Source organism: Dermacentor variabilis, unplaced genomic scaffold (assembly GCF_050947875.1).
Source record: "Dermacentor variabilis isolate Ectoservices unplaced genomic scaffold, ASM5094787v1 scaffold_13, whole genome shotgun sequence".
Taxonomy (NCBI): domain Eukaryota; kingdom Metazoa; phylum Arthropoda; class Arachnida; order Ixodida; family Ixodidae; genus Dermacentor; species Dermacentor variabilis.
Genome location: NW_027460291.1, coordinates 31160340 through 31427567, shown reverse-complemented (window position 1 = coordinate 31427567; position 267228 = coordinate 31160340). Strand labels below are relative to the sequence as shown.

The following is a 267228-nucleotide window of genomic DNA, read 5'->3' as shown; positions in this document are numbered from 1 at the left end:
GATGCCAGTAGCCTAGGCCTCGATGCCGTCCTAGTCCAGAGAAAGACGGACTTGAATGGGTGATATCCTATGCTAGCTGGTCGCTGTCAAAAGCGGAAGGCAATTATTCTACGACTGAAAAGGAATGCCTCGCCATCATTTTGGCTACAGCAAAATCTTACCTATATGGCAGGCCTATACCTTACCTTACCTTATCTATATGGCAGGCCATTCAAAGTCATGAACTTAATGAGAGCAGCATTCCGGGCAAGTTGGTAATCCATTGCTTAAATGATATTGCGCGACATAAAACTTAGTTGAAACTTAGTTGAAACTTAAACTTAGTTGAAACTTAAACTTAGTTGAAAGTTTGCGCTTGGTGTGTCGTCTTCTTTCACGTCCGTGTCGTTTTTATGTCGCGCAATATCATTTAAGCATTCAAAGTCGTCAGCGACCATCACGCGTTGTGTTGGCTAGCTAGCTTAAAGGACCCTTCAAGACGGCTGGCGCGGTGAAGCCTCTGACTGCAAGAATATGACGTCACGGTAATCTACAAGTCCGGACGAAAACACTCTAACGCCGACTGCCAATCACGCGCCCCTATCGATCTACCGCCGCAAGACCACGATGGCGGCGACGCCTTCCTTGGAATAATAAGAGCGGAAGACTTAACTAAACAGCAACGAGCAGACCTGGAGCTAAAAGGCCTCGTCAAGTATTTGGAAGGGAACACCGACGTTGTACCTAGTGCATTTAAGCGCGGTTTGTCTTCGTTCACGCTACAAAAGAACCTGCTCGTTGTCCGCACCAACTGCCTTCTTGTTGTTTCGTCAGCGCTGTGTGCAGAAGCACTGCACGCCCAACATGGCGATCCAACCACACGGCACCTCAGATTCTCCCGGACGCTGTCGAGGATACAGGAAAGGTATTACTGGCCGCGTCTGACCGTCGACGTCGCTCGTTACGTCAAGACATGCCGAGACTGTCAGCGACGCAAGACACCATCGACAAGGCCAGGAAGAATAGTACAGCTGATCGAACCTCCTTGCCGACCATATCAGCAGATCGGGATAGATTTGTTGGGACCGTTTCCGACGTCAACATCCGGAAATAAGTGGATCGTCGTGGCGACGGACTATCTCACCCGCTTTGCTGAAACTAAAGCTCTACCGAAAGGCAGCGCAGCCGAAGTGGCGAAATTTTTTGTCGAGAACATCCTGCTGCGACATGGTGCCCCAGAAGTCCTCATCACCGACAGAGGAACGGCTTTTACACCAGAGCTCACCCAAGCCATTCTGTAATACAGCCAGACAAGCCATAGGAGGACAACTGCCTAGCACCCGCCGACGAATGGTGTCATGGAGCGCCTCAACAAGACCCTCGCCGACATGCTAGCAATGTACGTCGACGTCGAGCACCAGACGTGGGACGCGGTCCTGCCGTACGTAACCTTTGCTTACAACACAGCGGCGCAAGAAACAACACAGATCACGCCGTTCAAGCTGGTTTACGGCAGGTACCCGACGACGACTCTCGACGCCATGCTACCGCACGTCACCGACGAAGAGAATCTTGACGTCACGACCTATCTCCAGCGCGCCGAAGAAGCCCGACAGCTCGGCCCCCTACGGATCAAGAACCAACAGCCAACCGACAGCCGACACTACAACCTCCGACGACGCTACGTCGAGTACCAGCCCAGCGACCGTGTTTGGGTTTGGACCCCGATACGCTGACAAAGACTCGGTGAGAAACTATTGCGACGCTTTTTCGGACCCTACAAGGTCATCCGACGTATTGGCGCACTGAACTATGAGGTCGTGCCAGACGGCATTTCGCATTCACAGCGGCGCCGCACACGATCTGAAGTGGTCCACGTGGTTCGTCATAAACCCTTTCGCGCACGCTGACGAACTTCCTTATTTTGATGTTTCTTTGCTACGGGTGTTTTTTGTTTATTACTTTCGTTTGTTTGCAGCATTGGGTCGATGCTTTTTAAGAGGGGTAGTGACACGTGTACTTGTTTATCTTTTCGGGGTGACCGCTTGTCACCGCCCAGCAATTGTTATCGCACAGCGCAGTACGCGCCTGCGTGTATAGGAAGTTTCTGGAATGTTATCGATTATTCCATCCGCTGTCTGTCATCGAACCTTCTGTAATCTGATTGCGTGTATGCGCGACGCGAATAGTGTAGCACTTTGTGGAAGGCACGCGGGTCCCAGCAATTACTCTGGAACATTCGACGACTGATGCATAAAAGCCGACGCGCTTGACCCGCTGGTCAGATTTTCGACGATCGCCTGCGGTGTTCGCCGCTATCGTTGTGCTTTAAGTGTAGCCTGTTTTTGTAGGCACAGGTTCGCCCAATAAAAGTAAGTTTTGCCTTTCACAGTATTGCTACTGCGTTCTTTAACGTCACTGCCACGTGAAAAATAGTCTCGAAGCACCTACTTTTCGTTGAACGGTAGCTTACACACAGCGTCAGTCAGTACCAGGGGCTTATCAGCACGATGAAGGATCCGATTCCAAACACATCGCATTTCGTCATCCTAGGGGGCATTAATCCACGTCGGCGCGTCCTCGAGGGCCACCACAGAAGAGACCGGCGCTACTATCACTGTGACGTAGTAAACGACATCACGCGACTCGCCTCTGCCCCCACCAGCCACGCCAGCGCTACCCGCTGCCTTTCATCCCGAAGGCAATAATTTCGTTCGTTTCAGCATGGTTACTGTTCGGTGCCACTGTGCCGAACGCATTCGACGGAGCCCGGTGCGAGTTTTCATGCGTACCCCAGAACCAAGCAGCAGCAGGATGCATGGTTGATAAAGATGAGAATGGGGAAGCAGCTCACCATCATTATCGCGTGTGTAGCGAGCACTTCCACGAAGATTTTGTGTACGGCGTTGGAGCCCAAATGTTCGGTTAGTACGACGTGGAACTTTCCGGGACTGTATGTATTAGAATTTACGACGTTTATTTGCGCCAGGCTGGAAATGAAGGTGCCTTGTCGCCGGAGCAGTGCCACCGCAGAACCTTCCTGTCCGGCCGTTGGACCGTCCAAAACACCGAGCTTCGCCGGAATCGGGAGCTGGAGATAAGCTCGCGGCTGATTTCCTTCGGGTTGCAGAACTTGTGGGAGGTTACGTGCAACTTGCAATGCGGAACCTAACGATTTGCTAGCCTTTGTGAAGCGCTCGGTGTGATTTTCATGCAAAGTTTTTATTGCGAGAGCAATTCTATATACACTCTAAGCTCATTTCAGCCGTCGCCGTGAAGTTCCGTATAAGGTCCAAGGGCGATAACAGCGTCGCCACGTAAAATTACGCAAAATTACCGCGGACTGGCCGCTCCAGACACTTTGCGTGTATTCGCGGGCTTCTTTCGCGCTCGAAAAAATACTTTTATGTAGCATGTATTGAGCAACAGAAAGCTGTATCAGCAGTTTTTCATGTTGCTGTACAATTTTCTCATTGAAACTTTTAATCTAATCATAATATTTTAGAAGTCGATCATTTCATTTAGACTAATTATCTAATTAGGAGGAATGTCCTTATGCTGTTCCTTTATGCTGCATATTCGAACGTGGTCAGTCTCACACGCTGCCTCTCCATCTGTTAGCAGTCGTGATGTGCAGAACTGCTGGTCAACGAATTGGTTGATACTAGAGACCGGCAGAGTAACTGAAAACGAAGTATGGTGAACGTAATTAATCAAATAAAATCTTTATTTCCACCATATACATTACAGATGGAGGACAGCGGAAGAAAAGCTGCCAGTAGGGGGCTTGACTAGTCCACAGCCCCACGCAATGAACAACGTTTGCGTATCAGCAATGAAAAACAGCCAATAAACAAATGTAAACACTTGATCAGTGCAGAACAAAAGTAAAACACAATGATTCGAAAAAAATGAAATAAATAAATAAATGCCAGGATAAGCAAATCATTTTTCTTCTTCTGCAAACATAGATCTAAGTTTAGCAGTGGAACAAATAAATAAATCAAAATGAGTAGACTGATAATGGTTTAACAGTGATGGCAAAGAATAACATACGCATTATCAAGCGGGGTGCAACAACGTTCCAATATTCTCCATGTCTGGTAGCATAATAGTGCCCATTTTTTTTGTAATTGTGCCAGTTTACCTAGGTTAGGTATGTTATATCTCACTTCATATTTAAATCTAGTCCTCAAACGACAGTAGTATAATTTATGAGCCGTGTTCACATGCGCTCCATGGAAAAAAAACCTGCAGTTGTTGCATTAAAATCAGCATTGTACACATGGCGTAGGTATCGTTTCTGCATAACGTAAATTTTTTGTAGGTTCGAGAATGTAGTTGTACCCCAGAAAAGTTGGCAGTAGTTAACATGTGAATGGAAAAGATAATTATAAATAAATATTTTAAGCTTTGCAGAAAAAATGTATCTGAGACGACCAATTATTCCAGTTATTCGAATAAGATTTCTTTCTAGTAAGTTCACATGGGATTCCCAGTACATGTGTGCAGTAAATGTCGCACCGAGGCATTTAAAATCGTCAACAATATGGTGTGGCCAAATGGCTAACTCAATTACTCAATGGCCCTCAGTTCCCAGCAGCTGCGGAGCACCTGACAAAGGCGGCGGTAAGACCTGTAACGCAGCAGGAGGTGCTAAGAATCTCTGGATCCGGACAGGCCGCCAATGGAACTGACCCTTGCAACGTTTAACACCCGAACTTTCTCGAGTGAGGCTAGCTTAGCAGGACTCTTTGAGGAATTATCAGACATTGTTTGGGATATCATCGGCCTTAGTGAGACTAGAAGAACTAGTGAGGCATATACATTGCTGAATAACGGACATGTCATCTGCTATAGAGGTCTCCTAGATAAGAAGCAATGCGGGGTAGGATTCCTAATCCATAAGGACATAGCGGGCAACATTGACGATTTCTACAGCATTAATGAGAGGGTAGCTGTAGTCGTAATCAAACTTAATAAGAGGTATAGATTAAAGTTAGTACAAGCCTAAGCTCCAACATCCGGTATCGATGATGAAGAAATAGATCAATTTTATGAAGATGTTGAATTAGCTATGCGAAAAGAGCAAACTCAATATACTGTAGTAATGGGCAACTTTAATGCAAAAGTGGGGAAAACGCAGGCTGGTGAACAAGCCATTGGCAACTACAGCGTCGATTCTAGGAACGCTAGAGGTGAGATGCAGGTGGAATTCGCAGAAAGGAATAAGCTTCGAATAAAGAACACCTTTTTCAAGAAGCGTAGCAACAGAAAGTGGACCTGGAAAAGCCATTATGGTGAAACAAGGAATGAAATTGACTTCATACTTTCTGCTGATCCCAGCATAGTACAGGATGTAGAAGTGATAGGTAGGATAAAATGCAGTGATCATAGGTTATGAGGGCTAGCATTCACCTCAATTTGAAGAGAGAAAGAGTTAAATTGGTCAAGAAGAAGCAGGTCAACCTAGAGGCAGTAAGGGCAAAAGCAGACAAATGCAGGCTGGTACTTGCAAACAAATATGCCGCCTTAGAACAGAGAGATGATGATGACATAGAGCTAATTAATGAAACCATAACTAGGTTGGCTTCGTAGGCAGCAATTGAAGTGGGAGGCAAGGCACCAAAGCAAACAGTAGGCAAGCTCTCCCAACTAACGAAGGACCTAAAAAAGGAACGACAAAAATGAAAGGGTTCAACTCAAGAGATAAGCTGGAATTCGCTGAACTTTCAAAAATGATCAACAAGGAGAAAATAAGGGATATACGAAACCATAAAATGAGAAAGACTGAAGAAGCCGTAAAAAAATGGACGCAGCCTGAAATCGGTGAGAAAAACTTGGCATAGGACAACCCAAGATGTATGCATTGAAATATACGCAGGGTAATATCATCAGCAATCTTGAAGATATAGTAGAAGCAGCGGAAGAATTCTATACTGACCTGTACAGTACCCAGAGGAGTCAGGATACCTCAATTAGAAACAGTTATGAACAGGATACAGGAACTCCTCCTATAACTGGCGACGAGGTCAGAAGGGCCCTGCAAGACATGAAACGAAGAAGATCGGCAGGGGAAGATGGAATAACAGTCGATTTAATCAAAGATGAAGGAGACATAACGGTTGAAAAACTGGCGGCTCTTTATACGAAGTGTCTATCGACTGCAAGGGTCCCAGAAAACTGGAAGAATGCAAACATACTAATCCACAAAAAGGGAGACGTTAAAGAATTGAAAAATTATAGGCCCATTAGCTTACTCCCAGTATTATATAAAATATTTACCAAAATAATCTCCAATGGAATAAGGGCAACACTGGACTTTAATCAACCAAGGGAACAGCCTGGCTTCAGGAAGGGATACTCTGCAGTGGATCACATCCATATCATAAAGCAGGTTATCGAGCAATCCGCAGAGTACAGTAAGCCTCTCTATTTGGCTTTCATAGATTACGAAAAGGCATTTGACTCAGTAGAGATACCAGCAGTGATAGAGGCATTACGTAAGCAAGGAGTACAGAGCGCTTTGGTAAATGCCTTGGAAAATATCTACAGAGGTTCTACAGCTACCTTAATTCTACACAAGAAAAGCAGGAGGAAGACACCTATAAAGAAAGGGGTCAGACAAGGAGATACAATCTCTCCAATGCTATTCACTGCGTGCTTAGACGTTGGAAGCGGTGCTGTGAATTATGCACGGCAATCAACGCAAATCGATATCTTACCTCTCGGCCGCGCACCGTGCGCGCAAAAGCAAGAGATAGGTGAGGGCAATCACGCTTGCCTCAGTAAACATAAATGTACACGACATGTGCGAGTGCTTCGAGTTGTAGATTAGTCGGTATATTTCATAACAGCTTCCATATACGCGAGTGGCCTCTTCACGTTCGTCGTCCATGGCGCTGCGTGCACGCGCTCGGACGAGAGTGGACGATGCCGTAGGTTGGCTCGCGAAATACCTTTGTTGGCCTGCACACTAGGTTCCTTTGCGTCTAAGACGCACACATTCAACGCTTGCAACACGAAAACAACGGTGGCTGAACGGGCTGACCCACTGGAGACGTCGAACACTTCGCGATCGGTATCACGTGGTAACGTTTTCTACGTCACGGAGAGATTCCGACAGACGGCGCCACGCTATGTCCTCGACGCCAATACGCAATTCTGTATTCGGGAGCAAATCAGTAGTTCTTCCGACGAGGCTTCGTGATGTCACCACATCGTTTAGAGAAAAACTGCACACTAACAACGGCGCTCACAAAACACAGAACAACATAAATACGTGGACAAGTGCAGACGAGACAGACGGGCAATGCGCGGCGGTGGCACAGACTCTAAGCTCAAAGGCTCCATAGCGCAGCCTCTCGGCCGCAAAGACTTTCCGGAGACTACCTTGTCTTTTCTGTAAATGTTGTAATCGTTGACAAGGAGGAGTGGTACATCAGTATAGGCCTAGATCAACAATGAAGTTTCAGGGCTAATAATATTTACTTGAACGCACGACGTTAATTAAGGGTCGTCTTGATTGCATAAGCAGCTTCTTGCATTGCAAAGAAGGGAGAAAATATGCTGTGAAGGCTCAGCATGGAAAAGGCTCTCAGGGTGCCCTTGACTGGATCACATGGCCTTTGAGGTAGCAGTCTTGTTTTCTAGGGGCTTTGGTGTAAACCTCAAGTGCAGGGTAGCTAACGAGACGCTCATCTGGTTGACCTCCCTGCCTTTCGTCTCTTTATTCTGTCTGCGTCTTTCGTCAGTTTTTCCACATACTGTGAGATTATTATGAACATCAAACGATAAAATTCCCTTCAATCCAGAAATTAGTACAATCCGGCCACCTAACTGACCTTTCTCAGACAGTCCCCGTAGTGCCCCGCGGCCACGCGGGGCACTAGGACGTCGAGCGACCAGGTTCGCCCGGCCGTTGACAGTGCGGGCGCAGTGGGAGTGTGGAATGAAATAAACAAGGCGCCGCTTCTTTTTTTTTTTTTTTTTACACACGCCTGCAAGCATGTGGATGTGTGGAAGAAGTGTGAAAGAAATAACGCAGTCAGTACGAATATCACAGAGCGGCTGCCCTCTTTCGGAGAGCGCAACTCCGCAATTAAGTCTATGACCTCCATCGTTTGAAGCTTCTTTACACAATACCGCGTTGTCTGACTGCGCCTATTTGAACCAAGAGGCGACCGCGGCTTACTGAAATAAAAACTGTTTATCGCTCTTCTGCTGCAACAGTCGTCTGATAAGAGAAGCACATATATACGGTGTGGCGTTTTAAAATCGGCCAGGGTGCTCACCGGTTAGCTCGCAGGTTGGACAGTACCTGTATTTTTATTCCTAGGTAAAAACAAGAAAACAAAAAGAGATCTTGCCTATGCTCCCGTCTCTTATGAGAAAACATTGAATTAGATTAGAATTTATGGCCCAGCTACTCCCAATAATTCGTTCATGCATCGTCATGTACCGAAACGAGGAAGTATAGCTTGCAATAGCCGTTTCCGTTGAGCGCGTTGGTTGGATGGGATGTATAGGTTGCTGGGCTTCGCAGTGAAAATATTTTTGAAAGTGATTCTAGTCAGCTGTACTGCATTAAAAGTAAGTAGGGAATTTTCCTTACTATTTTGTGCAGGTGCTGTTATTTAAACATTAAACGACCGATCGCAGCTTAGCGATATGTTTCGTCAGAACACTTGCGCGATTTCATGGAGCACATTAAAGAATTTTACATTTTCACTCTCAGACTTCAAAAGACATTATTGTGAAATGGAGCGCTTGACAATACCCCACAACGAACGCATAAACAAAATAATTGGTTAGTTAAATCATTAATTTTTAGTATCTTTTATATCGTCATTATATCGTTATTATGCCGCCATTCTCATGCCATCGTCATCATAGAGTCAACTTTATGCGTTCGTTTGTCAAGCCATCGTCGTCATACACTGGTAGTCATCCAATTGTTCTCGTGCATTCGCCGGCACGCTTTCTTCGTTATACCATTGGCATCATTTAAGAACCGTGATCCTATTGTCATACCGCCGTTGTCATACTCCCTTCGTCGCTCGATCGAGGTGAAGAAATTCAATTATGGGGTTTTACGGGCCAAAACTACGATCCGATTATGAGGCACGCCGTAGTGCGGGACTCCAGATTAATTTTGATCACCTGGGGTTATTTAACTTGCCCCTAAATCTAAGTCATCATCATCATCATCATCATCAGCCTGGTTACGCCCACTGCAGGGCAAAGGCCTCTCCCATACTTCAACTACCTCGGTCATGCAGTAATTGTGGCCATGTTGTCCCTGCAAGCTTCTTAATCTCATCCGCCCACCTAACTTTCTATCGCCCCCTGCTACGCTTCCCTTCCCTTGGAATCCAGTCCGTAACCCTTAATGACCATCGGTTTTCTTCCCTCCTCATTACATGTCCTGCCCATGCCCATTTATTTTTCTTGACTACCACCAAGATGTCATTAACTCGCGTTTGTTCCCTCACATAATCTGCTTTTTTCTTATCCCTTAACGTTACACCCATCATTCTTCTTTCCATAGCTCGTTGCGTCGTACTCAATTTATGTACAACCGAAAAATTGTACCAGCGCAAACACATGCAACCACAAAGTACCAAGGACGACACTCAAGACACTGCGCTTGTGTCTCGTCCTTGGTACTTTGTGGTTGCATGTGTTTGCGCTGTTACAATTTTTATGTCAAGTATGCACCAACTCGCCCAGAAGGAAGCTTTAATTAAGTAGAACCCTTTTCGTAAGCCTCCAGGTTTCTGCCCCGTACGTGAGTACTGGTAAGACACAGCTATTATACACTTTTCGCTTCAGGGATAATGGCAACCTGCTGTTCATGATCTGAGAATGCCTGCCAAACGCACCCCAGCCCATTCTTATTCTTCTGATTATTTCAATCTCATGATCCGGAACCGTGGTCACTACCTGTCCTAAGTAGATATATTCCCTTACCACTTTCAGTGCCTCACTACCTATCGCAAACTGCTGTTCTCTTCAGAGACTGTTAAACATTACTTTAGTTTTCTGCAGATTAATTTTTGGACCCACCCTTGTGCTTTGCCTGTCCAGGTCAGTGAGCATGCATTGCAATTGGTCCCCTGAGTTACTAAGCAAGGCAATATCATCAGCGAATCGCAAGTTACTAAGGTCATCATCATCATCATCAGCCTGGTTACGCTCACTGCAGGGCAAAGGCCTCTCCCATACTTCTCCAACAACCCCGGTCATGTAGTAATTGTGGCCATGCCATGCCTGCAAACTTCTTAATCTCATCCGCCCACCTAACTTTCTGCCGCCCCCTGCTACGCTTCCCTTCGTTTGGGATCCAGTCCGTAACCCTTAATGACCATCGGTTATCTTCCCTCCTCATTACATGTCCTGCCCATGCCCATTTCTTTTTCTTGATTTCAACGAAGATGTCATCAACTCGCGTTTGTTCCCTCACCCAATCTGCTCTTTTCTTATCCCTTAACGTTACACCTATCATTCTTCTTTCCATAGCTCGTTGCGTCGTCCTCAATTTGAGTAGAACCCTTTTCGTAAGCCTCCAGGTTTCTGCCCCGTAGGAGAGTACTGGTAAGACAGCTATTATATACTTTTCTCTTGAGGGATAATGGCAATCTGCTGTACATGATCTGAGAATGCCTGCCAAACGCACCCCAGCCCATTCTTATTCTTCTGATTATTTCCGTCTCATGATCCGGATCCGCCGTCACTACCTGCCCTAAGTAGATGTATTACCTTACGACTTCCAGCGCCTCGCTGCCTATTGTAAATTGCTGTTCTCTTCCGAGACTGTTAGGCATTACTTTAGTTTTCTGCAGATTAATTTTTAGACCCACTCTTCTGCTTTGCCTCTCCAGGTCAGTGAGCATGCATTGCAATTGGTCCCCTGAGTTACTAAGCAAGGCAATATCATCAGCGAATCGCAAGTTACTAAGGTATTCTCCATTAACTCTTATCCCCAATTCTTCCCAAACCAGGTCTCTGAATACCTTCTGTAAACACGCTGTGAATAGCATTGGAGAGATCGTATCTCCCTGCCTGACGCCTTTCTTTATTGGGATTTTGTTGCTTTCTTTATGGAGGACTACGGTGGCTGTGGAGCCGCTATAGATATCTAAGTATTTTTACATACGGCTCATCTACAACCTGATTCCGTAATGCCTCCATGCCTGCTGATGTTTCGATTGAATCAAACGCTTTCTCGTAATCAATAAAAGCTATATATAAGGATTGGTTATATTCCACATCACCTGATTGATAGTGTGAATATGGTCTATTGTTGAGTAGCCTTTACGGAATCCTCCCGGGTCCTTTGGTTGACAGAAGTCTAAGGTGTTTCTGATTCTATTTGCGATTACCTTAGTAAATACTTTTTAGGCAACGGACAGTAAGCTGATCGATCTATAATTTTTCAAGTCCTTGGCGACCCCTTTCTTATGGATTAGGATTATGTCAGCGTTCTTCCAAGATTCCGGTACGCTCGAAGTCATGAGGCATTGCGTATGCAGGGTGGCCAGTTTTTCTAGAATAATCTGCCCACCATCCTTCAACAAATCTCCTGTTACCTGATCCTCCCCAGCTGCCTTCCCCTTTGCATAGCTGCCAAGGCTTTCTCTACTTCTTCCGCCGTTACTTGTGGGATTTCAAATTCCTCTAGACTATCCTCTCTTCCATTATCGTCGTGGGTGCCACTGGTACTGTATAAATCTCTGTAGAAGTCCTAAGCCACTTGAACTATCTCATCCATATTAGTAATGATATTGCCGGCTTTGTCTCTTAGCGCATACATCTGATTCTTGACTATTCCTAGTTTCTTCTTCACTGCTTTTAGGCTTCCTGCGTTTTTGAGAGCATGGTCAATTCTATCCATATTATACTTCCTTTTGTCAGCTGTCTTACGCTTGTTTATTAACATGGAAAGTTCTGCCAGTTGAATTCTAGCTGTAGGGTTCGAGGTTTTCATATATTGGCATTTCTTGATCAGAATTTTCGTCTCCTGCGATAGCTTACTGGCATCCTGTCTAACGGAGTTACCACCGACTTCTATTGCACACTCCTTAATGATGCCCCTAAGATTGTCGTTCATATCTTCAAGACTAAGGTCGTCTTCCTGAGTTAAAGCCGAATACCTGTTCTATAACTTGATCCGGAATTCCCCTATTTTCCCTCTTACCGCTAACTCATTAATCGGCTTGTTATGTACCAGTTTCTTCCGTTCCCTCCTCAACTCTAGGCTAATTCGAGTTCTTACCATCCTATGGTCACTGCAGCGCACCTTGCCGAGCACGTCCACATCTGGTATGATGCCAGGGTTAGCGCAGAGTATAAGGTCCATTTAATTTCTAGTCTCGCCATTCGGGCTCCTCCACGTGCACTTTCGGCTATCCCACTTGCGGAAGAAGGTATTCCTTATCCGCATATTATTCTGTTCTGCAAATTCTACTAACTCTCCCTGCTATTCCTAGAGCCTATGCCATATTCCCTCACTGACTTGTCTCAGGAATGGAGGAAGCCTAAAAGCAGTGAAGAAGAAAGTAGGAATAGGCTAGAATCAGATGTATGGGTTAAGAGACAAAGCCGACAATATCATTACTAATATTGATGAGATAGTTCAAGTGGCTGAGGAGTTCTATAGAGATTTATACAGTACCAGTGGCACCCACGACGATAATGGAAGAAAGAATAGTATAGAGGAATTGGAAATCCCACTAGTAACGCCGGAAGAAGTAAAGAAAACCTTGGGAGCTATGCAAAGGGGGAAGGCAGCTGGGTAGGATAAGGTAACGGCAGAATTGTTGAAGGATGGTGGGCAGATTGTTCTATAAAAACTGGCCACCCTGTATACGCAATGCCTCATGACATCGAGAGTACCGGAATCTTGGAAGAACGCTAACATAATCCTAATCCATAAGAAAGGGGACGCCAAAGACTTGACAAATTACAGACCGATCATCTTACCGTCCGTTGCCTAAAAAGTATTTACTAAGGTAATCGCAAACCGAATCAGGAACACCTTAAACTCTTGTCAACCAAAGGACCAGGCTGGATTCCGTAAAGGCTACTGAACAATAGACCATATTCACACTATCAATCAGGTAATAGAGGAATGTGCGGAATCTAACGAACCCTTATATATAGCTTTCACTGATTACGAGAAAGCGTTTGATTCAGTCGAAACCTCAGCAGTCATGGAGGCATTACGGAACCAGTGTGTAGACGAGCAGTATGTAAAAATACTGAAAGATATCTATAGCGGCTCCACAGCCACCGTAGTCCTCCATAAACAAAGCAACAAAATGCCAATAAAGAAAGGCGTCAGGCAGGGAGATACGATATCTCCAATGGTTTTCAAAGCCTGTTTAGAGGAGGTATTCAGAGACCTGGATTGGGAAGAATTGGGGATAAGAGTTAATGGAGAATACCTTAGGAACTTGCGATTCGCTGATGATATTGCCTTGCTTAGTAACTCAGGGGACCAATTGCAATGCATGCTCACCGACCTGGATAGGCAAAGCAGAAGCGTGGGTCTAAAAATTAATCTGCAGACAACTAAAGTAATGTTTAACAGCCTCAGAAGAAAACAGCAGTTTACGATAGGTAGCGGGGTGCTGGAAGTGGTAAAGGAATACATCTACTTAGGACAGGTAGTGACCGCGGATCCGGATCATGAGACTGAAAACTCAGAAGAACAATAATGGGCAGGGGTGCGCTTGGCAGGCATTCTCAGATCATGAACAGCAGGTTGCCATTATCCCTCAAGAGAAAAGTGTATAACAGCTTCGTCCTACCAGTACTCACGTATGGGGCAGAAACCTGGAGGCTTACTAAGAGGGTTCTACTTAAATTGAGGACGTCGCAACGGGCTATGGAGCGAAGAATGATAGGCGTAACGTTAAGGGATAAGAAAGGAGCACACTGGGTGAGGGAACAAACGCGAGTTAATGACATCCTAGTTGGAATCAAGAAATGAAATGGGCATGAGCAGGACATGTAATGAGGAGGGAAGATAACCGATGTTCATTAAGGGTTACGAACTGGATTCCAAGGGAAGGGAAGCTTAGCAGGGGACGGCAGAAATTGAGGTGGGCGGATGAGATTAAGAAGTTTGCAGGCATGGCATGGCCACAATTAGTACATGACCGGGGTTGTTGGAGAAGTATGAGAGAGGCCTTTGCCCTGCAGTGGGCGTAACCAGGCTGATGATGATGATGACTTGTCTCCAGCCTGCTTCTTGCCTACCCTGGCATTGACGTCGCCCATCAGTATAGTGCATTTTCTTTTGAGTCTGCTAGCCATGACTTCAATACTATCATACTGTCTAATGGTTTCATAAACACAATTAACATAACCCACGAGAGTGGCACTTGAATGTGTGTCAGTCCTAGATCTTTTTATTACAAATTTGTCTGAGAATATTATTAGTTCAGGTGTTTTGTCACGTTGTATCAGTGACCATCTTCAAATGTTTTTATGTGCGGCGCTATTGACACATAGTAGAGCAAATCATTCAATAATTAGGTTTCAGTTAATTACACCTGTGGCGCTCAGTGCATTTCGTAACAGTCTATTGCAGGCTGATTGGAGCGATATAAAAAAATCTCTTGACGCAAAGAATGCTTACGATAAATTTATTGCAATTTTCAAGCGATTATATCATTTGAATTTTCCGCTGGAAGAGCGCAGAAAACACGAAAACCATGGATAACGCCTGAGATGCGTCATCAAATCAAAACAAGAGATAAACTTTACCAAACATTCCTACATTCCTACAAGGAATGTCTTGAATAAATGAATAAAGAAAGAAAGAAAGAAAGACATACTCATTTACCGGAGGAATGGCTGGCCTTCAAGTCTTATCGTAACAAACTTACAAAACGCTTGCGATCCGCGAGAACTCAGTATCAATCCACATATCTTGAAGTTCCTGGCAATCGTTCTGACGTACTGTGGTCTAGATTAAACACACTCCTTCATCGCGGCCACTTCCTGCCCCTGTTTCAAAACTATAAGTAGACGGTATAGATATGGATGGAGCAGATTTAGCTGACGCATTTAATAATTTTTTCACTGGTATGATAACGACCGGAACCCCGGCTGATGCGTGCGAATACGTAAGTGCTCACAACGCTCAATCATTGTACTTGCGTACTGTCACCGCCTACGAAGTCTTATCAACAATAAAAAGTATAAAAAATAGCGCCAGTTGTGATATCGACAGAATTCAAATCCGCCCTGTAAAAGACGTGTCTGATGTTATCGCGCCGATTTTAGCCGATATCTGTAACATTTTTTAACTATGTCTTTCCTTTAAATATGCAAATAGCAAAAATGACCGTGCTTTACAAAAAAAGGTGACCGAAATAACTTTGGCAATTATAGACCAGTGTCTATCTTGCCTGTGTTCTCGAAAGCCTTCGAAAAAATTCTGCACACTCGATTTTCAAGTTTCATAGACAAATATAATTTATTTAAACCTAATCAATTTGGTTTTCGGAAAAATAAATCAGTTGAACTGGCGCTCCTGGAGCAAAAAGAGTATATTCTTAAACAATTTGAAAATAAGGCGCTCGTTCTCGGCATATTTATTGATTTTTCAAAGGCCTTTGATTTAGTAAACCATAAAATATTGTTAAAGAAATTGCATTGCTATGGTATTCGTGGACAAGCCTTAACGCTTATTGACTCTTATTTATCGAACAGACAGCAGGTCGTTCAGATAAGCGACTCTATTGCCGGAGTGAAACTTTTGCTGTGTGGAGTGCCACAGGGCAGTATTCTAGGCCCACTATTACTTAATATCTATCTTAATGACATTGTAAATATTAATTGCGAGGCAAAATACATAATATATGCTGAGGATACCAGCATACTTTTTTTCAGGGCATTATATTCACGGGCTTATCAGAACTTGTAATCACACAATGAAAACGCTAGAGAGATGGTCAGCAGCAAATGCTATGCGTATTAACGAAAATAAAACCAAAGCTGTTGCATTCCGACCAAAAAATAAAATTATGCCACCTCATGAAGACATAGTACTGAGTACTCACACTATTGAAATAGTTGACCATATTAAATGTCTGGGCATATTTTTTTCCGCGAATATGAGTTGGGATTACCACGTACGATATGTCCTGCAAAAATGAGCTCAGGTGACAGGTGTAATTGGTCGGCTTCGATAGTTACTTCCAAAAGGAATCAAGCTTCTGCTCTATCACTCGCTCTTTAGCTCTCGTTTAAATTATTGCCAACTGGTATGGGGTACAACGACGGTCACTAATCTGAATCAAATATACTTGGTTCAGAAAAAATGTATTAGGCATATTTTCTATGCACCTTTTGCAGCATCTACTAATGTTTTATTCTGCAGTTCAGGAATAGTTAATATACACCAGACATACAATTATACGTTAAGCAGAAAATTCAAATTAGAAACTCGTAAGAACATAACAAATTTGGGCGTTCTGGCCAATTTAAGAATTAGGCATTTAAATTATCCCACGCGTCATGGAGAAAATTGGGAAGTAGAAAGAGCACGATTAAACTCCGGAAAAGAGCGCTTGTCTTACACTCTTCCGTCCCTTCTCAATCACTATGACCTCAACAATTTTGACTTGTTTGATTGTTCATATCAGGATATCCGCAAGTTATACACAGTGATGTATAGCTCTGAGATTTCTATTACTGAACGCTGGTTTTATCACAAACTTTGTCTCGTTTGTCAAATCCATAACCGTATCGAATTGTTTCATCTGGTTGTATGTAACTGTTTGTAACAAGTTGATTTCTATATTGTTTTTTCCTGTACATTCACTGTATTTATTCTAGACATTTGTAATTTGATAGCGTTTCAGATATTAATTTTTTTCTGAGGAACTGTGTTGTATGTATCTTTATGACGATTGTAAAAACTGCCTTAACTTCTGTATTACCTTAACATTTCAATTACTTAGTGTGTGCCCTATAGTACAACGCTGTCTGTTAAGTTTCAATTTTTCATTTATTTTATGGTAGTGCTGTTACCGCTCCGAAATTTTTCTATGGGGATGTGGCCTAGTCAAGCTGTTCTGAAAAGCAGCTTTTTGTCACAGTCCTTCTTTCTGCATTATTGACAGAATGAAAATAAAGATTGATTGATTTGACTTTACGCATCGCCGATTCCACGTCTTCATAGAAGCTTTCGACTTCCTGGTCATCATGACTGTACGTAGGGGCGTAGACCTGTACGACCTTCAATTTGTACCCCCTATGAGGTTTCGCGAGACCTTCCACCCTCTCGTTAATGCTATAGAATTCCTGTATGCTACCAGCTATATCCTTATTAATCAGTAATCCAGCTCCTAGTTCTCGTCTCCCCGCTAAGCCCCGGTATATCACAGGACGTACGCGCTTTTTAGCACTGTATATGCTTCTTTTATCTTCCTAACTTCACTGAGCCCTATTATATCGCATTTACTGCCCTCCAATTCCTCCAATAGCTCTGCTAGACTCGCCTCAATAGATAAAGTTTTAGCGATGTTCAGATTCCAATGGCGGCCTGTGCGGAACCAGGGATTCTTAGCACCCTCTGCTGCGCCGCAGGTCTGACCACCGCCGTGGTCAGTTGCTTCCCAGCTGTTGGTGACTGAGAGCCGGGGTTTGATTGTTGTATTCATATAGGAGGTTGTGGCCAAGTATTGCACCAGGGTGGCCAATCCTGCTCTGGTGAGGGAGTGCGTTACCGCTTCTCGTCACCGGGATCAGGCCGCACTCCAGGCCTGTATATGGAATTTTATCAACACGCGGTTTTTTTTTAATCCGGTGGAAAATTGCGCGGCACCGGGATTCGAACCACGGTCCTTTTACGCGCGAGGCGGATGCTCTACCTCTACACCACCGCTGCAAGTTCTAAAATCTAACTACACGGATGTTTTTTCATGTCGCCCCCATCGAAATGAGGTCGCCGCGGCTGGGATTTGATCCCGCGACCTCGTGCTTAGCAGGGCAACACCAAAGCCACTAAGCAACCACGGCGATGGTTCGATCGAGGTCAGTCGTTTTACGTCATTCAACGATCGTCGCTCCGTCATCATCGCGCAGTCCTCGTCCCGCCGTCATGGTCAGGGCCGAGCCTGGCGAGCGAGTGCTTTAGCTACGTGAGCCGACCCCGGAAACACTGTCCATCACATATAGCCAAAGATAGGGAAATCTCAGAATGACCACTAGAGATTCTAAATAAATGTGCCTTCGGTAATACCGTTCATCGCTACATTGCTTGAACGCTCCTCGCATTAACATCGAAAGTTATTGTTAGATGAATTCTGTCAAAGTTTGTTTACAATAAAGAAAAAACTTTATTCAAACCGAATTATTCATGCCCCATACGTGGTTTTCCTAAATGTGCCGCGCTCCGCTATCGATATTTCACACTTCCGAAACAAATGCTTTAAAATACGTGATTTTGCCAGCCAAAACCACGGCCTGATTGTGACGCACGCCATAGTGGGGAACTACGGATTAATTTTGACAAACTGGGATTCGCATTAAAGATCTAGTACACGAGCGTTTTTGGATTTCGCCCGTTTTAAAATGCGGCCACCACAGCCGGTATACAGCCCGCGACAGAGTAACAGAGGCAGAGTAACGCCATTGCCGCAGATTTACCGCGGCTGGTCGAAACAAAGGTGATGACAAACTTCGCTCAGCTTATTCCACGGAACTTGTAGGATTCATCATTGATTATTCAGTGCACATGTACGACTATACACTAACGACATTAACAGAGATTCACATACCTTATGCATAGCAAAGGAAAAGGAAAGCCAACATGGGCAAACGAAACAAAGCGACATGCTGGTATTAAGAACAAATAAGGTTGCCTTAGGAAAACGAGGCAGAGGAATATCCTGGATGTCTGCAAAGCCAGGAAGCGCAAGGACGACTGCAGAAATGATAGTGAGAAAACGCTAACAGGAAACAGTGGCCTTTTTAAATATTTCACATAAATGTCACGGAAGTCACTCTTGTCACTGGGGTTAGCATGTGTCTCTTGAGAACGACTTCAATAGAAGATGAACAGTGTACATTTTGCTTATTTATTTCGCATTGAAACGTAGTTTTACTGGCGAAATAGAGCAGGCTGATTCTGGTTTCGTATTTTTTATGCACCGTGCAGTCTTGCGTCTGTATTTTCTTCAACTTGTACGATTTTATACATCCTTTGGTTTGCACAGATTTTGCTCCCCAGGCACCACTATCTCGAAGCCATGTGCATTTAGCGCAACCTTCGAGATCCCAATGATTCACCGATGTGGCCTCAATGTCACATAGCCCCAGGAGATCATACAATGTCTTATGTCTCCGTTTATCCCCTGGCAACGCTCGACGATATCAGCACCCGCCAAACGGGCTATTGCGCAAATTTAATTCCTATCGAGTTGTTTATCACAGTGCTATGAGTCTAGGGTGATTAACTTTTATCTTCTAACAATAATGGAACTTCCCAGCTAACGACGATGATGCTGATGGATTGTGATCCCCTTTGGAACGGGGCGGTGAGAAATGCTCACCTATCCTGCTTGAGTTTATCAGGTATACTTTTACGTCACTTACATTCTAACATTTTGTATACATCTCCTTAAACTTTTTTTTATCTTCCTCAAAACTTCTCTATCTACCTTGTACCGCTACCTGTGCCTATAATAGATGCGGCCGTATCACTTCTTCCTGCTTTTTTCCCACCAATACTCTAAACGGCTTTTGCTTATCTGGACTGCTAGCTGGCCGGTTGATGCTTCCGTCCACTATATTCTCATTTAGTTTATTAGCACTATACTTTAAAAGCATCATTTCGAAAGCTCTAATGCCTAGGCCCAGTGTCATTGCTCGAGTTCAATTGTTGCCGTTACAGGTATTCCTGCCAACGCGGAACATTGCAAGTTCCTTGTCTCAACGTACCGCCACCGAAGCGGAGGATGGCATTACGGTCCACCGATGGACGCCATTCTTCAATAACTAAGACGCGGCGACGACAGCGCACTCTTGCGCACTGGCAGTCTGGGTCATCCCTTGAGCCACTATTGGAAATAAATACGACTTTGTCATCATACTTCGTGTAACCAAACGAATGTCGCATCTAACAAAACGGCTGAAACTCAACATGCGCCGGCTTTACTACGCCGCCGCATGGACGCTGCCACCTTTGAACACGTGATGCCATCGTCGCGTGTCTTCTCATGCCTGCTGGCCTAGGGGACACAAATGCAGAGAAAAGCAGCTTCATTTTTTTATGGTTCAATTATTATTCGACAGTGATGCAATGTTGCCGTCCGAAAGCACCAACAGAAAGTTAGTGCTGCTGATTATTCCTACAGTCCCTTATTTTTGTCTGATGTCGGCGAGTTTATAAGTATCCGCGTGGGCGCCTTCTGATAAAGTGATAGGCGATTGTGAGTACTTCTTTTTATTCTATTTTCTCGTAAGAGCAGATAGCTCATACCACCTGAAAGATGCTTAATCCGCCGTTACACTGGTTATGCGTACACAACATGTTGATGATATTGTTTTTAGCGCTATTAAAGAATGCCTCCCGTTTTCAGCTCCTCTGGCCACAGTCAGTTCTTGTGAGGATGCCAGATACAGATAATTTCTGGACATTAATAAGCAGCGCGAACAGCTAAAGCCAAATATAGATTGATGTTGGCCCACTTACTTATGCTGTGTTTATATTTGCATATTGGTTACCGAGTTTGTCATTCGGATGAAGGGAAAAGTTTGAAGTAACAAAGCTGTGGCGCCAAAAGTAATCTTCGACATATATGCCTAAACAAAATTGCAGCCAGTTAAGGACATTTCTATGTTTATATTATTTACACTATGTTATTCATACATTACTGCTAGCCTTAGACAAGGACCAGAGTGTAAGCAGGAGTAGGGATTCTTTTTAATTTAACACAACGTGGAGTATGACAGAAAAACGAAAATGCTAACATTAAATCAAATCACCGAAAATGAATATAACAAATAAATATAAAGCAAATTTACAAGCTATATGAAGCACAAAATGAAAATCAAAGTGCGAAAAAGCATCAGAACAGGGGAAAGGAAGAAATAATGTTAAATAGCACGCATAAGTTTGCGTTCCGATGACAAGTGGTGTTTAACTGCAAGATGTGCAAGCGCATTCCACAATATCGGCAGGGAGACTTTTCTGTTCTCAGATAGTTGGCGGAAAGAATGAATTATCAAACAATGCAGTCCGACAGGAACAAGTTTTTGGTTTATTCGAATGATTGGAGCGCGGGTGCCTTTTGTCAACCGACTGATTATAATTTCCCTTTTTCATTCCTAGTTTAGGATAAAAAAGTAGATGTAGATATTGCCGCCGATTGCTGTACCATCGCGATTCGAAGGAATTTGCTTTGTAGATCAAAACGCTTGCATATGCGTACAGTCTGTAGGAAGCATACATAAATTTTACTGGTTTCCTGTTAACGCTTCCTGTTTTTTTCTAATTGCAGAATTTGCATACATCACATTATGGTTAAATAAATGCGTGCAGACCTTCGCGGAAGAAGCTGTATAAGTGGCCGGTGGAACTTAGCTTTCATAATTAACCACTCGGGGTCTGGCAGGTCCGAATCCCAGTGCCTCTAAGCACATTCTTAGTCGCTGGACACAGCAGACGGCGAGCGTCCTCTGAACACTCGGGGTCAGAGCACTTGGGGCACTTCGTAGGGCAGTTAGGTGATGTTTTCGTTTTGTGAATGGGTCTCACACCACTGAAGCGCTTTCAATGATTTGCCGGATCATCGTCTGACACGCCAGTAATTTATTATATTCTGGTGACTGTTGCAACGCCCGTGTTCTAAGTTAAGGCATAGCTTACCTTTTAAAGTGCCGCTCACCATGCCCCATAGCAAATTTTGGTTATACGCTGGAAGTTGTTACGTGTCCTCTAGGGAGGAGCGTTCTGCCGCAAAAAATTTTTAAATCGGCTCAGTAATAGCCGAGATGGAAATATTTCAGTGGCGCGAACCCATGATTTCAGCAGGCGGGCTCCACTGCCAAGCAAGACGCCCTCTCTACTCGTCCCGTCTAGCCTTCGCAAGCGAAATTCCTCACACACCAAACCTCGAGGATCGCGTGACGCATACGTCACACACCCTGCATTCGTGTTTTTTTTTTTTTTTTCTCTCCTCGCTTTTACCTTTTTTTTTTCTGCGCTACGCATTTCCCTTGACCGCGCCGCGCGCGAGCTGTTGTCTCGTTCGCGCAGCGCACTATTCTCCGCGCTGTGCACAAGGAAACATGACTAGCGGTATAATTCAGTGCTGCACGAATAGTGAGGCAGAACAAGCGGATCGCAGAGTGTGATCACGCGCTGGAATAAGATAGTAAATGGCATAGTTTCGGTAACTGCGCACGTGACCGCACGACCGTGGGAACAAGCACACGAAGTGGAACTACATCTAATAATAATAATAATAATAATAATAATAATAATAATAATAATAATAATAATAATAATAATAATAATAATAATAATAATAATAAATCTTTATTTTAGGCTTTATAAGAGGGCAAAAGGCAGATGTGCTCTGCCTTTCGTAAGTTCATAATCATCAGGTTCGTTGCGTCGTTTAAATACAATAACCTCTGTTTTATTTACATTTAATTCGAGTTTTTTATATTCGACCATAGTGACAATGCTTGTAACCATGCATTAGCCTCGACATGTATATTATCGAGATTCATACCAGAAAAAGATACACTGGTATCATCAGCATAAATAATTATTGCAGGAGTTTTAGGGATGGCTACTATATCATTGATATAGATAATGAAGAATATTGGACATAGAATAGACCCTTGCTGTACACCATATATTAATTGTTTCATTTGTGACTGATGGCCATTGAAACATGTATACTGCACGCGACCGAAAAGATAACTACGAATCAGATTTAAGGCAACTCCTCGAAAGCCATAAAACGGTAGCTTATAAAATAAAATATGTTTAATAGAATCAAATGCCTTTTGAAATCTAAGAAAAGCCCGACGGTGAATCGTTTCTCATCCATATTAGAAAGTATTTTTCCTTTATACCATTATAGTGCCATTTCAGTTGACTTCCTCTCCCGAAACCGGTACTGTTCTTTCACAAGCATTTGTCTGGTGTAGAGAAACTTACATAGTCTTTGTTTTATCAAATATTCCAGTAGTTTAGAAAACAAAGGAAGGACAGCTATAGGCCTATAGTTATTTATGTTGTCATAGGGGCCACCTTGGTGCAAAACAACCACTCTTGCAATTTTCATACCGTCTGGAGAAACACCTTGGTCTCAAGCATCATTACAAATATGTTGTAGTGGCGAGCTGATTAGGTCGGCAACAGCAATAATTGGTTCGGCCTTAATTTTATCTGCTCCAGCTGCCGCAGATGGCGTAATTTTTCAAAATTATCATGCCATTCTGTGAGTGCTGAAGCGACTTCGCACACTGCCGGCGTTCGCGGCCAAAAAGTAGTGCGTTAGTTACAGTAAGCAAGAAAAATGTAAGTGCATGTGTTGCATAGCAAAATTAAATTTTTGCGATATAGTGGTAGCGTAGCAAGAAATTATTACGTTTGAGCATGACCCGCAGCAGCCGACATAACACCGAGAAATGCACAGTCATACATTTTATACACCGCACTACTTGCTCTGCGTCCGAGCAATCTGTCTCGGTTGCGAAAAGGAGCTACATCGCTGATCTGTCGAGTGAATCCCTAAACTCGGAGCCAGCAGGCATGCGTCTAAATCAGTGTCTCGGATAGAGCGTAATGTTAATGCAATATAGGAAGCAATGACGTGACCAAAACATATATACGCGATAACAATTCGATTCACATCGCTCAATAAGAAACTTTATTTTCAGTACGCATACTTATGTCCTACCGTTTTTCTTCGGGCGAGGATATCCGTTCACAGATACATAAAAACAGTTGCTTGCACTCCGGTCTTTCTCACTGGCAACACAGCACCGCAACGAACTTGGGTTACGCCATTCAGGCGCGACTAGCACGGATGTCGTCGCTCGAACAGTGGCTACTGTTGACATTGCTACGCGGTCCTTTCAAACACTACACTGGACGTTGTCAGCATGTACTCAAAAGGACATAGAAGTCGCATTTCACGTACTGAAGAACACAAGACAGGGTGACGCAGCACGAAAACACAGCCAGAACGTGAGCCGACATCACGAGCCAGTGAGCAGCTTCGAGGTATACCTAAGCCTTTTTCCGCACTTGAAAACGTGGTTCTTGCAATCATCGTTGTCAGCAAAGCGATCACAGCTAATGTACTTGATGCTAAGATACAGTGAGCTTCAGGCATACTTATAACACTTTCTCGAAGGAAATACGGGAAACAAATTGACGAAACGCTGTCACGGAACGACACTTCACAGACGTAAACAAACCGTCAGCCATGAGCACTGCCCGCTCCGCCGAACGCGCCCGGTCGCTGGCGAGGCGCACAGCCTCATGGGAAGCGCCACGTGACCAACCTGTATCGGCGGAGGGGAGTTTTTTAAAACTCCCTGTCGGAGTTTCACGGGAGAACAAGATTTTTAAGCGGAGTAAAATCGCGTCATGTCGCCTTAATACTCCCGCAGCTAGCCAGCGGAGTGAAACGAGGGGATGGCGCTGTTTTGCTCCCATACATCGGAGTAAATATTTGAGTGGGGAAGTTTTAGGGCACATCACCTCTTAAAAACTCCCAGGTGGGTTTATTTTCGTTTACAGTGTACAAACACCGAAGCTTTCAAAGCACGTACCTACAAGTAAAGACCGATACGCATAGAACCCATATCCTTAAAATGCCGCAAATTAATCATGACCAATGTTTTAAAAGCAATCAATACCGCACAGACTTAAGGTATGACACGCGTTCGCACGTGTTCAAAGGCGCGGCCACGCTCCCGCTGCCCTAACAACGCAATATTCCTGATACCAATGCACACACACTAAAACCACTAATATAAAATAGTTTTGCCACTTCCAAAATACTATTTAAAGGTTATGAAGCCTAAACGTCCCACATGGTTACACGTGTTGAAACACGTGGCACGAAAGGACGCTCTGACTATCCTGCAAAACCAAATATGCACGAAACACACGAGCGCACACGACAAAAAAAAAAAAGAAGAATCAAAAAGAAAATAAACGAAACTAGCAAATTACTATCCAAAGCTAAATAATCAACAAATCATGATAAAAACAACGTACAGCGCGAAGGACAAGGACTGCGAGAGACGACATACACTGCGCTGACTTCCAACAATATTTTATTCCGTTGTCACATTATGTGTATATTACAAGAGGGGGCATGCGCAGAAAATGAAAGACAGTCACAAGGGGTGTCCTAAGAGCAAGTCATTGTACTAAGAACATGGTCACTTGAAAAAAAAAACGAACATTACTACTTCCATCTGTTGAGATACATGACTTCACTAGGTGTCAGCGCGATAGAGGGTGCACTAACGCACACACTACCCAGTTTTCTGATGAAATCAGCATCGATAATTTCCGGCGTGAGCCGTGCCCCGCCAAAACTTCCATATATTCAAAGAGGGGCACGCAGCCGCAGTCCCGGCAATGGATGCCCAAGTGGCCTTCAACAGTGTTATTGACGTTGTTATAGTGCTCTCTTAAAGGATCGTTTACGCACCTGCCTGTCTGCCCAACATATTTACTGCCGCAAAACAGGGGAATCTGGTAAATCGCATTCGTTGCGCATATCACAAAACGTTTTTTGTGCCCGACAGAGTAACAACTGCGACGTGATTTAGGCGCATTTACACGTTTACAGAGCCTTGTTAGATTTTCCGGGGCTGAGCAAATGACCGATTCCTGCACGCTGCCCAACCTTCTTTAGCCTTTGCGAGACATCATGCACCCATACGGTAGCACTGCAAACCTGCGTCTTTCAATCTGGTCCCTTGACTTTGGCGCGCACTTGGGCCACGTTGCAGATCGCTTACAGGATACGGCGCCCGCATGGCCGCGCCGTAAGCAGCAGCCGCCGGAGAAGATGGCCCCCTCCCTCCCTCGCTTCACCCCCATGCCTCGAGCGCGACAGGAGAGGGCGCGCTCCTGGGCCGCCTTCCTCGCTCGCATACGAGAGGTTGAGGCGCGCAAGCTTTCACTGGCACGTGCAGCATACGGCACGCGGCGACGATTTTACCGCCTAGGACTTTATACGGGAACTCACCGCGACGGCAGAAATGCGCCTGGAATGTCAATATAATTGCCATCGCAATAAAACATCTTTTCGTCGCTACCGCGGAACCCTGGAAAAACACGTCCCGAACTCCACAAACATCACTGTAAAACGTCATTGCAAAACTAACAGCCCACTATAGAGTCCCTTGATAATTCGCAAAGTGCCGCCACTCTTTCAACTCTGCCGTCGCCGCGCGACCTCCTCGCCCCTTGCGCGTCCCCCCCCCCCCCCCCCGCCGGACCTTGTTTTGCCCACGTCTTTTTGCATGGCGATTGGTCTCCTTGCCGTTGCCCTTGGAAACGCGTGGATCTTAGCGTTTTCCTTGTGTTTTTCTTTTTCGTTGGCGCCATTTTTCTCCTTAGCTCGCGGCTGGCTCGGCGCAGCGAATGCTGCACGCTGTGTTTCTTGCAGTGTTGTGCTCGTGCTTTGCCGTGCTGTAGCGCATATAACTGCAGCAGGAAGCCTGAAGATGGTTATGCAGTTCTTGGGATACCACAAGGAAAGCATGACGGCTTGCTAAAGAAGCAATGGCTGCACAATATTGGCCAAAAGAACTTTGTTCCGACAAAGAACATTGTTGTTTGCGAGGTAAGGTGCCTTCCTTATTGCTCGCATCAAAGCATCCCCTAATGATTTTTTTTTTATTCTTCCGGCCTGCTGATCAGCGCTTTATTGCGACAATTTGTACGTTGCATAAAAATGGGGGTGTCCGTCGTATCTTGAATATTCTGCTGGGACTTGCAACCTCGCACGTCGTCAACTGTTATTAAGTCGAAAATACAGCACTAAGGTTCTGCGTTCCGCTGTGAACAATTATGTGCTAAGATACGCCCTCCCGATCGCATTCTTCGTAATTATTAGTACCCGTTGCCTGTTTTAATGAAAATCGAAATAGCGGCTTGTAGGGAGCTTTCTTTCCAGCTTATTTCGATGCGTGCATCAGTCACTTACATGCGATGAATGCAGGACTCGAAAAAATTAATGCCAAGTATACCCGTGGCATTGCGCGTGGTTAGCGCCAGCTAGTCCACATTGCGTTTTTACTGTGTAAGCGTTCTTTAGCATGTACCCCGGCCCGGTCAGGCGAAAAGTGTAATGCCTTGTGTCTGCACAAAAATGCGCAATTTGCACAGTTAACACATTTAATCGTTATGATAGTGTAAATGTAGATTTGCAGCTTCATAAATGATAATAAACAATTTAAAAACCCCTCAAAAATAAATAAAAAGAGATACACAGATACATAAGGTTCCTTAGGAAATACATGGGAAAACTCTGAATGGGGTGGGCCAACTGAAATTTGTTGGTGGATCAGTTTGAAATTTTGAGGTAGCCCAACTGAAATTTTTGGGTGGGCCAGCTTGAAATTTGGACTTGGCCGAACTTTAAATTTGGGGTGGGCCAACTGAAGTTGGCCCACCCCAAACCAAGCGTAATTTCTTTTTCACTTGTATTCACATATGCGTGTTAAATGTTTGTAATGACATAATTTTTGCTCATCCTATTTCTCCTAATCATTCCAATATTAATCGAGCACCATTTCTTTTCATCTTTAATAATGCATCGTAAAGTGTACGCAATTTTCACTTTACGTATTACCAGTGTATGTAATGGTGCGTACTATCTGCATTTCTTTTCGTAATCCAATTTTTTTGTTCCCCTATAGAAAATTCTCTTGAATTTATTAATTATTTTACTTATTATTTATATGTAATGTTTTCTGCATACGGTTCATTGCACGACTCACTGCCACCATGTAACACGGGGGCTAAGGGCACCTCAAGCTGCCTCACTGCAGCTTTTATCTTAGCCCCCGCCATTGTATTTTTAGCAATGGAAACAAATAAAGCAAGTTCGGGGGTGGGCCAACTTAAACTTGGTGGTTGGACAACTTAAATTGAGGGTAAGCCGAGTTGAAATCTGGGGGTGGGGCAACTAGAAATTTGTACGTGGTCCAGCTTGAAATTTGGACGTGGTCAAACTTAAATTTGGGGATGGGCTAATTGAAATACGGGGATATGCTTCGGTGTACTTGGGCAGCTCCAGCAGAGTTTCTGCATTTTTTTTTAGTTCTTGAATTTGCTTTGAATTGTGCTGCCACGCACGCATGAGTGGGTGACGATTATTATTTGGTTTTCTCACGGATACAGTCAATGTGCAGGCGGTGTCACATGATGGCGCACGCTTGCTCGCACTGAAATTGCGAAACCATCCTATTTACTTAACAGATACTGATGGGCTAGTTGGTGAGCCATGATACTTAATTCTGGCACGTACACGCACACATAAAAAGGACATACACAGCCGCTGGACCAACCAACGCCACCACATGGATAGGCAGCCCTTTCTTCCGAATTGAGAAGCCTAAAGCTGTGGCCTTGCGTGTAGCTGCTGCAATCACGGCGACGATACGGTATGGGTCCTGACGAGTACGGGCAGGTGCAGAGCCAGAGTAACTAGAAATGAATTTGCTTACTAGACGCTGATGGGCTCGTTGGTGTGCGATACTTAAGCAGCGCACTTAAATCTGACACGCACACGCTTGGTCCAGCGCCTGTGTATGTCCTTTTTATGTATGCGTGTACGCGTCAGATTTAAGTGCGCTGCTTCAATGTCGTCCTATTCGCTTCAGAGACCTCAGTGCAAAGCTACTTTCACATTGAGAGGACAAACACATGGACGGACAATGCACCCACGTCTAATTCGTTACAAGACACGCTGAATACCTGCGGTGCATATACGCGCAAAGGCAAAACAGGCACAGAGGGTTGTCACAAGCAATAATAGATCAGATACAAAAAGTAAAGCATATTATGTGGCAGAAAAAAAATGTGGAGTATAGAACTGGCCTCAAAGCTCCTTTTACATCAGTGGCCACTTTCACACGGCTTTAGGAAGAAACCAACCTCCTCATAAACGTTACCTTCAGCATTCTCGATGCTGTTATGCCGATTTTTCAAAATGTTCTACACCAGTGGGACGCGAAAGTGACCCGAAATCATGCGCCTACATCGAATACTGCGGCCCGTCCGCGGGAGCCAAGGAGAAAGAGCGTGCCGTGCGCAGCACCAGGAGGAAAGCGCCGCGGGGAGGAGAGTGTCGCTGCTTTCAAATTATCAAGCGGCTTTACAGCCCCCTAAAGTCGCCGAATAAAGCCAAAAGGTAGCGACATGCATTCATCTTGCCGCCGCCCATGCTGCGAGTAGGCAGGAGAGGACTGAGTCTACCAATTGGCGGAGCGCCGTCACGTGGTATTTTTCGCGCCATGTTCTCTACTTTTACTTCTTTTCCACGTCTCGGCACACTCACCATCATGACAGTTCGAAGCTTTCGCAATGGACTTCGGGTGTTTTAGTCAAGTTTCGTGGCTAACCGCGTCATTGAAAAACTGTTTTTGTTTTATGTTAGGCATTAATTTTGAGAGTGCTGGAGGTACAAACGTGTACGAGCGGAGCTTTTCCTTTGTTGACGGGGTACGGGGCTCAGGCATGGGCAAGCTTATGCACGGGTGCTATTCTCAGTTCTCGTTCAGACCTGTTTTCCTGATCGCGCTATCGTCAACAAGTGTATGAAGCTATGGAGTGCGTAGGCTGTGTTCTGTCATATATCGTGCTAGAAACGTAACGTGTTATTTTTGTAGAACTGAAAGTGCGTAGCTTTGTTAGTCCATGCTTTTGTTAGGGGCTGCAAATATATTTTGCGAGGACAAGCTGTTCACTACCTGTGCAAATGATTGACTATTGCGAGTAGGCTTTCTCCACTTCGCCGCCTCGGCAGGATAAACTGGTGCACGAGTTTGTTGGTTCATATTGACTTGGAACTGCGCAAAGGGGGTAAGTGCTCATTGATGGAAACCATTTTTATGCGTAACTTTCGTCCTTGCATACGCTTTGTTCACAAATACAGTACAGGTTCCTCTGCGATGTATGCGCTTGAGAGCCAACGGCACCAGTTTTTCATAAAACCGTAAGACCAATTTCACTGCTAAAGAGATGCCAGCGTGATGACGAAACGACGAGAATAGCCGAGATGTTCCGCGTTATTCAGACGAATATGTCACGCGCCTTGCGCTCGGTCATCATTGTACTATGATGATTAAATTATGAAGCTCCACGAGCTGGACAGCTGGCAGTCGATTGGGTATACGCAAGTACGCACTTCGAGCTGCGCAAACGCATCCGAGTTGTTGAATCGGCAGCTACAGTGATGCACACACGAAAGCGCATCGCCTTTAGGCGTGTACCGGCGAAAGCTTCATCGCAGCCCTTTCACGCCGGGCGTCTTTACAAAGCCAAAGATTCTGATCAATGCAAGAGAAATAACTCGCAAAGGGGGTTGATCTGTGCAAGCCGCGGCAGCGTTTATGCCTACGAATCCAATGCATGACCATGGACGACATAACAAGGCTCTGGTATGTTTACAAACATCGTGTAGTACATTACGCATGCGTTATCAAGTAATTCTGATTTTGTGCTAGTACTCGACACTAAAAGGCATTTGTCCGCCAAACTAGCCTCAAAAACCTTCCAACTGGAAGCAGGCAGCCAACCCGAAGCCACAAAACAAGCGCGCTGTTACGCGCCGAAAAAGCACGAAGAAGATCTGCTTCTGCCAGTTTCACAGCACTCCACCATCGCTCCTAGCACAGCACATAATAATCAAGCCTTAAATACGGTAAACATTTATGCACAAACCAATTTTTATAGTCTCACCTCGTGTAACTCTATGGGCGGCTTCCCAGCGAACGGCCAAACTGCGAGCTACCAGTCCGGGCGAGGAGGAATGCCGCTACCTCCTAGTTATTCAGGGACAGTCCCCCACGTGGCGCGCGCAACGCTATCGGCGATACTCGGCCGTTTCACAGCCTGCCGAGTTGTGCGGTCATTTGCGCTTCGCGAGAGAGCGACAACGCAGCCTCGAACGAGCGCTCTTCACCACTGGTACACTCCTAGACAAATGTACACCCTTTGGTGTGTGTGTATATTGGCCACACAACGATAACCTGTCTTGCTTGCGTTTTTTTTCTTGAAAGCACTGCGCTCGCTACTTTCCAGTCATGCTCAGTCATGCTAACGCGCATGCCGTTCGCGAGTTGGAAGTACCGGGCTCGCAGCATTAAAGGAAATGCGGACAAGACAGATGACGATTATCGTTGTGTGGCAAGATACGAGCAAAGGGTGCAATTTTGTTTAAGAGTGTAGGTCGCGTATGTTCTCTCCAGCAAACAAGCGCGTTGACGCCTAATATACTGCGCTCATTCCGTTTCCTGGGTACACATATCCGAGCTAAAATGAAGCAGACGATGGGAGAGAGAAGCGTTTTCGACGGAGTAATCATGCGCTTTGAGCTAGCTGCTTTACTTTTACCTCGGAGGAAAACGGTCTTGCGTTACGAAGAACGTTTGGTTCAGTGCCTTCATTTGTTTCCTATAGGCAAGACGTCAAGTGTGCATCACACTACGAAAGCAAAACTGGACCCATCAGCGCCACTTCAAACGTGTCGCGCCTACGTCACGCATCGAAGATAATGGCGGAATGTCCAGAATAGAGCCCCAAATCAACTGGGCTTTCCTCCGTGCAGGATAAGTGTGCGATGCATTCCACTTGGAAAACCACAGCGAGCCCTCGAAAATTTCACAATTGCATAATTCTTGAGCTCGGCCAAAGGCTCCCAACTGATTGTGTTCCAATGAATTCAGAGTTATATGACTGCAAGGCTTACATTTGCTTTCATAACTGCCCACAAAAGTTAGCCCTAAAGGCAACCAACACATGAGAGAAGCTCGCGTTCTTCTCTTGCATACTCTCTCTTCTAGCACACATAAGAGGAAGAACCAATTGCTGTGAAGTTCATAATTCATTTTTATTCAACATAAACCAGTCATTATTTTTTTTTACAACAGATACAATTTTCTTGTGTGTGTGTGTGTACAACTATTGCACAACAGATGGGTTATTACACGCCCACATAAGCGTGCCTCTGTCTTCCGCGCTGCCGAAAACAATGAGGCCGTCACTCCTGAGGGAATTCGATAAGACAGTTCGCCAGAGAGCGAGAGAGCTTTTGGAAATATCAAGAAGAGAGATTTTTGTTTAAACATGAATGTGCGTATTTCTCAAAACGCGCAGAGCAGAACATTTTCTCCCCCCCCCCCTGTCAGCAAGAAAGTCCCCAAATCCCCCCCCATGCCACACCCCTCCACTAGACACCCAGGCTAAGATGCGGCCACTGCAGCCTAGCTTGCAGACAGCCTGGGAACACAGCTAGTAATGCTGTAGCCCGTGCAAGGACATGCACACCGAGTGCCTCACTGCCACAGTAGCATTACGAGATGCACCAGACTTTGCCTACTTTTACATTACATAAAGTTTGAGCGAAAACTCTTGCGTGTGGCCTGTGAGGGACTCTGCCACCGTTTCATTAAACGAAATATTGAAAACACTTGCAACCATTCAATTAGGCCCGTGCAGGCAGGAGTGTGCATATGGCCTTGAGCAAGTCCAATGTAGCAAGGTTAAAGCAAAACCCCAGTCACCCACACAAAACACAGCGAATCCTGACTTGTGAGACTACCCCACTTGACTTGTGGTGCAACAACTTACCAAGGTAAACCAACGTAAACCAATACCAAGGTAAACAGCAAGTCACTGCAAGATAGTCAAAAAGGCAGAAGCCAGTGCACGGCCCCCATGCCTAAACAATTACACAGAACCTTCAAACATGGTGTTCGTTCCCCTGCATTGGAAACTAGCAGATGCGTAATGTTCTCAGGTTAGACAAGCAGAGGTGGAGCACAAGTGCCTAACTGGCATTGTGTGCTACTTTTCCAGTCCTTGTCCAGTTTTAGACTTTATGGAGCCACAAGACCATAAACCATTACAGAAAGACTAGATCAGGCACGGCAGCACAAGAAATGCTGCCTGCCACAAAACATCTTGGGCTTCCCACAACCATCGAAACAGACAAGCCTCGACAATATTCGCTGGGCAAGAGTTCAGCATGGAGTATGGCTACACATTTAGACCTTACATTAGTGCGCAGAAGCAGTTATTTCCACGAAAACCACTTCATTAAAAAAAAAAGAATCAGCTGCAACAGGGTCCCACCTTGAACTTTCATCTGGCTGAGCACCACCCAGACAGTACTTGGGCAGGTGCTGTCTGCGTGCTGTCACATGTATGATCTCCCCACACACCTTTCTTGGTTCTCAACCTTCAAGTTTACCTATTTGACAAGATACAACTCAATGCTGACATGCTCTGATTCGGAACAGTCCCAGACAGATCACCAGCTGGAACATGGATGAGTGGCGTTGCATGAGTTCCCTCCTCAACACACACGCTTGGCTGGTTTGGCAGCAGGTGGCCTCCCACAGCAGCATCAGTGGAGGGGAGAGACAGGGGAGGCTGAAGTAGATAAACGGCGCAACGTACCAGGGAAAAGTTCCACGCCATTTCATGTTGGCCCTCCGGTGTGTACGAAGGACAGCAAGAAGACAGACAGGTTAGCAACAGTGGACAAAATATAAGGAAGAGGACCAAACAATAAGCCGCATCATGAAACGGAAACAGGCGACTTCTCAGAGCAGGGAGAAGGAAGACAAAGGGAGAGGAAGAAAATTAAAAGAGAAGCATTTGCACGTGCAGTATGTATAATATGTATATGAATATTATATGTATTATATATATATATTAGTTCTTCTTTCACAAATTGCCACCAGCCATCGGGAATGGACGCGCATGAGAAATCAAAAACAGTTCTCCAGGTGATGGCTTTCTGTATATACATACATATACACATATTCATATATATACACATCAATATATATATATATATATTTATATATGTATATATACATATATATAGACACATATACAGGGCATGAAAGAAAAGGGGGAAAAAGGGCATGGCCAAGATGCAAGAACAAGGAAGAAAACAATTGAGTAGAGCAAGAGAGACATTGCACGGCAATTTCCCGATGTGAAAATTGCATCGCAGCCCAAGTGACCCCTGTGTCAGGCCTGTTTTTTTTTTCCCCTCTTATGTACACTCGTGTATGTATAGAGTTACCCTCGGGTCTCGCCAGGTGCGCACACCCATCCCCCCACAAGCCCATCAATGACTGCCGCGCTTTGCTGCACACGGTGCACGCACGGCTGGCCCATAGACATGCCCCAACCTGGCTTGCAAACCTACCATCCCTTCCTCAGTGGCAGCAGTCAATACAGCTGCTGACAGCAGTGGTGCATGGAAAGGGGGCACGCATGCGCAATACAGCGAGAGCTGCTCCCCTCCAACGATAGTGCCCCACAGGAACGAGCGAGCCCTTCCCCCCTTTCTTCATACAGCATCCCCCTCCCCTCACAATTGGCGGCGACATTCTGTATCGTCTTCCACTGAACACACACACGCACGATTTGCAAGAAGTTGAACACGAGGGCAGCCACAGCAAGGAGGAAGGGAATGGGAAGCAGCGGCAAAACAGGCCCGTTGCTGTACACAGAAAGAAAAAAAAAAGGAGGAACAAACCTATGTGTGTGTATATATGTAAAAAAATATGACACAAATGGGGCGGTGCAGTGCAGCAGCACAGTGTTTCGGCATCCCGTATGCGTGCGCGCGCTGCCCGTGTGACGCTGCTTGACCGGGCACAAAATACACTAGCTGAAAAGGTGACCAGAACAACAGCAACAACAAAGGGCAAACAGTGAAGAGCCCCCACGGCCAGACACACACACACATCAGTGCTTTGCGGAGCATCGTGAGGGCACTCTGAACCTGCGCTCCCAAAAAGGCAAAAGAAACAGCACAAAAGAAAAAAGTCCACAACTGCTCACTATCACTCACCAACTTATAATAACTTAGCAGGAAATGAAAATCGCACAACAGTGGGCACAGAAAAGCAGAGTGACGCAAAATTAAAAAAAAAAGACCATGGTGCACTGCACACTGAGAAAAGACGCAGGGGGTGTGCACACGTCAAAAGAGAAACAGAACGGCAGGAGTGGCAAGCTGCCCACCGGGAGAGAGAGAGAAAGCCGCGTGGCAAGCAGTCTCCTCGTCGCACATGCAGCACACACTCTGCGCCGTGGCATCGTCAGTGCACAACAAGGGATGATGAGATGGGAAGTGGGAAGAGCAGTCGAGAGCGAGGCACTTAACAAGGAAGGAGGAAACCGAGGATGACGAGAGAGGAACTGGGCAGGAGGAGGAGGGGGAGGAAAGGAGAGCAGTGGGAGGGGGGCGAGACCCCCTTCAGGAGCCAGCCGAGTTGCTGCCACCATGCTCCTCCTGCGGCGATGAGGGCCCCCCGTGCGGCAGCGGCGCATCCTTGCGGGGTGGCATACGCTCGTTGATCTTGTCCAGACCCTTGGCCTCCTCGAAGCTGGTGATCTTGTGGTGCGGTGAGAAGCCCGCCAGTGCTGTGGGAGGATCGACATTAGGCCAAAGCTCTTATTTGTGGAACAAATGCTCAAACACAGGAACTCCACCACTGTTTGCATGCCACAAGTTGACATCCTCACATTTTTACTGACTGCACTAAAATTCAATGCAGTCACATTTCATTGCCTTTTTCTTGCAAGCGTATTTATGCTCATACCTACCTTTGTGTTCCATGAATTTTCAAAAGAATGCAAAATTCAAATAAATGAATTTAACTGGATTGTGGGGTTTTACGTGACACAGCCACGATTTCATTATGAGGCACACCGTAGTTGGGGACTCTGGATTAATTTTGACCACCAGAGGATCTTTACCGTGCTCTCAATGCACAGGAAACGGGTGCTTTTGCATTTTGCCCCCACTGAAATGCAGTCGCTGCGGCTAGGATTTGATCCTGTGACCTTGTGCTTAGCAGTGCAATACCAAAGCTGCTAAGCCACCGCGGCGAGTAAAATCAAATGTGGCACATGTCCAATCGAGTAAACTTGGCCTGGACTTCCACCCCCCCACTAGACTCCTGTGATGCACAATCCACACCTCACATGGCACCACTGACCCACCTACAAGGGGTATAATTCAAACAACCAGAAAAGCCTATTTGTACAGGTGGGTCCACTGTTAGAGGGAAAACCCAAGTGCGTGGTTCATGCTCTGTGCAGCGCCAGTGACAGGAAGCGGCCAAAAGCAAGTGTATTCACAAAACGACGTAGGGGCAGCACACGCCGCACATCATCTACTACCAAACCACTCCTTTGCATTGCTCATGCGTGGCTGCCCTGCCATGCAATTGCAAATCTGTTTCCATCTGTTGTGTGATAAGATCCAAATGCGAAGCTTCCACCGAAAAAATGGGGCTTCATGTCGTTAATAATGTTCTGAAAGCTCCATCATTTCTATGCTCTTAGCATCCAGATTGCTGGCAGGTCGAGTGCAACTGTTCTCCTTTAAATTGCATTCATCGCAACCGCAGCTCAAGACGTGGGGGTTAGGCAGCAGTCAGTACACAGCATGTGCTGCCCGTGTCATTTCGCGCATGCGCTTGGTTTTTGTTACTTCTCATATATGGCACTGACCGGAGCATGAGCCACGCGCTTGTGTGTTCCCTCTAACAGTGGACCCACCTAAAATGCCTGTGACATAGTGCCTGTCGTAATAAATGCCACCAGTATTTCACTCACAAATGGCGTTTATTACATCCAGTCACCGAGTGGCAATTAAGACACGCTCAATTATTCGGACTGCTTCACAACACCACCATAGACCCCCCATAGACAATGTGTAACGACGGCAGAAATTTTAAACACCCCAACCTTACAGTGCACCATTTAATTTGGACTCCACCTGTATGACTGTGCTAATTTGATCCCAGAGTCTAGCACAAATAGCAATATTTTGTCTCTGATACGTCACCAGCATTGCCACGGTGAGAAGCAATGGCTGCACAATATTGGCCAAAAGAACTTTGTTCCGACAAAGAACATCGTTGCTTGCGAGGTAAGGTGCCTTTCTTATTGCTTGCATCAAAGCATCCCCTAATGCTTAATTTGTGTTTATTCTTCCGGCCTGCTGATCAGCAGTGACAATTGAGACAAATGTGACAATTTGTACGTTGCATGAAAATGGGGGTGTCCTTAGTATTTTGAATATTCTGCTGGGACTCATCAGCTCGCATGTCGTCAACTGTTATTCAGTAGAAAATGCAGCACTAAGGTTCTGCGTTCCGCTGTGAACAATTATGTGCTAAGATACGGCCTCCCGATTGCACTTTTCGTGTGTTAGGGTCCGTTACCTGTTTTACTGAAAATCGAAATACCTTATGTGCTCGCATAATGTTTGCACATTTCTGTAAAAAAAAAAAAATTGCCGTAAATTCAGGGGTGCTATCATTACAAGGGTTAAATTTCTTGCGAAAAGAAAATTTTTTTTTTTCATCCCGCATTTGCTGTGGAACACCAAAACAAAAATGGCGGCCGGCGAAGCAAGCCAAACATGCTGAATGCGATTTCTTTTCTTTTCACGAGTACATTACGCGCATTGAAACAGTTTCTTCCATATAAGTAATGAATAATATTGTTAATATTGGCAAGTCTGCAGCAATAACGTAGACATGTCCACTTTGAGGGGACAGAAACAGAGATGGGCTTGCTTAGCTGCCAGTGACATAGAAACACATGGCGGGTATGCTGCGGAAACTGCAGCATTTGTCTTCATACTATCTTAATACGGACGGCACGTTTCTGCTAAGGGTGAATGAAATGAATGAATTAGTGGTTTTTATTGGTGCAAGGGCCTCCGCTTAGGGTGGGCAAATATTTTAGCTGTGTTACAAGTGTCAGCGTTTTAATAGGGTACGCTCCTAACATATTAGTGTAAACGTGGCTACTATCGCTGCCGCTCGCGATTTGTTGCATGCCCACGAGTGCAGACAAGAAGAATCGAAAGGCGGCTTTTTTGTTGTTGTTGGCCACAACCATTATGAAGCCTACAAATAATAAAGCCAAGGCAAGTTTGGTTGTAAGTTTCTTTTTTTTTTTTTAGGGAAATGTGGAAAGTGATGAAAGGAATAAAATGGGGCATCTGCTTAAGAATGTTTGGTGCGTGCAAACCAGTTGGTATGTCATGAAGAGTCATTCGCGTAGCATTCAACAGATGGCAAGCGCAATCATCATTAACAAGGCTTGGCACATGATATATCGTTGCGGCAAGTTCGGGGTGCGATCATTACACAGGAAAGAAAAAAACCGCATTTTGACGACAAAATTCAGGTGTGTGATCAATATGCGAAGGAGATCATTATGCAAGTAAATACGGTTGCTGCTTGTGGAAGAGCTTTCTTTCCAGCTTAATTTGATGCGTGCATCAGTCACTTACATACAATGAATGTAGGACCTGGAAATATTAATGCCAAGTATACCCGTGGCATTGTGCGTGAATAGCCGAATATTGTGCAGCATTGCCATCTAGACCACGCAAATATACATGGCCACAATGTCACCTTTCAGTGGATACTTTCCCACTGTGGTGTGATATGGAACAAACTAGCAGACACTGATGCGAGAACTGCTTTAAACAATGCTTCTGAAGTACGCATTCCGTTCTCACAAATAGACACAAACACCCTACTTTGTTGCGTAATACGCAACCGTATGTTGGAACACTGGACCAAACCAGATTGACGACACAGGTGAGTACACAAATTGGACCAAGAAATGAAATTTCGTATGCCTCAAGCTCAAAAGAAGCCAAACGAGCATGGTGCACTGGATTTGCCTTGGTGTCGCATTCACCAACCGTTATAAGCATATGATAGGTTGCAGTGATAATAGCCCAAACTATGAATACTGCAAGGTACGTACAAGAAAAACTATCATATATTTTGTGTGTGTCCTGCACACGCACAAGAAAGACAGTAACTGGTCTCTTGAGTTGCAAACGTCGATAAGAGGCCACTATCAAACGAGTTTCTTTTAGGTCCTTGGCCTAATGCAAACAGTGCAGCCCTGATAACGCCCCAAGTGCCCCTATAACCTTTTTCCAAGCCACTGGGCTGGACGCACAGCTTTAGAGATGCTACAACTCTGAATTTGTATATACGCATCTCTTCCTCATACTATTATCATCATTCATCAGCCCTCTTCATCCCGCTCCCTTCTCAGTGTAGAGTAGCAGGCCAGAGTAAGTTATAGCTCAGGCCGACCTCTCTGCCTTTCTGTAAATAAATCTCTCTCTCTTAAAGCACACCTAATTTTTTTTTAGCAAGAAAACATGGCTAATGATTACGGTGCAGTAAAACCTCTTTACACTGTACCCACTTAAACAGTAGTTTCGTTTTAAAAGTAGTAAAGTCCAATCCACGACTGAGCGACCATTGAACATATTGCATTTTGTATCAGCATAAACCGTGCCAGCTTATTGCGTACGTGTTCATTAACACATAGTGTTTCCACTTTTCATCGCGCAAACACGGCAGTGCGTCATCTCGCATCGGGCAGCCCGGCAGAACAACAAGCCTCAGAGATAGGAACAACGGCCTCCAAGCGCCCTGTGCATTTGCGCGTGAAGCCACATCAACATCATTTCGGTGCCGTGCCAGAGAGCATTGTGGCGTCATGCAAGCGAGGACTCTCGTCATGCTGAAGCTCGGATAAAAAAGATGCCGGGTGCTCAGCATAGAAGAAAAATTAGACATTGTTCGTGCTGTCGAACGTGACACGAAGAAGTTGGCGCTGGCACAAGACAGGGATCTGCTGTTGACTACGGTTGCTCGGCAGCGCTGCTGCAACCGCGAAGAGATGTTGGCTACGAGGTTCAACTTTTCGCCCTCATTGCCTGTGTTGTTGCCGAAGTGTGGAATAGAGACGGTGATGAGGACGACACGGAAAGTGACAGCACGGGCGATTCAGGCCCGACAGTGGCAGAAGCTCCGCGTTACGTCAGCCTCATGAATGCAATCGTCGCGACGAGAACAGCACCCCGCAATGAAAAAGGCGCGCCACGACTTCTGCAGTGCTACCGCGCGCATACACAGAGAATACGTAACGTGAACGAGGAAACTGCCATGCGAGTGTTTGCCGAGCAGAGAGGGCTGGCTGAAAAGCTGGCACGAAGCTTCAGTAAGTTTGAGGCCGCTGTCGTTGCTGCTAGGCCGCCGCGGCATCAAACGAAAATAACACTTTTGTCGCGCGAAGTGAATAAATACTGCGTGTTTTTTTAACCCTTTCATCACACTCTCTCCAAGTTCCGTTTTTGACAGGTAAGTGGGCGATCTCGTGCTATTTCGGTTGAACAGTACTACGGTTTAGTACATACATTTTTCCTAGCTCCGGGCAACTACGGTTTAACGAGGTTTCACTGTATTCCATAATGCGAAATTTGAGCACAGCTCGATACGTGTTTTCATTTCGCGATATAATGAGGCAAAGAATTTGAGACCGAATTCCCCACATCAAATGGTGGTGGGCCAGTGCCGTCGGCGCCTTCGCAGAGAGAGGGGCAGTATGGCAACGCTAGCATGATGAGCGGCATCGGAGCCAGTAGTGTAAAGAAGACGACTAAGGTGCGAACAGTGGCACGAGTGCGAGGGACAGTATGGGAAAGCTGGCATCATGAGCAGCATCAGAGCCAGCTGTGGAAGACGACGACGAACGCATGAGCAGTGGCACAAGCGCATTTGCGCGGTTATGCCAAGGGGCACCAATGAGCCAGCTGTCTTAGAGGACGATGACAACAAATGCATGAGCAGTGGCGTGTGCTATAAAGTAGGTAAGGGTCTCGTATGTGTTGCGAACGGCGAACGGTTTCCTAAAGTCAGCTTCGCCACAATACATTGTTGTTATGCGGTAAAGCATACAAACGCCACAAAGGCAGTTTTGGTTTCGTGTCCAATTGCACCGCATAGCCAATTGGCAGTGAAATTTCCTTGAAAAAATAAAAACAAAAGGCAGGTGTTAGAATTGAGCAAATACCATAAATACCGTAATCAGACATTGAGGGCAACAGTTATTGCTTGAGAATCTTCCTAGGGAAAGCGGAAAATAGGCATTTGACAGAATTTTGTGTGTATTCAATGCCTTCACTGTTCCCCAAGCTGCACCGAGACAGTCTCTGCCACTAAAGGGGTCGCTATTTAGGTCACCATAGGGGTCAGGCGTGTGCATGCCAACTGGTCAAGTTTGAATTAACCAGCAAGGGCCAATTTTATGATCGAAATAACAAAAGTTTGAGCCCACAGAAATGCATGGACGCCAGCCAGGACCGAATAAACCGAAAATTGAATTAACCAGAGCCAAATTATCAGAAGTCTACTGTACCAGCACTGCCAGAGGGGCAGATCCGATGGTGGTACGATTCATTTAAAGGCCAATGGCAAGCATGAAGAAACAACTGCACTCATTTTAGAAAACGAAATGACAAGGATGCCAAAGTTGATGGCAAGCAAAGCCACTTGCATTGGATGACACTGACATCTTGTCAAAGCTGAAACCCAGGCACTGAGCATGCTCAAACCGACATCTTAAACTACACACAGAAGTCAATCACATATATGAATGCACTGCAAATATCTTTAGCCTGCAAGTGAACACTGTGAATTTGGCATTCATCGGTGGTAAACATGCGAAGGTATCATAGCACATGCTGTTCATGCAAATCAGGTGCACGGCACAGTGGTGCTCACCATTGCGCAGAGAGGTTTTGCCGCCAGAGAGTGCTCCCAACGGCAGAGTCCCAGTGGGTGTGAGTCCTTTAAGCTGAAGAACGCTTTCGCTTTCTTCCCTGCATCAGAAATAGGATAAAAAAGACTGAATACTTATGCCACAAATTCAACCATATTTCTCAATCCTGGACAAAGTTTACAAATTCATGATAGTTTGCTGGTGCAAGTGATGTGACCAGTGAGCAGCCAGCAAGTTTTCCCGAGTGCTAATTCAAGTGCTTTAGCAACAAAACTTGCACGGTTGAGCACCTCTACAACGAAATGACCTATACAACGAAGGAATAATTCTGTCCTGGTTCCATTGTGAGCTGTGTGGTTTGCTACCTTTACAATGAAGTTACCTGCGTCATGAATGATTTCAGGTCTCAAGCACTTCCCTATAAAGGCATTCACCAAAAGCTTAATGGTGTTGAAGGGCATACACGCACACATAGATAAGAAATAAACTGGGCAAGTCAGTTCCCTGAAGCCCACAGTCATCCACTCTTTGGTAAATGCCTCATCAGTGTCACGACAGATTAGCCTACATGACAGATCAGTCTCCAGGTTTCTATGCAATTTAGGCTGCTATGAGTGCTAGAATACTTATAACGGTTTTCCTGTAAAAGCAGGCAACATTTTACCTTTATCTGTATACAGTGCAGTCTACTTTTCCTCTTCTGTCACAAATTATGATCGACTGTCGGTACATGTGCAAAGCTTAGGTAATTTTATGCCAGGGTGCTTGAGACTCCAGTCAAAGCAAATCGAAGTGGCAGAAGGAATCTGTGCATTTTATGATGAGTCATAATAATTGTAGAGTAACTAAATATTTGAATACTGTAAAGTCAGCCATGCTACATTTCTTCATAAAAAGGATTCAATCACCCGCTCAATATACGGGCAGAAGTTATTTATTGGCCGCAAGCATTTCAAGAAAGGTACTGAAGGGGGTTACAGAGATACCACATATAACGATATATTGGCTATAACGATGAGCCGGCTTAAGAGTGTCAACTTATACATTAGGGCTACGAGAAAAAAAGCCATATATAATGATACGGTATTTACCACCATATCGGATATAACAAACATTTTTCAAAATTTTGCCTTCTGGACACCATTTTCCATGCAGAATAATAGTGAAATTTGTATTCCTATGTTCTCCTTAAACGAACAATGCCGAGATGGGGCGATACGTTTGCCTACGCGCATTTGTATCTGCCACCATTAACTGCGCAGCGCGCCCCACCCACATGCCACAAGATGGCGCCAGCCGCCTCGTGTCCACATCACGCACGATCAAGCTGCGCATGAGAGAAAAAAAAAAAAAAAAACAGTGTGAAGCGAAATGGCGCTTTGTCCCCTTCTCAGCGAGCGCAGAAATGCGCTGCAAAATAAGCTGCGCACAGCCCTGTTGATAGAAGGCACCGCCGACAAAGCGTAATGGTGTATCGCTTGAGACAAAACTGCAAATTTTTCAAGGCCTAAAGTGTGACCTCACACAGGAGCGCCGCGATCATGACTGCCACAACCAAGGGCCATGCCAGTGACATTACCGAGCACTGCAAGCATGCTGCTACTAACGACAAAACAGGTGGTGCTTAGGTGGAGGAGTTTGTGAATGCAGATACAGTGAAACCTCGTTAAACCGTAGTTGGCTGGAGCTCGGAAAAAGTACGTACTAAACGGTAGTACTGTTTAACCGAATAGCATGAGATCGCCCACTTACCTGTCGAAAACGCAACTCAGAGAGAGTGCGATGAAAGGGGAAAAAAACATGCAGTATTTATTCACTTCGCGCGACAAAAGTGTTATTTTCGTTTGATGCCGCGGCGGCCTAGCACGACGACGACAGCGGCCTCAAACTTACTAAAGCTGCGTGCCAGCTTTTCAGCTAGCCCCCTCTTCACGGCAAACACTCGCATGGCGGATTCCTTGTTGGCGTTACATATTCTCCGTGCACGTGCGCAGTAGTGCTGCAGAAGTCCCAGGGGCGCCTTTTTCATTGCCGGGTGCCGGAGTTTGGAACACTTTTCGTTTGGAATAGAGTTACGTTATCGAGCCCCTGTTCTCGTCGCGATGATTGCATTAATGAGGCTGATGTAACGCGCAGCTCATGCCACTGTCGGGCCTGAATCACCCGTGCTGTCGCTTTCCGTGTCATCCTCATCATTGTCGCTAGTCGACACTTCGGCAACAACACAGGCAACGAGGGCGAAAAGTCGAACCTCGTTGCCGACATGTCTTCGCGGTCGCAGCAGCGCTGCCGAGCAACTTCGCATTCCAAATGCCAACAGCAGATCCCTGTTGCGTGCCAGCACCGACTTCTTCCTGTCACAGTTGATAGCACGGACGATGTCTAATTTTTCTTCTTTGCTGAGCACTCGGCGTCTTTTTTTATCCGAGCTTCGGAACGACGCGAGTCCTCGCTTGCACGACGCCATAACGCTCTCTGGCACGGCGTCGAAATCATGTTGATGTGGCTTCACGCGCAAACGCACAGGGCACTTGGAGGCTGTTGTTCCAATCTCTGAGGCTTGTTGTTCTGCCGGGCCGCCCAATGGAGATCACACACCGCTGCGTTTGCGCGACGAAAAGTTGAAACGCTACATTTTAACCGATGCGTATGCAATAAGCTGGTACGGTTTATGCGGATACAAAACACATAATGTTGAATGGCCGCTGAGACGGGGATTTGACTTGACTACTTTTAAAACGAAACTACTGTTTAAGCGGGTACGGTTTAACGAGGTTTTACTGTAGTGACGTCTCGTTATGCAGAGAGATCGGGGTGATTGTCGTGACAGACAGCGGCGTTGTGTGACGGGGGCGACGAGACTGACAATGACCCGTCTTTGACACCGATCCCGATGTTCACGCGAAGTGCACTGTCGTTGAGCGAGTCGCTCAGTGATTTCATTCACATTTAATTATTACCACTAGTGCTCGCACAGCAGCTGGACACCGCAGTTGTGAACCGAAAACTCTCGCGAAAGCAAGTGCAGATTTCAGACTATTTCAGCACACGTAATGCTTACATACGCTTTTTAGAGGTATAAATAAGCTTCCTTTTTTTTACAGGTTACTTTATACGTCTATTTTTCAGCGGAAGTGGCAAATTTGGTTTTGGAGCTACAAAGGTATGTTCAGTAGCTTTTTCTTAACGGCAGTTTACGGCCGTCAGTTTTTACGGATCAGATTTTCCGTTCTTGATATCATTATAAGAGGATTGAAATGGGAACACCTAAATGTGTTCAAGAGGCTACAGTCATCGAACATCATCGATGAACAAAGAAGTACCTCACAAAATGAAACATTCAGCATGTAAGCCAATTGCAAAGCGTTTGCATCTCCCGCTTGGGTTAAGAGCAAGCTTCAGCTAGGGCCCAGCTCCGATACCACCTATTCAAATACTGTATTGACTTGATTCTAACACTCCCTCTATTGTAACGCACACCAGTTTTCCGTGACCAAAAAATAAAAATAAGAGTACAATACTGTGCCCCTCGTGCTTTCATATAGAAGTACTATTTTCTCTCATTTGGAAAAAAACAGATTTATTCCCAATAGACTAAAGTTGCGATGAATAAAACCACAAATGGAAGCAGCGTACCTTGCCACCAAGATCTTCACTGTGCCAGTACGAGTCGCGTGGGGCAACAGATATGACTCGTCACTATCACACAACTCCTTATCGCAATCAACAGACCAAAGCATTTCATCCTTGGTGCTGTCCATGGCATTCAAAATCCCTCACTTTTTAAAGGCCTTGTTAACCACGGCAGACGGGAAGTCCTGCAGCTAGGCATGCTTCATTTTTTTGGCAAGCGTCAATTCGTGGCAGCCACTGACAAGTCATTCGGAGTAGAGCGCCCAAATTCTATCTTTCACTGCCTTGTTCAAACAAACATTGAGTGGCTGGAGCTGTGATGTCATGCCGACGGGTATCACAACAAGGTCGGTGTTGCATGCAGCCAGCTTGTCCTTGATGCGCTGGTCAAGGTGGCACATGAACGCGTCAAGCACTAGCATCCCATGCAGACCCAAACTTCCGTCAAGTCTCTTCCGCCAGACGTTACCAATCCAGTCAGCGACAAAGTCCATGGTTGTCCAACCTTTTCCATTTGCGCGCACAATCGTGCCACTCGGAAACACAATTCCTTTTGGGAGTGTCTTCCATCTGAGGATAAGATACGGGGGCTGCCCATCTGCAGTGCAACAAAGCATTGCGGTGACTAATTTTTTTCGTGGCCGGAAGACAAAACACGCACTTGCTTCGCCCCTTGCTTTTCAACGGTTGTGGTGGCAGGCATGTCAAAGTAGAGCGGTGTCTGATCGCCATTTCCAAACTGTCCGATGTGGTAGCCGTTTCTATGGCGCAACTTCAAAACGTAACACTGAAAACTGTGCAATTTTTCTTGATATTCTTGGTGCAATTTTTGGCATATCCCTGTTCGCCTTCTAAGAGAAAAGCCTTTTCTTTTCATAAAATTTGATAGCCAGCACCTGCTCGCTTTGAAGTCACTCCGCATTAGCCCTTTCTGTAGGGCTAACTGCATCGCCCGTACTTTGAGCAGATCAGTCATCACAGGCTGCTGTGCCACTCACTGCTCTTGCACGTATTCTGCGAGCAGCTCTTCTATTTCGGTGAAGCGGCCCTGCTTTGGTCCACTGAAACCCTTCCTTGTTGCTTGCAGGCGAAAATATTCTTCTCTTTGCACCAGTCCCACACGCAAGTTCAAAAGCGTTAGGTTTTGGGTGAGTTGGTTGTATATGGTTGTACAGGTACACACATAAGTTTCGGGAACTCGGAACGCCCATGATGCGGCTCAATTTCCATCAGTCTACGCGCACATGGTAACTTTCCTTTTAAATGCGGCATCATGGTGGACTCGGCGTGCCTTCCCAGTAGGTGATTTTATGCCGATTGAATAAACACACAAAACGGGAAGACTGGTGGTAGACTAGTTTACACCAGCGCCTGGTTACACGTACAACATGAAGGTATGTACATGGAGGAAGCTACGGCAGCTAGGCTAGAAGCACGTACGAGGCGGCCATTTTTCGAATGCCGATGGTGATATGGTAATGCGGATTTATGGTCGTACTTGATTCTAACGCGCATGCAATTTTTGGACCCGTTTTATCAGAAAAAAAGTGCGCATTAGATTCGAGTAAATACGGTACATCTAAAACACAGAAACACTTTTCCGAAATAACCACTGGGTTGATTTTAATGAAGCTTCTTGCACGTGAGGGTTAAAATTATATTCTAGTGACTGTTGGAAGCGAAACTTCGATTTAAAGGGACACTAATGGCAAATGCTAAGTCGATGTGGACTGTTTAAATACCATTCCAGAAACCTGGCAACACTTGTTTCGTGCTAAGAAAAAGACAGTCTACAAGAAAATTGCATCTGAAGGGTCCGAATGCCTTTTTCGAAATTAATATCTCCCGCCACCAACCGGGAGAGTGGCGACTTTGCATACGCCATCACCACCCTCTGCTGCCATCAGTGGGTAATATAACAGCACCTGGCAGATGGTGGTACCGAGTAATTCGCCACTGCAGCTGGTCAAGTGGCGTAGACTGCTCGTGCATCCCGTGACATCACATGAAAATAGAATTCTCTGCTACTTGCAGTTTGTGCGAGCTTTGCGAGCCATCAAAACTAGCACAGCACTATGCGTTAACAAAAATATTGCAACGCAAAAGTGTGGGCGGTGCAGATTCGGGCGAAAACGAAACCTTTTGACAGCACGTGCCGTTGTCAAGGGTAATTTCAATTAGATTTTTCTAAAAATGATATAGAACTGAACTAGCATTTTATTTCGTCTTATAATATAAGGGTGTTTTTTGCAACGAGTGGTTGAGTACTAGTGACAGACTTTGATAGAGGAGTGCTTTTATCATCAGGTAAGTACTTGAATGTCCCTGGGGAGTCTAATCATGCCCTGCATTTACCTCAATTTCTCAATTATTAAGGCTTTGTTTACAATAATATTGATGCCTTAGACATTCTCGAGCACCAATTTATCCCTTTAGCTTCACTATATTGACTTTAGTGTCCCTCTAAGGCCTCAATTTTTTTAACAGGAATATTCAAAATTAGTTTTAATGAAATAGAAGCATAAAGTTTACAAATTCATAGAGAACAGATATTGCAGTTCTGCAAACTGCATCCGTTAGAGAATTCAAAGTAGACAAATTTAATACATCAATTAATATCTTGCATGAATCTGTTACATTGTTTACAAGGGTTATGCCAAAGTCCTGCTCACATATTATTGGTATACAGTAGAACCCCGCTGTTACGTTCCTCACTGCTGCATTTTCCCGGCTGCTACGTCGTTTTCATCCGGTCCCGGCATAGCTTCCATAGAATCCAATGTATAAGGAACCCCGCTGTTATGTAGTAGCTGTGAAAACGTTCCAGCATGATGCGTCGCCACCCGAACCCGCCTGGGCTAAAGTAGGAAACGCGCTCCAACCGCCATTTTGGCTTTTGACAAGTTTTGACCGGGCTTGGCTATGGAACTGGCTGCAAGAAGTCTCACGCCGGTTCGAGAGGCCGCCGCTAGGTGGCCATTCGTGAAAAATGCTCTCACTACCATCACTGTGATTACGGTCACCGCATGGTTTGTTGGACGGGTCAACTCACGGAGGAAGGAAACTCAGGAGAGGCCCTGACGTCACTCTTTGTGAAGCTATAGCTAAAGGGAAGCAGGAAGTTGGCGTTGCTCCGTCTATCGCCCCCTCCCCCCTTCCCCAGCTCTCTTGTTTACATTTCTCGCGAAACCATGCCGCGCTGCGCGCAACCGGGCTGCTCGGACGCGCGCGCCGCGCAGCAATACTAAACAATCGTTACCACGTTAGCATGATTACGCCAAAGAGGGCAAAATTTCCCGCGGATATTCCTTCGTCTGTTGCCATTGCCGTGGCGCAGTGACGACAAGGAGCACGAGCCGCATGATGCCGGGGAGTTGCCAAATCCTAGCTTTGGAGAAGTGATCGCGGCTCTGGACCTCCTCCGCAGGTACGTCGCACCTCACAGCGACGCTGACAGCAATGCGGCCTTCCAGGCTATTGAGAAACATGTGGCGATTTCTAGCGAGCAAAAGAAACAGCAAGCCACGATTCTAGACTTTCTTAAGTCCTAAGCACACTCTGTGGAAATAAATTGTCTATAGTTGAAGCTGCACTTTTTTCATTCATTTTCGGAGCTTTCCTCACTGTTGAGTTTTCCCGGCTGTTACGTTTTCTTTCCTTGGTCCGGTGAAAACCGTATAAATGGGGTTTCACTGTATTTGAGAGGCTTGTATAATACATAAATTTTTTTCTGCTTCAATGTACTACTATAGATGCACTTTGCAGAACTGCGATATCAGTTTTCATTGGTAAGAGCTGTAAACTCGACAGTTTTGATTTCTGAAAATTTGCAATTTTCAACAATTTTTATTTTAAAAAATGAATTGCCTAAATAGAAAATTTGCTACCAACAGTCACTAGATTTCAACTTTTGCTTTTAAATGCAACAAACCTCAAATTTGGTGCAGTGGTTGCCGAGAAAACCACTTCTCTCCCATGCATTTAGATAGGAGCCCCCGAGATGAAGCTTCCTCGTTACATGCCACTAAAAATTCTCAAATAAAAATTTGCTGTTCCCTCCCATACCGTCTGCTGTGTTATATTCTTTTGCATTCCCCACCTTGCCCAACCTTGCAATCCCTCGAGTCCACAGTATGAAATAAACAAGCAAACTAAGTAGCTAAAAACATTGTTATCGAGTGTGCATGCACAGCAAGTCGAGGACACAACAGAAGCACGGAAAGCGAGTCATGTGCAACTGTTGTGCCACCCCTCCCCACACTGAAGGAGGCAATAAAACAGTAAAAACATCACTGGAACCTTTGGTTGAAACTGAGCTTTGTTTCAGTGTAACGCTCAGGTCACATGGTATGTTTGTGTACTGAAAGATGAGAAGGCATGCGCGTTATTATTCCTTTCACTGCACAATGGTTCATTCTTGTGAAACAGCAGCTGGTACAAGCACAGGACGTCTTTTTGTTGACGTGCCTTACTTGTTAAGACTATTTTCTATAAGTGCATCAGCCCATGCCTGTCTGGGTCTTGTCATATGAGCACAGACTTTAGTAACCTTTCTTTGAAAGCGTTGAAGGGGTCCTGAACCACTTTTTATCAAAGAGGAGAAATGCATATGAAGTTAAAATAGGCTATTTCATAAATACTCTGCCACAAAAACTACTTCAATGCTTTCAGCAGAAGCAGAGTTATTGGTAATCAAACACCGCCTTAGTGATGCTTCTGCTCCTCCTTCAATGCCTTGCACTGTGAAGGCTACAGCGGAGCCGGGCATGCCGGTAACACTCCACCTTCTAAATGTCACCGTGGTGCACAGTTCAACTTTCATTTTGCATGTTAATGTGGATGGACGCCACTACTTCAGATTTTGGTGCCTACAACACATTAAACGTAAGCCAAATGCGCTTGTCCTCAGCGAGCCACAGTGCACTCGGACAGTAGACTCGTGGAGGCACCCTGCAGTGGCCGCGGTATCTACCCTACATAGCAGACCACAGCTACCAATAACAGCCGTGTATGGGAATCAGCTTTATTATGAAATAAAGCATCCAGAAGAGATGGAGGAGCAAGCTTCTGCAGAAAAAAAGAGCGTGCGAGAGAAAGGTGACTTCGCGCTCTGCTTGCGAGCTCCACGCACCGCGCAGGAAAGCAAAACTTGGCCGAGATGTTCACAGCACCGTATGCTACCCACGGACTATGTTATTTCACCAAGCCCAAGGGGTGGTTCAGAGCCCCGTAAGAAAGCTGCTCAAATTATGTATGTAACAAGAGAACCGAACTGGTAACTATGTGGTACTGCAAGACAAGCTGCCAATCATTCATTTAGCTTGTGACCATGTATACTAAGCAGTTTCATAGAGTATTTGTACAGTGCGACCTAACAGACCCGGTGGCAGACTGAGCATGACCTGGCACATCAACCAAAAGCTAAAGTGTGACCTGCTAACTAATGTCATCCTGACGAGCGTTAAAAGAAACCTACACAAGCTGCATTTGTCACAAACACAAAAGCCAAACTTAAAAAGGTGAACTGTCTGCTCTGAATAAACTTGAATGCAGGTGGCACTCTTTCCTGTCATTTTTTACTTCGCATAGTTTCTCTCCTTATTGTACTGCAATAACACATGGGCCAACTAACCCAGCGACAAGTAGGAGCATAAATTGGACAATGGCTGAAGACCTGTTCAGTTTACAAAGACCAAAACCTATTTTGGCATTAAGCAATTTTGACAATGCAGGCACCCTCAAAATCAAAACATCAAAGAAGCCACTGATTTGTGAATGTTCACCGTACAGAAATTGTCTACTACTTACTTAATTGGTAAACTGATAACTAAGCAGCAATGCCAAACAAAGTCAACCACATTTTTATGTGCAGATGTCATGCTTCAATATTTCACTGCTTCATGTACAGACATTATGGCACTTTCCACCACAAGCCAGCCTCCAAACTGAGAATTTGAAAAATTTACCTACAAATAAATTTCAGAGCAGTATTGAAGTAGCAGTTGACTTCTTAAATAGCTAGAGATGAATGCAACTGTGCCACTTCAGAACTAACACCATTTAAACAAATTCCCTTTCTTTATAAAATCTAAAATCATGGTCAAAATGAATAGCATAGCTGTTAGGCTCAACTATTCGGGTGGCCGAGTGGATCATCCGTACAGCTCATTGCCACCACTGCATTTCTAACGCCACCACTGCTAACGCTCGCTTCCCCCCGATAACAACAGAACATGAAACTCCAGGGAGCATGCTAAGCTGGCGCCAGTGTGGAGGACGTTGAAGGTGAGGGAGTTATGAGGGAGCCGAGAGGGAGGGCAACGGGAGTACAGTTGCAAGGAAGGTCGGGAGGGAAGCAGATTTGTTTTTGCACCAACTTGATGGATGGCGCTAGGTTTTACTGCCACCTAAGACTGCCACCGAAGCAGCGGAGTTGCTGAGGCCGACTGAGCCTCCGTTGCTGCTTCCCTCTGCGTGCTCGCATGCTTTTTCCTTCATCTGCAGACAGATCAGTGCTGTGTTTACGTTCCTCATCCTGCATTCTTAATGAGATTCATGTCTTCTCAAGATGACGAAGTCGTTGCAGCTAATCATAACCATTTTGGTGTGCTCCCTTCTCTTGCGGCGTTACCGCATTCAATGACAACGAGAATGAGGTACAGTGTGTCGCCTTTGCATCCTTGTATTGAGGGTCTGTCTTGTTGTATAGAATCGGATATGGCGCACTGTCACCAACAACCTTTCCATTGGGACATCTCGGTTTAGCTTCATCATTGTAAAGAGAAAACAAGTGTGAACGAGACCAAACCAAGCGCACCAAAACAAGCACAGGCGAGAGTTTATACGAGAAGACGATAGTGCAAAACAAGTGGTCCAGCTAAACCAGACACAAGTACGAATAGATCGGTCTGGTGGGTCCGCATGTTGGTGCCAGCTGCTTCATGTCCGCGTCGCCGGCGAGCATCCAGAGAGGGGGAAAAAAGCGAGAAGTGAACTGCACCTGCACTCTTTCTACAACAACCCTCTCTTCCTCATCGAGTGTGGAAATGCGCCGCGGAAGCAGTGGTAGGTGCCCTGACAAAGTGCAAAGCCATGTTGCTTGAGAGGAAGCTGCAAATTTTGGAAGACTCAAAGTACCAGCTCGCACAGTCGACGATATCGACGATTCTGAAAATCGTGTTTGCCATGATCATGAAGGCTACAACCAGTGACTTTGCTGAAAACCGCGAGCGCCACAATCATGAAGGCTAGAACCAGTGACCATGCTGATCAACGGAAACGGCGCGCTTTGTGCGCCAGGGCGAGACCCTCATGTGTGAAACCAACACAAAAAAATATAATAAAATTAAATTATAATTATGGGGTTTTACATGCCAATATCACTTTGTAATTATGAGGCACGCCGTAGTGGAGGACTCTGGAAATTTTGACCACCTGGGGTTCTTTAACATGCTGGCGGCGATAAAATGGATCGTGCTTCGATGGAGGAGTTTCTGAGTGCAGATGGCGCTGCCTCGTTCTGCGAAGATTCTCCGACGAGAGTGACATTGGCCCGTCCTTGATACCGACCTCAATGTTCAAGCAAAGTACACTGTCGTCGATAGAGTTGCTCATTGATTTCATGCACAATTATAGCTGCCAGTGTCCGTGCATCCACTGAACACAATGCACACCGCAGTTGTGAATCTCTGAAACTTCTGCGAAAGCAAGTGCAGATTTCACACTATTTCAGTGTGCCTAACGCTTGATACACTCTTTAGAGGTAGAAACGTTTATATTTTTCACAGCCGTCACTATATAACGTCAAGTCTTTATCGTAAGTGGCAAATCTGGTTTCGAAGCTACGAAGGTACGTTCTGCAGCTTTTTCTTTTTTTTTTTCTTTATGGCTTTATGGCAGTCCAGGTATAGCGATGATCGGTTGTAACAATCAGATTTTTCGTTCTTCGTATCATAATAAGTGGACTGCACTGCATGTTCGAATTGACCGTAGCAAATGCTTGCGCATTTGGATTACCGGGCGTTTTCGCCCATCGTATACACATAACTTTGATGGGATCACGTCAGTTTGGATAAACCGGAAGTTCGAATTAAGAGTGTTTGAATTAACGAGATTCGACTGTACCAGGTTCATCTCGTGATAAAATCATCCTCGCACGCCGTATGTTGCATGTGCAAGTGAAAGCGTGCGACAGTGAGCCGAGGATGGCAGCTCAATCTCACGTGCACAAAGGAGAAAAGGGGAAGGGGAAAAACGCACCCTCTCCCGTCATGTGCATGGCACCTGGGAGCAGAGGGAGGGGGGTGTTGTACTTTGGTAGTGCGAGCTTTATCTTGAATGCAAGCTGCATTAGGGGCACAGTCTAGGTGGGCCGATGGCTTGTAGCTTAGCGTGCACTGTGTGCTTGTCGCTCAGTTTGTGATGAAGTGATAGGCAGCGCAAAAGTCACTTCATTCGCTGCTGTTGCAGCGATACCTCGCGCCAGTGTTTTCACAGCGAGCGTCTGCGGTCATCAAGTGTGATGTGTTCATGTTCATGTGTTCATGCAGCCGACGTGCATGTCGCAGCAATGCATGCACAGACAGCGTGGCATAATGTAAGCTGTCTTGCTGCAGGTTTAGTATTGGAGGTTGCGTAATCTCAAGTTTCAATGACTGGGAGTGTGATGCAGACAAGGCATGCGCTCCCCCCTGACCACACTTTTCTTGATAGCGTCGCTATCTGCTGTGGGACGGAGTGCTTGTGAAAGCTTGGCTGGCTTTGCTTAATTCGTACAGCCAATGTGAAGATATCGTCAATGTGGTAGGTATGAAACCGTATCATTTGTTGCCGACTCCCAGATTCATCAAAATGAATTGTTTTCACATACAAATTTGCTTTTTTCGATTGCCAAATAATAAATAATATTCTGCAGCTCCTTTCCATGGAAGAAAAATCGATTGGCGACTATATAATTGCACAAAAGATTGAATTTTAATTTTAAAAAATTCGATATAACGAAGCAAATTGCTGGTTTTACCCACTTCGTTACACAAAGGGTTAAGTGTACTATGTTCCATCACAAACCATGCTCCAGAAAGGTGTTCTTTGCCGTAGCACTTCCATTTTCACTGGCACTGCCCGAAGTAACTGCAATTATTTCACATTTGAAGAAACTCATTTCACAGGGCTTCGCCTCTCAAAGCTGGTCTACATTTGCATTTATGGCTAGCACTAGAAGATTGCTTTCAACACAAAGAATACCAGATGTGACACCGTTGCACACGAGTTATTTTCCCAACAAAATTTTTAACTATGCGAGGAAGACATGACATCAACAGAAACAGAGACACACGCAAAGCCCAGACTTCCAACTGGCTTTATTTCATGAAGGCAGGGAATTTATAAGGTTCAAGAAAATAGAAAAACAAGCAACAATCGCAATGTAATTGTGCACGAGGCAGCGACGAAAAATAGCAAGGCCACGTGTGCATTAAGAGCTTGGGAAAGTCCCAATGTGCACATCTAAGAATTCTATTTCTTTCCTTGATAAAGAAGGAGAGCTGGCGCACTTGTCACCCCTTTTAGCGATGTGGAATGCCTCAATGACTTCTTTCTCTTTGATCTTGCCTTTGAAAAGAACTTAGTATCTTTAGACTCTCCCGTGTTTTTAAATGCATGCATGGCCTTGCTATTTTTCCACTGCCTTGTGCACAACTTAATCGTGATTGTTCCTTGTTATTCTATTTTGTTGAACCTTGTAAATTCTCTGCCATGACAAAATAAAGCCAGTTGGAAGTTTGTGCTTTGTGTATGCATCTATGTTTCTGTTCTTGTCTCGTCTTTCTCGCACAGTTTAAAATTTTGCTGAATCTGAGCTGACTGGCCTAACAACATGACTTACTTTCCCAGCTATAAACCAAAGTGGTGAATAAGGGAAGCCCTAACCAGGAGCCAACATTTCTACAGAAGGACTTGCCTTCGTCAGGGCACTCAACAAAGACGAGTCCACTGATCGAAACTACAGCTCGGGACCAAGCCTTTCCTTATTCACCAACTGTCAACCAACTCAAGTCTCCGTTTCCCAAAGAACCCTTTTGCCTTGTTTGGGTTTCATGGCTACGGTGCTTTACAATAGCCCAGGCACCTAGTCGTCATCATCATCATCAGCCTGGTTACGCCCACTGCAGGGCAAAGGTCTCTCCTATACTTCAACTACCCCGGTCATGTACTAATTGGGGCCATGTTGTCCCTGCAAACTTCTTAATCTCATCCGCCCACCTAACTTTCTGCCACCCCCAGCTACACTTCCCTTGCCTTGGAATCCAGTCCATAACCCTTAATGACCTTTGGTTATCTTCCCTCCTCATTACATGTCCTGCCCATGCCCAATTTCTTTTTCTTGATTTCAACTAAGATGTCATTAACTCGCGTTTGTTCCCTCACCCAATCTGCTCTTTTCTTATCCCTTAACGTTACACCCATCATTCTTCTTTCCATAGCTCGCTGCGTCGTCCTCAATTGAAGTACAGTAAAACCTCGTTAAACCGTACCCGCTTAAACAGTAGTTTCGGTTTAAAAGTAGTAATGTCAATTCCCCGACTCTGCGACCATTGATCATAATGTATTTTGTATCCGCATAAACCGTACCAGCTTATTGCATACGCATCGGTTAAAACTTAGCGTTTCCACTTTTTGTCGCGCATACATGGCGTTATATCGTCTCTATCGGGCGGCCCGGCAGAACAACAAGCCTCAGAGATCGGTACAACGGCCTCCAAGCGCCCTGTGCGTTTGCACGTGAAGCCACATCAACATCAACATCATTTCGACGCAGTGTCAGAGAGCGTTGTGGCGTCATGCAAGCAAGGACTCGCGTCATGCCGAAGCTCGGATAAAAAAGACGCCGGGTGCTCAGCATAGAAGAAAAGTTAGACATTGTCCGTGCTATCGAACGTGACACGAAGAAGTCAGCGCTGGTCCGTGACATGAATCTGCTGTTGACTACAGTGTGTGGCATTTGGAATGTGAAGAAGTTGCTCGGCAGCGCTGCTGCAACCTCGAAGAGATGTCGGCTATGAGGTTCGACTTTTTGCCATCGTTGCCTCTGCCGTTGCCGAAGTGTCGACTAGCGACAGTGATAAGGACAACACGGAAAGCGACAGCACGGGCGATTCAGGCCCGACAGTGGCAGAAGCTGCACGTTACGTCAGCCTCATGAATGCAATCGTCGCGACGAGAACAGGGGCGCGATAACGTAACTATTCCAAACGAAAAGTATTCCTAACTCCGGCACCCGGCAATGAAAAAGGCGCCCCGGGACTTCTGCAGCACTACTGCACGTGTGCACGGAGAATATGTAATGCCAACTAGGAATCTGCCGTGCGAGTGTTTGCCGAGAAGAGGGGGCTAGCTGAAAAGCTGGCACGCAGCTTTAGTAAGTTTGAGGCCGCTGTCGACGTCGTGCTAGGCCGCCGCGGCATCAAACAAAAATAACACTTGTCGCGTGACGTGAATAAATACTGCATGTTTTTTCCCCTTTCATCGCACTCTCTCCGAGTTCCATTTTCGACAGGTAAGTGGGTGATCTCATGCTATTTCGGTTAAACAGTACTACCGTTTAGTGCGTACTTTTTCCGAGCTCCGGCCAACTACGGTTTAACGAGGTTTCACTGTAGAACCCTTTTCGTAAGTTCTGCCCCGTAGGTGAGTAAGACACAGCTATTAAACACCTTTCTCTTGATGGATAATGGCAACCTGCTGTTCACGATCTGAGAATGCCTGCCAAATGCACCCCAGCCCATTCTTATTCTTCTGATTATTTCCGTCTCATGATCCGGATCCGCGGTCACTACCTGCCCTAAGTAGATGTAATCCCTTACCACTTCCAGTGCCTCGCTACCTATTGTAAATTGCTGTTCTCTTCCGAGACTGTTAAATATTACATTAGTTTTCTGCAGACTAATTTTTGTGCGCACCCAGTCAAGTGGTCACCAAAACTGGAACCACAATGTGTGTGCGTGAATGTGCGAGTGTATGTGCGAGAACATGCAATAACTAGGTATTGCATGTGCCGATGACAAAACAAAGCTGCACTCTTATCAAAGAAGTAAATACATAGCTTAAAAAATACAAGGAGAAGAAACAATGCACACAATGGGTGCAAGCATCCCCCAGCCCAACACTCGGCTTTCTTTAGGGGTGAGAAGGAACCCATGCCATACAAATCTCATCGGAACTTGTAGGCACAACAAAACCCCGTCAAAGAGGGATCTTGGCTGCTACACTCATGGCAGCAATTTGCCATGTGGCATCCCAAAGCCCTTGTTAGGTGGGGATGCCCTCGGGTTGGGGAGAAACAGCCCTACACTTGAGAGTCGAGGATAAACATCCTACACTGGGCTTAGTGCCCGTCCTGTGAACTGTGCATCTTGCCCTCGTCATTTTTACACTATATTTACTTCATTATGAACAGAGTAGTCCAATACAATGTTTCACTGACTCATATCTCAAGCTTGCCCCACAGTGTGTCGCTCTTTTCTGTGTGCTTCCGAGCGCTGGTCTACCAGAATTTGAGATTTACCCCATGAAACTTACCTCAGCACAGAGAAGACGCGGGCCATCTTGCCAATAGCTCGGATTTTATTTCTAATAACTTCTTTTCGAGCGCTCGCTGCACCACCTATGAAAGAGGGCAGATAACCAAGAAAGGACATACATCAGAACATGACAACGGCTGCAGCATCTCTCTACACAAAGGGATCCCATGCCTCCTACAACACCAAACATACTACGCCTTTGGAGGAACAAGCCCTGCGAGCCTGCAACCACAGCAAGCAACTCGCAGCTAGTAACACTGAAGCATTCGCACCCCGAAGACAGGAACAAGGCTACAAGACAAAGATTTTGATGACTTTACTGTCTGTGTACACAGAAAAAAAATAGAAATAGAAACACAAGTCCAATTTGTGTACTGGCTGTAGTGTCGCTGCATCACAGTGCAGTTTCCCCTGCTTGAACTTTATTATTTGTTGGCCTCAAATATGCAATGCTAACATCTTTAGCTGTGAAGGGAACCATGGTGGAGATCTCCAGATCAACTAATGGGGATGTTAAAAAATTTATTTCTAGGACTTTATGTGCCAAAAACATGACATGTTTACAAGCCACACTATACTAGAGGACTGGATTAATTTTGACTGTCTTGAGTTCTTTAACATGCATCCAATGATTGGTGCAAAAGTACTTTTGCATTTCAACCCCATCTAAACTACTGGGGCTGTTCAACGCGCACATATTTTTGTACACAGGCATCTATAAGTTCAACTTTTGTAAGAATGCAGCAAATAACACGGTGAATCAAGCTTTCGACCTTGTTATCAGGATGACAAGGTTGTAGCCACAGCAGTGGGATCAAGGTCAAGACTATATGTGCACCACTAGCATGAAGCAATTGCAGAACTTCAGGTAAAAAGTGCACAATGAAACCTGAACAAAAGTAAGGGAATAAAAAACCGACACAAGTGCAGTGTTTCTGCGACTTTCTTGTGTCCACATTTCATTGTAGATTTTAGCTGAAGAAACCAACGGCCCGATACAATGTTTTATGATATCATTATGTTTTTGAGTTGCAGTCATTCAGTATCTCAAAGCCCTAGGTGCTGAAGTGTGCTGTAGCCAAGGTTTATTTCCATGAAATAGCACAGGGGAGTGGCAGTATCGTCTAACATGTGGTGCTTGCCCCACAGCTTGTTCCTCACAAAGGCACAGCTAGGCAATGGGCAGGCATCAGAAAAGTGGCAATGCACTTATTTGCACGATACAAGGTTCAGGAACCCCTGTATATCAGGTAGCCTCCCCGAAGAAATTAGAACCATTAAATGACTTTACTGAAGTTTTTCAGCTGAATAGGAGTGCCAGCACCGAGCTAGCAGGTACAGATTCATCCTAACCAGACATTAGCTAGACGATCTCTTTACACTTGCACAGCTACAATGCAAGAATAACATTTCTGGCTACTTCCATGGTGCACATGATTTTCAAATCTAAATGTTCAGCCAAGCTTCACGTAAAGTATTGTTGATGCCCCACTTTCTTTAATGATGCAAAGGCGACAGCAGCAAAGAAACTGAGCTATAATGAAACTTCTGTCATGGTATGTACTCAGGGTATGTATGTCAGGGTATCAGGGTATGTACAGCAAAGCATTGGCTGAATGTTGTACTTATTGCATAAGCTGTGCACCAACACAGAGCAGGCATGAGGCATGCCTTTCTCTCACGCACATCAGCGAGAATTCAAAGCTGACCAAACAAGCGGATTGCCACCCCTCACAGGCTTTTTGACAGCTGTCTCATGCCCACTGGCTAATAACACACCACGGCCAAATGGGGAGGTCTCAATGACATCTTACTGCACACACATGTGCCTGCTCAGCGCGAGCACCAAAACCAACCAACGAGGACACACGCACTACTGCCAGACCACCAAGACAAGGACGAGACGGGACAGACACACAGCTAGACAAAACAAAATTGTGCACTTACGTGTCATGGTTATTTGGGGTTATCGCGCAATGGAGGGGGCAAAACATAAGATGAAAAGAAAAAACAAACAGAAAAACCAGTGTCAGAAATGAAAAAATGCACGCTTCGATCCACATGTTAAAATGAAGCTACGACCCGCTCACACACAAACAAAATTAGGGTTAAAAGAGAACTCAGGGCAAAAATCGCTCAGCCATAGCAAAAGCTTACTAAGGCACATACTTGCCCCCGCCTCAACACAACAGCTTATGTCAAAGTGCTGCGGAAAGCCACACGAATTAGCCCCCAAGAACAATGGCATGAATGGATGTGTGCCCACTGACTGTGCTAGGAATCCATAAGTTGCCAGAGCAAAGAAAGCAAGCTTAACTGTTCAACCAAATTTAGAGCACATTTCAAGCTCGAGAAGAAAATCCAATGAACTTGGGTAGCCCATCTAAAAAATGCAACACATTGTACGCAAGGAAGCATGATAGAAGGTGCCTTCTCATCCCTGCAGGCAGCCATTCTATTCATCAATAATATTCCTCAAGCAACAATGTGCAGCATTTTCAGAGGTTATGAAATTTATGAGCTTTGTCAATGCACTTTCTTAAGCGACAGGCACATTGGCAATGCAGTTCAAGTACAGCAATATCTGCTCCTCCTTTCTGAATGGTTAACAAGCCCTTACTGTATTAACCTTTGGTGCTAAAATGATTCAGTTTTGCAAGCATCTGTAATTAGATATCCATAATTTAAATTTTATGCCAAGGTCACACCTACCAAGCAGTTGCAGTGCCCACAGAGGTTCTTGCATTAACTCCCTTCTGCCAGAACACTCCACCTATGTGAACAGCCTTCCAAGCTAAAATACTAATGTGTGTTCTCTGCTTTCCCATTACGAAGGTACAAGTGTACACTACTAACACAGCAGCACATGGTTCACTGTCCCAATTTAGACTGGGCAAGTGGACCACAGTAACTGCAAATCTGGTTCAGTGCAAATTAAGGTCAAGGTTAGTAGCCACACTGCAGGAAGAGCAGCAAAGTGCAAAATCTTCTCTTTTCCCTCTTATTGAAAACACAAAGATCAGACAGTATTGGCTACAACAGCCTCCACTTTTACATCCGAGATTTTTTTATGAATGCTGCACGAAACAGGCACACACTCTACACCTGTGTTAAAATGCAACTTGTTAATTCCAGGCGACTTGTCTAAGGTACGAATTAATTCAGCATTTTTACGATTTCTATAGTTTGCAGCTTTATCCCATCAAAGCAGCTTATGCTTCGCTCATTGCCACCACTTCTGTTAACCTCGTAGGTCAGAGAAAAACACTGCATTAATATTCATGATTTATTGCTCTTAAGGTCACTGCAGAGACTTAGATCATTTACGAAGCCCTATTCTTGACTTGCTTTAAGTTTCAACAGAAATTAATGTCCACCCACATGGACACTGGGACACTAAAGTAGTACAGAAAAATTAAAGTTATAGGCAACAAACATGGTCGACCTCAATGCCGAGACACCGATCATAAAATGTGCAATGCAGCAGCCTGAAGTCTTTCTTTAGCAGCCAGATTTACGGAAATGTGCAGCGTTCTTAATTTCATCTTTTATAGGCAAATGTAGGAGTTCAGACGTTCGGGTATAGTACTTAGGAGTGCCTATATTTTTCATGCAGTAACTTTGAAACGTCATCTTTATTGGTATCTGTGTCTCGCTCTGTCAGTAAAGTTAGCAACCTGTCAGCTATGCGCAACTAGTTCAGTGATGGAAATTCATGCACGCACACCAAAATGAAATTCAGAGGCACTACTTGAGTCCCAATGTTCACCGTCGTGGACACTAGCATTTACTTGGCAGTAAAAAAAAAAAGACAGAGAGTTGCACTATCTATAAAAACTGTTCTCATTTGCCTCAGTTCTTTCAAGAACACTTTAGCTCATCTGCTACTCGTGCAAAGATTGTAATGCGGACATTCGCATAGGCATCTGTCATAAAACATGTTCACGCTCCAAGATGCCAGTTCGCAACGAAGTCAGCCCACTCAGTTGAGCCCTATATGGCCCAAACTCAGCTAGATGGTATCACTACAGACAACCAGTTGTTCCATAAAAAATTTGAACAAATATCCGAACAGGTCGATGCTGGGTCTCGCGAGGTTAAGACTCGGCAGCATATATTTGAGCTTTGCATGTGAATGCGACTTTCATGAACACCTCGCCCCACCTCACCAGCTTGCATGAACTATTCCTATCAACTGAACATCAATGTTACTGTGACACCTGTTTGACAATATATTACGTCAACTTAAGCACCATGCAACACAACTTTAATTCTAATCGTCAAGAAAAGTTGATCAAATATTAACTAGGCATTTTTTGCCACTAACAGTAGCCAAGATTACTTAAAATTTAGTACTCCAGCCCTTCCGTAGAAACAAAAACTGCACATTTAAGTGCCAGTGCACTAGCATACACGCACACCTTGCAGCAGCAACCACTGCCCCATGAAGCACACTTGCATCAACCTTGATTTGTCAGGCAGCAAGACAGCTGATCTGTCCACACCCACCGCAGTGAGAAGAGCTGCATTCACTTGCAGCACAGAGGTACGTTCCAATTCAAAGTTTTATGCACAAGACACTAACATCATGCATTAAAGAAAAAATAAGGAAACCAATCCCAGAGATCCTTGCTTGCCCAATATGCACAGACTCCTCTGCCGGACACGGTTATGAGCTTTCATTACTACAGCTGACTTCAATTCGACTTGGGTCAACTTGATCCACATCTTAACCACATCCCAAAAAGTATCCATGCATTAAAACTTCACCTCAATTCTAATGCTAGACAATCCAACTAATAAAGTTGGCTGCACTGTGCCAGAAGCAAGCACATAATTATGATGGCCATTATTGGCAGCAAAATGAGAATGCTGAAGAAATGCACTCTTTTAAGTATTGTGGGGATGCGCGACTTTCGTGCGTCCCCTGATATCTTGTTTTCCCGCATGGCTCCTGTCTTCTGCAGTGCAGCATCACCGCGTGGCCTGGCGCCCGCAGCGGTGCGCAGGGTTGAGGCGCAGGGTGGGTAAATAGCTTCTTCTATCTCTTTGATTCTGATGAAGTCGCGGCTCTGGGAGCCGGGTGGCCGTGGGCCACGGGTGCCGCTACGGGCTAACTGGTATTGCGGCCTGGCACCGGGTGCTCCGACACCGTCTGGGACGGTGGGCGCCGTCAACTCGGATGCTGTGTGCACCGAGCGGAGTAGGACCACCTCACAGAGCTGACGTCTCCTCGCGGCTGCCTGTTTTGCGCTCATTTTGGGTGTTGTTTTTGGATGCCGGTTGTTGTCAGGGTAGCGACGCTTTAGGCCTAAGGCTTTACGGAGCTGCCTGTCACACGTGGAGGGACACAAGCTGGTAGACCGTGGCGTTGAGGTGTTGCACTTTGCTTCCCTCATTCTAGTTAGCCTCGCACGAATTGAAATTACTCGTTCGAATCAAGGAATCGAGCTTCGTTCAAGTGAACTTAGCATCTGAGTAGCTGCCGGATCTTTCGTTAGCAGAGTTGAACAACGTACCAAGTGGGCGATGCGCATGCAGAATTTCTCTCCCTTACACTACTGTAGTGTTTGCCGAGTGTGTTAAGTGTACGCAGCGTCATTGGAGTCACCCCTGGTTTGCCATCACCTGCTGCCCCGGACTACGATCGAGCCACCGAGCAATGGTGCTGTGGCGAGTTCGGCGGCCACCTGTACCCAGCTCGCAACCCTCGGCGGCGGAGAAAAGAGCCGGCGATCACCGACAGCTACGGCGGCTCCTGCCAGCAGGGCGCGTCGGCGCGAGCGACGCTTGCTCGTACCGACTACTGCGTCGTCGTTTCTGGAGTCCTGGCCTGGAATCATGCCGTCGAGTCTGCAAAGCTGCTGCTGTGACCGGCGGACGCCAGCGGTGGACCCAGGAACAATGTCGGCTCGCATGCTATGGACAGCGTGTGGACATTTCTTCGGCGCAACCACTGTTGCATGTACTACCTTGTTCGCGAAGCACGCGTTTATGTTAGACCAAGTGACATGTTTCGCTGGAATATGTAGTCATCTAAGGTTGGGGGGATGTGGGGATGCGCAACTCTCGCGTGTCACCTGATATCTTGTTTTCCCGCATGGCTCCTGTCTTCTGCAGTGCGGCGTCGCCGCGTGGCCTGGCGCCCGCGGCGGTCGGAGTGGTTGAGGCGCAGTGCGAGAGATGGCGTGAGTGTTGCGCTGCTAGCGCCGCCTCACAGCAGGGTTACTTGGGGGGTGCGGAAAAGATAAGGGTCTCTCTTGGACGGCGGGCCGGCGAGTGCCGCGGACGTCCCGCGCGCGCGCCGATCCATGCTTCTGCGAGACCGCCTTGCGTGGCCTGCCTTCGAACGCGCCACCGTTCGCGTGACCGTACACGCGAATGACCAGGCGTTGGGATCCAGCATGGGGCGAACATATTCGCTCGCTATCCGGTCGCGGTTAGTCGGACTTCTAGATTTGTCGCGCGCCCATCGGCATGTTTTGTGGATAGCAATTCGGCTAGCTGGCATTGATCTATGAAGGGTGCAATAAATGCCCTTGTGATTGTTCGTACTACTGTGTTGTCGTTCTTTTGTCCCAAGAGCACGGAGGAGAATCCCACAGTATGTCAACATCGCAGCACAGCTGGTGTGATCTAGTACCAGGGCCTGCCTCAGTTTGACCGTTTCAAGAGCTCTGCCACAGATAAAAAGCACAAGCCTGCTGGCAGCATATGCACAATCCCGCTGCTCATTCCATTCACAAAACAAGGCGGCAGAGCTTTTGCTTCAGTATCTACGGCCCCTCCCCCATCACAGACAAGCACTCACTCCATTCAAAAGTGGCAAGCATAACGCAGAGCAGTGCATAATTCAAACATGAAGCTTTCTTTTCTTTCTGCCACCAAGAAAAAGAGTAACATGACGACAGAGCATACACAAGAAAAGCCAAGACAACCAATGCCTGCAAAAGCTCAGCAAGGAAAAACCATTTCCACACCCACCCACCCATTTAGAGTAAAAAGCATGCTTCAAGAGACTGCAACACAATGCAGAACAGAATTACCACATCAATGTGACCTTTAAGGCACCATCATCCATACACGCTATATTTTTCTTTCTTTCTCTGCTTTCCCAGAATGCATTATTATTAACATAAGATGTAGAATGCCTGCGATGACAAACATTTCCACCCTTTCCCACTCATGTTCAATCTCATCCAGCATCTCGTTTTGCTGTTCAGTTTATATCTTCTTCTTAAGCTGCCTCTTTTGTACAGACATAGTGCCAGCAGTTCTGATCCAACTTGCTACACGTGGTCTCCTTTCTCAAATGACTGATGCAAAGAGAAATAAAATGAATCATTGTTTCATGTTAACAGAGTTGACACAGATCTGCTTTCAAAAATTTAGTCCACTCAGAATAGCAGATGCTTCAAAAGTATACTAACATTTTGTGCAAACCCAACTTTGCTTTGGCCACTTTCATATTACACAGCCTCTAGAACTCAATGAGATCGTCTCTGTACAGGTAGCGAGCACAATTCTCTCTGACGCAATGCAACAAAAATACAGTTTTATAGAAACAAAGGACTTAAGTCAAGCAGAATATTAGAAATTTCACTAGCCATACATGTCCATTTTAGCCATGTGTAGGGCTCTTCATTTTTTACCTTTACAATAAGTTTGTTTCCGAATTTAGCATGGGGATGGGGTTATATTTGTAACATGACACAGTGTTTTTGTTGTTGACTAAGATCTAACAATAAAAAGCATGTCTTTTGTGAGACAACTGCATCCTATCTTATTCTCATGTAAGCTGTTTAGCACACGACACAGAGGTGACAGAATTTTGAACAAAGGTACGAACCCATTTATTGTCTTGATCGGTGGCGATCGCAACGATAACTATGTACACATATTCTTGTATCACCTCTGTTATTATATTACTTCAGTCATATTTGTGTATAGTCTGGAGTCCCGAGGAGCAATGCGCCTATCAAGAGCAACGGCAGGAACAGAGACAAGAATGCAATCATTGCCGGCGGGCGGCAAGCACCACCAATGAAGATCGTGCACAAAATGCCAAGCGCATGCGGGACGTTGCTTTTCGTAGGCACTTTGCCCCTTGGGAATCCGGACTATACGCGCGTCGCCACTATAACGACAGAAGAGAAGTGAAATTCAATATGGAGAACAGCAACTTCTCTTTCTGGTTTTTTGTGTACATTCGCGTGGATGATGGGACCACCGCCCTGAGGAGCCGGAGAAAAGTATACATGCATAATGTTTCGACAGCACTGCACTGACGTTTTGACAGCACTGGAAATAAAGGAAACTAGATACGTAAACACTTGTAACGCCGACAAAGAGAGGGCGGTGCGAAAGTAGACATGGCCAATGTGGGTAGGCCTCTTGGGCTAAGGTCCGATCATAGTATGTTCTTATCCTTGTGCCTGGGACCTCTGGGTCCCAGATGTGACAAGGGTAGTTGAAGGGCATATTACAGGTTCCCAAGCCCACCACCCAGAGTCCACAAGGGTATGTGCCATTGCGCTCAGATCCTTTCTGCACTATTACAAGGATCGACCCACATTTTTGTTGACTCAGAACAAAAAATGCATGGAATCCTAGCCACAAGCAGCTTCGCTGTGAAAAAAATTGACTTGCCATCCTAACCCTGCGAAAATGGACGTTCAGCGAAGCAGTCACAAAACCACCACTACAACTGCCGAGGAGGGTGTGCAATGCTTTAGTGATGGTTCGGTTGCTTCTTTTGAGCTTGTTCTTTATTGAAATGTAGGTTGTTTTGTGTGTTGTGCAGGTGATTTCAATGAATGTATGCACTGTTAACTTCACTTTGCTAAGCACTTGTAGCCTCTGCCTTAAGAGGGGGATGAGCCATTGCTGCTGATGACAATTTCTGCTCACAGATGGACACGAAAAATGACCACCAAGAGGCTAACAAGTTCACAGTAAAATATGCAATAAAATGTCGTCTTTTAATGCATACATAACTTCCTGTCTTTCAAATAACTTTATGTTCATCAACATTACAATTTCCAATCCCAGCAACTGCTGTTGGGTCTTCACACAAACAGTACCACAAGAGGGACATGTCCATAATGTCTGAGCTACGATACAGAATCGAGGCCAGTGTTGTAGAGTAGCATTAGCACAGATATCTTAACCGTACCAGTTGCAAAACTCCCCATAGGCCCCCCCTTTCAAAATGAGAGTGCACAACTAGAAAGCAGTGTGGTGGTCTTGCCAATTGTTGCATCACTACCTTCGGCTGAATTTATAACGCATTCTTTCAAAACTTATATTTCCTTTAACTTCATGGTAAGAGTTTGTTTACTAGAAGAAAAAATAAAAGTAAAACCAATTATATTAATTTCATGCAATACCTTCAGCGCCGCTACATCACTGACATCGCATATTTCAATGTACACTCATGTTTGGGTTGTTGTGGTGCAGTAAAGGTCCTTGAAACTTGTTTAAGTTCAATCTTTGTGCCTCCTTTAGAATAAAATGTAGTCCAACTTTACCAACAAAAAATAGCCCTGCAAGTACACACTATGTCATTGCAAACACCTGAGCCAAATATTACTCATGCACACGCAGTGAGGAGCTGCCATTTCACTCAAGACAGCTTACCCTTCCTTCCACCTTCTTGAAACCACTCTACATTTAATTGTTACCAATGTTAGGGTACCTCATGTACCTTATGGGTTCCAAGTACCTATATACCGTATTTACTCGCATAATGACCGCACTTTTTTAACAAAAAAATTGGCACGAATTCAGGGGTGCGATCATTACGCGAATTAAATTTCCTGAAAAAAAAAATTTTTTTTTTTCATCCCGTGTTTGCTGCAGGATGACAACAGGTCAACAAATAGGCGGCTGCTGCTGTATGTAGTGCAGGACACCAAAACAAAAATGGCAGTCGGCGGAGCAAACCAAACGCGCCATGGAATGCGCCGAACGAGATATTAAAAATTTTTTTCTTCTCACGAGTACATTACGTGCATTGAAACAGTTTCTTCCGTACAAATAATGAATAATATCGTTAATATCGGCATGTTTGTGGCAATAATGTAGCCATGTCCACTTTGAGGGTACAGGAACAGATGGGCGCGCTTAGCTGCCAGTGACGAACACATGGTGGGCATGCTGCGGAAACTGCGGAATTTGTCTTCAATACTATCCTAATACGGCAAGTTTCCGCTAAGGGTGGGCGAATATCTTAGCTGCGTTACAAGCGTCGGCGTATGAATAGGGTACGCTTCTAACGTATTAGTGTAAACGTGGCTACTATCATTGCCACTCGCGATTTGTTGCATGCCCATGAGTGCAGATGAGAAGAATCGAAAGGCGCCTTTTCTGTTGTTGACGACAACCATTATGAAGCATACAAATAATAAAGCCAAGGCAAGTTTGGTTGTAGCTTTTTTTTTTTTTTCATGGAAATGTGGAAAGTGATGAAAGGAATAAAATGGGGCATCTGCTTAAGAATGTTTGGTGCATGCCAACTGCTTGGTATGTCGTGAAGAGTCATTCGCGTAGCATTCGACAGATGGTAAGCGCAATCATTATTAGCTAGTCTTGGCACACGACATATCGCTGCGGCAAGTTCGGGGTGCAATCATTACACGGGAAATAAAAATCAAATTTTGACGACACAATTCAGGGGTGTGATCATTACACAAGTGCGATCATTATGCAAGTAAATACGGTAGCTATCTCGCTATGTTTGTATGGTTTTACTGCATTAGCATTCTTAAGGTACTTCACATACTTTTCAGGGGCCAAGCATTTATCTAGCTATCTACGCATCGTTTTTATCTAGTATGCATGTTTATATAAGCATTTTCCTGCCTACCTGGGACATGAGTAGTCCATGGTCAAATGGGTAGTGCATTGGGCTGCTTTGCTGAGGGAAGAGGGTTTCAAACCAGCCATCGGAACAACTTGGGTCATTGAGCATATGGCATTGTGTACATATGTGCCGCTATTCAAGGAATCTTTCACGCCGACATGTGTCACAGTAGATGCGGGACTGGGGAGGTACTGCTGTTCGAAGAAAATTGATGCAGACTTCGAGCGCCGAGTATGTACAACTCTGTCTGTGCTGGTCTTCATTGAATGTCTGACACCAATTTGGGTTACCTGCTATGTGCCAGTAGGCGTCAGCTGCTTTTCAGTGAGTGTTTTTGACGCCGACATGGGTAGTTAGCTATGTACCACTGGGAATGTTCCGCTCTACAATAATGAAAAAGATTCTTTAAATTTCTCCAATGCGCAGAATCAAACAACGTCACAAGGGCTCCTTAAGGACAGCAAGCAGATGATCTGGGAAGAATAGGGAAGCACAGAAGAGGAATCCCACTGCAGTACATGCCTTATACGCAACTCGTTTTGATGGTGGCAATACATTGTGTCACTATATTGACTCAATGCTAAATGCATTACCATCGACTGTCACCGTGAGATGGGGTTTGCCAAACTTTTTGCGTCTTGCAATGCTAAAAGCACGATGGCCAATCGCCAGATTTCTTTAAGCACCATAACTAAGCAGCACCTCTGGCAGAGCCATCGGCACTGTTGCCCTACCAGGCGTAGCTGCATATGTCGCGCAGGCTGGTGCAGCTGGGCATGGCCTCCAAGTTAGCAATCTCAGAGGCCTCGCCTAGTTTTGCCACTTCACCAACCTGTGCGGCACACCACAGTGAGAGAGAGAAGTGCAATGACGATGGTGAGCTGCAGCTTGTGCACGGCCGCCATACGTGCGGTGGTTGGTTCCGAGACAAAAGCAACATTGTAATTATGTGGATCTCTATGGTGATTTCAAGGAAAATTGCATTTACTTCGTTATATCCATTATATTGTTATCTCCCATTTCATTATAACGAGGTTCGAGTGTATTGACAGTGCCCATGCCACAGTTAACAACAACCAAAAAAGTTGTAAACATTTTTCAACGTAACAGTGGTAATTCTTAGCTGCTCAAATAAATGTCTGCAGAAAACTGATGAAAGAGAGCTAGCATCCGTGCTCACAAAGCATACAAAGTCCCATGGCAAAAATACCATTGTGAATGTTTGACACTTATCTGCCAATCATCTCCTTTACTGACCCATAGGCTTCTCGTTTATCTGACAAGCTTCTCAATCTGGTAAGGGATGTGTGTGTGCGCATGGGGGAAAGGAGGGCTTATCAGAAAGAGCTGTGTATTATGGCTTCCTGCTTTAGCAGGTGAAGGGTGAACAGGAGAATTTCACTGTATTCACATATGCTTCCAAATATAATGCAAGGTGTTTTCTTCAAGCTTGTAATTTGACCTCAAAAATAAAATACAGGAATTGCATGGTATACTGGTATGGCAAACATGGTTCTAATTCTGCCTAAACGTAATGTAAATTCCCAAGATTCTAGAGTGTGCGACTAAATCTACAATGTCTACCCTCAAGTAACAGCTACAGTTCTACTTGAGTGGCCAAAGCAAAAAAAAAAAATGTTCTTTCATGTGTTCAAATGTAGTGAAGAACAATTCACTGCTCAAGTCACAGCAGCGCAAGAGGATGTGGTGCCGACAGTCACACTGACATGGTAATACGAGAGAGAGAGAGAGAGATAAACAAGGCAAGGGGAGAAAAATAAAAGGCATGATCCTGCTTCTACGGCACACACATGGGCGTGCACAAAGGGTTTACTCACTATCCTCCTGAGATTCGGTTCCCGAGGACAGACCTAAGGACAGTAAATAGGCGGCTAGAGGTAGAATGCACACCGAGGTCTTAGCACAGACCGACGCCACCACAACACAAGAGCAAAGAGAATGGCACAGCGAGAGACACAGGCACCCCGGCGGTATTATTAGCTTGTTGCAAGATTTTTCCATTTGTCACCTCATCCTACAGAACAGCAACATAAGAATAAGTTAAAAAATTCGGCAAAGACACTTAAGACTGCTTACGTGTGGGAATGTGAAAGCATTATAGTCCCTTTGGTGAAATTTTTTTCTTGTCCAGGCGTTCCTTGTTCACGCAAGCTCTCGCCTGTGCTCTAACTGCGCCTCGGTAAGGCCACATGAAAACATGTCAAGTGTCTCAACACACTCACTGAAGGATTGCTCAGTGCCGTTCAATTGGACATTAATGCTTTTATTGCGACAGCAATTATACAGACACTGCAAGTCCATTTCTGCCATCACTGTCATCGTTGCCACTACCATGACATCCGTATAAAGTCCAAACACAATAACACTGTCGCCATGCACCTTATGCTGTATGTGCAAGTGAAAGCTTGCGAGGGTCAGCTGACGATCGCAGCTCAATATCGCGAGCACGAGAGGAAGGCGGGATGGAAGCGCGCTGTCTTCTGTCATGCGCGAGGCACGTTAAGGGGGGAATGCAAGGGGGGGGAATGCAAGGGGGGGGAAGGTGTTTTACTCCAGGGGCTGTTTCCGGCATGCCTGCACAGGCACCGTATCTTGCACGCAATCTGCGATGCGGACCAAGTATGCGGAGTGTCGGTAGCTTTGTATGCACTGTGATTTCTATGTTTAGTTCGCGTTGCAGCGACAGACAGCACGAAGGCCAATTTGCTTGCTGCTGCTTCCGTGCTCCACTGTAGCATTTTGATACCACGTTTCCGCGGTCACCGAGAGAGATGTACACTAAAACCTCATTAAACCATAGCCGCTTAAACAGCAGTGTAGCTTTAGAAGTAGTAAAGTCAAATCTCCGACTCAGCGGCCATTGAACATAATGTGTTTTGTATCCGCATAAACCGTACCAGCTTATTGCGTTAAGTATCGGTTAACACATAGTGTTTCCACTTTTTGTCGTGCAAACTGGGAGGTGAGTCGTTTCTATCGGGCAGCCCGGCAGAACAAGCCTCAGCGATCAGAACAACGGCCTCCAAGCATCCTGTGCGTTTGCGCGTGAAGTCATATCAAGATCATTTCGGTGCTGTGCCAGAGAGCATTGTGGCATCGTGCCGAAGCTTGGATAAAAAAGACGCCGGGTGCTCAGGATAGAAGAAAAATTAGACATCGTTCCTGCTATGGAACGTGACACACAGAAGTCAGCACTGGCACGCGACAGGGATCTACTGTTGACTACGGTGTGTGGCATTTGGAATGCGAAGAAGTTGCTCGGGGGCGCAGCTGTGACCGCGAAGAGATGTCGGCGCGAGGTTCGACTTTTCGCCATCATTGCTTCTGTTGTTGCCGAAATGTCAACCAGCGACAGTGATGAGGATGACCCAGAAAGCGACAGCACAGGTGATTCAGGCCCGACAGGGCAGAAGCTGCGCATTACGTCAGCCTCATGAATGCAATCGTCACGACGAAAACAGCACCCCGCAATGAAAAAGGCGTCCCGTGACTTCTGGAGCGCTACCGCCTGCGTGCACGAAGAACATGCAACGCCGACGAGCAATGTGCCATGTGAGTGTTTGGGAAGAAAACAGGGCTGGCTGAAAAGCTGGCTCGCAGCTTCAGTAAGTTTAAGGCTGCTGTCGCTGCTGTTAGGCCGCCGCAGCATCAGACAAAAGTAACACTTTTGTCGTGCGAGGTGAATAAATACTGCACACGCCTTTTTCCCCTTTCATCGCACTCTCTCCGAGTTCCGTTTTTGACAGGTAAGTGGGTGACCTCATGCTACTTTGGTTAAGCAGTACTACAGTTTAGTACATACTTTTTCCGAACTCCGGCCAACTGTGGTTTAATGAGGTTTCACTGTATTCATATTTACTTGTGCGCACGTGACACCGTCCTTGTTAATTTAGTTAGAAAGCAAATATTTGCAAGTTTATACGGCCGATAAAACTAATATCCTTATTTCGTATAGCTGTCTACTAATTTGCGATCGCAATCGATGCTTCGCCTTTCGGGCAGAACTGCGACTTGTTTTATTCTATACACTGATTATGTGGTGTCACCTTCTCCCCAGTGACTGCACCGCCACGTGGCAATGACACACACACTAGGCCACACATTTAGAAAGCCAGCTGACTATGATGTGACGTGTGCAATGATGCACACACTAGGCACAACTTATCAACCAGAGCCATGGAGCCACTGTGGCGACGAGGAAGTGTGCGCGAGAAAATTTACCAAATTTTCTTCTCAAAGCCATTAGTTTACTTCATTTATAGCAACCCTGAGCAATTTCATGTCATTCTGAGCATTTTTCGATGTGTTTTTCCTGTTTATGCTGTCCATCACTTTTGGCAACATCATTCGGTCATGCCATCGACTACAACACCGAATTTTCACGTAATGGGACACATAATGCTTTCGCATTAAAATGAACTAGCACTCCTGCATTGCCCTACACTTGAGGGTTAACTGTAATCCAGTATGTCAAAGCACTGCACAGTTGAAAGCAGCTTTTCACGCAAGTTCAAAAGGTCCCAAGCCACAACAGGCTTACTTTAACCCAACAAACACTAGGTCGCTATATATAACAAGCAAAACTCTTGCAGGCCTATAATGACAGCAACCCTATACCAACAGGCATTGATAATGGGAAACGCTTAAAGCTGCCCAAGAATGCTGCGTTCACACAGTTCACCCAAGTTCCCACAAGACATGGGTCAACCTCAGCAGTCCGCCGGGGTGCCAAAAGAGAGATGAAAAAAAGAAACGACCCAATCCCAGGCAGGAGAGAGACAGCACCACCACCACCACTAGAAAAAAAAGGCACAATGGACAGATGCCAGCAGCAGACACACACAACACAGGCACAAAGCATCGGCGTGCGTGCCACATTTTCCCAGAGACTGTTGGAATGCCATAACCCCCACCATTCCCCTTCTTTTTTGTTGCTCCAAAATCAGTAACAGACAGCGTGCGACCACAATGGCAACAATGATAAACTTGTCCTTTCACATTTTTTTAAACACTGATACCATATTTACTTGAATCCGACACACTTTTATTTGATAAAACGGGTCCAAAAATTGTGTGCGCATTAGAATAGAGTACGACCCTAAATCTGTGTTACCATATCCACCACAACCAAATATCCACCAAATGGCCACCTAGAACGAGCTTCAAGCCTAGCTGCCATAGCTTCCTTCATGTGCAGCTTGGAGTATGTGTGCTTAAGTTAGTCCACCATCCACCTCCCTGTTTTCTTTGTTTGCTCCGTCAGCATGGAAGTGCTGACTGTGAAGACAGGCCGAGTTCATCACGATGTCGTAATTAAAAGGAAAGCGATCACGTTTGCAGAGATGGACGGAAATCGGGCTGCATCACGGGCGTTCAGGATTCCCAGAACTTGCATGCGGGACGGGCACAAACAGGAAAGACATTCTACTCCGGCGGCTGCCACGTTCGGTGAGGCCGCGCGGCCCCCGTCTTGAAAGCGATCTGTGATGGAGACAAGAGTCTACGCATCTAGACACACCACGCTGTGTTCTCATCACTTAGTTTGCTTTGAAGCGAGAGGCCGCACAAAGGTAAATTCGCTCGCTCCTGCTTCCATACTCCAGTGTTTCGATAAAGAGTCTAAACGGTCACCGAGTGAGACGTGTTCCATGTTTGCTTGTGCGTGCGTGTGGTGACACCATGCTTGTTCATTTAGTTAGTAAGCCAATGTTTCAAAGTTTACACAGCCAATAAAACTACTATCCTTACTTTTCGTATAGCTGTCTACCAATTTGCTCTCGCAAACGATACTTCACATTTCGGGTGAAACTGCAACTTTTTTATTTATCGCAACTTAAGTGCATTAAGAGTAAATTTGTTTTCCCAAATGAGAGAAAATTGTATTTCTGTATGAAAGAATGAGGTGCATGGTACTGCAAAGGGCTTTTCTTCTTTTAGGTCACAGCAAATGGGTGCGTGTGGATTAGAATTGAGGGCGTTTTCTTTTTTTTTTTTTTTTTTTTGATCGCACGTTACAATCGAAGGTGCGTTAGAATGAAGCATGCTCAGTTATCAAAGATGTCCACATTCTCAAACAGTGTGTCGTATAAAAACTTGTTTTTACCTCAAGCGAATTCTTTACACACCATATTTACTCGATTCTAATGCGCCCTCGATTGTAACGCCCACCTGTGTTTTGTGACCAAAAAAAAAGGAAAGTCCTTTACAGTACTGCGCACCTCATTCTTTCATACAGGAATACAACTTTCTCTCATTTGGAAAAACAAAGATTTACTCCCAATACACTAAAGTTGCGATAATAAGACAAGTAGCAGTTTCACCTGAAAGGCGAAGCATATATTACGATAGCAAATTATTAGACAGCTATACGAAAAGTAAGGATAGTATTTTTATCGGCCGTATAAACTTTTAAACATTCACTTACTAACTAAATTAACAGGCATGGGTTCATGCACGCACAAGCGAACATGAACACGGCTCATGCAATGACCATGAAAACTATCAAAACGCTAGAATGGGGAAGTGTGGTAGCAGGAGTGAGCGAACTGACCTTTGTGTGGCCTCTCGTTTAAACATGCACTAAGCGACCAGAACACAGCGCAGTGCGTCTAGATGCGTAGACTGTCTCCTTCGCAGATATCTTTCAAGAAAGGGACCGCGCGGCCGTGCCCTACGTAGCAGCCATTGGAGTAGAAAGCTCCTTCTGTTCACGCCAGTCCCACGTGCAAGTTTCAGGAACTCCGAACACCCATGACGCAGCCCGATTTCTGTCCACCTCCGCACACATGATCACTTTCCTTTTAATTGTGGCATCATGATGAAGTTGGCATGTCTTTGCAGTTGGCACTTCCATACTGATAGAGCGAATGCAGAAAACGAGAAGACCGGGAAGACGTACGGTGTATAACCTAAGCAGATGTACTAAAACACATGGAGGAAGCTACGGCAGCTTGGCTCGAAACACGTGCGAGGCGGCTATTTTGAAATGCCAATGGCGATATTGTAGCGCACTCTATTCAAACGGGTTGTACTCTATTCTAACGCACACACAATTTTTTATCCGTTTTATTGGAAAAAAAGTGCGTGTTAGATTAGAGTAAATATGGCATATGGCAGCTAAGCAGGTGCCGCCTTTATAGCCGAGTTCCCTGACTAGCACAACACTGTAAAGTCTTGCAAAGCCTGGTTATACAAGAACACTTCTACTGCACAGTTTACTCAATAATTTGTAACTACTATTTTATTTCAAATAATGCAATCACCTTCCTACATACCTCTTAAAATTCCTCAATAAGCATGCAGTTCCATATTCTTAGTCTTTGGTTCTTTTATTTAAACAAAATTTATTATGCATTTATTCAATCTATACTATAATATGACATTTGCGAGGGCAAAATAACATGAGCATACCATGCCATGTCACTACTGATGGCTGCTGATCACAGAACAGCTAAAGAACACTTCTTTCACTTGACTAACAAAATAAGATGCTGAGTAAAATATGAAACACTCTATATGCCTTGCTTTTCTAATTATGCAAGCCAACTAGAAAACTTGACAATAAGTACGTCTTTTACAGAATTTTTAAGAGATGAATTAAACTTGGCCAGCAGTTGCCTGTAACCTGAAGTAACAGCAGCTGCAAGAAACAACTGCAATTTCATAAGCTTTTGCAGCTTCCCTCACTATTAACAGCTTCCCCCTCCAGATAACCCAGCCACAATGAAGCGACATAAGCAGCTGCAACATATTTTTTTAATCTGTTTGAAATTAAGTGAAACACTGTTTCATATTTGGTTTTAAGATGTAGCTTTAGCATAAATAGTGTAAACAGCTTTTCAGAATATCTGAATACCGAACAAAAATACCCTGCTAAGTTTCTTCTTAATCAAATAACTTTCCAGACTATGTAGAGCATTCCAATTTATTCTACCTTCAGTAAAAGCCTCCTTGCAGTTTACAAAACCCTTAATTTGAAAAGTAATTTATGATACTGATGTATATTACAAAAGGTAACACTTGAAGAGGCACATAATATCGGAGAAATAACAATGTTTAGCTATCACTGCACAACTAGCAGACAGTTCTAGTATAATGTATGCAACTATAGCATACGCTATACACTATAGTACAACACACGCTAAGCATCACACATTTATAACAATTTTAGTTGGCCTGCGAGATCTTCCGATCTCAGAGGCCATATGCTGTCACCACGGCTATCTCCAAACGTCACCGACAGGTGGCACTGACATCTTGAATGCTTCTCTCGTTAGGCTTCGACTCATTCGAAACAAGTAGTGATCTCGAAAACTACCCAAGGTTATCAATAATACTTTATCGTCAAAGTGGCCCGAGACTAAGCGAAAGCCGTTTACGCGGTCATTTGCTACAAACGAAGTGAATTTTACAAAAGCAACGCCAAATTCTATTCGAAGCTGGCAGCCGTGACCGCCGCCATGTTTTACATAAACTATGTAAATCATGGAAGACGGTAACGTTACATCTGAGAAATAGCATGTGTATGCTATACGCTATGGGTCATTTAGCGTTCTGCGCATGCACAGTGACAACCTGCCATTTCATAGTGTACGCAATGGTATAGCTTACGCTAAACTGAAATGGCCTAGTAACAGTTTACGACAATTCAAAACTGCTTGAAATGCCACAGCTACAAAAATACGATTACACAAGCAAAGAGCACTCTGCTCATAGCGTGCCTACCTTCAAACGTGTCATCCCCTTCCGTCATGAGCTCATCGTCTGAGCAGATGTTCAGGACATTGACCAACATTTCCGTCACTGCGCAAGGCGAGGTACGCAAAAATGAAGGAAAGAAAAAAATTAGCCACTGGTAATTACAGGCTCTTAGTTCAGTGTCTGATGCCCATCAACACAAATGCACAACTATAGCCAGTGATAGGTCAAAAACACAGCAGCAAACACACCTGAAAAGGAGCAAGCAACAATAGTTGGCAAGCAAACATACCATGCGGATCTAGCAGCATGTGCTTGTTTTTGCGCACATTTATCGCACACTAACCAAACATGAGCATTCATTCATTTGCCATTCCCTTGGTAAAGGTTATTAGCGGCAAGAAATTGGAGTGGTGCCCTCTCGCGAGTGACACCACGGCCAGGATGCCCGCTAACTGCGGCTCACTCTGTTGCTGCACGCACTCGTTCCCTTCGTACATGCTTGTGGTATGGGTGGCTGGAGCCGTACTTATTGAAGGATATGTCGGCTTCTTTCTACTGCCATGCCTGACCCACAGTTCCTTCTTCAAAAGCGCATTAGTCGAGAAAATTTGCAGCTTAGATATTGCAAGCTATGTAGAATTAAAGCGGTCTACTGGTTTTGCAATGCATATATGCTCCGCACCTGCCCTTAAGTTTTGCGTAAAAAGAATGTCTGCAAATTCACCAGGCTAAGTTGTGTATGATGCTTTGCTAAACACTTAAAACTCCCTTAGTACTTAGCTATGACAGACATTGCATTTTACATGGAAGAAAAATCTTGGTATTTGGTGTCAAGATCTTATCCGTGTTAGACACTACCCAGCGAAGCTGTCATCATGATTCTTATTACTCTGGCGAGTTGTTCTAGTCAAATATGCCCACTTAATTAGTGCGTAAAACAAGAGTTAGGCACGCATTTCGTATTAAAAATTTTGTTGCTACTTTAACTGCTCTCTGAAACAGGTGCCCATAAAATGAATTGCTCATGGCTGCTAACACGACGGCGCGTCATGTAGAGTATTTGCATAATTCACAAATCCCATAGTAGCAATCACCTGAAAGAAAAGTTTCATGGTTAACATCGAGAGCTAATCCACTCCAAGGGATGAAATGTTTTATGGTGGCCTCAGTAGCCCTTATCGGCAATATGGCACACCCCTCACACAACAGAAGCAACCGACTGTCATGGCGAGGCATGCATTGTTCGTGAAGCCCATCAGTTCCTACAACTTCGAATTGAAACCACAAAGCAGTTTTTTACAGCGCCAATTACAATGCCTAAAGTATACTCGAAGTACTACAGCGCAGCTTAGGGTGCCTAGAAGTTGCCTAGAAGGGTGCTTGATCTGGTATTTTTGCCCAGAATGTTAACTGAATATACCGTTGCAGTTGTAGAAGGTATATCTGATCATCTACTTGTCAGTATCGATATATCCATAGTCTCTTCCACCCCATCTGAAAAACCTGTGAAGCGTTCCTTCAAGGACTACTCACGCGCAAATGATGCAGCCATAATAGAACATATGGAAACATGTCTCACCGACTTTAACGACAGTGATGTGACAGCACTCTGGCACCATTTTAAGAACATGTGTGAGTTCTGTATTGATAAATTTGTGCCTGATAAATACAAACTAGTCCGCAAACAAACACCGTGGATGACACGTGATATTATCCATATGACCCGCAAGATAAAAAGGTTAAAGAAAACACGATTACAACCTGATCGAGTTAAAGAAATGAAAGAAAACCTTGCGCGTGCAGTATGCACCTCGAAGGAACACTATTTCAATATAGTACTACCAAACTTTATTGTTGAACAGCCCGAAAAGTTCTGGAATTACTTGAGCGAAAAAAAGAAGCCAGTAGCACAAATCTGCATCGATGGTTCAATCATTACCGATCACAGGGAAATTGCGAGTCACTTCAATTATTATTTTCATAGTGTATTTTCTAACTCTGGCATTAGTTCATCTACAGACAAAACGTTTCACCCATCCGAAGCTAATTTTATTTCATACCCTGGCTTAGTTTCGATGCTAGTTAACTTAAAAACTAAATCTTCTTGCGGTCCTGACAACCTTCCGAACATTTTTTTGAAACGTTATGCTGAAACTATTGCAAGGTCCCTTCTTATTATATTTCATGCTTCGTTGCTTGCTGGAAAATTACCGGATGACTGGAGGGTAGCCAGAGTTGTACCCGTATTCAAGAAGGGTGACTGTTCATTGTTAGAAAATTACCGGCCAATATCATTGACATCCTCATGTTGCAAACTAATTGAACATATTATTGGAAATCAGATTAACGAATTTCTAGATAAACATTCATTACTGTCTAATTTTCAACACGGATTTAGAAAAGGCTATTCAACAGTTACACAACTTGTCACCGTAATTCATTCACTCGCCTCATGCCTCGATAATAATGGTCAAATTGACGCCGTATTTCTTGATTTTAGCAAAGCCTTTGATACAGTTCCACATGACAAATTAATACTAAAACTTAGACATTTTGAGCTCCCTGAAATATTAATCGCATGGATAACAAACTACCTAACAAATCGCTGCCCGTTCGTGGAAATTAATCAGCAACAGTCTGGCTGTCTTCCGGTCACCTCGGGAGTTCCTCAAGGAAGTGTCCTAGGGCCACTGCTCTTTTTACTCTATATAAATGATATTACTACTTCAATCCATCCCAGCGTGCAAATTAGGTTGTTTGCTGACGACTGTGTGCTTTTTAGGGAAATCACTTCAACCAATGATCAAACTGATTTAAATGCTTCTCTAGCTGGCATTACTGATTGGTGCAAAACATGGGGAATGCGGCTTAACGCTGAAAAGACGGTCTTTCTTCGCTTCACTCGTCAGAAAGCTCCACTAACCTTTAGTTACACGTTAGGTTCGTTGGCCTTGCAGGAAGTAACAAAATATAAGTATTTGGGCGTCACAATTACTAACAACTTATCGTGGAATTTACACATTGATAATATCTGTTCTTCAGCCTTGCGTAAATTATACTTTTTGCGACATAAACTTAGAAATTCCCCACCTAATGTAAAACTGCTTGCTTATTATTCATTAATTAGACCTAAACTTGAATATGCATGTGTTGTTTGGGACCCGTTTACTAAACAAAATATTAAATGTCTCGAAAGGGTACAGAAAAAAGCCGTACGATTCATATATTCTAAATTCTCTCGCTGTGATTCCCCCTCACGAATAATGCATGATAATGGCATCGAAGTCCTTCAGCAGAGAAGGCAACACTTAAGAATTCGATTTCTTACCATGCTTATTAATGGAGACTTATCAATTAATCCTGCATCGTATCTGTTCAGTACAACGTCTAGGCCTACTCGACACCATCATCCGAATTCACTAACACCTTATTTTGCACGGACGGATGTATTCAAGTATTCTTTTTTTCCCCGAACTATAACAGACCGGAATAACTCGTTGTTGCCTGTTTCAATTGTTTGACTCATTGTATTACTGTTGTGTCTTACCACCTTACTTGATTGAATAATGCATTGTAATATTGTTGTGTTTAACCACCCTGCTTGGACCTGTTTTAGGTCTGCAGTATGAAATAAATAAAAAAAAAGCAAAATTCAAGCACCTTCTGCCTCACCATGTCTCGATCCAGCATTGTTTAATTATAGAAACGGAGAACTATTTGCTTTGTCAGTACATAAAACAGAACCTCGCAAACCCTCATAAGGAAGACACCACAAGCCTCACATATTTCACGCAATTTTTGACCCTCCACCGGGAACTACGATATCTACAATATTTCCCATACTAGTAATGAATGACGCTTCAGCTTCTTTCTGGCTGCAACCATACGGTCCAAAAGGCACTAAAAAATATGGCCCGAGCAGTGTGTGTCAGTTCACCAAACAGATTCGTCATGTATATTCCTAAAGAAACAAACACCAGTGAATCGATCAGGCGAGTTGAACATGTAGCACTGAAAAGGGAATATGTATTTGTACATTTTTTTTGTATTCTGCAAATAGCTGTAAGCTTCAATCAGCTTTACTTCAAATTACTGCCCCTTAAAAAAAAATGTGAAGAACCGCCTAATTTTTAGATGCAGTTAAAAAGCAAGTGGTGCTGGTAGAATCTAAACTGCAGTGCAGTCCTTGTTTTACTGCACAGTGTTTCTGTGAAGCAATGCAAATTTTCTATATTATAGCAGGAATCACTCGTGAAAAACCTGCTCTAGTGGATTAAAATCAACGCAACTGTTGTAGAAGTAATATATAGTCAGTGCTTGTGACATACTTGTTGCACGGCAGCAAGTATGGTATCATAACTGGATTCTTATATGCTGTGTTTTTGCGGTTGTCGATCTGTGCTCCTTCGGCTGGCACTGTAGTGTTCCCTCTGAGAGCTGCACTGTCGTCTAAGAAATAAGCTCTTTGAATATATTTTTGCGAATGAAGATGTCATAAATATATATTTGAGGCGACTGCCATAAGTATACAAGCAGAGGAAACGAGAGCAAACAAACGAAAACACTGCAGAAGGCACCCGGATACCGCCCAAGCAGCAGCAGACGACAGGCGCGAGTCTGTGCCCTGACGTCACGCCAGCGGCACTCACAGCGCACCTGTAGTTTGTTCCCGTGGCTAATACCGTATCACGTTCCCGTAAACTCAGAGGCATTTGACCCTGTACCAGTCGCCACTCATCGCCTTTGCTGTCAAGCAATGAGCTCAGGATTGGGGATGGTACCTGCAAAAGAGTGCACCCTCGCTGTTCACAAACCTGTGCCTCTTGCTACTGAGAGGCTGGCTCTTCTGCAAAACTTAGGCATCCAGTAGCTAAGCAGGTTTTACAGGCAAAATTTCGCCAATATGAAATGACCACAAAGTTCAGCACAAAATCGGACATTTTCTTGAAAACAAACGCTAAGAATCATGTTTGATCCCGCACAGCCAGCAATATCTTCGATTTGTTTTAAATATTCGTACCCAATTGAATAATAAAAAATTTTCAAAACCTAGTTTCAAATTGAATACGAATATTAAAAATATAATATTTGATAATATTTGGAATGTTGAAATATTCACACAACCCCAGTTAATATATATATATATTGCCATTACCTTTTATGGCTACGCATAAGAGCGACAGTATGTGTTAAATACGGTTATACCATCTCAGTATATCTCGGCACACATCGCCACAAGTAAACTTCAGAAAGCCTGTAGTTTCGTACACATAATTATCTGTGGATGGAAGCAAACAGCCTGTGACTTCGCATTTTCCTATTCTAGAGACATTGTCTGTAATTAACCCTTTACTGCACCTTGTTGCATTTACGCAACATTCTGATGAACGGCGTTAAAAACCGAAGCAAGGTCAGTTTGGAGCTTCCTGTACACGTTGCATATCCGCAACATTGGTCTGTAAAAACGCGGCACTTTGTGTTGCAATCTGTGCTAATTCTTTGCATCTTCCACCAAAACAAACGTGGCGGAGGCTGCGCGCGCCCACGAGCAGTGATATGGGTAAGTTTTACAAATTGTAAATGTATTTCTCCATAAGACAAAGCGCAAAAAAATTGTTACGCTATGCTCCACATCCTTCTGACTCTGTAGGTTCAAAAAAACATTGTAATTTCGGAATAGTTTGTTCCTGGCAACAGAACGTTGCTATGTTGCACAAATGCAACAACGTGTACATGGTTTATTTTCTTCGGAATAGTGAAATGGCTCCGAAACGCTGGTACGGCCCAGAAATTCCTCCTGATAGTGAAGGCAGTGACTATTCAATTAGTCACGACAGCCACGAGTGTAAGTCCGTTCAAGTAAGATGTTCTCTGGTCGAATTTCCTTTTTTCTTTTCAAAAGTACGCTGTGCCTCCGCACGGTGCCGTGTCACGTCGTCACGGGCACAGCTTTACGTCTGTGCTTCGATGTTCTACATTTTGACAATAACCCGAAAACACTGCATTGTTTCCTGGCTGGACGGGAATCTGCATGACGCACTGCATGAAGTGTGGGAACCACCTGTGCTGCACAAGCATGTACAAGTGCTTCTTTTTGTTCCACACTAAATCATAGGTGCACCAATGACTGTCTCGTGCAAATAAGCATCTGAGTATGAATCGCACTAAATCTATCTTTTACTTTCAACTTCTTTATTTGCACATTGTTGCAAATATGCAACATACCCTTTTTCTGCAAATTGAAACCACAGACATTCGATAAAGTAAGTTTCCATGGGAGTACAGATACTATTATGCTTCCCTACAACTCCATGAATAATATTTTGAGGAAACAAAAAATTGTGCAGTAAAGGGTTAATCAAATTATTACATTACAGACATAATAAATGCATAATTTTCATAAACTGGTGCCGCCATAGGAGGTGTAGGTGCGCTTAAATCACATTACCATCACGAGGCCGCTGCCCATTCATTTAGAAGTGCATTTCAGCCTCGACCTATATGAATTGACCTTGCGATTTTCACTGATCACTATGGTGATGCACACTCTGCCGCTTCATTTGGATGCAAGCGCCGTTCTTGCTCTTTTGCATTGCACATTTGCGGCGCTCCATACTCCTCAAGCTCCGAGAGTTGTACGAATTAACTGATGCGCAGTGCAACAGAGAGATTACATTAAATGATGCATACACTTGCCAGGACCAATGGACGGGTCTTAATTATCCAATTTTCCTAATTAATGAGGGTCAAATTAGCGAGGTTTTACTGTATCCCTTTGCTATGTCACCTTATTGACCTTAACCTGCGCAGAAAGCATCTAGAGCATGTACCACTTTCCGTGCATTGAGTTCGCTATGCTGGGGTACAATTTTTAGCGATGCCTTTTCTTTTTAGTGCTTTTCACACTAAAAGAGTGACACTTTACCTGCATTATCAGTAGGATCAGCCATCCGTGAACAGTGGTTGATAACAGTGGCATAGAATCGAGAGGAAGCCACTGCTACAAAATCAAGGCCCAACAGTGGCAACATGTGCACGCCTGCATTTGTGAGCCTCTCAAAGCTCCGCAGTCATGCCACACTGATGTCCCAGCAGCAATCTCTCCTCTGGCTTTATTTATTCCCTGCGGCAATGGTTCTCTGCACTTATGTGCACTTTTATGGGAGGAGGTTCCTCTAAATTCTTAGCCTTGTCAAAGCGTTATTAGCCAGTAAATTATTTTTGGGAGCCACCAATGCAATAAAAAAATACAGTAAAACCTCAATAATTCAATGTTGGCTTACGTGAAAATTTGGTTAAAATTTGAGAATTTGTGCATTCTCATAATTTGCAAAGTCAGCACACACATCCCTGGACAATTTGTAGTTTCTGGTTGTGGCCACCAGCATGCTGCGACGCGCTTCCGGCTTCACATATCTATACTATCAGAAATATGGCAGCCATTATGCATTTTCAGCATTCAACGAGAAACTTCATATGCGTTCGAATCACAACAGTGATGGCTCTCTTGGAGTATGATCTCGAAGGCCACGCATTTATGTACTGCAAGCACTGGAAGCAATCAACGTTACCAGCTAGCAAGAATCGGACACCACCAGTTGAGCAAGTGTTCGATTCCACATAAGGGTGCTGATCAGCTGTACAGCTGTGCGAAGTGCTTACATTGCATGGCAGTGCATGTTCATTTTGTGCATTTCCGCTCGCTACTAAGAAGCAAGCCAGAACGTCATTATCAATAAGTGTGCTGCTTTTGGTTCTACAATTCTGGAACCAATGGATGGTTCCAGATGCATTTAACATGGGACAGCATCACAGAACATGCATGCTTTTGCATTATGCCCACATTGGAAAGTAGCCAGTGCAGCTGGAAATTGAACCTGTGACCTTGTGCTCACAGTATAGTCAGAACAAAGATTGAACATATTAGGCATTCAGTGCAAGTTAAGGCCAATCAATATTTTGGGGTTTTACGTGCCAAAACCACTTTCTGATTATGAGGCACGCCGTAGTGGAGGACTCCGGAAATTTTGACCACCTGGGGTTCTTTAACGTGCACCTAAATCTAAGCACACGGGTGTTTTCGCATTTCGCCCCCATCGAAATGCGGCCGCCGTGGCCGGGATTCGATCCCGCGACCTAAGGCCAATCATAAAACAACTGCACATAACTTGTAGTAGTTATAATTAGTGCTGAAAGTTTTGATAGCAAATTATCTTTTCAGACGTTTTTTGTTATATATTCGTTCTGTTGGCTGCAAATGCATTTTGATACAATTCCTCACATTCCTGTAACAGTCCAGCTGGCTAGCATGCCATGCTTGAGCACTTCTACACATGATTATCTATAGATTTAGGGTGATGCTTGTCACTAATGTGCTCGAAGTGCCATTTAGCATAGTTCCAAATTATTAACTTTTGTTGACAATGGTTTACATGTCTCACACCAAGAAGCAGTATATTTTAATTCCTGGTCATTTTACTTGGGATAAGTAATGTTTGTAAGATTTGCACATGATTCAGATAAAAATTTTCACACGTATCAAAACCCACAGGTTGGCAGAATAAGAGGCCACTCACTGACCCTCACTCCCCAATATTTTTTCAGGATATGCACTAATGCTCATGTCCACTCACACTCACTCGCATTCATACTTGCTTCCACTCATACATACCAGCCCCTCCTCGTGTTCACACTCACATGCACTCCTGTTCGTATACATCTATATACTCACACTAACAGGCACTCCATGTTCAAACTCATGTCTCATTCTCACATCCACTCACCCGCTCACATTTCATTATGACCTCCACTCACACACTTCATTCATCAGTCGTACTTGCACTCACGACTGAAATGAGTGAGCATACTCATGAGCAAGTATGCCAACCTAGGTCAAAACCTCTAGGCCCTGCTGAGACATCAACACACATACAATCCTGCACTTTTAAAATTTTCAGTTTTCTTTGGGTACTATTTATAGTATTTTTTCAAGAGTAATAATATACACTAAAAAAACGAGCAAACTCCTTACAAAGGGGGTCTAGCAGTTGGCCCTTCATTTGCTAGCTAATATGCAAGAGCTCTTCAGCCTCACTCTTTGTCATTTCTTAATCAGCTGACTTCACAGGACATGCCACGTCATCAGCCACTTGTGCTTTCCCAGTGACAGTTCCAGCTACATATCTCAACACACCCATGTCACACTTTATGATGTAATCACAACTTACTGCTGCACCTCATAAAATAAGTGCAGAGGCCATATAGTATTACATCCAAGTGCACATAATGTCATTTCATCTTCAGTGGTGTACATATGTACCAGCATTTACATCCACCCCTCCTCCTTATTTTCTCCATTTCTATGCAAAATACCCTGCTCAGAGGCAAAGGTCATAAGAAAGAAACCTTGCTTTCCTGATTTACACGCAGCCTCCAACCCAAACAATGTCCCGTATTCTTCCTTGTGCACATCAAATCAATCAAAATAAAAAATCGCTTTATTTCAGGGCATTTCCTGCGGAGACAGAGACTAAAGGCTGAAACAGCCTGACTGGGCCCCTGCCCCCGTTCAATTCTTACAGCATTTACGCGTACAATAACGTACACAATAAGGTGCACATTATATGAAAGTTCAGCGGCAGCGCATTGAATTGTGCACACGCTAACGACAAATCTGCATCCTTTGCAGCCGTATCAAGAAGCAGCCGAGATAATCGGCGCTACAGGCAAGATCTGTTGTGCCCGTCAAGGCTATACCATGTGACGAAGATAGCTGGAGGCGTTGCTGTACCTTCCCGATGGCCAACGGCTTAAATACGGTCCCCCTGAGCCCATGCGTCCAGTTCGGCGGCAGCGCATTGGATTGGGCACACAATAACGAGAAATCTGCATCCTTTGGAGGTGAGAAATAGTGTCGATTTTCTTTGAAATTGTCTTTGCAACTCTGCGCTGCTGCCGAACACGCCTGTTGTCTGTCTTTTTTGTATGAAAGTGACTGGATTGATACCTGTGCTATTGTACAATGACGCCGGGGAAAGGGAAAGGGGGAAAGTGATGTAGCAGCCTTATTTGCAGAATTTAAATGGAAAATGCGTGCTGAACTCAGGGACCTGAAAAAGTCGGTTCAGCACTGCAGTGACACGTGTGACGATGTCAAAGACGAGACTCGGGATGTAAAGGCGCTAAGAGATGAATTAAAAAGCTTGGTGTCTGAGACCCAGAAACTAAAAGCTGAAAACGAAGAGTTAACTCAATATTACAATAGTTGGAACAGTATCAAAGAAGTAATAACCTTGAGATAAAAGGTGTTCCGGACGAGTGCGACTCTTTAGTAGCTGTTAGAAAAATCTGAACTAGTCAGAGAGGCAGTTGACGAGAGGCACATTGATATATGCTATAGAGTCCTAACTGAGAACATTGTTGTTCGTTTTGTGAGACGTGCTAAGAGAGACTCGATATTAGCCAAGGCTAAGAAAATGAGAATTGGCACAACATACGTTGGCCTGGTTGGTGATAACAGTGCAATTTTTGTCAATGAACATTTGACACGCCACAACAAGCAGTTGCTTGGAGCAACAGTGGCAAAGAAGAAAGAGCTCAAATGGAAGTTTGTGTGGACAGCAGGTGGCAGGGTCCTAGCAAGGAAAGACGAAAATAGTCGTGTCCTGCGAATCTCTTCTTCCGATGACCTTGCAAAAATGAACTAAACATTGCATCAGCTAATTATAAGCTTGCTTTCACTTTACTGTAGATGAGCACGTGTGATGTATACACATCAGAAGTATTTAACACCACATTTAGGACCAAGCAATCTAACTTCTCTGATTCATTTCAACATTAGAAGTATGACAAACCAGCCTGACAGCCTACAAATTTTCTTGGAGTCTCTCGTGCTCAGATTTAAAGTCATTGTTTTCATGGAGACTTGGCTGACTATTACCGATGATACACTCATCATTAACAATTACACTTGCACACGCTTGGACCACGCAGGGCAAGGAGGAGGGGTTGTGGCAGTATATATCAATGATAACTATGCTTACAGCATCATTGAGGAGTACACAATTACAAATGTAAATGTTGAATGCTTAGTTATAAAAACATTTCAATTTCAGCTTGCTGCCATATATAGGCAACCAGCTGGTTCTAAAAGTGACTTCTTGGACTTTCTTGAGCAATTGCTGCAGCTTTTTCAGACAAACAAGTTACCTTTTCTTGTTGTTGGTAACATAAATATAAATACGGTTAGTAATGACTAGTACACGATGAATTATAAGAGCCTGATTATGTCATACGGATGTGAAAGTTTGGTTTCGGTTCCCACACGTATTGGTACTAATAAAACAGGTACAACCATAGACATATCAGTGTATCAGAACTAATAGGTGGAGCGATAGTTAGCGAGATAAGCGATCATCTACCCATGCTTTGTGTTACTGATCACTTCACACGCAGACATCTTGAAGTAAAAGTATTGAGTGATAACCGACAAATCACTCAAAAAATTTTTTTCCTTAGTGGAGGGAATAAATTGGACTAGCGTGTATGACTGCGGTGATCCTAATGATGCTTACGAGAAATTCTACAAGCTAAAAGTAAGTTATGATGATGCGTTTCCTTTCAATGTGGCTTAAAGAATAAGAAAGCAATAAAAGACCTTGGAGTAACCCTACACTAAGAGAAAAAAACAAGGTATATCATACTTTTATTAGTATGCACAGTGTAAGCCTATTTGAGGAGTTCAAGAAGCTTTGAAATAAACTAACTTCAGATCTAAAGAAAGCAAAAGAAAATTATGAAAGTTTGTTTCTTCGTCATCAAACTAATGTAACAAAAGATATGGGAAACAGTAAACAGATTGACAAGCAGAAACAATGCAATAACCAGCGTACCAGAGATTGAGATAAATGGAAAAGCGATAGCAGGGCAGTGTTTGGCTAACACCTTCAATGAGTACTTTATACAATCAGGGAAGTCAGATAGCGCAATTGTAGGCAGTCAACAACCAACAAGACACATCAGTTCTTTACCAAATTCGTTTGTTCTGTATCACGTCTACCAGCAAGAGACTGAAGAGTTAATAGAATAAAAAATTTCGCCGCTGGTTATGACGAATTTAGAGCTGAACCAGTAAAGTACGTTTCCAAGTTACTAAAAAACGTTCTCACCCATATTATTAACTTAATGTTCGATACTGGTATCTTCCCTGACCAACTGAAAATAGCAAGGGTTGTTCCGATACACAAATCCAGAGACAAAAATGCCCTTACAAATTATCAGCTAATATTGGTATTACCTGTTTTATCAAAAGTCTGAGTGGGCAATTAATGATCGCATTACAAAGTTCTTAGAGAAATATAATATCATATCTAGTTCGCAATTTGGATTTCAAAAACACATGTTAACTGAACAAGCGCTACTTCGTGCAAAGGAGAAAATCATTCAAGGTATTGAAAATAAGGATTATACATTAGGGCTCTTTCTAGATTTGCAAAAAGCATTTGATTCGGTGAATCAAGGTATTCTACTTCTAAAACTGCAATGTTATGGAAAACGTGCCATGTGATTGAAATTAATAAGCAGCAATATTGAGAAACGCTTCCAATTTACAGATGTTAATAATTATTCCTCTGTATCGTTAAATGTAACAAATGGAGTACCCCAAGGATCAGTATTAGGTCCTACCCTGTTTTTGTTATACATTAATGACATAACTCAGATTGACAACACCCTTGATATAGTAATGTTAGCAGACAATACTAATGTATTTTTTACTTCCCGGACGAAATGTGAACTTCAAGAAAAGACTAATCATTATCTACAAAACCTATCCGAATGGCTAAATGATAATTGTCTACAATTAAATGACTAAAACCAAATACATCATTCTTGCTCCTCCAAATGAACGCGACCAACATGTCATGCATATTACGTATGGAACCGAGAGTATTCAGCAAACACCTGAGCAAAAATTCCTAGGCATTTGGTTCCACGAGTCTTTGGCATGTTCATGTCATGTGGACCATTTGGTAGTCGATTTAGCTCGATCAATAGGCTGCATTAGAAAGATTTCTACATTAATACCTCTTCAGGTAAAAAAAAAAAACTATTACACTCTAGTATATTCTAAGATGGCATACTGTTCGCTAGTATGGGGTACCACCACTCAGCGCAACTGTAATAGATTAACGGTACTACAAAAGCGCGTGCTACATACCTTTGAAAATTATGCAGGAGATATCCGTGACTTAAGTATCAGGGAGTTATTTGTGAAACAAAACATGCTTATGGCCAATCAAGTTTATCTTTATAAATTAGTGCAATATATACACACCACAAACATATACAAAGACAGTGATATGGTAGTTTAACACCAGTATGGGTTTAGGCAGCATAGCAGGAGGCTTCCGAAGATTAGGACAAATTATCGGAAACAATCGGTAACCATATCCAAGCTATACGGATTCTAAATAAACAGAAAGACATAATAAATTTGACAGATAGTCATGGCAAACTTAAAAGAATGTACAAAACATTTCTTGTCACAACAGCATGTGTACAGTCGCCGACCGTTTATTCGGACCTCATGGGGACTGCAGAAATGTCCGAATAAACAGGTGTCCGAAAAAGCAGATTAAGAAAAAAAAATGAATTCCTTTATTTCCACACACTTATTCGGGCTCGGCAGTAGGCTTGAAGAAATCGTGAGTGCGCCGTTGCACGCTGTTTCGTTTACATGCAATCAGATAAGCCTGAATCTCGAAGAGGGTCGTACGGTCACTATAGGCGGCTGAAAGCACAGTCACTCCTAGTGCACGCGAAGGCAGCGTAGCACATGGTGCGTCATCTTCGGGCGGTGCAGCAGAAACCTAGCGAATGATCTCGCCGTCGTCGAGTTCTGCGCATGTCAGTACAGCAGTGTCAGCACCTGTGAAACTGTCAAATGAGACGGTGTCCTGAATCGCAATGCAACCACGGCGCAGGTCTTGGCAGAACATTTTCCGCGTCAGTAGGGAGCACATCGGAAGCTGACAAATCCTAGGCCTCCCGACACCCGCTTGCCGGCATTCCTCAGCGCAGTCTGCGCGGGCACTGTCGGCGCCATTAGAGACTTGACGCGATGTTTCCGTATGCCGCGTTGGATCACCGAAACCTCGACACAGCACACAAAGAAAACACCACCGTGCCGACACCAGTCACACAAACGAAAAAACATGGCCTGCTCGCAGCGTCGTGCGCGAAGAAACAAATCGGCAGCTGGATTGTCTTGACCTGGCTTACTAAGCTGAAACCGGAACTGCTGCAGAGCCACTCTATCGAACCAGGCAGAAACGATGATGATGAGTGGGGATTTCCAGTAGCGCCACTTCGTGGGGCAGGAAGGAGGCTCCGCTCAAAACAAAAATGGCGTTCAGCAAGTCGAACTATGCGCCGGTCAGAGTCGGTGCATGATGCCCTCAATCGAGTTGGCTCAAGGAGTGTCCGAAAAATCAGACGAGAGGATGCAAGGTGTCCGAACTTTCGGCAGTTGTTATACATTATGGTCTATACGGAGAATGGCGGTGCCGCGAAGCTGACCGAATAATCGGGCATGTCCGAATTTTTGGAGTCCGGAAAATCGGTCGGCGACTGTATTGTAGACTGTTTTACATTAGTTTCTACTTTATTCACAGCATTTCTGAATTTTCTTTTTTTCTGTTTTCTATGCACAATGTACTGTTACATAATCGTTTTCTACATATCTAGCATTATAAAAAGGCCTACTAGCTATCTAACACATGAATCCTTAGTGACCTTTTTGTATATGTATATCTACCTGCGTGATGTGTGTGCATATGTATGCATCTCATACTTGTTATCTGATGTATTAGAAGTCACTTTTTTTTCCTTCATCAGCTGTACATTGAATGCAACTGCAATTTTTAATGTAATCAATGTAATCAACCAGTGATCCAGACACCTATGAAATCCTAAAGTTCCTCACGGGGGTACTAAATTCCAGATTATTTAAGACTCCAAAACCCATGCCTCCAAATTTAAGAGTTCAACAGCCCGTGGTGTGATAATATCCCAACATACACACACAACCATCCAAACAGCGTATTCTGGCACACGAAAAACCCACTGCAAAGCAAGCACAGGAGCCTCACCCTTCTCGCCTACAAATGGCAGGGACCAGGTAAACACGTCCATGAAATTGGGCAGCCAGTAGGGGTGTGGTGAGCAGTTGAACTGCCGAATGTTCATCACATTGTTCTCGTATTTCAGCACTGCCGCTGCACGTATCACACAAGAGGAAGAACCAATATTAAAATCAGCCCACACTTGCAGTTGCAAAAGTCTCTCCCCCTCACCCCCCTTATTACCAGGTGCAGCAACCCATAATTGCATAGATCTGTAGCAAACTAAAGTGCTATCTCAGGTGTATGAGGAACAGTGAAGTCCAATACAGCACCGACCATATGTACAGTAGAATGTCGATTATACAAATCTCTCGAGATGGCGGAAAAATTCGTATCGCCCAAAAATTTTTAAAAAGTAGACAAAGGGGGATATGGCAATGTAATGGCCAATTTGCTCAAAGCTTCCCATTTTTTTTTTTTTTTTGTAATCCTAAGACCTTCCTTTATCCCAAGGCAAAATATTTGGAAGAAATATGCACCAGAATAATAGAAGATTGCACTTTTTTAGCGAGTTGTCTTCAAAATCTGGGAAAAAATCTGGCATCGGGAGGTGCTATCACACCAATGATTGCGTGAGCGTGGTCTCCCGTTGATGCAGCAATGCCAGCTTGATATTGCCATAAACACGAGAGTGGAGATTCAGATATCTGCAGTGCTGTATTTCTCCAAGCAGAAATAAAAGCAACAAAAGCAAGTGCTTAAAGGGAAAACTAGCATTGCAATTCATTACTAGAGTCATGGGGTGCACAGGGAGCGCTCCTATTGGCTGATGCGAATTTCAATCACTGGCACACTTGTTTCATGCGTACTTTTGCAGCAGTGAGCTGCGCACTTTGCGTGTTCCGAGGCCAACGTTTCAATAACTGCATGGTTATCGCGAGTGTCTTTCATTGCTGTGTCCTTGATACTGCCCGATGGTGACATGGATGATTTGTGCAAGACAACGGAATCTGTTTACTTTTCTTTAGTAAACATAGTAGCAATACACAGAGGCTACTATGCATCGTGCCATCTGACGGTGCAGAAGCAGGAACGTGTGAATTGTCATCAGGCACCAAAGACAACAGAAGGTGTGGAATACAGAGATAAGCTACACATGCTTATTAAAATGAAAATTTTATGGGGTTTTGCATGCCAAAACCACGATCTGATTATGAGGCATGCCGTAGTGGTTGACTCCGGAAATTTGGACCACCTGGGGTTCTTTAAGGTGCAACTAAAACAAAGTACAGGGGTGTTTTCACATTTCGCTCTCATCGAAATGTGGCCGCTTTGGCCGGGACTCGATCCCACGACCTTGTGCTCAGGAACCCAACACCATAGCCACGAAGCAACCACGGCGGTTAAGGATAGCCATACTGATCTTGCTGACATGACAAGACTGGGTCGCATGTGACTGCCAGCTCCTGATAAAGTTACAAGGCGTTTTAAAATGGCCAACAAGTTGCATCATACTTTTGTGGGGGGAATGGGAGGACGTACCTTTGTTGTTGTAAACGTCCAAGTAGTTTGGTGCCGAGAATATGGTGATGAGCGACGGAAACCCTGTGGTCTGACTCTTCCTGTACATCCGATACCTGCCATTGAAAAGGTCAAATAATCATGCAGCAGGACTGCTTTTATACACACAACTTTTTCTGCTCCACAAGAGGATTACGCTTGGCACACAATGTGTAACACTGAAACCTTGCACGGAGCTTTTACACTGGCAGCACTGTGTACCACCTATGGCAAGCAGACATGTTTCAATAGATCTGAACAGGGTTCACCAAGGTAGAACTTGAAAAAGAAAAAACATTTTTCAATACATTATTAGTGAGCATGGCCTTCACAAAATCACTGCCAGTTGATTAATAAAATGCCCTAATTTGATTACCCACCGTAGTTGCACATTTTAGATTAGATTCACGAGTTTCACGTGTCAAAACCATGATCCGATTATGAGGCATGCCATAGTAAGGGAGCTCGGATTAATTCTGACCACCTGGGATTCCACAACGTGCACCCAATAACAGTACATGGGCATTTTTGCGTTTCACCCCCATCAAAATGCAGCCACCATGGCCGGGATTTGATCCCACGACCTTGTGCTTAGCAGTGCAACACCACAGCCACAAAGCAACCACAGGGTGTCTATAACGTTCACATTTTCAAATTCCCCGATTTTTCCAGGTTTTCTTCGACTGTCATTATGCATGTTCCCACCATCCGGCCAGGCTCACACACACAAAACCAGCCATAATTTGCAGATTGCACAGGTTTGGTTGAAACCATTACTTTCTTCTCCCATACCACCACGTTCGTCATAACCGACTGTTGCTACAAATTTTCTTCATTCAAAGCAGCCAAGGCAAAAATTCTACTTCTTGCATGAATTTTCCAGAACTTACAAATACCCAGAAAATTCCATGTTTGCCAACTTTTTCTTGATGCTAGACACCCCGAGTCAGTCCGCACTACAGCCACGTCCCTGTCAGTCAAATTCCGAGGTAAGCACCAGCTTTGATTATTCATTGCACAAATGAGCAGTGAAATACAAATGCTTTTCACACATTTCCTTCGATAGCCTCCTTGATAAACTCTTGACAGAACTGCTCATGTGGAAAACCAATTTACTTCGCCTCAAAGTTTTGCCAAGGATCTCTTGAAACTAGTGCGTGACCTCACGATGACTGCCAACCAAACATGGCCCAAGTGCAGCGCCAGCTATGCACGGTTAAACAAAGAATCATTTATTTTACCCATCATTTTACAGGGCATAAGAGGACGGGGACGAGAAATAAAAAAAAAATATGGAACGAGTGCAATTGTTAAGGCAGCAGCAGCAGCCATTTTCCAGACAATATACAACTGTGGCACTGAATGCCATAAATGAGGCTGCTGATGATACACAGTTGCCAAGAAGGTGTATGGAGAAGGCACAAGATGTTATCTCTACACTGCATTTAACCAACAAAAATGCTCCAGAAATCCACCACAGTGGCTCAAAGGCCACAGCATTCTGTTGCTCAACATGAGGTCATGGGTTCAACTTAATATAAGAACACATTAAAGAACCCCACAAGCTATAAACTGATCAAAATTAAATTACTAGGTTTAATGTCTTTAAGCAACACAGAGGCTATGAGAGATGCCGTAGTGGGGGACTACTCCAGATTAATTTTGACTAACTAGGGTTCTTTAATGTGTACCTAAATAAAAGCAAACAAGCACTTTTGCATTCTGCCCACACTGGAATGTGGCCGCCGTAGCAGGGAATCAAACCTGTGACCTTGTGCTCCTGAGCAACAGAATGCATAGTCATTGAGCTACCATGGTGGGTAGCAGATGCAATGACCTTACAAGTGAATTATTTAAGTAATTCACACGAGATACGGTACACATGCTAGGCAATACAATATATGCTCATGTCACATAGATGTAAGCACAGTGTATAGCAGCTATTTCTGCATAGCATGCCAGCATCACTGGAACCAGGTAGAAAGGAAGGTCTGTTCTACTACCCTGCTTACCCTGGAATTCGCAAACACCTGCATGCAGAGCAATAGCCATGGCTGCCAAGATTCCAAGCCCTCAATATAGACCTTTCATTTGAGGAATTTGCCTGTGCCATTTTGTGCACAGCTGGCACAACTGTTAAGGCTAGTTAGTGGCTTGAACTTGCAGACGTTTTACCAGCACAGCTAAAAAGACTGCTGAGTAACACAGCCTAAGCCAGGACCAACAGCCATACCGTGTTATTCCTTCCGTTCTTGTATGTGTCCATTTTGGCCGCACTATTGAAAGTGCAATAAATGCCATCTGTGTGTTCACACCATTTCCATTCATCTCTTCATGCATACAAGGGCCCAACAGCAATTGCAAGCGAAATGTGATGTAAGCATGCCATGGGGAGCACCTTAGAGAAGTGCCCCTGCCCCACCTCTAAAACAAGACATTTAGCAAGCCGCAGTTCGAGTTTATCTGCATTCCCAATTATCATTTTGGCTGTTGCTCCATGTGCACCATTAAGAAAAGAACACACCAGCAGGGAATAAGACGACAGGGGAATGGAAAGAAAGAAGCACAAAGATCAGGCACTTACTTGCCCCATTTTTGTGATTCGAGAGAATTGAAGAGCATGATCACGTATTAGGACATAATAGAAATTGACACAATTTCGTTCTCTGCATGCGCAACTGCACGACGTGGGAACAAGCAGGTGAAGTGGAAGTACATTTCTTGCTATGGTACAAGTAAAACGAAGACATGCAGACATTCGGTTTGTATGTTTTATTATCTCTCTAAACCTTAATTTGTCTGCTGAAGCAAGAGATCAATCAGATAACTGCTGTTGCCTTGAATAATTCTCAAAGTCACGTATCACTGTGAGTGACATCACAGCATTGCGAACTACGTAGGCACACTTGTGCGAATGGCTCCAACTCTGGCTGGAAGCGCGGCACCCGCAAGGACAAGGGCACACAATGTTTGGTTTGAAATTTCTGCTGCTTTCGCGACATGTAGCAGTGTGACACTTTGCAAACATGATCGTTGGCAAACATTGTCAGGGTGTCTACCAAGTTGACATTTCCAAATTCCCTGAGTTTTCCAGGTTTTCCCTGAGTGCCTTTGCACATTTCCCTGAGTGATGCAGAACTATGTTTTGTGTCAAGACGGGCTGAAAACATATCGCCTCATACTGTCACTTTCGAGTAAGCGCATGAAAAAAATAATAAAGCGACTTAATCCAATTTGAATACTAAGGAGTAGTGTTTATTCAGAAAGAGAATAGAAGGCAGGGGTTAGTAAAATGCACAGCAAATAAAGTGTCTTCGAAAAAAATTGCAAATGAAGTCAGACATTCACAAATACGAATAAAAAGGAGATGCACATAGAAGCAAATATATTCGAATATCAGCTATTTCTATCAACTGATAGCAAGCTCAGTGGTATGAGGCCCGAACTCTGTCCCGATTGAGATTCTCTCTCAACCGCTCGTAAGTCAACCTCAACTGTCCTGACATACTCTCAGCCCAAGCATGACGCCTGAGTGTTGTGTTTCACTGCTTTAACGAGTTTATTTTGGTTTGGATGAGGGACACCTGCATCTCGGCATCAGCCAAAGCTTTGTTTTTTGAGCTCAAGCTCCTTCAAAACGGTGGCAGCAAGCTTCCTTTCCCGTTTATTCCTCAATGCGTACATCATTTCTGTTCTTGTCCTCCTTCTGCCACTCGTTCGCCCCAAAGACCATTTGAAGCATTTTATTCAGTTGCAGAGGCCACGGCCGATTTTTAGAACTCCTTAGGGGTCGCGAATATGTTCGAAAAATCGGCCAGTTGGAAAAAAAAATAAATGCGTGCCATTTACTGCCCTTAGGGGCTCAAACCGCCACAGACACGTTCGAAAACACTCTGAAGGCCTGTCGGTACACATATTAGGCATATCGGCGCTCATACTGTGACAGAAAATACCGGGTGCACGTGTATATAATTAAGGAATACATACTGTTTTCCGTGGCAATAGCCCCTTCCCACGCTTGTTATGCTTCACTGCAATACTTTTGCGTATGCTTCACCATGTAACATTTCTGTACAGAGGCAAAGCTAACTTTCGGGAATTGGCATTATGCAACGCGCCGTGTTTTCTAAGTTTCTAAGCCAATCGCGAGGAACCCAAAGGCGGAGTCCATGCCATTGGTGACAGCAGCTAATTCTTTTAATAAAAAACTCGGCACCCAACGGCAAGAAGCTTCATAGCGAACGTCGAAGCAGCTAGGCCTAGCGTTGCCGCACTGGTGGCAACGGCTGCCAGCGGATCCGCGTGCGAGAGTGCCAGTTCGAGGTGTCGAAGTAACCAAAACGGCAGCGGTGGTGCCTTTGATTATTGCCGTTTCGGACCTGCGGTCAGGGCAAAACGTCCGGAAAATCGGACGACAAAGAGTTCTTGCGTCCGAAATTTCACACGTTCTGATAAGTTTACTCTATGGGGTACGTGGCGGTGCCGCGAAGCCATCCAAATTATCGGGAATCCGCAAAGTCGGTCATTGAGTGCACACTGGCAACTCCTCCAGCCGACGACAGGGTGTCAAAGACGATTCATTACGATTCCTGTGTGTTGCTCGAGCCAGCATTACCGCGACTTTCGACGCTTTCAATAAAATTGCCGCTAATTTTCCCTGTAGAGGCCCAAATTCCCTGAGTTTTCCCCGACTTTTTCCAGACTACTCAAAATCCCTGAGAATTCCCGGTTTTCCCGGTTGGTAGACACCCTGATTGTATGCACTGCACTTGTCAGCTTAAAATGGCCAGACCTGGTGAGGGGACCTGTAAGCCTCATCGCTGTTAAAAGGCCCCTAAACCACTCAGAGCTCGAAAATCTGTTATATAGCGACAGCTGTGTATAAGTCTACATTGAACATACAGCCACAAAAACATTGATGAACGACTAAGTGGTCACCAAAGTTTCTGGCTTGTCTTTGCTACCCTCCCCCTCCTTTCTTGTCAGGTCAACTCTGTGCAGTGCAGCGAAAGCTATGGGTCGCATCAGCTGACCAGCACAGAGAACCAGAAGGGCTGCTCCATTGTCTACCTCAGATAGCCCTCTGCGCAATGCTGGCTCAATGGAAGCTTCACGGAGTAGCAGCGTTATGACTGGCCTGGAATTCAACCTATCAAGTGTGGGAAATGTTCCAGCTCGATTTCCAGTGTCGAGGTAATTGGCCTCATCTCCGAGAAAGCATCACCCTTATGGCCCCTGCCATGTCCTGAGCCGACACGGGTAACCAGCAGGCCACTGACTTCACAACTTGACAAGGGGACACAAGACTGCACTGAACATGCAAGCACTGGCACCTCCATGGGCGCAACCCCAGCAGACCTCGACTACCAAGAGACCACGAGAAGTGAACGACTATTTCGGAGCTGAACACACAGGCACTGGGCCAGAGTCGAAGTCTGCTGGGTTGCACACAGTAAACTTAGACTACCACAAGACGACAGAAGTGAATGACCCTTTCGGTGGGGACCTCTCCACCGATTGTAACGACTGTACGCAAGGGATTATTTAAGGCCGCCCTGGCCCCCGTGTTAGGCAGAACCGCTCGAGACTTCGAGAGAGTTGCAACCATGTACCACTGAAGTGAATACATTCGTTCTATTTTCAAGATCATATCAGCCCACAATGGACAAGCCCACATTCTTTCTCAGAACACACGGCCAGCGTTCACGTTAGTGCTCTCAGCTCTCGTCAGTAGAGCAATTGACAGCTTTCACATTACTGGTGTCACACACCTGATGCTACCAGTGTGATGACATGCAAAGAACGGATGGGAAAAGCGCAGAAAGGAGTACAGGATTGTTTTTGAATTTCCAGCTTACCCACAGAGCATGGATCTCACATGTACACCACGGATTATCATCATGACATTTTGTACACGATACAACTGTATACTTAACATGTGTTAAAAATTTCAGAGGGAGTTTAGGGGCCCTTTAATACAAGGTTGACAAGATGTTCTTTTATGTAACAGCTATTCACAGTGCAAATTCTGAAGTTCAAATTTTTTTGCCTTTGTATATAAATGAATGTGCATTTTCAATAAATGATCAGTTGCAAGTCAGCGTCCCATCTGTGCTTTTTCTTCTTTCCCTGTGCTGTTAGCACAGCAATGTTTTCACAAGATCAACAAGAACAACTCGCCCAACTTTCTGCTTCTTTGCAGACATAACCTTGCTGCAGGACACACAAGAGTATTCCTGTGTCGATTATGCTATTCTGCCATATTATCAGTCCTTCATTTAGTACCGCCAATTTTTTAATTAGTACTTCCACTCATGCCATCCTTTTGAGACATGCAGAATCGGTTTGAGTTATCCTATGCTCAGATTAAAAGCGTATCAAAAGCACGGGTGCCCTTATAACATTTTTGAACCTTGCAAAAATAAAAAGCAGCTTAAATCAATGTGCCTGAAGTCGCTGGTAGCAGACTTGCTGTGTTGCATAGAAGAGATTCAATAGACCAACACACACATGGACATGCACAAAGTCCTCTTGGTGCATTGTGCATTTCCCATTCAACCCTGCCATGTAGTGCTTACAACATACCTGCCTATGCTCACATGAAAAAAAAAAGAAAAAAAAAAAGAAAAGAGAAGAGGGGAAGGGGAGTAACCTTTGCATACTTCTGCACTGTTCCCTATGACCTGAGACTCATTGACTGTGCTCCTTGATAGTGGCAGTTGAAAGAGCACATATTTCAAGCTGGTGTGTAAGTAAAAGCAATTGAGTGGTATGGAAAGGAAAAGCCTGTACTTTAATTGCATTTCTGGGACCAGGTGGACCTTTTCAAGACCTCAATTTTCTGCAATCCTACAGCAATATTTTTCCTGAGACAGCACAAGGCTACGCTGCACAAAGCAATCACACTTCGGTGAACGACATGGAACTCACCCAGCATCCTGAGCCTCATGAGCCCGAATGATAGAGAGGAGGTTGTTCTGCTGGAGAAACTCGCAACATGCTGCATAGCTGTGAAAAGGCAGACAACACATCAGTATATCCACCCTAATCTGCTCTTGTTGCTTTATTAAGCCGTGTTGCATGCACACAAGTACAGCACTTGGCCCCTCTTTCTTGCATTTCAACGCTATTATTTCGTTTCAACAAAACTTCCACAATTCGTGTCCTTCCATTCAAGGAACACATTTGTAAGGATTAATTCTCGAAATAAAGGAGACAGCGCAGTTACATGCACCAGAAGAAACACTACACCACACATTTGTTTCTATTGTCTAGCAACCATTCAAACTTCTGCTGAAACACACACCTATACACCGATACGGTCAGCTTTCCACCTTATTCAAGTCCGGTTTTATGGCTCAAATATGATTAGGGAAGTTCTAATTACCCTTGGAAGAAAAAGAAGTGCAGTAAAGGTCCAACTACAGTCACTATCTGAAGATAAGTATTACGTATTAGTATATTTTCTGCAGATTCACTCAGGCAAACTGGACCTCCAATGCATAATTAATAGGCTAATATGATCACACTCTCATGTGTGCATACCCGCAACACTACAAATATTGTAGAAATTTTAGGTTGGCTAGAGCACAAAATGCTTGCAGAGCATAAATAGCTTTTCCATTAACAGCTAACTTAATTGAGAAGAATGCATTGCCAATAAGGTGCCTCAATTTACAGCAAAAAGCACATTATTTAGCTTTATGGGCCCTGTATCAAGCTTCAGATCGCTTTCAGCTTTTACAACCACATAACAGCAGAAAAAATAAGCACAAATGCAGTGCAAATGTGTAAATGTATTAGAGGAATAACATTAAAACCACTATGCATCAACCAACTTATGATAGCAACCATAAAACCTGGGCGCACACACGACTATACAAGGTACATCTGCACCTTATATATAGTAGTTCTGCCTCCTATATTTCTCTCCTCATCTTTCCTGCACTCAACCTGCTAATCGTTCATAAACATTGTTCTCACACAGCACATGCACACACTGCAAATGTCACTGGAATACGTAATTAGCCATTCCCATACATTCCATTGAGCATGCGACAATGGCACACAATTTCGTCTTTTTCTTATTTTCACCACCACTGTGGCACTGCCAAGCCACAAGAACACACCAATTCACCTACAATTAAAAGTCCTACCCAAGGAAAGCCAGCGAAGGCAGAAGTTAGGCAAGACACTGGTTTTAAAAAACATATTCAGGCTACTCTCATTTCCATGTAGTATCTTTTTTTCCCTATCCCAAAAGCAAAAAGGAGAGGCCCAAGGGATGCAGCTGAATGGAAACAAAAGCATTTGGTGCCCACCTATAGAAATATGAGCATCCGCGGACGCTATTGTGACTAAAATGCTCCGCATTCTTCTCATTGCCGAAGTCTTCAAGTGGATCCGACCATAGCAGGTCGCACATGGGACCAAATGCAGGCGGCTCCTTGAACCTGTCCAGCTGCATGCGCCAAAGTAAGAGGTCAGACGCTACAGAGGCACCAGAGCAACCCGTATGAACAGACCACAATGCATCATGCAATTAAATGCCTGCTGGGGGGCCATGTCTCCTCTGGCTCATGCATTCACATGGAGCAGCTTTCAACAGGACCCCATGCTCCTTGAAACTAAACTCGAGTCACGTAAGTACTGATGTCAAGCCAGCTGTTACTGAACACCGATGCACACACGAGATTCCGCATAATAAAGAGTGCTTAATCAGCCTCTTCAATTGTGTCACTTTTGATGTGCCTTAAAAAATGCACTTTATGCACTTGTACTTCATCGCCACGAAGTCACAATGACCAGGACACAAACACAGATCTTTATACTCCGCAGCAGCAGTTAGCTACCACTAAACACCTCTGAGCACACTAGCGCAGTGCCAGTCATAGCACAAGCAGGACAGCTAAAAGGACAGGGTATGCGAGATGGCTGTGTACAAATCATTTGACACACCGATACCAGGTGCAGCTGCTCTTCACGCCAGCTAAGCATGAAGTCACCTGGTTAAACACATCCAAAACAGAATGATCTACAATTTTGGTGGAACACAGCTCAGTTGGAAAGCAAGATATACAGGGAATCCCACATAACTTGAGCCAAGAATTTGAAAATGAAAGGCACGTCGGAAGTGAACTGAACTGAACGCATACTATTCGCAATAGCCTATAGTAACTCTAACAATCTTTTTGTTTTTCCCATAACTCACTAATTAACTTTAATTACCCAACTGTTTAATTATTGGCTGAGGACCCCAAGTATGATATGCAGGTTTGTAGAGCACCTTCAGAAAACGCCGATCGAGTTGTTTCCTTTACGATACATCTCACGTAGTCCTTTTTTCCGGGTTTCAAAGAAAGCCTGCGATATATGAAAAAAGTCACGTGATGGACTGTTTGCGCAGTGGTATTGTGCTGCTCTCAAGCATGTGTTCGGTGAACAAGGTCAGCTGTGTTGTGACTGGCAACGAGGAAACAGCAGGGCATTCTTTATCTCATCGGCAGCTCTCAGCCAGCAGCATGCATTTTCGCAGTCATCCAACGGGAGCCGATTTTGTTCACCGAATGCACGCTTGAGAGCAGCACGATACTACTGCGCAAGCGCTCCGTCACATTATTTTTTTCATATTTCGCAGGCTTTCTTTGCAACCCGGAAAAAAAGACTGCGTCAGAGGTATCTTAAAGGAAACAGCTCGATCGGTGTTTTCTGAAGGTACTCTACGAACCTGCGTATCATACTTAGGGTCCTCAGCCAATAACTAAAAAGCTGGGTAATTAAACTGAATTAGCGAGTTATGGAGAAAAAAAATTGTACGAGTTACTACAGGCTATTGCGAATAGTATGCGTTCCTTTCAATTCGCTTCCGATGCGCCTTTGATATTTAAATTCTTGGCTCAAGTTATGTGGGACACCATGTATACATGGAGCTTGGCTCAAATAAAGATAGCTTTGAACTAATAAATTGAAAGCAGGTAGCTTATCTATTTAAAATGACTGTGGACTTTTTTTTTTTTGGAATCCTGCTTTGAAGCCAAATTTGTAGACCCTGTACTAAAGGTCACGTTTAGACGACCCATTCCCTATCTGAATTGGACAACCAGTGCAGGTTATAGAGAATTTTTTTTTTTTTTCAGTACCCATTTCAAGAGCACTAAAGGTTGCTTAGCATTAAGGATCTTGATGTCCACTTGCACCATCTTTTTATTCTAGTGCTCGGCTCCCATGCCAACGTCAGATGCTAGACACCTGCTTTGGCTGTGCACTTGAATGAGGGCAATCAGACTTGGGAAACAATGTACTGAAGCCAGATGCACCTGGAAACTATACCATTTGAGTCACGAACAATTACCTTGAAGACACATTCTTGCAGTTCTTGCATGATGCCGAGTTACAAGCTTTTATTTCATTTGCTTTTATTTCCCATATGTCTCCCTGCAAATTGTCCCTCTCCCCACTAAAAAAAAACAGTTCTTTATGGCCAAGTATTAGTTGTAGGAGTGGGCAAATATTTTAAGTTTCAAACACAAATAGAATATTTCACACTAACTACTGGTATTCACAAGATAACTATTCAGTATTGTCAAATATTAGAACATTACGAATATTTCGCAACAACTTACTGTTAAACTCTTGCTGCTTCCCCCTGTCTGCTAAACAAAGGATCACAAATTACCGGGGGCTGAATTCACAAAGATTTTTGTTTATAAGTGGTCTTTTTATTGGCCGGCCACCGTTGCTAATAATATGCCCAGTATCACGATTAGTTGGAATTTGCTCTTACGAACAAATATAGTTTAAGAGCTCTTTTTGAATACAGGCCCAGAAGTGAAACAATAACAAAAGTTTCTGAAGCAATGCAGAAACAAAACAAGTACTTCAAGCATTGTTTCAGGTTTCGCGGCAGAAACAATCTGTGATATTTGCTTTTATTTTGTCACTTAGTTTTTGGTAGTCTAGTCAAGCAGTTTTACTTTTACTGCTAGAACCACTGGTGTTTTCCTTGAAACGAGCCCATTTACATGTGTCTATGGCAAACAAGTCCTTCAGAAGCTTTTTATTTTATTTTCCCTCAACTTCTCTTGCTTCTGCAGCCATTTATTTGTTGTTTTTAGAGCGCTTGTTTGCAACTGGGCTTTAAATGTGGTTGAGAGGATATTTGTGCAGTTTTTTAAATGACAAATAAGTGATCTCGTCTTTAAAAGTGACCTTTCATATATAGTTAGCTGTATATTTTGCACGTCAGTACAGGCATGGTACCTAATTATACTGAAATATTCCTATGCATCTGTGTTTGACTATTCAATATTCGATACTTACTATTCGTATTCGATTCGTATTTGATATTCTTCTAATTAGTTGTACACATCTAATAAGTTCTACAGTAAAACCTCTAATTCGGATTTCTCTGGATCAAAAATGATGTCCGAAATAACGAAATCTTGAAATTATCGAGGGTGTCAAGAAGACAATAGGCAAATACTTATGATGTCAACATGATTTTATTTACTGAATGAATGAGCAAATCCTGTTTCTATTCTGCACAAAAGTAGTGCAGAAACTGGAGTTCTTGTCATCTGGTGACTGACTGGCTCTCGCAGCAGCAAATGACTGGCAACTTCCTTGGCAGCGCGGCCGCAGCGCATGCCTTCCTTTGAGACATGCTTTTCACTACCACGTGCAAAATTTTTTTGCCCGTTGGCTGGTCATGAACCGATCGTCTGTCCATCGTGATGTAGCCAGTGCTATTCCTCCTCGACAGCTTTGCAACAAGTCAAAACGAAACTACTGTTCGGCAAAAACCGTGGTCGCTACTGACGTGATCATGGATGGCAAGTACGCAGTTATGAAGGCAGCGTCCGACACACGCACCGAGTCAAAACGAAAGTAATGTTTGCCGCAACCACTGCGGACGAAACTGCAGCCGCTATCGACCAGATCGTGGATGGCGATCTTGCAGTTTTAAAGGCATGTGGCAGACGCACGCACCAATTCAAGACATAATAGGCACAAATGGGCAAGAAGAGTACCGGCGTTGCTGCCATTCACATAGGATTTCCACTGATGACTATGGCGATGCAGCCTCCACCGCTTCATTTTGGTTGGATGCTAGCACCATTTTTGCTCTTTTACGTCCCACATTTGCTGCACTTCGCGCTCGCCAAGCTCCGAGAGTTGTCCGAATTAACCGATGTGCAGCTAAATACAACCAAATTATTTGAGTTTAATTGCATTAAAAAATGCATATGCCTGCCGGGTCCAGAGGACAAGTCCGAATTACCTGATTTTCCAATCGAATGAACGAGGTTTTAACCGCACATCTCTGGAGTTTTGAATTACTACCCTAGAATAACAATGTTCGCGAATCCCGGAACAAACAACCATATAAATATGGGTATTGGATTGAACTCTTCAAGATCACTACTGCACTTATAGGCATTATGCAATGCTTTTACCCCCTGCTGTCAAAGCCACGGGGTGTTCTCAGGGAAGAGGTGGTGCCAGCTCAGCCACCATAGGCAGCAAATTGAAATTCATCAGTGGCAGGCCATGTGCGCACTGCTTTGAACACATTACAACCGTGTGCCTCTCATCCTTACACCAAACTTGTGCAAATTTCACCACCTCGATGTATGCTTTTACAGAACAAATGAATTGAAGTTATTCTTTGGTGCCGGCTTTGTCTTAAAGTGAGATGTTTTACTTGCAAACAGTTCTAAAACTGTAAAGAAATTTATGGCTCAAATGAGAGTCAATGTAGTGCCAGTGCCCAATAAACAGGCTGAGGGATTATTTTATTGCGATAGTAATTGTACGGACACTCCAGGCACATTTCTTCTGTCGCCATCGGTATCACCATGAGGTTCCGTGCAAGTCCAAGGGCAATAAAATCGTTCCCGCACACCGAATGCTTTATGTGCGAGTGAAAGGGTCTGAGGGTGAGCCAGCAAGTGCGGCTCAATCACACGTGTCCGAGTAAGGAAGGTGGGACAGAAGCACACTCTTTTGTCGCGCACGAGGCACGGGGGTGGCATTCTGACAGCGAGTTTCTGCTGCCATCAAGAGAGATTTGTTCATTTTTACCTGTGCGCACATGACACCGCGCTTGTCTATTTAGTAAGAGAATGTTTACAAGTTCATACAGACGATAAACTACAATTGTTCTTTCATATAGCTATCTACTAATTTGCTATCGCAATCAGTGCTTCTCCTTTCGGGCAAAACTGCCACTTCAATAATGCAGATTGTTTTTGGTGTATACTATGTTGCCAAATGCATCAAAAGTTTGTGTGTCCGACAAGAAAATTAACTTGGTGCCTACCCATGTTGTTCATACAGGTCATACACCACAAACCAGGCAATGAACACTGCTCAGAGATGCTTAAATATAATTCATCCTACAGTTACTGCACTTTAAGAGCTGTCTTGTAGTGCATATGTGAAAGGTTGATGGGAGCTGCATGCTTTACATGGAAACAGATCTGCCAAAAAGCTCACACCACCTGCTCCAGTTTGCAATGGGTATGCCCAGGTTCAGGAGAAAAGGTTCAACAACGGTAATGTAAAGGAGAGAGAATGTGCCTTAATTCTATTTAATGACCCTGGCAAGATTTGATTAACAGTGAACAAGGGGAGCCTCAGGCTCAAGCAGCCAACGAAGGGACTTGCCTTCATCAGGACACTTATTGCCCAACAGAAGCAGCACTTGCTTTGACAAAAACAAGTCCCCTTGTTGCAATGTTGGCACCAGGCTTAAATGGGTTCAAAAAGTAGTTGAACGACATCACTATCAAATTACGCCACCTCACGAATCTCGCTGCAAACATTTTTCGAATCCTTATACCCCAAGTGAAGTTAGACAGTTATTGGACCGATGAACGGCTTTCTTCTTTCATGTCCACTAGCGTGCTTGAAGCTACACAGGGGAGATGGCAGGGGAGTGCAAGGGAGTAATGCCCTGCTAGCCCCACCCAAAGGTTGAACGTCTTGGCAGTGAGACGGCTCGTGGCTGCAACCTATGGTGGCCACGATATCTTTGCCACGTGCTTCATCTCAGAGGCCACGTACAGCAGGCGCCACATTGCACATTGTGTGTATACCAGCAGAGCAAAATGAAATGGTTTTTCTGTCATTTTGAGGTCTCAGACATATATTCTTCATTTACTTAAATCAGAAATAATAATATTACAGTCTAAACCTACGATAACGAAACCCTGTGACAACGAAATTCTCACAACAAAGTATTTTCACATCTCTAGCGAACTCCCATAGGATTCAATGCCTTTCGTACCTCTCGACAACGAAATGTCACTGTACTACAATGCATCAGCAAAATTTGCCAAATGTCATCATCAGCCTATTTTATGTCCACTGCAGGGCGAAGGCCTCTCCCTGTGATCTCCCAATTACCCCTGTCCTGCACCAACCGATTCCAACTAGCGCCAACGAATTGCCTAATTTCATCGCCCCACCTAGTCTTCTGCCGTCCTCGACTGCGCTTCCCTTCTCTTGATACCCATTCTGTAAGGCGCGCTCACACTAGCGGGAGACTTCCCGCAGTGGCACAGCGTCAACGTCGACGCTGCGTTGCAGCTCCTCCGAATGACGCTCACACTGCGCGCGTTTTCTCACTGCAGTTGTCTTGGAATGTAGAGAGAGGAGGCATTGAGGGAGGAGCCTAACAAGCAGAGAGAGAACGGGATAGTCACGTGACACCGGAGAAGACTTGAAAGCGTGCTCTTTTCCCGCGTCGTCGTCTTGATCGTCTGCTAGCTCTCTTCCCGTCGCCCTTTTTGTCACGAGGTTGGCTGGTTCGAATGATGAGCTGTTAGCTACGGTAAACGTACTTATACTTGCTTATTCGCTGCTTCTGCACTGTCGCCTCAAGTCGCATGTTCATGCTGGCAAAGCAACCGCCGAGTGTCCCGCAGCACATGCGCAGCCTCCGCCTCCGCCGACGGGGTCACTGAACTGGGACCGACGTCACGGTTCATGGTCGGCCCCCATTGGCTGTTCTCATCAGCAGCACGGGAAAAATAGCTACCGGACCCATCGCTCTGCGGGACGGCACAGCAGCCTGTCTGCGGCAGAAAAACCGGTTTGTGCGGGAAGCGGCGTGCGGAAAACGTTCTGCGTTGCGCGTTTTCCTGCCACTGTGAACGCGCCTTAACCCCTATGTTCCAATGGTTATCTAACCTGTGCATTACATGACCCAGCTTCATCTCTTTCTCTTAATGTTAATGGAATACCCACTATACCTGTTTTCTCTCTAATCCACACCACTCTCTTTCTGTCTTTTAGCGTTAAGAACCGTTAATATGCCAGAACGTAAGCCAGCATATTACCTATTCGCGCAAGGCTAGCAGGCTCCAAAATGTGCTCAAACGTGATTGCTTTGCAATAAAATTGCATAATATACCACCACATTACACTTGAGTGGCCACCACCATTTTTGCTTAGAAAAACAAGCACCAGGAGTGATAATGTGCGTCGGAAACAGGCCATGGCCGCAGTCTTGTTTGATGATCGCCCGTTCAAAGCGGCATGCATGTTGCTATCGACATGTGATGACGATTTTTGCACACCTAGTGCAAAGCTTAAAATGTGCACCTCGGTGAACAAAATGCAGCAAAAACAAGGAAATCCACATCCCACCGACGTGGAATTGTTTACGACGCTTCAGATGGCGGTCGCAGCATGGAGTGCCACGCATTGGGTCGTGATTGAGTGATTGTCCGGGAATACGCATTCCTTGCTTCAAGAACGCTGGTTTTGGTGCCACTCGACAGGCATCACGTGCGGATTCGACACCGGACATAGATTTGTGCAAAAAGGCGGGTATACGAGATGCAATCACTTTCGCGCTCGGCACCAAGGGCATCGGCATCTGTGGGCGACAGCATGCGCTGGAGAAACGCTGCTGCTTGCATGGAGAGCCATTGCTCTGTGTCTGATGCCAAGTTACGCAAAATCTCGCAAAAGTGATCGATCATGAATACGGCTCCATGGCAGTGATGCCACTCATGATCGACGGATGCAGTGTACTTTGTACTGTCAGCAATGCAGTTCTACATCCTCGAGCAAAGCTTGCCAAAGTAGGCTAACGGAATTTTGACAGTAAAGTTTTGTTCTGTGACGCATTACCTATCTGTGCCGTCTCACTTCACAATGAAATTCTTGCGAAAGCGAATTTTTTCATGTTCCCCACAGATATCGTTATTGTGAGGTTCAACTATATTGAAAATGTTCTTGCAATCACAAATAAACCAATAGCTGTTGGTGGGTCCAAATGCTTGCAATGACACTGCATGACGACATTGCGAAGGAGCCGGCAAGCAATTTTTCACTGCTTTTAATATGAGGTTGTAAATTCTCTGCTGCATGTAGTGCAATATTTTGCTCACCTGTTGACAGGTGCTTCATCAATAGATTGGAAACAATTATTTAGTATGTTCAAAAGGTATTTCAGAACCCTTTTGATGCTCCAAGCTTTGACCCATTGTTGATGAATCCAAGCTCCACCTTCCTATGACACTGTCTTGTATTTACAAAATTACAGCTGCAATTATGAGTAATCACAACCCTATTCAGCGCATTGCTGTCAAGGTTTGACAAGGTTTACTGACTTCAAACAGTGCTATGGCTTGTATACGTGAACTCTTCAGGAAACACTACAGAGAATATGGTACTAAGGGTGTAGAATGATCCGTAATTATCTGGAGTTGATAAATGTCTTCCGAGATAAGGTTTCCAGTAACTATGGCGCTACCAAAGATACTACAGCGGTTTTTTGCAATTATGGTCTCCGTGACTGGGCTAGTAGGTCACTTCTGTGAAGTTCTAATGAAAATGTACACATTCAGAAAAGTTTGAGATTAGGAAATAAATTTGTTGCGCTCCGATTCTGGGACTTGAATACACATCTTGAGTTCAACTTGACTAACAGCCACTGCAGAGTTTCAAACAACACTTAGCCTGGTCCTTTCTGGAAGTCGCTTACTACTTTTAAAGCAAAACTTTCTTTGCCTGACCTCTTGGGTTTGGTGTGGCTGCTGCTGCTGCTGCTGTATGCGTCGGTTGGTAGCTAAGCAGATATATTTGTCATTATATATATATATATATATATATATATATATATATATATATATATATATATATAAAGGTTATACTTATGTGCATCAAATGAAAGCTTCAGCGAACGAGCTTACAGAACCCTTGTATGCTGACTAACAAAGTAGTGCCAGTAAGTGCACTCCTTTTCCAGGTAAAAAGAAATGAATTCCCACATAAAACCTGAACATGTAAATGTTGGATCACAAGTGCCTCAACAGCATACCAATCTCTTAAAAGAGCATTACACTGAATGGATTCTGTTTGATTTACTTGATTCAGCCATTCGCTATATGTCACTGGGTATGCATCTATTCTTGGCCAATCCTCGTAATGTAACGGAGGCACAAGAGGTATAGAATCCCTAAATATTGCTTGATACACGTCATACTTTTATGTGCATAAGTCTTTCATCGCCATTCTTCCCTCAACAAGCATCACATATTTCCTTCATTGTCATGGCATTGCTGCATAGAAGCCTCACACAGTGCATCCACCTGGTTTGGTGTCTGCATTTAGGAATAGCTTCTATGCAGTGCATAAACAAAAATTGCATGAGATTAAAGTTGTCACTTTTGTGATGAATAAACCAACGTTTCATTAGATTACATGTTGCATAGTGTAAGTTAGTACAATTGTATGCAACACAGTTAGCTGCTAAGTATTCAATTACCTGCTACACTAAAGATTTGCTTCACATATATTCCAACATTTGTGTTGGGTAACTTATTTTTACCAAAGATTTCATGTGAGGAGGAAGCAGCAGATGACTAGCTAGCTTATTCACCTGAATGCAACCAATGCAACCTGTATTTGCTTGGGTGATGGCGGTAGTTGTCGGCCCACCTGAAGAACTTCCAAAAAGCAGGTGGAAAAAACGGGCGATTGCAGAGTGGGCAGGGACTCGCATGACAGAGGGGGCAAGTTCTAAGGTAGCAAAACCTCATTGATATGTACTATAGCGCTCAGTACGAGCTGCAACAGGAAAGCACGTGGCAAAGCAGTCGCACATTGCAGCTCATACTGAGCATAACAGTACACGCTTAAAGCATACCATTGGTTAAGACTTGGTTCCAAAGAATCCACAACCCAGTATCTTTGTAGCCTAACGGATTGGTCGATCAAATGTCTACTGGTTAGCGCAATTGCTTGCACAATGCTAGCGCAATTGCTAGCGCAATGCTTGCACAAAACGGGGGTGCACTCTGCTGCTAAACATGCATGCACCCAGAAAGCATCCCAACACAGGGACTGGAAGCGCTTAGTGGGTGACATACTGCACACAAATCGCACGGGATGATCAGCACCATGTGGCAGCAAGCACTACTGCGTTTCTAAAGGCCACACCACAATTCAGCACCTTTACCAGCGTTTTGTCACTTGGAGTCAACGCTGAGGGAGGCCACAAGCCAAAGCACCACGTTCTGGACATGCAAGTTCTCGCGGCCGTCGCTAGAAGTGGCTCGATGAAAGAGAACCAGCAAAAACCAATCAACACGCTTGTGCGGCCGCACTACTATCAAGTTTTGCAAGCAACCTGTGCAGCATCCAGTTCCTGTTGTGCACCACCGCCATTGCAGCAGCTGCGAAAGCAGCCATTTGAACCTTCGAACATGCTGCCTTGAATATATATTTTTTTATTGCATTTTATACTAGTTGATATTTTACATATCAACTATATGGACACTCCAGGCGCATTTTTGCCATCGGCGTTGCTGGGATGTTCCATATAAAGTGCATGGGCGATAACTCTGTTGCTGCATGCCGTATGCTGTATGTGCGAGTGAAAGTATGTGAGGGAAGCCGACGATTGTGGCTTAATCTGGCGTGCACAAGGGAGGAGAGCTGAGAGGAAACAGGCAGTCTTCCATCACGTGAAAGGCCATGAGGGGATGGGAGGGAGGGAGGGGGACCGCACTGTTGTCCGGCAGCAACTGCATATTTTGCAACCACACACGAGGGGAACCAACACTAGTGGCTCAATGACACACATTCAAGGGAGGACAGTGGGAAGGCAACACGGGAGAGGGGGTTCCACTCCGGCCTCAACTGCGTACTTTGCACAGTCACGCGTGAACTATCTGCAGACTGCTCATACCTTTGTGCGTGCCTTGTCTTTCTCTATGGCTGTGTTCCCGTCGCTCAGTTTGTGATGAAGTGATAGACAGGACGAAGGTCGCTTTGCTCACGGCTACAATTCCTCAAGCCAGCGCTCTGACAGCGAGTGCCTGTGGTCATCGTGTGTGATGTGTTCATGTTTGCCTGTGTGCGCTGACACCATGCTTGTTAATTTAGTTCGGGAATGTTTCCAAGTTTAAATGGCCGATAAAACCATCGTTACTTCATACAGCTGTCTACTAATTTGTTACAGTAAAAGCTTGTTAACCCTTTGAAGGTTTTCACCGTACATGTACGGCGGCGGTTTTCAGTTCCGCAAGGTCTTTGCCGTACGGGTACGGTTCCGACCCTCCGTTTGAAATTTCGCGCCATAATGACGATGCGGGCTCACCGAGAGGTGCTGCCACCTCTTAGCACTTATAAGAAGCGTTTGAAATTTGTGCTACCTTCTTGGGGAGATAAACAGAACTGATTGCTAGCTTCAGCGCGTCGCTCAGACTGCGGCAACGCCCCTTTGGGGGTTTCGGTTTCGCCGAGTGATCGCAACGGAGGCGCGCGAAACGTCATTTTTTTTGTCAGCACTCTCTTGCAGGACGGTGGAAGTTGATTTCTATCTTGATTGGCGCTGCTCTTAGCTTGTTTATCAGCGACGTTCGCGATCGCAAAGTATTCTCGCTCTCAGTGGCAACGCGCTTTCGCGGTTTCGGTTCCGCCGCGTGATCGCAACGGAGGCGCGCGAAACGTGGTTTTTCTCTTTGTCGGCACGCTCTCGCAGGGGCAGCGAAAGTTGATTTCCATCTTGATTGGCACTGCTCTTAGCTTGTTTATCACCACCGCTCACGAGGTATTCTCGCTCTCCGCGGCAATGCGCTTACGCGAGAGGGTGCATCAGACCTCTGCCCAAGGCAGCCGCACGCAGAGATGTCATGTGTGCGCCAACACAACTCCTCGCTCCAAGAGAACAGACACGCATTTTAGGTGTGCAGACTGCGATAAGGCGCTGTGCGTAGACCCCTGTTTCAAGGAGTACCACGCTCGGAAGTACTATTGACCATTTTGCAGTTCTGAGTGATGCCGACACCAAAATACTGTTCCTAATTATTTTTTAGTATTTATTCCCGACTTTATACATTTTGTACAATTAAGATCCGCAATAAAGTAATTTGACCACCTGGGAAAGTTTTTTTCAATATAATTCGACCCTCAAAGGGTTAATTCACAATTCATTAATTTGAAACTTCAGATGATTCCAAGTAGCCACCACGGTCTGTCCAACAATATACTGAAAGCAATATGTAAGGCACCCCACTAATTCACACTAAAATCTGCACTGCTACCGATAATTCGAACTCTGCATCATTGTGGATGGGGAGAGGGCTGGTGCACTGGAGCATGTCAGCGACATTGGTGCCACCGCGCAGACTGCACGGCTTAGCTCTTTTCATCTGCAGCCCTTTGTTTAGGCCTGATTGGAGAGAGACTCCTTTGCACCTGGCCAGGCACAGCCAACACCTCTGTTCCACGTCTGTTCTCTCCCTCTCTCAAGAAAAAAGTGGACACGGCGGTGCATGTTTAAATTTTTTTTTTTTCTTTCTATGTTGCACAATTGGAGGCTATGCACTTTCTCTATGAGGTGTTCTGCCGAGAAGCGGCACCAGGTAATGTCTAAAACATGGCAGCCGTGACGTTTATCGGTGCTTGCAGTGCCAAACAGCATAGCCTTCTAGATTTGTGGATGTTACTCAAAGGAAAGCATCGCTGGGATATGTGTTTGGACGGCACCTATGCATATAGTAGGACTTGGCAATGTGCAGCCTGTGCAGCTATGAGAGTAAACGTCGCAGCAGGTTGCAGTGCGTTTCACGAGTGCATTTTAGAGCGCAGCTCTTGTTCCTGCAGCGAGCGTCGGCTGCGCTTCTCTCCTACTTCCTTTTCTCCTGCTTTCCCCTCCCTGTCGGCACTGAGCCGTCCTCTCTCAAAGGCTCCAGACGATAGTGCTAACCTTTCCTTTCTCAACATGAACCACTTCTCTCGGCGGCGCAAAGTCGCGTTTACCGTCCCGACATTCTTGGCGCGTGTCGCTTGCGGCCAGTCACGCTACGACGCTTGCGCTGCACCAGCCGAAATGCCGTCCCTCTATACTTCAATGTGTGCGCTGTCAGCTGCTCTCTTCGGAGCCTGCACAGAATGATCCACAACCTGCTCGCCGCTTTGAATGGCCGTCTGCGACCATTGGCGAAGTGGCATAGGCACCTTTTTTCTCCGCGCCATGCATCGTGGGTCAGCGCAGTTGGTGTGACGAACGCACAGATAGAGCAAGAGCTATCTCGACATAGGGCAGGTCGCACCGCATTGGCCACGTCCGGTTACTTTGGCTGAGTCAGTGCATCGAAATTCAGATGTAGTTGTTTGTGCCAACGTGACGTAGCATGTGAGCGCACACTCACGCTAAGTCGGACTTTATATGTGCCTTAACCGAGCATCTTTTTTTTTACTTTCATTAGTTCAAATTTTGTGCAGTTGAACGCGACTATATTGAACCCTTCTAATAAATCTGTATATTGAACAATTTCTGAACACGGTGTAATTACAATGAGTATGTATAGCAAAAATTAAGCTTACATTGAACAAAAATAGCAGTGTTTCCCGATATACTCATTGACAAGCGGCGCAAGAGTGCCCCCAGAAGTTGGCTTTCCCTCACGGTGGCAGAGAAACCCGGCGGTGCGGCTCCATCCAACCGCTGTGACCACGCTGCGTCGGGCAAGCCGTCGACAGCCCCCTGCAAAAAATTACCCTGGCCTGCCCTCAGCGCTTGCTCAGACAGCCTATCAGAGGCTCTTGTGCCCTCATCGTGCAAGATGGCACAAGTGTGAGTTGTCTCGCCGCTTTTCTGGTTCATTGTGTTTGAGCTTTGTGGGCCTTCTCCCACAGTGCTGCCGTGATGAAGCAGCAGAATTCACCTCTCGCTGTGAAGCTTGAAATCGTAAATCGGGTCGAATGCGGTGAGAAGTCGGATGTCTCCACAGCGTGCCAGATTCCGAGGAGCACTCTCAGCACGATCTTGAAGAATAAGGGGAGATTAGGGCTAAAGCGGACAAACTCGCAACCAGTGCCCGTGGCGCCCAACGCGTACACACGGCCATGTACAAGTGGTTCATCCAAAATGGCTTCAGATGTGCCAGCTTCCACGTGCCCGGTGATGACCAAATTCTGATGAGTGCAACGAAGCCGTTGCCGGTCTTGCCTAAGTTTGGAGTGAGCTGTCAGGATTTCCGGAAGCCGTTGATGAATCAATGGTCAACGAGTTTGTGAGTGCAGATGGTGTCGCGACCACAGGAGAGCCCGAAAACGAAGACTACATTGCTGACATCGTAGCAAGCACAAGTGAAAGTGGGCACAATGAGGAAAGCAACGATGGTCCTTTGCCCACATCCTCTAGGGTGATCGGTGCACTCACACTAGTCCGGTGCTTCTGCACGAACGTGGAAGGTTGCGGCCTCAATTGCTCCGACTCTTTAGACAATGTGGAGAAGTGCGTGCATCGCAGGCAGCGAAATTGCCCAAGCAGAAGAAAATACAGTATTTCATGTGAAACTAGGCTAGTTTCATCAATGAAGTGATTTTATAAATGACATGTGCTTTTATGACGTCCAATTCTTTAGCAGGCTTATATCGAATTATGCCCTATATCAAACTGATAGGCATATTTTTGCAAGTTCAATATAGCTGGGTTCGACTGTACAATTCGAATTTTCGTAGCATCCCCGCGGAATTCGAATTAAGCTTTTACTGCATCGCAATGGATGCTTCAACTTTCGAGTGAAAATTCCAATTTTTTTTGTACCATAGACATATAAAGAAGGCATTAAAGATATAATCAGGAATATTCCACATGGCTTCTTGACAATCCACACTGCTTTAGGAGATTCCAGGTTAAATCGATCTGGTTACGTCATGCGACAGTGGGCTGGCACTGGTCTGCGTGCTTCTCATATGGTTGAGCACCCTCTCTGGCACCATTCATCCGACGACGCAGTGAGATGCAACGCCAGGAGACGCCAGTAAAAACGCTGAATGTGGGCGGGCTTAATAGGCGACACTAGTTCTCAGTCATTGTAGAAATATGGGCATACGCGTCAGCTCCATGAGTCGCATCCTGCCAGGTACATATTAAGGTTCCACACTACGTATTTCAAAAAAGCATCTATGTTATAGTATAAAAAACCGCTTTCAAAGGTGCAGGGGCTGTTATGGTGCCCAGAGAATTTGTGTAGCTGCTGCTGAACCTTAATACACAACGAATTCTTGTAAGAATGTGGACCTATAACCAACATTTAAGAAAAAGCCCAGGGGCTCACATTATCAGCTGAAAGAGCTGCAACCATTTGGCAGAAGTTATCAATTATCTTTCCCACTAGACATGCAAATTGAATGAACCTGAAATTTCTCACAAAATATATGGATTTTCTGCCAGTATTCCATGAACATTTCATTTAGACTACATTCCTGAAAGTAGTATTTCAACGTAATATTCATGAGAACCAAAGCCTTCCACACACATTGCATGTTTTCCATGAACCGACAATTAAATTCATTTGATGCAGACGCAACCTGAAAAGTCTTCATGTGTCCTCGGATCACTGCATCAAGCCTAGCTTTTTACTGCAGCCGAGGCTCGCATTAATGATGCTCGCTCTCAGCCCTTGCCTTAGCCTAACAAAAAGCTGCTTCGGTCACCGTGCTTTCCAAGTGGCCCGCCCAAGCGGCTGTCAAGTGCTTGGGTGTTTGGTAGCCCAATGTTTTTGTGCTGCTTCAGTCTGGCGCCACTCTTTTCTGCAGCAGCACAGCAGCAGCCACCTCCTCTTCAGACATGGCTGCCTTGTGAGGGCAACGCATTTGGCGACGCAACTGGTGTTCCCAGTGACATACAAAGATGCCTCCACAATGTCACGTGATGAAGTATTCATTTGTGCTTGCCTCCCCATCAACCCCTTGGACCTATTTTCTTCCCCTTCAAGTGCCTTCCCCCCTCTCCCATCGGTCTCAGAAAAGCCACAATTGTCACCTCCTTTGAATGATCTGTATAATATTTCATTAAACGCTAAAGAGCACAATCACCAAAGGAAGCAAGCAGCTGACAGTAAAGAAAATACATGTTGGAACAAGCAAGTTTAGAATGAAGTATTCAGTGCCCTCCACAATGGCTCAGCAGCTATGGCGTTCGGTTTCTGAGCATGCTTGCAGGTCAAATTCTCGGCTGCAGCCATGGGAGCAAAATGCAAAAAGCTTGTGTACTTAGATTTAGGTACACATTAAAGATAAACAGTAGTCCCATGTCACCCAAATTAATTTGGAGCCCTCCCCTAGAGCTTTCTTCATAACCCACCGTGACACTCTGGGACATCAAATGTACACTTTACCGTAAAAACTTGCATATAATACGAACCCGCATATAGTACGAGGTGACTGGGTGGCTGAAGCCCGCTTCAGCCGCCCGGTCGGCGTCACTGCAGGCTCACCTGAGTGGATCAAATCTGCGTAACACCGCTTGACCCCGTCCTTGAACAGCTTGTTCACGCAAACATCTAAAGGCTGCAGCTGAGACGTCATCCCACCCGGAATAACGATGAGTTCAATGCTGGATTCACGCAACAGCCTCTTCACCGAGTCTGCCACATGGCAACGAAATGCGTCCAGCACAAGGATGGACAGGGAACGACAACAGTGCGCTGGGCCGCCTACAGCAGACGGACTTTATCCAGTCGAGCACAAGATTCTCGTTCATCCAGCCTTTCTCATGGCATCGCACGACCCCATTTTTTGGCAGCTCCTCACCTTTAGGCACTGTCTTGCGCTTGTAGACGACACAGGGCCGAAACTTGCATCCGTCTGCCATGCACGACAACATGACGGTAACCCGCGTTTTCTCGTTACCAGTGGACCGGACATGAACTTGTTTAGGGACCTTTTCATGCACGATGAGGGGCGATGGCATGTCCAGATAAACTGGCGTTTGGTCAGCATTGCCGATTTGCCCTAGCTGGAAGTTCTTGGACATGCGCAGCGAAATAACATGGCACTGGAAAGCCACAAGCAGCTCTTCGAATGATTCGGGCAGCTTTTGCGAAATCGAAGTTTGGTGGCGTAAGGAAAAACCAGCACAGCACATGTAGCGATAAATACAGTGCTTGCTCGCTTTGAAGGCGGAGCTCGGTAGCCATTTTCCTCTTGCAAGCTCCTTAGCTTTTGCCTGCGCAAGCTCCACGCTCACAGCTAGATGTGCAGCTTGCTGTTGGCGTGCGAACTCCGTCAAGGTGAGTTTGATTTCTGGGAATGTCCCACTCTTGGGGCACGGAAGCTTTTTCACGTTCCGCTGCATGCGAAAAGGACTTCCTTCTGTTGACGCCATCTGCGAATGCTTCCCTCGTTGACACGAAACTGCCTCCCAGCCGTACTGTTGCCAATGTCCTGTGCGGCTAAAATAACCTTTCTCTTGAAAGCAGCCGAGTACTGTTTCTGCGGTCCAGACCATCTTGGTCCTTCATTGCGGAATAAAAAAGATGCACTTCGCGAAGCGTGGTTTGCATGTGTGCTGCCAAGGTGCGCACAAAACAATAAAGAAACGATGCTGTAGTCACGCAGCAATAACGAAGTCAAGCCATAGCCATGCAGCAATAACGAAACCAAAACTTCTAGCCCAAATTTCTGACAAATTTTCTTTCGGATTCGCATATAGTACGAGGTGAAAATTTGGGACGCTAATAATAGGGAAAAAACCTCGTATTATACGCGGGTTCTTACGGTATTGCAATATTTAGTCATATGTATAAAACTGCCAATTGTGTTTCTGCAGAAAGTAGAAATAATTGAACTGATGAGGTAATAAAGAAATAATACAAATAGAAAAATGTTTTCTCTTTACACTCATTTTTCAAAAACACCTCATTTGATGAATGACAACACGAATATTATATTGCAGAATATATATTTCACTGTAACACTTCAAAGAATATTGACATTACATTTAAATGCATTAGCATTCTTAGCCTACTAACCCCACTTTGGTGCACCATCTAACTACTACCCCGAAACTCTTGCCCTGTGGTTGGCTTCAAACCCATTTCCTCCTTCAGCACAGCAGCTCGATGTTCAACCATTTAGACCATGAATGCACACTTACAAATCCGACACAGCTTGCCCCTTATCAGCTTTAATCATGCAAGCCAGAGCCTAGAGACAACTGGCACACGAGTTGCATCGCATGGCAACAATTTACTAATAAAACTGAGAATGCTCGTTCTTCTAGTCGACAAAGAAAATGTTTTATGCCTGAAAAATGAGGCCTATGCGATCGCATTAATGTTAAATTGAAGTCGCATATGCTGAACCTCAATTCTACATGCAGACGTGTGCTACAACTTAATCACAGTGCAGCAATCTAAATGATTACGTACACAATTACATAGAAAATTGCTTAGGGCAGTGGAGGGAGCCCTGGCCCCTCTAGAGGTTGAAGATAAACTGCATAATGCTAAGGCAGTTTGTCAATATGCCACCCAAATGGGGGTGATCACCTCACCTCACCCAAAAGGGAGAGGTGATTGCTCAAAATGCAGCAGGCTGAGCGTCAACAGGTGTTGCAGCAAACTGTGAAGTCATCCTCTAACATAAGAGGGAAACGGAGAGCCAATGCTTCACTGCAAGCCATGAAAGCACTACCACAACAGAAGCACCAAGTCCAGAATGGACGATGGGCCACGACCCACCAATGCCAACGGTTCACAGTGGCAGCAAATAGTCCAAAAAGCACTTCCTCCACAATAAGTTAGGTGCTTTGTGTAGTGTCTGCAACCATCTATAATATGCATCAGGTGTCCTGAAGACTTAAGAGAAGTAGGAAATGCCCTACCTCTCAATCCACCATCCTTTACTATGCGCCATAGGAGACAGTACTGAAGCAATGGAGACTGAATCAACAAGTCAATAAAGTTGCAGAGTGTCATTGCCAAGATGTACCTTTGTCATTACATAGTGGGTGGCTACATTACTTGAATGCCAATTTCATCAATGTCAACAGCCATCGTGAGATTGGTACGGCCAGAATTTTTCAACGTTCCACTTTTTTTTTTTTTCATTTTATTAAAGGTCCTTTACCTCTAAAGCCCTAGAAGAAATACCAGTAGGCCTCGGTGCACATTAAAATAATTTACTATAATAGCTCTTTTATGACCCAGTTTTGCGCAAATATAACATAAAACAATTCCAATCTGTTTTTGTTCCAAGTCCTCCATTAACCATCTGCCACAGGTCAGAATGGTTTGGGTCTAGCACATATGGGCGGGCACCTCACCCAAATGGGCAAAGTCAGAGCCATTGTGACTTATCACAGCGGGCTGGCTGATTTTGAATCAAAACATATTGGAATAGCTTTACATTATACCGGCCTTGGTTTCATTTCTCGGGAGTCATTACAAAGAAGGTCGTCAGGTGCAAGCAGAATATTGCAAAGTTTTGTTGCTCGCTTTGTTGTATGCTCTTTTGCCACATTGGGGTGCACTAGCCTGATCACAGGTGCCAAAACAAAATCTCAGCCACACGTGTGGCTTCACTTGCATACGAAGACAGTGATGGCAGTGACAGACTAAGCTTCACCGACTACTTGAACATGGATGCAGATGTGCAGACATTGTACACTAAGGTGGAAGACAAAGTCGCCCACAGTGCACCAGTAAGAGATAGCGGGCACGATGAGCCCACTCGTGCAGCTGCTTTAGCAACAGTTACCGAGTTCCTGAACATCGTCCACAGCTTTGTTGACTGTAGAACTGGTGACCGCAAGATAGTGCGCATGATTTGCGGCTAGTGAACATGACCCTTGGTGCAGCAAACTATCGTACCAAGCAACTGCATACCAGTGATTCCTTTAAGTAGTCCTGCTACATGGAAAATAAAGATGACATGCTTGTATCATGCAGTTTTGACCATTTTCCACTTTTTTTTTTTTCTGGTAATTCGAAAATCTGGTTCATTTGAAGATTTTTCAAAGTCCAACAAACTTCGAATTAACTAGGTTTTACCATACACAGTTGAAACCCCATTATAATGATACTGGTTTAAACAATATAATCCACACAGTCAGCTCTTGCATTTGTCCTATGGCGAAATAAACTGCTTACTACAATGCTCCCAAGCAGCGCTATCATTTGTAACACTTAAATCGGGCTACTGGGTGTACGCTGAAAGAAAAAACTAGAAAATCTGAAAAAATATAAAGAAACAAGAACCACCACATTTGCCTGCGGGCTGCACATCGTTGTCACGTTCCATCTTTGTGCCACATACGGTCATCAGCACTCCTGCTTCATGCGCCTCTCTCCCATCTCGCTTCCACCACTCCAGTGACAGCACAGTCTGCTTGCGTATCGGAGGGGTGCAAGGGATCGACGGGAGGCCCGCAATGCATAGGGCGATGCGATGAAGGCGCGCCATGCAGGATGCACAGCACAAAGGTGGATATGGTGAAGGTGTTTTTTTTTTTATGCGAGAGCCTTACTTAGAAATTGTGCGACAGGCTGTCATCAGAAAGCCATGGCAGAAATACTTTATTTAATAAATATAAATATATATTTTAGTTGAAGTCATGTTCAACTAAAAAAAAATGGCCACAGTGAGGATTCAATCTTCTTTCTGCCCTACCACCACTGCTACTGCTCCACAGCTGAGCACACTGACCACTGGCACCACTGTTGCAACAGGCAACAGTGATGACCATCTTCGAGCCTATGCACGTGGTTGGGCTCTGCCCGGCGGGCAGTTCACTAGATGGCAGAGTGAGCGGCTGTGGAGCGAGCACGACGAGCTGCACTCACTCGCTTTGCCTTTCACATTGTCGGGGACTTGCAGATGCCATTGCCAGAGCCTATGAACGATGACTAATAATATGCTATGCACTTCAGGTACCCACCGGACGACAACTACGAGTTCGCCTACGAACCTGATAGAGAAATGCAGTGTCAACACCATGGTGCCACTCGGAAAAGTACTGTCATCGCTTGGAAAAGTTATGTCATTGTGCTGAAAAGTGGTGTGATCAAAGAACATCACAAAATTCAGCTGAGAGATTGCAATATGGCCGGTTTGTGTTGCATTGTTACGACCTATTTTCAAGATTATAACAAGAAACAGCAAGTATTGAAAAACGCATACAAGCTTAAAGGATCGAGAATGTCAGTTCAAAGCGATTTTTCTCTGGACACGTGCAGAAAGCGGAAACTTTTGTGGGAGAGTGCGAAAAAGAACTGGGCAAGAAAGTAAACCTTATCAATGATAAGCTACGAGTGGATGGACAATTGTTTATGAGGGACGAAAACGCTAACTCCAGAATAGAATTAAATACTCGTCAAAGCTCATCCACCCCTCAATGAATTTGTTCAACTACTAAGGATCTACGGGTTTTAAACAAATGCGCGCAGCGTAGTGAACAAAAGTACCTTGAGGCTACCCTTTTAAGTTACGATCCACATGTTGTGATTACTGAGACTTGGCTGCGCGATGACATTGATAGCACAAGCGTTTTTTCACCTTCTTATGAAGTATTTTGACATGACAGGCCTTCCAGAGGAGGCGGTGTAGCTGTACTAGTCAAACATAGCATACCTGCTTTTCTACTTCAGTAGATTGAAAATCGCAAAAGTATCAGCCTAAACCTTCGCTGTTGGGGGTGATCCTTTTTAATATTTGCTGTTTATTGCGCACCTGAGTCACCTACCCAGTTCCTAAATGACCTTTATGAGCATACGTCGACTTTTTCTCAGGATAAGATACTTCTCGTTGGTGACTTCAATCTGCCTGGTGTTAACTAGGATTATGCTACCTACAGTTATGATCAGAACATCGATTATCTGATTGATATTATGCTAACTAATAACTTACAACAAATTGTGACACAGCAGACACGTTTACAAGGAGATAGTGAAACTATGCTTGAGCTTATTTTTACAGGGTGTCTACCAAGTTGACATTTCCAAATTCCCCGAGTTTTCCAGGTTTTCCCTGAGTGCCTTTGCGAAATTCCCTAAGTGACGCGGAACTATGTTTTATGTCAAGACGGGCTGAAACCATATTGCCCTATGCCATCGCTTTCTAGTAAGCATATGAAAAAAATTAAAAAAAAAAACAACTTAGTCAAATTTGAATACTAAGCAGTAGTGTTTATGTTATTCAAAAAGAGAATAGAAGGGAGGTGTTAGCAAAATGCACAGCAAATGAAGTCTTCGAAGAAAAATGCAAATAGAGTTGGAAATTCTCAAATACAAATAAGAATGAGATGCATACGGAAGCAAATATTTTTGAATATGAGCTATTTCTATCAACTGATAGCAAGCTCACTGGTATGAGGCCCAAACGTTGTCACAATTGAGATTCCCTCTCAACAGCACGTAAGTCAACCTCAACTGTCCTGACATACTCTCAGCCTGCGCACGACGCCTCAGTGTTTTGTTTCACTGCGTTGAAGAGTTTATTTTGGTTTGGATGAGGGACACCTGCATGTCGGCATCAGCCAACATTTTGTTTTGTTGAGCTCAAGCTCCTTCAAAACAGCAGCAGCACGCTTCCTTTTCCGTTCATTCCTCAATGCGTAGGTCCTTTCTGTTCTTGTCCTCCTTCCACCATTCGTTCGCCCCACGGACCATTCGAAGCATCTTCTTGGTCAGGTGCACAGTCCACGTCCAATTTTTTCGAACTCCCTAGGGGCCGTGAAAACGTCAGACAATTCCGCCAGTTGGAAAAAATAAATGCGTCATTTACTGCCATTAAGGGCTCAAACCGCGGCAGGAACATTCGAAAACGCTCTGAAGGCCTGTCGATACATGTATTAGGCATATCGGTACTCGTACTGCGACAGGAAATACCGGGTGCACGTGTGTATAATTAAGGAATACATACTATTTCCCATGGCAGTAGCCCCTTCCCTCACTTGTTATGCTTCACTGCAATTGGCCTCGAGCTCCACCACTGGAAAAGCTGGCGCCGCCGTCGACGTGACGTGCTAGGAGGGATCACGTGGACATAGCGGCCGCGTCGGCTGCTTCGGGCGCGCCGAAGCGAGCTGAAAACGAGTTTAAATTCCCTCGTACGCTGCGGTCCTCATTTAATGGCGAAATTTTCCCGCTTCGAGTGTCTCCTTTACAACGCTTCAAAGCACTACAATAGGTAGTGGCTGCCTTTGAAGGTGCGCAACATGGTAGGCTACTGCTCGGTTCTGCAGGGCGGGACGCACGTAATGGAGGCCGGTGTCAGCCTTATTCACACGTAGCCGCAGGACAAGAAGCTGCGTGAAGCTTGGCTCGCGAAACATAAAACCGGCAAACAGTCATCGGCTACAACTTGGGTATGCAGGAAGCACAGACGTCAGGAAGATTTCTGCTACAGCGCCGGTTCTGCGATGCTCGGAAAACGCGCACTGAGACGCTCGCCCGAGTCCGCTGCCCGACTAATGTCATGACGGTTTGGTCTATGAACTTGTCGATGCTATCTATAGATACTGGCAAGTTCACTGGAGTGGAAAGGGAGCGGTAAGAAGCACATTTAAAAAAAGCATGGCATATGGTCATGTTTGTGTTATGAATTAATGCACTGGATTACAAAAAAGGAGCAGCGGGAAATTGCACGCTCAGAACACCGATAAACATACAGTGCGACGCAACTGGAGAAATAATATTGAAACGTCCAAGAATTTAGAAAAAAAAAAGAAGATTGAATCGTTCCGACGGGACATCACAGTCCCCGTAGGCGTCGAAGTCTCTACAATGAAATTTTTGAACAGCTCTGATAGCGCCCACGCAACAATGGTTGCTTGTATACTGTCAAACGCTCGTATTCTGCGGCCTAAAGCTCATTGCACGGTGCGAAAACGCGCGCGGACAAGCATGCAGACACGCAGTCGGTCGCTGCGAATCTGCGCGATCGCTGCATTGAGGCTTCGTTCTATTACGCTCCATTTAGTTATACAAACACTATAAGAACATATTTAACATAGTTTGCTCTCAGCGTTTACCTAACTTTCACGCAAGAAGCCGGTTTGGGAGACTCCATCGCGGCAACCGCGCGCAGTGGCATTCACTGTACGTATTCGGTAAGGAGATAGCGTCTGTAAACGATTGTGTGCTTTCAGTTTGCCCAAGATTATTATTTAGACAGTAAGAAACTTCACTCGTTTCGAAAGTACTTATAGAAATGTTCGGGAGAGCTCGCGCGTGGTGTTTTCAGTGAGCGCTGACAGCAAAACCTATGAGGCGCGCCGCATGATCCCTCATACTACGCCAGCGAGGCGCTTCCGATAGATGGCGACTGCATAACTCCTTGCCGCCAATACTTTTGCGTATGCTTCACCAAGTAAGATTTCTGTAGAGAGGCGAAGCCGACTTTCGGGGACCGGCATTATGCAACGCCCCGTGCTTACGAAGCTTCTAAGCCAATCGCGAGGACCACAAAGGCAGAGTCCATGCCATTGCTGACCAGCAGCGAATTCTTTCAATAAAAAACACGACACCCAACGGCAAGAAGCTTCATAGCGAACGTCGAAGCAGCTAGGCCTAGTGTTGCCACAGTGATGGCTACTGCTGCCAGAGGATCTGCGTGCGAGAGTGTCGGTTCAAGGCGACGAGGTAATCAAAATGGCAGAAGTGGTGGCTTTGACTAATGCAGTTTCGGACATGCGGTCACGGTAAAACGACCGGAAAATCAGACGGTGAAGAGTTCTTGCGTATGAAATTTCAGACGTTCTGATACATTGACTCTATGAGGTACGTAGTGGTGCCACAAAGCTGCCCAAATTATTGGGACTCCAGAAAGTCAGACTGACTGTACACTGGTAACTCCTCCAGCCGACAGCAGGACGCCAAGGACGATCAATTACAATTCCTGTCTGTTACTCGAGCCAGCATTACCGCGACTTTCGACCCTTTCAATAAAAAACAGCTAATTTTCCCTGATAGAAGCACAAATTCCCTGAGTTTTCCCCGAGTTTTTCCAGACTACTCAATCTCCCTGAGAATTCCCGGTTTTCCCAGTTTTCCCGGTTGGTAGACACCCTGTTTTATTAGTCGTTCTATTGAAAATTTTGTCACCTCTGTAGAAAAAGGTATTTCGGATCATGAACTTCTCCACTTTTGATGTCCCATAGAACGTTGCGATGCTGTCCTTGATAAAACAGTGATTGTAAAGGGCTTTTCCCGTGCCAGAGATGAAATTGTGTTGGACTACTTAGATCACAGGCTGAGCGAATTTGATGGTAATGACGTCGCGGTGCTCTGCAACAATAAGTTCAAAGAAATGTGCCATTGCTGTCTTGATAATGTTATTCCAAAGTTAAAAAGAAGTCCAAACGTAACCCGTGGATTACACGAAAAGTACTGACTCTAAAACGAAAACTGAAAAGGCTAAAACAATGGCATGCCCTTTGCACTGAAATCCAGAACAGTCAAGAGGCATGATTACAAAGAGGGCGCCAAATAAAACAACAGACGAAGGAAGGAGACACGAGACACGTAGGCGCTTCAGAAGTAGACTCAGCATTAATAACATTCAACATGGAGCTCAACATTAATAAAACAGTTTCTATGAGAATTACTAAAAAAAAAAGTACCTTTACCGTTACTTATGATCTTGCATCTCAACCCTTATCCGAAGTCGAGGAATATAGGTACCTGGGGGTTACCATAACAGATCTTTCCTGGAATAAGCATATCTCTGCTACATGTGCTTCAGCTTTAAGAAAACTTGGTCTGCTCAGGCATAAATTAAAAATGGTACCTCCGGAAACCAAGCTGTTGGCTTATAACTCTATTATAAGGCCTACACTAGAATATGCGGCTATTGTTTGGGACCCGTACACGAAACGCAACATCGATGCATTAGAAAAAATTCAGCGAAAAGCTGTACGCTTTATATTTTCTAAATACTGTCCAACTGACTCTCCCTCAAACTTAATGAAAATGAATAATATACAAACATTGAAATAGCAAAGGAAAATTCAAAGGACTAAGTTCCCCTATCTGCTTCAGAATAATCAGCTATCTCCTAATCCGCAGCAATACATACAACCACTAACAGGGCGATTAACAAGGCACCAGCACGGCAAGTCATTAACTCCGTACTTTGCCAGGACCAACACCTTTAAATATTCCTTGTTTCCTCGCACAATAACCGAATGGAATAACTTGCCCATATCGCTTCTTATTAACACTGAAAGCACTGAATGCGTTGACAGCTGAACACGCGACAGTTGAAAAGCATTGTTCACTTTTTATCTTGTTTTGTTGCAGTGTTTCTGAAATTGTTATTTTTTATTTTCCTGCAATCATACCAATGTAATTTTTTTTATTTCTGTTTTGCGACTCTCATACTCTTGCATTTCGTTGTTTTTTTTTTCTGTACTTCTGCCCCTCCTGCAAGGGCCACTATAAGGCCTGCAGTATTTTCTAAATAAATTTAGTAGGAAACATAACGCAGGAGCACTAAACTAGGCAACATTTCTCGGCAACATTCAGCGAGAAGTAATGCTCTCGCATTTACACATAATTGCTTAGGCGCCCCCTTCGTTTTTCATTTTTTCTGGATTTGACACTCAGTAGCCAGATTCAATTCTTATAGGCAATGATGCGGCATGGGAACACTGTAGTAAGCAGTTTATTTTACCCTAGAAAGCATGCAAAAGTTCACGGTGGGGCAGCTGCTCATTGTTATGCCTGAGCATTGTTAAAAACCAGTCATGCTATAAGTGGGTTTGGCTTCTATCTTTGACTTCTATCTAATTTTAAACATGCTTGAGTGTTTGTCCCCTATACAACCCAGTTACAACAATTATAAGTTATAACAATGGGATTTTCTTGATACTTGAATGTTGTAATTAGTGGGTTTTTGACTGTGTTCCTTGGAAGGCATCACACTTATTCCAGGCTCATGAAAAGGGAAAATAGTCATCCACCCAAATGTAGCATGAAGCTACAAAGAAAAACCAAGTGAAGAAAAATTTGTCCTGGTCCGGGATCATCCGAGATCCTGGACACGGACAAATGTTCCTGAATGTGAAGCTTTCTGAGAAACTCGTGTGGGTTTTTCTTTTAGCTTCATGCTACATCCAGATGGATGATAATTTTCTCTCTTCATGGCATTTCCTCTACTTGCGGGATTCTGCAGAACTTATTTGTCATTCCAGGGTGTTCCTCAGGTTTCAGGGCAGCTGTCACTAAATCATTTAGTTTTGATGGAATGAAACTGAATGAGGTATTGGCACATGATGTTTGTAATAGAGCACATTAATATTTTGTTAAAATAATCATGTTTACACATGACAAAAATTTTTAAAGGAGACAAAAAAGCAATAAATAATTTTGAATTGTTAAGGTTATCCTTCTAGAAACCTTGTAATGTTTGTTTATGCCATGAAATGTCTTGTTTGCAGAGGAAACTTCAATTGAAGAGGCCACTTGTTCTTTCAAAATATTAATTTCCATGATGAATGAGGTAATTTATGAAGGAACAGTAGACTTCCATTAATCCTACTGCTGGTTAATTTGATCCTATCTGAAGGTTCCAACCTGCACCCATACATTGGCCCAAACAGTACACCATACATGGGCCTCATTCTTTCAATTCCGTAACTGACCTTCTCCAAATAATTCTAACTGGATTGGTAAGCACATACATGCAAGACCCCAACTGTGGTCCCAATAGCGACCCCTTTAGGGGAAGCGTTTGTCATCTTAGCCAAGTTTAGGGGACAGTTATGCATCCAACATAAGTCCTCCCCCGCAAAAGTGCCTACTTTATGCCTACCCAGGAGAATTTTCAAGCGAAAATGGTAGCTCACAATCACCCAATTAAAACGGGCACTCTTTCTTTTCAGGAAGAGAACTTGGTCTGCAAGTTTGCCAGCACAGTATGAATGAATATGTGTTCGCAGCAGCCGATCGTCAGGGCCAACCTAGCCAGCATCATTGCAATTGTCATCACAACATAGTGACAGTAGTGTTAATATAGTATGCGCCACGACTATAGCATCGACTACGAAAGCTCACTCGAAAGATAAGTCATTTTACATGCTAAGCTATTGCAGTATTTCTGGCATTCCAGAGAACTGCATGCATCACAAAATGAACTAGCAAAGTGGTTAGTCTAGGTGTGGGCCATCTTCCCATTTCTGATTGTTGCGCAGATGTTTGATATGTGTAGAATATCACATGCATAATGGACTATGTTATGGTTCACGGACAGTGAAAAAGTGCTGTCCGAGAGTGATGACAATGAACATTAGGTGTAAATACATTTCTGTTCTGTGATGGCAAAGTTGCTGGTTTCATCTTTTTTTTAATGGAAGAGTCAGAGGCATGCTACATTTTTAATGAAAAAAAAAATAGCGTGCACATTAGACTTCCATATTGTTAAGAACAGATATAAAGTCGGTGCACATTCAAATTTGGGTGCATGTGGAATCGGGAAAATATACTGCCAAATGAATCGGCAGCATGCTTTGACTTTTTTTCTACCTCTTGTCTAATTCGACTCGCTGGATAATTCAATCAATTTCGTCAGTACTGTCAGGGTCAAATTAAGTTGACTGTACCAAACTGTGCAGATGACCACAGATGTCAGTCACAATACTGCACTTTACCAGAAATGCCAGGAATTGCCACTAGAATTCACAAAACTGATTAAAGTTACATTGCTTTATCCAAAAGCCACAATGGTAATGCAGCAAGCATAGCAGCACACTTTTGCATCATCAGATTAGGCTAGCAGAGAGGCCCATGCGCTTTGCCATTACAAGCTCAAACTGTGCCACAGATGTGAAGCTAAAAGTCAGTGCACAGAAAGAGCAAAGCAGTAAAGCAGTAAAGTAAAGCAGGCTTAAGAGGCATGCATTCAACCAAATAGACACACTTTTGAAACTCTGAACTCCTTTTCTCATTCCTCATAGTACTTCTAACCAAGTCCAGGGACGGCATTCTCGAACGACCACTTTCCGAGATATGATAACCTCAATATTTCACATGGATCATCATCAGACATGTCAAAGTATACGACCGACAGTGTTTCTGGCACTGTGATCTTGGCACAGTGCTAGTAACACCACCAGCCATACATGCTGACATGATTCGCGTGCAAAGTCACATGAAATCTTGGGAACACGATTGTATCCTAGATGGCCCATCCCACCCCCTACGAGCAATGGATCAACTCCACAGACTACTTGTATCTGGGATATGTCTCCATTAAATCAACTGCCCAATGAAGTATTATGCTGAGCTAAATTTATAATATTAATATAAGCATTGAAACCACTATTCTACTCCCTAAACATGAACAGCACATCAAAGTTCTAATTAACAAAAGCTATCATTTTGATAAAACTAACTCAAAATAAATACGCAGATATGCTCTCAAGAAATGCTCTAATATGCTTCACAAATTGTCCATAACAGTGTTAAAATGTCAAGCAGCAGTCAGTATAATTGATAGGGATGTCATCTGAAGTAATGATAGTACTAATGTCCTTTAGAGAAGTATGTCAAGCTAATGTGATAGTCTAGTGTTCCAAGGTGTATAAACCATCACTTTTACCAAGACCGAAGTTTTCATAAGAAAGGAAATGATGCAACCATTACACAGGATTGGTGCCAACACTGAAGATATGGTACCAGCTCCCACAAAGTAATAGGTTCCTCGCTTTTACTGCGACAGCAATTATGAGCTCAAAACTGGTTTCATCATATCCATCCATCCATCCATACTTTCAGTTACATCATCATGCCATGCCTGCTGCTGTAATGTTGGGTCACTTCCTCAGCATGACTATGGTGGCTAGAAGTAGCGGTGGCGCCAAGGCCCGTATGTTCGCGGCAAAAGCGTGCTTTTTCGATTCACGCCGCCACCGCAGTGGCCGTAGTGGCGCTGCGGTCAGCATTTCGATGTCTCTTCTAGCCCCTCCGCCTCTTTCCCCCGCTATCTGTGCATGAGCACATGTGATTGTCTTCTCGGTTTGACATTGGGCGCATGTGATTTTCACGGTGTCTTCTTTGTGGTGAAAGATTGCTCGTTAGCATACAGGTTTGAGTTCCGTGCCCTGCCTGTTCCATCCAAATGGATCGTCGTGTAAAGAAAGCGAAGCAAACGCACTGCTTTGCACCTCACTGCAAGCCCGGTTACGTATCGTCAAGGAAGATGCGAAGCACGTCACCTTGTTTTCTGTGCCAAAGGACCCCGAACGTTTTGAAACGTGGCGGCGGGCTGTCTCCCGGGCTGGCAAATTTCTCGACGAGAAATCAGCCCTCTACGAGCTTCATAATAATAATATAATATTTGGGGTTTTACGTGCCAAAACCACTTTCTGATTATGAGGCACGCCGTAGTGGAGGACTCCGGAAATTTTGACCACCTGGGGTTCTTTAACGTGCACCTAAATCTAAGCAGATGGGTGTTTTCGCATTTCGCCCCCATCGAAATGCGGCCGCCGTGGCCGGGATTCGATCCCGCGACCTCGTGCTCAGCAGCCCAACACCATAGCCACTGAGCAACCACGGCGGGTTCTACGAGCTTCACTTCCATGAACAATAATAGATTGTGTGGCACTTCACGCATGTGGTCAATGGTGAAACAGTCAAGATTCCCCATGACCGACACATGTTTACAAGCGACGCAGTGCCAACGATTTACCTAAATGCTCCATCGCACCTTTCCAAGAAAGCAGCCCTCACCACTGCTGTTGACAGGGGAGGACATTTATACCAGTCCGATCAGCTGAATTAATGCTGACATCACTGCAAAACTCTTTCACCCACTGCATCAATGTGAAGCAAGTAAGAGGCGACCGCTTTATGGATCTGGCGCCTTTTCTCCAGCTTACCAAGTTAAACCTCGTTGGCTGCACTGAACATAAAACAGCACTTACAAATCGAATCATAAAGTTCTATGTGCTCACAAGGCTCCATATTTATGTGAAGTCTCAAAACGCGAAACGGGATGAAATGCAGGAGCGAATGGAGATGCTGAAACTGTGTCGAGTGCTCCGATTTGTGCCTTGAGAACCTCGCTACAAACTTTTTTCTTTTATCACTGGCTTTCAGCTTCAGTTATGTGCAATTTTTCTGTGAATTGGGTTGAGAAGAAGTTCTATTTCCTGAATACAATGTACAATAAATGTCATTTTGGCAACGTGGATTTGGCTGCCGAGGTTTTTGACTGTTTCTGCTGTGCTCCTTCATTAGTTGGAGGAAGCGCCGTGAACATGCATAAGTTAAAAGCACAAGTGAGAACTTAAAGGCCTATAGCAAATGAAGTTCAACATGCAGCTTCAGCTCTTGAGAGCGATTGATTATTGCATCACACTCGATAGGGAGAAAAATCGCAATTCTCATGTGATGTCCGAGCTCATGACAGCCAGCTCCAACTAATGAAGGAGCACAGCAGAAACAGTCATGCACCTCAGCAACCATTCCAAGTTGCCAAAACAACATTTATTGCCCACTGTATTCAGGAAATAGGACTTCTCAACACAAATCACAGAAAAATTGCTAAACGGTGCCCGCGGCCAGCCCAACCCAGCGCGTTGGGCACTCCGCGCATCGCGCTACGGAGAGCAGCGCCACCTACGCAAGACGTGAATCAGAGGAGCGGCGCTCGCTGCCCGTTGGTGTCACCTAACAACTTCTAGCCACCATAGCATGACACTCACTACAGTGCAGTCCACTTATAACAATACCACATATAACGATATATATGTTATATCGATGAGTCAACTTCAGAGTATCAATTTATGCATTAGGGCTACGAGAAAAAAAAAAAACATGTTCACCTCATATCGGATAAAACGATCAAAATTCTGCCTTTTGGATGGCGTTTTCCCTATACAATAATTGTGAAATTTGCGTTTAGTTTCTCTTAACCGAGACGGTGAAAAGTTTGCGTACGAGAGTTCTGTGCCCTGTGAAAAAAATTAGTTAAAAAATGGTTGGCAGGGGGGGGGGGGGCATCAATCAACGGAATGGGTGGGCTTTGTGCACAAGGGCGAAACTCGTGTGAAACCAACATGGTTGGCAGCCACTGACGTTACCGAACTCTGGGAGCACGTCGCTACTGGTGATAAAATAGGTGGTTCTTCGATGGAAGAGTTTGAGTGCAGATGGCGCCGCCTTGTTCTGCTAAGATTCTCTGATGGGGCGATCGTTGTCACGACAGACGCCGTTGTGCGGTGGAGGTGATGAGGTTGACATTGACCCATTTTTGAAACTGAGCCCAATGTTCACGCAAAGTGCACTGCCGTCGATAGAGCAGCTCAGTGACTTCGTGCACGCTAAATTATAGCCGCCAGTGTTCGCACAGCCGCTGGATGCGATGCACACCATGGTTGTGAGCCTGATACTTCCACGAAAGCAAGTGCAGATATCTGAACATTTCAGCGCGCCTAGCACTTGATATGCTGTTTAGGGGTATAAATAAATGTTTCATTTTTCACACCCAACTTTCAACATCAAGTATTTATTGCAAGTGGCAAATTTCGTTTCAGAGCTACGAAGGCATGTTCAGCAGCTCTTTTTTTTTACGGCAGTCCAGATTTGGCAACGATCGATTATAATGATCGGATTTTTCTTTCTTCTTGATATCGTTATAAGCAGACTGCACTGTATATGGCGAAAAACAACTTCGCTGACCACTGCCACTGGGATTTGAGATTGCACCCCTGTGGCAATGTGCAATGGGGAGCGAGGCACATTAACCACTCAGCTATCCCACGGCATTAACTAGCCTTTGGCTATTGGTACAATATGCGCTTGTATTTCTTCCATCACTGAGATAATGAATTCAGTTGTATGCTGTTCCGCTTAGTCCAAAGCTAACGTGGTCGCCACTGCGGGGGCCACAATAGGTTGCATGATTTGCCACAATTTTAGTATGCACGCCTCTGGTGCCTTACAACTACAATTTGCATAGTTCAGTTCAGTGAACTGAGATTTCTTCAACAGATTAACATGCGACTACAGAGTGGAACGTTATCTTTTTCACACTTAAACACATAACTGCTAACTAGAGTGCAAGCCAACCAGACTACATCTTCTGCATGACACCGCAGATGGATGCCTTGTAGAAACCTTGCTGTTTACTGCCACAAAACGTCTGTTGTGTCTTCCATGGCCAGTACTATAAGCATTGTGTATCATAAGTGCAGTTATGATAAGAGTCCCCCAGCACAATATTTGATCCATCAAGAGAAGTAATTGTGATTATATTAAGCAAATTTATATTCAAGTCTTTTAAAAAGCCAATGAAGGCACAAGTTACCTCATAGACATGATCACCATAATGTTTGTAATGTAATATGAGTTGTAAATATGACTACGACTATGTCAACAAGGCTGAGCCAGGCAATCTACATGTGTTGCACCTGGCAAAGGCAGGCAGGCATGGACCAGAATACACTGACAGCTGTGGCCATTCAAAGTAAATGGGTGAGAACTTCTGCATTGAGCTTTCTCGCCACCATTTTGCTTAGTAAACTCAGTGTCAAAAAATTGTTTGCCTTCATCTGGACAGATTATGTGCAAAATACAGTGAAACCTCGTTAAACCATAGTGCGCTAGAGCTCGGAAAAGTATGTACAATGGTAGTACTGCTGAACCGAAATAGTATGAGATCGCCCACTTACTTGTCACAAATGGAACTCAGAGAGTGCGATGAAAGGGGAAAAACATGCAGTATTTATTCACTTCGCACGACAAAAGTTATTTTTGTTTGATGCCGTGGCAGACTGGTAGCGACGATAGTGGCCTCAAACTTACTGAAGCTGCGTGCCAGCTTTCCAGCCATCCCCCTCTTCTCGACAAACACTTGCACGGGAGATTCCTCGTTGGTGTTGCATGTTCTCGGTGCACGCAGGCGGTAGCGCTGCATAACTTGCGGGGTGCCTTTTTCATTGCAGGGTGCTGTTCTTGTCGCGACGATTGCATTCATGAGGCTGACATAATGCACAGCTTCTGTCACTGTCAGGCTTGAATCACCCGTGCTGTCGCTTTCCACGTCGTCCTCATCACTGTCGCTAGTCGATACTTCGGCAACAACAGAGCCAACGATGGCGAAAAGTCTAACCTCGTAGCTGACATCTCTTTGCGGTCTCAGTAGCACTGCCGAGCAAATTCTTCACATTCAAATGCCACACACCGTAGTCAACAGCAGACTCCTGTCGCGTGCAAGCGCCAACTTCTTCGTGTCACGTTCGATAGCACAAACGATGTCTAATTTTTCTTTTACGATGCGTAACTGGCGTCTTTTTTATCCGAGCTTCAGTATGACACGAGTACTTGTTTGCACGACGCCACAACACTCTCTGGCATGGCACCAAAATGATGATGTTGATGTGGCTTCATGTGCAAACGCACAGGGAATTGGGAGGCCGTTGTTCTGATCTCCGAGGCTTGTTCTGCCAGGGCCGAGCCACCCAATGGAGACAACGCAGCGCTGTGTTTGCGCGACGAAAAGTGGAAACCCTACGTGTTAACCAATACGTATGCAATAAGCTGGTACAGTTTATGCGGATACAAAACACATTATGTTCAATGGCAGCCGAGTAAGGGATTTGACTTCACTATTTTTAAAACGAAACTACTGGTCAAGCGGGTACAAATTAACGAGGTTTTACTGTATTATAACTCCCACTGATTTTTAGTTAAGCTGCAAGTCTACATCTGCTAAGGGGGAAGCTGGTATGAAGGGCTCTAAATCAATCCAGATTGTTTCGACCTCAGAGTTTCATCTAGCAGGCAAGAAAACCTCCGTGCACCAGCATTTTTGTATTTTACCATCCTATTCTCCACCCTACATATAAGTTTAGCAGTTCAAGAGCAGAGCCTTATGATGAGAACACCACTGCTAACAAACTGAAGTGAATTTGCATTTTATTTACCGTTGAAAGACCACACACGGTACAACAACTCAAAACATACATTAGGATTACCGCAGCAGATGTGAATGAAGTTAGTACTAGTGTAGTTCAGAGTGCACTTGGAAGCTAGCACGTGGCCTAGGCCTCAAAACAGGCTTGCAAGCAAAAGAACAATTACACAGCAGAGTGAGTAATTGTATAGAACTTTGCTAATATGAGCCTAGTTAAGATTTAGTTCTGATAGTTAAAATGTAGCCATCACTGAACTTAATGCAAAGGTTGACTATTAAGCTGCCTATGCCTTAGGGCTCCTATGCCTTAGGACTCCTATGCTTTAGACAATGCCAGAGGACTGCCACAGGATGCAGTTTCGATATGCAGGGTCAGAAAATTGTAAACGCAGTGAATGCAATCATTATAGCCGTTAATTCATTGTATCTGGGTTCGACTGCCCATGAAACAAAACTGGAACTGATAGCAAAGAAGCCTAGCCCTTCAACGTGGAAGAGTGAAATGGGAAAGCACTCTAGTCCATTTACTGCTCACATATACTCTTCATTACGGACGGGCAAGGTAAACATCATTTAATACTGAAGTACACAGCCTCTGCAAAATGTTGTCCCTTCACAGGTGGTATTCTACACAGAAATGTATGTTAAATACTTTTTTTGCAAGCATGTCAGTGTGTTGTGTCTCTCCTTTGTTCCAAAAAAATTGGGCTCTTTTTGCTCAGCTATCACCATGCTGCACTTTCAAACACGGGGCAAGGAAATGCTGCTTGCAAGGTAGCCACCTACTATGAGACTCCCAACCAAAGCATGCATCTACATCAGGAACATCTGGGAAGTAAGAGGAAAATTGCCATTTATTTTCCTACGCCTCCAAACCGTGCTCATAACTTTCAATAACAGGTGCAAATATACAAGCAGAGCAAGATGTTTCCCACAATGCAGTGGGGTTAGACAAAATTACTGCTGCCACTATATTCAATTTAATTAAGACTGCTTATATTGAGCACATGCATGGTGAACACTCAGAGACAATGGTGCTGTCAAATAAAAGGAGACTTCCACACAGGAGAGTGAGTTAGAGAAAGTATACAACCCTACACATATAAGGTAAAAGCTGTACTATTTATCACGCACAAAAAAAAAAACAGAAAAAGGCCACAGCAGTATCACAATTTTGGTCTTAAGGGCTCAAGACTTTTGAAAACATAAAACTGTATCATGGTGGTAGAAAGAGCAGCCACTATCTGCTCGTTCCACCACCACAACGATACAACTAAAAAAAAAAACTGCATTGAAAACATTTGGTGGTGAGTCAATGAATTTTCACTGCTGCCGTCAGCACACAACGCCAAATTAGCCATGCCAAGGTTGCGTGGCTGCAAAATTGATAGGGTTCAAGCTACTGTAAACACACGCAACGCCACTTGCATTGAACACGAGTTTCAGTAGCTACCACACATGCCATGGCAAGTTTTGTGTGCAACCTAGCACAGGAATCTACTGGTCAAAACTTGGTGTAAACTAACTTTCCGTAAGCTTTGTCAACTAATGACAGCACAAAATTTCATTCACTCACATTCACAACTAGTTTCTGCACACAAGCAGGCATGCAGTAGTGTAGTGTCACTGCCATGCAAAATTGCAAATATTTCTGCATCTTGCAAACACAGGGTGCCCTAGCAATTACCAGCTGAATGAAATAAAAATCACCAACACCAGTATGCCAGCACGCACCTTCTTAATGTCGTCAAGGTTGTGGATCTCTGGAGAGAGCCCCCCATGGACGCAGAGAAACTGTTGGTTCATGAGGGCAGCCAAGGGCAGGCAGTCAAATGCCTCCATGCAAGCATCATACACACGCTCTGAATACTTTATCTTGCACTCAGTCTTGAAAGTGAAGTACTCCGTTAGGTGCCTACACTCATGGTTGCCACGTAGCAGGAACAGCGTGCTGGAGTAGCAGATCTTTAGGGCCCAGAGGTATAATACACACTGCAGTGGAGGACAAAAAAAGACATATGCCGAGACAAATTGACACTGCCAACTAACAAAGCAACTAACAAAGTAAAACTTAAAAATCAACACATCAGCTGCACCTGAACCACTAGCATTCAATGCCTCATAGTTTTGAGTAGGCCACAAGAGAATGTGAGAGTGGGGCTCTGACTCAGTTTCATGTTGACCACTGTGAGCCACAAACAAGTTGTCAATCTTGTGCTTAGCAGCAGAATGCCTCAGCCTTGACTCAAGCCCATAGTGGTATGCAAAATGGACACACAAAGGTGTACATGATCAACTGCGTTCTCGCATACGATAAATAGTGCAATACAAATCAGCCACTCGCCTCAATGCTGAAGTAACCCCGATCCACGTAGTCCCCAAGGAAGAGGTACTTGGTGGTTGCAGGCGGACCGCCCACCTCAAACAGTTTCATCAGGTCGTAGAACTGGCCATGGATATCGCCGCAAACTGCCAACAAGCACAAACAAGGCTGTCACAACCAAGCAACGCAGCAACCATGAATGGTAGTTGCAGCTCAGCTAGCACAGCAGCATATAAACACACAGCTGTCTTATGCATGGTTTGCACTGCTAAAGCAGCACAGTAGTCTTAGGTCAGACTTCTAAGTGCAACAATATTTCAAAACATATTTAACCCTTTCAGGGTCGATTTCTTTCCCCATATGCGACTGCCCAGGGTCAATTTTTTTTTTTATTGCAGATTCCAATTCTTCCGAGGGACCTATCTAAAAAAAAAAAATTTGCCGTATTTTTTCTAGGGTGACCGTAAAGGAAGAAAAAAATATTTTGCGTTGATATGTATATATGTACTTTTTATTCATGAATAACAATAAAAAAAGGAAATAAACTTGTAAGAATTAAGGATTCGTTGCATTGTTATATAGTTCAAGGCTTAGAAAATGTGCACAAGAGAATATTTCGCAAGTCTCAAATGTTCCTGCTCTTAGACTAATATTCCCATCTATAGCATAATCGAACTGCGCAGGTGAGTGCACTCAAGAAAACCGTGTATTTGTGTGCCTATCAAAAAAGCAAAATGTGCGACAAACTTCCTCTAATCTTCATATTATCGTCAACCAGAAGCAATTAAGTTTTCATGAGTCTGCAAAAAAAAAGAAATAGAAGGAAATGCATGTACGGCAGCATCCTTCCTATGTGCACCCCTGTGAGCACTAAACAAGTCGCCCTTTGAGTGAGTAGTAACGAGATAGCTATCACTTTTGTGAGCGCAAGCCAAAACTACCCGCGGAACAAAACCCAAACCGCTACTCGCCCACGCACGTGCCAATCTGCAAGCAGTAGTATATAGACACGCCGGAGCAAACTAGCTCTAAAACAAACCATGCAACGAAAACCGAGAGAGGGAGGTGCGAGAAAAAAATTACCTGTATTCTGACATTGTGGCAGCACATGCCAGGAAATAAAAAGTTAGTAAATTGGCGCGCTTTTTAACATACAGACGGCACCATAAATATACGGCATCAACCATTTTGGACTCGTTCACGGTGCCGTAGTATTTTAACGTCGTTGACCCTGAAAAGGTTAAGGGTTCCTGAACAAATTTTAGCATCAAACAATGCACATGGATTGTGATCGTGCTGAACAAATACTGAATGCCACAAGCAACACATATATTCAAAACAATATGTGGGTGAAGTAAATCTTGGCAAGCATCTGCAAGGCTAGGTTGTAAAAAAATAACGCAACAGTCACAAGTGGAACTGAAGAGCTGCGAGTTGCATAATAAAATATACAGCCAACTGCTGCAGCACAAGCTTGTGACATGGGTCCACGTCCACCAAAACGCATGAAAGATGCCAGATGCATCGTACAACAGAACTTCAAAAGTGTTTCACACATGAAGGAAAGCATAAGGAACTCCCAACATTAACATATTTCCCTTAACAATTTGTGCAGGACACTGTCCCTAAGTTAAGACAAAGCCCTGCATCCACTGGCATGAAGATTGGTGCTATGTTTGTTACATACATTGCATCAAGAAAGCTTGCAACCAGCAACTTGCAGACATGTGTTGCCACAGACATATTGATTGCCAATTTCATTGATAAAAGTTTAACACCCCAAAGCAATGCAGGGGTTAGAGACCCTGCAAGGAAGAGCTCTGCAAGGAAGGACTCTGGATTATTCCTTACCATCCATTGTTCTTTAATACCGACATCGAGAACTGAACCATTTCCGCTCTAGTACAGTGTCTCTGCACCAGCACAGTGGCAGGAAGTTAAACCTACAGCCTCCTGTTTGGCATAACACTGCCCCCACTAAGCCATGGGTGCAGCTCAAGAGTGTGGGTGAAGAAAAACCAGGCAGACGCTGGTGCCTGGTGTCCACAAATGATATTTTTTAACCGAGCCTACTCAATCCTCATCATCCCTCGTGTCACCGTCATTTGTGACCGAACTATTGTGACACATAGTAGTGTCACAATGCCTTCTAGCAAGGAAGCCATGTGCTGGACGAATGGCAAAGTGCGGATGGCGGTGGTGCGAAATGCCCGCGGCGGGTAGGACGGGCATGGTCAGGAGGGAAATTGGCAGCAGAAGTGGCTAAAGCATCAGAGTCGAAGTAGGCAGGCTTCAGACGGTCAACGGAGACCTCATCTTCCCGGCCATTGATGAGCAATAGAAAGTGTTTAGGTATACGCTTGAGTACTTTGAATGGACCATCATACAGGGGCTGTAAGGGAGGATGCACAGCATCGTGGCACACAAACGTGCATGCAATGCTCAAGGCCAGGGTTGACATATCCACGCATGGAAGAACGTCGTTGTTGGGGGGGTACGACAGTACGGGTAGCGCTGCGTAGATGGTAGGTGTAGTTGGAAATGTCAGCCGGTACGGTGGGAGAGTCGAAGAATTCGCCAGGGACTTGAGTGGTGCCTAACGTAAGCTCGGTGGCGCTGGCGGAAGAGTCACTGCGAAGAACGGTGCAGATGCCAAGCATAAGGAAAGGAAGGCGCTCAACATGATGAAAGAAAAGTTGAGGCCATGAGTGAAGCCTTCAGTTGGCAGTGAAAATGTTCGATGATACCATTGGATATCAGGTGGTAAGAGGTAGTCTTCACGTGATCGACGCCGAGTAGCCGAGATAGATTGGCGAACAATGTTGAGTCGAATTGGCAACCATGGTCAGTCATAATGGTGGAAGGGACACCATAGCGGCTAATCCAGAGTGTGATGAGTGCTTGAGCTATTGACTCCGCCATTATGTACAGGAGGGGCATCGCTTCAGGCCATCTGGTGAATCTGTCAATGCAGGTTAAAGGTAGCGATGGTTCCCGCAGGGAGGAACGGGGCCAACAATATCGACATGCAGATGGCTGAAGCGGGCGTCCAGGGACAGCAATGTGCTAAGAAGAGTCGCAGTGTGGCGATGCACTTTAGACTGTCGGCAGTTGAGGTACACGCGTGACCAGCGACGAACGTCTACGTTGATACCGGGCCACACATAACAAAAAGTGACGAGTTGCTATGTTGCGCGAATGCCAGGACAAGCCAAAGAATGGAGGGCATCAAAGATGCCCCGGCGATATGGGCGAGGCACCTAAGGCCAAGGATGCCTGGTCGGTGTATCACGAATGAGGGACAAGTCTCACTGAGAAAGCAAGATATCTTCAAACACCAGAGAAGTACCGCTCAGGCAAAGCAGCTGGAGCTTGGCACCAACACTCTGGGTGATACCCATGGCCGTGAAATTGATGACGAGGAATGATGAGGAATGGCCATATGTGCCAGGAGAAGCTGGAGCAGTGGAGCACGACAGGAAACTCCTTGGACGGTTAAGCTTGTCTCGGAGTGCAAGATGCGGCTGTTCTGCATGTCAACAACGAGCTTGTAGTGCCAAAGAAAGTCGGCTCCGATGATAGGCTGGCACACGGCCGCGATGACAAAGATAGAGTGAAAGGTATGTCTGAGGCCCAATGTCTAAGAGTCACCGACTTTTGTCCGTAGGTCTGGATGGTCGATCCGTTGACCGCGGTGAGAGGAGGCAAGTCGGGAGGATGGCGGCGCTCAGCCAACAGATCGCATAGGATGAAGATCACGGCGCCAGTGTCGACGAGATAGCAGACTTTAGTGACGCGGTCGGTGACGTGGAAAAGGAGTCTGTATCTGGGGCTGGCAACAGCGGTCACCGTCAGTGTTCGGCCCAACCGTGTCCCACATAGGAGCAGGGCTAGCGGCACTGGTTAGTGTGAGAGCCATAGCGACGGCGGTACCAGCAAATCGTAATGGGAGGAGGAGAACGACGTCCAGAGAGACCGGGGCTGCGGCGGCAAGGTCGTGAAGAAGGCGGCCAGTGTGTTCAAATGGCAGCGTCCTCTGCTGTCAGTCACGCTACTTGCCATGTAAGCTCCTCGTTAGCTTCAAGGAGACACGCATAGCTGTTGCCAGCGGCTGCGCTATGGGACGGAGGGCCAGGAAGGCGATGAACTGTGTCCACGGAGGGAAAACTGACATCAACAAGCTTGTCAGCCAACTGAGCCAGCGATTCGAGCATCAAGGATGAAGATGCGGTCAGGATCATGTGCACCTTCTGTGGTGGAAGGCGCTGCAGGAAAAGTTCCTAGAGAAGTGTACTGTCAGTTGAAGGAGCCAGGTCTCGAGCCAAGGCTTGCATGCGACGCAGTAAGTCGGTAGGTTTGGGTCGCCGAGCTCCTCCAATGTAAGCAGTTGCTGTAATTGATGGTGCTCCATTTCAGTGGTGCGCTGGATGAGCATCGCCTAAAGCTCGTCATAGAGACAGTCGATGGACGGGGAGCACAGAACATCACAAACAATCACAGCAGTAGTAGGTCGAAGCACTCTAACGACGTGGTCCAACATGGTCAACTCCGAACTGAGGCGGTGGCGACGGAACAAGGATTCGAAGGTAATGAAGCAAAGTTCCGAGTCCGACAACCAGAACTCCGGGAGCTTGAGAGCGGAGATCTCGGGAATGCGGGGTAGTGGCGTTGACGGCAGTACTTGATCAAGAGAATCCGAGACCATGACCGACTGGATAGAAGGCAGACTGCGAAGACAGCAGGAGTCCAGCCAGCTCCTTACGGCGGTCAGCCCAGCGAAGCGGCAGAGGCATCCGGAGCTGAGAGCAATGACGAGAAGTCCGGAGTCACTATTTTGTGGATGAAGAAAAACCAGACAGACACTGGTGCCTGGTGTCCACAAATTATATTTTTTAGCCGAGCCCGTTTAATCGGGCGGAATCTTGATTCAGCCGATTCCGCTGCTCACACACTGTCAGCTTGCTGGATGCGTCATCGTCTTTTGTGACCAGACCATTGTGGTACATACTAGTGTACTACAAGAGCTAATCATGCATTTGCACTCGTAAAGAAGCACCTGTGTTCCTTCTGCAGTGCTGCAGGTTGTTCTTGGTTCATGTAAGAAATGGAAGTTATCATTAAAGGGACACTAGAGCGAAACAATAAATCAGTTTAGACTAATGAAGCATTGTTTGAGAACCCTGCAGGCAGTCATTTCAAAAAATAGTTTATTAGATAAGAAAATGAAGGTCCAAGTATCAGTATTTGAATTTCACACAAACCCCAGTGCCGGTACGTCAGTGTGACGTCAGGGATTCCAAAGTTGTTTTCGCATTTGGGCCGCGTTGGCTGCATAAAGGTTCCCGAAACTTGCCATGTTTAATATTTGGTTCCTTTAGAACACAATGTAGTCAATCTGTACCGCTATATATAATTAGTAGGCCCTAGAAGATGCCATCAAAATCCAAGACGTCACAGCCCCCAAGTGCGGGAACTTAAGAAGGCGTCGCCACCCGTATTTCCTTCTTGCGCCTTTTCTGGCTTACCAAACGTCTTATCGTTGTAAGAGTGGTGTTTTTGGTGTTGTAGAACAGTAATTTACTGATGCAGAAGAAATCATTTTTCACTTTAGTGTCCCTTTAAACCTGACACTTGCATGGCACGACATCCTAAGAGAGGCTGCAGGGCGAAAAACACAGCAACTTATAAATCACTGCTTTCTTTCGTCTCGGAACAAAATAATGCAACACATTTTTGGACAAAACAGATCAACAGTTGAAAATCCTGAGAAAATTCGAGTGAAATCGGAGATGACTTTTCTAATTTTCAAGCGAGAACTACTACAATGTCTATGTTTTGAGACATTTCAAATTTTGCCGCACAAATAAAAGATAACATCCATATCGGAGGCAAAATATATGTTGCCGTGGATTTTGCAGGTAGCAAAGTATGCACAGAAAAAATCCCTGGAGAAACTTACCATTACAAAACAAAACAAAAAGGCCTATTTATGAGCCCCTTTATTTAGAAAACTAAGTTTGCCATTATTGTGCTTGTGTTGCAAGGCTCTGCAAACAAATTCATTTACAAAGTTGTGCAAGGTATAAAAAAGTATGAAAGCATAGAAAATTTTTATTAAAGTGAAAATATCATGCAATGGACCTTTTCCCAGTAAGTGACCCCTTTAGCGGCTGCCAATTCAACTAAATTTGATGGGCAAGATGCGCACACTCCGGCCCGTTCTTGCCTCTACCCAGTAGTAGCGTCTGTTTGACCAAGCAGTCTCTTGCTGCATCCCTTGCACTCTCTCTATTGTCTTCTTTTCATGTGTGCTGTTGAAGTACATTCTCATTATCCTTGTTCCAACACGCACACATTTTCTTGCATGTAGCAATAACACCATTTCCATTTACCGAAGCAAAGGCAACATGCCGAATATGACGTGCAGGCCATTCTCCATCTATAGCGACGAGAAAGCATGGAACCAACATCTTAGAGATTAGTCAGCATTTATAAGAGCTTTAGATTAGGAGATGCAAGTGGCACCTAAGCACTGGGGGAAAGAAGCTGCCGGGCATACAAAAAGGGGCACAAAAGAGCACAAAGGCCCCAAAATGGAGTTTGCATCCCGCAAAGCTTGGGTGCAGCTTGCATCCCATCATCTAAAACTATCTATTTATTTATTTATTTTCGACACCCTCAATCGCCGAGGCATTGCAGAGGAGAGTGGGTGACAACATGTGAACAAAATTGTATGAAACACACAGCATTATACAATACTAGTGGCAAATCGTAAAAAGGAAATAAAATATAACAGAATGGTACTAAAATAAATATAACAGAAATAAACACAGCATGTTATATAATACTAGTGGCAAATATGAGCGTAAGAGAAATTTGGGAAAGGGAGAAAAAACAGAAGGAAAAAAATGTGAAAAAGCAAAAGAAATTGCAGGCTTGGCGACATGTAAAAAGAAAAAGAAACGAGTGAACAGGAGAGATACACGAGATGATTAAGCAGGGCTATCACAATGCACATGGTGTCTACTAAATTACTTAATAGATATTCCCTGAATTTCCCAGGTTTTCCCTGATAATGCCAACAAAAATTCCCTGAATTTCAAAGAAGGTTTGAGAGTCGAACAGAGGCACAATTCACATAGACGATTCCACTCACAAAACAGTTTATTGCAGTGCCAAAGTGGGATTATGAGCACATTTATTCACTTTAAAGCATCAATTTCCTCCTGGAGAAAAGAAGCCTCATTCTGTGCTTCTGTGATGAGCCTTTGCTTCTTTTGTTGGAGTTCCTTGATGCAGGTGGCCGCCCTTTTGCTGTTTTGTTCAGCCTCAGGTGCATCCAGCCCGTCCTGCTGCTTTTTCTTGAGCTCCTCCTTCCACCGAATACTTGCGCCACGCACCATTTCCACCATACTGTCTGTAATGTCAATACTGGCTACACCACCTGCTGCTGAAACTCCATCATACACTATTCTGAATAAAGGGTAAATGAGACCCTTTATTCATTACTTCTCTCTACCTTGCGGGTTTCCGCAGAACTACTACGTCATACACTATTCTCTGCGCTATCAGAGATTCTTCGTTCTGGTTCTCTATGAGGCATTCTTTATTTATAGAAAAACCTCTTTCGACAGCAGCATTGCCATGGGAGATGGTGAGGATGATCTTGAGAAAGATAAGCAACTCCTTATGGTTCCGTGGGCACAGCTCATACCACAAGGTGTCCAGTCTCTGTGCTGTCCTATCAAAGTTCTTCAGAAATAGCTGTGCAGAGCTCAGCCAGCAGACTTGCACATAGGATCGGTACACCCGTTCTGCTTCTAAGCAGGTCAGCCACCGGCGCTGTGCGAGTATTTCCAGTGCAATCGCTAGTAGTTTTTTGCCAACCTCCACTGACAAGGCGCAGACCGGATCCAAGCAACTCACTCCTGTTAGCCTGTATTTTAGAGGCAACCTTTCCATAATCTTCTGCAAGCACACCTTCAAAAAAGAAATGCATTCCTTCTTGAAATTAAGCAGTGCAAGTTGAGATGGTTTTGCAGCTTTTCGAAGTTCGCTCTTGGCAGCAAAGCCAACATCAAAAGCGTTGACAAAAACGATGTTCTCGGGCTTCTCCAAATCTATATTAAGTAACTTGAACGATGTGTCAGCAGCACGCAAAATTTCTTGCTTAATGATCCTTCCCAACAGCGATCGTAGGACAGCCTCCAATGCTGGGGCAAGGAAGGGACCACTGGTTTGTCCGTTTGAAATTCGGTCAGGAGTGGCTTCAATTCCTCAGCAACTGATAGCATGAAAGCCAGTTTTGCCGGCAGCATCGTGTCGGCTACTAGCATCTCAACTGTGGTGTAGCTGGTGCAATTTGGCTTGCTCTTGTCTTTAGCTGAACACTCCACATTTTACTAAGTGTGGCAGTGCTTGAAGAGCTCTTGAAATCACCATGCTGTTTTCAAGCCAGCAAACCACACAGAATTTGAGCGGAAACAATGTGCTTGCTGTGATGCGAATGTAATCAGCACGGCACGCTGGAACACACATGAAAAGGTTATATATACTCTGCAGAAATACTACCAAATTCCAGCCAGTTGCTGCATGGCCTGTTTTTAAGGCACCATGAAAACCACATGCAAGCCACAGCTTCCAATTTCCAGGATTTGTCGACTGTCACGAAAATTTAGTTCTTCCTTAAGGGATCTAAGAAACTTGAAGTTTACATTTGGTGCATCCATTGACACTTGCAATATCTTGTGCTTTATATCACAACTCCCTTAACGAGTTAATCGAGGTGCACGACATTGCGCAATACGAACAATTATCGAGGTCAAAGGCAGGTCGATGCATTCTCGAGTCGCTCAGCATCGCGTACCACACTCAGCATGGAGAAAAGACGGCAGTTCCCGCCTCTGTTCGTGACTGCCTGGTCATCCTGCCGCTTTCCAAGAACATGCACCCGACGCACCACGTCGGGAGACGCAACAAATGAGCAAGCGACCTTCAGAAGAAGTTTGGTAACAGCAACAAGGCGGTGTATGTAGACGCGGCGCGATATGGAGGAGGGAGAAGCGCACACGCGATAGCGGTTGTAGACCGCTCGGGTAAGTGCCTCGCGAGCGCCACGGTAACCACGGGACACACGGAGGCGGCCGAAGAAGCCGCGATAGCCCTAGCACTCGTCGCGGTGCCGAACGCTGCGATCGTGATCAGCGACTCGCAGGCGGCAATCCGCGGCTTCGCAGGCGGCAATCCGCGGCTTCGCAGGCGGTCGTGTCTCGCGGGAAGCGGCCCGCATACTCCAAATTTCTGACGGCGACTCGTCATCGCCCTCGCAACCCCAAAATTCTACGGTCTTCCTCCTCAGGACTACGGCACACACCGATGTTCCGCTCGCGGGCAACGAGGCGGCCCACTCCACGGCTCGAGGTCTCACACGCCGAGCCGCCGCTGATTATGTGGCCGCCTCCGCCCCCGAGAGCGGGGCATCGGATCTGCCGGGTCGGGACACTACAACAGAAACACAGCAACAAGAAACACACTGGGCGTGAGGCGATCGCCTAACCACGTTCAGAGACCTCACCCAACACTACAGACTCGAAAGATGCACATTACCGCCACCGCACGATAAATTGAACAGGAACGAGGCCGTAACTTTACGCTTGCTCCAGCCCTAGCCCCGCTATCTTACACCACTGCTATCCGCGTTTATATCCAACAGACGCGTGTAAAACATGCGGAAAGAGAGCAACGCTGCGACACATGCTCTGGGAGTGTGCCGGCAACAACGGTAATCAAACCAGCTCCGTTCGCGACGCGTCCATATTTGCAGCCGTTGCCAGACTAGGAGAAGGCTCGAGCTCGCTTCTTCCCGACGCCGCCCCGGATGCGGGAGCCGCCGGGGACCTTCTCCATAGGCGTCGCCGCCGCTGGGAGGCGGCTATCAGAATTTCAGAGCTGGCAGACCAGCTCTGGGTCGTCCGGCAAGCCGAAGATGCCGCTCGAGTCCAAGGACTTCGAGCAGTCACCTGATGCCACCACAGCAAGAACTGCCAGACTATTCTTTAATAAAGTTTCTTCTTCTTATATCCTCTGTAGCTTTCTTGAAAGCAAGTGTCAGGTCTTCAGAACAAGTGTGGCCGAGAAAACATGAAGTCAGGTATAGAGTTTTTACAGTAACGTCAGCCAAATCACAGTATCTGACCAGCACATTTATTTGTTCTTTCTGCGCTACTTTGTTTAGTGATTCATCGAATGCTACAGTTATGTATGGTACTTCAGCAAGAGCTGATAGCAGCTTTTTTCGGAAGAATGGCGCGATGCCATGACAGTATATCCGACTTTGTCTTTTCCTAATTGCATTTTCTTGGCAATTTCACGAGACTGGAACATCAACGGGAAGAGCGTCGCCGATGATGCCACGGAACGAAGGGATGCATGAGTCATTACAGCATTCATGCCCCATACGATCTCAGCTTTCGCAACATCTTTCTTCAATAGAAAACCACGCACCGTGATCTGTGCAGGAGCTGATGTAGCAGGAGGCATCGATGAGGGGTCTGCTCTCTTCACCCGTTCGTCGACGGTCATCGCGATTGACAGGGCTGCACTGCTTGGCTTGAAGAATGAGAATATACGTGTCTGGAAGCCACTTTCCAGCACCTTCATGGCGTTCTTATGCTTTATACTTGCAGCGTGGCTAGACATCGCGGTTTTTCCCATGTTGCTCAAGCAAAACATCTTGCAGCACATTGCGCATTGTGCGCTATATACATTGTTGGGCACAGGCTTAATCCAGCTCGCAAAGTCTGATACGTTGGTGTTGGTCCAGTCAGCATTAAACGGGCACTTCGTCGACTGTGACATCGCCGATTTCGAAAGCAGTGTCTTCAAAAGCAGCCTCACCGCAAAACAAAACTATCAAAATGCCCCAGCCACGAACAAAGCACAACATACACAAGTGCACCCACGAGCATGTCATGTATTACCACAGAATGGAGAGATGACAATACTCATCCGATGATGATGACAGTTGCCTCAGACCACTTGCTGCTGGGTGGTTACTGGCGCCACTTAGTGGCAATTAAACTGCGGAGAGCTACGATGCATGGAGTCGGGGATCTACGGCTCAATCTCTGAGGCCGTGTGTAACAGCGCCGTTGTTGCACACCGCCTAAGAGATCTTCGCAGTATTTGTGATGGTTTAGGACGCTGTGCGCAGCAACGGTGCTACTGCATGCGGCCTCCGAGATTCATTGCTTTGCCGATCTCACCAGCCACATTCCCTGATTTGGCCACGTTTTTTTGTAATTTCCCTGACAATTCCCCGAGTTTTCCAGACCATATCGAGAATCCCTGATAATTCCCAGTTTTCCCGGTTGTTAGACACCCTGAATGCAGGCGCGCAGATGAAGAATGGGAAAAAAAGAGAATGATCAGGAATGGAAAGAATATCGTCAGGTAGGTGGTTTCAATCGTTTCATGTGCGCGGTATGAAGGAAAAATAAAATGGTTACAAAAAATGCTCAAATAGCTTGACCAGTACTTTGATCCGATTGGTGAAGACAAATGAGTCGCAACAGGAACTTTCCTTGGGATAAACTCGCCTGTCATTTGAAGTGACCCGACTGGCGCGAAAGAGGCGGTTAGCATATGCATATGCACATGCTTGCCCTCAGCGAGGAGCGGGCACTGCAAGCACCTCATCATGATGGCCAAACAAACTGCAAAGGTTCTGCATGAGTACTGTCAGCAGGGCAAGTGTCTTTCTCTCAGAAGGGGAACGGATGCAACATGTTTCACTAGCTGTGTAGAGCTGCATTTCCCTGCCAAAAAAAGCAAAAAAAAAAAAAAAGACGAGTTCTGTGTAAGGTGACAATGCAAGTGTGTCGCTTCTGCCTCGTGCGATGCATTTCAATGGCTTATGTGGCAACATTCCTCTTTTTGTTGCCCCTTGTAAACGTACAGCTTTTTCCGCGATACATGCGGTAACATGTTCGTCAGTCAATGGTAACAACCCGGCGAGACATGTACCGGTGTAATAAATAGTTCCGTGACTGACCAACCAGTCGTGGGGCGGCAAGTGCGACTCAAATCAACTCGAATGTTTACAAAGCTGGTGCTGTGCTGTTACACGGATGCAGGCATGCCTTACTCGGCAAAAATAGCACAATGGCTCACTGGTAACACAGCATATTTTTGGGAACTTGACTGTGTGCACCACAGCAGTATGACACATCCAGCATTCCACCATGGTTGATGCAACCCACAGCACAGCAAGTGCCCAGCACGAGGCCCGTCACAAATACTAAGCCTATCGCTCAAGCATACATTCAGGGAGTCGTTTTCATCAACAAAACTGCTTGCAGTCTTTCCCACAAACTGCTGGAGTGTTTCCTTACCCAATATTATTGCCCCAAATGCGTGCAAAATTATTCACTCCTTCAAGCTAAAAAAAAAAATTATTGTGGCTCATGCAAGGAATCGTGCACTCACTTTGCACACCTGCCCTGCGGTAACAGCAACACAGCTTGGCTGCAGGTGGGAGCGAGCTTATGCGCATGCACACAGCTGAATTGGAAAAGAAGATCCACTGCATAATCTGCATTTACCACGTTCTCTCAGTTAAGATTGTTTTCAAGTTCAAACCAAGGCATGTGCTGAGAAAATAGAAGTTCTGGGGCTTCAGACGTCAAAACTAAGACAGGATCACAAGACCACCTGGTGTTCTTTAACCCTTTGAGGGTCAATGACGCAAATATACAGCGCCGCAAACAAGTCCGAAAATGGTCGATGCCGTATATTTACGGCGCCGTCTGTACATTTATAAAGCGCGCCAATTTCCTAACTTTTTCTTTTCTGTCATGTGCTGCCACAATGTGGGAATACAGGGAATTTTTTTCGAGCCTCACACTCTCAATTTTTGTTGCATGGTTTGTTTTAGAGCTATTCTGCTCCCGCGTGTCTATATACTACTGCTCGCGCATTGGCGCGCGGGCGGGCGGGCGGCGGTTCGGGTTTTGTTCCGCGGGCGGTGTTGGTTTCCTGCGCTTGCGAAACTGATGGCTAACTCATTAATAATTGCTCAAAGGGCAACCGCCTCTTTCTCTCTCGTTTAGTGCTCACAGGGGTGCGCATAGGAAGAATGCCGCCATGCATACGTTTCCGTTGCCATTTTTTTTTTTTTGACACTTGCGAAAACTAATTGCCTCTGGTTGGCGATAAGATGAAGATTAACACAAGTTTGTCACACTGCTTTTTTGGACGGGCACACACCCACACAGTTTTCTTGAGTGCACGCACTTATGCAATTCGATTATGCTATGGATGTACGTATTAGTCTAAGAGCAAGAACATTTGAGTCTTGCGAAATATTCTCGTGTGCGCACATTCAAGGCCTCGAACTATGTGTATAAAAATGCATCAAATTTTTAATTCTTACAAGTTTATTTTTTTTATTCTTGTTATTCATGAATGAAGAGTACATATATACCAACACAAAATATTTTTTTCTCACTTTACGGTCACCCTAGAAAAATTCCGATAACTTTTTTTGAAATAAGTCCCTAAGAAGAACTGGAATCTGCAATAAAAAAAATCGCCCCTGGGTGGTCACATATAGCGAGAAAATCTACCCTCAAAAGGTTAATGTGTACCTAAGTACACAAGCTGAGAAAATACGAGGTTTCGATGCTTGAAGAGATTTTCCTATCTAAAAAATTTTAGTGCAATAAAAAAAATAATTGGGGCCCTCCTTTGATTGTCCATTTCTCAACAAAGCCACACCTTCATACTTTCTCGAGTTAAGACCCAACATATATCTTTGCTATCCAAAGATTACTTTGAGAACTGAAAAAGCATGGCTATAACAAGTGTCCAGACTGCACCAGCGGTATATATTTCATTTGCAGTAGCGACAATTTAACATCCATTTCAGACGGGTCAATTTCCCATTCGAGCAAGAAAAATGCAGGCCATCCTCCCACCTCAAAAGGTGAGCGAGAACTTGCAGGAACAGTACTCGGGCAAACTCTAAGCACTGGACAGACAAAGTTGTAATCAGCAAACTGTTCTTTCAGTTCGCCCATTCTCTCCCTGCACCGTTGCAGCACTGTTTCCACAAATTCCCACAGCATGCAACCTAGTCCTACCCACCTCGCCACCTAATTTCACACAAAGTGAGCGTAGTTTCAAACAACAAAGTGCACCAATATTTCAAGTGGGAAAAACCCAAATAGTTGGTGTTTCCACCCTGAGAAAAGCAGTGCCCTGTGTTGAGTTTCTTTTTTCCCTGCATCTCACCAGAACTGCACTGTATTTCATATGCTAAGAGCTGCAACTGACAAAGCGCTGAGTAGGGCAAGAATCAAATGTACATAGGCTGCTATTAACATAAACAGCTAAATTTTTAGAGCATGGCAATGATCAATGATGCACCATTTTTTTGTGAAAGGGACACTAAAGGCAAATAATCAGTCGATGTGCACTGTCTAAATACCATTCCAGAAACCTCGCAACGCTTGTTTCATGCCAAGAAAGGACTTAGTTTACAAGAAAACTGCATTTGAATGGTCTGAATACCGTTTTCAAAATTGACATCAGGCGAGTGGTGACGTTGCATAAGCCATCACTGCCCTTTGCTGCCATCAGCGAGTAAAACGGCGCCCATCTGACGGCGGCACCGAGCCAAGACAGAGCGGTGGATTCGCCACTGGAGCTGCTTTTTGGTCAAGTGGCGTAGACCATTCGGGCATCCCTAGACATGACATGGAAATTGAATTCTCTGCTACTTGCAGTTTGTGCGAGTTTCGCGAGCCAACAAAACCAGCGCAGCACTACACGATAACGAAACTGCTGAAACGCGAAAGCGTGGGCGACACAGAGTCGAGTGAAAACGAAATCTTTCGACCGCCTGCGACATTGTGAAGGAAAACTTCAATTAGTTTTTATTAAAATGAATTAGAAGTGAATAAGTAGCATTTTATTTCGTCTTCTAATACAATACGATGATGCCTTTTGCAACAATGGTTGAGTACTAGTGACAGAATTTAAATGAGGAGTGCTTTCGTCATCGGGCAAGTGCTGGAATGTCCTGGGGAGTCTCTATCATGTGCTGCATTTACCTCAGTTTCTCTATTATTAAGGCCCTGTTCACAATAATATTGATGCCTTACGGATTCTCACGAACTAATATATCACTTTAGCTTGACTTAATATTTGCCTTTAGTGTCCCTTTAAGTATTAAAAAACAATTTTAAGGGGCAAAAAGGTTCCTAACTATTCCATGCACAAAACCGTTTTTGGACTGTGTGCATCGGTGAATGTGTTTCCCCTACTTTATTCCCTGCCTAGGGCTCATACCTGCCACTCTGAAACTTTCACCAGACTTTTTACCTCCACCAAGGCAGTTGTAATAGTCCCCTACACAACTAAGTATAAAAATCAAACAGTGGTTCCTCACTACTACAGCCAGAATTAACCAAGAAATGCATAGTTGGAACACTGAAGCAATGGCATCATGCATCTTAGGTGTTCGGCAGCACATCCAGGTAAAAAAAAAAAAAAAAAACTTATGAAAATACATGGCAGCATTAACTTGTGCACAACAAAAATAAGCCTTCTGGCTCTTTTTGAGCGACTGCTGCCTTTGAAATGTAACCAAAAAAAAAATGGCCCTGAAGCTTCTGACACTAATGTGCAGTAAAGCCAAATGACGCAATTAAAGCCCATGTTCATCAATATTGCAGGAGGTCCATCACGCCAGCACAAAAGGAAGACTGCTAAGCTAAGCTCATCCCAGACACCTAACAAATAAGGTGCGCTCAAAAGAACAGAGTGAACAAAAGGTGTAACCAAAATCCCCCTCCAAACTTCGCAGTGCTAGCGGCCAGAGACAACATGCTAAGCCGTTGCCTGGCACCATGCAGACAGACCCAAAACCTGCAGCCACGACAGCGAGGGCTGCCAGGTCAGAAATAGGCTCTCAGCAGCACACGCTCACGGTGCCCCGATATTTGCGGGACATGCCAGCCCGCCCCTTTATCAGACACACTCATTTGGCTGTCTTCCAGGCCATGCAATGGGTGTCAACTGCTTTGCACACAAAACACCTTCAAGACACCTACGATGTTAGTCACAACGAACAGCCAGCAAGTCATGTAAACTGCCACACTAGCGACATTTTACTAGCTTTGCCAGCTCCTCGCAATGACATTTGTTTATAAGGCGTTCCCAATAGGTCCCACTGGAATGCTTATTCATAAGCAAATTTACCATTCTAAATCTCCAAGGCACTGAACAAGAAAGAAAAAACAGAAGCCACTACTCAGGTCTGTATATCCATAGGCTCCGAAGAAAAACTCGCAAATATTCAAAGCTATTCGTGTTCTATGTTTAATAAAAGCCACTAAGGTACCTTTCCCTCTATACATTTAACAGTCACAAAAAGGTTAGAACAGTCAACTAGATGCTCTAGATTTTTTTTTTTTTACTGTAATTACAGGTCTGCAAGTATTAAAACCCACCAAAAGTGCAATGCCCTCCTACAGCACTGCTAGATGGCTAGCTACCATGTACAGGCCTTTCGGGTGTTAGCAGAATGGGTGCAACGTTCAATATTGAAGCAGCATGCCACAATGGAACTTGCTTTCGATGTTCAGCGATCTTGCAATCACACAAAATGGCAAGGTGTCTTGCAATCAAAGCATAATTTACATTTCGAAGCATGCACTGTGACCGAAATAAATGTCAGTGAGTGATCACGCTAGTATTACTGCTAAATGGCATGCAATCTTTCATTTAAAGAAACGGGTTACCTGTGATACATTTGGTTGAGAGTATAATTGACACATGTTGTACACTTCCCTTGTATGCTCGCTATATTTAAATCTCTAAGCCCGTCTTAATCCTTGCTCTACCACTCCTAAGATAACTCGAGCACCCACTGTTGCACCACTCCTGCCATTCCCGAGTACTATACACTAGTTGTGTTTTCAAAGCACTCCCTGCTTCTCCAGTTGCAACTTGTGCAAAAAAGAACACTGCATACCCGTTGTGCTATCTATGGCGAGGTTATCTAAACATGTAAAGAACTTGTAAGTGAAAGTTCTGACTGCACCTGAAGCATGTGCCTCAGTGCTATGTCCCTGTCTAGGCAGGGCAGCCATGGCAAACCAGTGTTGCGGGTCCCTCCATAGCAGAACTGATAGTTGGGCGAGTTGGTACGAATTCATAGTGAAATATTTAGCGCGCACAATCGACAAGGTGTGCCCCCCTTCACTGTGTACCTGTCGATTGTGCGCACTAAATATTTCACTACGGGTCCATCCATAGTTTGACTGACGAGGAGATTTATGTTGATGAATTCGGAATCTACTGCCAATTCCTATGTAGCAAGAACCTGGTGTATATATGAAGTGTGTGTGTGTGTGTGTGTGTGTTTAATTATTTTACTGCGAGTTGCACGGACCTTAGCTTTCTTGGAAGTCTTATCTCCACTCGTTTCAGCCCCAGAGGAAAGTACTGGCAGGGTGCAGCAATGGTCTTTCTTTTCGAGGATATCAATGAGCAGCCACTCTCATATTGAAAGTGCATGCCAGGAAATGTGCACCAAACAACTTTCAGTTCATCTGCAGGTTTACACAGAGAAGGTATAAAATGATAAAGGCAAGGAATTAATTTCGGCAAACGATTACTCGACACGGTAATCCAGTACAAAGCAAATATTGGCGAGTGAGCTTTCCTTTACAAAGCCATACCCCTCAAACAACAGCACTGAAGACAAAAAAAAAAAAAAAAAATCGAAGTTTTTTTTTTCCAGAACTACGATCTGATTATGAGGCATACCATACAGGGGGCCTTTTTCTGACCACCTAGGGTTCTTTAATGCGCACCCAATGCACAGTACAAGCAAATTTATGCATTTTGACCCCATCAAAATGCAGTGGTGGCGGCTGGGTATCAAACCTACAACCTCATGCTTAGCAGTGCTATGGCATAGTTACTAAACCACCATGGTGGGTAGCACTGGACAGTTTTACGAGAACCAGCCACCTCTCACACCGTTAGAAGCGACTTTAACTAATGCACAAAATCAAGTAACACTCAGAGTTCCAAGAAAACAGCTCACATTTGGCTCCAATAATTCTCAAAATACTAAACAACTGCTTAAAGTGACATTAAGTCAGTACTACATCAAGAACTGAAAGTACAGGTAGTGCAACATCACCAGGTAAACAAAATGAATAGAATCAATGTCCCAAGTTCACTAAGTGTGCACAAGTCATCAGGTGAACTCAACAATTCATTGTGAGAACATCATGCGAGCAATTGTAGCAGACATACAAAGAAATGATAAATCTAGCAAAAACTGAAATTTCTTCAGCATAGCAGGAGTGGTAATATGAAAATGCATCTGAACTTTGAATATTTTTCTCTCAACAGGCCTGTTCTCTTTTAATTACTATTATTAATTAGTTATTAACATACTGCAGACCCTTGGATTCAAGCAGGTGGGCAGTTCCAAAATTAGGCATAATACAAAAAGTGACAGTGGAAACTGTTTCAAGATTAGTGTAATAACAGATAAAACAAAAAAAAACAATGAGATCAGTGTCAAGATTAGTGTAATAAGACGTAATACAATGCAAATAAATACAGAACTATGGAATCTGTTAGTGCAATAATGGCACTACAATAACAAATACGAAATGGTGCAACAGTGCTACTTTGGTGTCGTAGAAGAGACTAAGAAGATGCCTGGATTAAGTCGTTCCAATCGAAGACCGTGCGTGGAAAATAGGAATACTGATAAGTGTCATGCCAATACATCATGCCAATCCATGGTCAACCAAACAGTTCCATTTAGTAGAAGAGAACAGCAAACAGCCACTTCCCTTTTTTTCATACCAGTTAAAATAAATATCCAAGGCAGCCATTTTAACATATTACTCCAAAAACAAGACTCCAAATTGTACATCAAATCACTATACCAGTATTATTTACTGTGACCTCCCCCCCCCCCCCCCTGCCTGGCTACACATGACCATTCACCTTCCAAACACAGGTTCAAAGGCCTGAAAAGTGACAAGCGTGTGCGCATGTGGCCACTTCTATTGTCCATACAACGCCCTCTCATTCATCACAAGACGACAACCATTTGCCTCAACAGCACTGCCAGCATGACTCGGCCATGATGATGTTGAAACAAAGCAAGCAGCTAACATTCAGCACCTTCAGACAGAAGACTCGTGCAAAATGCTTGTACACATAACTGGCTGCTATTCAGCGTGCAAAATGAGTCGGATGTCAAAGGATGCAGCCAGCACTGGCCATGACCTTTTGCAAGGTGCTCGAAGTGGCCACAACTGTGGAAATATTCACTGTGAAACACTAATTACATACTTGGAGTGCTTACAACTAGCATTTACCCTCAAAACCTTGTCAAGGTACAATTTCATGCATTTTCTTATAAAAGACTCTCCCAGTTTCCTGTGTGGCAAATGAAATAGCCCTAACCCATCTTTTTCCTTTAAGTCGCTACTTGAAGTAAAGAAGTTGACAACCCTATGTGACCTTATGCATGACGGGTTTCGTACTGGCCTGAAACTTGTTGCAGGAGGAAAGTCAAGAAAGGATGATGCCTTTTTTTATGCAACATACCGTTTAGTAATAAGATGTGTATAAATACTTTCATGGAATACCCACACTAAAGTGCAGTCACAGGAGTGTTGTTGTACACTTTCAGACAAAAAGAAAACTCCAAATGCAAAGCGTTGCTGCAAGTTGATGTCCTGCACACTTCAAGGTGAAGACACAACAGTGCTTACAAGTTTCTTAGAAATCGGCAGAAATAATAGCATCTTATACACATGTCATACGGGCACCCATAAACTCCTTTAGGATAAGGAAGCGCGAGACTTCCTAAGGGAGTTCAACCTCCAGGAAGTTGTGGTTGTGTCACATGACCAATAAGGACTTTTTTAAAAGTAGCCACCAGAGGCGCACTCAGCGGTGTTTGGGTTTTGTACAAGTACAAGAATGTAACTTCAAATTATGCTCATAGCTATTATTATTAATGCTCTCTTCATAAATATGTTATTCAATATATTTTATGCAAAAAACGTACACCTCGTCAAATATCAAAGTGTGCTCGCTAAACATAGCAGTGCTGACAGTGACATTAGCCACCCTGTGCTTATCTTTGTTTTCCTTTGCGGCGTGGCGAGTTGGCTCTGGGTTCTGCTACACCGAACTGCTGCGAACTATGCTAAAATGCAACATTTCGTGCATGGTGACCTCCTGAGCTTTTTTTTTTTATTTTATCTACTGTGTCGGTGTCACTCATGAGTGACCACACCGACCACTGCACGACCAGCACGACAAAGGCCACATTTACACGAACCCAAAACGAGTGAGTCGAGTTGGAATTCGGGCTGACCAAGCCAGACCTTACGGCGGTTACATGAACTCGCTTCTGACGGGTTGGGACACCGGTGGCACACAGCATCGAGCCGAGACATGAACGTGTTGGAACCGGGCTGCCAGTTTCTATTTCACGGGTCTTATCGCTACGATGAGGTTGCACTGCACAGTGCCTACTCTTGACCTTGTCCCAATGCTATACCCGCTGCCGCCGCATAAATCCCAACATCCCAGTGCTTCCACACAAGTCTCGGTGCTGGCAGGCAGGACCTGTCCGCATTTACATGTACGCTGCAAATGGGTCGGGCTAACTCGGCCCGACACAACGCTTGTTCAGTCCGACCGGCTAGCGTTTACACGAACTGGACAGGCATATTCAGCCCGACAAGGCATCTCAACCCGATTCTGTCGGGTTCGTGTAAACGCCCTGTAAGACAAGAAAAACATGGGGCTAAGAGGCCTAGGCCAAGAGTATTGTGCAGCAAGCATAACTGTTGCTTAATTGTGCTTGGACATTTACTTAATTCAATAGAAACATTCTAAACGTACGCTACATAACTTTTAATGCAAACAATAATTAAATTATCACTTTTACAAAAAAAAAAGTATGGGCCCGCAAGTACGTCCTTCAGCCACCGAGGGAGATCACCAATCTCCCTTGATCAAACGCTCCTTTAAACTCCCTTAGCGGAAGGGTGACCATGTGACACCGAGTGCATCTCCCTCGAGATAAAGACGACAAAGTTAAAAGAAGTTTGCAGGTGCCTGTGTGACAGGGGTATTAAACAATCACCTTTTTTTTTTGGCAACATAAGGAACAATATCAGGAAAGATGAAGGAAATGTTTTTCTATAACAACGGTTCTGAATGCAAAGCTTTTATTACACTGCAGGAATTTGCGAGAATTTAAATTTTAATCGGCAACATTCATATGACAAAACAGAATACCGACAGAGAATACAACCCTGACATTAAACTTCATAAACATTCCAAGAGCAAATTTTTCTACCTATGAAGGCATAATAGTTGCTGTAAACCACTGGTCTCAGCCTTCAGGACAAGACATGAAGACAACAACAAAAAAAAAGCCTTGTTTGTGCATCTTCGTGTCTGGTCGTTTCTGTGCCCCAGTTTTCCCAATAATGAAATAACTCCCTCAAATATCCATCCCACAGGAATCAAACTTGTGGCTTCGCACTCAACAGCTCAAGGCCAGAGCCACTGAGTTACTACAGCAGGTACCGGCACATTCGACATACTGTGACAACAATGCAATTAAACCATGTGTAGCACGGTACTGTGAACACTGTCCTGAGCGCTTGTAATCCCTAATTTTAGGAGACTTGCTTCAATTCAATTTCAACTTAACTTTTTATTTTTTAGAAAGGATGAGCCGGAACTGAAAACTGGGGAATCAGCTTGACTAGCATTTCTGGCTTTCTACAAGGTGACAACAGCAGTGCTGGCATCACAACGCTCAAACAACAAAACAGTTCAGTAAGTTCTCTGTGGCCAGTCTAATAAGGATCGAGGCTTGAAGTTGCTTTCAAGAGAAGCATGCATGACAATCAGCTGTGACAACTGTCACACAAAACTTGGCAGTTTGTAGGTAGTGAATGCGATAATCTGAAAGCTATCAGAGAAGAGTGCAGGTTTCAGTTGTTATCAAGCAGCCAAATGATTTATGAAAATTTGTTCTTATTATGAAGTTTCCCAGGGTACTGCATGTACGTAAGCCATAAAACTGATATGACGACAACCAAAGTTGCACGACACCTCATGGTGCCTGCTCAGTTATTTATAGACATTATCCACACATGGTGATGCTTCAAATGTAGCGTGTCAAATCTGTGGATACCTAGGCCAAAGGAGAAAGGTAAAACTCCATATGAGTGGCTAAGAACTCAAACGACCTCAGCAAGACTTAATCCAGATACTAAGGAGTTCCTGTAAATAAGAAGGGAGGAGCAAGAGAATGGCTTCGCCGGCTTCAGCCTAAGCGACATCAACCCCTCCACCTCATCAAAAGAATTGAACATATTTGGTGGGAGTCATTATGGAAATCTGATGCGTCCTGGCCTAGTCCATCCTTGTTTTGTGGGCGACATATGGCACCAAGTGCTTTGATTTTTCGAAGAGGCTGACTGCACAGCTGAGGCAACATATAAAGTGGAAATGTGCGTATTCACTGAACTTCCTAAACACACAAGGGTAGGAGAGTTACACCGCCACAAAGGTCTGCCAACCCTCTAAGCGATAATAAAGCCACTTAAAAGGTGCAGAGGTACACTGTACACCCACACTCATATGTCAATCCCTGCGCATAATCCATGGCTACAATAAATTCTGCGAGCCAAAAAGCTTGCCCCCTTATGTCCCATCCTATGAGCTCATGGTTGAAACAAAGCTCTTGCTGGTTAAAATGAACCAAGGCATGCACAATCCCAAACGCAGAACCATCACAAACGCAGCCTCAAATGCAGAATATCAGGCATTGCTTTCATGCATTGACGGTTCATGGAGCTCTAGCACCTCAATGATGATAGTGACCTACCGTGAAATCACGCAAATACACTGCACCAAATGTGATCGAGTTAAAACACGAACTGGTGACAACAGAACTGGAACTTTACGCTTTTTTTGATGGCACAAATCATGCTTGTTCATGTGGTCAATAGCGGCCAAGCACCTACAAGAAATATCATCCTATACTTGAACGACACCATGGCAGTGCATGAACCAAATGGACCTCTAAACCGTAACACCACCGCCTACCACATGAAGACTGCACATGGGCTCATTTCAAGAGACAGATCATAAGATAGCCATCAACTGGATGCTAAGCCATGCTGGAAACCCTGAAAACAAGCTAGCTCATAGGCTGGCAAACGAGTCAAGACTCAATCACCACTTCCTACCCATGGGCTTGTCCTCGGACATTCTACAGCAAGGCCCTGAAGAGGAATGACACTGCCTCCAGAAACTCTGCAGAGAACACTTCCTGGCTATGATCTCTGATTTTGACAACCATCTTCCCAAAGTGCTATCTCGGGGGGCACAATGGCAGCAGCAATGGCAATGATGCCGACCACCCACAAGGGAAGTGCTGTGCAAGTACAAGGGAGGTAACTCCAAGTGCGCATCACCTCATGCAGAAATGCAAAGGGCTAAACACATTCCAGGATAGCCACCAGCCTAATGTAGTGACATTCAAGGACTAAGTCTAGACATGTCCCACATTAAAAAGATACTTAACTCACTACTACAAATGTTCACATGTGAAGCTTCCATAGTTAAGACATACTTAGCCCAATCTCCCTTCCCAGTTCTCTGAACAGGTCTTGAGCCATCACTTAAGTATATTACCCTCGCTCACATCTCAAATATCATGACTGAACACGGTAGCCAACAATTCGATTATCATTAAAGTTTCACATTTCAGGCATGGTGGCTTCTTTGCTCTGTTAGAAAAATAAGTAGGCATGCAGACACATGCCTTTTCCTATGTTTTTCTAACAAGAATCCCTACCAACTAGCTAAACTTCATGTTGTTCTAAGCAAGGAGACCTTGGTCAATTCAAAGCTAAAACATAACTTTTGGTTGCTGGCTTACCACCTAATGTAGTAAATCGCCCAAACACAGCATGTCTCAAAGTTACACAATGAAACGCTGCAGAAATTCAAGCTTTACTAATCTAGATGGCCTGCATTATACACCACCCTTTGTGAGCATCACATTGAAGCTTTTAACCAACATAAGTTCTGTGAGGATATTTGTCATTGGGAGTTAAAACATAGTTGCATGCAAGTGCCACCAATGCCAGCTTGTAAGCAGCAGCACAAAGAACAGCAGACGACTCACCAGTAACCATCGTAAATGTTTACTGTTAATCATTTGTACCAATTCAGCAAAGAGAGGGCACAATTACCTAAAGCATGTGCCACACATGCACAAGCACAGTGTTCACACGCATCTGCAGTGAATCCCACTTAAATAGGACTAAGCTTCTAGAAACCCGACACATTCAGTGAGAATTAAACAAATACAGTGTTATCAGACAAAATAACACTAATGAAGCAGTACATTAACAGGAAATACAGGGCAGTGTACTCACAAGTACCCCCCCCCCCCCCCACGCTGAATAATATAACCTAACAGTGTCCTAAATATTTCTCCTGTGAAAAAGCCCTTTCAAAGCCATCTTCCAGAGCCATAAAATCTAATGCTCTGTAGGATGAACACCTCATTAGAGACAGTTACAGCTAGCAGGTCAGCTACCATGGCACCTACTTCGTACTGCCATGGTAGGCCCTGGTTCATGCATCTGGTCATCTGTGGCATATTCCACAATATCCTTTTGTATTCAATCATACCATTTTGAGCATACAAAAGGCTTTGAGAATAAGGCTATGATTCCAGAACTTTCACAGCTAGGTGTTCGCTGCACAAAGAAAATTTTACACAGGGGAGTTAAAGGTTTAATTCTCAATTAGGTCATTACTTATAGCGTACTTCCAGTTCAAGTGAGGCGATCTCCAATATTGCCGAATTATATTTTTGTGATGTATTGGTTTTCATTAAAACCTGCTCTTACTTGGGTTGAACATTCTCTGTGCATGTGTATGTTTGCATAAGTGTACATTTGTGTGCATGTGCTTGGCTGTGATTGCATGCACACGACACAAACAGGTCTGTGCACCTTTCCCTAGGACAAATTGTTTTAAAGGGCACTTTACATTAATACGGTTGTGCAAGTGATCATACAATCAGAATACTTTTTTTTACTTGCATAAATTCAAAAATGGCATTCAGTGTTTCAGAGTACATGTGTGATAGCATTACTGCAATCATCATGAAGAGTCGACCCGTGCTGATTATGGCTGTCTGCTGGCCACCTGCCAGTTCCGAGCAGAAATATTTAGCCATGCCTGCAAGATGTCTTAGAGGATTATCTGTAACACAAAGTTCCAAATGCTGCACAGATGTAGTTTCCTTTTTTCTTTTTACACTTGTCAGTGTTATGAAGTGCTCCAAAAGACAAGTGCTCTGCTCACAAGTGCTGTCTTTAGTTTCCTTTGGTACTTGATTTTGGTCTCCATCTTATTTTTGGAAACAGGTTCTTTTGCTATATTGAATATAAAGCTATTGAAGCAGTGCAGGTAGTGCACTTTTCTTCAAGACTGCTAGAACACACAGGGCATCTTAGAAGTAACAAACTAAACACTCATTAAGGAGCAAAAATCTTGCGAATAGTCTTTCTTCATTTCTTGATGAAAAACATAAGCAAAGAAAGGAGACACCACCAAATATGTCACTTGATTATACAAGTAATGGTTTTTGTCCTTCAGACGGCTAAACTGGATGAATGTAGAGTTTGGCTGGCTAATTGGCCTGTTTTAGGGATGGGGCTGAGGAGAAGGTAATACAGTGGGCCACAGTGTAACAAAGCTAGTCTAGAGCTATTGGCAGCATCTACATCAGAAGCAAGATAGTGAAATTCATAGTGAAACCAACCTACTGATCTTCACTGTTATGTGAGAAATCAAGATACACCTGCACACTCCTCTTTGGCATGTACAGGTCAGGAACACATTTAGACAACTAGCGTTTGCAAGCAATCAGCACCTGCCAGTTCACACTCAAGAAATCTACACAAGGCAGTGTGGACAAAATAAAGCAAAACTACAAGGAGTACTGATGGGCCCAAGTGCTTAGCAAATCGTACAACTATTACCGCTGAGCACTTGGAAACCACCTCCCATTTTTCTGGGCTACTAACAGTGCCACAGTAACAAGCAGCTGCGACAAGAAAACATACCTGTCACGGGGGCCTCGATGTCAATCATGGTCTTCTCCTGGCGTAGCAACGCGGCCCCTTCATTGATGATGCGTAGGGCAGCTGCCTCCTCGATTCGCCCTTCGAGCACAAAGTGTTGCTTCAAAGCTTCGATTCGTGGCTTGCCGCTTTTTGCCTCAAACACTTCACTCAGTGTCAGCTTGTGGCTAGGTGGAAACGGCACACCTGCAAGGTGGACAGGGAAACAAATGGCAGCAGTTAGAGTGACTGCACAGCAAAGGCACTTGGACCACAGCAGAGACAAAAAGGCCATCTGCCAACGTCAGAAATAAAAACACTCTGCCCAACAGATGCTGAAGCACCTACACTTCAGATCATGCATGCAACAGTGCTCTGCTCTGCAAAGAGGACACTACAAATCTAATTAAACTACCTAACCACCAATTAAACCATTATTAGCCTGCTGTGGTTTAACAAGAATGGCATGCACCCAAAAGGTGGCAGCAGTGCTTCCCACCTTTTATGCGAGTTTACCCCTACATCTTATTCACACCTGCTTGTCAGGCAATACAAAAAAGAACCAATGACTTCTCAACTCAAACGCTGCTCTCCATGTGAGCTTTAAGGCTTGTCAAAATGCATTCTTTTTTACATAAATGCTAAACATCTATTAGTGGTATTTATTGTGCCTGCACTCTCAATCTCAAAACAGCATATCATACGCCTCCCATAAGACGAGGGACTCCTGTAATGCTATTTTGAATGGCTTCTGCAAGTTGGTATACATGTACAAACCTACATGTAAAACATGCACAAGTCCTTGTATTCAATGTCAAACCATTTATATAACAATGCTAGAGAACTTTCTCGATACACATTGAGAAAGAAACAATGCCTGTGCCCCTTTCAGTTCTCTGCTTGGTTACTTCTCCCTGCATATTAAAATATAATTTGCTCTTAACACAATTTCAACTAACGGAAAGTAAATATGGAATTAGTGTAAAGAAAACAGCTGTCACATGTCATATCATCTTGGAGAATGCACCAGAAATCAACAGATCCTTTCCAGAAAGCAAGGTGCATTTCAAGGCACACCAGTTAAACACACACAGAACCATTGAACACTTTTGCTTAAGCATTCCTAAACAAATTAGCCTATTTAGCTACCATTCTATAATGCATTGTTCGTGCAGACACTGCTAGTATAAGGCTCTCTTGCACTACCAATCTGCCCTCATCTGTCTACAACTTTCTCACTAAAAGCTACAAGTTACTGCCGTGTGATACTCCAGACTGTATGTTATACTTCGCATCACTCCACTGTTAAAGCACTATTAGTATGCATAAATAGCCGTTTATAAGACGACCAACTGCAAAGTCTCACCACCTAGGTTTGCCAAATTGAACTGAATCTAGCTAGCTATTATTAGCCCTGCTAGAACAACAAAGTGATGTGTCAAGCTGGTGCAAGCTAGCACTGCTAACAAGCCATGAGTATGCCATTATTTGGCTTTTGCAAACTACTGTAAAGAGACGCAAAGGCCTACGATGGATGAAATGGCACCTAGCTCACTCAGAACAGGCACCCAAGTCAGAAATGCAGGGTTATTAAAAGCAATATACTTCCCTTCCCCACATTCCAGGAGTTGCACCGTCTTTCCATATTCCTACCACATTCTAAGCTACAGCTGCTACTAGCACGTGTGATGCTACAGGTCAAGTGGCAAACTGTCATGTTGCACTTTTCTTTTGTCTTGTGCTCGCCCAGCTCAGGTTAGCCCAGACCTAGGTTTCTTTTCAGCTGCTCGCTTGTATCTCCTAATGCCTCACCATTTAACATGCACAATAGTTCTTTATAATGGGTTTTTGCATTATTGTTATACTTACATCTATAGTGAATTTGAGGGATGTTGGCAATTTCAACATGCCACAGGAATTAAGCAATCTGTTGATCAGGATTGCTCATTCAATGTTGCATGTGAAGGCCTACTGGGCTGGCCATTATAAAGGGCCACTATTTCGTAGCAATGCTTTTTCCAATGCTATTCCTTTTCATACTTCATCAGTGGTATGAGTGATGCTCCACCTGCATTACCTATGTATCAGCTGGCCATTAATGGAGGGCAAGTGTGGCATGGAATCAAGCGGAAGGGATCATTACAAAATCTCGGCCCAACCCATTAGATTCTCAAAAGCAGTTTACATCAGATTATCTCTTCACTGTTAAAGAATTAAATGCAATTGAGCTGTTGAATGGTTGTATTCATTACTCTAAGAAGGGACGAGGGGTTAAGGCCAAGCATCACAGTGGCAAGGATGAAGAGCAGCATGATGCTGTATTTACTGAACACAAGGAACCTCTTCCTTGCGACTTGATGAGATCCCCCACACCACCTGCATTTTAACATTTGCATCAATGTTAACAGGTGCAATGTCCACTGTTCTTGATGCACCATCGCTATTCTGTCATCACAGCCTTGAGCTATGTCAGCAGTACCAGCGTACTTGAATTAAGGTCAATAACTCAACAGGTAATTTGAGTGCAGCACCATTTATTAGGCATCAGAGGGTTAGCAGCATGGTTTAGTGACAGCCTAGAAAATCTGCAGCAAGCAGAAAATAAGGCTGGCCCTTGAGGGCTAACTACAACACAAAATCACCCTAGCATGTCACCTGAGACCTGGATCAAGCCACATTTTTCATTATTCAGCTTCAAGACCAGGCCTGTCGTATGAAGTCTTACCATGAGCTTTAGCAATTTCTACAGCACCCACAAATTTCTATTTGCAACATAAGCAGTCTGTTCACATGCCTAGAAAGGCAATTATTATACAGTGTCCCATCCAAGGAGCAGGTTTTAAAAAAAAGCCAAGTCTTCTGTGCAGATGAAACTAAGTATGTTGACCTCCTACAGAAGCTTCCAGTATTTTTTGTGTTGTAATTCATAGAGTAATTAGTAATTGTCAAAACAAGGTTTGCAGAGCACATTTGAAATGCAACTTTGTGTTGCTCTTCTTTCCAAATTCAAAACCACTGTGGCACACAAGCAGCTCAGCATGATAGGTTTTTAATAGTATCGCTGGCTTTCTCTTAAGCACAGAAAAAGAGCTGAGTAAGTGGTAACAAATTGCAAGGAACTGAAAATATTGTTTTCAACTGTGCTCTACAACCTTGTACTGATACTGCAGCCATGAAGTAATTAAACAGTCAATCACTACTAATTACACTGCTAGTAAGAATATTAAGACTGACAACACATAGGTGGTTTCATCCATGCAAAAAACATTTTCTTCTAATTTTTTTTTTTTACTTCTGCTTTAGCTTGCTCACAGTTAGAGAAAACACCTTGTACATAAACTATGCATAGGCTGTTTGTTTGCTTTTTAGTGCAGTTTGAATTTTGAACTTCGAATACTAGATGCAAAATCTTATAAGCTTGCACAATTATTGTGACTGTTCATGGACGTGCATATAGAGCATTCAACACACAGCTGCACTCTCTTGGGCGGAGCAAGGTGGAGGTAACATTGTTTTAAAGGGCTCCTGAAACGGTTCGGAAAAATTTTGCAGACACGTAGGGTACAGCTAAAGTTAATCATTCACACCACAATTTGTGTGAAGTGTCTCATATTAAGAGAGCTACGGAGGATTATAAGTCACCCTCCTCCATAGCCATGCATTTTCTAGTCAACTCGTTCGCCGAGTGATCGGGGCTAAGTTCCGCCTTCACTAGCTCTCTGTCATGATAGCATGTCGTGTCGTCTAGTTCTGGTTCTCTAGGAGCGAGCGCATGAAGCCTCTTCAACCTCTCCAGCAGCTGCTTGGCAGTCGACCCCAAGCGAGAGCTATCGAAGCAGTGTGCTTTGCGACTATTCTGTTGCAGCGCTGAACGTGTCTGGTATTCCGGTAACCACAGACGGGCTGGGACTTTCGAAGGATGGCTGGAGGCATAAATTCAAGCTGATGAAGGAACTTTAGCATAGACGTACATGAGTGGCCTGACCAGTCTGCACGGTCCATTTACCTGTTCGCGCAGAGCTTAACCAGCCAAACAAAGAGCTAATAGTGCTCTAACCAAGTGTAAAACATTTAAACATTTACAAAAATTTGTTAACAATTATACACTCATGCAAAAAATTTAGGCCAGCAACAAAGAAGAATACGCTCCATTACTGCTACTGTGTTTGGTTGAGCTCTGTGCCACCAGGTGGCTGCACCGTGCAAATCATTCGTGTTTACGCTTCTGCTCGTCCAGTGAACCGGCAAGGTCAAGCGGCCAGGCCCTGTCCCCTCGCTTGCATTTACCCAAATACCAGACTCTCGAAACGCTTTTGTGGTAGTAATCCTCCGGTGTAAAGTGACGACCGCAAATGCGCAAATTCTGGCGCTGATTGGATAGCAACAGTCAGATGCACTGCAGCCACTCCGCTCCTCTGCTGCCTTGCAGAGGGACACGATGTCGCAGCTTGACATATTGCCAGTCACTATGCTTGCAGCCCATAACGCAACAAAGGTGATTCATGGTGCTCACGAAAAGACAGACCAACACTCACTGCGGAGCTCTCGTCAAGACGGAGCATGTAACACAAGCAGACGATGCTTGCTGTGTGCCGGAAGCGCTTAAGTGTAGTGAGAAATTGTTCTTGTGCATTCTCTTTGTTTCTTTTTATAGAAACAAATTAACTAACATTCCAACTATTATGAACATTTGTTCACCATAAAGGTGCAAAATTATCGATGACACGCCCTGGGCAGTCAATCAGATAGCTCACCCTACTGACATAAATTGGGTTATATTTACATCATATGGGTAGGGGCGGCTGAAAATTCCGCCGAGCAGTGTGCTGCGATCGGCAGCGATTTACATTTTTAAAACCTTATAACAAATTACACTCTTTACGCGGAGCATTTAGATGGGTCAATTAATGATCAGATGGACCTACTCTAACGACTGAGTATGTTTGTACAATATCTACAAAATCGTTTCAGGGTCCCTTTAAACGCACTATGGATGGCACGCAGTATGCAGCTGTGTTCACTCTACTTAACGGCAACTAAAACCTGATACCATCAAGGGTAGAACACAACATGGGTTTTGAGTAGCTACCTTACAGACATGGGAAGCAATTTCAGGTGTGCATGCTTAGTAAAACCTCCAAGCACTAATAATCTCAAATCACCAAAAGTAGCATTTGCTTTGCCTGCCCACTCACTATGGATGCACAAAAGAATGGCAAGAATGTGGGTCATTCACACCAAACAATTTTTTTAATCTCGTGCTAGTCCTGTCCACCACCTGGGAACAGCAGAAAGGTTGTGTGGTATTTCGCATCATTTTTTTCGAGGGGAAGGGCCACACACTTGATTGGGGGAGGGGCAAATAGGTGTTGTTGCATGTCATTTCATGCCAATTTCACTATCTCTAATACTTGCCCACATGCTTGTTTTATTGCATACAACATTCACAGGCATATAGTGTGGCTGGTAGGGCATTGCTACCATGCTGCCATGTACTCTAGTTGTCACAGTGCAAATAATAGGTCAGGTTAAATATGTTAACTGTACTCCTGTTTCCAAAGAGCCTGGCTTTGTTATGGGTGCACCCGTGAATGGCCTACATTACCATGCCACTTCCCGAATCAACTCTCTACAGGTTTCAAATGCAAGAGTACTTATCCCACTATGACAAATGGACTCTGCCACTTGAAGTTGCAGAAGGCTAAATTATCTGTGTCCCCTTTCTACCATCAAACTACTCGTGCCTTGATATAGCAACTGATCTCAAAACAGCAGAGGAGACTGCCCAAAGCAGGATCTCTTTTCTTTCACCAATACTGAACACTTATGCCTCCTCACTACTTGTACAACACCCCTGTCACCGCAGAACGAAGCAGAGGCGCAGACTTTTTCTTTACAGCTTCACCTACCGATTTTGAAGCCAACTTCAATGGTATTTCACTTTTCTCAGAGCAATGAAGCAGCAAGTGTGCAAGACAAGATTCTATTGAGTGAAAAGGTGCCACTGGGCACAGACTGCATGAATTTGCAGCTTTATTTCGATTGAAGCATCTGCTACGTTCAAGCACATAATACTGGACCGAGTAATTCTGGCTTACTACACCTGTTACCAGCTGAAAGAAGTAAACCTAGCATAATGTTTCATGTTATCCTGTTCTCGCAGCGGCATCAACAACATTGATCCCTGCTGCAGGCTGCCACTCCTCATATAAATCAATGGAAATTGTGCAATGGCTGCATGGAATTACAGCAACTGAACTGACTCTTCTCTCACTACTAATGGTTCTCCACCCTTGCCTGATGTAATAGTAAATCAGTTTCACCACATCACATCATGAAGGCAAGCAGTGAGCTTGGCTATGAAAAAGCACACGCACATAAGTGACTAGTAATTTGGCACAAGTGTCCTTTCCATCTCGCTAATGTCAGGGCATCTTCCCTGCAAATTAATTGGGTGCCATTGTCATTCTACCTTGGGATATGGTGAGGGAAGTGTGTGCACTAAACTACACTTCACATTTCCACACAGAAGGTAGTACGCTTAAAACAATGGCAGCACTCTTTGAGGGCCGTCACCTTGTGTTGGGCACTATACACTTGGCCATGGCTCTAATAAACGCCACAAACCCTGCCACCATATAATGCCCCCACTCTTCCACACCCATATACTCGTGCTAGAATTTCATAGGCAATTCTGGTTATGCTACTGCAATCATTCAGCTTAATCTGATTTATTGCACTGAAGCACATGCTGTCATCTATCGTCCCATGCCCAGAGCTGCACCGGCGGCCTCACAGTCAGCGTGCAATGCATCCACTTTGTTCATATTGGTTTGCATTGTGTTGGACAACAGTATATCACTCCATGCAAACTGGCAATTCTCTGCACATAGCAAGCTGTGTAGTGAACACCATAATGTGTCGGCCAAAGATTCCCAGCAAATACAGAGCTTTTTGGATCCTGCTGAACCAGTAGGCAAAAGAAAGATGCCAATTCCCATACTATACACATATAATGAAAAAGAGAACACAGTAAATGCTGTCTATCAATATACATGGTGTCCCACGTAACTTGTGCCAAGACTTTAAAAATGAAAGGCGCGTCAGAAACGAATTGTACCAACGGTTACTATTCACACTCGCCTATAGTAACTCGGGTATTTTTTTGTTTTCCTCGTAACGCATTAATTAATTGAGTTTAATTACCCTACCCAACTTTTTAATTATTGGCTGAGGACCCCAAGTATGATACGCAGATTTGTAGAGCTTCAGAATCCACCGATCGAGTTACTTCCTTTACGATACGTCCCACATAGTCCTTTTTTCCAGGTTGCAAAGAAAGCCCGCGAAATATGAAAAAAAGCCATGTGACGGAGTATTTATGCAGTGGTACTGTGCTGCTCTCAAGCGTGCGTTCGGTGAACAAGGCCAACTCTCGTCGGATGATGGCACCAATGCATGCTGCTGAGGTGATAAAGAACGCCCTGCCACTTCCCCGTCGCCAGTCGCGATGCAGCCAACCTTGTTCACCGAACGCACGCTAGAGAGCAGCACGATACCACTGTGCAACCGCTCCGTCATGTGGCTTCATCAATTATTGACTATCGAGGAATACTGTGGTAGCAGGACTAGAATGGTGGTCCCTGTATAATAAAAATACATTCTACAGTTACAGTAATAGGAGGGTCTTATTATCCAGTTGGCTTAGGTTAAGCTTACAGACAGCTTTACAACAAGGCAAAGCCCTCAGCATGAAATAGACTCACCTATATATTCCTAGAACATTTTTCCACTGAACACTCCACCTGAACTTCAGAAAGTGCATGACAGCACCACCCCAAGATTCAAGCAGTCATTACGCTTCAATGGCACTTCACAGCTATTTTTAAGTTAAAATTTTGTAGCCAGCTGCTAGCAGAGACTTTAAAATGCATCTGACTGAAGGCACTATTAGCATCCAATGAAATGTGAACCGCAGAGTGCATGTCAGAAGCATAACTAAAGGTACAGTACGTGCCGTCGGCCAGTCATCACGTGAGTCAGGTGTGCACATCTGGGCTGGTACTTTGTAGCGATGCCTTTCAGTGCTTTTCGCATTTTTGAGTGGCTGCTTTCGAAGCTCTGCCGGGGGCAATCCGTCGACTGACCCTTCACAAGTGCGAAAAGGGCCGAAAGGCACTGTCATCAGGAAAAGGCATCGCTACAAAATACCAGTAGTTTGTTCACAGGGTGCGAGGATGCTCGCCCTGTTGCAATAGTTTTGTTTCTGATTTCCTTAATTCCCTTTGATGGGAAGTAAGAAAACAAAAATCAAGGAAATGGGAAGCAAAAAGATCACAATAGGGCAAGCATCATCATACCCTGCGGCCAAACCAGGTGCATGCGCCTGTCTCTGTTGATGACTGGTCGACAGCATGCATTATCTGCACTGTTTGCATTTCATTTGATGCTGATAGTACATGTGTTGAAAGGTAAACAGAGTGCTGTAGCTACAAGGGAGACCAAGCAACAAGTTAAATGCTTTGCCAAAAAGGGGCTTCGAACACAATGTCAGGGCTCAATCACTGGCATTGCAGCTTTTTCATTAACTGAAGACATACTTGTAGGTGAAATTCTTTCCCTGTGGCCAAGCTTAGCCCCAAAGCAAAAGAACTTGCGATAAGAAGCGAGGATTGGTTTACCACTTCCTAAAGCCAAATCAAGTCCTGTTAATGTCGACCATCAATCCAAACAAATTATTCAATGTAGTTTAGCTAGTCAAGCTTTTCTCTTTCTAATTAAGCAGGCAATCACAGCATGGGAAAGCTGAAAACCACTACTACAATGCAATACTAAGTGCACAATGGACTATTATCATCTTGAGCCTCATTCTGATCAGGGAATAGCCATTCACAGTACAAACAAAACCACAGAAATGATGCTAATGCACTATGCGCACACTCCTGGCACTGACTCTATGGTGAGCTAGCCTGAAGTCTCAGGCTTCCACATCAACACTAACCCTATTGTAAGGATCAAACCTGAAGCTCAATTTGAAAGTAAATCTGCTACTGGTTCAACCAAACAGCAGCAGGGGCCAATTGTAAAGCAGCTTCACTGTCCATGTTTTCAAGATAACACAGCTCCTTGGAGACCTTGTTGAAAGATATGAGAGTAGAAATTGAATTTCTTCAATCCAGCAGAATTTCCAGCAATTCAGGGCCACTGTGGGCGCGAATCGTTTCCTGGATTCGCGCGGCGAATGATTCATTTTGCGCACACTTCTGTGCCCTCAAACCCTTTTAAGAACAGATACAAAGGGACAGGCGCACATTTCTGTTTCGCTTCCTACAGCCGCCGAAAGCTTCGTCGCAATTTGACGAAAAAGCAGCAAGACGGAGACTGGCAACGTACAAGGGGGGACTGCGCGTTGCGGCTCCCCGTCTCGTCATCATCGACCGGGCAAAGCTCTCCCGTCTAAACGACGCCCCGAGACTCGCTTTCCGACGCTGGGGTCAGGCTAGCGGGGCAGAAGTCGAGTCTCGCGGCTGGGCCGACAAGAGCGCCACCGTCCAAACGTCAAAGCAAGCGTCGTGAAAGCAGAAAGTTGGCAAGCACCAACCAGGAAGGCTACATTGCTAAAGTGGTATCGATTACGAAACGCCAGCACAACCACAACGAGCGCGGCGGCTTCTTGTGCACGGAGCAGCCGTTGCCGAGATCTTTCCAGCGGGTATCGGCAATAGGGGGGCTACGGCAGAACCAGGCCCGTCTTGCCTGCCGCACGCTGAAAAAGGACCGCAAACATAGCCGGTTTTGCACAGCGCCTGCCCCAAGAAGGGTGGCTCTAGAGTGGGATCAACAGGTGTGCGTGCGCCGTTAAGAGGTTTTGTGCGACAGTTGAAATTTGAAGTTGGCTGCCATGGCACAGCAGTATGCCGCGCGTCCGGGGCATCCTGCTACGCAGACGGCTGAGAAGCAAGGGTGTATTGGTTCATTGGTATACCAGCATGCGGACGGCACATATGTGTACAAAGTGGCACAGAGCATTATGGACACTACTGGGTGCGCAAGGAATCTGACTCGACGTGATCTGAGAACAGTAGAAATATAACAAGGGACTTTCAGGAAAGGTTGAATGGGAACATTTCCTGCGCGCGCATGTGGACGACTGCATCGACATCGTCAGAGCTGTAGAAGCCGCTTTCGCATCGCTACCGTTTTCCATATGTAATGTAACCTAGTGCATTTTTACAATACACGATTACCGCCAAGAAAGTGTGCGCGTTAGCGCACCGAGCGTAAGACGTATTCGCCTCTACAATAAGTACTACATTTCCAGTGCGCGATGTCATGTTAGCCGTACTGGAATTTAACAAGGGACACCGACACCTTGTATTTGAGTGCTTTCTTTCCGAACTGCTAAGACGGCCAACGTTACACGCGTTACACACCAGGGCCGCAGATACTCGTATACCATTTAGTCGCTGTTATTGGAAAACGTAAGCCTAGCCTGCGCCACCGCGGGCGCTGACGTCGCTAGGAAATAATTTCGCTTCATTGGTTGTATGATACACTACAGGGTAGGTTCCGACGCACCAAACGTACCGACCAGGGACGAGTATTTGCTCGCCTACACGGGCACGGCCGGCGGCGAAATCGCGCGCGCAATGCGCCGACCTTGGACACTTTTTCCTTGTTTCGTACTAACGACCCGGTCTCCCACCGCCGGCGAGTTTGTCGCACATCGCGGTAGCACGGGTCCAAAATGGCAACCCATCGTCATCCCCTCCCCCTTCTTTCGGCCAAACCCCCGTGAAGAAAAATCCTTCCCTCTTCAGCGCCCCTCGGTAGGACGCGTTCTCGGAGAGCGGACGAAAGTGCAGCATTGTGTTCCTGCGGCAAGCGGACAAGGGAGGTCGCGGCGGAAAACACGGCCACGACGTCCAATTTCAGCGTGAACAGGGAGCGGTTTCTAAAAACGCCCGAGGTCGACCCATGAGGCACTGCGCCCGGGACCCCTCCGGCCGCAAAGCACACGCTACTCGAGAGAAACTTGGGTTTCAGGGAAACCCATGCTTCCCTCATTATAGCGCCGAAATGCCTTTACTCGGCAGCCTAAAGATTCGCAAAGACCCGCTCAAGTTCGTCGGCAGCAGCAGGAGAACGCGCGCAGCCGGCGCATACGGGTAGCTCGGGTCGATTCCAAAGCGATGTCGGCGGCGACGCTCAAAATTCAATGCGAGGCATGCCGACGTAAACATACCGGCACGGTGGGGGCCACCAACGCTCATACCGAAATAGGATCGCCTGCGAAGCCGCGACGCGTGAAATGAAACCAACGGTATGACAAGCCGCGAGGCTGAGGACCGAGAAACTGACGCAGCGCGATCCTAAACACGGATAGCCTTCCATCAAAAGCGTCGTCACGGATAACTATAAAAGACAGCGTTGCAAACAAGCAGCAAGCCGCGTTGTACTGCCCAGTGCGGGTTACGCATTTCAGTGTGAAACCAGCCTTCCAGCGGCCGCGGCTTTCGATCAGCTGAGCTCGTTTAAAGGGTCGAGACCGGAACGTTAGGCTTAAATGCCCGACGATCGGTCCAGCTTATTATGGTGTCGTTCCGTACGCCTTCCGTGCGCGCGGATCGTGTGTCCGGTTAGAAATTAGCACCGAGGTTCCTGTATCTCAGCGCAGAGAGGCCGTACGATCACGCATTGCATATTTAAAGGGGCTGCACCCGACAAAAATGGCCGCCGGACTCTGCAAAAATCCCGGGGCGAGCCCATGGACGCCAGGGAGTAGGGTAGATATAAACGACTTACTTTTGACGACGCGTTCCGTCGTTGGTATTTTCGCGTTATTCGCCGACATGTTAATAATCCTAGGTGTTCACGTTACACGAAACACATACGGATGACAAGTATATCACTGCGATAAAGAAAGATCACACAACACTACGACGGCCACAAATGGCGTAAACAACAAACTCCTGTTTGCATGCTGCATTGCGCATAATTTTGCGCGCAGACTGAGAGGACCAATCGCGACGCTCGACGGCCGCGGAGGCGCGCCGTTCGCTGCTCACGGCAGAGGAGCGTGTTCATTGGGCGGCTGAGCTGACGTCAGTCAACCTGCAGTGTGGTCCTGCAAATTCAAACTTCGGTAGAATTGTTTCACGATTTCAGAACATTTGAGCACAGTAGATTGCTGTAAAATGTGTCCATACTATAAAGGATACTTCGAGGATCTTCCCAGAAAATATACCATACTGAAGTTAGCTGTAATAGTACGCCGGCAAGAAGTAACCCGCGTTTTTGGCACGCCGCGGCAAGATTCGCCTGCCTCAAGCGTTTTTGTTTTGATTCATACACGCCATAGTGTCGTACTGAAAAAAATATTCGTTGTACATAAGAAACACAAATATTATAAAGCTTAACAAAACATTTTTGCTAAAAAAATACTTTTCTTCACTTTCTGGTCCCTTTTAAAGCGATTCACGGGCCCTTCTGAGCTAAATAGGTGGCGCCCTTGTTGGCGCGGCAAGTTTAAACAACGTTTGAAGTCTCTGCCGTAGTGGTGGTGGTGAAAATTTATTTATTTGCAGTGAAATTGCTGCGGAGAGACTCCGAGTGGTCGGAGATACTTGGCTTCCGATAAGTGGGGCCCTCAGTCCAGGGCTCCGCTTGCGGCTGCTGCTCTGTGGGCCCGGTCAATCAGACTCAGCTGATCTTCCAGGATCTCGCTGGCCAGCAGCTCCTCCCATCGCTTCGCTGTAGGGTGTTGTATGGGGGGTACGGCAGTGATTGCCTGACATGCCCACGTGATGTGGTATAGGCTGGCTTTAGCTGAGCACCATGGGTAGCGAGGAGGGTATGCCGTAGGATGTATTTTATTGAGGATGTGCAAATTGGGATACGTGCCAGTTTAGATTTGTCTCCAACTGACCGATTCTTCTTTATTTAGTGTTCGGTGGGGTGGGGAATAGGTTCGCCTAAGCCCTCTGTAGTCGTTTAATATGGCCGACTAGGCGCACGCGACGGGAACGGGTTCCTCGGGGGCAGAGTTGGAGGGTGCTCGGCTTGTATATCTTCGAGCTACCCTATCCGCTGCCTGGTTTCCCTCCAGCCCCATGTGTACCGGTGTCCATATGATCCGATGCTGAATCGGGGGGGTATTAGGACGCTCGCCAGTGTCTGTCGCGCTCAGGATTATACTGTGGGCAGGTTGGCTGATGCGCCCTTGCAGGTTTGCGGCAAGCCGCCTGGGAGTCCGTCAGAACTGTGAGCGATCGTCTATGCCTGTAGCCGTGGGCAAGAACGAGCGCAGTGGCTGTTTCTTCGGCCTCGGTAATGTTTTGGCAGCGTAAGGGGGTGCTGGTAAGTTCTTGGAGTGTGTTGTCCAGAACCGTGGTTACTGCCTTGGAGTTCGTGAGCTCGTCAACATAATATGTGGTGTTCTTGTGACCGTACTTTCATTCGAGGGTTTCCACTCTGGCTTCTCGCCGGCCGTGATCTAGTCGGAGGTCCATATTGCGGGGTATGGGGGCGACCTTATAGGTGGCGCGAAGGAGGTCTGGAATGGGTTCACGGCGAGCTGCTTCATGGAGCTCACCGGTACAGCCAAGGTGTCGAAACAGGGCGCGGCCCGTTGGTGTTTGCGCAAGTCACTGAAGTCGCGTGACGAGTTGCGCTTCGCAAAGCTCTGCATAGGTGTTGTGCAGACCCAATGCGAGAAGGGTGCCCGGGGGTATCTTGAGTGCTGCCTTATAGGCCTTCCGGAGCATGGTATCAACTTGGTCCTGTTCACCTTTTGTAAGTCGTTGGTAGGGCAAACTGTGTGTCACCCTACAAGCCATGAGTCTGCGTATGAGTTTCAGGGTGCCCTCCTCGCACATACCGAGGCGACGAGTGGCGACCCTGGATATCATTCGGGCCACCTGCAGCGTGGTAGTGAGGAGGAGGGTAAGGGTGTAGTTTACATGGCGATTTGACTGTATCCACATTCCCAATATACAGATGACGGTTTTCTGTGGAATTTGTTGGCCGGCGATAACGACACGGAGGCGGTTGCCTGGGTCCTTCTGCCCCGATTGGGGGGGGGGGGGGGCTTGTGTTGCCAGATTCGTGGGAGCTGAATCTTCTCGGTTGCACAGGCGAGGCCACATGCCTGCACATATTGTTCGACACAGGTGGCTGCTTGCTGCAGATTATGTTCTTTTTCTCCAAGGGACCCTCGTGTGGCCCACTTGGTGATATCATCCGCGTACATTGCGTGATGGATGCCATCGATGCGCTGGAGTTCATGCCCAAGACCAACCATAGTTTCCGGCGCAGAATGTTAGTAAAAATACTGCAACGTTTCTGGGCAAAGATTATTTACACGACTAAAAGTTATTTTCCTACTATCTTGAAATCTGCTGTCTCCAAGTTGATAGGCTCTGTATACTTGAACCACGATAGAAAGCGCGACGGCAAAAACGTCGAATTTTCAGAAATTTTAGTAACCCGAAAGAAAAAATGTTTACCCTTCCATTTGATGACATGCCAACAGTTTTGCTTAACCATACTCTGATGGGCGAAGCTGCTGCTTATGTGTTAATGAATTTCTTCTCTCAAAAATTCGCTAATTTTCGCACGAGACCTCCTATGAGCGGCTTGCGCTGTTGCGTATACGCTTACTAGACGACTAAGGCAGTTGCTCGTAGCGGACATGAAGCTGCTACAACTGGACTTGTTCCAAAGGCCTTCGAAACTTCTTGAAGTTTGAAGCGGGCCACTTCTTGCATTTCCTGCACAAAGGAAATTGTCAAAGTTTCAGCTCAGAAAATGTCGCTGCGCGGAGCCATCTATGGCAGTTTGAATACAGGTAACATGTAGTTCATTTAATTGGGGGCGTCGAGAGTGCTAGGCTAATGGTAGAAGCAAGGACAGGCTAAATAAACAGAACCAACGCGGCACATATGTTGTCGATCTTTCTTAGTCCTTGTCTTACGAGCTGTTTCCCCTTCCAAATTGGAACACCAACTAGCCCAACGTCTATCCCTTAAACAGAACCCACTCATACTTATATGTTAACATAGGGCTCATGGGACTCGTACTCACTAAAACAATACCCCGTCGGCCACACTCTGACTCAAACTCACAAGAAATAAGACTCAGTCAGGCTCAGACTCACCGAAATAAATTGCCGCTGAACTAGTACTCACTGAGATTCGCAGAATCAGCGATTCATGTACAGACTCGCAGTATATCATGTGCTCAGGCACAGGTCATCGAAGACTCGCAAATTCATGGAATCGGCGGGCTCAGACTCACTCAAACTATCACATCTGAGGCTCACTTGACTCAGAATCGCAGGCTGGCTAGCCGCCTCGACTCAGTCTTTCCTCGACGAAGGGTCACGTGTAACGGCGTCAGTATCGTCGGTAGCGGCAGCAGATCCGCGCGTGTGCGCGCCTTCAAAAACGAAGGAAGCCAGCAATTAATCACCATTGGAACGTCAACGAGGAGATCGGAAAGAAATCATTTCGCGATAATTCTAGTTCTCTACTTCTTTAGCGACCAGCGCTGACGCCAATAAAGATGGGGTGTTACAAAAGCACACCTATCTAGACAAATGGACGTGAGCCTTCTTGCGGCCTTTGCATTTAAGGATGGTAGCGGAAGAGTAAACGCCTCTGCTGAGAAAATTGTATAAGAATATTGAAGGATTGGTAAGCATAAAGTCATCGAGAAGACATAGGATGAAATATGCAAACACAAGCGATATTATACCGGGTATTTCCGCGAACATTTTCAAAAATGTTTAAAAGTTGCCTGTGACGGATGGCACGATTCCAGTCGATTACCTGGGGCGGTTTGCACGAAAATTTAATAAGGAAAATAATAAAGAATTTAAGAACGCGTTCTTGTGTGACTAGGAGTTGTCTAGGGATCATTTAAAGCTGGCGTCACCGAGCTCACGTCGTGCAGATGTACTTACGTGTGCCTCGCGTTTGCCATCGAGTCCCGTGCCACTATAGGCGCCACCCGACGCACGTGTGCGGCGCTGTGCCACGCACGGAGTCCCACCTGCGACAGCGCGGCGTCTGCCCATCTTGAAATCTTGTTACTCTTCTGTAATTAATAACCGACGTTGCAGACATACTGATGCCGAGTGGAGGGCAGTGTTGCCGTAATATTTTCGAAGCGTAAGTGTCGCTAAAGTGCGACATAAAAAAAGTTGTAAATTTCCGCTAAATTCTTCTGCAATGTCGATAAGATTGTCACTGAATCTGTTGAGTAAATTTTAGGCAACGTAGGCGTTTTGGAACACTTTGATACCATGTGTCCCAGCTAAGCTGTTTAACAAAATAAAACATTGAAAGAACACAGCGCAAGATGCAATCATAAGACCTATGAGGTGCTGGGTCGTCAGAGGGCTGACGACCGAACACCGAAGTCCTAAGATCGTGTCTTACACCACGTTCTTTAAACATTTGTTTTTCGTTGAACAGCTTGGCTAACGAAAGCTGGAACCATATATATATATATATATATATATATATATAAAGAATTTGAGCGGTGTTACAAGCTTAAACACAGCAAGTATTTCATTTCAACAGTTTCGACTGCTGGACCGATCTTCATCAGGCTTTCATACACTAGCACTGTGTAAATCACTTACCGAAACGTCTCACGTCTGTCTAGGGTCGACCGTGTGAGTGAGGAATAATCAATGAATTTACTTGCACTGTGCAGTGGGCTTTTGCTTTACTTTTGTATTACATGACAATGGGCGATCACAGCTGAAATTCCGCGTTTACCTTCAAATTGTGAGGATTCAAACGCAGCACGATTGAAAAAAAAAAAACGAGAAGCAGAAGCAATCTGACTTTCCTCTCACGCAAAGGCACTTTGTCCACATTATCCTTGAAAATTTTCTACCCTCGCGGACAACTTTCTGCGGCTATGAAGGGAAAGATACGGGCGCGTGGCTGGTGCACATGTGTTACCGCGCCAAGTAGACCGGCAGCGTTTGACGGTGCTTTTGCACGAAGGAAGGAAAAATACAGGAGGGAGCATTCCGTCACGCAGCCAACCTTGGCAAGCGAACGCTGCGTGAAGCCACAGTGGTGGCCCAACACGTGACCTCCTGAGTCGAGATGACGGAGCAAGAATCGAGACTTGCTGAGACGTTTGGTTCCCAGTAGTTATGCCAGTAGTTTATATTCGGTACGCGCTTGTTCGACTGCCCTGCAGTAGCTCAGCCTGCAGAGCGGGATCACTAAAACCAACCGTGCACTTTGACGTGCGATCGCGTGTTGGGCCACCACTGGCCCAGCAGATTTCGGGTTCAATCGCATTGCGGTGTGGTCCCTCCTCTTTTCCTTCCTCCATGTGATTTTGGTTGCTCGGAGCAGACGTTGAATCGACGCAGTTTCCACGTGCGACGGTTTCGAATTTCCCCAGATGCGGAAGGAAAAAGACGCGAAATAATAAACCTTTACACTTAGTGGTGTGTTCTGTCTTATTTAACCGTTGCTAATAAGGTGTTGATGTTGTGTTCTCTAGCCTAGACTGACGTGGGTAAAAACGAGAGACTCTTTTTAAAAGCGCTTTCACTTATGCGCGCTTTGCCTCCGTAGCTTTCTCTTGATAGCCACAGAAAGTTGCCCGCGAGTGTGGTTCTCGGCGCCACTGAAAAAAAAAAAAGCAAAATTCTGCAAGAGTACAAGGTCGCGTGTTAACACGGCTATTATAATTACGCGATCTTTCCGATGGTCAAACACTACGCTACCATCCCTTGGTCGGCCGTGAAGGCAGTACTGATTTGCCCAAAACACATGCGATAAAGCAGAAGTGTCTTCACGCTCGCGGGAACGAGACCAGCCGTTCGTACGGATACGCCTTTCTACAGTCGATCTATCTTACTATTTACCTGCTGCGATCTAAATCACACTTTGTAAATGCCCACGGGTAGAAAGTGTTTAGTGGAAATGAAGAACCCCCCGGAGCGATAAAACCCATTCAAGTCGGTTTCGTAAAAACAAAAAGAAAGGAAAGAAAAACAAGCAATTGGGAGCACATTGTGATTCCTGTGAAGGCAACCATTGCTTCATCATGGTCACAGAGCCTACGTGTCATACGTTGAATTTCGGCCGCTCACAGCTAGCCTTTGAATAGTAAGTCAGTTCTGGAAGGTAATTTTCGAAGCAACTTTCCTAACTTCGAAGTCGCTAAAACGTCGCCAATTGTTCTGTCACGTCCGAAAAAAAAAAGTCGCTGCTCCTTAAAGAGGAAAAGTTGTCGTTTAACAGGCAAGAAAGTCGCTAAATCTAGTGACAAAATCACTAAAATGGCAACGCTGGTGGACGGCTCCGATTTCAAACTGTTCGGCTCTTGCGATGAAATAAGTGCTCATGTTTGTCTGCATTCCGTCTCCATTGAAATGCAACCAAGAAACGAAGGCCGGAAGCATCTGCTTAACGGCCGGACGCCGCACCCGTTACGCCACCGCGTTGGATCTGCGCCCTGTTTGCACCCACAGTGTGCATGCAGGCCGGTGCCTCGTTGGCAAGCGAGCGAGAATCTCTACGACGCTGTAAACCCGGGCTGTTCAACGGCCGCGCGCGCCATCCAGTTTACGCAGCGGTCGCGAAGGCCAACAGTGTCCTGCGAGCAAAGCTGGATAAGACTTCACAAGGCGTGACCTAAAGTGAGATTTGACAAGCTCACTCAAACTCATGCTACGGAGGTTGAGGTACACTCCAGAGACTTCACCTCGGCTTTCAGCGGTTGCCAGCGACCTTGCCTTCAGCTCATCTCGGCCTGTGTATTCAAGTTGAGGTCCAATTTTCAAACTCAATATCATTTTTTAAAGTTCTAAGTCAGTTACTTGGTGGTGAACGTACTAATCTTTAACTGTCGCACCCCAGTCCAATTTGGCCTCATTCGATCCCCTATGGGCCGTGGGCCATCTTGATCAATAAAAATCTATTTACTCAGTTTGAGTCTCACGCTCGAAGCTATATGCGCAAACACTCTCTTCTGCCTCTGGCACGGCCATTAAGAGGAAGCTTTAGCTCGGGCTCAACTCCGATGTAAAACGCTGATATGTTTTTCTGAGATAACCACTGGACCGATTTTAAGAAAATTTGTTGCATTTGAGAGAGAAAGTTAAACTATAGGGACTGTTTGAAGCGTAATTTCAATTTAGGGCTTGAATATATTTTTTAAATTTCAGATATTGGTAATATGAAAAAAAATACAAGCACGAAGTTTACAAGTTCTTATTTCTGCACCAAAAACAGATATCGCAGTTCTGTCAAATGCAGCTGTTAGAGCATGCAAAGCGGACAGATATGTCAATTTATATCAGGTGAATTTGTTACGTTGTTTACAAGGGATTGCGACAGTTATACTCACATATTAGGTGTTTACTTGAGAGCCATGTATAATATACCAACTTTGTCCGCTTTAGATGTATTATCAAGTACAGTTTACATAATTATATCGTTTTCCATTGCTGAGTTACGCAACTTGTCACAGCGGTTGGCGAGGAAAACGATTTCTCCTTTCCCATGTATTCAGACAGGAGCCCCAGAGCTAAAGCTTCCTTCTTAAAGTCCATAATACAGAGAATTAAACATAACTTCACGAAAACGTTTGTGCAGCAGGAGGGTTCACCCAGGCGCGGATCCAGAGGATAAAAGTCCAAATGCCCCCCCCCCCCCTCCGACAATCAATTGTTTGCCAAGTCCGTCAAGAAGGCGACCTCAGACTTTTCTCCTTCCTTGCCATCTATAATCAAAGAAATTTGTTCGCTATATTTTACTCTTCCCGCCGGCCACTAGATCTCCTCAAAACGATATCTCCAGGAATCATCACGCAACGTTACGCTAAATCTAAAATTAGCCAGAGTGAGTTTATCAGCATAACAAAAGTTTGAATTCAAGAAAAGAAACACAAAAAAATTCGAGGCCACCAACGAAGTAATCCGTCACACATCAACATGCCTGAACTGTACTCCTGTCACGAGTTCCTACATACATAGCTTTCTGCTAGCGGTCTCTACGAGTCATCAGATTACATCCAACAGATTTGGCTTTACATCGCCGAACTGCAATGAACGGCAGGAGAATCGACTGCTGATGAAATACTGAACTCTCTCTTCTCTTGGAACACCAGCCGGATGCCACGTGTGCTCGGTGGAACCTTATGATGGCTCATCGGCAATAGCGCAAGTCGATGCACAAAGGCGCATTCGAGAGTCCTCGGCCTCAGTCTTTATATATACGCAGCAATGCCACTCTCATCGGTCGAAACCGAGCGTTGCTGTTGATGCTGATCTACGAGCGTAAGATTGTCCTTGATACCGTGCATGAAGTTTTCATGCTTTTCTTGTGCCTTTCCCAAACCGTATTTCTTGGAGCTCGTTATATATTTAATGCTGGCACCGAAACCACGAACAAGCATATAGCTAAAGGATCGTAGAAATACAAGTTGCGTTGAGCGGCACACTGGGCCACAAAACTGCTAGTTCGTGCCGATAATTGACTGCCTTAGGGCAGCTGAGTTTGTATTTGTTCATGTATTTCATCCGGTCATTTCATGGGTAAGCGCACGCTGTATGTGTATATGCACCTTGGAACTAGAAAAGCAGCGAGCTGACATTAAAATCGAGCGAATCTTTGACGCTCTCAGCGCTACAGACACTAAAGTGATGTATTCATATCGTCACTGCTGGTATACTTAGCGTGAAAAAAAAGAAGAAGAAAGAACGACAGGTACGAACGCTTGTGCGTGCACAGGTGCGCGAACTTCAAACCTCCACTGGAGTCCTGACACCCTGACGTCATGTTTATATTGCAATAAAATTTCACTGACACACTCAATCCGGAATTAGGCAACCAGACAAGCGTCCAGTCTGCCGCCCTACAAAGGGAAAGAAAGAATGGAATGAGGGAGCTAGGGAGCGCTGAGTGCATGCTGTAGGGCATACAGGAGCACTGCGCTCATGCAGGTTGAAGTGTCATCCCAAACGATATGTTATGGCGCTATGTTAGCTCCCAAAGAAGGAAAATAAACAGCAAGCTTTCTCTCGTTTTAAGTGCTCTACAAAGGCCGAATAAATCATGATTTGTGCGTGCGTTTTTGCAGAATTAGGCCCATCATCATCATCATCATCATCTACTGCTTGCTGACTCCTCTCCCCCTTCCCCTGCCTACCTGGCTAAATAAGCTGGCTCCACCCCTGTATTCAGCTGCAAAATATGCGAATATGCAAACATTTTACGGGGCCTTAAGACTTAGATAAACTATATCTAAATTTATTCCCATTTCTAAAGATGCAAAAATTTACATAAGAAAGCCTATTAAATAGCGTTGGTTGGGGAGGAATAAGAACATAAGTAGGGCAGCAGTGTTTGACCTCAAAACTCGACCTCACTGAACCACAAACTCATACGTGAGGTTGATCTCAGCTATTCTTGGCCTCACTCACAGAATTTCAAAGAGTTGCCAACCTTACCTCACTGCGTGAGGTCGAGGCCGACTTGAGGTTGATCTCGAGCTCCTGAGATCACAACTTCGTGAGGTTGCCCACCTCTGCCCACGAATGCTTTGAGTCTTTGCTGCGGAATCGGGTATCCTCCGCTTGGTGCATTCGCGTGGTGGAGCATTGCTCGATAGCTAGCCCCCGACAATGTCTCCCGTTTCGCCAACCCGGCGAAACCTAGAAGGCCTACTAAGCATCCACATTTTATACTAAAGCTTTATCATCAGCACCATTTTTTTTTCCTGCATGCGTCACGCTGAGGTACTTTGGCCCCGAAACTATCACCGTTACAAAAATAACAACATTAATGAACCAGTAACAAGTTGGCGAGCGCGTCGACAAGTTCCGGCAATTCTGAAGTCGCGGCGCAGTCTATTCGCGAGGCAACTTCCGCGACACACCTATTTTGCGAGAACATATGCACTGTGGAAATATCAGCACGGCATCGCTCAAGTTTGCGGACTACGCTCCGAAAAGACTCCCCACTCGAGGCACGTTCTTGTGCGAGTCAAATTCATAGCTTCATGACAGCATCAACCAGATCTGAATGACGGGAAGCGATCTCAAGTAACAACCATCGAGTCGACAGATATTGAAGCCCGGGAACACAGAGAGGGAAACCAAGTGTTTTCCTTTTTAAACTGCCTAATTGATTACAGATGAAAGCGAAATGACGACTTTGGTGACGGTACGTGGGATTAAAACCCACGTTTTCGTAACGCTTGTTGCGCAGCTTTACGTAGCGACAGCTGTCTGACAGTTCACTTTCATCGTTTATGTATTTATTTATACTCGTAGCCAATGGCATTACTGAGGGGAGTGGGAAAAAATACAATCATAAAGAGAACAACACGGTAGAGTGAGTTGCAATCACAATTTCAAACAGGCTTGAACTTAAACAATGGTGGTTAGTGCCTCGCGAAGACGTTGGTTATCAATGATTGATGCAATGTCAGCAGGAAGGTGGTTCCACTCGATTGCTGTGCGCGGAAGAAAAGATTCGGAAAAAGTTCTTGTTTTACAAAATGGAATACCTACCTTGAGGCGATGATCAATGCGATGGGACATATATTGCAGTGACAGAATAAATTTGTCGTGTCGAACGGTATGGTAGTCTATGTTGTGAAATAAATTCAAGCGGTTAAGTTTTTGACGCGTGGCTAGAGACAGAAGGGAAAGGCTGGCTTTCATGGTTGTTATACTAGCAGTGCGATTGTAGTTAGAGAGAATGAAACGAGTCGAGTTATTCTGAACAAGTTCTAGGGCAGTGATTAATTTTACATGGACAGGATCCCAGACAGAGGCAGCGTCTTCAAGCTTTGGTCGAATTAATGTTTTGTAAAGTGTTAGTTTCACTGAAGAGGGAACAGTGGGAAAGTTGCAACTTAAGTATCCTAGCGTACGGTTGGCATTGTTAATAATGTTTTGTGTGTGCACTGTCCAATTTAGATAAGATGATATATAAACACCTAAGTATTTATAAGATGTGAAGGATTCTATTGGAACGGTGTTCAAAAGATAAGTAGGAGGACTGCTAGTATTTCGGGCGTCACGATTAATCTTACATTTTTATACGTTTAGTTCCATTCATTATGCAAAAAAGACGTGAGGCGTGCAGACAGGATACAAGAGCAGAGAAGTGGACAACACGAACGCCGACTGTCAAGATGCCAGATAATTAATGTAAATTAGGAATAGACGGGGTCCAAGGAAGGGCCCTTATGGAACGCCGGAATGAACGTCAGTGAAGGATGAGTTATGGCCATTAGCACTAACAAATTGTAATCGGTTAAGAAGGAAGGATTCAATCCACTTAAAAACGGTAGGGTCAAGGTTGAGAAAACTTAGTTTGTGCAGCTGATTACACACTTTGTCGAATGCCTTGGAAAAGTCCAGGAATAGGCAGTCCGCGCTGGATGATTCGTCAAGAATATGGTGTAATTTATGAGTAAATGACAAGAGCTGAGTTTCACATGAGTATGTTTTACGAAAGCCATGTTGTGCAGATGTGAAAATTGCATTTTAATCAAGAAAACTAACTAATGATTTAAATATTACATGCTCAAGTAGTTTGCAGCATGTGCTAGTGAGCGAAATGGGGCGATAATTAAAGGGGGAAGTTTTACTGCCGGACTTATGCAGCGGAACCACCTTCCCAATTTTCCAGTCTATAGGAAGACTAGATGTGTAAATAGATTGCTGGAAAGTTTTCGTTAATACAATAGAACTATAGACTGACGTACTCTTCAAAAAATTAACGCATATAGAATCGTAACCAGGAGATGCACTGTTACGTAACAAATCAATTAGTTTAGCCACACCTGGTAGATAAACAAAGACAGTATACATAGAAAAAAATCAACGTGGTACAGATCTGGTAGTTGTACATTTGAAACAAGGCAAAAGTTTTTAACAAACGCGTCGTTTAAAGTTGCAGCACATAAGTAGGAAGGAATGCTATCATCATTATGGCTTTCAAGCAAAATGAATGAGTTGCATGTTGGGTTTATGAGACACCAAAACTTTCTAACATTGTCCTTAAACAGAGATGGAAGAGTTGTCGACATGAAGATAGTCTTAGCGGATTTGAGCGCTTGTATGTAAGCCTCGGAGGCTAACTGATAGGCGGCCCACCTTGATTTAATCTGCGAGAATTTAGATATAGCCTCCTTGCACAGTACATTGCACATTGCATTCAATTCTATTCTATATTAGGTCGGAATTAAGCGATAATCTAAAGCATTCGTCATTGATATCAAGTGAGGTGCATGCGAAACTGTATGAAATAGGTTTAATCATATTCTTATTGCCAGTTTACGAGAAAATTAACATCAATGTGATTTGTCGCTGATTGGCCGTTGCGTCCTCATAGACGACGAAAAACACATGCGAAGTGCGTTTAGAACACCGCTAAATTACATGAACATGATTGGCATGACGCACCATCGTCATGGTAATACACCGCATGATGTTGCATCCTCATCTCTGTGTTTAGGCGAAGATTTAGCATATAAGGGCCGTTCCACGTGGAGTGTCCCAGAAGTGTAGCCCGACCACCTCCGATTTTGCTTTAAGAAATTATGGCCATTTAATACCTTGCTCACAGTGACTTCCCAAAATAGTTTTTCTGAAAGAAATTTCCCTAACAGGTGATGTGCTTTAAAATTTGCCTTCAAAGTCCACTCAGCACATTTTAATGGAATGCGAAGGACCCAGCGAGATGTGGAGTCTATGTAGACCTTCCAGGAGCGTTTGAGTTTATTTATTTATTTATTTATTTATTTAGAACGATCTCAAAAGCCTACGAAGAGGCATAGGGTGAGGGGGGCATACGGCATAGTTTATTACAAGATAGAATCGGTAAAAAGATAGCGATGCATAAAGGGATTCAAATATTGGCACAAAACGCTGAAATTTGCGTATGTACAGAAAGATGTCAAAAACTAAGAAAACAAACGAAAAAAAAGGACCAACAGATAAGCATTGCATAAAAACAGCAAGAATTATTACATAAAAGCAGCAAGATACTTTGCGTTGAGACGTTACACACTGCGTAGTGTAAAAAAGACAGAAAACAAACACATGTCGTAACGCGTGCCAGTGGATTGAAAACGTAAACGTAATGGGATTAAGCACCCGTGTAATAACTGAACGCTACGCGCAGTGTGGAGAAAAATGTTTGACGAAATTATATTGTAAAAGGCATCATGATTTCTGAGCGAAGCAATGCTATCCGGATGGCTGTTCCAGAGGCAGATAGCTCGAGGCAGTGGGGGAAAGTGAAATGTTTGTGTCGCTCCGTATACGCGGGCGTAGGTGAAATTATTGTGCAATCTGCGCGATGTGAAGACGTGGTGTTTCAAGCATGGTAGGGATAATCCGTCAGAATGAACGAATTTATGTAATAACGACAGTAACGCAATATCACGGCGAGTACTCAACGACTGCAACGATAGTTCGGCATTGATCTGCGTTATGCTAGGCTGGGCGCTGTAATCATGAGTAATGAAACGATTTGCCCTATTCTGAATGATTTCCAACGCTTCAGTTGGGCAATGCTGGTGTGGAGACCAAATGTGAGACGCGTACCCAAGCTGGGGTAGCGCGAACGTTAAGTGGGCCATTTTACGCAAGGCGGATGCAACACTGCGCAAGTTCCGGAGCAAATACCCTAATGGTTTGGATACATTGGCAGAGACACGCGTAAATGTGCGCAGACCATGATAGGTAAGGTGTAAGGTGCACGCCAATATACATATATTGTACAGTTGGGGATATAATACTATTGTTAATGTGGTAGATAAACTGCAGATTAACAGATTTACGGGTGAAAGACATTGTTTTAGGTTTTGACACGTTTAGTGTAATGAGACATGTAGTACATCACTGGATCACTAACTGTAGGTCTGTACGTCACTATCTGTATCTGTAGGTGCCGCGAAATGCGAAGGTTGTGGGTTCGGTTCCCACCTGCGGCAAGTTGTTTTTTCATCCACTTTAATTTCCAATAATTTATCGTTTATTTATTTAATTTATTAAGCACAAGTAATTTTCCCTATGTTGTCTTTGGTGTCAGTGTTTGTTGGCTTCTCATGATATGACTAATAAATATCGGGACCCTCGGTTAATTCCCTCTCTTCTCGTTTATTACATAACGAGGGTCTCGAATCCGGCAAAATTGATGCCTTCAGGTAGCATGTGTGGGTTTATTGACCCGTTGCCTTCACCCAAAAAGATCACGTTCTCGTGACGCCTGAGGCAAAAAGGACGTTCCACGTCCGCCGCCAAGGTATGTGAGTTATGGCGCTGGCTAACACTCCCAGGGCTCTACTAGGACACATAAATACCCAAGAAAGTGGATGGGGAAACAGCGCTGCGGTAGCTCAATTGGTAGAGCATCGCACGCGAAATGCGAAGGTTGTGGGTTCGGTTCCCACCTGCGGCAAGTTGTTTTTTCATCCACTTAATTTCCAATAATTTATCGTTTCTTTATATCATTTATTAAGCACAAGTAATTTCCCCTATGTTGTGCTTGGTGTCAGTGTTTGTTGGTTTCTCATGATATCTCGATTAGAGAGAAAGTTATGCAGCCATGACAATCTACAGGAGTAATTTTAACGCATATAATTTCGATATGAGGCGGCAATGTGCAACACGATCAAACGCTTTAGAAAAGTCAAGGAATGAGCAATCAGTCGGTAAGTAGTGATTCGTGTGAAGGTGGATATCTGTTGTAGATGTGGACGGGAGCGTCAACCGGTCAGCAGTCGGTATAAGCAAGAGACGTTTAAAGTATTGGTGAAAAAAAAGCAGGGAAGAAATTGATACGACCAGATCCGTTACAGGCATAGGTAGCGATACAAGCGAGACGCTTTGAGGGGAAAAAAAAAAGGAATGGAGATGTGCACAATATTTCTAGAATGAAAAACATGTACTGTATGCCCGATTAAATATCAAGCAGGCTAGGTGACTGCGTCGCCGTGCCATTTCAAAGGAGATGCAAAAAAGCATCATCATCATCGACGTCGTCATCGTGATAACCATCGTCTTTAACATCTCAAGTTTGGGATACATGGTTCTGCAAGAAAATTATTATAAATGTTATTTTAATGCCTAACGCTTCACAACATCGTCTACTTAAAAGTATTTTCCTCAATACATAAATGTGCCTTAATTTATTGGCAAGATTGGTCGAATATCATAAAGTCCCGAATTATCACAAAAATATATCAATCTAACAATCGGCTATTCTTTCCTGGCAAAACTACTATAGATTTGTTTATTGTAATTATTTTTCTGGATATTGCACGGAAATTCATTATCATTATCAGCCTTGTTACGCCCACTGCAGGGCACAGGCCTCTCCCATACTTCTCCAACTACCCCGGTCATGTACTAATTGTGGCCATGCTGTCCCGGCAAACTTCTTAATCTCATCCGCCCACCTAACTTTCTGCCGCCCCCTGCTACGCTTCCCTTCCCTTGGAATCCAGTCCGTAACCCTGAATGACCATCGGTTATCTTCCCTCCTCATTACATGTCCTGCCCATGCCCCCCTTTCTTTTTCTTGATTTCAACTAAGATTTCATTAACCCGCCTTTGTTCCCTCACCTAATCTACTCTTTTCTTATCCCTTAACGTTACCCCCATCATTCTTCTTTCCATAGCTCGTTTCGTTGTCTTCAATGTAAGCAGAACCCTTTTCGTAAGCCTCCAGGTTTCTGCCCCATACGTGAGTACTGGTAAGACACGGCTGTTATACACTTTTCTCTTGAGGGATAGTGGCAACCTGCTGTTCATGATCTGAGAATGCCTGCCAAACGCACCCCAGCCCATTCTTATTCTTCTGTTTATTTCAGTCTCATGATCCGGATCCGTGGTCACTACCTGCCCTAAGTAGATGTATTCCCTCGCTACCAGTGCCTCGCTACCTATCGTAAACTGCTGTTCTCTTCCGAGACTGTTAAACATTACTTTAGTTTTCTGCAGATTAATTTTTAGACCCACCCTTCTGCTTTGCCTCTCCAGGTCATTGAGCATGCATTGCAATTGGTCTCCTGAGTTACTAAGCAAGGCAATATTATTACGATATCATCGAGCAATGCTCAAGAGACGAGCCGCCGCGAGAACGACGAAGAAGTTGGTCGGTGCCCTTGCATGGCACGAGCGAGTGTCAGCCTGGCTGCCTGGTTTTAGTGTAAATAGCGTGTAAATAGCCTTTTTCGTATGTGTCTTTCCACACGTAACATTCTGGTGGAGGTGCGGGGTACCGATCCCAGTACCTCTCGCAATACCGCCAAAGTCCATAGCCTACATTGAACTGTTGTCTTTCCCACCAGTTCCTGATGGTGAGTACCTCGTCACTCCTCTGCCCGACATCCTAATACAGTATGACGTCACCGTGCCTCACAGTATACTTACTATTACTGCGAACCGCACTCGCATGCCTGTCTGTAACTTTAGATTGGCAAAGCAAATTCTACCGCAAGGTATTTGCCTTGCCACCATTGATTGTCTCGGCGAAAAATACGTGGCAGCGTTATCGACCGATGGTTCTCGCGAGCTTAGCATGCCCCTCGCGCCAGCCTCGGGCGTCGATCCCAATATAAAGAAAATGGTTGCGACGGACCTGTCCTCTACGCAGGCTGAAGACCTTTGCGAAGTATTATCGTCCGACCGCGATATTTTCGACTTCGACGATCGCCCTTTAGGCCAGACGCTCGCGGTCAAGCATCGGATTCTTACTGGCGATGCTGCGCCTATTCACCGACGACCGTATCGAGTTTCTGCGTCGGAACGCCGAGTAATTCAAGATGAAGTGAACAAAATGCTCGATAAAAACATCCTTGAGCCTTCATCGAGTTCCTGGGCGTCACCTGTGGTGTTGGCTAAGAAGAAGAACGGCACGTGGCGCTTCTGTGTAGACTACCGTCACCTGAACAACATTACTAAGAAGGACGTCTAGCCGCTCCCACGTATATACGACGCCCTTGACTGCCTGCACGGTTCCAGCTATTTCTAGTCTATTGATCTTCGTTCTGGATACTGGCAGATTGCTGTTGGCGATATGGACAGAGAAAAAAACGCGTTCATCACACCTGATGGCCTATACCAATTTAAAGTAATGCCGTTTGGATTATGCAACGCCCCTGCCATCTTTGAGGGTATGATGGACTCCTTGCTCCAAGGTTTCAACTGGTCCACATGCCTCGGCTCCCTCGACGACGTCATCGTCTTCTCGCCAACGTTCGACACACACCTTGAGCGTCTAACAACTATACTTGATGTATTTCGAAAGGCGAAGGTGCAACTTAACTCGTCCAAATGTCGTTTTGGCCACCGAAAAATTACTCTTCTGAGCCATCTCGTTGACGCTTCCGGAGTACAGCCTAATCCCGACAAAACTCGCGCTGTCCGAGAGTTTCCGGTTCCGAACACAGCCGCAGACGTTCGAAGTTTTGTAGGGCTGTGCTCGTACTTTCGTCGTTTTGTTCCAGATTTTGCGACAATTGCTAGACCCCTAACTGATCTTTTGAAGAAAGGCGTACAGTTCTCGTGGGGTGCTGCAGAAGCCGCCGCCTTCTCTCGTCTCGTCGCCGTTTTTTCTGGCCGGGCCTTGCCCGTTCCGTACGACGTTACGTCGCCGCTTGTGAACTTTGCCAACGACGCAAGAAGCCTTCCCAACTCCCCGCTCGTTACCTGCAGCCGCTCGACATTCCTGTCGAGCCCTTCCATCGTGTCGGCTTGGGCCTTCTCGGCCCATTTCCGGAATCCACACCAGGAAACAAGTGGGTTGCAGTCGCGGCGGACTACGCGACCCGCTACGCCGTAACCCGTGCTCTTCCGACCAGTTGCGCAACTGATGTTGCGGACTTTCTCCTACATGATATCATTTTGATTCATGGTGCTCCGCGTCAATTCCTTACAGACCGCGGCCGTACGTTTTTGGCCACAGTCATTGACGACATCATGCGTGCCTGCTCAATACAGCATAAATTTACCACCTCCTACCAACCCCAAACGAACGGCCTCACTGAGCGTTTGAACCGCACCCTTACAGGCATGCTATCCAAATACATTTCAGACGACCACCGTGACTGGGACCTGGCTCTACCTTACATTACCTTTGCATACAACTCCTCCCGTCTCGAAACTGCTGGCTTTTCCCCGTTTTACCTCTTGTATGGCCGCGAACCGACGCTCCCACTGGACACTGTGCTTCCGTCCGCCACAACTTCAACTAGCGCTTATGCCCGTGATGCAATCGCCCATGCTGACCATGCTCGCCAACTTGCGCGCGTTCGTCTACACGTGTCTCAAGACAAGCAGAAACAACGCTACGACCTCCGTCACCGTGATGTCCATTTTGTGCCCGGCGCCCTCGTGTTGCTTTGGTCACCATCGCGTAAAGTCGGCCTTTGTGAAAAACTGCTTTCCTGTTATACAGGCCCATATCGCGTGCTCCACAAAGTGATCGATGTCACCTATGAAATCGTTCTAGCCACGCCCACTACGTCCTCCGCTGTGACAAGCAGTGACATTTCCCACGTTGCCCGACTCAAGCCCTAGAACTCTCCATGCACCTTGGATATTTAACAGCACCATGACGGTGCTTTTGCCGCCGAGGGGTAATATTACGATATCATCGAGCGATGCTCAAGAGACGAGCCACCGCGAGAACGACAATGCAGTGTAAATGGCGTGTAAATAGCCTTTTTCGTCACACGTAACAATATCATCAGCGAATCGCAAGTTACTGAGGTATTCTCCATCCACTTTTATCCCCAGTTCTTCCCACTCCAGGTCTCTCAATACCTCCTGTAAGCACGCTGTGAATAGCATTGGAGAGATCGTATCTCCCTGTCTGACGCATTTCTTAAGTGGGATTTTGTTGCTTTCTTTATGGAGGACTACGGTGGCTGTGGAGCCGCTATAGATATCTTTCAGTATTTTTACATATGGCTCGTCTACTCCCCGATTCCGTAATGCCTCCATGAGTGCTGAGGTTTCGACTGAATCAAACGCTTTTTCGTAATCAATGAAAGCTATATATAAGGGTAGGTTATATTCCGCACATTTCTCTATCGCCTGATTGATAGTATGAATATGGTCTATTGTTGAGTAGCCTTTACGGAATCCTTCCTGGTCCTTTGGTTGACAGAAGTCTCAGGTGTTCCTGATTCTATTTGCGATTACCTTAGTAAATGCTTTGTAGGCAACGGACAATAAGCTGATCGGTCAATATATAATTTTTCAAGTCTTTGGCGTCCCTTTTCTCATGGATTAGGATTATGTTGGCGTTCTTCCAGGATTCCAGTACGCTCGAGGTCATGAGACATTGCGTATAAGGGTGGCCAGTTTTTCTAGAACAATCTGCCCACCATCTTTTAGCAAATCTGCTCTTACCTGATCCTCCCCAGCCTTCTCCCTTTGCATTGCTCCCAAGGCTTTCTTTACTTCTTTCGGCGTTACTTGTGGGATGTCAAATTCCTCTAGACTATTCTTTCTTCCATTATCGTCGTGGGTGCTACTGGTACTGTATAAATCTCTATAAAACTCCTCAGCCACTTGAACTATCTCACCCATATTAGTAATGATATCGCCGGCTTTGTCTCTTAACGCATACGCCTGATTCTTGCCTATTCCTAGTTTCTTCTTCACTGCTTTTAGGCTTCCTCCGTTCCTGAGAGCATGCTCAATTCTATCGATATTATAGCTCCTTATGTCAGCTATCTTACGCTTGTTGATTACCTTCGAAAGTTCTGCCAGTTCTATTCTAGCTGTAGGGTTAGAGGCTTTCATACATTGGCGTTTCTTGATCAGATCTTTCGTCTCCTGCGATAGCTCACTGGCATCCTGTCTAACGGAGTTACCACCGACTTTTATTGCACACTCCTTAATGATGCCCATAAGATCGTCGTTTGTATCTTCAACACTAAGGTCCTCTTCCTGAGTTAAAGCCGAATACCTGTTCTGTAGCTTGATCCGGAATTCCTCTAGTTTGCCTCTTACCGCTTACTCATTGATGGGCTTCTTATGTACTAGTTTCTTCCGTTCCTTCCTCAGGTCTAGGCTAATTCAATTTCTTACCATTCTATGGTCACTGCAGCGCACCTTGCCGAGCACGTCCACATCTTGTATGATGCCAGGGTTAGCGCAGAGTATGAAGTCTATTTCATTTCTAGTCTCGCCATTCGGACACCTCCACGTCCACTTTCGGCTAACCCGCTTGCTGAAGAAGGTATTCATTATCCGCATATTATTCTGTTCTCCACACTCTAATAACAACTCTCCCCTGCTATTCCTAGAGCCTATGTCACATTACCCCACTGACTTGTCTCCAGCCTGCTTCTTGCCTCCCCTGGCATTGAAGTCGCCCATCAGTATAGTGTATATTGTTTTGACTTTACCCATCGCCGATTCCACGTCTTCATAAAAGCTTTCGACATCCTGGTCATCATGACTGGATGTAGGGGCGTAGACCTGTACGACCTTCAATTTGTACCTCTTATTAAGTTTCACAACAAGACCTGGCACCCTCTCGTTAATGCTATAGAATTCCTGTATGTTACCAGCTATATCCTTATTAATCCGGAAACCGACTCCTAGTTCTCGTCTCTCCGCTAAGCCCCGGTAGCACAGAACGTGCCTTTTTGGCACTGTATATGCTTCTTTTGTACTCCTAAACTCACTGAGCCCTATTATATACCATTTACTACGCTCTAATTCCTCCAATAACACTGCTAGACTCGCCTCACTAGATAACGTTATAATGTTAAACGCTGCCAGGTTCAGATTCCAATGGTGGCCTGACTTAAGCAATAATACACTGTGGGAATTTTCTGACAACACATGCCAAACATACAAGCATTTTGGTTTTCGTCCACTTTCGTCTACCATTCTTGCAATGAGACACTTCTCGTAAAAAAAATTACAAAATGCATTAGATAGGGCTGCTTATTGGCGTTCGATTTTCGTCGATCTCTCGCTTTGGCTTTTGTTTTCAGCGGGATATGAATTTCTGAATTTGGCCCTGCATGCGCCACGCTCTGCATAGTTGTGCTCCACCGCAAAGCGCAGTTTGTTGTGTAACTCGACCTTCCTCGACATGTGTTGTGTTTCCAAGTCTCAGTAACTGTTGTAAATTTTCTCTTTGTGCTGTGTTCTTGCCGTACCTCCCACAGTGCGCAAGGAGCTGGGAGTCTGGGTGAGAGCTCTCAGAGTTTATACTCGTTGTATCGCGTGCCGTCTTTTTCAGTACATTCCTCTGCGCCACCGCTGCCTCATAAACTTCAAGACACACACCTTAGCACGCGCGTGCGAGTAGATGATCAGTTACACTCGTGGAGGTTTATCTCGAATAGAGGTGTAGATAGGCAGCGCCGGCTACCTCTTCCGCGCGCAGATGTAATCCGAAACTGATTAGGAGATTCGCTAATGAGAAGGCGAGTATCCCTCATATTGTAGTAGCCGCATCGAGATGTTCCGGCAAACGATGAAACTACGCAGTATCACCAACGAGCGTTCTTTTCTTCCTCTTAGAATCGGACGACGGTTCAGGTGTGCCGTGACGGATGTTTCGGCTCACTGGTGGGATGGCAACAATGTGAAGCAAGTATGGGATAACTGCTTTGAACTTAACTTTTCATAAGCAAGATGGAAGTGAAATTTTCAAGTTTGTAGCTGGGGTAAGAGCTGGTTAAATAAAATGAGAAAATTTGCGGTACTGAAAGAATGCGTTCGTTCGAAAAAAAAAAAAAGAAATGGTAAATACCTTCGTCTCGGACTCCCCACAATATAAGCAAACAATTATGATGACGACGATGATTCTGAGGCTGTCTTGAATATGACGTTGAATAGAATTCTGGGATTTTACGTGCCACAACCACAATCTGATTACGAGGCACGCCGTAGTGGGGCACTCCGGTATAATTTCGACCACCCCCGGGGATCTTTAACGTGGCCCCAATGCACGCAATACACAGGCGTCTTTGCATTTCGCCCCCATCGAAATGAGGCCGCCGCGGCCGAGATTTCATGCCGCAACCTCCTGCTTAAGCCGCGTTCAGACTGCAGTCGCATCCGATATAAGTTGCGTATTTATTTCAATTTGCGCAACTGTTGGAACGACTGTTTACGCAGCTTGCAACCGCCTATGTTCACATTGAGCCTGTCGATAAGATACGCTTTTTACGACTGGCCAATCACCGTTCTGGGACAGCCGCGTTTCGCATTTTTCAACATGGCGCCGATCAGCAAGCGGCTGTTAGCGCAGGTCGAGGCTCTTCAAGCCCATAGTTTTCAGGCGCTGGTCATAGAGTATCAGCCTCTGTCGCTCTTCTTTAATTAGTAATTCATTGCTGCACACCGAAGAAGCTTCCCCACTTAGCATCATCACTAGGCACGGGCAGTGTACACAACACAATGAGACCGGAAAACCGCATTGCACTCAGGGACACCGCGCGCGTTCGGCGTGAACCCAGGAAAACGCGGATGGCGTCAGCAGCAGCAGCAAGGAACAGCGTTGGAATGCCGGATGGCTGGGATGGCGGTCACGCAGAGGCTTCCGAAGCTAGTATCATCACGCAAGAACAACGGTGCTACGTCGGGTTGCTGGGATGGCGAGCACCGGATGAAAACGCAGAATCTGGAGAGGCCGGAAGCTCCGTGGCCGGAAGATGCAAACCGAAACTGCTTCGTGCATTGGCGGCGTCGTAACAGTCGTATCTGTGCCTGTCGTAAAAGTAGCGGGTACTCCAACATTTACGCCCAGGCTGGTTGCTATTGTTGCGTACTTTCCGCTCAATGCAACAGTAGTGTGAACAAAGTAGTTGCGCTTTTTGCGTTTACGCTTACGATCCGTGCGAACGATCCGTACGTAGCGCACGTAGTCTGAACGCGGCATTAGCAGCGCCACACCACCGCCGCTAAGCCACCACGGTGGGTGGAATATGACGTGATAGTCAGTTTAACTGACACACAGGCGTGCGCCTAACTACACCGATACGCGACGTGTCACCGCATTGTGATAGCAGCCGTGGACTGAACAAGTCCTCGCACTGGTTCACCGCTGTTTACTAGATTATCAGGGATGAACACTACACGTGTGTTTTCAAACTGCTTACACAGGCGTGTAAATTGCAAATGTAAGAAGAAATAAAAAAAAAAATACGACGCAATAAAAGAAGTCAACTCCGAGAGCTGTCGCCCAATCTCCCCGCTCCTTGCGCCCTATGGGAGGTACAAAAAAAAGAAGGCCACACAAAGAGAAATTTTTATAATAGTTACGGAAACTGCGCAACACAACCGAGTCCTCGCGTGCTGAGGAAGGTCGCGTTACACGACAAACTCGATTGTCTGAAGCGAGACACGCACTACACCCTGCGGTGAAGCGGTCGCACGGAACTATGCAGAGCGTGGCGCAGGGGCCAAATTTAAAAAGAAATAATCCCATCTCGCTTAAAAGAAAAAATCAAAGCGAGAGATTGACGAACATCGAACGCCAATAAGCAGCCATATCGAATGCACTTTGTGTCATATTTTTTTTACGAGTAGTATGCCTCATAGCTAAAATCGCAGACGAAAGTGGACCAAAACCAAAATATTTGTATGTTTGGCACGTTACTTCAGAAAATTCCTACAGTGCGTGTGTTAGCGCTTAAATAATTTTATTGCGATATACAGAAAAATGACAACAAACAAATCGATATTAGTTTTGCCAGGAAAAGATAGTCGATTTGGTAAATTTTTGTCAGAATTCGGGACTAAATGATATTCACAAGCAATCTTGCAAATAAAAGAACGTTTATGCATTAAAGACAGATCATTTTAAGTTCAGTAGGCGAAGTTGTGGAGTATTAGGCGTTAAAATAACAAAATTTTTTTTTTTTGCAGAACCATGTATCGCGTACTTCAGGATGGTTGGATGGATGGATGTTATGAGCGTGCACTTTGGAACGGGGCGGTGGATTGCGCCTCCGAGCTCTTGCTATTATATTGCCTAACGTCTTACCTGTGTTAAAAAGGCAAAATAAAGAAAAAAAGACCACGATGAATTCGTATAACCAAAGTTTCTGAACCCCTATTGTGAGCTTTTGCACATCTCCATTGTTTGTCATTTCCCTACTTTTCTTCCACCCAACTTTGAAAGCAAACTTTGAAAGCACACTACCTGGTAGGTAAATTTCTTTTCAGCAAAAATATTTTCGGGGAAATGGCTCTGAGCAAGTTATTAAATAGCCATAAATTTTTAAGGCAAAAATCTTAGATTGCCGGGAGGCAGGTCTGGGAGAGAGAGAATAAAATTTATACAGCACGCAGCACGCTGCAGTGGGTGGAGGTCCCCTCAGTCCCAGAGTCCAACGAGCTCAGCCGCCCGTCTCGCTTGGTCGACCAGTTCGAACTGGACTGTCGAGTCTGAGCTGGACAGCGCTGCCTCCCATTGCCGTGGGTTGTGGGCGATGTGTTCTTCCGCATGGCCCTACCATGTGGTGGCAATATAGCGTTGTGCATTCATCGCAGTGTGGGCATTTATAAGAATGCAGTGCAGGGCGTGGTACAGACTCAAGCATAGGCGCCGACTACGGGGGGAGGGGGCTCCGGGGCCCGAGCCACACCGAAGCCCACCCCCCAGAGTGTGATTGCCAGAGTTCCGTTACCAATGTCATTAGAAGGTTTTCTTTGTTTTTTTAGTGGCCTCTACCTTTTGACTTAAAATTTTATTGTGGCTTAAAGCTTACTACTTCATTGTCGGTGCGACGTGTACGGCTTTTAATTCATACTTTCGCTTTACTTCTGCAAATCGTGACAACAGGAGGACAAGCTGGATGGATGGATGCATGGATGGATGGATGGAAGGTAGGAGCGTCCCCTTTGAAACGGGGTGATGGCAGTTGCCACCATGCTCTGCTTTTTATTTTTGTTTAACTGTGTTGTAAGTTATTAAAATTCGCCGTTTTCTTTAAATACGTTTTCCTACACGTTTAACCTTATGTGACCTCTCTGCTTTTGAGCCACCAATCTTCCAGTCGCTTTTTGCTAATTTCCAGCGCATATTTATTTACATGACTATTGTTATCTCTAAACCCTAGGGCCTCAGGAAGGGTGACTGTGCCCGCATCGACATCAGGATGGATACCATCACATTTTAGTATGAGTTCTTCTATTGTTTCTAAAGGTTTACCACACACAGTACATGTGTCTTCTTCTTCGTTAAATTTCTTTTTATAGCTGCGCGTCCTAAGACATCCTGACCAAGCTTCAAAGAGTAGGGCACTGCCTCTTGAGTTATCATAAAACGCTTCCTTCCTGATCTGCTCTTTCCAGTATCGATAGACATAGTTCAACACTATGCTTCTTTGCCATTGAATTTATCCAATTTTTACCTTCCGCGTTTTTAACCTGTCGTTTAATGCTCTGTCTTTCTCCGTCCTCGTGTCTGACATACTTACTGGTTAGCTTCCTAGTTCTTTTCCGCTATTAGAAGCTAATTAGAAACACCAGCGGCGGCTATCTCATCCATATCTTTTTAAACTTTCTTTTTTTAATTTCACTGTGAATACCATGCACAAACACAATATATTCACATATATACATGGGGCAGTGTTTATTATATTTTTTAAACAGAAGGATGAAGCCAACTAACAATTACTTTAAATAGTATGCATACCATATGCCTGGGGAACGAATATCTTGCTGTATGTTCACCTCGCTTCAAATTGCTTTGTGTGCATTTTGATCCTGAATAAAAAAAGCGTTCAGACTTGAGTGATCCCTTCTGCACAGTGTTTTCCTAACGGCGTGTGAAATGCACGTGAATGGTGTGTGTCTAGGTATTGCTTTTCTGTCCAGTGGGCAGTACATGCTAACCACTCATGAGAAAAATAACTCTTCTAGTAACTCACAACACTTATTAGGGATGGAAACACCGCCACTTGCATGCAGCGGTCATATATATATATATATATATATATATATATATATATTGTTACGGTTAATGTGAAACTGGCTTTATTTAAGGGACGAGATTGATGGTGAAGTCAAGATGGCGTCCCGAGGCTGCACACGCTAACGTCTTCTTCCTCTTCTGCTCGCCCGGCTCATGCCGTAGCAGTCCCCGGTTGCCAGACGAAGCCCGCTGGGCAAGTCCAAATCACTCGGAAAGCGCAGGGTGAAACCGCTTAAGACGGGCAACATGTACTAACTGGGTCCGGCTAGACCGACGACCAGCGGACGTCAAGCGTGCCACCACGTACGTCAAGTCACTCAAGCGATCTACAATGACGAATGGGCCCGTGTACTGGGGTAAAAACTTTTCGCATAAGCCACGTTTACGTTCCGGAGTCCACAACCACACAAAGTCTCCTTTAGCGTACGAGACAGACTGGTGTCGGCTGTCATAGCGCTCTTTCGATCGGTGTTGTGATGCCACAGTACGAAGGCGAGCGATACGCCGGGCTTCTTCGGCAAGACAAAGCGTCTTGGCAACAGAGTACTCGCTGTGAAAGTCAAACGGTAGTATAGTGTCAATGCAGCTTAGCGGTGAACGTGCGTAAAGGAGATAAAAAGGACTGTAATCGGTCGTCTCATGCTTTGCAGTATTATAAGCATAGGTGATGAAGGGGAGTACGTCATCCCAGTCCTTGTGATCGGAAGATACGTACATGGCCAGCATGTTAGTTAGAGTTCTGTTCGTACGTTCTACAAGCCCATTTGTCTGAGGGTGATAAGGCGTTGAATGACGGAACTGTGAACTGCAGAGACGAAGCAGTTCTTCTACGGCGTCCGCAACAAACTGACGACCGCGATCGCTAATAATGACACGGGGGGGACCATGTCGAAGAATAATGAATCGAAGCAAAAACGTTGCAACGGACACAGCTGTTGAAGATGGTACGGCCGCCGTTTCCGCGTAACGGGTCAGATGGTCGACACATACGATCACCCATCGGTTGTCGTTAGATGATCGGGGAAATGGGCCCAGAAGATCGATACCCACTTGTTCAAATGGCAGGCGAGGCGGCGGCAGAGGTTGGAGAAAACCTGGCGGAGCGGTCGTAGGGCGTTTGTAGCGTTGACATTGGTCGCAACTGGCGACGTAGTGCTTGACTGTGTCCCGCATTTTGGGCCAGTAAAAACGCTCCTGTGTCCGGTTCAAAGTTCTGATGAATCCTAGATGGCCAGAGGTCACATCGTCGTGCATGGCTCTTAGTATGTCCGTTCGCAGACTCTGCGGCACCACCAGAAGGAAGCGTGCGCCTTTAGCTGAATAATTGGTCTTGTAAAGCAGGCCGTCGCGGACACAAAATCGGCCAGTGGCTCCAGGACGCGATGCGGCTACAAATAGAGGTTCCAAACTAATATCATTTTCCTGCTCTGCTTTGAAAGTCGTCGAGTCTGGGAATGTAGAAGAAATGGGAGCAAAACAGTTATCAAAATTGTCTGCGTCACACTCCGTCGTCGTCAGAGGAAGGCGGGAGAGACAGTCCGCATCTGCGTGGCGACGCCCGGACTTGTAGAAAATAACGAAGTCGTACTCCTGCAGTCGAAGAGCCCAACGTGCCAGTCGTCCACTCGGGTCACGGAGATTCACCAACCAGCATAACGCGTGGTGGTCAGTAACGATAGTGAACGGGCGTCCGTAGATATAGGGCCGAAATTTGTGGACAGCGAAAACAGCTGCCAAGCATTCTTGCTCGGTCACAGTGTAATTGCGTTCCGCCTTAGTCAAAGAGCGACTAGCATAAGCCACAACGTGTTCAGCTCCGTCATGACGTTGCACTAGTACGGCACCGATGCCGATGCCACTGGCATCAGCGTGCACTTCCGTAGGTGCGGATGCATCGAAGTGACGCAATACGGGTCCTGACGTTAGTAGAAATTTTAGCTGGCGGAACGCGTCGTCGCAAGCCGATGTCCAGTTGAAGGGGACGGCTTTTTGGAGAAGACATGTTAGGGGGTACACCACGTCAGCGAACCTTGGGATGAAGCGCCGAAAATACGAGCACAGGCCCAAGAAACTCCTCAACTCCCGCACTGACTTCGGTGCTTCGAAGGAGCTGACTGCCTCAATCTTCCGTGGATCTGGCCTCACACCGTTTTTGTCGACCAGATGCCCAAGTACTAACGTCTCCGTTTCCCCGAAACGACATTTCTTGGAATTTAGGATCAAGCCGGCTTGTTTGACACAATCCAGAACAAGACTGAGACGGCTGTTATGCTCACTCAATGTGCTGCCAAAAATCACCACATCATCGAGGTAGCACAAACAAATTTCCCATTTAAGTCCTCGGAGGATAGTATCCATGAATCGTTCGAATGTTGCTGGCGCGTTACAAAGGCCGAACGGCATAACGTTAAATTCATAAAGACCATCTGGTGTCACGAAGGCCGTTTTCTCCTTATCGTCTGGGTGCATGGGTATCTGCCAATACCCTGATCGCAAATCCAGTGATGAAAAGTAGGCAGCGGAATGTAAACAATCGATGACATCATCAATTCTAGGAAGTGGATACACATCCTTTTTGGTGACTGCATTCAGTTTCCTGTAATCAACGCAAAACCGCCACGATCCATCCTTCTTCTTTACTAAGATTACTGGTGCTGCCCACGGACTAGAGGACTCTTGAACAACACTTTTCCGCAGCATGTCTTTCACCTGTTCAGCAATAACTGTCCTCTCTGTTGCAGAAACGCGGTAAGGCTTTTGCCGAATGGGATGCGCAGATCCGGTGTCAATTCTGTGGTGAGCACGAGAACGAGGGAGTGAAGCCTGCTTGTCGCCTTGTGCGAAATCGAATACAGAAAGATGTGCCCACAAAACTTCTGCGAGAACGTGGCGCTCATGTGAGGGCAGCGCCTTGTTGATCATCCATAGGATCTGCTCTTCAGAAGTGCTTTGGTGAGGATCGCTAGTACGAGACTGCTCCTCCTCGCTTAGAACTGTAATGGAGCTGTAAGTAATCTCGTCAAATTCAGCGAGCTTCATATCACGCGGAAGAACAGCAGGGACGCAAGAACAATTGAAAGCCCACAAATTTGAGACGCCATTCACTACTCTCACGACAGAGCGTGGTACGAGTACATCTTTCTTTGCGCAGCTCGACGGAAGTGGCTGGACTTGCGCGTCAAACGATGAAAGGTCGGCAGCAGCGAAGTTGACAGGGATACGTGACAGCGACCAAGGCGGTACCAGCAAATCTTTCGAAACAACACAATAGTTTTTCACTGGTAAGGATGTGTCGGCAAGGGTGGCGAGAAGCGCGCTATTCAGAGTAATTTCGCCTGTGCCACAGTTAACGGATGCACCACAATCCTTAAGAAAGTCAATCCCGAGAATCACGTCGTGAGTGCACCGCGGTAGTACGAGAAATTCTGTTATAAGATCTTCTCCTCCGAACAAAACACTTGCAACACAAATACCAAGGGGAACTAGGCACTCTCCACTGACACCACGAAACGTCACACCACCATTCCACGGGAACATAACTTTCCGACCCAGCCTCTCTTTGAATGTCACACTCATGACGGAAACGGTAGCACCAGTATCCACTAATGCTGTTGCAGGTATACTATCAATTAACACACGCACTTTGTTCTTCACCATCATAATAGGCAGAGGAGTATTTCGCAGAGACGCAGACTGTCCGGCGACCTTACCTCCATCGGTCGCGCCGGCTAGTTTTCCGACGGTGGTGGTGACGCAGCACGTCGCCGTGGTGACGGTGAACGGCGTTGGCGACTGGTTGGGGGCGTCAGGCTACGGTCTGAAGCTGGCGAGCCACTCCTTGTACTATATTGACGGAAGGTATTCCGGGGTGGCGCGCCTGTGGTGTTTGCACTATCAGGGTCTGTCAGCCAACGGTCGTCATAACTGTCACGTTCAAAAGTAGGCCAAGTTGGTGGTGGGCCATATCTTGTCTGTCGGCGCCGGCGACAAAAACGAGCAATGTGTCCCGAGGCGCCACAGCTGTAACACACAGGCGATGCGCGACCGACGTTGTAAACCTCGGGGTCAATCCTGGGACGCTGCGAATAATAAATGCGATCTTCCGAATTCCGATTCGTGGTGGTAGCTCGACGAGTTCGTTGATCGTGCGTCACGTCGTCGGGAAAGGTACGTCGGTGCTGTCGCAGCTGATCTACTCGACACTCTGCAACGCCTGGCATGGCAGACAATGCGGACACAGCAGATGCATGTTCTTGAGGTTGGTTGGGAGCCCACCCAAGCTGGTCGACATCCGCCCCTTTGGTGTGTCTTTCAAGTTCTTCGCGAACAATTTGCCTAATAGTTGCCGCAAGGTCTAGTTGAAAACTGTAGTTGTCATTGTCTTCAACGCTTGCCACCGTTGTCACATTTGCTAACCTGCCGAACTTAGGCGTGATACGGCGCAGCTTCAAGGCCTCAAATGTGCGGCAATGCTTGATGAGGTCGGCGACCGAGGCGAGACTCTCCTTGCCGATTAGATAATTGTACACATCCTCGGCTATGCCTTTAAGCAGGTGTCCAACCTTGTCCTCTTCGGACATTCGAGGATTGACCGTTCTGCAAAGCTTCAGGATTGCCTCAATGTACGTAGTACAGGTCTCACCTGGGACTTGAGCGCGCTGAAGCAATGTCTGCTCTGCCCGCTTCCTTTTCGTGGTGGAATCGCCGAAGCACTCAGTAAGGTGAGTAACGAAGCTGTCTCACGTTGTGCAGATATCTTCATGGTTCTCGAACCACACAAGCGCAGTGTCCGTGAGGAACAGAACCACATTGTCGAGCTGAGCCGTGGCGTTCCAGCCGTTGTACTTGCTCACACGCTTGTAGTGGGTGAGCCATTCCTCCACGTCCTCGCCGAATTTTCCTGAGAAAGGGCGGGGCTCCATCTGATGCATCCAGGCGCCGGTTGTTCGAACTGGAGCTGCCAGAGAAGGCTGTTGGTCACCGCTGTGGGACATCGGGATCTCAAGTGGTGTTGGGGGCAGTCGAGCGAGGCGTCGGCTCCGGCGTGGTGCTTGCTGCAGCAGCTCCGTCGTCTTGGTCGAAGTACCCCGCACCTCCACCACAAAACTGTTACGGTTAATGTGAAACTGGCTTTATTTAAGGGACGAGATTGATGGTGAAGTCAAGATGGCGTCCCGAGGCTGCACACGCTAACGTCTTCTTCCTCTTCTGCTCGCCCGGCTCATGCCGTAGCAATATAATTCAGTAACCGAAATGAGACAAAGCCGAATTCACTCGAAATCAAAATCAATAGCATTCAAGCGCAGCAGCGCTTATACATGAACTCACAGTTAAAAAAAAAGACAGATAGAGGCCCCGGTTTGGCCGGAAAGGCGATGCAGTATCAGGGATAGGACAGTATGAGACAATTACACCAAGGAAAATTTTTACCGCGTAAATCCGTGTAAGGGCTGTACCCTTGTAAGGGCCACACCCCCAACTTGACAGCCAATAGCAAAAAAAAAAAAATCCAACCTAGAAGCAATCGCGTTCAACAGCGAATTTTCTTGCGCAGCGTACTTTCGCGCGTCGCTACTAGATGGCGAGAGGAGGTGGTGGCCGAGGTTTACGGCGGATTTCACACACGTAGAAATCGCGACAAAAAGTGCGGCCCTTACACGAGTCTATGCGTTAGTTACATCGGCCATAAAAATTGTACTAAGCATTCACTTACTAGTTAAGATAACAAGGATAGTGTAATGCGCGGACCATGTAAACCTGTGCATATCTCATTGGATTACCACGAGCACTCGCTGTCACAGAGCTGGCATTATGAAGAACGCCGACAGCGGGGGCACGCGGTTCGCACAGCTGCGCCTCCGCAAGTTAGACTCATCATCGTCATCCGCGTATTTTTATGTCCGCTACAAGACTGCCATCTCCAGCCTCTCTTAGACTGCGCGATCTGAAACACCAGGGGCGCGGAAAGACAGCCCGGGAAGGAACCCAGCGCGCATGAATTTAGCAGCCATCCCTGCTCGCCCTTAATTATTGCACCCACCAATGATTACCAACAATTAGATACGGCACGCGGGCCGCGTAAACGTCATGGACAGCTACGACAGGGATAAAGGACACGGGCTCCTTCCCAAGCTGGCGTTTGATCACATGACCTCCAATCAACCCGAATATTGAGCGCGCGGGAAAAGAATGCCCATCAAGCCGCCATCCTTCTCGGCTTATTGTTACGTGCTTTTTCTCGCATCGACGATATATGGGTCGCTCATTCATATGATTTTGGACTTTATACGGAACATCACGGCGACGACGAGGAATAAAACGAGAAGCACAAATAGTTCGCTTCTATGCCGAGGCTGCGGACGTCGCGACATGCACCGGCCACAAGCGCAGCACGAGCACGAGTGGCAAGGCCAAAAGTGGGCACGTCGCTTATCGGTGCTTGGCCAGAATCCCTCCGCCGCTGAGAAGGAAGCGCATCTTCCGCCGCACCAGCGGATGCATTACGCTCGGCTCGCGGGGGGGACAGCGCACGCGGAGGCAGCCATCTCGGATCTTGAACCCCGGCGCAGGTTACCTCCAAAATAAGGCGCGCCACCCGCGTACACTTTTGAGGCGCACGGACAGCCAAGCGCAGTCACACACAAACTTGGAGACAACGCGCGCTTAAGTGACTGATTCGGCGTAGCTGACTGATTCAGAAGATTGTTCGCTCTCATTCTAATGGAGGGATGCGCCTTCGTGAACCTTGCGTGGCGATAAGTCTTGATAGGAGAAAGAATTTGGGAGCTATCGCATAGCTCTGATCCGTTTTGTGCCAGGGAGGCAGTTTTACAGACAGTACTCCTTCTACAGTAAGGCACACACGAGGTATTAAGTTGGCAAAAGTTATCAGGCGCTGATACGAGGCGAGGAGGCAGTAAGGAAAGCTTCAAGCAAACTACCTGGCTTAGAAAACAATGCACAAAGCTATACAAAGCCACCAAAATGGGGTACATAAGAGCGCAAGCAGGGTGAGGCCTTTTGGCTACGTAAAGGCGGTTTCTCGCACTCTTTTATAAAACTCCCTAGTCAATGCTGTGCATTTTTCTTAATAATTTCGATTCGTCATATGCTGTATCAGCTGCTCAATAACAGAATCCACGCTGTTCCTACTTGCTCTCGTGAGCTTTCGCACTTTTGAGATGTCGCTGTGTCCTATTATTTATTGATTTACTAGTTAACATGGCTGTTTAGTTTTGCGCTTTGATACCTTATTACCCTATACATAATCCTTAATTCCGCCGCCGGGAAATAAACGAAACCAATGGCATAATTGTCAATTACTTGTCAAACTTGTCAAAGCAGGCCTCAAGGCCTGCTTGTCAATTACTTGTCAAAGCAGGCCTCAAGACCTGCTTTGACAAGTAATTTACCTATTACGTTATGGAGGCACATTGCTTTATGCTAATAATTCTAGTCAGAAGTTGTGTTCAGTAATTGTATTACTGTGTAATTTCTATACATGCTATGTCCTATCTTCTCAAATGACCTTTCGTCAGGAAAATATTAATTGTATCTACGACCATTAAAGCTTTCAGAAGGCGTGCATGGCCATTATCGTTGACGTGTATGTGTGCGACCTAATACGCACAAAGCGCATACATCTCCCTTACGTGTTTCACAGAATACGCTTGTCGTATGATTCATCCGAGAGGCGCTAGTCTCTTGGTGGTGCGAGGGGACTCGCTCTGTGAAATTGAACTGCTCCCTACTATGAGGCCTTGTAACCACTCTTATAAGGCCGTCCCTTCAGTGAACAATTGTTAGAGGTCACAGGAAGTTTCAAGTGTAGATTTAATGTTATATATATATATATATATATATATATATATATATATATATATATATATATATATATATATATATTTTTTTTTTTTTTTCTGGTTGTGGATCGGAAAGTTGATCGCTTCATTTTCCCGGCTCCGGAAAAATGAAGAATTTTCCGCCAATGGACTGAAGTGCGGATATGTGTTCGTTTAGAGTTTCCGCAGTATTACGGCTTCCTCTATATAGCGTCAGCCCATTATAAGGCGGCGGTAGTGTTCTTCGTGAAAGGCGATAGTGTTGCAGTAGGATGTGCGCGTAGGTTAACGGTATGGACCACGGGTGGAACTGCTCGGCGTGACCCTCTCGCGGCTGCCGGTGTGCATGCGCTCGGGCGTGTGCCTGCGGATTGCCGCGTTCAGGGCTCATGCCCCGCAGTCTACATGATGCGTATGCATGGTGGGAGTTCGTCTGACATGGCATGGAGACGGCCGGTTTGTCCCCGTATACATGCACAAGGTTTCAGCATACAACCGTGCCTATTCAAACAAACAAACAAACAAACAAACAATGCATTTTTCGCGTTCTCAACATGCCAGATAAAGGAGTACTGACAATAAATTTTGTTCCCTATAGTGTTTTTCAGGCAGCTGTGGACTCCGTAATCACGCTACGAAGCCTCAATTAACTGAGAAAGGCCCGTTAGAACACCTTTTATGCGCCGAATTACAAACTTGCGCGAAGGGCAGCGCGGCTTCGAACGGGAACACAAGGAGACTATTCACGTCAACGAATATTGTGGAGGGGGCGTTCAGGTGGTGATGATGATTCATTGGCGTCCCCTTTGAAACGAGGGGGTGACAAATAGTCATCTAGGCTGCTTGAACTAAGTCAGCTATGCTATACATGTTCTTCATTTTAACATTTTTGTATATCCACCTTGTACCGCTACCTATGCCTGTAACGGATCCCGTCGTATCAATCTCTTCCCTGCTTTTTTTCCCCAATACGGTAACAGACTCTTGCTTATCTCGATTGGTGGCCGGTTGATGCTTCTGTCCACTTTAGAACGAAGTGCTTTTGGAAGGTGTACGTTTCCTACGGGTCTCACTGAATCCCTTCGCATTCCATTAGGATCTGCGGAGTGGTCTCCATATTTTTTGCCGCAGCACACACATGCCTCATCTTGCTGCGGTCAGTTTTTGTCCTCAGGCAACCAGCTCGAGCCTGAAACAGCAAGGCGCTGCCCTTTGTGTTATCGTACAGACATTCCCTTCTAATTTTTTTCTTCCCATTCTTGTAAATATCCACGGTGTTTTTTGTTTCAATTCTTTGCATCCAGTTCGCTGCCTCTGTTTCTCTCACTTTCTTTTTTGATTAATCCTAGTTGTCTGTATACACTTTCAATTAGCCTGTACTTGGTTGCCAACTTTCTTCACCTCTTCAGCAACTCAAGTATAGTGAACTAGAATATATTCTAGTTCTAGTTATAGTTCTAGTTATTCTAGTTATAGTGAACTAGAAGTATTCTAGTTCACTATAACTCAAGCAACTCAAGAGCGCCACGTGTCAGCCCAGTGCGGCAGTTGAAGGCCATACAATGACGGCGTCCGCGAAAATGAGCGTCTCTAGGAAACGTAGCGAGATTCACTCTCCCCTCTTATCAGGCGCGTCGTCAGGAGGAGGGGGGGAGGAGCACCCCAGACACATGCAAGGCCGCCCTCCCCCAATTTCTGTGTACAAGGATTACCGCGTGCCCAGCACCCTCTCCTCTTCCCCAGACAAAGGCAGCAAACATATCCCTCCCCCCGCCCTCCGAAAAAAAAAAAAAAGAAAAATCTCCCTGCTACGCCACTGCGATGGTCCGTGTACCAGTGTCTCTCATTACCTTCGAGTGCTTTCGGAACATAGTCACAGTGTACGAAGCCACGCGGCAATTGGCGCGCGGTTTGAACTGCTCGCCGCCAAAAGGTGACGTAAATAATTATTTGTGGCGTAAATGTGCGTTTAGTTGAAATACAAACATTCCTGGCAACTGTATCGCTATTTGGAAAAAATCAACGACAAAAAACAACAAATTTGTTTCGACGCCTCGGCCGGGGACCGGCCTTTATCAAGAATTCAAGCAATTTATCAAAATCAATCGATTTTCAGTGCGATTTCGCGACGGCGACAGTTGCAATGGGCGAACTCTGGAAACCGCGAAACACCGCGAAAGATGTGCTACGGGCGCCGTGTAGTACATCACGAAGTAATGACACCGACCATTCATTTTTCGGTGTTAGCGTGGAAGAGCGTTTGCGTTGGCATAGTTTCGAAGTTAACCTCCAGCGAGTGTCTGTGCCTTTCCAGCCGCCGTTTAGCGACAGCTGTTAAGCATACCTTCCGGGGATTTTCAGATCGTATGCTGCGGGTATATCGATGTAAAGTTGATCGTGTTCTCTCGGCAAAAGAACAAGTTGCCGGAAAAAAGGCCATTCGACCATCTCAGGAACAATTCAACGCGTGGGCAGTCGGGCTGTCGTCACCGTGGCGTCATCGTCACACTTGAGTGGGATCGTCGTTGTTCTAATCGGGCCAGTTGGCACAGTTAACGCTATTTTGGGTGGCTTTCATCATTGGGACAGTTTTCTCATTGCTGCGTATTGTCCACGTGTTCATGACCTGGTTGTTCCAATGCCTCTTTCGCTGGCCGAACAAGTATTTGTCTATATAGCCGTAGACTTTCTCATTTAGGTGGCGGGGGAGGGAGCAGTTCGGCCTGTGTATACAGTCCCTGGCAAGGATCGTGCTAAAACGAAACCACTCGACTGGCGCGTGCGCGACTCGCTAAGCAATTAACGCGCTGGCCAATCAGGGGCCACGTCGCTCGGCCGGGAAACGAGCGACCAAAGAAATAATCGATTCGCGTGCAGTGTCGCGGGCTGCCGCAACCTGAACGCGACGGTACACACCGCCAGCTGCAGGACTGTGTAGGCGCGCACGCGTGTGTTCAGGGCCAGTGCTGCCGCCGCCCGTGGTTGCGGTGCGCGGATCGATGCGGCTCGGGGGTGGCGCAGTCACGAACGGGGGGCGTTGATTCTCACTTGTTTGCTCTCCTTTTGCTGCTCGTCTGATTTAGTGAACGGCTCTCTCATCATTCTTCGTCGTTTTGTGTATGTATGCCTGCTGAATGAATCGCTTCGTATTTTTTATTCTCCCTCGTTCGCGTACCGTGCAGGAGCGCGTGACTCCGTGAAGCGGTCCCCTGGTCGAGTATTTCGCAGGCGCTCGATGATTGGGCGCTTCAAAGGAGTAAATACACTGCCGTCGTCGTCAGTGTCGTTGCATTAATTTATTTACGGTTAGTGACAATGCTACTGGTAGCAGTAGTACTAATACTGCCTATAGTGTTACAGATATCGCTGCTGCTGCTGCTACTGGCAAATTGTATTGCTGCAGTGCGCAGATTAAGAACATCAATATAAGCAGGAGCAGTAACGACAATCGGCAGAGGAGAAAGAGCAACAGCGTCTGTGGTTGTGTAATATCAAGCGGTAGCAGAAGTAATGGCACCTATACTTTCTCACAGCTCCCAATGTTGTTCGAGCACTCAGAGCAGCAGTAAACAGGCGAATAGCCAATTCCACGAGAGTAGTGACACGCACGTACGAATTGGACTCCCTCCAGTGATTTCGTTGCGGCACAAACATTACGAAACACCCCTACTGTAGCACGTATAACAATGTGGAATTCCGTCGGAAAACACGACGTCAGAACAACCGATCATAACGTATTGCTTGCGGGCGTGCGGGCGTCGCGTCGGGTTGATGCGCTTCTGTTGCGCAAAGTAAGTGCAAGATTCACGTTTGCATACGCAATAAAGAGCGCACAGAAAAAAAAAAAAGCTTAAAAGCTTCATGTACTATCGGTCTTATCTTGGCGAGAAGGAAGTGGCTGAAACCTGTGTCGGGAGGTCGCGACCCGCTCGGGTTTCGATTCTGTGGGGCGACAGCGATGACAACGCTACCCCCCCGACACCGTGGGCTCGTGCGGAGCAAGCGCTCGAGTCCGCGGCGGACACGCGCTCACCGCGCGGATCGATGGTGCACAGGGTGGCGCCGCCCAGGGCGTGTTCCCCGCAACACGGCGGCGGCACGCGAGCGGGGCTCATTTTGTCCGCCAAATCCCCTCGGCCGCGCCAGTCGCCGCCGGATGATGATGAGGGAAGAGCATGACACGACCCACACACGGCGGATCAAGGCTCGAGGGAGGCGGTAATAGACGTACACACGCCGCGGGCCTGCTTTGTGGCCCGAAAGACCAAGACAGAGGGGGTTATTATTGGGCAGCAGACGACGCGCGTCTGCTGCTAACACAGGTTTCAGAGCACGGTGCTGGAGTAATTTGGACGGCTTGCGGGCTACGTTATTCGCTAAGCCGAAATGCCGGTGCGCGAAGACGCTTCCTTTTTCTTCTCGCTCTTTTATTACCATTTTGTTGCTCCTACATGCCACTGCCCACCACAGAAAGGCGGTCAAGGACAAAAAAAAAAAAAAAAAAAAAAAATTCGCGAGTCTTCCAAATCTACGAGCTCTATCGGGAAGCGTTGTTTACGAGGGCTCAATCCCGAGCACCTCCGCCAGCCCGGTAGTGCTCGTACGCAGCTCACGCGAAGATTAAACCTCTTACGGGCAGTTGTCCTCGAAGGTGTGCCAGTCGCCGAGAACTTCGATGCGCGTGCAATGAAATCCAACAACGCATCCGATTGCCTACCCAAAGACTGCAACTCGATCGGCGTGGGACACCTTTAACGAAAGACTTTCAGCGTTGATCCAGAATACGCTATTCCGATCTTCCATCTTTTTCCGCCCTATTTTTACTACTTTGAGCCACAACCTTTGCACTTACAGCCAGTACGCTCGGCCATCAGCGGGGCCACAATGAAATATAATCGGACAAAAGGATCGCTGCGTTGCGTGCGCCCCGGATCACAAGTGGTCCCTTTATCACAAGTGGTCCCTTTAAGTATTGCGACACTGTACGCACTGTTGGTATATATATTATATATATATATATATATATATATATATATATATATATATACATATATATATATATATACATATATATATATTAAAAGTTGAGCCAAGGTAAACTACGATGCATAAATTAACTACGGCAACACATTGCGTTTTTTGTTTTCATTTTCTAATTCAATTTCCGACGGCGAAAGTCGCCATTTCAGAAGTGAGGAAGGCGCATTGACCAGCTCGTATGCAGTGTGCCCTGTGGAACTATAACGTTCACTTTAACCTGTTGCTTTGTCCTAAACGTCTACAGCGGACGAAGCACACGCCTGAGCCAGAGGGGCTCCTGCGTAATTTCAATGAGCTACGAAATTTGAATGTGCCGCGTGTGGAAAGCTGAGGTTAATGGTGGTCGTATGTACGAGACGTCGCTGCCTGCCGGACATCCCCCGCAGAAACGTTTCCCGTACGATTCTCCTAGAGACGGCAACATCAATTCTCTGTAACGAAACTATCATCCAAGATTATGGGAAACCTTATACCTCCCTCGAAACCGCTTGTTGTCCTGTTTATGTCAGACTCGTATCGGTCGCTGTAGGAGCTTAGTGCCACTGGGATACTTGTGATGTTACATCGTCTCTTAGGCGAAGCATCTGCATTCGACGTGGCCCTGCACTGCCGAGGCATTTACACGGCTGTCTTAACCTCCCAGTCGCGCCAGCTGTCGGCTCACCTCAGCCCTGGCTGACAGCGCACGACTCCGCTGTCCCAAAGATTGTGCTTATGTGAGGATTAGATTAGGCCTGAATTAGGCTTAACATCGGCACTATTTGTAACGAAGACGTGTGCTGCGGTTGCTATATGCGCCCATATTACGTGTAACCTAAGTGACGTTTATGTAGGCGAGGGCGTACCTTGACGGTGATAGGGCGGCTGGGGAAGCGGTGAAAGGAGGGCTGGTTTTACTGGCCCTCTGCTAAAATGCCTGGCTAAGTATGCTATACAATGGTCTAGAGCCATCCCGATGTCTGCCCCTTCATCCCCATCGCTCAAATTATGTCATACGGACATGTCGTGTGGTCTATTGCTTCGCTGTTCTGGATACCGCTACTAATATAGAGAGGCAGAGAAAGCTTTTTTAATGAAACGCAGGTGAGTAAAAATATCTTGAAGTGGCAGCGCAAGACGACAGGGACAAAAGGAAGGAAACACAGGACAGCGCTGAACTCACAACTAACTTTATTAGAGGGTGTACACAAACTTAAGTGCTACAACCTAAACCCGCGTGCTCTCCCATCGATGGCGTCAGTATCAGTGCCCAGGCAAACAGCAAGACCCTGTGATCTATTGTTAGGCTATGAAGCAGTTTAAAAATTCAAATTCACTGTCATGCAAATTTAATGAAGACATGCTTACATAACGCGATCCTTTTTTTCTTCTGATATTGTAGGCCTCAATAATCTCCCTCGCAGTCTGATTACTTTGCGCGGGAAATATTGCGGTGTATTCATAGATTGGCGGGCACCCACGCTCAGAGCAATGCTGCGCGACATGTGAGAGGCGAGCAGTGAGTGAGCAGCGAGCGCCTACGCTCTGACAATCTAGTGTTTCTCTGACAATCTCAGACAACCTGTTTGGCCGATATAGACGTGGCAGCGGGAAAATGGAAGCTCGTAAACAACTCCCATTCTACACTGCACAGGCGGGAACGTGTGCTTAACAGTGCAGCCAGTACAAAAGGCAGGAAACAGCCTGTTTCCTGCCTTGTGTCTTCGTCGTCTTGCGCTGCCCCTTCAAGATGTTCAACAAGTGCCAACTCGCCCAAATGTCGATTCTTTTACCGGTGTGTGGTAGTCATGTACATGCTGGGGGGTCGATTGAGTTATTGGCATGGCCCGGAGAGAGTGAACGCGAAAGAAAGAAGAGATAGAAAGGAAAGGCGTGGGAAATATGAATTTGACATTTAAACGCAAAATGAAGGCTATGTAAAAATGAAGTTCAGTCGGTCTAATGTATATAAAGGTATTCCGAATTGCTTATCGACAAGCCAATGTTCTGAAGCTAAGCAAACAAGTTTAAAGCCTCACGCTACTTAGACGGAGAGAGAGGGAAAAAGAGATAAGGCAGTGTTGTTAACCTGAAAAGCACCTGGTTGGCTATGCGCTGGGGAAGAGAAAAGGTGAGGATAAGAGAGAGGAAGGCGGTGAACATGGGCATGTGCGTGCATCCAGTCCAAGGCGCTCGCACAAGCCGGCTTTTTCCAAAAAATGCAAATGTGCTTTCGCTGTCTTCCGGCCCGGTGGTCGGTGGGGATTCAGTAATGTCTGTACGCTCAGTGGACGATCATCGCCTTGATTCATTGGACACTGATTCTATTTGTATGTCGAATCGAGGATAGTGGCACCATAGGTGGCCTATGTTCTTGCAGGATGACGTCTTACTTCCCATGCCGGAATGTGTCAGCCATTCCAATTAATGGCGAATAAGCTTTTGTGAAGGCAACTCCCAACCACAACCCACACAGAAGAGATGCCTCGCGTCGGTGCAGGCCGGACGGAGGTCCAAAATGCAGCGACGTGTTTGTGCAGTCTGGTGCGGCTTACATGTGCGGAATTTCACTCGGCTCACGAGAGTGCGCCAGAAGGCCAAGCTGCCTCGCAGCGTCGGTCCTAAAGAGTGGAATCACGTGAAGGTCTTCTTCATGTGACGTCCGTCTGCGTCATCACGGCAATATCCGGGTAACGACTGAAAGTACATCTCGCGGCCTCTTTCTTTCAAATGGCAGTTAAGCTCCACGATTTTCCACGTCATTTCGCTGTGAGTTTCATGTCGGAGGAACGAGTGCATACATCGCAATGCCGGATTTGAGTGGCAGAAGACGAGGAGGACATGTGGCCTGACGTGCTTCTCAGAGCCAGTGGTGCCCGACTATTTTGGTTCACTTGACTTTCATAAAATGTTCTTTCACCTCTCCAGGCTGCACATTCTGAAAAGATATAGCTCAGCCGCTTCTACAGCGCCACAACTATCATAATAGGAATTGGTAGATTTTCCAAGTTGGGCACAAATAATTGCTGTAAGAGCACCGTTAAGGCGAAGACATAAGGTTTGTAGCTGCCGTGGAATCTGGCACAGAAGTTTCGATATCAGGGCCGCATCTACCAAAAGAAGGAATATGTGATGGTCCAGGTGCTCTTCCTTTCTGCACGAGCATAGTCGCAATGCGTCGTCATATGGCATCAGAAATTTTGGAAGAAGTGGTGACACGTTCGCCTATGATTTCACGGAAGCTCGTTTTTATCGAGATTGAGCCTAGATACCTCTGCCATACCGTGCCGTGGTAATAAATTGTTTTTACAAAAAAAGTTGCGATGAGATTGTTCCGATGGAGTCCCACCTGCGGCACGTTTTCTTTCATACACTTTCATTTCCCCTTACCTTATCATGTCTGCATTTCAATTAACAGTTAGTTTCCCTCTTGGCATCTATGGTTTCAGAGTCTGTTTTCTTCGTATGAGTGCGACTAATAAATATATCGAGCCTGTCGGATCCCCTTATTCTTCTTGCTCAATAAAGTTTCGATGTCATATAGCTGGTCATTCTTTCCCTGTAATATGAGCGCTTGCAACTGAGCACCGTGTGATTTCTTCAAATATGTTGTGTCTGCTAAAAAGAAAACTTACTCGCTAGTAGCGCCTGCCCTGTGTGTTTCTGCCCTCTTTTTCTTCGTCTAAGTTTGCCCTATAGTCATCATTTTGCCAGTATGAACTAGCTTATCAGCAAGTACTTGAAGGCGTGTTGTCATATTTCCGGCTCTTCATTTTTTCACCCTAAATGAAGCTTTTAAGCTTCTAAACTTCAGAAAAAATAATGACAAGCCTCAGATAGAGCCCTAAAAATTTTAATATAATATCTTTTGTACAGCAAGCTTCCCTCTCGTTCTCCCACGAGGTTACTACGTCGTGACGTCATGACGCAGAAAGCGGTCACGTGGGAGCAGGACATTGCGGTTTTTTGACACTCTCTCCCGATCGCTCGGTCGTCTGGTATGCTGCAGCATCGGCCCCCAGACCAAATGTCAGCACTGGAGGCGACTGAGGGAGTCGCAGCGAGTGTCAGAACCTCACGATGTGCTGCTGCTTTTTGCATCATGACGTCACGACACAGTAACCTCGTGGGAGAACGGGACAGAGGCTTGCTGTACGAAAGCTATTATATTGTTACGGGAAGGAAGAAGCCTGCGTCTATTCACAAATGACTTGTAATGTATAAGCCAGCAAGCGTAGAACAGCGATAACACTAAACTCTTCTTCGTCGTCTCCAAGGCCACCATCAGCGTCCTCTTCTTCCCACATTACCGACTATGACATCACCCCCGTCGGAAAAAGCACCTTATTGGTGCGGCTCATCGGTCTGAGAAAGGTAAGGTTTGAGACGGCTGACGTGGATGATGTCAGGGAGAGGTGAAGACACCGTGGAATCCAGCGGAGACACTTCATATGTGACAGGGGTCACCTGTCGATGGATGCGGCAAGGGCCATAGTATCGCGAGAGTAGTATCTCCGAAAGACCAACACGCCGAGTTGGACACCAAACTAGCACAAGAGCACCTGGTTTGTAGTGCACGTCGTGATGGCGCTGGTCGTAACGGCACTTCTGGCGTGTCTGTGAAGCAGAAAGACGAATGCGGGCAATCTGGCGTGCTTGGGTCGCTGTGGCTATTACATCCCGAGTGTACTCTGTCGGCGAGTCGAGTGTGGTCGAAAGGAGAGTCTCGAAAGGCAAAGTCGGCTCACGGCCGAAGAGGAGATAGAAGGGTGAATAGCCAGCTGTGTCGTGGCGCGAGGAATTGTAGGCGAACGTGGCAATATTAAATTATTTAGGGCTTTCTAAGGCTTGCCTGTATTTTACCTGAAGTTTAGAAGTTTAGGACTTTCATTAAAAAAAGAACGCGGAGCCGAAAATATCATGGTATCGTATCACTATATATATATATATATATATATATATATATATATATATATATATATATATATATATATATATATATATATATATATATATATATACATCTCATATAAATATCATATCACCGGTCTACACTACTGCGTTAGGGAATCTTGCAAGACAGCACTTTAGCTGGGAGCATTTTCCGCCAGTAATGTCGACCAGATGTGTCTAAAAATAATGAAATAGAGTGAATCGGTTTCTTAGAAAACAAGGAATGACGCCTTGTCCGGCAATATGAGTGGCCGTCTTCGCCGGAATATTTACCATTTACTCTACCATTTACTTCGAAGAGAACAGACAATTTTCACATTATTCGTCACTGGCAGCCATTTGAACTAGTGTCGGCTCGCAGCTTCCTAAGTGTTGTGCTGGGCCGGACACTCGCACAGTGGATCAAGTTCAGTCGCTTGAATGAAAAGTGAACGAGACCAATCGTATCCTCCGCTGTATTCGCGTGGCGGCTCTGCGAAATCATGGCTGTTATGAGTTGCTTCTTATAACCTCTACAACCGACCTATTTTCGCAATCATAGCCGCACGTACAATCTCCGAACGTCTTAAAATCTTCCCGCACTATAATAATCATCTTTCTGAATAGTGATGTAGAGGTACCGGCACTCACCCTCACGAGAGCTTGCAAGAATTTAGCGCGACGGTACATGTGCAGATGACCACAGACATTGCTGTACACACACACACACACACACACACACACACACACACACACACACACACACACACACACACACACACACACACACACACACACACACACACACACACACACACACACACACGCACACACGCACACGCACGCACACGCACGCACGCACGCACACGCACGCACGCACGCACACGCACGCACGCACGCACACCCACCCACACACCTGCCTGATGCAGCTGCATGACTTTTTGTTTGGCCTTTATAGCTTGGTGAAAATCCAATGCATAGCCTGTCACATCGATCTTCTTCAACGACACTGGAACTTCGCGCTGTTTTTGAACTTTATCTGCTAAAGAACGGAAACGAGACAATCGGTATGGAATGATCGTGACTGCAGTCGCAGCGCATAAAAACAGAGAAATAGTTCGCGGCATTGCAGAAGCCGCTGAAGGTGCGTCAGTGCAGGGCCACGATATAATGTTTCAGTGGGTACCTAGCCATGGCGGATTACATGACATCGAGGAGGGCTATGGACTCGCCAAAACAGGCCCTGAACGAAGAAAATCTTTACAAGATCCTCTTGTCTGGCTGCATTTTCGCAATATTCTATGGCGAGTATCGTTTCGATGCTTTGTGCAGGTGTGCTGACGTTATGTTAGTACATGGAGGTCTCGTACACACTTAGACAGCAGTTAAATCTTCATGGAACGCTCCTTTGAGACAACCTTAACTACATGATGATTATTTATCGTCATTATCACTTTTAAATTATTATTATTATTATTATTATTATTATTATTATTATTATTATTATTATTATTATTATTATTATTATTATTATTGCTGTGAAACAGAAATGGAGTCGTCGAGCAGTTTTCTATCTCGATTGCTAAAGCAGCCCATTTATACCAGAACAGAATGCGACACAATGATTCCTGACAAATTATATGTAACGCTGCTCAGAGAAATTTCACAGCATGGATGCCAGGAAAGCGTTGAATTTTCGCCTGGCCCGGGAACGTAGCTCGGAAATGAGGGGGGGGGGCTGAGCACTGTGTAAGCCATACGCACACACATTACAAGTAGAACGCACGCTTCAATGCCTCTCTTCACGCTTGGCTTGCGAGGAAATGCACCTTTCTTTGTAGCTCACATGTTGCAAAAATATTCTGCGAGCACCTGTAGTGAGAGTAAATTTATTCACGAAGTGTCTGTGAAGTCTGTGAAGTGTCTGTGAAGGCGTGCTGCTCGGTAGAAATGCTACGCTGCGCGAAGAGAACGGGAGCTAAATACGCTCATGAGGGGGAAGCCACGAGGGTGTATGCAATGGGGCACGAAAATACCACTTTTTTTTTGATGCGAAAGCATCAAAGGGCGCATTGACCAAAAAAGCCGGTGTCGGTAGCAGCGAAACGGCACCTAAATTCCCATTGGCTGCGTCGTCACGTCACGTGCGCGCCTCAACGGAACAGAGTGGGCGAGAGAGAACATCTGCTGCCGCTCTGTCGCGCCAGATGTTGTATGAAGGGAGAGGGCACCGCCGCGACGCCACGTCACCCTCGCTGTCGGAAGCGTGTGTTATCCGCGCGTTCCTCGTCCGCGCGAGCTCTTGTCTGGTTTCTGACTTTGTCTCGGTAATCGCTATAAAGAAATTAATGTAGAAAAAACAGAATAAATTTGAAAGCAAGAAACGTTGGTTGTAGCGAGTTTAGAGCCAACGACCCCCCGCTTAGAAGCCGAATGTCTTAGCCACTGCGCTAAACCGGCGACTCTTATATAGCAGGCCCGTTGCACTATTCTTCAGAACACATGCTAATTGGACCGAAATTTCCATTGCCAAACCCGGCATGACGAAAGCGGTGACACCAAAATCACCGCGGCTTACTCGTGAGTGTCCCCATTAGATTCTATGGCAGTCGGGAAAGGTAGTAGGGCATCACGGATCGAAGTGTATTGGCCTTGTGTTATCTAGGAGGCGTTGGCCATCGTCTGAACGTACTCGCTATCTCGCGAGGAGTTCGTAACTCAAAGGGCCGCTCAGCGGCGTTCAATTGGACGTCAATGCTTTCGCATTCACAACTCATAAGATGTTCTTAGGTGTCCTCGGATTTTTGATTTTTAATAAATGTATGTAAGAAGGTGTTGGTGCCTCGTAAAGGCACCGGCTATTCCTCTACTACGGCATACAATATTGTCACGTGGTAGTGACGTTAAAGAACACAGTAGCAATACTGCGAAAGACAAAACTAGCTTTTATTCGGCGAACCTGTGCCCGCAAAAGCAGGCTACAGTTAAAGTACAATGATAGCGGCGAACAGAGTCGGCGATCGTCGTAAATCTGATCAACGGGTCAAGCGCGTCGGCTTCTATGCTTCCATCGTCGAATGTTCCAGACTAATCGCTGGGACCCGCGTGTCTTCCACAAAGTTCTACACTATTCGCGTGCCGCATACATGCAATCAGATTACACAAGGTTCGGTGACAGACACCGGATGGAACCATCGATAACATTCCAGAAACTTCTATACATGCAGGCGCGTCCTGCGATGCGTGATAACATCTTTTTAAGCGGTGAAACGTGGTCACCCGAGAAAGATAAACATGTACACATGTCAATATTGAGAGGAGCACTCTGGGACGAACAAAGCCAGAGCAATACAAAAACACTTTTTTGTTTAATTTCATCTTTTAGGCAGAGTATCCATTCCTTAATGTTTTAAATTATAACATTTGTATAGATAGCAATATACAATACATAAGAAATGTCTCTACCAGAGAGTACGAGGCAAAAGGCGTCTCTACCATGACTGACTAGGCCTGGCAACCAAAGGGAACACACAACACTGCAGTCAGTTTACTATCCTGAAACTGTGTACAGAAAAACAGCAACGTCAAGAAAAAAATTGCTGAGATTCTTGAATGGTTCCTTGAATCTGGTACCTTATAATGTGAGTTAGACATTTAAAACGAAGTTGGAAATTTTGTGGAGTTGGTTAATCGTGTGGTTCAGCGAGTTTTGTTTCATGTGTCCAACCGTCAGGCAGCAGACACTCTCAGGACACCGGTAATGGTTCGGAGAGAGACGATGTGAAAAGCGAGAGAGCAACCCCCCCCCCCCCGCCCCCGCGGTGTCATTCGTACCTGAAATCCCAAAGGGCTCTATACCAAAGCACAGGACTGTGATCAAGCTCTCGATGAATGACGGATTATATCTACCTCCGACTGTCCGGATGAGCGTCAACAACAGGCGAAAATCCCTCAGAGCATAATTGTGGCTCGTCAACAGGATCTAAATACAAAGACAACTCGTACACTCTTTCCAGGATGGAGGCGAAAGTACAGCGGATCAGCCAGTTATCAAAATGAGGCTTCTAAGGCCCAGATTAGGTGCGAAGATGTCATGGAATCGTAATGTGGATGGCCTAGTCGAGCCGCGCACGTCAAGAACGTACCGGGGAAGCTTGCACAGACAACGATCGGAGAAATACCCCCCCCCCCCCCGCCCGTCGGCGCTTGAGCTGCAGTCGACGCTCGTTGAGGGCAGGATGTTTTATATCAGCTATCGCACAACATGTCGCCGTCTGAAAGCCAGTGCAAGGACGCGTAGGCCATTTATCAGAAACCTTTGCCGCTCGTAGCACCCTCTTAGGCTTCGCGAGGAAACCTTGTGCAGAGAAGTCTCGACCCCTTCGTCTTCCTCAGTGTAGACATTTAAAAACCGTCTGGTTAAGCTTGCTTGTCTGCAAGAGGCTCCTGCGGGCGGGTTGTCCTTACGGCGCCTGCGGACAGTGCATTTTGCTCACTTAGCACCGCTCTCACATTAAATGCTCCTCCAGCGTATGAATCGCGAAAAATAAAAGAAAATCGTCTTTAGTCCAGATCAGAGCCGCTATGGTGTGAGAGGAAGATTCCGTGTCCTTGTGAGAAGTGAAACATCTTTTACTTCACTTCAGACATAACTCGATGCGTATGCTGAGAAACAAGAGCCGACGATAAAGGTTGAGACAAAAAAGATAGATAGATTGCCAGCAGAAAAATAGACACCAAGGCGAGCTTAGCGTATGTATAGTAGAATCTCGGTAAACGGAAATCGCGTAAACGGAATTGCCAGTTAAACGGAACAATAACAGCCTCTAAAGTAGTTTGTATTGTATTTGGATAATGCAAGAAAGCGATCGTTAATGAAAACCGAAATTCTCGCATCTCTCAGTAAACGGAACCACAGAAGCAAGCTCTGAGTTATACTTTTTTCTTCAGAAAAAAAAAGATTATTTTTTTCTTCTATTATTGTGTTTTTCTGCGACACCTGCCTTTTATGCATCAAGCAAGAGATAGTTTTAAAGATATTTATGCTATCCCATCTTCGGGGACTCCCGCTAGGGGGCTAAGCAGTGCTGACGCACTTCGCATGGGCTCCTGCATTTTTCGGCAATTTTCCGGACACCTGCTTTTATTCATCGAAACTGTGGCATCGACGGAAGCGGCACGGGAAGCGGTACCGGAGGATATCAAGTTTATGAGCGGTACGTGGAATTCTCGTCATTTTTTGCCGTTTGAAGGTTTCACGCCACGCTAACGGAGCTAACCCTACAAGGCTAAGCGGCCACCCGAACGCGCGTGACCCGTGACCCGCGGAGCGTTTCCCGTGGCTCGTGAGCGCTCGTGAGCCGCCGCTCGCTCTCTTCGAGAGCGACTCGGCGCTGCCGCTTTGTACCAATGACTGACGCATCCGACGCAGCAAGTGCACGAGAACTGAGCCAGGAAAACAACAGCATTGAAATGCAGGAGGAGACGATACAAGAGCAGCAACAACTGGAAGCAGAGTGGACGTATGACGTGAACAGCGGAAAGGCGATAAACATCCAGGAAAAATGGCACACATGGGAGAGGAGAGGCAAGAAGACCCAGGTGCATACCAAACCCACAGCCGAGGAAACAGACCAACTACGAACGCAGCAAGCCGGAGCAACAACACCTATTGCGGGAAACATGCCACATTATAGAAAACCGAGACTTCCGCCTTTGCCAGTGGACGACACGAAGATCATCTACAGACCTAAGGCGGGATTACAACTCTCCAAATGGACACTGGTGGCAGTGACACATGCCATCGGCCGAGCTAGCAAGTTGTCCCAGAAAGACTTCTACGACAACATCCGGATTCAAGTGCAACATGCCGAGAATATAATAATCGCAAGTACACCAAACAAAGACATAGCGTACGACATGGCCCTCAAGATCACCAGCATCCAGCTTAAAGGGTCCATTTACGAAGTCAAAGCACATGTCAAGACCCCAGAGGGCATCAGCAAAGGCGTAATCTACAACATCCCGCCAGGCACGAGCGAAGAATAACTACTACAAGGACTACGAGTATCCGCAAGATACACGGTTCTCGCAGCACGCATGCTGGGAAAATCGTCAACAGCACTCATCTACTTCGACGGGCCGCACGTCCCCTACAACATCATATATAAATGCTGTGACTACCGCTGCAAACCATACAGGAAATCTGTGCAGTACTGCAGAACCTGCGGAGAACTAGGGCACCGGCAAGATATCTGCCCGAAACCACTTATCAACTTCTGCTACATGTGCGGGATGGAAAATCAACCGGAAGAACATGACTGCCAACCCAGCTGTAAAATCTGTCAACAACCCCATGAGACAGCAGGGAAGGGGTGCCGACATAAACTGAAGCCAAATCCACCACCGTACAAGATCAGACTGCAATGGGAAAACAAGATCCAAGAGCAGCAACGCAGATGGAACTCAAATTCAGACTCAGACTTTCCGGCACTATCCGAATCAAGCAGTACCTCACGCAACCCACAAAAGCAAGTCACGTATGCAGACGCTGCAGGAGGAAACACACGAGCACAAGAACCCACGGAAACCGAACGAGACCTGCGAGCACAACTCCAAAATCAGCAAGCCCTCATTGACAAGCTCACACAAAGGTGCAAAGAACAAAACACCGCCAATCAAGCCTCGAAACCTCAAGGAATGCCAAACATCCCACCGCCCCTTACGGAAGAAAGAATCAAGGAAATCGTAACAATGGAGGTGCGGAAGCAGATACAGGAGGCCATGGCCACTTTTGCAAAGGAGATAACACAACAGCTCCTGCAACACATCACCACTCAGCTGGCCCCTATCCATGCTACCCTCCAAGACCTCAGCAACTTCATGTCCTATGCCAAGCAGAACCACGTAACGAAAGCCACAGTAGAAAGGCTACTCAACAGCACCGACACGGCTCGCAAGAAAGCACGTAAAGACCTCCACAATGCAGCCAGACCGGAATCCATGGCCCGGGGCGAAGAGAACGATATCGAACAAGATGGCGAGTAATACTAAGAAGAGATTACCACAACTCCCAATGAAGCTGTGGCAATGGAACTGTCGCTCTATTCGAACCAAAAGAACAAACCTCCAAGAACTGACCAAACTTGAACAACCCGATATCATCGCTATCCAAGAAACTTATTACACCAATCTGCGTATACAGAGATATGATACACACACTGGATCTCACAGAACAGCCATCCTGACGAAGAAAAATCTCACCACGCAGGATCACACAATTCAGGGAACAACCGTGGAACACACCCTAGCGGAAGTGCTACCTGAGAAGAAGACGCACCAAAGACTATACGTACTATGCTTATATAGCCCACCCAGGGATCCGTTATCCGACTTTGTAAACTTCCTCACGCAAGCCTGAAAACTATCTAAAGGACATAAACTCGTAATAATGGGGGATTTTAATGCCCCCCACACAGCATGGGGTTACCAGCACACGACCAAGAAAGGAGCGCGAGTGCACGATTCGGCGCAACAAAATCACCTCACCCTCTGGAATGATCCTAAACTACCGACTCGAATAGGCAACAGTGTGTCCAGGGATACAAATCCCGACCTCACCTTTACAGTAGGAATATCCAAGGCGGAATGGACCCGACTGGAAGAAAATCTCGGCAGCGACCACCACATCCTTCAGCTTGAAATCCTGCACCATAAGAAGCCGAGTAGAACAGGAACGGCAAAGCTGACGGATTGGAAGGCCTTCCGAGAACATGACACAGAAGAAAACATCGAAAACATTGAAGAGCGGCTCACCGAAGTGGTCAAGACGGCGGAGAAGCACACTAAAGTCATCCAACTCACGATGGACACGCCGGCCGTAGACTCTCACCTCCTACATCTTTGGCATGCCAGAAGAGGACTACTGAAGCGGTGGAAAAAGATGAAACTTAACCGCAAACTGCAGAGACGGATCGCTCACATAACAAAGCAAGCAGAAGAATACGGAGATCAACTCAGCAGGCAGAATTGGCATAAACTGTGCGACCAACTTCAAGGCACACTCAGCACGAAGAAGACCTGGCATATACTGCGAGCCCTTCTAGCTACCACCAGAACCAAGACCCAGCAAAGACATGACCTCAAGAAAATCATTAACTCCCATCCAGGAACAGACAAACAAATTCTGGAAGAAATCAAGCGTAAACCTGTCGGAGACAATGCCCCCAAGGTTACCGATCACCGACCGTACAAAGGCGAACCAAATCTCACCCTCGACAGCCCTTTCACGCTTCCTGAACTCCATGCCGCCCTTGCCAAATTGACCCGTAACACATCGCCAGGAAATGACAAGGTGACCAACAAGATCCTACGAAACCTCCCAGACAAGGCCCTAAATGGACTCCTCGAATACATGAATAACTGCTGGGAAAAAGGTGTGCTCCCAGCAGAATGGAAGCACGCAAAAGTAATTATGATCCCGAAACACAACAAGCCACTACAAATCAGCAACCTACGGCCCATCTCCCTTACTTCCTGCGCTGGAAAGCTGCTCGAACACATGGTTCACGATCGCCTCACCACATACCTTGAAGACTCAGGACTCATGCCCGACACAATGTTTGGCTTCCGACAGCTCCGCTCAGCACAAGATATACTACTACAGCTCAAGGAAGACCTCTTGGACCACCTAGAACGCCACAAAAAGTTCTCTATTTTAACAATCGATGTAAAAGGAGCCTTCGATAATGTGAAGCATGAAGCAATCCTCCAAAATCTCCAAGATACAAACTGCGGAATCCGGACCTACCAATACGTACACGACTTTCTCCAAGATCGCACGGCTACGGTGGGTATTGGCAACATCCGAAGCGACAAGTTCGAAATTCCCAACAAAGGAACTCCACAAGGGTCAGCCATTTCACCTTTGCTGTTCAATCTCGCAATGATTAGGCTTCCACAACAACTCGATGGCATCGAAGATTTAAGCCAGGCAATATACGCCGACGATATAACGTTATGGACAAAAGCGTCCACAACCGGCCAACAGCAAACTACCCTCCAAGAGGCAATCGATCAGATAGAACAGTACCTCTCAAAATGCGGTCTCCAGTGCGCCCCCGAAAAATCAGAGCTACTTATACTCAAGGCAAGGACCCGGGGAAGGCCACCAGGCTACGTCGCTCCAGATCCCAACGTCAGACTCAATGGAATCGATATCCCTCAAGTTGGCTCCCTCCGCGTCCTTGGCCTCACAATACATAAAGACGGTTCTGGGGCAGCTACACTTCCGAAGCTTCAGAAGACCCTAACACAAGTAACCCATCTCATTCGGCGTATAACCACCCAAAGAAGAGGACTTAAGGAGCAAGAAACCGTCCAATTAATCCAAGCACTCCTTATAAGCCGGATCACATATGGCACCCCGTATCTACTCCTCAAGAAAGCTGAAATTGAAAAACTCAACATCATCATCAGAAAAGCAATCAAGAGCGCACTAGGACTCCCCAGTACGACCTCAACCACGACACTCCTCAAACTTGGGCTCCATAACACCTGGGAAGAAATGAGCGAAGCGCACAGAGCCAGCCAGCTGGAACGCCTTAAGCTGACTCAAACAGGCAGAGCAGTACTTCGCAAGCTCGCATACAGCGAAAACTTCATAGCAGACTCAGACGCGAAAGCCCGATTGCCGCCACTTCTTCGTGACTCTATCTCAGTCGCTCCAATACCTCGCAACATGCATGCAACATACCACAAAGACAGAAGACAAGCAAGAGTTAGAGCGCTGAGCAAGAAATACTCAAAGAACCCCAACACGAGATATACAGATGCGGCAAAATACCCAGGTAGAAGAGCATACGCAATTACCGTGACCAACAACCATGGGAAGGAGCTAATCGCTGCCACCATACCGGCCAGAAATCCAGAAACGGCGGAGGAAGCGGCCATCATCCTCGGCATCGCCACATGCAAAGACATAGCAATCATCTTGAGCGACTCGCAAACGGCATGTAGAAACCTACGAAAAGGCCGAATTTCTGCCGCAGCAGTGAAGATTCTAAAAGAAATAACAAGACGCCAAGAACTACCCGACACCTACGTCGCATGGACCCCAGGCCACGAACACCTGGCAGGAAACGAAGCAGCACATGCTGTCGCCCGAGAGCATTTCCTGCTGCACGGTCTCCGGAAAGCGACGAGGGCGGAGGACATTCCCATCAACTACGCCGTAATATTGCAACATTACCGACTGGAAAGAAGACAATATCCTCCACCGCATCCAAAATTAAGCAAGGAAGAAGCCACCGCCCTCCGCAGACTACAAACAAATACGTATGTACATGGAATTATCATGCACCGAATGCACCCCACCAAATTCTCATACCTATGCCGGTATTGTGACGTACCAGACACGCTCCCACACATGGTGTTGGTGTGCCCGCACCGCGAGAAAAACAGTGAAGATGATGCCTCAGAACCGCTACAAGCGATCGAAGAAACGTGGGAGGCAATGTTAAAGGCACAGAGCCTGGAAGATCAGCGAAGTCTGGTGGACCGGGCCCGGGCTGCAGCATTAGCCAACGGCTTTCTGGACTAACAGAGCCGCCCACCTAGGGCGAAGAAAGGACACTTTCTCGCTGTTTCTTACAATAAACATTCATTCCTCCTCCTATCCCATCTTCGTCGCCATGTCAGTGGTTGCACATGGTAGCATGATCGATGATCAACAACTGCATTTAATAGCGATGGTTACACATTACATGGTCAGCTCTCGGCGAGCGCGTCTTCACGCTTCGAACGCTCGTCGTCACGTGGTGTGCCTTCTCCCGTCTCGCGAGCCAGCCGCTCGCGGTATGTGCCGTCCGGAGAGTGTTCCGGCCCCACCACTCGCCACATCGACGGCCGAAGTAAGAACGACGAAAATTTTGGACGTCTAAGAGTGCGCATTTCGAAAATCTGGACTCCACCAGTGCAACCTCGCACTATTTCAGCCACCGAGTCGAGCAGTACGTAAGAGCGACGTTTTTGCTTTGATACCTAAGCGTGGTCTCCTCTAAACTAAATCCAGACAAGCCTCACTCCAGAAGTCGCCGACCATTTCAAAAGCCACGGGACAAAGTAGCTGTTACATTCACTTCTGGACGCCTAACATTTCTAACAGTGTTAAAGGGGTGTATGGCATACAGGGCTGCTCTCCTGCATATCTTTCTCAGTAAACGGAACCCCTGTTAATTGGAACATATTTCTCCGGTCCCTCGAGGCTCCGTTTAACAAGATTTTACTGTAGTTTCAAGATTAACAGACGTAACTCTAGGCAACATCCCTTTTCTACTAAAGTCACGGATGGGTACACTAGACGGCTCCGGATTAATTAGTTTCACCGCCTGGTGTTACTTAGCGTGCACTTAAATTTAAGCCCACGAGCCTTATTTATTATTATTATTATTATTATTGTTTCGCTACCATCGAAACTTGGCCGCCCTTGCCGGGAATCGAACCCCGCTACCTCGAGCTCAGCAACCCAATGCCACAGCCACTGAGTCACCGCGAGGTGTACGATGGCGCACCGACAATACAGGTGATGAATCAATCCCAGACTGCTTTAAAAGCGCTGCCAGCCGTTCTTATATGTGAAAGGAAACGAAGAAAGTCAAAAAAAGAAAGGCCAGTCAAATCTTTTGTTGCCCGCGTGCCAAAGTTTCTTTCACCGTGAAAGTGCGAGGACCGAAAACGACCAATTGTACACACTTCCTAACCTACTGTATACTCACCAGCGAGCACATTTTCTGACAAACAGATGAAAGGTGACATCTTCGTGCCGAAGTGTAGGCTTTTTTTTTTCATCTTTCCCGAATTTCCCAGCCTTAGCCTAGGCAGAAACAACGAAATCCTGAATCATCTACTGATAGTTACAAGCTTTCTAAACGCGTCGAGTAGTTGGCTAATCTGGTCTAGCGCTCCTATCTGCTCGTTTCATTGAGGAAGAAAGACTGCTGGCGGCGGCCTCGAGCTGAAAGGAAATTCGGAGACGCGCGGAAAAAAAAAAGTACAAAGACACTATGCGCCTCGCAGCTGAAAACTGCGCGCTTCCGGAGGCGATTGTTTGCCTATCGGAGTTACGCACACGTTTCCGTTAAGTGCCCTCTATCGGCAGGAAAGGTCCAACATTTACAGAGCATGTCGGCAGATACGCGTTCGGCGCCTTTCTACGAGCACGCCCCCGTCGCTGTGGGAAGCAAGTACTGGCACGCAGATACAGCCCCAAACGTGCTACCAGGAAGTGGGTCTACTGGTCCGCCGCGCCTATACGCTTGATGTGGAAAGCCTATTCTAGGGCCCATGCATACTTTCGTTCGAAAAGAAATAAAGGAAAGAACCAATACTAAAAAGAAAAAAAAATAACTGCAAACCGCCCGCAATGCGGGAATCAATGTTATGCAATGCATTTTCGAATGAAGTCAGCCGTCTATAGCACCGTTTGCAGTTCTGGAAGGCATTACTGCCGGAGGAACAATGTCTTTGTGTACGTGACCGGCTTCTTTATGACTTGGGCCGAAGGCGAAAACACAACGTGAAGCTCGCGGAAGGCTGCATAGATTGACTATAACTTCACGCGTTTCATTCCAGAGCTTGTGGTCAAATGGAAACTGGCACGTGTGCACGTGCTCTCGCTCGAATGCTATGCGACGGACCGCGTGCGCCTGATGTCAGCAAGCGCTGGCACGATAGAAGCGCGCCTTTCGTCCTCGTGCTTGCCCTGAATGGCATAGGGAAATGCAGAATGGCCGTTAGAGATGCGGACACGTCGTACGCTCGCCCAGTACTTGAAAGAGAGCGTCCGAAACAATGTCCAAGAGCAAAAGGCACAGGAGCAAGTCTGAATCGTAGTTACACAAAGCAGACAATCGGCCGATATGGCTGTCATCTTTTGCAAAAAAGAAAAAAAAAGAAGAGGGAAGGCACAGGCTGACGCCGCAATGAGACCACGCATGGTCATGCCGGACGCTATATAAAGGTTCATTCACTATACAACAAATGTATGTGGAACTTACCAGCTACGGCGAGTTAGCAGCTGCGGACACTGGCGCCGTCCACAGCCGGCCACTCGACCGGACAAGTTTGATTCGGAACGTAACATAAAGGTGGCCGCGCGTCGTGGAATTGACTACTTTGAAAGAGTTTCAACTTAGTGACGCCTACTATAGCATCGCGTTCTTAAAGCGTGACCTTTGTCCATTTTGTTTCTTAGATCTGTGTTTGATCTTAAACGCGTCCTTGTTCTGTATTATGCACGCAGGTTATAAAGAAACAATATAGGATCCTGCCCTAATGGCTAGAACGCCGGGTTGTTGTGCTGGCCACGGTTCTATCCCCGAGTCGTATGCCCGAGTCGAGGCGAGAAAGGAACCTATATACCACAGAGTACTTCGGATGAGTCAAAGAACGCTTCGCATCAAAACGCTTCAGAGGCGTTGATGTCTCAACGTAACTTCGGCGGGGCGTGAGCAGACAGCTTGTTCCGTCATGAGCTCGCAGCCCACAAAGAAGAACAAGGAAATTCAAAATGCATAGTGACCCGGTGACACTGACCGCGTCCGCCATTTTTTATGGGGCGCATAGTTTCGGAGCGCCTGCGTGTTATGCGGATCGGCGATCGTCGCCTTGTGGTTATTCGGGACTGTAAAATGCAGAACTCGCCTTCATCGTCCATCGATTAACGAAGAGCAAACAGCCACGCCCGCTAAGTTTTTTGCACCCTCCGTCCAAACGAAAGAGTCGTACTGGTTCGAAACCATCACCGAGCCTCTTTTCGCGGCGACGCGCGCGTCAAACCTGAGGTGCCCTGAAGAATTGCTCAATCACACTCAAAAGTTTCGATTGCAGCCTCTGAGGCAATTTTGCATCGCATTGCAACCCCCCTATAATTTCGCTGCGTCCGCAAGCAGACGCGCCTCACGTGAAACAACGAAGCAGTACAGTGCTGCAATTCAGCGAAACTTGCAAAGCTCCATGCGCGCGAGAAATAAGCGCTGTGGTTGCACCGTTTGGCTTTGAATTCTCGCTTCAAGTGTGCGCCAGCTGAAACTCTGCAAGTCGCATGCCCTGTGAAGTGTCCCGCAAATGGAGGGATCATGACCTGGTTGTCTGCGCTATTCGTTCCGTTCGCCGCCGCAAGTATGAAGCAATGTGCGTGTGACCGGGCTAATTGGTAATACATTGCAAGAACCAGCTTATCAGCGGACGGAAGACAGAACGATAAGAGACGATCACAAGCGCTCGCGTATGTTTATTCCTTCTGCACTCCGGCCACGCTGGTTCTTGCAAGTGTCAAGTTTTTCACACGATAGTGTGTTGCGCGCGTTTTCTCTCATTAGAGCTTTCCGTGCACGCCTTTAATTCTCGCACTGCTTTCGAACTGCAGGCGTTCGTTAATATTGAGGACTTCGCTGTTTGCCGACGTTCCGGCTTCAACAACAGCGCCGAATAACACGAGCAACCCTGCAAACGCGTAATTTATCTGTTAGCACGGCGTCCCAGCACCAGAACAAAAAAAAAAAGAACGAAGAAACAACGGTAATTAAATGCCAAATGGAAGTGCGGTAAACGAATGTGCTTCAACAGCTCGTTGCACGATGAAGCAGGGACAGTCTGAACATAGCGCTCGCGGGCTTTATCTATGAGCTGCTGCGAAGATGTGCTGTGCGATGCGCCACCGACGTCATAGCCACGCTCTTTCATTTTTTGTATTGCGACAGCAATTATATGGTTACTCCAGGCGCATTTCTGCCGTCGTCGTGAGGTTCCGTATTAGTGAAAGCGTGTGAGGGTGAGCCGGCGAACGCGGTTCAAGCTCGCGTGCACGAGCGAGGAACGCGGCCCGGATGCGTGCCCTCTCCTGTGGCGCGTGAAGCAGGCGGGCGAGGGAGGACGGGCGTTCTTTTCCGGCGACTGCTACGGTGCCTCGATGTCCTCCTCGCCCGCCGCTCCGTACAGAGTGGAGACAACCGCGGCCACTACTACGGCGTTGGCCACGCGAATCGCGGACGCCGTAGCGTCGCGTTGCCGGCGCTCGTGTGTCTTGAAAGCGGTCTGCGACGTTCGTAAAGTGCGCGCCCGCGCAGGCCTCATCTTCAAAGCGACCTGCGATGTTTGCAGATTGCGCATAGTGCCGGTAGCTTCGTATGCGCTGTGCTTTCGACATTTCGTACGCGTTGAAGCGGCAGATGCCCGGAGGTCAATTGGGTCGCGGCTGCTGCCGCGATTCCTAACTTCATCGTTTTCATAGACAGTTTCCACTGTTATTGAGCGATTTGTATTCATGTGTACTTGTGCGTGCGTGACACCATGCTGGTTAATTTAGTTAAAACACGTTGACGGGCTAGTCGGTTTGAATCCACGATAGAATGTATAACCGCGACTGAATAAGGACGTAGAAAGACGCAGACACACAAAGACAGCGATGTCTCCGTGTGTCTATTTCTTTCTACGTCCTCGTTCAGTCACGCTTGCGCATTTTATCATTGTTAATTTAGTTAGTAGGCGACTGTTTACAAGTTTATACGGCGGATAAAACTACTATCCTTACTTCGTACAGCTATCTACTAATTTGCTATCGCACTCGGTGCTTCGCCTTTCTGGCGGTATGGCGATTTTTATTCCTCCGGCTAGACAAAACCTGCTTCGACTGACTTTGCTGAGCTGCTGGGATATTTCAGTGAATCAACAGGAATAATAAATGCTTCATCTGCACAGATATACTAATGTGTCAAAAAAAAAAAAACTTTCTTTTACTACGAATCAAAATATAATTTTCGCGCACAATTTTTCTTCATTCTTGCTTCGCCTAGCTGGAAGATATTTACGACAAAATTTGTGCCGCAGTTAACAACCCGGCCGTAACGTGACTTTGATTTCATTTATGAAAGTATTTTTCCGCCACTAAAATGCTTAAACTGGTAAATATTAAACTGGGAGCGTATCCAGCTTTTATGGACACGAGGGTTTGGTTCGCGTGAGTGCCACCACGGGGCGTACTGACCTTAAACTTTTCGAAGTTCCCAAGGTGACGCGGTGATGACGTCAACAAAACAAAATAATTGAGCAAACTGTCCGTGTTGTCGTCCGTTAGCATGCTATTGCCGAAGCTGCTCGCAATATTGCGTCGCATTTACAGGCCACCGGGCCTGGTACATCTTTGGGTATGACATATAGAGGGTGTTCAAAGTTAGACTTTCCGAGTTTAAAGAAAAATGCGAAGAGGAGTACACAGAAGTCATTTGTCTACCTAGGTTACGCGCCCAGCCGGTCGCAAACTGTGAGGATAATTGTCGTTGTAATGTCACTATTTAAACAAATTCTATAATTAACTTTTTATTTACTGCAGTTAGCATGTATATAGTTAAAACTCAGGTCATGCATTTAGGCCGCGTTCCTCCCTCGCGCATGCGAGATTGAACCGTGTTTGTCGGATTTGGTGACTATTCCATTTAGTGCAATTTTAGTAACGCGCCTGTGTCCTGAGATATGCACAGCGCTGGATTAAGGGGGGGGGGGCTGCAGCCCAGGGCCTCACCTCGGACAGTAGCAGAAGGGGGCCCATTTATTCTAACCTGCTTAGTATATGGAACCATGGGCAACGGAACTTCGAGCGACATGTATGAAGCGAGAAAACCAGAACGAGCAGACGGCGCTCCCCGCCTAATGTAAGAGCATGCGGTTAGCCTGATCATTTGGGGAGAGCTTGTCGAGCTGAAAAAACAGGAATCCCCCGCCACCCCGGCGGGGCCCTCTTTCTTACGATGCGAGGTGCGTTTGCTTGGAAGAGTTTTCGTGGTTTCCTGTCAGTCTATCTGTCCAGTGCTGTCTGGAGAGGAGGGGCAAGGGGGAAAAACCTAAACATGTAATGTGGGATGAGGACCTAAATCTCCCTTGCCCCTCGTCACCACCACGCCACCCTCCACCTCTCGAATAGTTCCGCCGCTGTCCTTCGCATAGAAAGGATGTGCTGCAGTACCCAACAGTGCCTCCCATTCGACTTTTCTTTACCGTGATGGTAATTTGGGCGGGGGAGGATGAGTCCGACAGCAGATGATGATGAGTCTGATGGCAGAGTCTAGGCAGGAAAGAAGACGTTACACGTGCTTTTGTCCGCGTGCCGTGGGGCATGGAATGTTCACTGTTCGGGCTTGGGTTGTGGAAGGGTGAAGGGGGAAGTTGGAGAGCTGGACACAAAGGCCTGTCTCCAGGGCCCATTCCTGCCTAGTGGCTGCGCACCCTCGCGCGCGCTCGACGGAAAAAGTAGGTCAGACTGGCCACCGACCTTTCCAGAAAGAAGTAGAAAAAGATGACTCAGAGGCGACATAGGGCGCGTAACTTCGCCCGCGCTAGGAGTCGCCCTCTCCCCTCCTTCGGCGTCGACGGGGCGAAAAAAAAATCGAGAACTTCCCAGAACAGACGATTGCTCCTAGCCAATAGGAAGACGAGACCGGAACGGGAGAAGGAGTCTGTACGGAGGAGGGAATTTGTACAACGAACTTTATCTGTATGTGAACGCCTGCTTTGGCGCTAGTAACAGACAGATGCGGCGCGTGTCTATAAAAGGAAGTTGATCGCAGGCTGAGATTCAGCCCCAAGCCGCCGGTTAAGCTTGCATAAGCCCGCACGCTGAGGAGCTCCCGGGGGACGCACCACTTTCGGCCAGCGACGGACCATCCAGGCAGCGTGCGCCAGTCATCGGGACGGCCACCGTTGGACGCCTGTGGTCGCGTCGGACTGACGAAGTGCCCGTTGAACAATTAGCATCCATTCATGCGAAAATGCTCGGTCGGAAGCATCAAAGTGGTGCGCCTAAACGAAAGGCGAAGTTAGAAAGAGAAGAGCGTGAAAAGAAGCTACCAAAGATGAAAAAGTACCTACTGAATGCAGCTTCCGCGAAACAGTATGATCGCTCTACCCAGAGTCCGTGTCAAACTCCCAAAAGTACCGACTGTGCTTCTGTGGAGGACTTGCCAACTCCATCACCACGGTTTCCTGGCAAGAAGCAAGGTATGACCCATCTTGGATGTCTGGATCCTGTGAAAACGGTGCCAACCTCGGTCGTCCATATTTCTGAGCAACCGACGCTAACCGAGCCCTGTCCTGTTCCTGAGTCAGCAGCGTCTATGCTACTCGGCCGGGCCCCTGCCACAGAACTCTGTTTGGAATGATGGCTTACTATGACCCTGACATTTTCAATCAAGTGTTCAATGCCATCGCTTATCCTCCTCAAGAGGTCCTCTCCTTGTATCACCTAAATGTACGCAGTTTGAAGCATAAGGTCGAAGAAACTGAAGCTAAATTAGAGAAACTAAAGCGTGGTTTTGATGTCATTGGTTTCACGGAAACTTGATATAGCTCTGATGCAGAAGTTGTGCAGATTCCATGCTACAATCACATTTCTATGTTCCGACAAGGTAAGCGCGGAGGCAGTATATCTCCATACGTACACGAACGTTTGCTCTATGACGTTCTTACAGACTCATGTGTTGTAAATGAAAACTTTGAAGTTGTTAGCTTACTGCATTGCGACATTGCTTTACTTTTAGTATACTGCCCCCCTCATGGTAATCTTGATGCATTCCTTGATTTCTCTGATAGTTTCCTTAATTTAGCCAATCAAAACAGGTGGTGTGTTATTATATTTGGTGATATGAACGTCGATTTGCTTAAAAAAAACCCGATGCAGACTAAACTACTTGAATTGATGTTCTTACACGGTTGTCAAAATGTTATCGACCTACGTACCAGAATAAGCCAGCAAACAGAAACACTCATTGATCCCTGTTTTACAAATTTTTCCCCACATAAAGCTACCGCAGGTGTCTTTTCATCAGCCATAAGCGGTCATATGTTTGGCCTGTTCTCAATTAAGCAACACTCTGTCAAACCTAAGTACAAGCGACGAACAGTGAATGATGATACAATTGCCTATTTTTGTTCACTTATGGCTGAAACTTGTTGGGCAGAAGTATATCTGGAAAATGATCCGTCCGTAGCGTACAATATGCTTTTAGAAAAGGTACAACACAATTACAACCTTGAATTTCCTATGGTTGCCGTCCATAAGCAAAACAAAAAAAAGCTAAGAAAGACTGGATTACGCCGCCTCTTCTCAAACGCATTCGATATAAAAACTCCTTATTTGCTCATTTTTTAGAAACGAAAGACCCAACCGATTTCAAAGAATTAAAAAAATTCAGAAACAAATTTAATCTGGATCTAAAAAAGGCGAAAACTTCCTATCACGAAAACAAATTTGCTTCATTAGTGGACAAACCGAAAGAAGTTTGGAACGTTGTAAATGGCATGATATCCAATGGGAAACCTCGTCTACCTTCCGAGCTACTGATCGATGGAACTTCCTGCTCTGGTGTAACACTTGCTAATACATTTAATGAATATTTTCTTAATGCAGGCGCTTGTCATATCACAGCAGGCGCGTGTCGCCCATCACCTATAGAGCTTTATATGAAAGCTAGTTGCTGTGAGTCTATTTCTGACCCCCGCGTCTGAAGAAGAAGTCGTAGCTCTCGTTAATTCCCTTAAAAATAAATGTTCGCCAGGTGATGACGATGTAAGTACGGTACCAGTAAAAGCCGCTATCAGAAGCATTAGTCCACCTTTAACGCATATATGTAACAGAATGCTCCTGAATGGTGTCTTCCCCGATAAGATGAAATCAGCTCGAGTTACAGTAATCTACAAGGGAGTTGACAAAAATGATATGAACAACTATCGCCCTATCTCGATATTGCCACTGTTTTCTGAAATCGCAGAACGTGTGGTATAAAAGATTACAAAACCTCCTAGATAAAAAACATATGTAGAGAACAGTATGCATTCCAGGCTGGTAAATCCACGCAGACTGCTCTACAGGACGTAACAGATCGCCTTATTTCTAACTTCGAACAAAAGCTTTTCACCATCGGAATATTTCTAGACTTTCGCAAAGCTTTTGATTCAATTAAACACCATATCTTACTACTAAAGCTAGAAAAATATGAAATTCGTTGTATTGCACAGAAATTGTTGGAAAGCTATCTTATAGGATAGAGGCAGTCTACATGGCTACAGGAGTTTAAATCCGACACAGGTATAATAAAATTCGGTGTACCGCAAGGCTCTATCTTCGGCCCTCTACTTTTAATTTTATATATTAATGATATAGTAAATATACACTCAAGTTCAAGTATGGTCTTCTACGCTGATGACACCAATGTCTTCTTTTCCGGCCCCACCTTTCCTTGCTTGAATATCGATCCAATATCTGGCTCAATGAGCTGCGGACATGGCTTGATGCCAATAAGCTTAAACTAAACATAAGAAAACTAAATACGTGCTATTTCGCGCCAAAAATAAGTTTCTTGATCATAATATCCGACTATATTTTAATAACACAGAAATTGAGCAGATGAATTCTCATAAGTTTGCATGAGTTCGTTTCCGCGGTGACTTGGGCTGGACCGATCACGTCAACAGTCTGCGGATACGAATATCAAGATCAATTGGGATAATTCAACGACTTCGTTATTTTCTTCCATTCCGTGTAAAAAATAGTTATATTTTTCTCTTATTCATTCTCATATTGTGTATATTCTCTTGGTGCGGGGAACCTGTAATAAAACTGACTCGGATAGGTTGTTCTGTCTACAAAAAAGAGCCTTGCGCATTTTGGGTAGATATCCTGTTAGTACTAATGGCATGTTTACCTCTTGTAAGGTGTTACTGTTTTTCCTATGCTACAAACACTACTTAGCACTCCTAATCTACCAAAAAATAAAACATGACTTTGAATCTTTTTCTCGTTCTTATTTGAATAGAGAAATCACACATAACTTGCGCACAACTTCTTTGATTGGTTCTAGGCCTCGCACTAATTACGGTACCCAGGCTACATATCACCAAATCATTTTATGCAATACATATCCAACATTAATTGCTTGTGCCCTGGAGAGTGTCAACATTCATCACTTCAAGAAGAAAATGAGCCATCTTTTGAACACCCCCGTGTGGAATTTTGTTATGCATACCTGCTGCATTTTATTGTTATTCCTACTGCTCTGTGCGAATGTGTTTTTTTCCCTTTCTACACCACTTACTATCGCTCATTGTTGAGGACTTCTTCAGTATTATTTTCTGCCTGACCAGTGCTTGTATAATTGCTTATGTTGAATCCTTGTCTCACTGTGTTTGATGTACCACTGTTCTCACTGATATGTTACTCCGCACCATCTACACCGACGTGTAATGCGGGTGTTAGGCCTCGTCAGGAGACATACATCTTCGTCTCCTTTAGCCTCTCCCCGCGGACACCATGTATTGTTGTCCGAAATAAAATAAATAAATAAAAATATTACATGTACTTATCGTGCGCGCGTGTAGAACAAAATCGCGAAGATAGTGCAATACCGGGCCGACCCACGCCTGAGGTGCAGTCCCTCGCCAGGTCTGGCCATTTTAAGCTCACAAGTGCAGACCATACATTGCGCGATACCGATGGTGTCTGCAAAGAATTACATTGCTACGCGCCGCGGAAAGGTCTGACATTTCAATCCGAACGCAATTTTCCCTTCTCCTCGCGGCCGCTGCGCTCCAAGCCGGTCAGTGACGTAATCGTGCCCCTACGCCTACATACTCGGGTCCGCCTGTGACGTCGCTCGTGGTGACAAGTCACTTCGAGAATTATTCAAGGCACCCCCTGTTATTTGTGTGGTCTGTTGTTCGAATTGAATGGAAGTTTAGAGAAATAATAAAACAGAAACGGAATGTCAGCGTGTTTTTTGTTTTACTTCGCACTGAAGCAAGCCAGATGTGCTTCCGCTTCGTCTGCTTCTTCACACGGTCGTGCAGTCACGTGCGCAGGTACCAAAACTACGCCATTTTCTACCGTGTTCCAGCGGTGTGATCATGCTCTGCGATCCGCTTGTTCTGCCTCAGTATTCGTGTAGCACTGAATTATACCGCTAGTCATGTGCCCTTGTGAACAGCACGCAAAATCGTGCGCTGTACGAAACCAGACAATCGCAATAGCTCGTGCGCAGCGCCGCAATAATAAAAAAAGAAACAAAAAGAAACCGAGGAGAACAAAAATGAAGGCGGGGCCCGTGAGGTATGTGTCACGCAATCCTCGAGGCCCGGTATGGGAGAACGCAGGCAAGGAATTTCGCTTGCGGAGGCTAGACAGGGCGAGTGGAGAGAGTGCCTCACTGTGCACTGGAGCTTGCCCCCTGAAATCATGGATTCGCGGCACTGAAATATTTGTATCCCGGCTATTAATGAGCCGATTTGAAATTTTTTTACTGCAGAACGCTCCCTAGAGGACACGTAACAACTTTCAGCGTATAACCAAAATTTGTTATGGGGCCCGGTGAGGGGCGTTTTATGCACTCCCCATACGTGGGCCGATGCCGAAGATAGTGGAATGTCGGCAAGACCCGCGGTAATGGTGTAGCTCGCCATTAAGGGGCCCAAATACAAAGCTTCGCTGGTCATCCTTCTTCACACAGTGGAAGGCAACTGCGTTTTCTTTTCTTTTAATTGATTTAGCTTTTAGAAAGAGATAATGCTATAAATGCGATGTCCTTCGTTCTTGTCTCGTAGATTTAAATATGGGTTTAAATAAACTCTATACCCCATTCATGCGCAAGAGTAGGTGTAAGCGGTGAAAGGCTCGCGCGCGCGCGCGCACACGCACGCACGCACGCACACACACACAGAGAGCGAGAGAGAGAGAGAGAGAGAGATACGACAAATGCTCACCCGCATTCATATTTACATGCGCCGACGCATGCACACACGCGCAAAAATGTACGCACGCACACACACAGAACTGCACGCACACACAAACACCCATATGATCGCACACGCATACACGCCCTCGTGTGCACGCATATTCAAATACTGAGACACAAACACGCGCACTCACGCAAATGCAAGTAAACACGCACGCATGCTCAAGGTGTGCCCACACCCATATACGCTCCCTCTCCTTCCCTGTTGGCTCACAAAAACACGCGCGCGCAAACAGACTGAATGACACTCGCTCTGCAATTACCGCTCAAAACTCCAGCTGTAATAAGCCCCTTAACGGTTTAAATTTCGCGCTTCTTCAAGTCAATGTGCCCTCTGCTGAGAAGGTGCAAAACAATTTGCTCCTGTCGTGTGACATACCCGCCCACCCCCTACCAAGACGCTGCTTTAACGCACTACCAATGTTTTTTTATTTTTATTTACAGATACTGTCGGTCCACATCAGGACCAAGACAGGAGTGGTAACAATATATCAACATACAGCAAGCAGTGAACGGAACAATAGAATACAGTGATGCAGCAATATATGCCATATTGTTGAAAATATTCGGACAAAAGTTCAGAAAACTGCTCACGGGTCCCTGCGTTTACAATGTTTGCAGGGACACAATTCCAGTCACGTGCTGTCGAAAGGAAGAATGAGTACTTGTAGCAATGCTTGTGAAATCGATTTTCCTTAACGTGTCTGCTATGTTTATTTCGCATTATGCGGGTCTTAGATTAATTTATGTAGCGAGACTTATCAACAAGTAGCAGCTCATGAATGATTAAACAGAAAAGGCAAAGTCGTTTTTCCGTCCTCCTGACATTAAGTAGGGGCAGGTTTGCCCTCGCGTAAAGTGGTGTTACGGCGTCTTGCCGGCGGTACCGGGAATAAATAAACCGCAATGCACGTCTTTGAACTTGCTCCAGTTTTGACAGTGAATCTTTCAAATACGGATCCCACACTTCACATGCATATTCTAATACTGGGCGCACAAGCACTTTATAAGCAGTCAGTTTCGTGGCTGGAGATGCTAGGTTAAGGACACGTCGAATATAACCTGGTTATAATCTGGTTGGCTTTCCCTACTACTTTTTTAATGTGTGGTGTCCAACTAAGGTCAGATGTTATTAAAATTCCGAGATATTTTTACTCGGTTACGCGATGAAGTGGTTCACCTTGTAGAGTGTATGTGAATGACAGAGGTTCATGTTTGTGTGTGATAGTCATACATACAGTCTTTGCTGGGTTAAGAGACATCTGCCACGTGTCGCACCATTGGTGCACTTTTTCTAAGAAGTTATTTAAAAGTATCTGGCCACTAATAGATTTCACTTTTGTATATATATGACACAGTCATCTGGGAATAACCTCGTTGTGACTGTGGCCAATCCTTCGATTAGGCCATTAATATTTACCAGAAACAACACAGGCCCAAGAACAACCTTGAGGCACGCCTGATTTGACGTCACAGACCCCGGACCTATTTTCATCAATACTGACGAACTGTCGGCGATCAGTAAGAAAGTCCTCCACCCATTTGACTACACCTGTATCTCCTAAAATAGCCTTTAGTTTAATTAACAGTTTCCTATGAATAACCTTACCAAATGCCTTTTTGAAGTCGAGAAAGATCAGATCTATTTGTGCTTTGCCATCAATAACTTTGCTGAAATCGTGAACACTTTCTGGTAGTTGTGTTACGGTTGACAAGCCTTCGCGAAACTCATGTTGATAGTTACTAAGAATTTTGTTCTGTGAGAAAAACAGCCCAATGTACTTAGAAACAATATATCATAATACTTTACAATAGCTTGACGTTAGCGCAATGGGCCTGTAATTGGCAATAGACGTGGCGTCACCGTCTTTAAATACGGATATAACTTTGCTCATTTTCCATTCTTCAGGAAGTGTGCCTGACCGTAGTCACTTCGTAAAGATAATGAAGCGGTACTTCGCAGTCCATTCAGCATACCTGTTTAAAAACAAATTTGGTATCTCATCAGGACCTGCCGATTTCTTTGTATTTAGGTTCAGCAGCAAGTTTAATATTCCTTCATACGTTACCCGCAGTTCCTCTGCAACTGGTAGCTGTTGGCGTACCTCAAATTTTGACTGCTTTCCATCATCACTGGTGAACACACTAGCAAAAAAATTGTTGAAGGCGTCCGCTATATGACCTTTATCCTTAATAAGTCCCTCTTCTGTGTTTATTTTAGTGACTACCTTCTTAGTTGGAGCCAGGTGCCTCCAAAACTTTTGGGGTCATTCACTTAGAAAAGTATCCATAGTGACACCATAGTACTTGTCCCTGGATTCCTTCATCATTAACTTTAGCTGTTTACTTAAGTTTGACATATCATCACGAAGAGCGGAATCATGTGTACGCTTATAAAGTGCCCTACGCCTTGCCACTTTTTTTTCAGTTGTATGATCTCTCTCGTAATCCATGGACTGTGCATTCGTTTTGTTTTACATTTGAGAGGTACATAGCGGCCTATACATTTGTGAACCGTTCGCTTGAAGTTTAACCACAACTCATCGATATGCGCAGATTCATCTTGACTTAATTTTTCAAACTTCTCAAAAGAGAAGGCTAGTTCATCTATTATTGCAGTATCATCAGCTTCATTAAACTGTCTGTAATGAATAAAGGGAAAATCAGACATCCAGCCGTTCGTAGCAATTGTTACAAAGGAAACCCATACGGGTTCCTCGAAAGAAAAGCCTCAGGGTTGAAGAAAAATTCGTGCTGGTCCGGGACTCGAACCCGGGACCACCGCCTTTCCGGGGCAGCCGCTCTACCATCTGAGCTAACCAGGCGGCTAGCAGATGGCAGGGCGAAGTCGAATTTGTCGACAACACGAAGCAAAGGCAAGTGTTTGACGTAGTAGTTCTGCGGAAACCCGCAAGGTCGAGAGAAGTAATGAATAAAGGGAAAATCAGACATCCACCAGTTCGTAGCAATTGCTACAAAGGCTTTGCTTCGTGTTGTCGACAAATTCGACTTCGCCCTGCCATCTGCTAGCCGCCTGGTTAGCTCAGATGGTAGAGCGGCTGCCCCGGAAAGGCGGTGGTCCCGGGTTCGAGTCCCGGACCAGGACGAATTTTTCTTCAACCCTGAGGCTTTTCTTTCGAGGAAACCGTATGGGTTTCCTTTGTAGCAATTGCTACGAACGGGTGGATGTCTGATTTTCCCTTTATTCATTACTTCTCTCCACCTTGCGGGTTTCCGCAGAACTACTACGTTAAACTGTCTGTAATATGAAACAAGCCTACGGACCCTTGAAAAGGAACATATATTTAAAGACAATCCTACAATCGAGTGATCCGAGATCCCGGGCAGAATGACAACTCTATAGTATCTCGATAGAATGCTATGACTTAAAATAAAGAGGTCAAGAACAGATTTGCTATTACCGCAGACCCTAGTAAAGTCACTTACTATTTGTGTAAGTCCATGTGAAAAGCACATATCTATAATTGCTGAGCCTGCGTCGCGGTCTCGCGTACTCGTTTCCATTTCGTCCCATTCAACGTCTGGAACATTGAAAACGCCCGCTCTGATAACGCTTTTCTTCTGAACGCGTAAATCATGCAGTTTCTTATTCAGTGCATCAATACTAGCGGCAGTACTTCCCGGGGTGCGATATACGCATCCCACAATCAAGTCAGGGCGTCCAAGAATTTTGCAACATATTGCTTCAATGTCGGACGGTTTGTAAAGGACCGCGTATTTAAGGCTGCATTCCAGAAAGATGGCAACGCCCCCGCCCCTGCTACTGCGGTCATTTCTGATAACGTTATATCCCGGAGGGCATATTTCACAATCTCGGACACTCTCACGTAGCCACGTTTCTGTTACAAATACTATATCTGGGTGATGCTTAAGCAAAACGTGCTCCAGGTCTACAGCCTTATTAACAAGGCTACGGGCATTGACGTTCAGCAGCCGAAGCTTGCCCGGATGCGCATGTCAGTCATTTAAGGAAGCAGTGGTTCTTGCACCTGTATTAAACGAGCTGTCAGTCACGCGATAGCGTTGGTTTGAGGCTTCATCCCATGCGTACATCACTCCGTTTATCTTCATTTTATCATACACAAGTGCGACCTTCTCTTTCCTTTTTCTGTTTTCCAATGCGCTGTTCCAAAGGCATTGTCTTTTCCTTCTTACATCATGCGAGAAGTCCTCATTGATGAAAATATTCGTGCCCCTGAGCTTATTGCGATTGCGCAGTACGTCCTTTTTTTCTGTGAGGCTTCCCAAGCGCATAATGATGGGTCTTGGTCCGTTTGAAGAAGGCTTTCCACTTCGATGTATACGTTCGACACTTGTAACTGATAGATTAAGTTTCCCCTGCAGAATTCCCACTACACCCTCCTGCTTCAAAGTTTGTTCCGTCTTATTCTGCGCATCTGGAATGCCTCTGATCACAATGTTATTACTTCTGCTGTGATTCTCTATTTGGTCAACCTTTTTTATCAGTTTCGCCACAGTGGATCGCAGAGTTAACAATTCTGTTTCAATCACTCCTACCCTTTTTACCAGTGCAGGTATCTGGGACAAAGCCATTTCAGCACTAACGATTTTTTGTTTCATTTCCGTTATTTCTGCTTTGATTTCTCTTTGCCCTTCTATCAGCTGTAAAAGCAGTTCCTGCGTTTGAGGGCCAGGGTTAGTTTCCACGTCTCCGCTACACGCTAGAAACAATACAATGACCTCCCAACAGTCGGCAGCAAGTACACTGATTGCCTGTGGGCTCGGCAGCATTGCAAGACAACAACGGTCATGTCGAATAGAGTCAGAGTAACGTTTCGTACCAACCTGTGTAAACAGGAAGACAGGGTTTAACATTCTTGTCTCTCCGGTGCTGCCAAGCCCACTGACGGCACAATAGCTTCCTGGCTCGAAGAAACCGCCCCCAGGGTTGATGTCGATGATCCTAGGGCCTTCGCTGTCTATGCACCTTTGGCGACAAATGCCCGTTCCGTGGTTCCGAAGATTTCATGAAGCTTGCGCACGTCCAAATACGAAGCAGCATGTTCCGACGGAGTAAAATCGTTATCGGCCTGTCCTGTAGCCGAACGAAGCAGCAGCAGCACCTGTGTAATTAGCAAGACAGGGTTTAACATTCTTTTCTATCCGGTGCTGCTAAGCCCACTCCGACTCGTTCCGACTAAGTGCCGTAAATGCATATGTTATTGCAAGGGACCACCCTCTTGGCGCAGACAGTTGAAACTTCTTTGATACTGGGCTATGATATAGAAATAAAGTTGTTTAAAATTTTTCCCATTCAATTACGCATGTGCATTGCCGGGAAGTTCCACAGGATGGTGAAGGTGCAATGTGCAGATTTCATGAGTACATCATGAATTCAGACCCCATTCATGAGTCAATGGGGTCTTATTTAAACACGTCGTAGTAAACAAACGGACATGAGGGAAGGAAATGAAAACCGTTGTCTGCGTCGGCCACTTTTTCGCATGCGAATTTTATTTTATTAGCTGATGTTTTTATGGTTATTGCCCGAAAAATAAAAAAAAGAAGCAGGGTTAATATTATGCCGGTGTTGTCACGAAGCAATTGATTCGCATATTGACAGTGAGGGCTTCGCCATCTGTCTGAAGCGGATCGCTTGCGTACACGATCGCTTGCGTACAAGAACAGTTTACACCCTTTGGCTTGCCCCTTCTGCCACACAAAGATAATCGTCATCTGCCTTGATGCGTTTCCTTTCTTTATCGCTGCAAGCCCGGAACTTTCCAGTGACGAACGTGGCGCGTTATCAGAAGGGGCACTCCAAAGGGTGTAAACTGTTCTATGCTGATAACGCGCGTGCCATTCATTACTGGAAAGTTCTGGGCTCGCAGCGATGAAGAAAGGAAACGCATCAAGGCAGATGACGATTATTTTTGTGTGGCAGAAGGGGCAAGCCAAAGGGTGTAAACTGTTCTTAGAGTGTAGTATGAAGGATAACGCAGTGCGCTGCTTTATAGGTTTGGCTCTCGGCGCTCAATAAAAAAATCCACGCGGGAGCCCTTTTGGACATTTCTGTAAGTACTCTCGAAACGACAGAAGTTCTTTACTGTAAAAATAATAATATTGGGCAGACAGAAAACACAGAATAGTTTACAGACGCTATCTCTTTACCGAATACGTATACAGTGAACGCCCACTGCACGCGGTCGCCGCGATGGATTCCCCCGAAACGGTTTCTTGCGTGAAAGGTAGGCAGTCGCTGAGAGCAAACTATTGAAAATATGTTCTTATAGTGGGTTATCTGTTTAATGAAATGGAGCATAACAGAACGAAGCCTCAATGCAGCAATCGCACGGGTTCGCGGCGACCGAGAGCGCATCTGCATGCATGTCCGCGCACAAACGCTTCGCTTTCACTGAGAGCGCCTTTTTCGCACCGTTTTGGGAGCATTAGGCCGCAGCATATGATCATTTTGACCGTACACAAGCAAACTTTGTTGCGTCAGAGCTGTTCAAAAATAAATTCCTTATAACTAGGGACTTTGACGCCTACGGCAATTTGTGATGCGCCGTCACGAAGATGCAACCTTTTTTATTTTCGTTTCTTGTAAATTCTTGGACATTTCAACATAATTATTTCTCACGTCGCATCACATTCTATGTTCGCCACCGAGTGAGCAATTTCCCGTTGCTTCTTTTTCTTAATGCAGTATACATTCATTATCTGGTGCTAACACAAGCATGAGCATATGCCATTTCTCTTTTTAACGTGCTTCCGTTCCATGAACTTGCCAGTGTCTAGCATCAACAACTTCATAGACCAATGCTTCATGATATTAGCCGGGCAGCGCGCGCGGGCGAGCGTTTCAGTGCGCGCTTTCTGCTACTCACCGAACATCGCGGCCCCGACGCCGTGTAGCAGAAATGTTCCTCGCGGAAGTTCTTGCTGCCCACCCCAGTTGTAGCCGATGGCTGCTTGCCGGTTCTAAGCTTCGCGATCCAAGCTTCACGCAGATTCTTGTCGCGTGGGTACGTGCGAATAAGGCTGACACTGGGCTCCGTTGCGTACGTCCTGCGCTGCGGCACCGAACAGTAGTCTACCATGTTGGACGCCTTCAAAGACAGCCACTACCTATTACAATGCTTTCAAGTGTTGACAAGTTGACACCCCAAGTGGGAAAACCTCCCCACTTAATCATACCCGCGGCGCAGGTGGGACTTGAAACTTTAGTTTGCAGCTTGCTTCGGCGCTTCTGAAGCAGCCGACGCGGTGGCTGTGTCCACGTGATCCCTCATGCCACGCCACGCCGACGGCAGCGCCAGATTTTCCAGTGGGCCTCTTCGATTTTCGGAATTCTGGCAGCCCGCTGGCAGCCAGCTAGTTCCGGTTCTGATAGGAAGCCACCTGGGCTGGAATCCCAAGACAACCCGAACCGGCCCGAAATTTGCAAAATCGAACGCCGGGACAGCTGGCCAATTGTAAACATGCTACCAGCATGGCAGTGCCCGGCGAGGCCGGCGCGCGCTCGGCGTAGTCGGCCCATTTATGCGTTGCCAGCTTGAAAATACGTAGCTGCATTCAGGGATAGGATCACTTTCGCGCGACTCGGCGCAGGACGCGCACTGGGCCAACCTCACCTTGCGCAGCGCAACAGATGGCCTCCGACCCGGCGGATGACAAGACGCGACATCGCGCGTAAGTGATTGCATACTCGATAGCGATAGCTCGAGGATCCCTGCTCGCAGCGATCCGTCGCCCACCGGCGACATTGATGAGTTCGCGTTGTGTCATCACAAGACATGAAAAAGCAAGTCATCGGGTACGCCTCATACGCATAAAGTTTCATGCCGACCTGCTTGGGCTTCGGTTTCAGAAAGGTTGTTGTGGCTGATTGTGCATCTCATTTTGACCCTAAGGAGCTGGGGACGCGGCTGGCGCATGAAAATGCATGCCGCCTGTGACCAGTGAAACGTTTCACACGAAAAACAACATTGATCGCGATCATGAGAGCAATAAGCCAATGTACAGGCGCCCAAATCTTTAGCTGGCGTGCGCGAGCGGCGACTTTTCCGTGCGTCAGCGCCGTATGACGGGGCGAGGCTGGAAAGTCTGAGGCTAAGCGCATGAGCACAAAGCGCGCTTAGCTGGGCCCAACGTCTGCTAGGCTGTTCCTTCTTAAGGACGTCACCCCACATTATCGCACTTGAGACGAATGGGCAGCGTGAGTAGGCGAATGGTTTTGCCCGCATTTAAAATTTTGAGGATCGGCGTCGTAGAAACCAAGCAAGGAAATAAAATATAAAGATAGACCGAACACGCTCAATCACGCGAAAAACCAAAGAACATGGATCGTTCGTTTGTTACTTCCTGAGGTAAACGCTTTTTTTATGACTAAAAAAAAGGAGGGGGGCAGTTATCAACACACTGCGTTATTTATGCTTCAGCGCGGCGGCAAAGCTGTATGACAGCTGTGAAACTTCAGTGAAGCTGCTCTACAGGCCGTGCTCGCAGGAGCTTCTAACTGCTACCAAAATGCCACCTCGTGTACCTCAAACGAAGAGACTTCGAATTATAGGAATGTCAATAGGCGGCTCATCGCAGAAGGAAATTGCTAAAGCAACTGGAGTGGCTCCCGCTTCAGTGGGCAGAAGCATACGTGCCTACCGGGAAGAAAGAACGAATCGGAGATGCTCCTCGCTGTCTCACCAGAAGAACAAGCGTAGAAGAAGACTTGCAGACTCCCCGCCGTGGTTGCTCAGTGGCTATGGTGTTAGGCTGCTGAGCACGAGGTCGCGGGATCGAATCCCGGCCACGGCGGCCGCATTTCGATGGAGGCGAAATGCGAAAACACCCGTGCACTTAGATTTAGGTGCACGTTAAAGAACCCCAGGTGGTCAAAATTTCCGGAGTCCTCCGCTACTGCGTGCCTCATAATCAGAAAGCGGTTTTGGCACGTAAAACCCCATAATTTAATTTTAAGACTTGCAGATTGTTGCCTGCACTCGTGACAACCCGTCCACCACAGCGGGCGAAATAAGGGCTGCCCTTGGCCGTAATGTGTCAGATAAATTAATTAGGCAACGGCTAAGGGAAGCAGGAATCAGAAACAGGACAGCTGCGCAGAAGCCGCTACTTTCCGACAGTGCCAGGGCAAAAAGGCTAGCCTTTGCTCAAGAGCATCTCCAATGGACCGTCTGCGATTGGCGAAACGTTGCGTTTACAGATCAGAGCACCTTCTGCACTCAGTGGGACCAGAAACAAGAAGTATACCGGCCATTCGGAAAAAGGTAAGTCAATAACTTTTGTCTCGTGGCTTGTTTTATTATACACGATATTATTTTGCTACCCACTGTCATTTCTTCGCATTAAATACTGCTTTTTTTTAAGGTATGATCCCCGTTACGTCCACGATGTCAAGGCAAGTGGCCGAACATCTGTGAACGTGTGAGGCGTCACCAAGAAGGATGGCCTCGGGCCTCTTCACCGCATTGATGGTCTGCTGTGCTCCACAACATATATTGCCATCATTGACCACCAGCTCGTTCCTCACGTGCTGGATGAACCCTACAGAGATGGAGCTTTCCCGCTACAGCGTGATCTTTCACCGATCCACACGGCGCACGCAATGACCGCACACCTCGAAAACCTTGGAGTGGTGACGCTAGATTAGCCGCACAAGGACGCAGATATGAACATTATTGAAAATGTTAGGGGCATTTTAAAAGCCAACATGTCAAAAATGGGAGTCCTTACCGCTACTCCTGATGAGTTGTGGGAGGCCACCAGCAGACAGTGAGAAGAACTGAAGGCCGACAGCGACCTTGTGCTGCGCTCTAGGACTCCCGGCCACGACGCATGTCTGCCGTAGTTGGGAATGACGGTGACTTCAGCCGCTACTGAACGGCCTGTGTGCGCCCATTATTGGTCACACCATTCTTTTTCTTAGCATTTCAGCAAGAATGAAGCGCATAGTAAAATGGTTTACGACCTCAATTTTTTTTTTGTTTGACTGAGATGTAGGCAAAGTGCTGCAATATTTTTAAGACTAACACAGAATATTTTTTAAGATCCTCATAAATATTGCGCGAGACAGGCCGAGTTTTTAGCAGCTTAACTTTGCGATGACATCCCATTTTGTTTGTCCTTCCTCTTGAGGTATACGGGGAGCATTTTAATAACTGCCGGAAACTGCCGTGGACGCGTCGTGCAGGGCAGCATCACTGAAGTTTCACAGCGGTCTTATAGATTCACAATTTCTTTCTCTATGGCTTCACCTCCACTCGTAAGCATAAGGAACGCAGTGTGTTGACAACTGCCCCCCTTTTTTTCTAGACATGGAAAAAGTGTTTACGTCAGGAAGTAACAAACGAGCAATCCATGTTCTTTGGTTTTTCGCGTGATTGAGCGTGTTCGGTGCATCTTTATATTTTATTTCCTTGCTTGGTTGCTGCGACGCCGATCTTCGAAATTTAAAATGTGGGCAAAACCATTCGCCTACTCACGCTGCCTATTCGTCTCAAGTGCGATAATGCGGGGTGACGTCCTTAAGAAGGAACAGCCTAGCAGACGATAGGCCCAGCTGAGCGCGCTTTGTCCGCATGCGCTTAGCCTCAGACTGTATCTAGCGTCGCCCCGTCATACGGCGCTGACACACGGAAAAGTTGCGGCTCGCGCACGCCAGGTAAAGATTTGGGCGCCTGTACGTGTGTCTAATGTACCGAGTTCAATCAGTGCATTCTTAGATCAACGGCCTGCAGTCGAACACATATCGGTTTCGAGCTGCCACCTAGCCATACGACGGAGAGACGGAGCGAACACGGGCTAGCTGCAAAGCCTTCGCTAACTGCAAAGAAAGGAGAGATATACATACGCCAGATATGTGAAAAGGAACGCCACCAGGGAAAGACGAATCCATAATGTACCGCAATGTGTGAATGAGCGTCTACAACTTGCGTGGAGCAGGATGCAGATAACATGCACGCACGAGAGCGCGGCGCGCTGATCACCGCCGCGAAGAAGCCTTCAGGGGACACACACACATACACACACAAAAGTTTCAAACGGTTCACCACGGCTCGTATCACACCGTTTCGCAATGCGGAACAAAGCGTTAGCACCTAAAAAGATAACGCTAGAAGTAAGGAAATCCGAAGATGACTGTAGACAGTTGGCTGAGCGAGGTAAATTTAAGTCCTCAAGCGCAAGCATTGCAATCCGTGAAGTCCCCGCAAAGATGGCGGCGAGCGCCCATTGCCTCTTTTAGTCGTCTGCTAGCCAGAGAACTTCCAGGGAGCAGCCAGACCAAAATCGTCCTGGCAGGTTCTGGCAGCACGCAGGTAGCCAGAACCGTCCAGCGCGAGCAAAACAAACGCCCGGCGGAAGTGCGTCGCGCGGTGGGCGGAGCAACCCGAGAAAAACGAAGATGCTCTGGCTGGCTCTGGCAGCCCGCGGGTAGCCAGAGGTGGAAAATCGAAGACGCCCAGTGATGGAGTTCGTCCCCAATAGCAGGGAACATTAGTGGGAGGACACCCAGAAAATGGTGAAAGCGGCAGCGATGCCGTGTTATATGCTGTCGAGCGAACAGTTTCGTTTTGCCGTGCCGTTACCAGGATGGCGGATGAAGCTTTGCTGCAAGTGGACATAGGGTGCTTGACATTTCGAATATTCTCTATAAGAGAAGTCGCAGATATTGTGGAATGGAACGGTTAGCTCACGGGCAACTTATTTTCCCCATAAAAGTAGACAAGGCCGACGCTGGACTGCATCTGTGGAGTAAAGAATGGCAGCGCGAAAATTAACATGCGACCGCCGTCTCCCCTATATCGCTGTCTATAGCACTGTGTGTAAGGCGAACGCCTTGCAGTTAATGCTCACCCAAACATTTGAGTACGGTTTCTCCTGAGGTGCGAAATGAGTTCGATATCACTAGTGCTACTCTTGAGAATCAACGAGCGCGTTTGTAGCGGCCTTTCTTCTCGTGCCTTGGAAGGCGATGCACCTATCTGAGGCCAAGCACGTAGCGATGATGATAACTATGATGATGATGACAGTAATTCTAACAATCGGCACAAGCATGTTTCCTCTTCCTTTGGTTTCCTAACGTTGCAGTCCTCCTCCTTTCGGTCTTCGTTGCTTAGGAATAACATTTCCACATGGCCTGGTGAGTATGTAAACGGGTACGTTTCTTGCAAACAGGCTTTTAGTTGTAACAATCCTTAGATGTGACAATGCACTGCCGCCAGATTCTTATGTGTCGACGGCTTAATTAATGTTTCTGTCGTCCACAGTTACCTATATATATATATATATATATATATATATATATATATATATATATATATATATATATATATATATATAGTAGTATTTGGGGTTTTACGTGCCAAAACCACTTTCTGATTATGAGGCACGCCGTAGTGGAGGACTCCGGAAATTTTGACCACCTGGGGTTCTTTAACGTGCGCCTAAATCTAAGCACACGGGTGTTTTCGCATTTCGCCCCCATCGAAATGCGGCCGCCGTGGCTGGGATTCGATCCCGCGACCTCGTGCTCAGCAGCCCAACACCATAGCCACTATATATATATATAAACGAGAAGAAAGGGGGTTAACCGAGGGGCCCGATTTTTATTGGTCATATCATAAGAATCCAACAAACACTGACACCAAGGACAACATAGGGGAAATTATTTGCGCTTAATAAATGAAATAATGAAACGATAAATTAATGGAAATTAAAGTGGACAAAAAAACAAGTTGCCGCAGGTGGGAACCGAACCCACAACCTTCGCATGTCGCGTGGAATGCTCTACCAATTGAGCTACCGCGGCGCTGTTTCCCCATCCACTTTCTTGGGTATTTATGTGTCCTAGTAGCGAAACGCGAAGGTTGTGGGTTCGGTTCCCACCGGCGGCAAGTTTTTTTTCATCCACTTTAATTGCCATTAATTTATCGTTTATTTCATTTATTAAGCACAAGTAATTTCCCCTATATTGTCCTTGGTGTCAGTGTTTGTTGGCTTCTTATTATATATATATATATATATATATATATATATATATATATATATATATATATATATATATATATATATATATATATATATATATATATATATATATATATATATGAACTCTTGGATAACTTGCGGCGCCTGTCTCATTGAGACCATGAAGGGAGGGAAAGAGCATGGAGGAATCATTCCGCAACACGGCTGAAGCCAAACGTATCGGCCCAACTGTGATCGCTACGTCAGGTAGGGCCCGCTGCAGGCATGCAGAAGAACAGCGCAACGAGTGCGCATCGCTAAAGAACTACGGGCAACCGAACGTTCTCGGCCAATACGATGAGAATCAACAGGTCACGTGTTGGACAGACTTTTCGAGGAAAAAGCGAAGGCGATGGCTTCACGGAGCCATTCCCCTTTGGCTTGCCGAAAGGCTGTACTGTGGGTGCGAGGAAACCATCGAGCACCTATTGTGTACCTGCCCTCGCTACGACGTCCAACGCCTCTCTCTGCGGGCAACTTTATACCGACTGGACTCGAGACCGTTCACCGACTCAAATATACTCGGACCGTGGCCACACCCGTCACTGGCTCGAAAAGAGATTCGTGCACTAGTGCAGTACTTGAAGTGCACTGGTTTAAGAGACCGTTTATAGTGTCCTTGTGTATGGTGTCCCTCCTACACGTACTCAGTGCTTACTCTCTCCATTTCTTCCTCTTTCTATTCCCCTTTCCCCCACACCCAGTGTAGGGTAGCAAACCGGATGCTGTTCTGGTTGACCTCCCTGCCTTTCCTATCCTTGTTTTCTCTCGCTTTCTCTCTGACTGCGTGGCGCAATGTTTTCCCCTATCATTTATTTCCTTCCTCCATGATTGAGACTGCCTCTCGACGGTACTACCTAAATCATGCCCACCCCAGTGTTCTCTACAGAGCAGTACTGTAACTATTATCAAATTACGAAACTTCGTTATCCATCGGTTATGTAGAGTTGAATTCATGTGTACATGTGGCTATTTTATATTCATCATAAGCTTTTCTCTGGAGAAACAAACGCTATGCAATGTCCCTCATATGCAACTGAAGGTATGACACCGTGAATAAGTCACAATATAACTGCACTTTTGCGGAAAAGGATATTTTGTCGAATAGATTATCGAGATTTCACGAGAAAGCTGTCGGGTCAACAACAGCTGACCAATATGTCAACAAAAACTTAAGATACATTTTTGTAAGGTTAAGTAGGCATAATTTCTTTTCTGCTTTTTCTTCAGTTAATAAGGACGGGAGAAGGGCCAAAGAGGTGGTAGCGCGACAGTCTCTGGCGGTGGTGTCGATGACTGCCGCTGACTCGCGTTTGGTTACCGCTGCTTGCACGTGATGTGTCGGTACAGCATGAGCAGCGGTTTCTCGTCTCGTCTTTCGATCACGAGCACAATGGACAGGCGTCGAAGTACGCCGAGGGTGGAGGGGGGACTTGCGATTACAAGCAGGCGGGGATCGGATCACACATGAATGCAGACGACATCTCGCACGATGACATACCATAAAGCGCAGAATGTACGGCGCGCTGTGACGAGCCGTCACAGCTGCGACGCCTGACGTGCAGTTCCTTGAAGTGTGACATACTGCACCACGAAGCGAGAGCGCACCTGCATTCTTTCTGACCGGGGCAAGGTGACGCTGCGTGTATATGCCGATATCGAACGGTACAGCGTGACACTGTGCGTAGGTGAACCGCAGTTGTCCAGTGGTGCTGGTCAGCAATTACCGGTGCCGTAAAGGCCGCGACCCGTCCTTGTCCCCCCTGCGGCGCACTCCTTGCGTACCAGATGAGGCCCCGTTGATACGTGGGGTGGTCGCAAACGGAGCGCTTATAGCTCGCGCGGGGCATGCCCGAGCCCCGCGGTAGCAAGCGTAGCGTGACGCATACCGATCACAGCAGGCTGTGGCCGAAGGAACAAAAGAGGCGTCGATGTGCTGACGCAAAGGGGGGGGGGAGCATTTATGAAGCTGGTAAACAAAATTCCACGCAGTAGGCGACAAGGAGAAGCGTCTTGTACAGGCCAAGCTATCGAGTTTGGTCGATCGATTCGCTGCGCTCGGGCGAGTTGTTCGCCCGTACCTGCAGACTTTTGCGTGTGCCGCAGCCGGGACACGCTTCGCGGGACGGGACCTCGGAAAGACGTGTCACCTCGCCGAAAAGAAAGGACGCGCCTGTTAGCCACGCGCGCTGCCTTTCCCGACACGTGTGAAGGAGAAGGACGGTGCACGCGATTTGGGTCCCTGTGGCGACGACGAACTTCGGGTGGCGCGAAAAGCGTCGCGACCGCCTTTGCAGTGGGGAGAGAACAAATCCGCTGTGTTTATAGCTTCTGCTCTAAGCTTTACGTACCACAGATACCACAAACAGCGTTTCTGTACGCTGCCAAAAATAAATGCGAAAGAACGAAGAAAAAAACGGAAAATTTCTATTTTTACTACAGAAAATTTCTTTCAGCAGAAGAAGAACTTTTTTCATATATAAAAAATATTTATGGACAAAGACACAATTTTTAACAAAACACCCTCTACTGACCCGATGGAAGAGCCAACGTCTCGACCACAGGCTCCGCCAACACGTTGCATAAACATAACGGAGCACTGCATCACCCTATCCAAACAGCAGTGCGACGAGGTCTGTAACTCGGTCGACAGGCAGGTCCGCAACGGAAAGACCTGGAATCTCCTCAAACACCTGCGCGACGACACCACCAACAACCGCACGAACCAGCGCCACTCGCTCATCAAAGTCCTTCAACAGGCCAAAGGCACCGCTTCGCCGGATGACGTCGCCAAGACCCTTGTGCAAGAACACCTACCGATACCCATGGGCCCGCCGACCCTATAGCCCGATTACACCGGTACCGACAAAACCCTCCTCGACGCCGACTTTTCAGCCGAAGAGGCCCGTCGGGCTCTCCACGAACTGAACGGCCGGTCCGTCCCGGGGCCCAACGCCATAACCAACAAGCTCCTGCGAAACTTAGACGACCACTCGGTCGTGTATCTCACGGATGCCATCAACTAGGTGTGGAGGCGGGGCGAGGTACCCGACGCCCGGAAACTCGCCCACACGATCCTCATTTCAAAACCGGGCAAGGCGGCTGGCATCGACAACCTTCGCCCCATCTCGCTCACGTAGTGCGTGGGTAAGGTGGCCGAGCATGTCGTGCTCAACAGAGTCGGCCGCTATCTCGAAGACCAAGACTGTTTCACACACCACATCATCGGCTTCCTATCCGGGTTTTCGACGCAGGATACGATGCTTCTCCTGAAACACCGGATCATAGGCGCCGGGACCACTTGGGACACCCACACGATACTCGGTCTCGACCTGGAGAAGGTGTTCGATAACATTGAGCACTCGACAATACTTAAGGCGATCGCGGAATTATGGCTCGGGCGCCGGTTCTACGAGTTCGTCCACTCCTTCCTAAACCGTTGCAAGGCCATGATCCTTGCAGGAGACCTCACGTCGGAGGAAGTCGAGCTCGGACAGCGTGGCACCACCCAGGGCTCCGTCCTCTCGCCGACGCTGTTCAACCTGGCGATGATCGGGCTCTCCGAACGCCTCTGAAGATACAAGGCCTCAACCATACGGTATACGCGGACGACATCACCATCTGGTGCTCCGCGGGGTCGGACGGCTTTATCGAATCCGCTCTGCAGGAGGCAGTCGAAACCGCCGAGTCCTACCTCGACCATACGGGCCTTAAGTGCTCCTCCGCCAAATCGGAGCTGCTGTTGTACTCTCCAAACGACAAGGCAAAAGGCCTAATGGGTGGAAACCCCCGACCGAGCGCAACATCACCGTCCGCACCAAAGACGGTCGCCCAATCCCTAGGGTCGACTCCATCCGAGTACTGGGAATGATAATCGAGGTGGGCGGATCAAATATCCAAACGGTCCACAAGCTGACGACAAAGACGGACGACGCAATACGACTCGTACGCAGAGTGGCCAACCGTCACCACGGCCTCAAAGAAGACAATCTGCTGCGTCTCGTACACGCGTTTGTCCTAGTCACTTTACCTACGTCGCAGCAATGCACAAGTGGAAACAATCGAAGCGTGACAAGCTCTATAGACTCATCCGAAAGGTAGTGAAGCGGGCCTTCGGGCTCCTGATCACCACGCCGACGTATCGACTCCTCGAGCTCGGAGGGCACAATGCACTCGAAGAGATCGCTGAGGCTCAGGAGAGAGCGCAGATGATAGGACTGACGGGCGGACCAAGACGGGCCCCCGTCACATCTTGCGCGAGCTCGGCTACTTCCCACCGAACACCCAGGATCCATAGGGGTTTACGCCGGTTCCCCGAGAGCTCCGCGACCTGATCACGATCGCACCCATTCCGCGAAACGTACATCCCGAACACAATCGAAGCAGACGCCTAGCCCGGGTGACCGCATTCCTCAAGCGCATAGGCAAGAAAGCGGACGACGTCGCGTTCGTGGACGCAGCCACCTACAGTGGCAGCCGAGCCTTCGACGCGGTCGAGGTCTCACAGCGGACCCTAAACGCCGCCACGGTACTCACACGCGACCCCGAGGTGGCGGAGCAAGCGGCCATAACCCTGGAAATGCTCGACGACAAGCGAGAGACGATATATTCAGCGACTCGAGACCGGCCATCAAAGTGTTCGAGAGAAGAGTCATCGCCGACTAGGCGTTACCCGTCCTCCGCGGCACTGATCCGAGCGCGCTCAAGCACCACACCGTCATCTTCCCGCCCACCTAGGTCGGATCCCGGGCGCCTCGCCCAACCTCAACGAGTCAGCCCACGACGCTGCGCACGCGCTTACCGACCACGCCGTCACCCCCGAGCAACCGCATCTCCACGAGTTGGAGGCGAACAGGGACGGCCCAGTAACGTACAACGATACCACTAAACACGCTTACCTGGGAAGACGCCTCTTTCCGTCCCCGCACCCCAAACTAAACAGGCGGCAGGCACTAACGCTACGCTTGATACAGACACATACATATATCCCAACCCCGCCCCGTTACACATCATCCACCCGGACATCTACCCCGACGATGCGTGCCCCTCGTGCGGTGACACGGCGACACTCGCACACGTGCTCTGGGAGCGTAGGAACGCTCCGCCCAACTCTACCTCGGACAAGTGGGGGAGAAGACCCGACGAAGCCCGCTACACCGAGACCAGCGATGGGCCGGGCAGCAGGCCCGCGCAGCGACCGCCAGGTACTCCTTGTCGGTCCCTGCGTGGGAGACGCCCGCTGCGCGCTGACACACGTCCTGCAGGATCTTTATTAAAGTTTATCTAATCCAACAGAATTAGTCCCAATGCGGTGAAGTGAAAAATTTGTGAGCGAAATGAGATTTCTTGGTCTTTTTACTATCCTAGATTAACATTTCTGCGCAGCTTCACCAGCATCTTGCTTGTACGATGCAATTCATCTTGGCTTTTGAATAAAATTTAGCTCAGAGCATAGCTATATAAAATCGTTGAGTGGGTACTTGGATGTGTCGCGCTGGACTGGGTGTCTTGGCACTAGATGTCTCGTCAGTGCTCCCATCCCATACATACCACGTAGCGTGCTCGTCTGTACATGTATCGTCTGTTGCCACCGCGTCCCACCATTTGACTTTTTCCTACTACACGCAAGATGCAGCAGTCATGAGTGGAGTAAGAGTTCTTGCCTTATTGAATAATATATCCAACAACTGTTCTCCCGTAAAATTACGGAAAAACAATAAAGAAAATATTTTGGCGAAATCACAGAGGAACAAGCTAACCAAAAAACAGAAGAGAACAGAAAAAATAAGTAAAAAAAATTAACGTGCTTTTTCTCTTTTCACAAAGAAATTTTAACAGTGTACGTTTTCTTTTCAGCCATTCTGCTAAGTCGACATTAAAGGTCCCCCTAAACTTGGTTTTACTCAATACCACAGCGTTTTTCAGGCACTTCTCTTGGGCGCAGGAGCTTGCTGCACCACACGAATAAAAACGGCAATGCTCCAAGTTTGAATCAGTTTTTTTTATACATTTCAAGTTGTATCGGTTTTCACACCCCTGATATCCGCAGCCTACGGTCGGCCAGATACGCAACAATACGTTGGAGCATTTATGTGAATCCCCTGACACGACTATGAGTGCCAAAGAAAAATCTCGCCGTCATGTTATTGTGAGCGACGCCGGGAGCTTTCGCCAATTCCAATATGGGAACGACTAACAGATGACTACTACCACTCCGCACATTTCAATGCGTGAACGATCCATTGAGTGGGGACACTTATCGCAATATTTATTAAGGCGAAAGCCCTAAGGGGCTCGTTGCAATGGCTCATACTCGAAAAGAGCGATGTCTAGTCCAGTGGTGCAAAAAATATCATCATCGGGAATAGTTTTCGCTTTCATGCGTTACGGGAGTTTAACATGCTGCCGAACTTTCTTTTTTGTCGCCACGCCCTTTGCAGCAGAAAAATCATCAATATTACGACATTGCTCTGAGTTTGTATACAGGGCTTTTTCGTGGGATACGCCGATTTCTGTTGCTTCAGCTACCTCATTCTCAGGGCCTTATGTCAAAAGTGAGCGGGCTTCTCATGACATGCCGTTGAAATTTAGCTCGTATAAGAACGGCATATAAATGGTGTCAGTTATATGTTGTCGCAATGCGCGCATTTAAGTGTGCAATCTTGAAACACTAGTGTATCGCAAAGGAGACTAGGACGTGAGACGAGCACAACACACAGACACGGCACTAACTTCCAACAACAATCTATTTATTGGAACCGAGCCGTCACATAACATGTGTATAAGTGTGAACACTTATACGACAACAAAAACAACAAACGAACATGTTCACGCTAAGCTCACGCGCCGGAATTGTAGTTATTTATTCGACGATGTGGTTTACTAAATGTGGTTTAATACGACACCACATCACCGACCCTGGCAGTCCACTGAGCTTCTATAATCAGACAAGTCAGACATATAAACTCGTACCCATTTTTGCCTGGAATTATAGTATCTTCTAAACAGGGTGGTTCCACATTTAGATCTCAGGCAATTTCAGACATTTCTCATTAAGTTGCGGAAGACATCGGCCACACAGGCAGAGGTGGGATTGATAGCCTACGTGAGTACAGTAACAAGGCGAAGAAAACTACACCAAATGTTTTTCTTTTTTTGTCCCTTCATTGCCTGAAACCCAGCTGCCGTCTCTGCTTAAAATATCATTCTAGGCAGAAAAAGGCCGCCATTGGAATATGAACCTGGCAACGTTTAACGCTAGAACGTTATCTAGTGAGGCGAGCCTAGCAGTGCTATTGGAGGAATTAGAGGGCAGTAAATAGGATATAATAGGGCTGAGTGAAGTTAGGAGGCCGAAAGAAGCCTATACAGTGCTAAAAAGCGGGCACGTCCTGTGCTACCGGGGCTTAGCGGAGAGAAGAGAACTAGGAGTCGGATTCCTGATTAATAAGAATATAGCTGGTAACATACAGGAATTCTATAGCATTAACGAGAGGGTGGCAGGTCTTGTTGTGAAACTTAATAAGAGGCACAAAATGAAGATTGTACAGGTCTACGCCCCTACATCCAGTCATGATGACCAGGAAGTCGAAAGCTTCTACGAAGACGTGGAATCGGCGATGGGTAGAGTGAAAACTAAATACACTATACTAATGGGCGACTTTAATGCCAAGGTAGGCAAGAAGCAGGCTGGAGACAAGGCAGTGGGGGAATATGGCATAGGCACTAGGGATAGCAGGGGAGAGTTATTAGTAGAGTTTGCGGAACAGAATAATATGAGGATAATGAATACTTTCTTCCGCAAGCGGGACAGCCGAAAGTGGACCTGGAGGAGCCCGAACGGCGAGACTAGAAATGAAATAGACTTCATACTCTGCGCTAACCCTGGCATCATAAAAGATGTGGACGTGCTCGGCAAGGTGCGCTGCAGTGACCACAGGATGGTAAGAACTCCAATTAGCCTAGACCTGAGGAGGGAACGGAAGAAACTGGTACATAAGAAGCCGATTAATGAGTTAGCGGTAAGAGGGAAAATAGAGGAATTCCAGATCAAGCTACAGAACAGGTATACGGCTTTAACTCCGGAAGAGGACCTTAGTGTTGAAGCAATGAACGACAATCTTGTGGGCATCATTAAGGAGTGTGCAATGGAAGTCGGTGGTAATTCCGTTAGGCAGGATACCAGCAAACTATCGCAGGAGACGAAAGATCTGATCAAGAAACGCCAATGTATGAAAGCATCTAACCCTACAGCTAGAATAGAACTGGCAGAACTTTCGAAGGTAATCAACAAGCGTAAGACAGCTGACATGAGGAAGTATAATATGGATAGAATTGAACATGCTCTCAGGAACGGAGGAAGCCTAAAAACGGTGAAGAAGAAACTAGGAATTGGCAAGAATCAGATGTATGCGTTAAGAGACAAAGCCGGCAATATCATTACTAATATGGATGAGATTGTTCAAGTGGCTGAGGAGTTCTATAGAGATTTATACAGTACCAGTGGCACCCTCGACGATAACGGAAGAGAAATTAGCCCAGAGGAATTCGAAATCCCAAAGGTAACGCCGGAAGAAGTAAAGAAAGCCTTGGGAGATATGCAAAGGGGGAAGGCAGCTGGGGAGGATCAGGTAACAACAGATTTGTTGAAGGATGGTGGACAGATTGTTCTAGAGAAACTGGCCACCCTGTATACGCAATGCCTCATGACCTCGAGCGTAACGGAATCTTGGAAGAACGCTAACATAATCCTAATCCATAAGAAAGGGGACGCCAAAGACTTGAAAAATTATAGACCGATCAGCTTACTGTCCGTTGCCTACAAACTATTTACTAAGGTAATCGCAAATAGAATCAGGAACACCTTAGACTTCTGTCAAGCAAAGGACCAGGCAGGATTCCGTAAAGGCTACTCAACAATAGATCATATTCACACTATCAATCAGGTGATAGAGAAATGTGCGGAATATAACCAACCCTTATATATAGCTTTCATTGATTACGAGACAGCGTTTGATTCTGTCGAAACCTCAGCAGTCATAGAGGCATTACGGAATCAGGGTGTAGACGAGCCGTATGTAAAAATACTGAAAGATATCTATAGCGGCTCCACAGCCACCGTAGTCCTCCATAAAGCAAGCAACAAAGTCACAATAAAGAAAGGCGTCAGGCAGGGAGATACGATATCTCCAATGCTATTCACAGCGTGTTTACAGGAGGTATTCAGAGACCTGGATTGGGAAGAATTGCGGATAAAAATTAATGGAGAATACCTTAGTAACTTGCGATTCGCTGATGATATTGCCTTGCTTAGTAACTCAGGGGACCAATTGCAATGCATGCTCACTGAACTGGAGAGGCAAAGCAGAAGAGTGGGTCTAAAAATTAATCTGCAGAAAACTAAAGTAATGCTTAACAGTCTCGGAAGAGAACAGCAATTTACAATAGGCAGCGTGGCACTGGAAGTCGTAAGGGAATACATCTACTTAGGGCCGGTAGTGACGGCGGATCCGGATCATGAGACTGAAATAATCAGAA

General features: G+C 45.7%; 2 protein-coding genes and 1 pseudogene across 8 annotated transcripts in view; 1 reads left to right on the top strand and 2 right to left on the bottom strand.

The window, feature by feature from the left end:
• LOC142566576 (uncharacterized) overlaps window positions 1–20090 on the top strand; it is a 221112-nt gene extending 201022 nt beyond the window's left edge. For both annotated transcript variants that reach the window (XM_075677415.1, XM_075677413.1), the window contains one exon: window positions 19895–20090. In XM_075677415.1, the coding sequence (XP_075533530.1) occupies window positions 19895–19998 (104 nt within the window). In that variant the 3' untranslated portion in view covers window positions 19999–20090. The remainder of the gene's footprint in view (window positions 1–19894) is intronic.
• A 12000-nt stretch (window positions 20091–32090) lies between these two features.
• LOC142566591 (serine/threonine-protein phosphatase 2B catalytic subunit 2-like) lies at window positions 32091–178071 on the bottom strand. 6 transcript variants are annotated; one of them, XM_075677429.1, is made up of 13 exons: window positions 177877–178071; window positions 166075–166278; window positions 139865–139989; window positions 139255–139512; window positions 102666–102805; window positions 101275–101352; window positions 94327–94421; window positions 92812–92937; window positions 77687–77764; window positions 70780–70833; window positions 58076–58160; window positions 41869–41966; window positions 32091–35671 (listed from the first exon to the last, which is right to left on the bottom strand). In XM_075677429.1, the coding sequence occupies exons 1-13, from the start codon at window positions 177923–177925 to the stop codon at window positions 35505–35507; spliced, it is 1557 nt and encodes a 518-aa protein (XP_075533544.1). In that variant the 5' UTR covers window positions 177926–178071; the 3' UTR covers window positions 32091–35504. The 6 variants fall into 6 exon arrangements, with proteins under 6 accessions (XP_075533544.1, XP_075533545.1, XP_075533546.1 ...); XM_075677430.1 differs by having other exon boundaries at window positions 58076–58151; XM_075677431.1 differs by having other exon boundaries at window positions 70780–70812.
• LOC142566772 (uncharacterized) lies at window positions 147697–150541 on the bottom strand (annotated as a pseudogene).
• Window positions 178072–267228: the final 89157 nt, after the last annotated feature.

Coding starts and splice junctions, on each gene's coding strand:
- LOC142566591 (XM_075677429.1), bottom strand. CDS start 177,925: ATGTCGGCGAATAACGCGAAAATACCAACGACGGAACGCGTCGTCAAA. Junction 101,353..102,665: donor GGATGCTCATATTTCTATAG/GTGGGCACCAAA, acceptor GCCTTTTCACAG/CTATGCAGCATGTTGCGAGT. Junction 41,967..58,075: donor CGCGTCTTCTCTGTGCTGAG/GTAAGTTTCATG, acceptor TTTCTGATGCAG/GGAAGAAAGCGAAAGCGTTC.